Here is a 288,358-nt window from a genome sequence, read left to right on the forward strand (position 1 = left end):
CAAGGAGAGGGAGTATGACAACCCAATCTTTAAGTGTGGGTTGCACATAGTGACTTCCTTCCAAAGAATAAGGTATGGAAAGGAGGAAAAGAAAGTAACTTCCCAGTGGAGAAATTTGACAAACACATCAGCCAGATGATCAAGGTTAACATTTACAGTGATAAGTCATGCTGACAGCATCTACTCTTGATACAGTGTGATGAGAATGGCACCTTGCCTCTATAATCTTCCTCTTCAAAATTCAGTCTCTTAATCTTATTATGAGAAAAACTTCAGACAGACCCCAACTGAGGGAAATTCTACAGGGTACCTGAACAATATTTCTTAAAACTGTCAGGGTCATCAACAATATGTAAAGTCTGAGAAACTGTCACAGACATAAAGAGATTATGATATATAACTAAATGTGATGAGGTATCCTGCATGGGGTTCTGAAACAGATAAGACATTGGGTAAAAAATTTAAATGTCTGAACAAAGTATGGACTTTAGTTAAAAATAATGCTTCAGGATTCTTTTGTTAGTTGTACCAAATGTACCATACCAATGTCAGATGCTAATAGTAGGGGAAAGTGGGTATAGAGTATAATGGAATTCTCTACTACTTTCGTAACTTTTCTGTAAATGTAAGGCCATTCTAAAATGGAAAAGTTAGGGGTGCCTGGGTGGCTCAGTTAGTTGAGGTCTGACTTCGGCTCAGGTCATGATCTCGTGGTTTGTGAGTTCAAGCCCTGCATCAGACTCTGTGCTGACAGCTCAGAGCCTGGAGCCTGCTTCGGATTCTGTGTCTCCTCCTCTGTCTGCCCCTCCCATGCTCATGCTCTGTCTCTCAATAATAAATAAACGTTAAGAAAAAAAAATTAATGGAAAGGTTATTTTTTATTTTTTTATTTTATTTTTTTTGTTTTTAAGTTTATTTGTGAGAGAGGGAAAGAGAGATTGAGAGCAACCACGAGTGGGGGAGGGGCAGAGAGAGAGAGAGAGAGAGTGAGAGAGAATCTCAAGCAGGCTCCATGCTGTCAGCACAGAGCCTGATTCAGGGCTCAAACCCACAAACCATGACATCATGACCTGGGGCAAAAGCAATAGTCAGACGCTTAACTGACTCAGCCACCCAGGTGTTCCAAAAAGTTATTTTTTAAGTGGCAGAAAGATTTCAGGGAGAGAAATGTTTCATGAAAGATGTTAAAGGAAGTAATAACTGGTTTGGTGATTAATTGGATAAAGCAGATAAAAACATAATGAATGAGTCATTGATTGTTGCCAAAGTTTTAGGCTTAAATTGTAGAGAGAATGTAATGCCAGTGACAAAGAGGAAAAATGAAAAAGGAAGCTTGCTGGTAGTTGAGCAAATGGTAATTTGAGACCAAAGTGGATAATTCAAGTGTAAATATAATCAGCAGCTGGAGATAAAGAATTTGATTTTGGATGAAAGTTCATGAATGGGAATGTAGATTTAGATTTAATCAACAGACCAGCAAATATACACGGAATAACTGCTGATAAGGCCCTGTATGGAGAAGGAAAAGGGAGTATAGACTAAAGTGGAAATCACCAGAGAACCAAGGTTTATATCTACATAAAGATAACAACAGAAAATGATGCAAAAACTTGCAGTGTAGGTGTTCAGTATAGTGGCCTGAGCCTGCACACTTTGTCAGGGTAAATGGGATCATCGAGGACACAGATAGTGTTAAAAACAGAATATTTGTGTCCCCCTAATATTCATGTGCTGAAGCCCTTACCTCCAGTGGCTGTATTTGGGGCCACTAAGGAAGTAATTAAAGTTAAATGAAGTGCTAAGAGTGGAACCCTGATCCAATAGGATCAGTGTCTTTATAAGAAGAGACACCAGAGAACTCTTTCTCTTTTTCCTTGAGCACGCACCAAGCCATGTAAGGACGTAATGAGAAAGCAGCCATCTGCAAGCAAGGAATAGAGCTCTAACCAGAAACCAAATTGGCTGAAAGCTTGATCTTAGACCTTGAGCCTTTGGACCTGTAAGAAAATAGATTTCTCTTGTTGAAGCCTGTGATATTTTGTTATGGAAGTCTGAGCAGCCTAAGAGGGCAAATGAGGAAATGGGAATTGGAGAGTAACAGGAAGAAAGCCAGGGCAATATAGCACTAAGGAAGCCAAGGAAAAATAAGGTTTCATTTATTTCTTCATAAATATTCATTGAGAATTTATCTTGTGCCAGACATTGTACTGGATCCCAAAGATATATAATAAAAAAGACACACTCCTATCTCCATAGAATGTACATTTGCCAAAAAGAAATAAAAGACAAATGAATAAGCCATGTAGAGATCATGGTGAGTACTATGAAAAGAGATGTAATAAAGAGTAACCATGTACAATGTAGGTATGTCTTGAATGGTCAAGGAGGCATCTCTGGGGAGATGCCATTTAAGCTGAGACCTACAAAATGAAAATGATCTAGCTATGCAAAATGTTGAGGTATGAGTTTTGTAGGCAAAGAGAACTGGAACTGCAAAGGCAATGGTTCCAGAAAGCACTTGGGGAATTTGAGAAATGGAAGTGAGGCTAATAGGATTGGTAGTGACTTTGTAAAGGTAGGAAGAAGCCACATTATACAGTCTCGTAGGCCAGTCCTCAGAAGTATGAATCTATTTCTGAGAGAGTGAGAAGCCATTGGATGAGTCTAAAGATCATATGACATGGCCTGATGCATGTTTTTAAATAATTTGAATTGCTGTGTGAAAAAATATTTTTGAATAAGAACAAGGAAGAAGGCAAAGAGACCAGTTGAGGAGCTATTTCAAATAGTACAGAAAAGAGATTATGGTGGTTTAATTTAGGACAGTTGTATAGTTGGAGGGAAGTGGCAAAATCAGATATTTTTGGTGGAAGAAACAAGAGAAATAAATGATGGATTGCATGTGGGGAATTGCAGAAAGAAAAGTTTTATTTTAAAAATTGATGGGAGAGCCTGGGTGGCTCAGTCAGTTGAGTGTCTGACTCTAGATTTTGGCTCAGGTCATGATCCCATGGTCGGGATTGAGCCCTGCACTGGGCTCTGCACTGATAGCTTGAGATTCTCTCTCTCCTTCTCTCTCCCCCTCCACATTTCACTCTCTCTCTCTCTCAAAAATAAACAAATAAAATTTAAAAAAGAAAAGAAAAAATGGTTGAATGATGGTGCCAAATCCCAAGATGAAGAAGAGTAGGGGAAAACTAGATTTGTGAAGAAAGTCACAAGCTCAGTTTTGGACATTGGGCTGGAAATTCAATTTTGAAAACCATTAGCATATAGAAGGCACTTAAATATGCCACTGAGTGAGATCACTTAAGGAGAAAGTTCCGATAGAATTGAAAAGAGGGGTCAGTCCTGAGTCTTGGCAAAGAGAAGCAGCAACAGTGAGGTAAGAGGAAAACCAAGGGAAGGGAGCCAAGGGAAGAAAAGGTTTCAAAGACTGTGTGTTTGTCAGCATCAGATGCTGTCAAGCATCAAGTGAGAGGACAGAGAAGATAGTTCTGGCAATGCAGGAACTGTGGGAGACCTTGACAAAAGGAGTTTCAGCACAGAAGTGGATATGGAAACCACATTAGAATGGGGTGAAGAATTAATTGGAAGTAATGAAGAGCAGTTCAAGTTTATGAACTGAACCAAGTTCAAGTTTATGAGAAAGATACAGAGAACTTGGGCAATACCTGCAAGACAATGTGGGATCAATGGATGTGTGGTTACTTTTTTTGTTGTTGTTGTTAACATGGAACACACTGGGTGGTTTATTGATATGGTCCGGTAGAAATGGTGAGAAGTAGAGGAGCCATATCTGTGAGAAGGCAAGAGGGAGTAAATCCAGAGAGAAGTAGGATTTGCATTTGATAGGAGCAGGGTATTTCCTTCACTGCAGCCACCAAAGCACAGGTTCTATTTGGTTAGATTTAGGGTGGGAAGATGAGCGAGTTTGATACCTCCTGTTTCTCAGTTAAGCTCAGGGAAGGAGTGTTAAGGATGAAAAGACTTGAAAGTGAAAAGCAAACTTACTAGGAAGACATACTTGAGTTCTAGGCAGTATTGAATGGGCATTTAAAATTTTGTCATGAATTTCAAGTATTATCAGCCAAGTTTTTTCCACCAATGTTCTGCTACTGAAGTGCAGACAAGGAGAGGGATCTGTAGATTGGAGGTTACTATGTTGTTAAAGATCTGCAGCAATGAAAGACCAGGATGAGTAAAACTGAATAGGAGGTGATGGTCATAGAGTAAGATATTTTAAATAAAGGCTGATTTCTTTCCTGATGATGACAAATTCCAGTGCTCATGAGGGTAGTGGCAAAGGTGGAGCTGAGGAAGAGAGTGAAGAAGGAGAGGTCAAAGAACAGAGAGGCTGAAGTTTTGTGTATTTCATCTACATGGTTCTTGCAATCACTAAGAACAATGACAGGAATTAAGATGTACAGGAAGGCAGTGAGTCAGTAGTTGAGTCTTAAATGAATGAGGAAAAATGATTAGGAAGATAGTTAGGAATTACCATCAAAAAGGGATCACAGGTAGTAAAACTATATGGGAATCTACAGAGTACCTATTCAGCTAAGTTTATAAGGATATTATCATAAAGACATTGCTGCATGGCTCTATAAAGAAAAAAAAAAAAATATATATATATATATATATTTATAAATACACACACACACACACACACACACACTATTATTTAAATAATAACACTGCCAACAGTAACTGTCTGTCTTCAGGGGTTCCTGGGTGGCTCAGTTGGTTAAATGTCCAACTCTTGATTTTGGCTCAGGTCATGATCCCAGGGTCATGGGATTGAGCCCCATGTCATGTTCTGTGCTGAGCATGGAACCTGCTTAAGATTGTCTCTCTCCCTCTACCTATCTCCCCTGCTCATGCTCTTGTTCTCTCTCTAAAATAAAAAAATTAAAAATTAAAAAAAACTGTCTTCATTTTTTAAATCACACGCTCCTATCAATCAAGAATTTTAAGCATATCCAATATTTACTTATTTAGAAATTATATATATATTCTACTCTAAAAATAGTTGTTACAAAAGAAATTTTAAAGGATGAAAATGTATATGAAATAAGCTGTATTTAAAATTACTCTTGGGGCGCCTGGGTGGCTCAGTTGGTTGAGCATCCCACTTCAGCTCAGGTCATAATCTCATGGTCTGTGAGTTCTAGCCCAGCATCCGGCTCTGTGATGACAGCTCGGAGCCTGGAGTCTGCTTCAGATTCTTTGTCTCCATCTTTCTGACCCTTCCCTGCTCACACCTCTGTCTCTCTCTCTCTCTCTTTCTCTCAAAGGTAAATAAACATTAAAAAAAATATTTGTAAACTACTCTTTCATTTTATCATTAACATTATAAAATCCCTTTGCTGTCACTAGAAAGCTATTATTAAACATTTTACAATGGAAAATAGATATATTTTTTTTAATCCTGATTTTAACTTTGTAACTGAGTGATCTGAAGTTCTGGTACTAATTTTAGTTTATTTCAGTACGTGATTTTAATGACTTTCCAGTCTGAAAAAGAAACCTCACAAAAACACTTAAATCCAAAAGAAAGAAGTATATTGTTAACTCTGTTTACCAAATTCTGATACTTGATTTCTAATCTATCTATCAAATACACAAAAGTTTCCAGTAACTTTGATGTGGTAAGTTTTAACTAACCCTAATGTCAATCAGTTTTCCTAAGCCAATTGAAAGGAATAATATTTTTGTGTTTGTAACTGGTGAATTTAAAACTCACTGAAATTCTCTATTTGGATAATTTTGAATACGTTGGAAAATTATATTTTAAGTATGCAGGTAAGGGAGTATTTATAGGTACTGTACTTAATCATTTGCGGGTACGATATCTCATCAAGCTGAAAATTTTGTAAATGTTTATATTCAGAATGTTTCCTCATAACATAAATTTGTCTCAAAAATATTACTTTCTTACAAACTACTAAAATACCCTTTTTTTTCCTTTAAGGAACAGATTGAATGTACCTTTCTTTCCCCCCCTAAAAAGCTGCTTAATAAAATGCACACTTGAAACAACTGTCTTTTTGTAATGGAAAGATAATTTACTTATCTTGACTTCACTGGCCCCTGGGGTTTCTGTGCATGTATTTATTCTAGCAGCCACTGCCGCAAGATACTCTGTGGACCCAATACCTATTGGTAAATTCATACAGGTAAAATTTAACAGCACCTCTCCTCCAGCACTGGTATTCTTTTTGGACTTTGAAGTGCAAAATGCCACAGGACTGCTCCGTGGTCACACATGGACAAGCCAGAAGCTCAAGAGAATGAAAGACCCACAGGGCAAACTTTTATTTTAGTTAGGGTTCTCCAGAGAAAGAGATTAATAGTATATATTATATACATGTGTGTAGGTATAATGAGGTTTACTGTAAGATACTGGCTTATGTGATGTGGAGGCTAGGAAGTTCCATAATCTGCCTTCTGCAAGCTGGAGGACCCAGGAAAGCCACAGGTGTGGTTTGAAATCCTGAGAGCTGGAGAGCCAAGGATGTAGATTCCAGTCCAAGTGTGAAGGCTTGAGAACCAAGAGCACCAAGAGTGGTAGAAGGTCAGTGTCTCAGTCAGACAAAGGGCAAATTTTACTTTTCTCTGCCTTTGTGTTACATTCAGACCCTGTGGATTCAAGATAGCGCCTACCCACAATGGGGAGAAAGGTCTGTTTTACTCATTCTACTGATTCAAATGCTAATTTCTTCCAGAAACACCTTCACAGACACACCCAGAATGTTTAACTAGATACCTGAGCATCTGGTGGCCCACTTGAGTTGACAGATAAAATTAACCATCACAATCTTTGATTAACAGAAAGGGGACAGAAGATAATTACTTCTCCATTTCTCCTCCCAAGGGACAATGAAGGCAAGAAAAAGTTCTTTATACAGTGTCAGGGAAGATACATGAGTCTGAGTTGTGACATTTGATCCTTATGGTGCACACTTAATAATACAATTTGCATTTGCTTTCATCCCCTGCCATACTCCCCTTTTCTATCGCTTCTAGGTCCTGAAGATAGCATTGCCAGATGAGAATGAAACCCAAGCTGATATAAATATTTTTTCCTGAGATAAGGTATAAACCTCTTATTTTATAAAATCTGTTCATGGAAACACGTCCTCTAATTATATAATATTTCATGGAATAAAGGAGATATAATCATATGACCAAGTCAAGAATGTATAAACTGCATTGTGTGCTAAGATGATTACACAAATGTGAGTGCCAGTATAAAATCTTCTAACTGTGGGACTCTTTCATCAGCCATACTTCACATACTATGTATGAAGAGTAAACATCTGACAAAAGGTTGGATTTTAGTTACATCCATATATCCGTATAGGTAAAGTTTGATATCTCCATTTGTCTATTGAATTGACTATGCACCCCTTCTTGAAGACATACATCTCACTATGGAGACAAGTGTTCTAAAAGCTGTAGTCAATGCCTATATTTTAACAATTCCCTCTAAGGTAGTGGTGAAGTCATCAGACATCTAAGCCCACAAAGAAGGGGAGAGTTATAGCTCAATAGATGGGAAAATAATATTCATACATTGTGAAAATTAATTTTATTTGCCTCCTGAAAAGATAGAAGTCAATACTTCAAAGCAGAGGATCCTTTGCTCAAACAGTATTTGTTAATTTCTCATTTTGCATTTAAAAGTACATTAATTGGGGCACCTGGGTGGCTCAGTCGATGGAGTCTCAAACTTCAGCTCAGGTTATGACTTCAGGGTCCGTGTGTTTGAACCCCACATAGGGCTCTCTGCTGAGCCCACTTTGGATCCTCTGTCCCCCTCTCTCTCTCTGCCCCTCCCTTGCTTGCACTCTATCCCCCTCTCTCTCAAAAATAAATATTTTTTATTTAATAACTAATTGTCCATTTTGAGATAAATTGCTCTATCATATGTTTGTATATCATCTATCACTAATTTCATACTTTAAGTATAGCTATTAATTTTGAACCTCAATTAAAATATTTGGCATTACACATGTATTTATCAGGGATTTATTTAAATTATATTTTGTCTAACAGATATGAATCATCTCCTGAAACTCATTTGCATTTTAGCATTTAAATTGATACTTTTCTGAGACACCTGGGTGGCTCTGTCTGTTAAGCCTCAGACTTCAGCTCAGGTCATGATCTCACGGTTTGTGAGTTCAAGCCCCTCGTTGGGCTCTTTGCTGACAGCCCAGAGCCTGGAGCCTGCTTCAGATTCCGTGTCTCCCTCTCTCTCTGCCCCTCCCCTGCTCATGCTCTGTCTGTCTGTCTCTCTCTCTCTCAAAAATAAACATCAAAAAATTTGATACTTGTCTATTCTATAAAAAGTAATTGTGTTAATCCACAAATTTTAATATTTATTATTATATATACAAATATTATTCTGTAAAATGGGAAACTTATTATGAATTAATATGTATTTCATTCATAATAAGTTTTGCAAACACTTGGGGAAAGTTTACCTCAGACAATGGACTAAATTCTAATATCTGCATACTGGCTAAAGGTAAAAAAAAAATCACAGATGAGGTAAATACTGTTGTTTGAAATTATAATTTAATTACCAATTATAATTAAGTGTATTTAAAAGTTTGATGTCTAACTTGAAAATAATTGTATGTCAACAGATATTTCAATCATAACCTCCAATTAGAAATATTGCATCAATCTTTTAAAAAATTCCATTTTGTTCACTTTACATCCTTCTACTCTGACTCCCCTAATGCAGCCAGTTATAGTATTGCTTTTACTAGTAATAAACTATTTACAATAACATTTATATTAACTCCTCAGGAAAGATGGTTCCAAATTAGGCCACTCTGTTAACATGGGCTCCCAAGAAAGCACAGCCTGGCAACATCTTATACACTATTATTTTATCATAGATTCCAATCCCAGGGAAGTAAGAGTGAGAAAAAAAAAAAGGGTGTGAGGCAAGGGTGCTTTAGGAAGCGTGCATGATCCAGTTGTCACTGTCTGCTATCAAGCCAAACTGATTATTTGTCAAAGAACTATCTTCTGAGAGGTTACATAAATTACTGTTTCTCAAGACGGTCCATAGGTAGGAAAAGGTAGAAGAATTTACATGCCAGCTCTTATTTCCCCTTGAAAAAAAGTTCTCTTGCTGGGAAATTACTCTCCTGGCATTCCAAGTTGGACGTGCCTGGGTTTTGAGAGGGTCCTACAGCCTCTCATGATTCAGAGGCAACAGGGAAGTCTTGGAGAAGAAGTCAAGAAGCAAATGGCACAGTCATGAGGAAATGTGCTGTTGCATTATAACCCTAAGGGACTGGTTATCTAGTTGCAGCACAGGATAGCTTATACAGTGTTAATTACAACAGTGGTGGCTGGGGTAAAATAAGAATGTCTGAGAAAGTACCTAAGAGTTGTCTGATATAGTCACCAACTGTATACAATTTTTCCCCCTCACGTAAAATTAATTGCAAAATTAACACAGATTTATTACAGAAAAGTTGAATATTGTAGAAAGAAAAAATACAACCAAAAATATAGAACTATTTATATTTTGTTGAATTCTTTTCCAAAATTATAATTTGTCTCTTTTTATTACCCACATGATGGATATCTGACTTTTTCTAAAATTATATATAATTTATATATAATTATGCATAATGTACATAAGCATACAATGTCATTGTAAAATTTCCACACACACACAAAAAAGAAATATATAGAATTACAAGTGAAAACTCCGTCTTTACATCTCAAGCTTCTCTGCCCCAAAACCTCACCCTTGTCAGGAATAATAGTTTGATGTAAAATTCTGCCAGACTATTTTCTTTTTTTTTTTCTTTTTTATTATTTTTTTAGGTTTATTTATTTATTTTGAGAGAAAGAAAGACAGCGAGCATACGCGGGGGAAGGGAGAGAGGGTGGGAGACAGACTCCCTAGCCAGTTCCATGCTCTCAGGCTGGAATCTGACACAGGGCTCTATCCAATGAGCTGCAAGATTATGACCTGAGCTGAAATCAAGTCAGACGCTTAACCAACTGAGCCACCCAGGTGCCCCCAGACCCTTTTCTATGCACACATATACAGTTATATACATATACAAGTATAAATGTAAATACATATAGACTATAAATTATATATTTTTATTTTTACATAAGTGGGATTATGTTACAGGTATTGTATTGTGACCTGCATCATACACTTAATTCTTTCCATGTGATAATAAATATATGGAAATATGGTAATCTTTTTAAGTTTTCAAGTATTACATAATATGAATACATATGCATTTCAGTCACTTTTTAATGACTATTTCAGTAGTTTTCATTTTTTCACATTGCAAATAAATTTTTAAACATACATACGTCTTTATATACATTATCAGTTAACATTATGAGTTCTGGAAATAAATCTGTGTTCTAATCCCAGCTATGCCACTTCCTCATTGTGTGACCTTGAACAAGTAGAAAACCTCTCTAGTCCTTAGTTTCTTCATTTGTAAAATAAATAATAATAGTATTTCTTTTATAGGTTATGTTGTGGAATTAGCTGCTGAAGTTTCAGAAAATTCCTACACACAGCAAGCAACCAATTCATGTTAACTACTATTATGTGCACGTATTTCTACTGGTGCACTTCCAAAGTGAGATTGATAGCTAAAGGGCATATGCACAATACATTTGTGTGGATACTGCCAAAGTACCCTAAAAAAAGGCAATACCAGTTTTCATTGCCATTAACAAGGTATCAGACAGCCCATGTCCATACACTTACCAACATTGCATATTATTGAACTTAATTTTTGTCAGTTTTATGAGCAAAAAAGATATTTTATTTTGCATTTTTGGTCATTTGTATTGTCATTGCTATTCTATGAATTGCTTTTTTATATCCCTTGCTCATTTTCAAATTGAGTTGTCTCTATCTTATTTATCTGTGAGTGCATGTTATATATAGAGATATATTTGTGTATATATTATATATTGTATAATATAGATGTATGTATATATAATATACATATTAAATTTGATATGTAGAATGCAAATTTTTCTCCATCAGTGCTTTAAGTTTTTAATGGTCTCCTTTTTTTTTGCAGAAATTTAAAATTTTATGTACTCAAAACTGCCAATATTTCCATTATCTGGTTTCTGAGTCTGACTTAGTAGGCATCTCCCTACATAAAGATTATGAAAAATTTTTTCTTCTAATGTGTTTAAATTAATTGGTTTCATTTAATGCTAATTTATCTTGAAATTTTCCTATGTATGGAGTAAGATAGCTTCAGAAGTTTTTTTTCTGTTTCACTAATCTCTTCATATATTTATGTAACAGTTTAATATTCTATTTTTTCTTCACTATCTCTTTAATTTTTAAAATAATTCTTTTATTTTTATTAAAATGATATGTTTTCAATATAAAAATTTAAGTAATAAAGAAAATAGACATAAAACGTTACCCCAATTCCCACTGTCAACAAATGTTCATTAAGCACCTCTTTAGTGCCAGCCACTGGTCTAGAAACTGAAGATCTAGCAGTGAATAAATCCAGTACATTTTCCTGCCTTCATGGTGCGTATATTGTAGAGGTTCATAAATCATATTTTACATTTGGGATAACTATCACCCCAGACATCCCTTTACACAAATAAGCAGATGAAAAGATAGTGATATAGAAAATGCAATGCTATTATGCAGTTTATTTCAAATATTAATAGTAAAGCTAATTTTAATGACATTTTACAAAGATAAAAGGTCCTAATGTGACTAAAAGAATAAACAATGGATAAATGTTTCTTGCTCTCCAAAGATATTAAGGGTTTTTTAAAAATCACTGTAGCTTAGGAAATTTTATTAAAATCATTGAGTTTGAAGTCATTGTAGGTTGTTTTTAATTTCATGTTGCAATTTTAGTCATTGTTGATTGAGTCCCTCGTAGTAAACAGAGGAAGCCAGCGTGCTTAGAAACTTCCTCCTGTCTCCTTTTCATCACCTCCCAATTCCTATTGGTGTTTACTTCATCAACTTGAATAATATCTATGCTCTGTCCTCTGACATAATATCCACATTGTTTGCTTTTAGTTTTATATTTAAAGAGATATTACATTCATTAGAGTTCTTTTACCACAGTATCCCCATTCCTGAGTTTTATTTTGATTAATTTTTTTGTTTGTCTGTATTTAATTGAACTGCAACTCTTTCCTGGGTCTCCAGCCTACCAGCAGATTTTGACTTGTCAAGCCTCCATAATCACATAAGCCAACTGCTTTAAAGTCTCTCTCATGCTCTACTGTTGAAATATACAGAAATGTATTATTCATTCACCCATTAAGGGACAATTAGATTGTTCCCAGTGCTTTTACGATCTATGTAGCAACATGGGCCTTGTGTATGTCTCTTTGTCCACATGTGCAAGATTTACCTATGGGACATAGGAGTCAATATGGAATTCCCAAATTTTAGAATAAGAACATGTTCACCTTTACTATATATCGACAAATTGCTCACCAATGTAGTAGTGACAAGGAGGATTGCATTTAGCGGCAAGTGTAAAAGAACCTAACAACCACAAGTGATATGTCTGCATTTCTCTTAGAACACTGAGAACACTCTTCATGGCAACAGGAGAGTTGCCGCAGCTTCAGATCATTTGCTCATTTTTGAGTATAAATCAGAAGGAAGGGTGGACAGGGATAGATAGAGCAGAAATTTTCACAGGAACCCCCCTCAGAATATTTTTCCTTATGTCTCATTGGCCAGAAAAGTTTCATACCGAGCTCCCATGTGCAAGGACAGCTGAGAGAGATGGGTTAAGATGGCCTTGATTGAGGTACACTAGTCATGAGCCATCATCTGGAACCCAGCTCTTTTTGTCCTGGACAAAAGTGTGCTTCTGGAGTTTTGGAAGAAAGAGGGATAGATGTTGGAGAGTCAGCTATCAGTATCTGCTATAGCAGTTGTACAAATTTATGCTATTAGCAGGCTTTCTAGTTTTGTGTTGTGTTGTGTGTGTGTATATGTGTGTTACATGCTAACGTGTTAAGGGTTTTTTCCCAGTCCTTCCAAATTTGATCTATCTGTTCTGTGTTATATATTAACCTAGTTGTTCATATTGGCATTTTCCTGATGCTAAAATACTAAAATAGTTAGGCATTTTTTTTTTTAATTTTTTTTTCAACGTTTATTTATTTTTGGGACAGAGAGAGACAGAGCATGAACGGGGGAGGGGCAGAGAGAGAGGGAGACACAGAATCGGAAACAGGCTCCAGGCTCTGAGCCATCAGCCCAGAGCCCGACGCGGGGCTCGAACTCACGGACAGCGAGATCGTGACCTGGCTGAAGTCGGACGCTTAACCGACTGCGCCACCCAGGCGCCCCGTTAGGCATTTTTTTCATATGTTTATTAGCCATCTGGGTCTCCTCTCGTGTGAACTATGTTTATGGCTTTGTCCTCTTTTTCTGTTCTTCGTTTGTCTGAGGAGCTCTTTATATAATTGAGATATGAAGCATTTTATAAGTTGTATACATTATAAATATTTTCTTCCTGTCCATGACTTACCTTTTAATTTTATTTTGATGTCTTTTATGGAACATAGATTTTTTTCATTTTAATTTATCAAATTGACAATATTTTTCTTTTGTGCCTGGTTTATGAAATCCTTCCCTACCTCTGAAGTCATACCTAACTTCTCCTTTATTTCTCTAAAAGTTTTAAAGTTTTGTTCTCTTCATTTAAATTTCGTTCATCTAGAATATATTCTTACACATAGTGTGAGGCAGAGATTTTATGTTTTCCCATGTGGCTAACAATGGTCCCGGCTTCAGATTTGAGGAGTCTGGTCTTTTGGAACTGAATTATAATGCCATGCCTGTCATACGCCAAGTTCCTACATATGTGTTTGTGTTTGTTCCTATCTCTGAGTTTTGTTCTATTGGTCTATTAATTTATTCCTGAAGTAACAGCACATTTTTATGAATATATATTTGGAATATCAATATCTTATGGGGAAATATCAGTGATACTGATTTATGCATTGCTTGGAATAATGTCAATTATTATTATTGACACATTGGCATGTGTCACTCTCATTAGCAGCAGGCGTATAGATATTCTATTGATATCGGTACCTTGCTCTTGCATGCAGAAACTGCCTAACTCTCATATTAATTCTTGTTGTTTGTCTTTAGACATTACCGGATTTTTCTTTGCAATAATCTTCAGACAGTAGGGGCGCCTGGGTGGCCCAGTCGGTTAAGCGTCCTACTTCGACTCAGGTCATGATCTGGTGGTTTGTGAGTTTGAGCCCCACGTACGGCTCTGTGCTGACAGCTCGGAGCCTGGAACCTGCTTCGGATTCTGTGTCTCCCTCTCCCTCTGCCCCTCCCCTGCTCAGGATCTGACTCTCTCTGTCTTTCAATAATAAATGAACGTTAAAAAAAAAAACTTAAAAAATAATAATCTTCAGATAGTAAGTATTTGAGTCTTCCTAATCTATACAACTGTTATTTCTTTCTTATTTTATTTCACTGGTCAGAAACTCCAGAGTAATGATGGTTATTGGCATGATTTGCTTGTTCCTACTACCAATAAGAATTTTATAATCCTCAAGAATTCCTGGGATAAACTATCCTTGACTATAGCCTATTTTTTAAAATACCTGTTTGATTCAGTTTGTCAATACTTTAAGATATTGGCATGTATACTCATAAGGGAGGATAACCTATAATTTTTCTTTTTTATTTGTTTTTCTAGTTTTAGTATCTAGAATACATTAACCATATAAAAGCTGCTGTATAATCTGCCTCTTTTTCTATTTTTTATCATATTATATTGAAAAGATGGATTTTTCTGTCCTTTGATGTATTGCTAAAACCTGCCTCTAGAGCTGTCTGGACTTGGTGCCTTTATTTTGGATAGTTTTTTGCCTGCTGATTCAATTTCCATGATTGCTATATCCTCAGATATAGGTTTACTCTTCTTGAGTTAATTTAGGTAATTTAAATTTGTATAGAAAATTTTCCATTTGAGTTTAAAAATTTATTTTCCTAAAATTTTAGTAATTTTCTTATGATTTTTGATATCTGAATTTGTACCATATCTATAATTACTTTATTTTTATTACTAATACTATTTACCAGTGCCTTCTCTGCATTATTGAACAATCTTTCTGAGGATTGTCTATTTTATTACTCTTTGGGAAGAACCAGGTTCTGGTTTATTGATCGATGCAGTTAATCAAGGACTTAATCATCTTATTGTGGCACACAATCTTCATCATGTGGTCTCCAAGGCTACCTCAGAATGGGAACAGAAAATGGAGGATGGAGCATATAAAAGGCTTTTGTGTACCAGGACTAGAAATGGCATAGATCACTTCTGTCCACATGACATCAACCCAACTGTAAGAGATCTGAAAAATGCATTTAAATTTGTTGCCCAGGAAGAACAGAAGGAAAAAAAAAAACTTCTATGATCATTTCACTCTTACTTCTACATGAAGAATATACTTGTCTCCTCCCCAGAGAAGACAACAGAAAGTCTCTTCTACTCAGTTTATTCAACTCACAGTCCACGATATCCAAGGAATGTGCAGTCTACTCCAATATATGAATATTTGGCTTCTTCTGAAATGAAATCCTATGAACTGAAGACAACTTATCTTTACCACCACTCCCAAAAACATGCATACACACATCTAATATAAAATAACATATCATGGACTGAACTAACTATAATAAAAACTCAGATCAGTAAGGGGGAAAATGGAAAGCATGTAGCAATACCTAGTGCCTAACCATCTTCAGCAACAAATTTCCAAAATTACTGCAGAGTGGGAAGAGAGTCTTAAAGGTCACAAATCAAAAGAGTTAATGTCAGACCTAGAAGTGGCAAATACCTTTTGGACATATTCCAATGGCTAAAAGTCAACTACGCAGTCCCAATAAAGTTATAAGAAGCCTATGAAAGTATTTTAGTTGTGTGCTAAAAAATAAGACGAGAAAATGGATATTGGTCAGCTCCAGAAGTCCCTATCATCATGGTGAATTGATCATTTTATAATTAAGTTAACTTTTTAACCTTAATAATGATTGCTATGAACTGTTTTTTGTCTTTTTTCTTTTCTTTTTGGCATTTTTTTAAAATTTATTTATTTTGAGAATGAGAGTGAGAGAGAGAGAGCATCAGGGAGGCGCAGAGAAAGAGGGTGAGAGAGAGAATTTTAAGTAGTCTCCGCAGTGTGGACCCAACGCGGGGCTCCAACTCATGAACAAAACTGTGACATCACTACCTAAGCCAAAACCAAGATTCGGACACTTAACAGACTGAGCCATCCAGGCGCCCCTGAAGTGTTTTTTTCTAATATCAATATTAATCTGCCAGATTTACTTTGGTTGGATTTTTTGTGTAACTATTTTCACCCATTACTCTCCATTACTTTCAAACTTCTGAGGTTATTATATTTTAGGTATGATTCTTGAAAAAAATACGTAGCTTAAACTTAGATTTTTAAAATCCAATCTGAGAATCTCCTTAACTTTCTGGTTAATATAACCCATAGTCATTTTTAAAAGTTTGATGCTGGGGAAACAAATCTCTTCAAAAGATAAAACTATCATTCAAGAATTTCTTGTGAAATAAAGACACTTTTTAGAAAAAGACTTGTTTCTACTTGCAGACCCTCCTTAAAAGAACTGCTGAAGTATGTGGGATACAAGAAGGAATGTCTGTGTGATGAAAAAAAAAAATTGGTAAATCTGGTTAAACACTGTAAAAAATGACCAATTTGGGGGTGCTTAAATACAATATGATCAAAGATGTTAATGGGATAACAAGCTTAAATTTTTCAAACTTGAAATTGGGGAGAATTGAATACAAATATTTGTGGAAAATATGGGCTATGGAAATAGATTTGGCAACTGGTAATAAAGAGAAGAAAACCATGGGAGCATTTTTGGATGAAGCACTTCCCCTCATTGGACATGAATCAGACTCTAGGCAACATAGCAAAGTAGGTGAACAGCTCTCATAAAAGGACTCAAAGTATCCAATGGCTCAAACACAGTACAAATTTTTTTTTCTCACACATAAACATCCTCAAAGAGCTGCAGGTTAACAGCTAGAGCTGGAAAAGATTCTGCTTTATGCAGTCATTTATGGACCCAGGCTGAAGAAATAACTTCCACAAATAACTTTCAGGGTCATCCTGAGCATCAACATCTAGCCATTGAAAAGGAAAGGAGCATATCTGAGCATGTGGTACACTTCTCAACACATCTTGAAGGCACGTGAAGCTAATATGTCTCCAAGTTCACATCACCTGTAATGAGGCATATCAACATCGTGTGCCTCTTGCCATGATGTACTGAGAAGGGCACAACACTACTTTTATGGTAATGTTGCCAAAAATGATTAATCTAAATGCAAACATGAGGAAACATCAGACAAACACAGACTGAGACACATTCTTCAGAAGTGTCTGGATTATCAAATACAAGGAAAGACTGAGGAACTCTGAGATTGGAGGAGACCAAGGAGACATGACAACTAAATGTAACGTGTGATCAATTGGTGACATTTGAATAAGATCTATAGATCAGTTAGTATTTTCTCAGTATTAATTTTCTGCTCTATAATTGTCCTGTGGTAAGACGTTAACATTTGAACTAGCTAGGTAAAGTAAATACAGAAATTGCTTGTAATATGTGATAACTTCTATACTCCTGACTATAAGTCAATAGTCTCATCATGTTTCCACATAGATGGACAGCTATTATAGGGGGTAAAAAGGATTGTGAAGACCACTCAGGTACCATTACACTTTTTGTTTTTCATCTTATACCTAAAGTATCATTAGATTAGCTTCATCAGTATAAATTTATTTATTTTTAAATGTTTAATTTACTTATTTTTGTGGGAGAGGGAGAGAGAGAGAGCAAGGGAGGGTAGAGAGAGAGGAAGATAGGATCTGAAGTGGGCTCGGTGCTGACAGCAGAGAGCCCAACTGGGGGTCTCAAACTCACCAACCTAAAGATCATGACCTGAACCGACACCAAGAGTTGGACACTTAACCGACTGAGCCACCCAGACGCCCCAGTATAAATTTATTTTTAGAGTGCCCCCTACCCTTTTTGCAGTATAGAAAACATACATTTGTGCTTGCATCAGATTAAAGGCCCTCAAAAGGTTGGTTCTTCTTCTCCACGTTTTTCAAATCCAACCTTGCTATCCTTCCCAGCTAACTTGCATGTTTGTGGGAACTATCATGAAATCAATCAAAAGGACACTCCTTTTAAGGTCCACCAGATTCCCTTTTTTTGAGGTTGCTCCTTTTGATTTCCCACATTTGAGACAACGAAATTCATGAAGGAAATTTCTGTGAAATAATGCAAACCATTCACATAACTTTTGGAAAGAAATACAGGGTTTTTTTGTTTTGTTTTATATTTTTAATAATGCTAACCCCAAAGCATTATCTTAAAAATACACTATGCTGTACTAAGAATACTAAGACAACTATGGGTTGTCTATGTATTAAAATGCTAAGTTGAAACAAAGTAGTTTTCCTGACTGATAGTCACTTTTGCTCCTGACTGTTCCATTCTTCAGAAGTCTACTGGATTCAGATTTAGAAGACTTCGCTCTTGTTGCTGATCTGCCACTTAGTAACTATGAATTTTGGAAAACTACTTTCTTTCTATATTTATCTGTAAAATAGGGATAACAAGAACTGCTTTGCCCCACCAGGATCTTATAAGATAGAGATGAGATGCAGTATATAATAGTTTTAAATCACTATACAGATTACATTTTTACATGATCACTAATGGTCTTAGGATGAGAGTGACAAGGTCTGACCTGGGGTGTTTTCTTATTTCTGACATTACCTCATGCTCTTGGCCATGGTTGTTGAGCTTCAGGGCACTATGCCAGAGATACCTTTTTGTGTTTTTATTCCGTTCCTGGTTTCCTGCTAGTTTTTTTTTACTTTTGTTTTTAATGTAAAACTTCATGCTTTAGCAAATGCATTTCAGTTTATTGAGATTTTTATTTTTTACACAACAGAGCTTGGTTATTTATAAATCCATTTTAAATTTGTAAATGAATTCATTTCAAAATGATTAATTTAAGAGACGTAGAAATGCTCAAAAGGTGCTTTTTCCTATGCATAAATAAATACATAAAAAAATGGAAAGCCATTGCTGTATCTTAGTTATTAAAAAGTGTTTTTTTTGACAAAATTTTATTATTACAAAGAAAAAACATAATGAAGGAAACAGCTAAATCTTGTCATGTGATCAATAGTAATGAATAACAATGTGTATATAAATCCAATGATTATAATGTAATGAAAAAATACATGGAAAACATTAAGTTTTCCATGCTCACATATGTTCCTTTATTTTCAGATCACTGCTGCAGAGTTACGGGTTTACTCAGACTTTCCCTAGGAAATAGTCACCATCTGCCTGATTAGTCTGTTTCCTTGGTATCCTGCCCATTCTAGCTATTTAAGTTTCTTCTCTATTTCAAGAAATGCACTCATTAGGATGGTCACATCTGTTATCATTCGAAAAGAAATACACATACTCATAAAACATAGAATAGAACCTTGATATTTTATTAGCTATAAACAGGAAAAGTCCCCTTTCAACTACCTTACCCTCAAATGCTAATAAAAGATGGCGTGATCTTTAAGGTCCCTCCCTCAAATTCCATGAATCTAAAATAAAAAAAGGTGTGCTGAAATGGTAAAACTACAACTTATATATTTTCAATATGTGCATGTTTATAAGAAAAAAAATGCCATTTGTTAAAAATAGTTAACTGAGTACTAGAAGAGAATAATAAATATGAAACAGGTATATTAGCCTATTCTGATGACTTTCTATCTGGATATTCTCTAAAGCTCCTGAAATAATAGGATACCTTTATATTATGCATAATTTTCTATCTAAACTTTCTAGAATATTTGCTCCACGTGGACTGGTATTTATAGATTTGATTAGATAGATGAATAGTTAGATTTTTTTTTTTTTCTCTAATGTGTCCAAGTAATGAGACACAGAATAAATATCTCTCTGGGGTAGAACTCTAAGATGGCCTTCCAAGATTCCTGGTACATATATCCCCTGATATATGTATACCTTCTCCACTTATTCAATCAAATACTAATCTGTGTATTACTATAAAAGGATTTTACGGATGTAATCAATGTCCCTAATCTGTTGACCTTAAGATAGGGGAACCATCCTGGTGGGACTGACCTGATCATATGAATCTCTTAAAACAGAGTTTTATCTGCTGATCATAGAAGAGGACAGAGAGACACATTCTGACTGGTCTAGAAGAATGTAGCATTTGGGTGGTGGATAAGGCCATGTTCTAAGGGTGGTGGATAAGGGAACAATGGGCAGCTTCTAGGAGCTAAAAGCAGCCCCCAACTGAGAGCCAGCAAGAAAGCAAGGACCTCAGGCCTGCAGCCACACAGAATTGAATCCTGGCAACAACTTAGATGAGCTTGGATGAGAACCTGAGTGCCAGGTAAGAAGTATAGCCCCAGCCAACATGTTGTTTTTAGCTTGATGAGACCCTGAGCAGAGAATCCAGTCGTGTCGTGCCTGGACTTCTGACCTACAGAACTGTGAGTTCATAAGTTTGTGTTATTTTAAGCTGATAAGTTTGTGATAATTTGTATAAGCAATTGAAAACTAATATATTTCCCTATAGTAGGCATTCAGGAAGTATTTGCAGAATAAATGAATGAAATATTGATACGCTATATAGCAAGGGTAAGATAATTTTATAAAAAAGAAAAGTGTAAGACGAGATAGAGAGTGAAGCCAGCTGGAAACTATGGAACAGCTTCAGTGCCCTGATCCGCCTTCATACTGCTATCTCTCTATGTTGCTCTTGTCCCATAAGCACAATGTCTGGTGGCAGCTACTCACTCAAAGTAGTAACTGTACTGGAGTCTGATTGTACTAAGAGCTGTGGCCAGACAAGGCAGGATACTCACCACAAAATTCTTGTGATTTGTGAGCTAAGGTTCTGATATTTTCAATAACCACACATCTTGTATTACATCGATGTGACATTAATATGTCATCTTTAAATAGAAAATTAATACTAAAATTAAAATATCAATGGTGATGCAAGGAAAAGATATGTATAAAAATACATATATCTCCACTAATATTTACATTTAAATGAAAGAAGCTTAGAGTAAATAAGCCTACAATCCTATCTCAAATCTATTTTGAATGTAGTTGAAGTATAATTTTTGTATATATTTATAGTACACGAAACAAGATTTATTTCATTCAGAATAACTATACTATTAAATGTAAGGTTGAATTTGCAATCAATACTTTGGAGTTTTACCCTATCTTCTTCTTATCAGATATGTTCTATCAAATTGGAAAAGATTCAAGTAAATACGCAATCCATGCTCTCAGAAATCAGTAAAGTTTCAAAAAGATATCAACATGATAAGTTGTTAGAAAGAAAGTAAATCAGTGTTGGGTGGCTTGATGTTACATATAAAACAAGGTTATAGGATCAGGAAGGGTGAGGGGCAGGATTTTAAAAGATGATATGTAGCACTTTTTAAATATTTTGGCTTCTCTAGTATTACAGAGAAGTGATACCTGTTTGTCTAAACAGTATTTACTTATACACCAGTACTTTTCAAAAAGGATTTGAAAGGAGAAGATAAGTCATTCACAAAGTTGAATAAACACAAATAAAAAAATGATGAAAAATAGCAAAATTGTTCCTTTCACTGTCTAATACAGTTGTTATAATTGAGCATTAAATTTAGCTCTGACTACATGTTATAAAGAAGGAGCTATACTATTAAAACAATATTGAAGAAAAAATATAAATAATCCTAAAAATTCACTGTGATCTGGCAACTCCTATGATTTCTTTCCTTTTTTAATCAAGAAGAAAGATATATTGCCCTTGGCAGATGTATTTTGGGCTACTTTACATGTAGCTTTACATGAAAATAATATAATAAGTATGAAAGTATTGTGAGAAAAACTTAAAGTATCATTTAAAACACAGTATTATCAATATTGCATTTAAATATATTATGTTGTCCCACAGTACCAGAAAGCTTACCTTTCACATGGAGGCAATCTAGCATTAAAACAATTTAAATCAAAGAAATCCTGGGGGCACCTGGGTGGCTCAGTGGGTTAAGTGTCTCTTGATTTTGGCTCAGGTCATGATCTCTTCATGAGATAGAGCCCCATATTGGGCTCTGCACTGATAGTGAAGAACCTGATTGGGAATCTCTTTCTTCCATGGTCTCTGCCCTTCCCTGCCCCCCCCTCTCTCTCTCTCTCAAAAGATATTATCAGAACAAAGTGAACATAAAAGCAAGAAACATTGTTAGTGACAATGAGGGAAATTTTATAACAATAAAGAGATTAATCCACCAGGAGAATACCACAATTTAAAATTTGAATGCACCTAATAAAAAGCTTTAAAATATATAAAGCAAAAAGTGATAAATCTCAAAGGAGAAATACACAAAGCTACCAGCATAATAGGGTACTTTAATAAACTTCTCTCAAGAGTCAATAAAAATAGTAGACAAAATATCACAATGAGTGTAGAAAATTTAAGCAACACAATTAACAAACTTGAACTAACCACCATAAATCAAGCACTACATCCAACAAGAATAGAATAGAAATTCTTTTCAAGTGCCTGTGCAACAAAAATAAAAGGCACAAAGATCAAAAATAAATAAATAAAATTGCTACTAATTAAAGATAATATGATTGTGTACATAGAATATCCAAAAAACTACATACCAAAATCAATCCCAAATGAATTGTAGAGCTAAATGTGAAAGGTAAATTATAAAGCCTCTAGAATGAAACATAGAAGAATATCTTCTTGTCTTTGGAGCAGGCAAAGGCTTCTTAAATGGAACACAAAAGTGATAAACTAAAAGGAAATAGTTTATCACTTTTGTGTTCCATTTAAGAAGTATTTGCCTGCTCCAAAGACAAGAAGATATGTGTGTATATATATACACACACATATATATGGCCTAAACTAAAGGAAATAAACTAAAGGAAATATAAACTAAATATAAACTGTATACATATGTATATATATATGTGTGTATATATATATGTATATATGTGTATATATATGTGTATATATATATTTCCTTTTAGTTTATATATATATATACATATATATACGCATATATACATATATACACGTATATACATATATGTATATATACATACATATATATACATACATACATATATGTATATATGTGTACATACGTATATATACATATATGTATATATACATATATGTATATATATATATACGTATATATATATGTATATATATATGGCCTGCTTTAAAGTTTAAAACTTCTATTTATCAGAAGACACCATTAAGAAAGTAAAAAAGCAAGCTCTATAGGGTGGGAAAACACATTTGTTTATGTATTTAACAAATAACTCATATCTGTAGTATATAAAGAACTCAGACAAGTAAAAGAAAGAAAAAATGAATGATAATCCAATACATAAGTGAACAAAAGACTTAAAAAGCCCTTCAACAAAAGAGTATATCCAAATAGCCAATAAAATATGAAGAAGGTTGGCAACTTAATGATTTGTCAAGATAATGAACATGAAAACCATAGAGAGACCCTACTCTATGTCCCTAACACTAGATTAGATTAGAAAGAGACAATATCAAGTGCTGGTGAAGATGTGGAACGACTGGAACACATGTATGCTGCTGAGAGCGTAAACTGGGACAACTGCTTTAGTAAACTGGCACCGACTGCTAAGGCTGAATATAGGCATACCATTTATTTTAGGAATTCCTAAATATATTTCTTGGCAAAACCCAAAAGAAATATATAGATGTGTTCAACAAAAGACATGGGTAAAAATGTTCATAGGTGCACTATTTGTAATAGCTAGAAACTGGAAACAAGCCCAATGTCCATCTACAGTGGTACAAATTCATACCACAGAATACTGTATGGCAATAAGAATTAATGAATTATAACTACAACAATGTAAATGAATCTCACAAACATAGTGCTGAGTAAAAGAATCCAGATATTAAAGACAATACGCTATATGAGACCATTGACTCAGGTTGAAAACAAGTGAAAAGAATCTGGGCTGTTGGAAGTCAGGTTAGTGGTTACCAGCAGGGTAAGGGGTGTAGGAACTGGAAAGGGGTTTCTGAGTTTCTGTTAATGTTCTGTTAGTTGATCTGGTTGATGATCTCTTGGGAGTGCTCATTTTGTGAAAATCAACTGAGCAGTACAGCTATGATTTACACACACTTCTGTGCACATGTTATATGTCAGTAATACCTTCTTAAAAAGTAAAATCTCACCAGCAAAAACCCTCAACATAATAGCACTTCACTGACCCATTTCTCTGTATCTGAAAATGTACATTAACTAGAAATTAACCCTTGAAAAACTTTAAGCCTATTGCTAACATTTCAAATGAAACTATATAAGCACTAAATATCCATTTGAAATTAAAAAGCATACCAGTAACCTATAGATATGTCACTCACACACACGTAGTATCATTCCTTTTATGAGGCACCAAAGATGAGTATTTATAATTATTTAATATTTGGTCATCAGTTTGTATCTCAAGCATGTGACTAAAAATATTATTAATCAAAGTATATGATTAACAAATATTGAAGAGAAGGTTATGGTTTGTCAATGATAATTAATCTTCTAAAAAGATGTTCTAAAAAATTAAAATGGTAATCAAAAAGCAGTTGAGCTAACAATTTCTGCCAAAGGTCATTAAAGTCTACAATTTGGATAATTACAGACAAGGAAATACATAAACAAGGGTGATGTGTTAGTTTTCCATTGCTTCATAAAAATTACAAATGTAGCATCTTAAGAACAACACAAATTTATTATGTCAATTTCTATGTGTCAGGGGTCCAGGTACAAGTTAACCAAGTCGAACTCAGGCTCTCACCAGGTTGAAATTACGGTATCAACTGGAGCTATGATCACTTCTGAAACTTTAGGGTCCTCTTTAAAGCTCACTGGTTATTGGCAGAATTCATTTTCTTGCCACTGAAAGACTGAATTCCTTGCTTTTTTTTTTCTGGCTGTCCACTGGGGACTGTTTGCAACTTGTAGAGGCTGCCCGCCATTCCTGGACATGGGACCCTCTCCACAATATGGCAATTCCTCAAGACCAGAGGAGAATCTGTCCCTTTAATTGGCTGAGATGAGGTCTTATACAATATAACTTAATCAAGGGAGTGGCTATCCCATCATATTAATAGGTCCTGCCTATATTCAAGGTGAGAGGATTCTACAGGGCTTGCACGTCAGTGAGTGGGAATTTTAAGGGTTGTTTTAGAATCCTGCTCACTACAGGTGCACATTGGTCATATGTAAATTCCCAACATAAGGAATGTATTTAAATAATGTAAAAATCCACTCTGTTCTTATATCAAGATTAGAAAAAAATGTGAGAGAGATATTTAAAGAAGGAGGAAGAGGAGGAAAAATTGTGATGGCTCAGTGTTAAAAATTACAGAGATGAAACAATGTAAAAATAAAACTATGTACATTTAACATTATCATGCTAGAGTATAATATACAATTAAAAAATAGAAACCCACTTGGATTACCAATATTTTTACATTTTACACTAAAATAGTTCATTTTAAGAGAGAACCCATGCAAGAATGTTATTAATTTTTTCTAGTTTTTTATAAAAGGGATAACTCTAGAAATCATTTGCCAGAAAATATGAAGAATTATATTGTAGCTAACATATCTGTGAAACATAAGCTGTTATTGAACTTGTGTAATAACTACAAGCATTTACACACACATATCTTAGAGCTTAAATTGGATTCAACATTTCTAAAATAAAATGCTGCGTTTTCTTCCCTAAAACTATTCTTCTTTCCTAATCTATTTTTTATTTATGGCATCACCATCCTCCCAGTACTAATAATGGAAACTTCAAAGTCGTCTTCCATGCCCTTCCCTACTGTATACCTATAACAAATAGTCTCTAAGTTTAATGTCATTCCCCTCATTCATTAAATAAACATTTACCAAGGGCCTGCTGATTTTAGGCACCATGCCAGGCACCAGAATGGCCACGATGAGTAAGTCACCAGTGGTTTTACAGTGTTTCCTGTAATTTCTATTCTCATTGCACCTGCTTTATATCAAAAGCCTAACTAGTTGCCCTGCCTCAAAACACTCCTCATATCTAGCTCATTCTGCATACTACTGCCAAGTGAATCATTCATTCATTCTTTCCTTGACGCCCCTATTAGGAAGTGATCTAAATGCTAAGAAGACAGCAGTGCGTAAGACTCCTGCCCTCAGAAGCATATTTTCTAGTGTGAGAAGAAACATACATATATAAAAGAGTATTTCATATAATATCTTGGAGTGACAATTATCCTAGAAAGTCTTTTTCCTTACGTCATGATCTCAATCTTCATCTGCTCTTAATGCTTAAAATATAAGTCCTTGACGTTCAGAGACTTCCTCAATGTGCTTTTCCCTCCTTTTTACAAAGTACCCTCTTGTTAGGCTAGCCTTCTCATTTCTTCATTGTACTGCTTCCATGACCATCCCTATCTTTTTTCCCTGTCCTCTGGCTACCTTCTTTCCCTCCTACCTAATTCTACCTAGTTATTCTCACATTTGCTGTGAAGTTTTTCCTGACTGATTCAAACCAAGGGGCTTTCCCTGTTCTGAACTTCCAATGGTATTTCTTAACTGTAACCATTGTTGTCGTTTATTTTAAAGCACATATTTTCTGGTAACACAGTCAGCTGCTTTTCTTCAAGTATGTATATGTTTCATATATCCAGCAGATTCCCAGATTTTTTAGGGGAAAAAACTGTTTATTTTGTATCTCAGCATCTTCAATACTAGTTTCGACAAAGATATGGATAAACTTTTCCTTCTTTAGGAATTAAATTAATTTACTATTCAATATAGTGTATTTAGACAGTAGCTATTCTCAAATAATTAAACCATTTTATATACTGGTTTTTCCTCAGAAAGGGAAGAGTACTTCATGTAAAAAAAACTATGATTACTAATACAAAAAAATGAAAAGTCTTTGAAAAAAGTATTGATAAATTCCTATTGAAACTCTACAAAAATAACAAGACAGCTGTGTCTAACCTATTTCTGTTCTCCAAAGTGCACTCTTTCTAGAGTTTTGTAATCTTTAAAGTACCAAGGCTTTGACACCACAGTCACTCATCCAATGATAACTATCTGTGTCAAGCACTAACTGTACTTCAAGCACTGTGCTGGGCATTTTATAAATATTAATCTTCAAATATTACCCTCATTCTATAATAGCCACTATCATTCCTATTTCACTTAGAAGAAGGCAGACTTTCATTACCAGCCTTATGGTAATCTGTATCTGAAAAACCTCCCAAAAAGTACACACAAAAATACAGGTAAAATATAACAAACATCCTTTAAATGCATAGCTGAACTTACAAGAAAGTAAAGGAAATCCTCAGAGATCAAATGTGGAGAAAAACTAAAAATTAGAGCTACAAGTTGTCTTAGGGTTGGGGCATGTGAGGTATTCTCATTTATTATAAGCATAGACATATGGGGAGGCAAGGTTTGGACGAGATGATATGGGGGTTTAGAACTGAGACCCTTGGTAAGCAGATGGTCTTACTGCAATGGGGCAAAAGGGTGAAGTAGAAAAATAAATAAATAAATAACCCTGTAACACCAAAGACAGAAAAAGCTTGTCCTCACTCTGCATTCTGGGTCAGAAAACAGAGTCTTCTCAGAATTTACTTTAGGACAACATTCAGTTTTGAGATTAGAATTTATACTCTCTCTAGGGTCTGGAAACTTTTAAGCCAAGAAATTTCCAGCCTCAGTGCCAACTCCTTGCCTCTTATTCCACTAAGGCCTAATCTTTCTCCCTGTTGTCCATTAATATCAAAGCCAATAATACTCATGAGAAGAATTGCAGAAGAAAACACCAAATCAGCCTATAAAATAATTCTCTTTGCCCTTGGTAATATTTTTTTTCTGTGAAATCTAGTTTTCTACTATTAATATAGCCACTCCAACTTTCTTATGGTTAGTGTTGGCATGGTATATCATTTTCTATCCTTTTATCTTTATGTTTTATAATTAAAATGTGTTTCTTGTATATAGTATATAGTTAGGTCTTACTTTTTTGTCCAATATGTTAACCTTTGCCTTTTAATTAGTATGTTAGATGTGAGGACACCCTCTACAGTTCTCTGAAATTCTCTCTCTCTGCAGCTCTTCTCCTGAACATTCTGATTTGTAATCTCTAGCTTTCTTGGCTTTCCACTTTCCCAATTCCATCTTTTCACCTCAATAAAACTGCTGAGCTTTTCTGGGTGCCCTTTCCCCAGAAACCCTCTTAATCATGGAACTTACCTCATTTAATTCCCATCTCTGAGAGACCATTGTCTTTGTTGCTTAATGTCTTTAATAACTGTCTTCAATAACATTTAATAATAACTGTCTTTAATAACTGTTGTTTTATATCTTTTGTCCAGAATTTTAGTTGTTTCAGGCAGGAGGGTAAATACAGTCCCTGTTACTCCATCTTGCCTAGAGGTAAAAGTACAAACCATTCTAGAAGGACATCATGCAGGATTCCCACAAATAAAGCTCTGATTTAAATGCACTCACAATCCAAAATTACGAAACACATGAGAAAATCATCCATCAAGAGTTAGAGTCAACAAACACAACAAACAGCATTCTTAGACCCCAAGAACTTTAGATAGTAGAATTATTAGATATTGACAATAACAAAGTATGTTCAAATATTCAAGAAAAAAAAACTTAGAAAAACAAATGACATTCTCAAACAGTTCCAGGCAATTTCGAAAAAAATACCAAATGGAACTTCTAGAACTAAAAAATATCATCATTGAACTTAAATATATAAAAAATAGAAACCATTAAGTTTGATTTGCCTAAAATCACCCACCTTTTACGTGGTACATCTAGAACTCAAGCTGTTCTAAGTGAAAATAATGCTTGTGATCTTTTCACCCTACTGTATCTGAATTAACAAATGAATGAACAATGAGGGTTTCCAATATATAAAGCCTCCTTTCAGTATTTTGATTTAACATTAACTAATATTGAGTCACTGACAATAAAATTAACATAACGTCTTCTTAAATAGTGACCTTAAGAAGGAATATTAACACACATGCTTTAGACTAACACAAGTGAAGCTCATTTTATTGAACTGAAAATTGAATAAAACTGCGCCTACTTTATTTCAAATTTAGATAGATCTATGCCAACCTAGAAACATATCTAAAATAAATACAGACATGACTCTAAAAGCAAATTATGCCTATTCCAATCACTCTCCAAAACTTCATAAAAACCTTCTTTATATATCTCTTTTCCTCAAAATTAATTGTTCTCCCTGCCTACCAACATGAAACAATAACAAAATACAATTCCCTTCCCCACCTTCATATTGTTTTTCCTCTCCTATCTGTTCCTTCTGTTGCCGCTTCTTATTATTTAAAATGAGTAATTTCATATTCCAGTTCCTCTCATTTACATCTTTGTGACATACTTGAAAATGGTTTTGATTTTTTATGTTTCTTGGTCCCTTTCAGCCCACTATCTCTTTTTTTTTTCTTTTCTGTCTCTCTCTCTCTCTTTTTTTTTTTTTTTTTTTGGAAATGAAGATGAGAATAAACATGATACAACTTTTAGCTTGAATCACCTACAAGAGAGATCTGGCTTGGGAATGAACCCTATCTCATTCACCAACATTTTTCTCCTGTTCTTTTAATTAACATTTTTGCAGAACTGAATACTGATAAAAATGAAGCTATAAGATTAGAAAAATTTGATTGAGAATTCAGTACAAATGTGACTTTAATGAACATTGAGCTATTTTATGTTTCATTCTTAGTTTATTTCAAATCAAAGAATATTTGAATCTTAGAATTGAAATGGAAATCAGAGGATATATATGATTGATATATAATTAATATATCATATTTAATATCATATATATAATGTCTGTTAATTAATTTGGGTCCTTAATAATCTAAGTGCCATTCTGTTTATATTTTAAGATTCTGTATTTGTCTGGACAGCTCAAAACTGTAGTGAAGAGAAAGACCCTTTGTTCACAAAAGAAATAATAAATAGCTACAAAACTATGACATAATGTCCTAAAAGTTGGGGTGTGATGTTGACTCATAACAACTAGTCAGCCACACTAATGGAGTATTGTAATACAACTTTAGTCTAATGGAAAGACACTGTTTTCAAGAAAGTTTGGTAGTTGTCTTCAGATCCCTTTTGTATTATGTTCGGAAGATTTTGTACTGTTCTCCTTTCAAGCTTTCCTTCCTCCTGGGTGGACAAGGGTTATTTCCAAATGTTTGGGAAATGATAGCTTTATTTCCAGTTGTTAACTGATATGAATGCATCGCTCTCAGGTGCGCCCTCCTCACCTTTTACTGGAAGCTCCTTCCCCATTGTTCTAAGGATCTTTATACAAAATAAGCTGTAAATGACTACCGAATGTTTAAAATATCGCTCTTTTCATTATGAAACTTTTCAAATGTACATAAAAGTAGAATGAACAGGATGATAAACTTCCAAGTACCATTATCACCTACGTTCAACAAGCATTCTTGTTTGCCAGTTTTGTAAAAAATTATCTTTTCTCAAATCCCTTAATATGGGTTCATGTTATTTTAAAGGGAATCTTCCTTCAACTTGTGTTCCTAACCTAGACCATAACTATAAATAGTTGTATTCTATTTCTATTTATAAAGAGAATCATGATCCAATCAGAGGAATAGGGGATGTATGAAACACATCTCCTCTACAGAAAGCAAGAAGTGATTCCTTCCTTTGATAAAAATACAGCATTTAACTACAAAGGGCCTCTGTTTAACTTTTAAAAAGTGTAATGCCAGAAATCTCTTTGACACCCAAAAAATTTTCAACAGAATTTTGGATAAATCATCATATTTCATGTATATTTCTGGAAGTTCCTTTTTTTCCTCCTTGGTATTTTCACTCTAAAGTGGATGTTTATATAAAGTGAAGGAAGGAAGAGGTATTTCAAGCAGGTTGTTCTTGATCTCCCATTTCCAAACTTTTAAGTATAATAGAAGCTTTCCCTGAATGCCAAAGATAATTAAAATGTGAGTCCTAATGTTACTTCCTTCTTTTAATAATACCTCACTCTGAGAATCAAAAAATGTTTTAAACCAGGGTAAGTGTGTCATGGGAAAAAAAGTAAAATAAAGACAATGACTAAGTGTATGAAAGGATGAAGTTATATTTAGAGAGAAAGAAAAACAAAGGTGGATGACTATTTCACTCCTTATACCATAATAAATTCCAAATAAGTTAAATATTTAAACAACCTAAAAATGGAAACCATAAAAGCACCAAAAGATAACTGGGAGAATTTCTTAAAATGGTGAAATAATGGCAAAGGTCTTTTTAACTGTGACACAGATCCAGAAACGAGAAAGGAACTCAAGTGGATCCTAGGTCATGTTGAGTTGCAAGGGTGCCTGGGAATTTAAGTGTCTGCCAAAGGGAACAGGATTGCTAAAGACTGGCTAGGAGCAGTTGGGATTCATTGCTTAGGCTAGACTCATTGCCATCCTAAACAAAATCAAGATTCAGTTAGCAAAAAAAAAAAAAAGAGGTAGGAGAAGGTTTATGGATAAACAACTAACAAGATCTGCCATAATCACAGTGTTCTTTTCCTAGAGAATCCTTAAATCTTGTCATAGCATTGCCTGGTTCTATCTTCTCCTAATATTTTACTTCATTTTATTTTATTTTATATTTTATTTTATTTTATTTCATTTCATTTTATTTCATTTTATTTTATTTTATTATTTTATTTTATTTTATTTATTTTCTATTTGAGAGAGAGAGAGCATGCACTAGGGAAGGGAAGAGGGGAGAGAGAGAATCTTAAGCAGGCTCCCCAACACAGGGCTCGATGCTATGACCCTGGGACAAAATCAAGAGTCGGATACTCAACTGACTGAGCCACCCAGATGCCCCATCTAGCATTTTATTTTAATTACAGAAGTAAAAATAAATGCTGATATATCAAAAAGTAAACAAAAATATAAATTATGAAATATTTGCTGTAACAATATAAAACTAAAAATATAAAGTTTTCAGAAATGAGTACTATTATAACATGGAACAATATGATAGTCTTAACATATTTATCTAGTCTGTATAAAATGAGACAAAATGTTAACATTTTATCAACTTATCAAAAAGAATATTTTAATCATAGGTGCCTGGGTGGCTCAGTCAGTTAAGCATTAAACTTTGGCTCAGGCCATGATCTCATGGTTTGCAAGTTTGAGCCCTGCATCGAACTCCCTCCTGTCAGTGCAGAGCCTGCTTCAGATCCTGTCCCCCTCTCTGTCCCTCCCCTGTCTAAAAAATAAATAAACATTAAAAATAGAATATTTTAAATCAATTTAAAAATAAAAATAATTACTGTAAGGACAGCAAATTGTTTTACATGAGGATGAATCACACATTTTTAGCCCTTTAATAAATCTCAGAACTTTTCTTCACATCTGATGAATGATATAATATAAAGCCTTTATAGATCCAGAATATAGAAAAATATTACATATGACCACATAATCTTCCAAAACTTATTTAATTAGGTAAATTTATTCCTGTAATATTATCATAATTGGTTTAGTAGAACATTTTGAAAAGCTGAACATACTATATCATCTAAGAACAAAGATTATATAAGCAGCATATTGTCCATGATCTCAGTCAGAAAGCTCAGGAAATAAGATCATCAATACATAATGCATTTAAGAAACTTCAGGCCAAAATCCTCTCATGGTTTGGTTAATGCCAAGTTTTAAAAGACTGAATATTTTACTTGAGTAAAACACAATTTTAAATAAGTCAAGCTATATGAATAAGTCATAAATTTTTAAGTGGCTAGGTAAATAACATGGCACTGTATTTTTTAACCAAGTATATTTGTTTTGGTTTTTCAAACAAACATAAAAAATCCTTGATATGTTTTTCTAGTTGGTTCAAGCATCTCCAAAGTATAGAAATTTCATGGATTTCCTTTTTATTGGCTAAGACATAAAAAATATTTATACCAAATAACAAAGTACATATTTGGAAGCCCTTGTCAACTTTAAGATTTATTAATAAGGCAAATGGAGAAATGACAAAACTGAAAATCCAAAATCAATTTGAATACCTCAGTCCAAAAGAGCAAAGACTCCCCATCCCAAACAAAAACGTAATTATCTATTCTGTCTATCATCATTGTTCAAATTCTGTCTACAAATTAATGCATTTTGACTGAGGTATAACTATGTACACAGTTATGTAGATGATTCAGATTTTAAAGCATTTTTGTTCCTCAAAAATCTTCATAATCTTTTGGAAGATATTTTTGGTTATTTCCTAATGGTAGCAAAAGCTTATTTATAATTTAGATTCTAGGCTATGTAAACTTGTAGCATTTTCTGATCTATTAGCATAATCCTAAATGACCATTACTTTTAACTATATTTGATTGTTATGGACCCTTTGCCTTTACTAGCCGACTTTGCTTCAGTAACAAATGATCCCAGAAATCTGTTCCTTAAGATAACAATGACTTGGGATGGGTTAGATGGGCAATGGGTATTAAACAGGGCACTTGTTATGATGAACACTGGGTGTTGTATTTAAGTGATGAATCACTGAGTTCTATTCCTGAAATCAATATTGCACTGTATGTTAACTAACTAAAATTTAAATAAAAATTTTAAAAATAACAATATTCCTTAGATAAAGATGGGAAAAATACTGCCAGAGCAAATAGTCACCCTCCATAAGAAATGCCAGTTCTAATTTCTAAATCTTGTCTACCATTGTGCCATTTACAGATGTTTAATAAAAACTATTTTATCTCTGATTAAAAAAAATAATGACTTATTCCTTCCTCACATTACATGTTTGCCAACAAGTTTACCTGTGGTTTTGCTTCATTGTATCTTCTTATTCTGGGACCTTGACCAAAGGAACAGTTTTTGTGTAGAACATTCTATTCTAATGGCAAGGGGAAAGAACAAGAGTATTGGAAGAAATATCTATTGGCATATTTCATTTCTGTGTATATATCATTGGCCACAGCAAATCACATGGGCAAACCTGTCAATGGGGCTAGAAAGTATACTCCATTGTTAGATAGGCACTACAAGTCACATGGTAGTATGTGGGTACATATAATCTTCTTACAGATAGGCAGAGAGCAACTCATGACAAGTATAATCTACCACTCCTATCTTTGACTTAATATAGTGGAGTTATTAAAAAGGCAAACAACAACAACAACAACAACAACAACAACAACAACAAAAAGCCAGGGGCACCTGGGTGGCTTAGTTGGTTAAGCCCTGGACTCTTCTTGGTTTTGGCTCAGGTCATGATCTTACGGTTTGTTAGTTTGAACCCCACGTGGGGCTCTACTCTGACAGCACAGAGCCTACTTGAAGTCTCTGTCTGCCCTGCTCCCCTCCCTCCCCTCAGCGCTGCTCGTACTCTCTCTTTCTCCTTCTCTGTCAAAAGAAATACTTTTTTTAAAAAAGGCCAAAAAAAAAAAAAATCCAAAAAACCTCTGTCTTCTTTGCTTTTCACATCCAGTCAGTTACAAACCTCTTCCAATTACTTCCCCCAATCTACTCTGAGTGTGGCTTGATTGGAAATCAACTTAAGAAGGACCTGTGATCCAAGATAAGTTAGACAATACTAAATGGGAACATGGTAGCTTTAAATGAGCTCCAACAAAAATCTTCATAAAAATTACATCTTAGTCTAATGAAAGAGCTTACAGGTGTGATAATGGATTCCTGATGAGTTAGATCAGTTGGTGTAATAATTACAAAAGAATCCAGAAGATAGATACTGGATACATGTTCTGACTAGAAGAGTACTGTGCTATAGTGTGACTTTGGCAAGTAGTTTAAACTTGGAAGCTTTGGTTTTCTTTTTTTTTTTTTTTTCCCATTTTTTTTAATGTGTATTTATTTTTGAGAGACGGGGGAGGAAGAGGTAGAGAGACAGTGAGACAAAGAATCCAAAGCAGGCTCCAGGCTCTGAGCTGTCAACACAGAAACCTATGTGGGGTTCGAACCTACAAACCGTGAGATCATGACCTGGGCTGAAGTCAGATGCTTAACCGCCTGAACCACCGAGGCACCCCTGGTTTTCTTATTTACAGAATGGAAATAGACATATCTATCCCATAAGGTATTTTCTCAAAATCACTTATAATACACATAGGAATAAGGTAAAGGTAGGCTAAGAGGATTTTTTGCTTGTTGAGCAAATTACCTAAATGGTATTAAATAATGGATTTATGTCTACATAGAGAGGTTGTTAGCTTTGTACTTGCTCCATCCATTGTATTACTAATTTGTCTTTGAGTGATAATATACATGATTTACTTTTCACATCTGAAAAAGCAGGCCAGCAAATTAGAAACTTTGTAGGAGCTTACATTGCAGTCTTGAGGCAGAATGACTCCTCCAGGAAGTTTCAGTTTTTGCTCTTAAGGCCTTTAACTGATTGGGGGTGACCCACATGCATTATTGATAGTAATCTTTCCTTATAGTTAACTGTTAACCAAATCTTCAAAATACCATCATAGCAACACCTAGGTAGGATTTAATTAAGTAACTGGCGCTAGTATAGCATAGCCAAGTTGATGCCTAAAATTAACCATTGTATGCACCAAATAGGTAGAAGACATAGTCAATATATTGTATCATATAACGTGGATTTAAAAATTTTTTTGAAACACAAAACTAGTTTGAAACACAAACTAGAATATACCAGATTAAATACTGAGTTGTACAAATATAGCACTGAGACTTGACAATTATTCATAGGGAAAATACTTCAGTGATAATTGTTGTAAACTCAATGTTTTTCAACAGTGGGATGTGAATTCCCCCTAAATTCTAGCTCCTTTCTTCTTCTTTCCTTTTTTTCTGTTCATCTTTCGTTCCACAGAGACTGATGGAGCACTTACTATATGGCAGATACTGTCCTAGGTAAATGGAATATAGCAGTTAATATAGGCAGAAATCCTGTTCTCATGAAGCTTATAATGTATATGTTGAGGTGAACAATAAACAAGTTAACAAATGAAAATATGCTATAACTTGAGGCATTGAAAAGCACTAAGAAGAAAAATCAAACAGCATTAAGTGGAAGGTTTTTGTGGTTAGAGTGGTCATTGAAGAACTTTATGAGGACATGATGTCTGAGCAGGCTTCAGTGAAGTAAACCAGGCAAAACTGCAGTTTAAGAGTGTTTTATGCAGGGGGTATAATAAGTCTAAAGGCTCTGAGATAGTAGGATTCTTGGTATATTCAGGAAACAGCCATAGATTCAGTGTAGCAAGACTATAGTCACGAGGTGAAGATGCGTGGTAGGGATTGAGGTTTAAGGAAGAGGCAGAGGCCAAGTCGTGCGTGTTAAGGCTTTATAGGTCATGGGAAGAAATTTGCATTTTATTATGTGTGATGGGAGGATTCTAAAAAGGAATGTGAGGTGATCTCATTTGCATTTTAAAAAGGTCATCCTGGCTAAGATGTGTAGATTAGACAAGAGAAGTAAAAGTGGAAGCAGGAAGACTGTTATAAATTCTATTACAGAAGTTGAGGTAAGGGATGATGGTGGCTTAGACTGTGGTGGTAACAATTAAGATTAAAATGCAATGAAATGTAAGATATATTTTGAAGGCAGAGCCGAGAGGATGCACTGATAAGTGTGAAATGTGATGTCCGAGAAAAAGAGGAATCAATGATGTTATCTAGGTTTCTGGCCATGAGGGGAGTGCTTGGTACCATTTACTACCACATGGGGACCCTGGCGGGAGAAGTTTTATGTAGAACAAATGCAATACTTTTATTTTGGAGATGAGGTATTCAAATAGAGACGCCAAGGGACAGTTTGAGCTAGGAGGAGAGACTGAGGTTGGAGATTGTAATTTTGGAGACATCTGCAAATATGTGGTATTTAAAGTCATGAATCTGGCTCAAATTATTTAGAAATAAATAATTATTTCTTCACTGTGAAGAAAGGCAAGGGTACTCCCAACATTTAGAATTTAAGAAGATGGCTTGGAGGACTTATTAGTTACCTTCAAGTATTTTAAGGGCTCTATGTTTAACATAAATGTAGAAACATGAACTAGGGCCTGTGTGAGGAAATCACGAGCAGTACATCTCTGCTTAATAAAGGGAACCACTTTCTAACACAACTAATGCCCTATCTTAACATCTAATCACCGTAAATGTTCACATTTTTACCAAGTCACAGACTTTCTCTAAAAAAGCCTTTTGTGTTGCGTAGGACTTATACTAGATGAACTCCAATGTTCCTTTTAAGATCTAATACTTGATGTTCATCCTTAGATTTTTTTGTTACCATGATGATCTTCCTTATTCAACAATCTTTGGCAGCTGCCTATTTGCCTTAAGATGAAATCCAAATGCCTCTGATTAGCTTTTTAAAACCTCCATGCCTTTGTCCTAACTTACAACTTTACCTTCATCTTCCTTTCTGATTAATTCTCTTCTCTAGTAAGGCTGGCTCTTTCCTTTTTTACCACAGAAAAATGTTCATCATGTCTTCTCACTTTTCCTGATCTCCTTTCGTAGGAGATCTAGTCCTTCTTTAACTACTAAAGGAATCAATAGAGAAAGATAAATAGAAGCTCAAAAAAAGAAAAAAATGAAAACCAAAAAACAGCTTTGACCTTTTTCTCCAGGACACAAACTGACTCTTCTACTACCATTGCAGTAATGTAACATGTTAACTCATGTTAACAATTATATATTGAATTTTACATTGTCATGTATTATTACGTTACTGTTTCATAAGTGCATTTTTATCCTCTCCACATGACTTTTATCCATTGTAGTGGATACAATTTATTGAATTCCTATTCTGTTCCATTATCTCAGTATTTCAAATCCCCATGAAAACCTCCTAAAGGTAGGTTTAAAAGCTCTCAGCACCCCACTTATGTTCCCTTGTCACTCACCACTCTTGTGCATGGTCATGGAGTCTACCTGGTGACTGGGAACTCTCTTGCCTGTGAGCATGGGACATTTTAGACATGTAGGGAGTTAAAGAATCTCAGAGCAGCCTTCAAGGTACATGGAAGGGAGTTGGAGAATAAGTACTTCCAGCTTCCTCACTCCTCAGGTGGGATAAGTCTGACATATGTTTAACATGATTTCACATAGATCCCCGTGGAATTGAGTCCCCACAGTGATTACCTGTTTGGTGACATACCCTTTTTTGGCTTCCTTCCCTTCCTTGTCTCACTTCCTTTCCCTACAATGGAATTTCTTGGGATCACCTCCCAAATAGTTTATAATCCAACTCTCATATTGGGATCTGCTTCTGGAGGAACCCAACATAAGGCAATAGATATTGCAATCCATACACATAATAGATGTGGAAATTGAGACTCAGGAAAGTTAAGAAACTTGACCAGAGTTATAAAGCCAGCAGTGGCAGAGGAGGGATTTAAATAGTCTATCTGTCCCAGCATCCCAGATTGGGGGCTGATACATCCCTTGCATTATTATACTGCAATACTCTGTGAACATTCAACAAACACTCTGTTTAATGACCATAAAAACCATAAAGATTTCAAGTTGTTTAGTTTTTCTTTCCCTAATATAATTTATCTTACTGTTGCTGCTTTTATTTTATGTGGTTAGTTGATTAAATGTCTGTCTTCCAAATTGTATGCTCCATGACAGCAAAGATGATGCCTATTTTGACTCATCATTGTTTCCCTGGCACTTAATATATTTTTGTAAATGGAAACAAAGAAGTAGTAGACGCCACAAATAAGCAGGAATATTGAGACAGAGAGATGTGAAGAGCACTGTTTGATACCGGGGATAGTCAGAATCAGTAGAAGCAGTGTCTGTGTTGAGCAGAGAAACAGAATGAACTACTGACCGAGCACCTGAGCCATAACAATGGTGCTGCCATTGAAGGAGATGATAATATGGTCCCCATTCTTCAGGCATTACCACAAGCATTCCGGTTAGTTCCCTAGAGCTGCTTCTGGGTCCTGAAAAATAAAGATATTACAGTTCCCTATGAGACCAGACTTTTATTGTGGGATAGTTTTTTTTTTTTTTTTTTTTGTCTTGCCTTACTTCCCCAGGCATCCTTATAATAAACCACCATTACTTGAGGTGAATTGACCACACCTTTGGAACTCAAAAGCTTACACATCTGTCAAATGAGAATAATAATATTGTCATACCTTTTCAGAGTTGTGAATAAAACAATGCATGAGAAAGCACTTTGATGACAAATTTTTTTTTTTAATGTTTATTTGTTTATTTTGAGAGAGGGAGAGAGAGCACAAGCAGGGAAGGGGCAGAGAGAGGAGAGAGTCCCAAGCAGGCTCCACGCAGTCAGTGAAGAGCGGGACCAAAGAGGCTTGAACTCACTAAACATGAGATCATGCCCTGAGCGGTAACCAAGAGTCAGATGCTTAACTGACTAAGCCACCCAGGTGTCCTGTGATGATTTGAAAATTTTCTACACATAAAAGGCCTGAATTTTGAACCACTTTTAATAAAGTAAAACATACTATCAAATTATTTCTTCAAAAATGCCATTTAATTTATTTTTTTAAAGATATTTTATTTTTTTAACGTTTATTTTTGAGAGAGAGTGATTGTGTGTACAAGCAGGGGAGAGGCAGACAGAGAGGGAGAGGGGATTGGAAGTGGGGGCTCCCTGCTGCCAGCAGAGAGCCTGATATGGGGCTTGAACTCATGAATCTGAGCCGAAGTCAGATGCCTAACTGACTGAGTCACCGAGGCACCCCCAAAATGCTATTTTGATATCCAAAATAGTTTTTAGTCTTTTCCATTGGTTATCAATAAGCTATTTTAGGATAAATGCATTGTCACTTTTGTTTCTATAATCTAGATCAAAATACATGTAAAACAAAAAAAGAAGACAGGAAATATGTTTGATATCAAGCATTAAAAAGAGAATTTTAGAAAACCACTGCCTCTGGTCAGCTTTGCTCCAGTGATAATATGCATTGCTGGGAAATGTTGAGTTGAGTTCTCATTCCAGCTACAACATGGTTAACGCTGAATACGCCTCTTAGCCAGTTGTGCTAAATAAACTTAGGAGGTCATAGAGTAGGATAAATTATATATAAAATGGCTCAAGCGTAACAAATGATATTCCAAAGTACCTGTATTTATCAGAAATAAGTTCATCACAGAGGTTCTCAAACCCTGGTATTGTAGGTACTGTCCTTGCCAACCCCATACCCCTTTGGCACTCGCCTATTCTATGCAGGCAATAGCCTGTCAGTGCAAATACCAGTTAACACTCTCCTTGAGGGCTTTCCCCAACCCTGGAGAGACACTCATCCTGCAAAGAGGCGAGTGTAGAGGGATTGGAGAGGAGATACTCTTGGAAGTAGCCCTCAATAAACAACAAATGGACACATGGGAGCTGATAAGCAAAAACTACAGTTTCTTTGACCCTCACCTGTGACACTCTCAGGTGGATTCTGTGTTGTCTCCCAGAGCTCTCTGGTGGGAATGAGCCCCAGTTGCTATTAGCAGTAAGCTGCTCATTAACACATCCTGTTCTAGCTTTCTTCCCTTCCCTACTGTCTTTCTGAAACTTGCTGTGATCACCTCCCAATAAATGACTTAACGCTCAAGTCTTACTCAGATTCTGCTTCTGGAGAAGCCCAAACTAAGATACCCTGTCAGTAAACTGAGGCCAATTTTTAAAAAATCTGTGGCAGGGGCACCTTTGTGGCTCAGTTGGTTGAGTGTCCGACTTCGGCCCAGGTCATGATCTTGAGGTTCATAAGTTCAAGCCCCACATCGGGCTCTCTGCTGTCACCCTGTCAGTGCAGAGCCAGCTTCAGATTCTCTGTCCCCCTCTCAATGCTCCTCCTCTGCTTGCACTCTCCCCAAAATAAATAAATATAAAAAAAATCTGTGGGAAAATAAAAAGGACATAATATATGATGAACGTTTCATGAAGCGAAATTTATGTAATTCAAAAGACTTTTCTCTTTCTGGAAATTATTTCCTTCCCTTTATTTTTCTCCTTCCCTCCCCACCCCTCTGCCTTTCTTTCTGCCTTGAAATGTCCTTTTCTTTTTTGAAATAAAGTGGTAGGAAATAGTAGTTAGTAACAACAATGCAACCAAAAGTTAGCAATCCTAATGATTTAATAGTCTCTCAATGTTTGTTGAATCCAGAAATCTGGAAATCACTACCTTTCTATGTGTTATATTTCACTGTTATTTTAACAATTAGATAAGGAAGGAAAAGAAAGTTTAAAGAAAAAGTGTTGTGTTATGATAACAGGTAAAGTTGAAAATTTCTTCAAAGGGACATGAATTGAGAAATAATTGTAGTTAGAAATATTTAAGAAAGGTAGTTTTAGTTTTGAAAGTTATATTACTCACAATTTCTTCTGATGTACTTAAAACTCTTGCCTTATTTTATCTGTAATTAACTCAAGGCCACACTTAACCTTTTCATTGTATACTTATTTTAAAGACTATTAAAGAAGCGCCTGGATGGTCCATTTGGTTAAGCATCCAACCCTCGATTTTGGTTCAGGTCATGATCTCCCCTTTGTGAGATCCAGCCCTGTGTTAGGTTCCATGCTGAGTGTGGAGCCTCCTTAAGATTCTCTCTCTCTCCCTCTCTCTGCTCCTCCCCTGCTCGCATACATGCATTATCTCACAAAATAAGTAAGCAAACATTGAAAAAAATAAAAACTATTAAAGAAGTTTGTATATTCAATGTGCTAACTGAATTTAGAGATGGAGGGGTTACCAGGAGATTTTTAGGTAGACTTAAGAATGCAATGAGTTAGGGATTTTGTAGAACTCCTAAAGTGAAGAGGCCAAAGATTAGTTGGATTTCACGATGGCACTTCAGGTGATATTTAAATTGTGGCTGACACGAGAAAAGAATGGGAGTGTAAATATGAGGAAAATATGGACCAGAGTCTTACTCATCCTGACTCTCCCATTTCCCTTTCCTCAAAACCATTATACTTCCTTTTTTCTTTTACTTCTCCCATAGGGAACTATCATGTAAAGGAACCCAAGTGCAGTCAGGTGATACAGAAATATTTCTGGTTAGAGGAAAATAGTAGCCAAAGAAAAATAGACTGGAAATAATGAAAGAGGAGTATTGCTAATAAAGAATAAATAAAAATCAGCCAAATAAAGACAGTAGAATAAGAATAAACTAGTAAAAATTAAAGACATTTATCTATTCTTCTTGCAAGAGAAGGAATATTTAGATCCAACTGCTCTAAGTTCCTTTAGTCATCAGAAGAAGGCTTCTGATAATTTTCTTTGAAGTGTATTTTATAGCCTCAGAGATCTTACTATTCTCTAAATTCTTCACAGTGTTTATAATTTTCAAAAATCTTATTTAGTTAATATGCCACATACTGTAATCTCTGCAGAACTATTTACTTTTTAGTCAAAATAATTTCCTTTAACCTCTGTCTCCTCAATGTTATTTTCTCACAACATCTCCCTAATAAGGAAAAATGTGCTCTTGAAGATTCTAAGATGAGGTCAGCAAATGCAGTAGGAATATTAGGGGTTAGGAGTAAAAGCTTCTTTCCAAAATTTTTTGGGTCAATGGAACCTTTTGGTATTATTTAGATAAACTTGGAAGCCTATTTGTAGAGCTGAGGATGTGCTAGGGCATGAAACACAATTTGGGATTCTTCAAACACAGCTGTAAGCTCTTTTTTACTTCTTGATCAGTTTTCCCCTCAGAAACAACTCATATATTTGTACTAAACCCCTTGAGGTTCTCTATAATTATATAACTGCCTAAGAATGACCTTTTTACATATTGAGGTATCAAAACTGAAAAATATGTTGGAATGTATTACATTCATATTTAAGTTGCCAATAAAATCAGAATGAGACAAATTCATTTTCTAAAAATTAAATGTTCAGATTCTTTTCACCCACAAGTCTTTGCCCAGCATTTTTGATTATTTATTTTTCACTAAATACTATATTTAATTCAATATCTGGATAACTTTTCTAAAATCACAGATATCAAAGATTGTTTTACTAAAGCTAAATGTTATTTTGAATTTTCCTCTTTTGTATATTGTTTTTTTCAGTACCTCCTTGTTTAATATTATCTGTAAATTTAATTAACAGACTGTTTACTTCCCTTTGTTAACTGATGTTACATAACACCACATCTAACACCAATTGCTGCGGAATCCCTGTAATGCCTCTCTCCACATAGATATTTCATATATTTTTTTAAAGTTGTTCTTCAGTTTTTGACTCAGGAAACTTTAAGGACTTTGACTCATGAAAGCTCAAGGAGTCAAGAAATACAGGGGCCTGGAAGAAAAGAAAAGGAAACCCAGAAACAGAAATTGAGGGAGAAATACGTAGGAGCAAAGAGAACATGAGACCACAAATGAGAGAAGGGCAGAAGGTCAAGGTGAATAGAAAAATTAAAAAAAGGCAATAGACAAAAATAAGTATAAACATTTAACCCTTCTATAAAGATAAAATGTCACTGAAGGTGGAAGACTGACTTGAGATTCAGGAAGCACACAAGTAATAGTAAAGATCAAAGCCTAGATCTGTCCAATAAAAGGAGTATATAAGATATTTGAAAACAACTCATGAATGATAAGTGGCAGTCTCTGGATAAAAAGGACAGCACAACTCTAAGACTGAATATATGGTAAGATATTGGTATTAGGTTGATACACAGATATAGTAGGTGTTTCGTACTAATTGAGTAATTGGTATCCGAAGATGTGAGCTGATCTAATCCAGTATTTGTTAAAAGGATGGAGACCTGTTCAAAGCTGTTGACATGGATGTCTAGCACTGGGCTAGGCAGTAGAACACATATTGTATTTGCAGTCTAGCTTCGTAGATACATAAATCTAAAAGTAACTAGAAAACGATGTGACTCAGTGTGTAATTGGTGTTGGCCGATTAAATATTGGCTCTTAATTGCTAAAGAATTTCAAAAGGGGGAAGAAGACAATTCTGCAAATTAGAATAGTGAGCTTGACTTGGAATCTTAGGCACATACAGAAGAAGTATGAGCACTCAGAGATCTGTGATAACAAGAGCTGGTCATAACTTGCCAGTCCAGTGCCCTACATTCAAAGGCTGTTGTGGGTAATTGGGGTGGGAGTGTTGGAGGACTGAAGTGGTAATTCACTGTGGCTTTCAAGCACAGGCTACATGAAAATTTGTTGGCAGTTGGTGGAATATGCACTTTGAAGTTCTCTTCTTACTTTGAGGGTCTAAGTTTAAAAGAAAAAGAAAAACTGTTCTCACAGAGGCCACTGTAAGAAGTAGGACCAAAATTATTAAGTATTATGGAATAACTTCATTATGCATTTTCTCATTTCCCAACCTCCTTTCTAGAATAGTCCAGGGCTTAGCAACACAATACCTATGTCTGTTATCCACCTACCTAATGAATGGCATTGAGTTGGCTTTCTCATCTATTCTTCTTTGTATCAGAAGCATTTTTTTGGTATTGCATACCTCCTTCTTGATTAGCATACTATAGTATAGTGGTTCTTAAATGTGTAAACTTGGAGAGCCTAGTAAAAGATTCCTGTGATTTCTGACTCAGAGGGTCTGGGATGGAGCCAAGAATTTGTATTTCTAACAAGTTCCTAGGATAATGCTGGTCTAAGACCACTTTTGTGACTAATCCATCTTTGCTCTCACAAGTGGTATGCTGTATAAGAGGTAAGCACAATGAAGAAGTCCTCGGGATTACTTTCTAATCAACTTAGTCACTGATTTGGCAAATAGTGTTTATGCAAACTTATATAGTAAAGGAAAATATCTTGTGCATACCTTGCCACCTCTTTTAGTGGTCTTTTCCTTTTTTCCTGGGCCTCTGTTATAACCCCTACCCATCCCCTTCCTTATGTGCTTCTCTCTTGGTTTGATCATCGTTGGCAGAGAAAACATCCATCTCAAAGACCAATATTTAAAGGTATTTAATGTGGGATTCCTTCTGAGAGAATTAAAAAACAAAACAGTATCATTTGCCAAAGGGCAAATTGCACATACTGTAATTTCAAACAATGGTGATGATTCCTCCATCTATATGCATGCATGAGATAGTTTATATAATAGTCCAGCATGAAAGACAAAACAAACCCCATCTCTCTGGCTATATTTAGGGTGAGAAAGCAGTTTATTGATAATTTTTGAAGCTATGCATAATTGTATATGGCACTTTGGAACCTTGGTATTTGCCTGGTTCAAGGTTCTCTATGCTTCGTATGTGCATTGTGGAGCGTGCCCCGCTGTGTTCTGCACGCAAATGAACATCACCCCTCCTCTCCACACCACATATAGTACCCAACATACCTGCGATGGCACTGGTGTGTGTGTTGGGCGGGAATAGAGACAGAGAGGTATGACAGGAGAGATGGCGATTGTGGGAAACAAAACAAAATGTGTAGTCTCAGAAATCGCACTTTACAACTATTATTTCCACCAAAATTTTTAGGTCACCCCATATTACTTCCCTATTTCGTTTGAGTTTCAGAACGTAGTTTAAAATTTCATTTTATTTTTTAATATGGAATGCAACGAAAACAAAAAAAAACCAATTAATAGCACTGCCTCGAACTTCGAGGCAATCCCTCATCCCCGGGCTTCGCGTCCGGTTTCTGCACCGCTGGGTAAAGGTGTTTTTTTCTAGCAGTCAGGAAGCAGAGAACTGGCTTCGCGGCATCTTCCTTTCCCTTTTCCTCGGTTCCTTCCTCTCCACCCCTCCTGGTCCCTCCTTTCTCTCCTGCTTTCACAGTGCAGCACGGCCGCGTGCTCGGGTACCCACTCCTCCCCTCCGCCCATCAAACAAAACCCAGAGAGGCAGGCGCGCCCTGCAGCCGGCGACACCCACGGGAGAAACGGCCACACCACCACACGCTCGTACCACAGCGAAACAGTGAGCACGGCCGCGCACCGCGCGTCCCCGCCGCTTCCTTCCCTCCCGACGCTTCCTTTTCCTCCCTCAAGTCCCAGCGCCCTCACCCCCGCGCCAGGAACGCGCCTGCGCAGAAGTTGCCCTCGCCCTCCTCCCCCGCCCTTCCTTCCCTCGGCTCCTCCACTGGTGCCCCGCCTTCCTTTCTCTCTAGTCGGTTTCACTGAGCACTCCAGGTTGGGAGCAGTTCAGTCGATTTCCCCGCTACCCCGCCCCCCTTCCTCTTGGCTCCCCACCCCTCCCATCTCCAGCCCGGTGGAGGATGAAGCGGCTGCAGTGGCCCCAGCCCCAGCAGCGGCACCGGCGGTGGCTGCGGTGGGGGTGGCCGGAACTAGGGTGGTGAAGAAGCGGTGGCGGTGGCGGCGGCGGTGACTGAAGGAGCGGCAGCCGCCCCAGCCGCTTCCTCTGTGCTTCCCTTCCTCTTTAGTGCAGCCAGGAAGTTTTTCACTTCTGTGCATGTGTGTGTGTGTGTGTGTGCGTGAGTGTGGGTGTGTAAGGTGAGGGCTTGGGGCGGCGTTTGTGCAGGCGTTGAGTTTTTTGCCCACTTCGCTTCCCGTAACCCGGGCAGCTCCGGAGCCGGGGCTGTGGCCCGAGGAGGGGGCGCGGCGGCGGGCTCTCTCCTTTTGTTGTTGTTTCCTCCGCCTGGGGAGCTGAAGGGGGGACGCGCCTGGGTGGGGCGGCTCGGAGCCCGGGCCTGGTGGCCCCTGGGGCTCCCGGGCGAGCTGGGTAGGGCTGAGTAGATCGGGCTTCAACATGATGGCGGCCGAGGCCGGCAGTGAGGAGGGCGGCCCGGTGACCGCCGGGGCAGCAGGAGGCGGCGCAGCCGCGGGCTCGAGTGCCTATCCGGCAGTATGTAGGGTGAAGATACCCGCGGCCCTGCCTGTGGCTGCCGTACCCTATCCTGGGCTGGCGGAGACCGGAGTAGCCGGGAACCTGGCTGGCGGAGCCGCTTTGGGGTCAGGGTTCCTGGGAGCCGGGTCTGTGGCAGGGGCAATGGGGGGAGCCGGACTGTCAGGGGGAGGTGCTGCCGCTGGCGTGGCTGGCGCCGCTGCCGGACTTGGAGAGATGGGTCTCGCCAAGGGGACCACTTCGTTGCCTGCTGAGACCTTCGGGGCAGGCGGCGGATTCCCTCCTCTGCCGCCTCCTCCTCAGCTGCCCCCTTTGGGCGCCGGCCTGGGAACGGTGGACGAAGGTGACTCTCTGGATGGACCAGAATACGAGGAAGAAGAGGTCGCCATCCCGTTGACTGCTCCTCCAACTAACCAGTAAGTCAGGACAGCTGTTCAGGGACTCGGGAAGCTGGCTCCTGGAAAGAAGTGGGAAAACCTACCTCGTTCTTTCAGCTGTGATTTGTTCTGAAAAGTTTTGAAGCTTCAGGTTCCGCGCGTAGGAATTTAATTTGATAACTCATCTTCCCTGCGGGCATACTCCCTGGCGTCTTTGTATATTTATTGTTACTCTGGGAAGACGTAAAGTTTTTAAGATGAGAAGCATGGGGAAAATGTGTATCCATTGAGAACCGGATATAGTTCTGCCCCTTCCAAATTTAGGTGGCGTCCTGGGATTGAGCTGAGCTTGCAGCTGCCAAGGCAGTCGGAGTTTGTATTAACCTGTGTGTGTATTCCCTGGTGAAGCCCGATTATTCGTCAGAAGCTTTGAATATACAAGTATTTGAATGAGTTTTGTACTGATAATCATTCGAAACATCCATTGGTCAGAACGCTTTGTTTCTGTGGCACTGCAAATCCCCATTTATGCCAATTGAAAGCATAGCGAGGCAGCAGTCTTCACATCATTTATGAAGATGTGGGTCAGCGAGAAAGGAAAGGGTTCTGTGAATTACAGGTGTGATTAAGGGCCTATCCTCCAACAACGTCTGTAACTTGGGCTAAAGAATTCCCATTTATTATTAGTGTAATCTTTTACAGTTGAGACTTTGTAAGTACAGTTTTGAAGTAAAATAAAATTAAAAGTGTGCTTCTCTTCAACACTTTGTTGGTGACCAGTACAGTGTTATATTTGACAATTAGTTTTGACAGAATATTGCTGAACACATAGGGCAAATGGCTTTTTCAAATAGTGAGTACGTTTCCCTTTGTCAGTGAACATAGGGATGTATTTATAAAGGTGGACCTTGATGGGAGGAAAATGTTGATGGTAGTAAATAAATAAAAAGTGGTTAATGATGGCAAAACTTTTTATATAGATCACTCAAGTAAGTATTAATTGACCTTTAGAATTTTGACACCCTTAGTGTATCAGAAAAAAAAGATTTGGTTCGTATGTTGACATTCACTATGGACAATTGAAAGGTTTGTTTGTTTTGGATAAGCTTTGGAGGATTTGGAAGGGACTTAAAAAATGAATTAGAAAAAGATTCTGTAATACTAATCCATTTTTGACTTCAGGCTACTTCTTTTGATACTTAAGGTGGAAAAGTAAAATTAGCCTTATTTATGTCAGCCAAGATATAGCAGTATTGTATATTTTTCATATTGTTAAATGAGAATTTAATTTTTTTGTATGGTTTTATTCCAACTTGCCATACTATGTCTTTGTTTTATAGACTTCTGAAGGTGTTCTGGAAGTGTGAAAAATTTGAATTTTACAGCACTGTTTACACACCTCCAAGCCTTTTTGAAAGAATCAAATATTTAGGTGCCCATACATTGCTCAGCCCTGCAGTTACAATAAAGTGCAACTTTGCATACTGAAAGAATATAGTCTTATGCTAGTGTTCATAACAGAATTGCATTAGGCATGTTCATTGTATTCTAAATTTTTTTAAAAAAGAATTTTGTAGAACAGTTTTAGTTTCACGGCAAAATTGCGTAGAAAGTAATATAGTGTTCCCATTAAATTGATAATAATAAACATGAATGAGTACTTAGGAAAATTTGTGTTTGTGAGAAGTCCATTGTGTGAGATTTCCATCATTATTAGTATGTATTTGGGAATAAAAATATTTGTATGACTATTGAGAAATGTTCATGTTCTAAAAAGTATCCTCCATTTCTCCTATGTTTTTTAAATTTGTCACTGAGAAGTACAAATTTCCCTCTTTTCTTTATCTTAGATATCAGCCCAGAGTCACTGGAGGCAATACAGTGTAGTGGTTAAGCGTGCAAATTCTGAAGTTAGACAAGATTTGGGTTGGAATCCTGACTCTGCCACTTATAGCTGTGTGATCTTGGAAAGGTTAGTTTCCCCACCTGTAAAATAGGGATAATAATGGCACCTCCATCATATGGTCATCTTTAAGGTTTAATGAGAACCCAGAAGTTTTCAGCATAGTGCCTGGCGCATAGTAAGTGTTCAATAAGTAATATCCCTAAATAACAGTAATATTTTTTTATTGTCATTAAATTGCCTACTAATTCTGTTGGTACAGGGACTCCCTCACTAATCGTTACTTTAGAGAATGGTTTGAACTCCAAAGGCCTATCTACCATGATTAATTATTTTAAAAATTATGACTTTTTTTTTTAATGTTTATTTTTGAGAGAGGGGCAGAGAGGGGGGCAGAGGATCCCAAGTGGGCTCTGTGCTGAGAGCAGAGCAAACTGTGAGATCATGACCTGAGCTGAAGTTGGATGCTTAACCAACTGAACTGTCCAGGCACCCCTAAAAATTATGACTCCTTAAGGCTTCCAATAGATTAAGTAGGTTTGGAGATGAAGTTCAGGTCTTTTCTATAAAGTTCTATTTTAAATTGAAACAAAAACTTTAATGATTTGGTTAAATAATGTCAAATCTTTTGTAAAGCTATTGAAGAAATGTTCTTGGACTAAATTAATATTTGTTTACTAGTGACTGGTCACCTTAGTTATTGGATAGCATGATATTAAGGAGGTTCGGGTCATAGGTTTGAGTCCATAGTAGTTTGTTAGAGTAGGATTCCCTGGTCACAGTATTCAACCGTGTATCCAGCTAGTTTGGTGCTATTGGTCGCAAGAGAGTCAAATGACAATATGTAGATAGACAAGTACAAATATATTAATGCCATTCATATTTTGTACCTTGTTTTTCTGTGCATGATGAATCATTGTCTCGTGTATTACTGAGCATTTACATAACTTGGGGTAAGGCTGGAGAAGTTTGTATAATTTTAACTATTACATTTATTTGAATATTTTGTTTTCACAAGTTTTGAGGAAAAAACAATTAAAAAGCAATGAAATTCTCCCTGTGTATTTTTATGCTATAGAAGGTGCTGTATCTAAAACTAACAGATTTCCTTTTCAAGAGAGAGAAAAGTTAAAGGAGTTTGTCACTGGTAGGCCTTATGATTTTATGACCTGCTCTTAGTGGCCTTGGTTATTTTTTACCTCTTCTCTAGAGGTTAGGGGTGATAGTAAAGGAGCATTGTTCCCTTAGTCCACCTTCAATTTTATGTAGAGACTTCTTAAATTTTTATTTTAAGTTTCAGAGAAAGAGCATGCACACACGTGAGCAGGGATGGGACAAAAGAGAGGGAGAATCTTTTTTTCTTTTAATTTTTTTTTAATGTTTATTTGTTTTTGAGAGAGAGGGACAGACAGATCACAAGTGGGGGAGGGGCAGAGAGTGATGGGGACATAGAATCAGAAGCAGGCTCCAGGCCCTGAGCTGTCAGCTCCGACTTGGGGCTCAAACTCATGAACTGTGAGATCATGACCTGAGATGAAGTCAGATGCTCAACTGGCTGAGCCACCCAAGCACCCCAGAGAGAGAGAATCTTAAGCAGGCCTCGTGCCCTGAAGTAGGGCTCAATCTAAGGACTCATGACCTGAGCCGAAAAATCAGGAGTTGAATGGTTAACTGACTGGGCCACCCAGCACCCCCTACATGTAGAGATTTTAAACTGTCACCTGCCCTTGGAATGAATGCCCTTGGAATGATGCCCTTGGAATGAATCCAGTCCACAGATCTATATTGCGTGCTTTTGGTGTAGTTGGTACATTTAGTAAGTAGTTGATACCATTTAAAAAATAGGAAGACGTCACATTTAAGAAGTCTTAGTTTCTAGCACACTTCCAAAATCACAGGATTTGGGGCTCCCTAGTTGCTGTTCCTGTTTGAGAGCAGATTGCCAGAGCTGAGTAATGGTTGCCCCTTTTAGGTGAGTTCTGAGCTCTAGTTTGCGGTAGTCTCTACGAGGCTTGCTTTGCCTTTGGGATTACGTGCCTGGCATGTGGCATAGATCTTTCCTTGGACCTAATATGCTGGCTTGTCAACCCTGAAACTTGAAGGAAGAGGAAATAAGGAATGTTAACTGGTACCTTTCTTTTCTTTGAAAAAAACATCCATCTCTACAAAAATAAAATCATAATTAAGCCAAATAATTATTAGAGGTTAATGTTAGGACATGTAGTATTTATTAACTTTGTCACTAATTGCATTATAACCATGGGTGAGTCATTTTTTCTTAATAAACGTAGGGGTGAGAATTGCAGAGATTAGTTATGTACAGAGCGGTTGCTGATGAGGACCCAGGTATTTTTTACAATATTTGTATGAATAGTAGAGCAGTGTAGTAGGTGCTAAATTTAAGGGATAAAAAAATGAGTTGGATGCCTTTTTCTCAAGTCTCTCTTTCTGGGCAGTTACAGATCTAGTAGGAAGTTAAGTTGACCAACTATTCTGATTCAGGCTAGATTAAGATAAATATCATGAGCGAAGTATGAGCAAAGAGTCATGGGCTTTAAAAGAATAAGAAATTTATATAATTAGGGTCGGTAAGTCTTTGAGGAAAAGTAGCAAGTATGTTATCCCGGCTGCTTAATTTATTTTCTAAACATGACCTTTTTGGTCCCCACTCTCTTTGCCTAATGATTATATCAGGTAAAAAAGACTTAAAGGTTAAATGAGTATAAACTTTTGGCCCCAAGAGAAGAGTCTGTCCTACTGAACTCTTAATTACTTACCTGTGGTCTGGAAGGAGATTGAAGGAGGTGTCTGTAGTTACTGGGAATACAGAGCACGGCCAAAGGCTGGAATTGGTTTGGGTCATTGATGGGTACTTTGGGGAAATTAGGAAAGCATTATTGACAGAGATAAAAAGAAAAAGGACAGCTGTAAATTAGGAAGAAGAAAGGGAAAGCAAAATGCAGGCCTTTCTGGTTGCTTTACTCTTGTGTTTTTACTGGCCTTTAGGGGGATGACAGACTGCCTTTAAGAGCAGCTCTAATACCCAAAAACAATACCTTGGTAGTGGTGAGGGGGATTTATGACAGTATTAATAATAACTGTTACTACTGCTGACATTTTTTGGTTGCTTACTACCTAACAAGAACTGTTCTAATTGGCTTACATGTGTTGGTTTAGTTATATATTGCTTCACTCCAAAACTAAATGTTTATCTGTTCTTGATTCTAAAGTTGGCAAGGCTTGATGGGGACTGCTGCATGTGTCATTTGTTGGCTATAATATCGAAGGTGGCTTCTTAATGATGCCTTAGCTGGGACGGCTGGAACAGCTGATGGATAGCCGGGACTATGGCTGCCTCTCTCCTTGTATACCCTTCATGCAGCCTTCCCCCTTAATTAGCTTGAGCTTCTCTACAACATGGCAGCTGGGTTTTGCGAGGGAGCATGTCAAGAGGGCAAGCCTCATTGTGCCAACACGTATCAAGTCTCTGTGTTCTTCACTGTTTGCTGATGTTCCAATGGCCAGTGCTAATAAACATGACCCAGTTTAGAGTTAGTATGGGTGGGACTGCATCACTACCGGGAGGTGAGATTTGTTGAGGGACTCAAAGTAACAGCCTACTTCATATGTTACTCATTTACATGTAATACAGATAATACTAGGATAGGAGTGGTGAGGGATAAAGTGGGAGAAAGGGCAAGTACTTGGAAGTTCTTCCCTTAGGCTTGACGTGGTAAATTGTCTTTCATTAAATGATTAAGATAGCCTCACAGTAGATTTTGCTTCTGACCACCATTATCTTAATTTTAAAGCAAGTTATGGAGAATGGATGCTATTATCGCTCATTGTTTGAATGTTCAGTGTATGTATGGTAGGTGTATCATCTTGAAATCACCTGCAGTACATTTCAATTGTGGGCTAAGTTAGAAACAGTTATCAGATACAATTTACTGGTAACTTCTCCCTATGTCTAATCATTATCTCAACAGGATTTGGGGCATAATTTTAGGCATTTCAGTTATTGTTGTGAATAAAACAATGAACATTTTAGGGGGCAGAAATATAAAAGAATGTACAGTCTACTTGAAAGATGAGGCATTAATGACAGTGACATAAGATGAGAAAATTAATCTTAAAGATGTGTGGTACAGATACATTTTTCAAATTAGGAGATAGTTGTGGAAGGGTTTAAAGAATGAAAGTATCTGAACGAATAAATTGAAATTTCATACTGTAATCCTCTTAGTGGAGTTTTACAGAAAGTTTGATTGGTTTTTGTAGTATTGTTTATTTGATATTATAATCATAAAAGTGATATTCATAAATACATAGTGTTTAAGTGATAGATGAAACTCTCATTTGCCGAGATGCAGAAGCAGACTGGCAGACAGCCCGTATGCAGAACTAGAGTGGTTTGGTTAAAGTCACATAGCTAGGTAGTGGCAAAACTGGCACAGAATCCAGTTCCCATAATTTTTCAGATATGTTTAGATTTGAGAAATATTTATAATGAATTTGGGTGGGGGGAGGAAGGCAGAGGCCCAGGATTGACTAGTCCTTTACTCTTTGCTGGGCACTTTACATAGATTATTTTGTTTAACTCTCACAGCTACACAATGAGAATAGATATTCTCCTCATTTTTAGTGTTCAGAAAACTGAGTGATGGAATTCTAATACAAATATTATACTTTTTCCTTTGTCTTGCCTCCTTCCATTAAGTATAATACGCACTATGCACACTCATAGAAAACATATACTTAAAGGCTGGCTGGTCACTGAGTATTATGGACTGAATTCTGTCCCATTAAAACTCCTAGGGTTGAAGCCCTAACCCCCATGTGGTGATTTATGTATAGGGCCTTTAAAGAGGTAATTAAGATTAAATGAGGTCATAATGGTGTGTCCATAATCCTGTTGGACCTTATAAGAAGGGGAAGAGATACCAGCAGTGCACATGCACAGAGAAAAGGACAAGTGAATTCACAGTGAGAAGGTGGCCATCTGAAGCCAAGGAGAGTGGCCTGATTAGAAAGCACCTCTGTTTTCACTTTAACTTGGACTCAGCCTCCAGAACTGTGAGAAAGTAAGTTTTTGTTATTTAAGCAATTCAGTCTGTGGTATTTTGTGAAGGCAGCGCAAGCTGACTGATAGGATACACTAGATAACCCTGCCTCTTTAAAAATGGCTTTGGGTGATTTTGGAGCAGATTAGATGCACATTTACTACTTGAGAAATAAGGTCCTCATTTTTTTTTTATCCCTATCTTTCACTGTAGAAAAGAAAAACTTCCCTTATACTTTACCTTCTTTTCTTATGTGTTAGTGATGTCTACCCTGTGTTGAAAGATGGAAAAATTATTTAAATGCATGTCTGATTATTGTAGTGTGAAAAGATCCTACATATGACCATGAATGGTAGCCAGGGAAAATCCTGTGGGGGGAGACATTACTCCAGCAAAATTTCTGTATTCACTCTGTGTTCATTGTTGTATTATTCATTGTTACTTTTTCATGTATGTATACATGCATATCTTTATTATTATTATTTTGCCTGGATGTCAATAAGATAAATACCTGCTCAGTGTTTATCAAGCTAGATTATCAGTTTATTACAAAAGATATAACTCAGGAACAATCAAATGGAAGAGAATCATGGGACAAGTTATGTAGAAAAGGGTACAGAGCTTCTGTGCTGTCACGGGGTATTCCACTCCTCAAACCACTCTCCCACCTCCATGTGTTCACTAACTGGAAGCTCTTTCAGTGTTACTTTTGAAATTGTCTTTCTCCTACGTTTCTGTCTGAAGCTTAAGGGAGAGACCTAGAGATCTCTCTTTGTAGGTTCAACCTGCTAGACTGCATTCACAGCTAAAACGCTTGTATAATAGACCATGTCTCTTCTCCATCCATGCCTATCTATCTGCCTATTGATTTATCTCTCAGATTTTAAAATTAAACTTTTAATTTTGAGGTAATTGTGTAATTTCACATTTAGTTGGAAGAAATAATACAAAGTATGTGTCCTTCACCATTTTTCCTTAGTGACAACATCTGGTATGACAACTAGGAAATTGACATCGATTTCGTTGGCTCGGCATACAGTCATGTGTGTGTCTTATATGTTTAGTGTGCATTTAGTTGTGTGCAGTTTTATCACATATGTAGATTTGTGTAACCACCACCTCAGTAAATATAAAGAACATTTTCATCACCACCCGGGTTCTTTGTGCTGCCTTTTTATAACCAAGCTCACCTCCTTCCTCCTCTCCCTCATCTCTAATTCCTGGCAGCCACTAGTCTGTTTTTCCTTTTGTCGCTTCAAAAATGTTATCAAACAAAGAAACAAAACACAAAAAAACTACGTTGTACAGGTGGAATCATAGCATGCAACCTTTTAGGACTAGCATTTGTTTTTCAACATAATTCCCTCACGATTCATTCAAGGTGTTGCATGTATCAATATTTTGTTCCTTTTTGTTTGCTGAGGAGTATTTCATGGTATGGATGTAGGACAGTTTAGCCATTCACCCTTTGGAGAACTTTTGGATTATTTCCAGTTTTGATTATTAGGGAAAAAAGCTGCTATGAACATTTGTGTTTATGTTTTCACGTGAAAAAAAAGTTTTCATGAGTGCACTTGGCTGGATTGTGTGGTAATTGCATGTTCAGTTTTATGAGAAACTGCAAATCTGTTTTCTAGAGTGGCTGTATCTGTTTACATTCTGACCAGCAATGTATGAATGACGCAGATTCTCTATATCCTCACCAACATTTGATATGGTCATAATTTTTTATTTTAGCTATTCTCATAGGTGTTTAGTGATCTCACTATGTTTTTTGTTGTTGTTTTTTTTTTTTTTTTTTTTTTTTGAGAGTGTGTGGATAGAGGATCTGAAGCGGGGCGTGGTGGGGGAGGCTCCCTGATGACAGCCGAGAGCCTGATGTGGGGCTTGAACTCAGTAACCATGAGTTCATGACCTGAGCCCGAAGTCTGAGCCACCTGGGTGCATTGGTTGTAATTTGTATTTCTCTAATGGCTGAGGATGTTAAAAATCTTTTCATATGCTAACTTGCTCTCTGTATGTCCTGTTAGGTGAAATGTTTGTTCGTACCTTTTTCCCATTTTCCAAATTGGGTTGTTTTATTGTTGAGTTTTGAGAATTCTAAATATTAGTCATTTGTCTGCTATGTGCAAATACTTTCTTCTGTTCGGTAGCTTGTCTTTTTTTCATTTTAACAAGGTCTTTCTATGTGAAAAAGTTTTAAAATTTTTTTAAAGTTTATTTATTTATTTTAAGACAGTGCAAGCAGAGGAGGGGCAGAGGAAGGGAGAGAGAGAATTCCAAACAGGCTCTCATCAGGCTTGAACTTCTGAACCATGAGAAAATGACCTGAGCCGAAATCAAAAGTCAGATGCTTAACCGACTGAGCCACCCAGGTGCTCCAAAAGTTTTTAATTTTGAGGAGACTTAATTTATTAATATTTCCTTTTGTAGGTTGTGCTTTTGGAGGCAAGACTAAGTAAGAACTCTTCACCTAGCCTAGGTCTCAAAGGTTTTCTACTATGATGTTTTATAAAAGTTTTATAGTTTAATGATTTAATGTTAAGTCCATGATCTATTTTGATTTCATTTTTATAAGAGATAAGATGTTTAAATTGAGGTTCCTGTTTTGCCTATGGATATTCAGTTGCTCCAGCACCATTTGTTGAAAAGGTAAATATCCTTCCTTTATTGAAGTGGTTTTGTACTTTTGTCAAAAATCAATTGGCCATGTATGTGTGGCTTTACTACTGGGTTCTCTGTTGAGTTCTCTTCGTTTATATGTCTCTATCTGCTAATATCACACTCTTGATTACTATAGCTGTGTAGTAAACCTTAATATCAGGTAGAGTTGTTCCTCTCACTTTTCAATATGGTTTAGTTATTCTAAGGCTTGTGTCTTTACATAAAAATTTTATAACAAGCTTATCCATATTTGGACCAAAGCATGTCCACACTTGTACAAAAACTTTACTGAGATTTTCAAAGGAATTGTATTAAACCTATAGATCAGTTTGGGAATTGATATCTTTGCTATATTTAATGATATGCCTTCATTTTTTTAGGTCTTCCTTGATTTCTTTAATCAGTGTTTTGTAATATCAAATCCTAATGTATACTAATTGTTAAATTTATACTTAATTATAATGTTTTTTTTCTCTGGAGCAATTTTGTGAATATTGTTATGTTTTTTATTTCATTTTCCACATGTTCATTACTAATACATAGAAATAAGATTGATTTTTGCATTGGTCCTGTACTCTTTGACCTTGCTTAAAATTACTTTTTAGTTTCTAGAGGTTTTTTTAACAGATTCCTTGGAATTTTCTATATAGACATGTCAACTGCAAATAGGGACAGCTTTCTTTCTCATCTGTATACCTTTTATTTCTTATTGTGGTGGCTAGAACTTATAGTTCTGTATTGACTAGGAGTGGTGAGAGCAGACATCCTTGCTTTGTTCCTTGCCTTAGGTGGAAAGCATTTAGTATTTCATCATTAAGTATGTTTTTTTTTAAATGCTTATTTATTTTTGAGAGAGAGCGCAAGTGGGAGAGGGGCAGAGAGAGAGGGAGACACAGAATCCGCAGCAGGCTCCAGGCTCTGAGCTGTCAGCACAGAGCCTGATGCTGTGCTGGGACTTGTGAACCATGAGATCATGACCTCAGCCGAAGTTGGATGCTTAACTGATTGAGCCACCCAGGCACCTCAAATATGATGTTAAGTATAGGTTTTTGGAGGGTGTAGTTGGGTAGATCCTCTATCAAGTCAAGGTAGGTCACCTGTCTGCCTAGTTTTATTGAGAGTTTTTATTATGAATGGATGCTGGATTTTGTCAAATTCTTTTTCTGACTCAATTTATATGATAGGATTTTTTTCTTTAGTTTGTTGATATTGGAGATTATGCTGATTTTTTTGTTTTAATGTTGAACCAGCCTTGTGTACATGGAATAAATTGCATGTGGTTTGGATGTGTAATGTTTTCACATATTGCTGGATTTAGGTTGTTAATTTGTTTGAGAATTTTTGTGTCTAAGTTCATGAGAGATACTGGCTTGCAGCTTGTGGTATCTTTGTCTTGTTTCAGTATATGGATAATTCTGGCATCAGAGAACGAGCTAGGACACTTTCTTTCCTTTTCTAATCGTTAGAAGAGTTTGTGAAGTATTGGTATTCTTTAAATATTTGGTAGAATTCTCTGGTGAAAACATCACAGCCTGGGATTTTTTTCTTTTGTTTTTGAGATTTAAAATTATGAATTCATTTTTTAGTGATTATAGGATTATACATAATACTTGTTTTGGTTGAATTTTGATAATACAAATGGTCCCTGACTTAAGATTTTTTGGCTTTATGATGGTGTGAAAATGATACGCATTCAATAGAAACCGTACTTGGCATTTTGATTTTTTCCTGGCCTTAGCAATACGTGGTAGGATTCTTTCTCGTGATGCTGGGCAGCAGCAGTGAGTCATAGCTCCCTGTGAGCCATGCATTCACGAGGGTAAACAGCCACAACTGATACACTTAAAAAGAATTCTGTACCCTTAAAACCATTCTGTTTTTCACTTTCAGTATAGTATTCAATAAATTACATGAGGTATTATTCAACACTTTTTTTTTTTTTTTAAATAAAATAGGCTTTGCATTAGATGATTTTGCCCAATTATAGGCTAATGTGTTTTGAGGATGTTTAATGTAGGAGGGCTAAGCTGTGATGTTTAGTAGCTTAGGTATATTAAATGCATTTTTGATTTATGATATTTTTGACTTACAGTGAGGTTATTGGATATAGCCCTATCATAAGTAGACGAAGGTCTGTATGTGGTTTTTGAGGAATGGATTCATTTGTTTTAATTAGTCTAATTTTGGAGCAAACTTGTTTCTATTTCCTAATTATCCTTTTAATGGCTCTACAATGTTCAATTATATTTTCTTTAATGCTGATGTTGATCATTTATATCTTCTCTCATTTTCGTTTTGTTGGTCTTGCTAGAGATTTATCAATTTTATTAATTTTTTCAAAGGATTAGCTTTTTCATTGATTTTTCTCTGTGGTTTTCTTGTTTTCTGTTTTACTGATTTTTGCTTTTATTTTTATTATTTCCCTTCTTATTGCTTTGGGTTTATTTTATTCCTATTTTTTTTTTTTTTTTAGTTTCTTGAGGTAGGGATTTAAGATGATTGATTTGAGACTTTTTCTTTTTGCTCATGTTAGAAGCTCATGTGATAATGCTCTACCTTTTCCTCTTGGCACTGCTTTAGTTGTGTCACACATCTTTTGATGTTGTGTCTTCTATGTTGTCTTTTCATTTTTTATTCTGTGTTTCTTTTTTAATTAGAGAATTATTCTTTGATCCATGGATTGTTTAGAAGTGTGTTAGTTTAATTTCCAAGTGTTTTGGGATTTACTGGTTGTCTTTTTGTTATTGATTTCTAGTTAGAGTCCATTATGGTCAGAGAACATACTCTTATGATTTCAGTACTTTAAATTTGTTGAAGTTTGCTTCATGGCCCAGAATGTGGTCTGTTTTGGTGAGTGTTCTGTGGATGTTTGAGAACACAAACAAACAAAAAAGTATGTGGCTATTTTTTGGTGAAGTGTTCTATATATGTCAGATCCTTTTAGTTGATTGTGTTCTTCAGAACTTTTAAATCTTTGCTGAGTTTCTGTTTGGGATTTCTGTGGTCTCTGAGAGGGGGATCTTGAAGTTTCCAACTATAATTAATTTGTCTATTTCTCTTTTCAGCTCTATCAGTTTTTCATGTATTTTGATTGGTGTGTGTCATTTAGGATTGTTATGTATTCCTGATGGATACATCCTTTATCAGTATATAATGTTCTTTTGTTTTTAGCAATTGCTTTTGCTTTAAAGTTTACCTAATATTGAGGGGCGCCTGAGTGGCTCAGTTGGTTACGTGTCTGAATTCAGCTCAGGTCATGATCTTAAGGTCGGTTCATGGTTTTGAGCCTCGTGTTGGCCTCTGTGCTGACAGCTCAAAGCCTGGAGTCTGCTTTGGATTCTGTATTTCCCTCTCTGTCTCTATCCATCCCTGCCTCGTGCTCTGTCTTTCAAAAATAAATAAGCATTAAAAATTTTTTTTAAAAGTTTATCTCCTGCTTCTATTTTGTTTACATGCATCTTTCCTCATGCTTTATCATGTCATTTTAAGTGAGTTAATTATAAACAGGCTGTTTATAAAAAGCCACTTGGATCATTCATTCCTAAGTCCACACTGCCAACATTTGCTTTATTTGGTGTATTTTAACATTTATAGTAATTGTTGATGTGAGGGCTTTTTTTTTTTTTTAAGTTTTTACTTTAATTCCAGTAGTTTCAGGTGTACAATATAGTGATTCAGCAATTCCATACATCACTCAGCGCTCCTCACTTGCAAGTGCAGTGCACTCCTGAATCCCCATTATCTATTTAACCCAACCCCTCACTCCCCCTTGCCTTGGGTAACCATCAGTTTGTTCTTACTAAGAGTCTTACTAAGTAAGAGTCTGTTTCATGATTTGTCTCTCTCCCTTTTTTTCCTTTGTGTTTGTTTGTTTTGTTTCTTAAATTCCACATACGAGTGAAATCATACGGTGTTTGTCTTTCTCTGATGGACTTATTTTGCTTAGCGTAATAATCTCTGGCTCCATCCATATCGTTACAAGTGGCAAGATTTCATTCTTTTTTTTATTGGTAAATAATATATATATATATATATTTTTTTTTGCATATAAATACCACTTTTTCTTTATCCATTCAGCAGTCAGTGGACACTTGGGCTGCTTCAGTGTCTTGGCTACTGTAAATAATGCTGCTTATAAACGTAAGGGTGCATGTATCCCTTTGAATTAGTGTTTTTATATTCTTTGGGTAAATACCCAGTAGTATGATTGCTGGATCGTAGAGTAGTTATATTTTTTAATTTTCTGAGAAGCTCCATACTGTTTTCTACAGTGGCTGAACCTGTTTGTATTCCCACCAACAGTGCAGGAGTTTTCCTCTTTGTCTGCATCCTCACCAGCACCTGTTTTTTCTTGTGTTGTTGATTTTAGCCTTTCTGACCGGTATGAGGTGATAACTCATTGTAGTTTTGATTTTCATTTCCCTGGTGGTGATTTTGAACATTTTTTTATGTGTCTATTGGCCATCTAGGTGCCTTTTGGAGAAATGGCTCCTTATGTCTTCTGTCCATTTTTTATTGGATTATTTGTTTTTTGAATGTTGAGTTTTATAACTTCTTTATATATTTTGGATACTAACCCTTTCTCAGATATGTCATTTAGTCTTAGGGCTTCTGCCATTTTGTTTTCATTTCTTGTTTTTTTTTCTCTCTCATTTCTTTGTTTCTCTCTTCTTTTTATGGGCTACATGAACATTTGTTGTTTCACCCTGATGCATTTATAATAATTTTCAAGTTTATCACTTTGTGGAGTTTTCTTAATGGTTGCACTGGATATTAAAATATTTATATGTAACTTACTGCAGTCTATTGGTATAAAGTTTATCAGTTTGAGTGACATGTGGAAAGAACTTCTCCATTTAGATTCTTTTACCCTCTCATTTTGTAAATATCATTGTTTTGAATATTTCTCCATACATTGAGCCCTGATCAGATGGTGTGAATATATTTTTCTTTTGTGCTGAAATATACATGACATAAAATTTAGCATTTTAACCTTTTTTAAGTGAACGGTTCTGTGACATAAAGTACATTCACATTGATGTGCAGCTGTTACCCATCCATCTCTAGAACTTTTCCGTCTTGCCCAATGGAAACTCTGTACCCATTCAATACTAACTTCCCATTTCCATCTCTCCCAGCTCCTGGCATCCACCATTTTACTTTGTTTTTATGAATTCGATTACTCTAGGTACTTCATGTAAGTGGAGTCATACAATATTTGTTCTTTTATGACTGACATTTCAATTCGTATAATGTTTTCAAGGTTTGTCTATGTTGTAACATTTATTGGAATTTTCCTTTTAAGGTTGAATACTCTTCTAGTTTTCTCCCACATTTTGTTCTGGCATTTACCTGTTAGTGGACACTTGGGTTGCTTCTACCTTTTGCCTTTTGTGAGTGATGCTGCTGGAACATGGAGCACAAAAATCTTTTCAAGTCCCTGCTTTCATTTTGGGTGTGTACCTAGAAGTGGAATTGCTGGATCACATGTTAATTCTGTATTTAAGTGTTTAAGGAATTGTCATACCATCTATGGTAGTGTCTGCACCATTTTACAGTCCCACCAGCAATGCACAAGGATTCCAATTGCTCCACATTCTCACCATTACTTGTAATTTTCTGTTCGTTTCTCCTCCTCCTCCTTTTTCTTCCTCTTCATAGTAGGTGTCCATAATGAGCTATCTCACAGTGACTTTGACTTGCACTTCCCTAATAAATGAGCATCTTTTCATGTGCTTATTAGCCATTTGTAATATCTTATTTGGAGAAATGTCTAAGTCCTTTGTCCTTTTTTAAATCAGTTTTGTTGTTGAAATACAGGAGTTCTTTATATATTCTAGATATCAACCTTTTTCAGATAAATGGTTTGCAAATAATTTGCTTCTATTCTGTGAGTTTCCTTTGTGCTCTGTTGATAGGGTCTTTTGATGTACAGAGGTTTTTAAAATTTTGATGAACTCTAACTTACTTCATCCCCATCAGCTTTGGTTTTAAAACCTCTTGAATAGAAGGGTAATCTATTGAATCCACAGTTTTTACTGATATTCTTGCTTTTCCCATTGTTCTTTCTTCTTTCCTAATGTTCTCAGATTCCTTCTGTGATCATTGGGAAGAACTTCCTTAGCTATTTTCAAAGGATACATTGCTAATGACAAATTAAGTGTTCCTTTGCCTGTTTATGTCTTTATTTCCCCTTCATTCCTGAAAGATAGTTTTGTCAGATATAGAATTAATGGTTGACAGTTCTTTTCCTTGAGCACTTGAAAAATTTTTGTTACTATTGTCTGACCTTTGTGGTTTCAGATGAGAAACCTCTTATTTGAATTCATATTCTCTTATCGGTACTGCATCCTTTCTCTATGGTTGCTTCCAAGATGTTTTCTTTATTTTCAGATGTGAAATAATATGGCAAGGTGTAATTTCTGTGGGTTACCTGTTTGGGGTTCTCACTTGAGTCTGTAGGTTTTTGTTTTTTTCAAAAATTGGAAGTTTTCAGCCATTATTTTTATGAATACATTTTCAACTCTACCCTCTTTTTCTTCCTTTTATGGGACTCCATTGATAGGGAGTGGTATATTTCATTATTGCTCCATAGATCTTTGAGTCTTTGTTAGTTTATATTCAGTAAATTTTCTCTTGTTCAGATTTGGTAAATTTTATTGATCTGTCCTCAAATTCACGATTTCTGCCCTTTATAATTACTACTTTTGAGCCCATCCAGTAAGTTTTTTTTTTTCCTTTATAGTTTTCAGTTCTGTAATTTCTAATTGTTTTTTATAAGTTCTTTTTCTTGGCTTAGGTTTCCTTTTTTTTTTTTTTTTTTTTTGTCTTTTTCAAGAGAATTTTAATTGAATGATGAAGAATTTTTATGATGGCTGCTTTCAGATCTTTGTTAGAGAATTCTAATATGTAATTCATATCAGTTTGGCTTTTGTTGATTGTCTTTTTCTCTTCCAGTAGTGATTTGGTTCTTGCTATGATGGGTGATTTTTGATTGTTGGACATTTTTAAATTACCTTTCTCCCTAAGACTGATTCATACATTTTTATTGCAGAAACTTTGCAGACTTGGAAAATACAAAGAAAAAAATCACTCTTTTGCTACCAAAAGTAGCTAGTGCTTTTTGTATACTGTATATATATATATATGTACACACACACACATATACATACATACATATAAAGGAACTATGTGTATATTTCCATCCCCTCAATATACTTATAACTAATACTTTTAGATATAATATATAATATATACATATGTGTGTGTATATTTATATATATATATATACAACATACATATATGTAAATACACACACATATTACACACAATATATGCACATATGTACACATATATATACATATATACACACAATATATACATATATACACATATATACACACAATATATACTATATATATATATATATATACACACACATACATATATTATATAAAAAGTATATGCAGAAATTGAAGTAAGAGTTTTAGGTAACTTTCTCAGATCACAAAGCTATCAAATGATTCAAACCAAGCTTTTGACCCATAGGTCTGTACTGTAAACCACTATGAAACAGTCTGTTATGTTAATTCTTTTTTAAACCATTTAAGATAGGGTTTTTTTTTAATGTTTTATTTAATTTTGAGGGAGCACAAGTGGGAGAAGGGCAGGAGAGGAGGACAGAGGATCTGAAGTGGGGTCTGCCCTGACAGCAGCAAGCCCAATGGGAGCTCGATCTCTCAAACCCTTAGATCATGACCCTAGCTGAAGTCAGAGGTGCTCAACTGACTGAGTCACCCAGGTGCTCCTAAGAGAAATGTTTCAGTAGGAGAATGAACTTCTTTGAGGAGGAATCATCAATAAATTTATAACATTCTTAAAATATTTTGAATAATGTTTTAGTAATTCAACATTTATGTTTATAAATATTTGAGTTTGTTTATACATACATATATTTTGAAAGATTACCTTACATAGTAGAGAAAAGAGCTTTTATACCTCTATTAATGCATTCACATGGATAGTTAAATACATGAATACTTCTTTAAATTTGAATGGAAAGCAATAATAGGCCTTTTTTTTTTTTTCCTTTATAGGTTTGTATCTCCTTTCAAGAGCAGTAGTGTGTTTTTAAAAGCAGATCCTTGTTAGCTTTATTTCTTGAACAATTGTGAAGAAATTCTTCCCCATTTATTTTCACTTAAGTGACTATAAGGTCACTCATTATATACATACAGTGACCTTAGTTGTTTATCCATATCAGTTGAGTTTTAGCATGGCTGCCTAAGAATGGATTTAGAGGAAATTCCTAATCACTGGGTTAAATAGTGACTTTATGAAGGCTTAGCAATATTTTACTGCCTTTTAGTTCTTAGCTAAGAAAACGAATCCAGATATCTAGAGTGGAATTGCTACTGTACTTATTTATGGGACATAGTAATGCTTTTGATTGGTGGTAATAGAAATAGAATTAAAATTAGTTTTCAGTATGGTTGATCTTTGAACAATATGGAGGTTAGGGGCACTGGCCCGCCTCTTCCCCCGCCCCCGCCCCCCCCACCCCGCACCGTCAAATCGGTGTGTAATTTTGACTCCCCCAGAATTTAATTACCAATAGCCTGGTGTGAACTGGAAACCTTACTGATAACATAAACGGTACATAAACACATATTTTGTATGTTATATATATTTTATACTGTGTTCTTACAGTAAAGTAAGCTAGAGAAAATAAAACATTACTAAGAAAATCATAAGGAAGAGAAAATACATTTGCGGTATTATTCTATACTTCCTGAAAAGAATTTGCATATAAATTGACCTGTGTAGTTCAAACTGTAGTTCTTTGGAATCCTATAAAGAATTATCTCTATTTGTCATTGCTGGCAATTAAAGGCAAGTTAATTATGATTTGATGTTTGTTTTTAGTTCTTACATAAATGTCTCTTGAAATTCAGAAGAAAGGAGCACAGATCTCACACTGACAGGAGATTGCATCCTTTAGTTAATTCCAAAATTCCTGAATATCATCCTCAGAATGTTTTCATCATGAAACCATTTTTGATATAATTTTATTTTCTTTTAAAAATTGTTGAAGTTTTATTTATTTAGACAGAGAGAGAGAGTGGGAGGAGCCGAGAGAGAGGGAGAGAGAGAATCTCAAGCAGGCTCTGCATTGTCAGTGCAGAGCCTTGTGCAGGGGTTGAACCCATAAACTGTGAGATTGTGACCTGAGCCAAAACTGAGTCAGATGCTTAACCGACTGAGCCATCCAGGTGCCACTTGATGTAATTTTATTTATTTTTTATCTAATAATTTATTTTTTATAATTAACATTCAAGTTAGTTAGCATATGCTGCAACAATGATTTCAGGAGTAGATTCCTTAAGCTGCTTACCCATTTAGCCCATCCCTCCTCCCACAACCCCTCCAGCAACCCTCTATTTGTTCTCTATATTTAACAGTCTCATGTTTTGTCTCCCTCCCTGTTTTTATATTATTTTTGCTTCCCTTCCCTTATGTTCATCTGTTTTTTTTTAATTTTTTTTCAACATTTATTTATTTTTGAGACACAGAGATGAACACGAGTATGAGCGGGGGAGGGGCAGAGAGCGAGGGAGACACAGAATCCGAAGCAGGCTCCAGGCTCCAAGGTGGCAGCACAGAGCCCAAATGCGGGGCTCCAACCACAAACCAGGAGATCATGACCTGAGCTGAAGTCAGATGCTTAATAAACTGAGCCACTCAGGCACCCGTTCATCTGTTTTGTATCTTAAAGTCCTCATATGAGTGAAGTTATATGATATTTGTCTTTCTCTGACTAATTTCGCTTAGCATAATACCCTCTAGTTCCATCTATGTAGTTGCAAATGGCAACATTTCATTCTTTTTGATTGCCGAGTAATACTCCACTGTATATATATACCACATCTTCTTTATCCATTCATCCATCCATGGACATTTGGGCTCTTTCCATACTTTGGCTATTGTTGATAGTGCTGCTATAAACATTGGGGTGCATGTGTCCCTTTGAAACAGCATACCTGTATCCCTTGGAAAAATACCTAGTAGTGCAATTGCTGGGTCATAGGGTAGTTGTATTTTAGTTTTTTGAGGAACCTCCATACTGTTTTCTGGAGTGGCTGCACCAGTTTGCATTCCCACCAGCATTGCAAAAGAGATCCTCTCTCTCCACATCTCCGCCAACATCTGTTGTTGCCTGAGTTGTTAATGTTAGCCCTTCTGACAAGTGTGAGGTGGTATCTCAATGTGGTTTTGATTTATATTGCCCCTTGATGTAATTTTAAAAGTTAATAGAAAATATCTAATATTTTTACTTTCACCTTTTTTTTTTTTTTTAAGGAACCTATGTGATGTGATAAAAAAAACATTTAACACTATAGTATCTGAAATCATATAGAGTCTTAATGTGCTGTAGGGTCATTAATACCTTGTAACAAAATAGTATTAATATTTATGGAAGTAGTATTATTTACCTAGTGAAAAGGCCTATGAGTGAGTGCAATGAAGAAAAATTGAGATTTAATAGTTTGCAGACCTATCGTGGTATGCTTACATGCCAGGCTAAGGAGCTTGTGCATTGTAGAGTAAAATACAGAGAGGAATCCTGTCCTACTTCTCAAAATAGTTGTTCTTTTTTTAAGATTTCAGTCATTCTGGCTTTCTTTTTTTCCTCCTACTCCTATCTAAACATTTATTAAGATTGTTCTTTTCTACCTCTTAAATTGCTTCCAAACTTTTTTTTTTTCTTTTTCTTTTTTTAAATCTCCTATGGCTTCAAACCCTCATTTTCTCTTTCCTCCTTTTGGAGTAGTTTGTTAATTTTCTCTTTGTCCCTCATCTCTTTTTCTGCCAAGTAATCACTCTCTTTATCAGTAACTTCCAAAATTTCTTTTATTTCATCCAAGTAAAAATTAAGAAATTCATTGTATGTTGTGATACAGAATTTATCTGTGTGTGAAATACAAAACAATGAGACCAAAATGCATGAAATATACCCTTTTTAATTACTACTTAGGATGCATTTTATTTTCTTTGTAATGCTGTTCTGTTCTACATAAACTACTGGTAGAGAGTAACTGAATTTAACTCCAGACTCCCATTAGCATGAAGAGCTGCTTTGTATTAATTGCCAGTATAATTTTGTAAAAACAAATTTTCCCATGTTTCTTTCGTGAAACCTTTCCTTCCATGAGTCTATATCATCTGGAGAGTAGTGACTTTCAAATCTCATTTTGACCGTGACTCACCAAAAAAAAACACCAGATTTTTACATCTGTGACCTAGTATACACATATAAACAGACATTTATAATGGAAACAAAAGTTCAATGAAAAAAATTTACCCTTACTGCCTGTGATGTCCTCTGTTTGCTATTCTGTTCTCATCTTTTTCACTTAGAAAAAATGCTGATTGGACCTACAAAATGGATTTCTTGACCCAATGGCTTTTGAGACATGCAGGTTGAGACCAAAAAAAAGAAAAAAAAAAAAAATTAAAGCTTACTCTAGTATGACAGACAACACCAACCTACCTAGTTTTACAATATTGTATATTTCATCAATGCTATACTGTTTATTCCTTAAACCTGACCTGGTATTTTGTCTCTCCATTTACCATGTCTACTGTCTGGGGTGCCTTTTTCTCTTGATAGTGTGACAAACTCTTCATTCATTCTTCTGAATACAGCTGGAACATTACTGAAACATATCAAAAATAAAGGTTTCTTCTTAAGCAGTGACAACAATGATTTCATCAAACATATTTGAGAAGAAATGTTTTCTTAAAGAATGAAATGGCAGTATATTAATTAAATTAACATGGGGTGAATAAAAGATTTCTTGCTAGAAAGACCTAGCAGTAATGTGGTTGGTGCTATTGATATATTTAAGTAATGGAGGTTTTAGAAAATGACACTGTCATAATAGGCTCATAGAAAATGGAGCCATATTAAGGTTAATTTTGTCAGTGATCATCTACATTCAGGGGATTGGGTTTTTTTAAGCCCAAAGATAAAACTTGCTTGTTTCCGGTGCAGTTATTTTTTTATTATGTAAATACTTTAATTAAATATATGGATTATCTGTATCTTTTTGTCCAGATTTCATTCTCAATAAGTAGCATTCTCTACTAATTTTGTTTTGAAAAATTTCCTATCTGCAAATATCATTTACCTTTATATTTTGCTGCATTTCACTTATCTGTTTGCCTTTATACATGTATATTTCTGCTGAACTATTTGTGAGATACTTGCAGAGATCATGTTTCTTCACTCTAAAATACTTCATTTTTTATTTTCTAAGAATAAGGACAGTAGCCTACATAGCCAAATATAATGAATTTAACATTAATATTCATGTTCAGGTATCTGCAGTTGTTCCTATAATGTCTTTTTATGTCTGCTAATTTTATTGTAATGAATTGCATTTGTTATGTCTCTTTAGTCTCCTTTAATCTAGAACAGTTCTCTCAACTTTTTTTTTTTCTTTTTTTTTTAAATGGCATTGACATTTTTGAAGAGTCCAGGACAGTTGCTTTGGAGAATGTGACTCGGTTTGTATTTGTTTGATTGTTGCTTCATAATTAGATTCAGGTTAACTATTGGCAGAAATACTTCATAGATCATGACTTATGTACATTGTATCCAGGGGCACATGATGTCACTTGTCCTATTGATGTATAGAAGTTTGAACTTGGCTAAGGTGGATTTCATCAGATTTTGCCATTAAAAAAAGGAAATTAATAAATAATAAATACCCATTGGTTTTAGTATTCATTGATGGTTTTTAACTGAATCAGTTATTACTCTGTTGTAATGGTATTATAGAATGGTGAGGGGTTTTTTTGCCCCTGTTTATTATACCTTTGAAATTTCCTAGTTGGCAGTCTTCATTACACAACCTTGTGGTAACAGTTTGGCTTCCCACTTAACAGGCTTTCTGGGGTAAAGAAAGGTGGGAAGAGAGACATGTATTTTTGTTGTTAATAGAAAAATTACTGTGGTTTCTATATTAGTCATTTATGAATTTTGTTAGAATGGATCGACAGCCTTTGTCTAATCAGCTCTTGAAACTTAACTAACTTTAATTTGAGTTGCAGACCCTGCCTATTGCTATGTCATGAAGTGTCTTGGCAGCCAGCAAGTTAATTCTGCCTAGCATCCTTTTGTTTCATGTGTTTTTACAGTGACCTTGTCAAAATAATGAGAGCCAGGGGGATGCATATCAGAAAAGGCATTGGATTTTATTGGCTAAGGTGATGAATAATTAATAGAAGTGCTATTTGAGTAAGACGGTGAATGATTATAGGTAAGCTTAGGTAATTTAGGTAAGTTTTGTTTTGTTTTTTTGTTTTTTTACTAATCAACTTATTTTTCAGAGCAATTTTAAGTTAAAGGCAAAATTGAACAGGAGGTACAGAAGATTCTCATATCCTTGCCTCCACACATGTACAGTCCCTCCCACTATCAACATCCTGTATCACAGTGGTACAGTTGTTACAGTCAACAAACCTAAATTAACACATCATTATCACCCAAAGTTCGTGATTTACATTAGGAATCACTCTTGGTGCTGTGTATCTTATGGGTTTTAACAAATGTTAAGTGACATGTTTCCACCACTGTAGTATCATACAGTGGTGGAATAATTTCACTACCCTAAAAATCCTCTATGTTCAACCTAATCATCCCTTTCTCTTCACTCCACCCTCCAAATTTTGGCAGTCTTTTTACTATCTCCATAGTTTTGCTTTTTTCCAAAATGTCATAGAGTTGGAATCTCATTACAGTTTGTAATCTTTTCAGTTTGGCTACTTAGACTTAGTAATATATATTTAAGGTTCCTATATATTTTCATTGTTTGATAGTTCATTTCTTTTTAGTGCTGAATATTATTCTATTGTCTGGGATATACCTCATTTTATGTATCCACTTGCATACTGAAGGGTGTCTTGGTTGTGCCCAAGTTTTGGAATCAGTAAAGCTGCTGTAAACATCTGTTGCAGGATTTTATAGGGACCATAAATTTTTAGTTCGTTTGGGAAAATATCAAGGAATACAATTGCTAGATTATATGGTAAGAGTATAATTATTAAGAAATCTCCAAAGTGTCTTCCACAGTTGCACCATTTTACATTCCCACCTGCAATGAGTGAAGGTTTGTGTTGTTCTACATCCTCATCAGCATTTGGGGTCAGCGTTTTGGGTTTTGGCTGTTCTTTTTAAATGTTTATTTTTGAGAGAGAGAGAGAGAGAGAGAGAGAGAGAGAGAGAGACATACAGACACACACAAAGTGCGAGCAGGGGAGGAGCAGAGAGAGAGGGAGATACAGAATATGAAGCAGGCTCCAGGTTTCCAGCTGTCCGCACAGAGCCCGACGTGGGGCTCAAACTCACAAACCACGAGATCATGACCTGAACTGAAGTTAGATGCTTAACTGACTGAGCCACCAAGGTGCCCCTGGATTTTGGCCATTCTAATAGGTGTCAGTCTTTCGGTTAGATTTGTATTTTGCAAATACTTTCTTTGAGCCTGTGTCTAGTGTTCTCATTCTCTTGACATTGTCTTTCACAGAGCAAAAGTTTTGAATTTTAATCAAGTCTAGCTTAGGTATTATATCTTTTCTGGATTAAGCCTTTGGTGTTTTATTTAAAAAGTCATCACTATACCTACCCAAGGTCATCTAGGTTTTTGTAGTACATTATCTTCTAGGAGTTTTATAGTTTTGAATTTTACATTTGCATCTGTGATCTATTTTGAATTTAGATTCTTGTTTTTTGTTGTTGTTGGTTTTTTTTGCATTTGAATATACAGTTGTTCCAACACAATTTGTTGAGAAGACTATCTTTGCTCTGTATATTGCCTTTGCTCCTTTGTCTAAGACCTGTTGACTGTATTTATGTGGATCTGTTACTAGGCTCCCTGTTCTGTTTACTTGATCTGTTTTTTCACCAATAGCACTTTGTCTTTTTTACTGTTGCCTTGCCATAAATCTTGAAGTCAAGTAATGTCAATCCTCTAAGTTTCTTCTTCTTTAATACTGAGTTGGCTACTCTGGGTCTTTTGCCTCTCCATATAAACTTTAGAATTAGTTATGACATATTTAGATATGACATCTTGACAGTATTGAGTCTTCCTATCCATGGACATGGAGATAATCTCTTCATTTACTTAGCTCTTTGATTTTGTTCATCAGAGTTTTATAGTTTTCCTCATATAGATAGATCTTGTACATATTTTGTTAGATTTATAGCTGCGTCTCTCTTTTGAGTGCTAAAATAAATGGTGATATGTTTTAAATTTCAAATTCCACTTGTTCATAGCTGATAATAGGAATGCTATTGGCTTTTGTATATTAACCTTGTATCCTGCAACCTTGCTGTATAATCTATTACAGTTTTTTTTTTTTTTAATCGATTCTTTTGGATTTCCTATACAGAAAACTATGTCATCTGAGGACAATGACAGTTTTATTTCTTCCTTCCTAATTCTATACCTTTTATTTCCTTCTCTGGTCTAATGTGTTAAGACTTTCCAGTATGATGTAAAGGCATGATGAGATAAGATAATCTTAATAATGATGATGATAATAATAATAATAATAATTCCTAATCTTAATGGGAAAACTTCAAGTTTCTTGCCATTTGTGATGTCAATTTCAGTTTTTCTCTCTACTTGTTTAAAGTTTTAAGATCTTTACCAAGGAAGTTCCCCAGTATTTCTAGATTTTTGGGAGGTTTGTCATATCATTAAGAGGTGTTGGATTTTGTCAAAAATCCAAAAATTTGTTGGATTTCTTATTTCATTGAATTTTCTCTATTGATGTTTTGTTTTCAGTTTCAAAATACTGAATTTTGCTCTAATTTTTATTCCTTTTCTTATGCTTGCTTTGGATTTAATTTGCTCTTCTTTTTCTAGTTTCTGAAGGTTGAAGCTTCAGATATTGATTTTAGATCTTTTCTAATTTATGCATTTAGTGCTATAAATTTCTAAGTACTGGTTTGCTCTATCCCACGATTTTTTTAAAGTTTATATATTTTTAGAGAGAGAGGGAGAGAGAGAGAGGAAGGGGCAGAGACAGAATCCCAACCAGATTTCTCTCTGAAGACTTCTTTTTAACATTTCATGCAAAGCAGATCTACTTTCAACCAGTTTCCTTAATTTTTGTTTGAGAAGTATTTTTTCCTGTGCTTTTGAGGGAGAGTTTCACAGGGTATGGAATGCTAGGTTGGTGGTTTCTCTCAGCACTTTAGAGATTTCATTCCACTCTTGTTTCTTGCATGGTTTGTGAAGAGAAGTTGGATTTAATTCTTTATCTTTGCTTCTCTATAGGTAAGGTGTATTTTCTCCTCTGGCTTCTTTCAACATTTTCATAAAATGTTTGATTTTCTGAAGCTTGTATATGATATGATATGCCTAGGTGTACTTCTTCTGGCATTTATCTCGCTTGGTATCTCTGAGTTTCCTGAATCTGTGGTGTCTGACACTGATATGGGAAAATTCACCATCATTATTGCTTAAGTATTGCTTTTCTTACTTTCTCTTTTTTTCTCTTCTGTTATTTTCATTAAATATATTTATGATATATCTTTTGTAACTTATAAGATACATCTTTTGTAATTGTCACACGGTTCTTGGATGTTCTGTTCTTCTTTCAGGCAGTTTTCTTTTTGCTTTTCAGCTATGGAAGTTTCTACTATCATGTCAGGTTTGTTCATTGTTTCCTATCATTTCCAATCTACTAATGAGTCCATCAAAGGCAGTCTTCATTTCTGTTACTGTGTTTTTTATCTCTAATGTTCCTTTTTGATTGCTTTGTAGAATTTACATTTCTTTGTTTACATTGACTTTCTGTTCTTGTTTGCTTTTTCCATTAAAATGCTTAGCATGTTAATAATAGGTTAATAAAAAAAGGATTCTGGCCTGATAATTCCATCATTCTGCCACATCTGACTCTGGTTTGATGCTTGTGCTGTCTTTTCAAATTTTGTTTTTTGCCTTTTAGCATGTCTTGTAATTTTCTGTTGGAAGGTGGGCATAATGTACTGGATAAAAGTAACTGTGGTAGATAGGCCTTTAGCAGTGTAGTGATAAGGTGTGGGAGAAACGAAGTGTTCTGTAATGCTATGATTAGGTCTTAGTTTTTAGGTGATTCTGTGCCCCTGGACTCTGAACCCTAAACTGTTTATCAGTTTGTTTTATCCTTTAGGTGGGACAGGATAGCTATAAAGGGCTAGAGTAGAATATTTCCCTTTCCCTACATTGAAGGCTAGGGCTGGCTTGAGTTGGATATTTCCCTTTCTTTAGGTGGTTCAGACTCTTGATAAGACCCCAGCATGTTAGGCATTGATAGCTTAACTTTGGATCCTCTGTCCCCTTCTCTCTGCCCCTCTCTGTCTCTGTGTCCAAAAAAAAAAAAAAAAAAAAAAAAAAAAAACACATTAAAAAAAGGAAATATTTGAAAATTATTAAAAACAAGTTCAAATCTGCTATACTCACAAAGATACTAACATGGTTTCTAAGCTAAAGAGTTATGTTTTAAAATGACAACTTTAATAAATGAGATATCAGCTGTTAAGGTAAAACAAAATAACCCCGAGTCCTTTTCCTAGAGTTCAAGCATTGTTAAGAATATATTGCTCTGAAGAATTTAAAAATGGTTCGTTTCCCCCCCAGTCCCGGAGGCATGAGGTGATTTTTCTCAGATATTTACTATGAGGACGTGATAGTGGTCTTGAAAGTAAAACTCACAAAAGTGTTGCTGCCCTCCCTCCATTACTGTGTACCCTTGGAGTTTTAAACTCTCAGAATTGTCCACACTGAACCTCTAGTAATTCCTCAATAGCAGTTTAGGTTTTCCTTCTCTGGTGCTTGGTTCCCCCAGGGAGGTTTCTGCCCAGGTAAGTTATGATTTGCTTCAATTGCCTGTTTTTCTCTCAGTTTTGGGGGCAGCTTGGGGGCCCTATGATCTCATTTCTCTGATGGATCCAAGCCATCAGAGATCTTGACAAAACAATTGCAAGTGACTTAAAGGAGTTTTAACTGAAAGGTTTTAAAGAGTTTAAAATGAGTTTGGTTTATGGAAATTTTGAGGCTAAACCTTTCAAAAGAATGGTAGCTAGAAGGCATAGCAAGGTAGCAGCTTTTTCAAAATAGCAAAGAGAACTAATGTGAATGAGACTACTATATTTTAATCCTAGTAAATATTTAAATGTCTTCTTAAGCATTTAGCTTGGGTTTCTTGTTTATACTTCATTGTGTTCAAAAGCAAGTTATGATTTATTTTAAATTATATTAATATATTTAGTCACAACCTAGAAAAATTAAGGCAGAGATTTTATCATTAGGAGAAAGCAATTTGAACAACTAGAGGAAGTTACTAGCCAATCAGCCAGTGTCCTCTGTTTCTTAAGCACTTCGTAACATTTTCTAAATTGTGCAGTGCATCATTCAGTCATAAGAATTAGTGTTCTGTGACTTTATTTTTTTTTAATGTTTATTCATTTTGAGGGGGGGGGGGTGGGGAGTGCATGGGAGAGGGACAGAGACAGGGAGACACAGAACTTGAAGCAGGCTCCAGGCTCCATGCTGTCAGCACAGAGCGTGATGCAGGGCTTGAACTCCCGAACCGAACCGTGAGATCCTGACCTGAGCTGAAGTCTGACGCTTAACCAACTAAGCCAACCAGGTGCCCCTGTGACTTTTTGATTGTTAAATAATTTGGATTTATATTCTTAGAAATCCAGAATGCACATGGTTCAAGGATCCCTATGTTTTTAGGGTAAAAAATAAACTTTTTCATTTAACTCTGCCTTTCCTAAACTTAATTACATGGTTAGTGAACACTGTTTGTGGAGCATGTTGAGAAACATTAATTGTAAAGTAGCTAGGTTTCTATCCACCTGGTGTTTATAGGGGAAGTAGTATATAGAGGAAGCTCCCATAGATTAGAGTTTGGAAAACCTGAGCTTCTGTTTTTAATGCTTTTAGTGAATCACTGTATTGGAAAATGTATTTAATTTCCTCTTGGTTCAGTTTTCCTTTTGTAAAATTTGGTAACTTTTCTCCTTTTCTAATTCCCTGTAATGTTGATAGTTCTTATTTATAAAAACAGCTTTTGTAAAAGCACTTATGGATAGGGTTTGTTTGTGATTTTTAGAGAAGGTGAACATTTGACACCTCCCTTACGGAGGCAGGTCACATTGAGGTGAATTGGCACAGAAATCAGAAAGCTGTCTAAATATTGAAACGGTAAATTAATCAAGTACATAAGTGAATGCATGTTAACTTTATGAAGAGGATGCAGGGCTCATGATGTGAATTGTCATGTAATTTTTTTCATACAAAATAATTTGTGGCCAGGATGAGATAACAATAAAGCAAGAATAAATATACATTTTAGTGTTATTTGTTAAGAGTTAGGTATACGAGGAAATTTCCCAGCAGGAAAGCTTATCCCGCTTATTAATGACAGAAATATGTTAGAAACATGATAGAAAATTTTTGGGTAAAATCATAAGCAGTTGTTTTTGAGATAACGTCTGCACTTAATATAATTGCTTTGTTCTAAGGAACTTAAAACTATATGAGTTTCAGAATAATGCCTGTGGTAATTGGGGATGAAAGATTTTTATATGAAGAGAGACTAAAGCATTCAGATTTTTAATTACTGGAACAGCTTAAAATGATGTATATGATTTAAGGTTACATAATGAATAGGAAAAGGGAAGAATGGTGACAGAATACTAAAATGTATAAAAATACATATGTCAAAGAGGCAGAAGCATGTATTCCCATCATATATCTGACCTTAGTGGTCATGAATTGTTGGTAACAGGAAGCCAGAACAGGTGAAACAAGAGTAGGTCCTGCTCTGTCATCCATTGACTCAGCTTCTAGTACTGATCATAGAGTCTTAGGCTATTGCACAGAATATAATGTAGTTACCACAGTCTTGGCCTGTGCAAACATTTGGCAGTATTAGGGGTTAAGGAATATTGAGTCCAGGATAATGTAATAGATGGGGGTGGAGGGCAACAGTTGGACAATATACTGTTGTGAGATGTCTAATGTGGATATAATTTTGCCTAGTATTGTGTGTATCAAAATATATTTAAGCATGATCCTTTTTAATGTTAAAATGCAAGTTTTAGTATAGAGTTTCTCTGCATTTACAATTACTTTTCTTAAGTATGCAGTTAAGGATAACATTGAATCATAACATATATTAAGTTTAGCATCCTAAGTTTTCATCTCAGTGAATTTTAATAAGTAGTACTTATGTAGTAATATAGCTGTTGTGTTTATATGTATTGTATATTTTTGATATTATGTGTTAATACATATTAGTACATTATTACCACTTACTAATAATCCCTGTGTAATCCATCTTTAAATTTGAGAACAGAATATTACCAGCATCCTAGAAGTCCTTTTGTGCCTGCTTCCAGTGTAATACCCATACCACCTCTCTCTCTCTCCAAGATAAACACAATCCTAGTTTCTTATGCCATAGATTATTTTTGGGTTATTGAATTTATGTAAATTAGGTTTTATATAAATTGAGTAATATAGCACATATTCTTTTGTGTTCATAAACTTTACATTTGTGAGATTTATCCATGTTGTTACATGTAGCAATATTTCACTCGCCTTATTGCTTATAGTATTACATTGTGACTGTACCACAGTTTATTATCTTTTCTGCTATTAATGGACGTAATTAGGTTGTATCTAGTATTGGCTTATAAATAGTGCTACTCTGAATCTTCTTTAATGTCTTTTGAACAACATTTATATGCAGTTGCAGTAGTTGCATCCCTAAGATTAGAATTGCTGGATCATAGGATGTTCATATGATAACCTTGGTAGATATTGTTAAATGGTTTTGCAAAGTGCTGGTACCAATTTAAATTCTCAGTGGCAGTGTATGAGGATTCCAGTTACTCCCCATTCTTGGCAACTGTTGGTATTATCCTTTTCATTGTAGCTACTTTAAAAAATTTTTTTATGTTTATTTATTTTTGAGAGAGAGAGAGAAAGAGAGGGACAGAGCATGAGCAGGGGAGGGGCAGAGAGAGACACAGAATCTGCAGCAGGCTCCAGGTTCTGAGCTTTCAGCACAGAGCCCGACACAGGGCTCAAACTCATGAACTCTGAGATCATGACCTGAGCCGAAGTTGGATGCTCAGCCAACTGAGCCACCCAGGTGCCCCTCATTGTAGCTATTTTGGTGGGTGAGTGATGAAATAGTCCTTGTGGTATTAATTTGTATTTTCCTGATGTGATGAATAATGTGTACATTTTCATTTTTATTGACTATTTTGATAGCCTCTTCTATAAATTATTCAAGTCTTGTGCTATTTTTCTATTGAGGTTTTTTTGTTTATTTGTTTTTTAATTACTGATTTCTAGTTGTTCTTTGTCCTGGCTGTTATATTAATCCTTTGTTGGATGTATGTATACATTACAGAAACCAGTTTGCATCTTAGATCTTTACTATCTCTCTTTTTTTTAAATTTATTTATTGTGAGAGAGAGATAGAAAGTGTGAGTGAAGGAGGGACAGAGAGAGAGAGACACAGAATGCAAAAACAAGCTCCAGGCTCCGGGCTGTCAGCACAGAGTCCGATGGGGGGCTAGAACCCACGAATTGTGGGATCATGAACTGAGCTGAAGTCAGACACCGACCGGCTGAGTCACCCAGGCGCCCCACATCTTTACCATCTTAATGCCACCTTTAATGACAGAAGTTGTTAATTTTAAATGGATTTGTGTATGTCAATTTTTTTCCTTTATAATTGGTGGGTTGTTTTTGTTTGATTTTTTTGGTATTTTTTTTGGTCGCGTTTAAGAAATCTTTGCCTGTCCTAAGGGCATGAATATATTTGCCTATCTTTTTTCTAGAAACTTTATTGTTTAATTTTTCACTTTTTTAAAAAATTTAAAATGTTTATTTTTGAGAGAGAGAGAGAGAGAGAGCAAACAAGGGAGGAACAGAGAGAGAGGGAGGCACAGAATCTGAAGCAGGTTTCAGGCTCGGAGCTGTCAGCAGGGCTCGAACTCGTGAATTTGGAGATCATGACCTGAGCTAAAAGTTGAACACTTAACTGGCTGAGCCACCCAGGTACACCTTCACTTTTTTTTTTTTTAAGTTTATTTATTTATTTGAGGGAGACATAAACAGCATGAGTTGGGGAGGGGCAGAGAGAGAGAGAGAGAGGGAGGGAGGGAGGGAGGGAGGGAGAGAGAGAGAGAGAGAGAGAGAGAGAGAATGAATATGAATCTTAAGCAGGCTCCGCACTGACAGTGCAGAGCCTGATGTGGGACTCAAACCCACCAAACTGTGAGATCATGACTTGAGCTGAAACCAAGAGTTGGATGCTCAACCAACTGAGCCACCCTGTATTTAACTTTAAGATGTAACATGCATATGGAGTTGATTTTGTGTATGTCTGTGTTTTTCTATATATGCATATCCTGTTGACCCAGCAGCATTTTAAAAACAAAAAAAAAAAATCTTTTTCAGGTTTATCATTGTCATAAATTAACAGCAGTCTATGAGTCAGTCTGTTGTATCTCAGTTCTTTCCCTTTCATTTACTTTATCTTTGCAGTAAATTTTGATAAATGATTGCATAACTAGTTTTTCTGTCGGACCTACAGAAAATTTTCCTTTTTATTATTGAAATTGACAGTTTATGACTTTTTTCTTCTGTCTTGTAAAATCCTGAGTTTTATTTATCTTTTCAAAAATCAACTTTTGATTTTTCTTCTGAAGTTTTATGTTGTGTCTTTGTTTTGATTTTACTCTGTTCTTTTCTACTTTGTTTTTTTGACTTTTTTCACATACAACTTTTCATTCTTTAGCTAGTTTTGTGAGGTAGATACTTAAATAATTATTGTTCATTTTCTTAAGCATTTAAGGTCACATATTTCGCTCCAAGTATAGCTTCAGCTGCGTGTTACTCATAACTTTTATATGTCCTTTCTTCATTATCATTCATTTAAATACTTGGTTTTCCATTGTGATTTCTTCTTTGATTCAAGAGTTAATTTCCTTATAGTTGCTTAATTTCCAAATAGTTGTTAATAGGTTTTGTTTTTTATTTGTTGATTTGGTTTAATGATTATTTGACTAATTCCATTGAGGCCAGAAAACATAGTTTGATTTCAGTCCTTTGAAATGAGGCTTTTTTTTTTCTTGATTCAGCCTGTGGCAGTTTTGATAAATGTACCATGTTCATTTGAAAGGAATATATATTATTTTGTTACTCAATGCAGTTTTGTATAGGGCATTCGATTATACTTATGGATCTTGGTCATATCTTTGTATTTACTGATTTTTTTCCCTTCATTTACTTCTTTTATCATTTATTAAAATAGGGAAGTTTGTGCAAAGTTCCCAACCTACAGTGGTGTATATTTTGTTGTTATGTTTTTGGGTGCTTATGCATTGTTATCTTAGCTTAAATTCCTGGTGAATTGGTCCCTTTATTATTATAAATGCCCTGACTATCTCTAATAACAAAAATCTAGTTTGGCTGGCACCTTTTTTTTTTTTTTTTTTTTTTTTTTTGATTAGTGCTAGCATGGTATAACCTTTTCTTTCATTTTACTCTCGACCTTTTTGTGTTCTTTTATTTAAGATGTATCTCTCATAGTGTGTTTTATTTTTTATCCATTCTGACAATCTTGATCTTTTAGTGGTTGCCTTAGAGATTACAACACATATTGACTTACTGCAGTGTACTGAAAATATTTACTTTTACCACTTCCCTAACAATGCTAAGAACTTAGAACACTTGAACTCTACTTAAACTCCTTCACTTTTGAACTGTTGTCCTGAATTTTCATTGTACGCATGGTTTAATATTTAGTAGAAATTATTGGTTTATATGGTCAATGTTTATTTAGATTTACCCTCTTTATACTGCATTTCCAGGTTTTTCTGTGGGAGCTTTTTTTCTTGTTTTTCTCTTTTTCTTTCTTTTTTTCTTTTTCTTTTTTTGCCTATAGACCTTCTTTTAGTATTTCTTTTGGTAAACATCTGTCAAAATATTTACTTTCTGTTTATCTGAAAATATGTTTGTTTTTGCTTTTGAAGCAAAATATTATTTTGGGGCATAAAATTCTAGGATTGCAGTTATTTTCCTATGTGAAGATAATTTCGTTCTCTTGTCCTTCAAGTATTTCTCTTGAAAAGTCAGAAAAGATTTTATTGTTATTTCTTTGAAGATAATGCATTTTTCTTATGACTGCTCTTAAAATGTAGTCTTTGTTTTGTAGTATCTTTATTATGTGCCTATATGTGACATGGCTTGGCCGGCCTCCCTCCTTTCCTTCTTCCATGCCTGCCTGCCTGCCTGCCTGCCTGCCTGACTTCCTTCTTTCCTTCCTTCCTTCCTTCCTTCCTTCCTTCCTTCCTTCCTTCCTTCCTTTCTTCCTTCCGTTTTTGAGGTATACTGAGCTGCTTGAATATTTGGGTTGATATCTTTCCTTGGGTTTGAAAAATTCCTGGCCATTTTCTCTTCAGATTTTGCATTTGTTCCATTCTCTTTCACTCCTCAGAGACTCCACATGCATGTTAATCACTTAAAAAAAAAAAAATTCTGTCCCACTCATCTTTTATGCTCTGTTCTGTATTTTCTATTCCTCTATTCTTTTTATGCTTCATAAGTTTGTTTATTATTTTTTTTTTTTAGTATTTATTTATTTATTTATTTATTTATTTATTTATTTTGAGAGAGACAGAGAGTGTGCACAGGAGGGGCATAGAGGGAGAGAGAGAATCCCAAAGCAGCTTCTGAACTGTCAGTGCAGAGCCGGAGGCGGGGCTCAAACCCACCAAACGTGAGATCATGACCTGAGCTGAAATCAAGAGTTGGATGGATTAAGTAACTGAGCCACCCAGGAACCCCCTCTTTTTGTGGTTCAGTAAGGACATTTTCTCTGTAAGCTACTCATTTATTAGCTTCTTACAAATATGCCTAATCTGATGTTGATCTTGTATGTAGTTCTTAATTTTGTTAATTTGCTTTTTAATCTTACCAATTTTATGGTTAAATTCCACTTTTTTATTTATTTTGTCTTTTCCTATATTTTCTTGAGTCGCTACTCTCTGTTAATTTCAGATTTATTTACCTGTGGGTCTGAAATTGGTAATTTGTGGCTTTTTTTTTCTTTTGATCAGTTTTTCTAGGGTCTGTTGATCTTATTAATCTAAGAAACAGCTTTTGCTTTGTGTCTGAAGTTTTATATTTGTTTTTGTTGTTTTTTGTTTGTTTTCTATTGGGTTCTGTCTCAGCATGTGCCATTAATTTTGAATTAAATGCAGGACATGTTAACATTTTATAGGGAATCTGAGTGGCAATTTGCTCACCCTTTCTTCTGCTTAAACAGATAGAATGCAGTCTAATCACTTTAATCACAACATTTAAAATACTGCATTTTGCTATGCAGAGTCTTTGCTAGATTTCTTCTAGCTTCAGAATTTAGTAATTATCTTTAGAAGGGAATTAGTTCAGTTTATCCTTCAGTTCCTCTGTCTCTCCTTTATGATAGGAATCCTGGCTCTTTGTCTCTCATATGTGTTTTACCAGCTTTGTGAGACCATCAAAAGCTCTGCTGGATTCTTTTCCTTCCAGTAGGACCCAGGCAGAAGACCTGGGTTGTTTGCTTGTTTTCTCAGCCTCTTTGTAACCACAATTGGGAAATACTCTGAGGGAAAAAGTGTGGCTGCCGATGGCATTCTTCTTCCTGTGAAATTCGGGCTGCAGACATTGTAACTGCCTCAGGAACTCTGGGATGATTTCAAATGGACAAACTTCTTTTTTTCTTTTTCTTGTATTTCATTTTCTTATTCTGCTGTAAGCAATGTTATAAGTATTGCATGAATACTTCTTGTGAAATAAACATAAACCAAATAATACAGGAAAAAGTCTCTGCTCCCTCATACCTCCTTTGTTTTATTATCTTATTAGTAACCATTGCTATTATTTATGTATATATGTTTGCTCATAAATATATACATGTATATAACATATATGTGATTGTTATGAGTGTTAAGATTAAGTTTTCCAGTAGGCAATTTATACTTGTTATGTGGGGGAAAATGCGATGTGTATAAGAAAAATATGTATAAAGACAAATACCATTTGATTTCACTGATAAGTGGAATCTCAAAAACAAAATACATATAAAAAAAAGCAGACCCATAAATAAAAAGAAAAAAGTGGTAGTTGCCAGAGGGGCAGTGAGTGGGAGTATGGGCAAATGGGTGAAGTGGAGTGGAAATGGAGGCTTCCAGTTATGGAATCAGTAAGTCAGGGGGGGATGAAAGGTACAGCATAGGGAATATAGTCAGCGGTATTATGATAGCATTGGATGGTGACAGGTGGTAGCTACATCTGTGGTGAGCATAGCATAGTGTATAGTTGAATTACTATTCTGTACACCTCCAGTGTATCAACTAAACTTCAGTGAAAACAAATGTAAATAAATAAGGGATAAAATTATTCTACTACTGTCTGTCAATTCTCTCATTATGGTTTCTAAGGTCAACTGTTTACCACTTTTTAAATATACTTATTTATTTAACAGATACATTTTTCAGAACCTGCCTTTTACCAGCCACTGTTCTAAATGCTTTGGGATAAATAAACAAACATGAAGATAGCTTCCCCTTTGGAGGTTACATTTTGCTAGAAGTAGGAAGATAATAAATCTAATAAATAAGTTGTGCAAAATGTTAGATGTAATAGTGCTAAGACAAAAAAAAAAAGAGGGAAAAGTTGGTCAGGATAAAGTGGTATTGCTGATGTTAGAAGGGAAGGTGTAATTAAAAAAACTTTTTTTAACGTTTCTTTATTTTTGAGAAACAGAGACAGAATGTGAGCATGGGAGGGGCAGAGAGAAGGGGAGACACGGAATCCGAAGCCGGCTCCAGGCTCTGAGCTGTGAGCACAGAGCCAGACCCGGGGCTCAAACTCACAAACTGCGAGGTCATGGCCTGAGCCTAAATTGAAAGCTTAACAGACTGAGCTACCCACGTGTACCAGAGAAGGTGTAATTTTAAATACGGTGGTCTGAATAGGAGTCATTGAGGAGATTTTTTTGTGTATTCTTTTAAGTAGCAATGTAATTTTCAATTGGATGTGTCTAATTTATTTAGTCAGATCTCTAGCCATTAAATAATTCAGTTTTATGTAATCATAATATTGTACACAGCTACTGTGATGATCCTTGTTATGTGAACAAATATGTGCATTTAATATTTTGCTTTACTTTTATATTAACAGAATCATTATGATGTAAAATCTCAATCATCTTTGTGTATATTTTTTTCTTTTTTGGCTTCTTTGAATATAGATTGCCATCTATCTAAATTTATATATAAAACTATAGTTTTTATAGTTTCATTTTTTAAATAATTTATCTGGCGTTTAATTTGGTATTATTTAACAATCTAAGTTGATTATTTCCAAACATCCAACTGATTGTTGTAGGACTATTTATGGAATACTTTTTGTGCTGTGCCTTCCATTATATAATTACATTTTTTTTTTTTAATTTTTTTTTTCAACGTTTATTTATTTTGGGGACAGAGAGAGACAGAGCATGAACGGGGGAGGGGCAGAGAGAGAGGGAGACACAGAATCGGAAACAGGCTCCAGGCTCTGAGCCATCAGCCCAGAGCCCGACGCGGGGCTCGAACTCACAGACCGCGAGATCGTGACCTAGCTGAAGTCGGACGCTTAACCGACTGCGCCACCCAGGTGCCCCTATAATTACATTTTTAATGTGATGGGGCCTTTCCTGGAATTGATGTGTGCATAGTAGTTGAAAGATGTGCGGCTGGTTGGGTACCTGGAGAGAAAGCTTTAGCGGGGGAGGGAGGGGGGGAGAGAAGAAGAAGCAGGTGTATGTGATGTTTTGACTAGAGGAAAGACTTATGTTGTTGGCTGTGTAAAGTAATGTCAAGGAGTTTATCGATTTTGAAGATTGATTAAATTTTAGTTGGCTGGCTTGAAGTTCATTTCTCTGTGCAGAACTTAAGAGTTATCTGTAACATTAACTGAAGAATTGCTGAAAGGTGAGGAACATAGCAAACCATTAAGTAGAAACAGGAATTTTAAAAGAATTTCAAAGAATTCTCTAAGCCTGTTATTCAACTAAAGAAAAATTAATCTAAAGAGAATAGAGTTGATCATCAAAATATTAGTAAGCAGAAGAAAGATGTCAAAGCTAGGAAGTTAAAACATCTTAAACGTATCAGTAAAATGTAGTAATGTTTGAATAAATAAATTATTTGGAAATAGGGTACTTGAAAATGGAGCTGATCTTATTTAAAAACAATGAACCAAATGTTCATAACTAATGGAGACTGAGTGGGCTTGGCATAAGGAAATAGAAAGTAATTAAAATTGTAGTTATACTGGTGATGACCTTGTCTTCTATAGAACAGCTGAGGTTGTTCAGGAAAGAGGTTGGAATAGCTTCCCTGGAATTGATGGCTTCTTCTAGTCTGCTTTGATGAGGTGTTGGTTCTGAACCCTAGGGTTCCTTGAGACCCTTTCAAGAGATCGGTAAAGTTAAAATGGTTTTCATAACACTAAGCCATTATTTCCACTTTGTTGACACATTTGCACTGATGGTGCAATGCAGAGCAATGTGAGGTAAAATTTCTGGTGCATCAGTGTAAATTGATGCAGTGGCACCAGACTGTACCATTAGGCATTGTATTTGTCACTGCTGTATATTGGCCAGACAAACAAAACTGGTTTCAATTAAGAATGGTTTAATGTATGGGAATGTAAGCTGGTGCAGCCACTCTGGAAAACAGAATGGAGGTTCCTCAAAAACCTAAAAATAGAACTACCCTATGACCCAGCAATTTTACTACTAGGCATTTATCCAAGGGATACAGGTGTGCTGTTTCGAAGGGACACATGCACCCCCATGTTTATAGCAGCACTATCAACAATAGCCAAAGTATGGAAAGAGCCCATATGTCCATCGATGGGTGAATGGATAAAGAAGATGTGGTATATACATAAAATGGAATATTACTTGGCAGTCAAAAAGAATGAAATCTTGCCATTTGCAACTGTGTGGATGGAACTGGAGGGTATTATGCTAAGTGAAATTAGAGAAAGACAAAAATCATATGACTTCACTCATATGACTTTAAGAGGCAAAATATATGAACATAAGGGAAGAGAAACAAAAATTATATAAAAACAGGGAGGGGGACAAAACAGAAGAGACTCATAAATATCGTGAACAAACTGAGGGTTACTGGGGGGTTGTGGGAGGGGGAATGGGCTAAATGGGTAAGGGGCACTAAAGAATCTACTCCTGAAATCATTGTTGTACTATATGCTAATTTGGATGTAAATTTAAAAAAGTAAAAAATAAGTTAAAAAAAAAAAAAAGAATGGTTTAATGTAGGGGTACCTGGGTGGCTCAGTCAGTTAAGTGTCCAACTTTTGCTCAGGTCATGATCTCCTGGTTCGTGAGTTTAGGTTTGTAAGTTTGAGCCCTGAGTTGGGCTCTGTGCTAACAGCTCAGAGCCTGGAAGCCTGCTTCAGATTCTATCTCCCTCCTTCTGCCCGCCCCCCAACTTGCACTGTGTCTCTCTCTCAAAAATAAATAAACATTAGGAAAAAAAAATAAGAATGGCTTAATGTAGCAGTAAAAATTATTAAGTTGCAGTCTTTGTATATATGTTTTTTTAATATTTTGTGTTGTGAAATTGAAAATATACATAATACTGTATTTCTGAGTACATTGTCTTAAGGAAAAGCAGTGTGTGATTATTTGAGTTGAGAGCTGAACTACCTGCTGCCTTTATGACATCCTATTTTTATTATAAAGGACAACAAACTATGGTAATTCAGAATTGAGCACTTAACAGATGTTTTCTTAAAAAAGAACAAAGTGAGTCTGCCACTTTAAGGAAAATAACTGGAAATATTTGGTTCTTTCAAGCAAAATTTGAGCTTTTAAGTAAAAATTAGAATTTTCAGAATCTTGTATCTGCGAGTTTGAGAATTTTGCAGATACTTAATGATTTTTATGATGATCTTGATGGTGGTTGTTTGAGGTCCCTTAAACCTCAGGTTTAGTGATTTTCTTAAAGGACTAACAGAAGTCAGCAAAGCTGTTAAACTCATAGTAACCATTTATTATAGCAAAAGGATACACATTAAAGTCAGCTAAGGAAGAAAGTGTATAGGTCAGAGTCCAGAAGAGACTAGATGTAGGCTTCTAGTTGTCCCCTTCCACTGGAGTCATATAGACAGTGCTTAATTCTCCCAACAGCAGTGTGTGACACCACCAGTCACTCAGGAAAGCTCACCTGAGTCTTGGTGTCCAGAATTTTTTTTAAGGGTTGATTCTATAGGTCTGGAGCCCCACTGTGGCTGACCTTAGTTACTCCATCCGTTTGATTCCAGAAGCCAAAGTGATACTATATGGACCAGGGTCCACACCATAAATCACATTGTTATCATAAATATCTAGCGTGGCCCAAGGTTCTCAGTAAACAAAGACACTCTTTTTGGGCAGGGTATTTCAGAGGCTTAGAGGTTATCTCCCAGGAACCAGGCAAGGGCCAGACATGCATACTTTGCACAACCCTCAAGTGTACTTTCTGTCTAGTGGTGATATAAAGAATGTGATGTTTTGATATTATAAAATATGTTGAAACTTGGAAGACTGTCATAGCTCGGTGAACTAATATTGCAAGTGACTGTTACATGATGCTGCAAAATATTCACGAGTAAATGATAGAGCAATGGATTTTAATGGAGTGGAGTATAGAACACTTATAGGCATGGTTAGATACTATATTCGTCTAACTTATAAGTAACCTCTTTAAGTAACGGTCTGCATATACTATGAGCCACAGCAATAGCAGCCACTAATTAAATGTAGAAACATGTATGAGTATTCAGATAATGTTCTCAGTTTCATTTCTAATACAACTAATATTGATGTATATATAACACACATAAACAAATTTTGTTTGGGTCTGGTAGTTTTTTTAAAAATGTGAAAGAATCTAGAGATCAAAAAGCTGGTCTAGAGGTAATAAAAGGATGAGATGAACAGACAAACGAAGGGAAGAGTAGGCTTGTTCCTGGGATCTCAGAACTGGAATCAGGGATTTGAATGCAATCCTGACTCTACATTTCCCTCTGTTTTGCCACTCTTCCAAGTGGTGGGAAATTTAGCAAACACACACAAATCCTTTTTTTTTTTTTTTTTTTTTTGACCATGCATCCTATATAGTTTATGCTATCAGAGAACTGACTTTTTTTCAGTTCCAGTGTGAACAGAATATTTGAACATAGAGTTGGATTCTTTTTGGTTCACTCACCTTGGAATGTCCTTCAAATTAAATGAAAGCTTCTCCAGAAACCATGATGTTGAAAGACCTCCCAGAGAGGGCGTGGTAGTCTTTTCCCCGAATGGGATGGCTGCTGAACAGGCAACTTCCAAATCAGCATCTTTGAGTTTCAGTAAGTTGGGTAGATAACAGATATTGTGAGAATTCAAAGTAAAGGTGTTTGGGGGGCCTAGGTGCTGGAACACCATGTTCATAAATAAGTACAGAATCATGTTGCATCTCTTACTAATGGCTAACAGGCAAAAGCTTCCTTTAAAAAATCTAGTGTTTTCAATGAAGTATGCTATCTTCAGGGATATTCAGAGAACATACTTTCAGAGAAGTGTACTTACTTTCTGGTTGACCCTTGAATATCACAGGTTTGAGCTCCACAGATTAACGTACATGTGGATTTTTTCAATAAATACAGCATATAGTACTGTAAATGTTTTTTTCTCTTCCCTAGGATTTTCTGAATAACATTTTTTATTATAAGATCACAATATAGAATACACACAACATATAAAATATTGTTTAATTGGCTATGTTATCAGTAAGGCTTGAAAAGTAAACGATTAGTAGTTAAATATTGGGGGGGTCAAAAGTTATATGCAGATTTTCCATTGTGTGGGGTTGGTACACCTAACCCCTGATTATTCAGAGCCAACTGTATAGAGTACTGTTTGATATCTAATGTTAGAATGCTTGATATGGCCAAGGATTGGACAATTGTTCCTGGTATTATTACATGTTATGTACTATTAAATAGTACCTTATGTATTATTAAGTGAGAAACAACTTGAGAATAACAGTCTTGTTTTCCATAGTTTTCATATAGGAGTACTGAAGCAAATTAAATACTTACCAGCAATTATGGTTATTTGTTTTGCTTGAGAAACAGTGTTGATGCAAAATAAAATACACTCGGGGGGGGGGGGAACCTAATTTTTTTTAATGGTTTATCTTATTTTTTGAGAGACAGACAAGTGTGAGCAGGGGAGGGGCAGAGAGAGAAGGAGACACAGAATCCAAAGCAGGCTCCAGGCTCTGAGCTGACCAGCACAGAGTCCAATGCAGGGCTTGAACCCATGAGCATGAAATCATGACCTGAGCCGAAGTTGGATGTTCAACCTACTGAACCATTCATGTGCTCCCCCAAACCCCTAATTTTAATAAATCAATAGGTTGATCCTTTGATTTCTGTTAATGTAAATACAGAATTTTAATCAAAATTTTCTGTAGTTTCTTAGATAATTTATTTGTAATTCATTGAAACTTAGCAAAAATTGGGATAGTAGACATTCAAATCTATCAAAGTAATATATTTTATTATTTTTTTTTTTTACTGAAACCTTTTTTAATGTTTATTTTTGAGAGAGAGAGAGCGAGAGTGAGCTAGCGAGTGCGGGGGAGGGGCAGAGAGAGAGAGGGAGACACAGAATACAAAGCAGCCTACAGACTCTGATATGTCAGTCCAGAATCTGACATGGGTCGGAATCTGTGAACCTCGAGATCATGACCTGATCCGAAATTGGTTGCTCAACTGACTGAGCCATCCAGGTGTCCTGCTAATACATTTTAAACTGACATTTTGTGGATAGATTTCAGAGAGCTATTAATGTTTAATTTCTTTGTGCAAGAATGCCTTGAGACCAGATCTATTTATTTGAAGAGACAAGCTAAAAGGGTATAAATTTAAAACCAGTATGAGGAATAATTATTAGCTTGTGCCTTGCTCTCCTGCCTTTAACAAACGCCCTCTAAGGTATCATTGTTCTGGCCATGATACCTGGAAAACAGTTCTTAATTTAGATAGTTACTATGGTTATGCTGTTGAGGGCCTTTTGGTTTCGTAATGAACTTGAAGAAATGTAAGATACCATAGTGGAAAAAAATAGCTTTTTAAAAGTCAACGGATAGCTAATTCTCATTTCTAGATAAGCAATAGACAAATGTTAAGTTTGATAATGATGAACATACTTCAAAACTTAAACCTCTTTTTCTTTTTTGTCTTTCTCTAAATTCTGTATCTCTCTCTCAAAGATAGACTGGAGCCTTTTGTGGTGGCCTTTGAATGCCATGTTGAATAGTTTGTCCCTCATTTGCTGATGGATAGCCATTTGTAGGCTTCTAACTTATTAGAGTAAAATGATTAAGCCTATGGTTTAGGAAGAGCCTACCAGGAAGATGGATCTTCCCACAGTTGTAGGAAGGACAGTGTGAGAAGAAAAGAGGGCTTGGAGTATTCGAGGAGGGAATGGAAAACTGGAGAATAATTTGTATATTGCAACTCCAGTGATGTTGATGTGATCTACAAATTGGCACTAGTTTTATGGCTAGAGTGATAGGAAGGAATCAAAGTTGGTTTTGAAGTTTTGAGTCTGAATGTTAGGAAGGATGCTGGTGCCATTAACAGTATAGGGAAGCAAGAGGAAGAGGTGTGTGTGTGTTTGTGCATATGTGTTGGTAAGGGTTATTGCTAATTTTTTAGGTTTGGCTGTATTGACCTTATGTTGAAGATTTTAGGTACTTGTTAGGCCTGATGCTTAGGAAGAAAATGAGCTTTAGTGAGAAGAATTTGGGAATCATTCTCATAGTAGTTACAGTTTGAGCTGGCATGGAAGGACTGATATTTCCATGAGTAAGAATAAATAGAGAATAGAAAATTCTGAGGGAAAAAAAAATTCATGGGAAGTGCTTCTAGAATGACCTTTGGCTACATAATCTTTCCACCTTTTTTTTTTTTTTTTTAAAGTTACATAGGAAAAACTCCTTGAGAAAGTGCAGAGAGAGAGGTGCTTACAATGTAGTAGGTGCTTTAAAAATGCTTGAGTGAATAAACGTAATTTGGTTGGGAGGTAGGGGTTTGAGCTGTGGTATAATGGTATAATGCCCCCCATAGGGTTATTGCTGGGACCAGATTATAAAGATTTTTTTAAGGTTATTTATTTATATTTAGAAAGAGAGAGAGAGAACAGGGAGGGGCAGAGAGAGAGGGAGAGAGAATCCCATGCAGGCTCTGTGCTGTTGTTAGTAGTCTCACCAACCATGAGATCATGACCTGAGCTGAGATCAAGAGTTGGACACTTAACTGACTGAGCCACCCAGGTGCCCTGGCACCAGATTAGAGAATAAATTTTAGGAAATCTTGAACTTTTAAAATGTTCTTTGGGATACATTTCTGTTTGAGGAACTGAAAGAAGTTCAGCAAGTAAGGTTGTAAGTCTAGTCTAATTTGAAAGCATATATTTATTTCCTTTTTTTTTTTTCTGATAAGATTTAGATTTGTAAGGAATATTTAGAAAGTTTGAAGTATTCTCCTGTTTTTATATCTCTATGTAACCATTTTTGGCCTGTACTTTTCCCTCTGCCTGTGACATCTTTGTCACCTTCTCAGTCTCTTGCTTTTTCTGAATCAGTTGCTACTCATCTTTTAAGTTTCCATTTGACCATCAGTTTTTTGTTTTTTTTTTTCCGGAAGTGTATACTAAAATCCTAACACTGATGTTTTACTCCGTGCCCACATATTCTAGTACTTACTGGACCAGATATCAGTTGCTTGGTTTGTCTATATTCTCCACGAGATCATAAATTTCTCTGTCATGGTGTTCGGTGGTGTTCTCCCATGTAGCACAATGCTTGGCCGTAGTTTGTTGGAGATGGAGAAGGCAATGTTAGACTAAAGTTTGCTTTTAACCTTCAGATTCAGTATTTTAAAGATATATCTTAAAGGTTAAGAAATGTTTTAGTTGTAATAGGTAGCCACTGAATCATCATTACCTTCAAAGTTTTAGACTGAACATTGTGAAAATTGGAGAAACAATGTTTCCTTTTACATAAAGGGTTGCTTTAAGGTGGTTTACAACTATGTTGCCTCAAGGTGTTGGACCAGGGGGCCACAAGTTATTTCCTTGCCCTGTTTTCCTACCATTATGACCCTATAGTTGTTAAGGTTCTAAGAAAAACTCAGCTGCAAGAATTGAGAGTTTTTGAGGCATGAAATTACATAGATATAACTGATTGAGCTTGGAGGCAGGAATTGATGTTAGCCTCCTACTAGTAGGTATTAGGTATTGTGCTTTTTATGTTTGTTTTCTTCCTCCTTTCCTTGTCTTTCATTTTTCTTCTTTTCTCTCCTCTCCTCTCCCCTCCCCTCCCCTCCCCTCTTCTCTCTCTCTATCTCTTCCTCTCTCTTAAAACATGTTTGATTAGTTCAGAACATTTTTAGAGACAGTGTGGCTTTTTGTACTCTTCATTGTCTGCTATCTACGGTGATGGGAGTTAAGGGTAATGAGAATGAGGCTATCTTGATTGAGTGCCTTTTATAGACTTTTGTCTATGTAAGCATTATGTTGATACCCACCTTTCATATGTTAGTTGTTCAGCAGACTGAATTTTTGGATGAGTAGATCACATAGTAGTGCTTTTCTTTAGAAATAGTTCCAAGAATTAAAACTCTTTTTACCCTGTAAGTATGTACTTGGAGCAAAATGAAATAGAATTTCTGCCCTTGGTTTGAGCTAATTTGGCTTGAGGTATATAACTAAATACACCCACACGTTATTTGCCTGAACACAAATATACTCAAGATACCTAGCACATAAGGATAAACATTACATATACCTAACATATACATAAACATTTTTCCTCAAGTTTAAGTGATATATTTAGTCTGGGCAGGTATACTAAACCTGTTACGTCTAGTGGTTGTTCAAATGAATTTACTCATGACCAAATTTTACTCTCTCTGCATAGTGATATGAAAAAAGAGACCAAATAAAATCACTTAGTATAAAGCATAATTACTTTCTCATTCACTTTAAAAAGTAGGTTTCTTTTCCTTCACCATCAGCTCAGACTTGGTGACTATAAGAATTCTGTTGAAAGGAAATATGAGGGCTTTAGGAGATGTATATTAGTTTTAGCAAAATTTTTGTTAGTATCTTACCATCTTGAAATAACTGATTTAATTTCAAGAAGGACAAAACATGTATAAGAAAATCTGATTAGCATCTTTGAGAATTACAGAAAAACTTTAGGAGTTTGTGGTATGATCAGGCACACAGAATCCCAAGTGATGTAGGTGACAGAAGAGATTTCTTGGCAATCGGATATCTGCATACGTATTTCTCTGTAAGAACTTGGTGCCTGTCAGTGATATAATTAAGAGGAAGAGGATAGTGGAAAGTAAAAGTGATCTGGGAACTTCAGTTTAGTTTCCTTTTTAGAAGAAGGAAGTCTGTTGATGGTGACACTATTTAATTGTTTTCTAGTAGTAAAACAGTTTCCATTTAGGCTTGTCAAGTTAGTTTTAAGTAACTGTATAGTTTGAATGAAGTGTCTGTCCATATTCAGACCAGCTGGTTTTCTCGTTGCATAGGAAAATTGTATTATTTTTCCTGATCAGGAGAGACCAACTAAAGAGCACAAAGGCCCCTATAAGACCCCTCAAAAGTCCTCCTCCAGTGTACAACGTGAGTCTATAAAAAGAATTCATGTCATTCCAAATTTGAAGGTAAAGTAATTCCTGCAGCTTGTCCAACTTGTCTCTTTTATGGTTGACTTTTTAAATATATAGTATCATCTTGGGTGTTATGATATTTTGGATAAACTGATTATGTAGTTTCTAATAAAAGGATATCAAGGGACTCAGTATCTGCCTGTTCATTTCTCAACTTTAAGAAACAAAACAAACAGGGCACCTGGGCAGCTCAGTCAGTTAAGTGTCTGACTTCAGCCCAGGTCATGATCTCATGGCTTGTGAGTTTGAGCCCCTCATTGGGCTTTGTGCTGACAGCTCAGAGCCTGGAGCCTGCTTTGGATTCTGTGTCTGCCTCTCTCTCTGTCCCTCCCTGCTTGTGCTTTGTCTCTCTCTCTCTCTCTCTCTCTCTCTCAAAAATAAACATTAAAAAAAAAAAAAAAAAAGGAAACAAAACATAGGGCAGGGGATGGGGTGGGGGAAGAGATCAAACCAACAGGCAGACTCTTAACTATAGAGAACAAACTGATGATTGCCAGAGGGGAGGTGGGGGGAGGGGAAATGGGTTAAATGGGTGATGGGCATTAAGGAGGGCATTTGTGGTGATGAGCACTGGGTGTTATGTGTAACTGATGAATCACTAAATTCTACTCCTGAAACAAAAACTACACTATATGTTGACTAACTGGAATTTAAATAAAAACTTGGGAAAAAGAATAGATTTCTTAACAAAAAAATTGCGAAGCTAGCTGAGAAAAAAAAATATTTACTTTTTAAATTTCCTGTTTTCCCTACCTCCTTAAAAAAAAGAGAGAGGGGTAATTTACTTTTAAATAGGAGAACATTAGATATTTTACTATTAAAGTGCTATATTAATAGGGAAATTTGTCATAGTATCAAATGCATACTGGCTTTGTCATCCCTCCAAAGAATAGATCCACTTGAGAAAGAATGGAGCTATCTGAGGCTGTTCCAGAGTTGCCAGGAGAAATGGAAGAATTTCTAGTTTATGAATACAATGGCACCTCCAGTCCCACTTAATGTATATGGTTCAGAAAAGGACTTTTGGGGAAAGAAATTTCCTCTTAAAGATGATACTTTAGCAGAAACAAAGATTGGTTTCTTCTTTCCCCAAAATTAGCTGGAAGGTGAACAAAACTGGAAAATAGGAAGGTAATTGGGGCTTGTGATCTACAGACTAATCATCCATTATGCCACAGTCTTAAAATTTGAGATTTTCATTGATGAAATTTGTATTAATCTTGTAGTTTTTACATGTATATATAGTTTTATATGTATTAATTCACTTAACAATAATATCAAGCCAGCCTCCTATGAAGTAGATACTGTTATTATATGCCTTTTATAGAGGAGAAAACTGAGGCTCAGAAATTAAGTCATTTGCCCATATTTGTACAGCCAGGTGTCAAAGGTTCTATTCAAACAGAAGCACCATGGCTCCAGTCTTTATTTAATCATTATGCAATTATAGCCTGTGTAGCAGTTTTTCATTTTTATATATTTTTAGAGGAATTTAGGACAAATACTTAATTTATCCTAAGGTTGAGATGGAGATTGTTTTCCATATTTCACAAATGATGGTAAAGGGGTGCAAAATGGAGAGGCTGGACTTGACCCTAGTCATGGACGTTTCTGGTAAGTCTTCATCTCACCACTTGGTTTCATCTCTTTTGAAGATGTTTAGGAAACGTCAGTGTAGCCATCCTTCTTTCAGCTCTGTCATACTAAATTATTTTCATATTCTTTTTAGACCTAGTTAGCAATCCTCAAAGATCAGAACTTTGTTATTATGGACATTAAAGAAGAAATTTTCGTCACATTTTTTCCAACATTATGGTTTATGATTTGACACTTCTTCCTTTATTTAACAAATGCTTTTAAAATTAATATTACTCTGTGCCACGTACATTCTGTGAGTAAAAATTGCCATAAATGTAATAAGCACAGTAACAAATTTACCTTAGATAATGCCACCCATAGATACTTGGTAATTTCCTGTTACACTCAGAAAGAATATCCTCATATCCAATACAACACCAGTTAATACTTAGGTGTTCGAGATACTCTAGCCTCAGTTGCATTTCTTGTATTTGGTGTTTTTTTTTTTAACTTCTTTGAAAACAATCACCAACCAGCAAAACTACTCTTAACAAGGTACAAGACTTTGCTTGTAAATGAATAGTGGGGATGATTAAAGGGATTTTTTTATTTCCTTGTAATGTTACTGTAACTATGTGTACAGTTAGGAAGTGTAGCATTTTTCTTAAATTGAATCTTAAACTAATGTCTACTAGGGACATATCTCCTGTAGGAGAGTGTCATATCTTTGGTATGGGGGTATGTTTTGAGAAGCCATATTCCACATTATTTTTTGTATAAAATGAATTTTACTACAAACTTCAGAAAGTTAAAGTATTTTCAGCTTTTTTTTTTTTTTTTTTTTTTTTTTTTTTTTTTGCTCCTGGGGTTAAATAGAATCTGAAATGATTCTCTGTGAGAAATTGCCAACCTAAGTATTCTGAATCTCCTGATAGGTGAAATTTTTATGTTTATCAAAAAGGTCCTGGGTTCAAAAGGGGTTGAAAGACACTGTTTTAAAGACCCAAGGACTACTGCTCATTAGATATAGTAATTTAGGTCCTATAACTCTGTGAAGTATTTCAGTCAAATCCTATGACGCTGGATTTGTGATCTACTTATAAAATATTTGTTTTAGCTACATGTCATGATGCTATCTGCAATTATAATACAATTATTATTTTACCTAGTATGATACTGATTTTTTTTTTCGCGTCCAGATTTTTACAGTTTAATTAAAGTACTTTTTATGCTTCATTAGTAGCTTTAAAATTGTTTGCAGATATATTTAAAATATTGTTATGATACACCTTGATAATTTGAGATAAATAATAAAGATAATTCAAGAAAGTCTAAGTTTTGATTAAGATAATTCATTTTTTTTTTTTTTTTTGTAGAACAGCCAGAGATTTTTAACAGTGGAATTTTAAAACTTTTAAAAAAGGATCAGACTCAACTACATGTGTGCTCATCCAGCCTATTACTGGACAACCTAATTTGTAATCATAATCAATAATTGACAGGTGTTTTTTTTTTTTTACTATAGTTGACACACAATGTTGTATTACTTTCAGGTGTACAACATAGTGATTTGACAAGTTTATGCATTATGCTATGTTCACTACAAATGTAGGTACCATCTGTCATCATGCATTGCTATTACAGTATCATTGACTGTTATGCTCTGATTTTTGTTCCTGTGACTTACTCATTCCATAAATGGAAGTCTGTATCTCCCACTCTTCTTCACCCATTTTGTTTATTCGTTTACAAATAAAAATTAAAAAAAAAATAAATGTTTTACATCATGTATTTGAAGCTTAATGAGCTTTTGGCATAAAGGGAATTAGTAATATTCAAGAAACAAAGCTATTTATTTAGAGTAATGTCTCTGTCTTAAACTGAATACCTGTGTTAATTCCAGAATCTGACAGCATAGAGGTAAAAACTAAAGATAACATATATATCTTTTATATATCAGTAAAGGATTTTATTCAAGTATTTATTGTAAATTAGTAATTGTGTGACACCTCATGGCCTTGTGTATCATCTCATGGTGGGTTCAAAGATGAAAGATTAAATACAGTTTTTTAATCTTGATATTTTGGGTAAAACATAAGAGAAATTTCACAAATGTAACACACATAAAAGAGGAATTTTCCTTAAAATTGTTTTTAATTTTTGTCTGTTCAGTGAATAAATCTGCTCTGTGGTATAGCTACACTGCTTTAGGTAATGTACCAGTTTCATATTCTAAGGACATGTTACATGTATTTTCACAACTAAATAAATTTCTACATAAATTTTGTCCTGATCATGTATGGTTAAATTTTAACTCCTCAGGGAACTTTTAATCATCATTAGTCTAAACTTTTTAGATTAGAAAAAAAAAAAAGCTGAAAGTTAAATTTACTTATTGATAGCCTCTAAGATAAAGAAGATTAGGATTATAGAAGAATGCAGTGTTGATTGGTCTTTCCCTTCTTCCTCTAAACTAGCAGCTTTTTTTCCTAATAGGTTAAAATGAAGCTCCATGATTTTTTTCATTGTTTTATTTTAATTTTATGTACAGACTTCAATTAAATGGGTTGGTTTTTAGAAGAAAACTGAAAATTCTTTTGAGAAATTTTTTTTTTTTTTCATATAAACTAATGAGTCAAGAACAGTAAGTTTTCATTATAGCAATTTTACAAAAGCAGTCCTAGGACTATAATAGTTTTGACTGTTGACTTATGGCCAGATATTAAATGTATCACTGGGATGTGAATGTTTTATTGTCTTCCTCTGAGTGTCCAAGATAAGATTATAAGTATGAAGGTTGTACCATGGTCATGTGAAAATTCCAGTATGTTTCTAAGTATTCTTCTGTTTATATCAGTCCATGAGACTTTTTTATAGGCATAAATTGGTAGCATGGATGATGCTACAGTCATTTGTTTAGATTATCTGGTAATATAGTTAGGTAGAATATATGTAAATTGAGAGTAGGAAAGTTAAAGGAACAATGGTGTTATTTATTTTCCACATGTTTGTTGAATAAATTTGAGGAATTAAGATCAGATGTGTGGTTATGGAGTAGATGATCTTACTACTAGATGAACTACTACTAGTAGGTGAACAAGGGGAATAATCAGCTTCATGTTGAAATGGGGAATTAGAGTAGTAGTCTTTAGATAGTATCATTCTGTTTTCCTGTTGTACGGCACAGACATAAAGGGAATAAAGTTTTATTTTCTTACTGGGACTGTGTGCCTTGTTACATCAAATCTTGGTTCCTCAGTATATAGAGAGGTAGTAAATTAGTTGTTACCATTTGTCCATCTTACTCTTATTTTTTTAAATTAAGATTTGATTGTAATAAGTGTTTGTACCTTGACCAGGTAGACAATCCTGGAGGTAGAGAGATGGGCAGAAATGGAAGCGGTTCGTATGTGAGATGATTAGTCCTGAGCTTATAGAACAAATTAAAAACTGAATAAATGAACTTTTTGAGAGACAGAAAGTTAATAATGGAGTTAAAATTGGAATAACCGGTTCATAGTAAAAGGTAAATGTTTAAGTTACATGTAGGTATTTAAAACCTCTAGTAGTATGTTTTTCAACTACCAATAATAATGTTCTGATTGCTATTTGTATTCTAATCTCACCTTTTTCCTCTTAGGTGGTATCATGGAAAACTTGACAGAACTATAGCAGAAGAGCGCCTCAGGCAGGCAGGGAAGTCCGGCAGCTACCTTATAAGAGAGAGTGATCGGAGGCCAGGCTCCTTTGTACTTTCATTCCTTAGCCACACAAATGTTGTCAACCATTTTAGGTAAGTCTTTATTTCTCTTGGGAGACTGTATAATACAGTGATTTTTCTGTATTGTTCTTAAATATACCTGCTTTAATAAAAGTGAATGATTCGGCAATATTTAAATGATGGGAAAGTGATTTGTTTTCAGTTAAGTGATTGAAATGGATGATTATAGAGTAGATATTATTGAATGCTTGCATTTTTTGTTTAAAAACAGATTACTGGGCATTACTATGCTAATCTCAAATATAATTATCACTTTTAAAGTATAAAGAATTATAAAGAAACTTTGGTAAAGCAGAAATAAAGGACAATATATTTTTAAATACAGAGTAACCACATTGAGGAAACAGTATTTAAAGAGTCAAGGTGTGTGCCCTTTAATTTATTTTACTTCATTGTTCTGAAATTCTTTGTAATCATTCATGTCAGTTAAAGGTATACAGATTTTTAAGCACAGATATCAAAGTCTGTATAAATATATGTACCTATGTTGTCTTTAATTTCATTTTTATGGCAGACATTGGGAAAAAAGTCATATAGTGCCTATACCATTAACTGATAAAATGGTTGTATACCCTTGACTTTTAGATTTTATTTATTTATTTATTTATTTATTTATTTATTTATTTATTTATTTATTTTTAAGTTTATTTATGAGAGACAGTGACAGCATGAACAGGGGAAGAACAGAGAGAAAGAGAGTGAGAGAGAGGAGTAGACAGAGAATCCCAAGCAGGCTCTGGGCTGTTAGTGCACAGCCCAACTCTAGGCTTGATCTCACAAATTGACTGAGTGAGCCACCCAGGTGCCCCAATTTTTAGATTTTAAAATGAGTTTTCAAAGTACTTTATACCACACGTAGAATGTGAAATTATTATAATAATCTCTATAAATAAATGTAAATAGTTCTTTATAAATATTTGAAGAGTATATAAAAGAGTATATAAAGCTACTTTTAGCCAGAGAAATTTTATTAAAATTGCTATTCAGTCTTAAATATGAAAGGTGAGCAGAGGTATCTATAGTTAGATTTATATTTATTGCAGTAAATTATGTAATGGGTTTATAAGTCAGATAAATATTTTGTATCAAGTATATACATATATGTTTTTAGAAGAAATAACCTCAAGTAAATTTGCATTGGTGAAAATATGAGTAAGTGATACTTTAAAACAGGATGTAGATAAAAGAGTATGAGAATTAGAGATTTAGAATTTCTAAATTTAGAAATTGGTCTCCACATTGGCTCTAAAGATTTTTTTTATACTGTATTTTTTTTTTCCTGAATAAATAGGATTATTGCTATGTGTGGTGATTACTACATTGGTGGAAGACGTTTTTCTTCACTGTCAGACCTAATAGGTTATTACAGTCATGTTTCCTGTTTGCTTAAAGGAGAAAAATTGCTTTATCCAGTTGCACCACCAGAGGCAAGTAAAACTTGAATAAAATATTTTTCAAAAATTTATTACTTCACTTTACTAATGAGGTTAGCTCTTGTTCAGTTTTTTATGGTGTTTATTATAATTCAAGAAATACCATATTAAATTTTAATTCTGTTGTAATAGCAAAACTGCCACCTTCTTTAAAAAAATAAAATAATTTTTCTGTAATTTTGTCTTTACGTTTCTAAATTTTTTTTTTTTTTATAATACTGTATGGTGATAGCTTAACAAATATTTTTAAAGGAATGAGGAGGAATCACTGATTGTATAGGGCTAATCCTGAAGTTGCCATAAGATTCTGAAATGCCTTCTACCTCATTAGAAAAAGGTTAATTTATATTTTCTGTGTAGTTCATTTAAAATTAAATGGTTACTCCTATTACTTGATACAAACATTGGTTATACAGTTAAAAGAATTTGTAAAAAAGCAGCAACAGAAACAAGACCAGCATTTCTAGGCTTTAGGTATTTATAGCCTGAGTAAAAAATAGTTTGACTGATCCTGTGGTGTTCATAATGTGGATTTTTGTTGGTTTTAACTTTATGTGGACATAACCTGATTTGACTTTGACATGAAGAGATTATTTATCTATTGTAAATCTTTTTTTTTTTTTTTTTTTTTTTTTTTTTATGATTTCTAGCCAGTAGAAGATAGAAGGCGTGTTCGAGCCATTCTACCTTACACAAAAGTTCCAGACACTGATGAAATAAGGTATTTTATAATGTATTCTCATTTATAGGCATTTGAAACAGGCATTTGACACACTTGGAAAACATTGCTCTTGGACTAGGAAGGTTTTGGAATTTGAGGAGATAGCATTGTAGCAGGATGAAGGTACCTTTAATATTGAGTTCATTGTTCCTGTACTCTTGTGTTTGGCTTATTTGTTCAGAATATGGATTTGGATCAGAGTGGCCACAGTGAAGATGACAGAAATAATTCAGCTTTTATTAGACTATCTCTGACAAAGTAAGGATAATTGTTATATTCTGTACTCTCCTTTAATTTTTATTACTACATGGCATTTATATCTTTACTGTAATTTGTACTTAAATGATGACCAAACTTCTATTTTACATGATGGGTGAATACTTTAAGTGTGGCATAGAACTACAGAACGTGATAATCTTTAGAAATTATTTTTATATAATTTGATTTATATATAATTTGTTTTATTATTTTTACATAAACTGATTTGTTATATAATTTGATACTTATCAAATTATCAGTGTCTTTCTGTAAGCTGTTTAACTTTATAATAGAAAATTTATTTCTTGCTGGCAAAATGTTTGCTGATTCTGAGTATACAGCTTCTCACTGAAATCAACAGCAGCATTTAAAATACAGCGATAACTTTGGGGCATAGTGAAATTTCTAAAAATAGGATAATTTAAAAAAGACTCAAGTATCTGGAATTTCAAAATAAGGATTCCATTTTTATATGATTGTCCACAAAATAACTTCTCATTTAGTTTTTATTGGCGTACCTTTATTTGTGATCTAAGCGGGAAAAGCAAATGAAAGAAAATGAAGGAAGGAAATGTATACAATAATGAAGAACAATGGTGAACTACAAATTCAGGAAGTTTGGATAACTTGTAAATTCCCAGTGAATCATCTAGAACAGCAGTGCTCAAAGTGTGATCCATGTAACTTCGAGGATCCTTGAGATCCCTTTAGAGGGTTCATGAGAACCAAACTGCTTTCTTAATAAGACGAAGATAAAATATACCCTTTCCACTGTGACATACATGTACACTGATGGTAATAGATTTACTGCTCTGCTCGTTGCTCTATTAGGACCTTAGGACAGATTAAGGCAGGGGCACCACAGGGTATGGTGTTCTTCACTGCCACACACTTAGAGGTAAACAGTATCAACCAGTGTCCTCTAAGTGCAACTACAAACATATTTTATTAAATCTCAACCCTTCTAATATTCTGTATGATGACTATGTTTTTAAAATTCTCTGTGATGAAAACTGGTGTGATGAAATGGGAAGTATGCACAAAGTGCCTTGGCTGCGTGAGTGGAGCATTGAGTTGAGAGCTGAGGTAGCTTCTGCTTTTGTGTATACCATGTATACTTAATAGAATGACTGACAGGCAAACTATGGTTATTCAGACTAGATGATTTGACTTTTCTTTTCTTTTCTTTTCTTTTCTTTTCTTTTCTTTTCTTTTCTTTTCTTTTCTTTTCTTTTTTTTCTTTCTTTCTTTCTTTCTTTCTTTCTTTCTTTCTTTCTTTCTTTTTTTTCTTTTGGTAAAGCGATTGTTTTATGTTACTTCAGGGGAAATAACTGGCAGTATTTATTGCCAATGACAAAATTTGAGCTTGGAATAAAAAATGAGGATTTTAGAAACCCTGTATCTGCCATCAGGAGTTTGACAGCTTCCTAAATATAAATAGTTCACGATTTTTCTGATGAGACTGGTGGTGATATTAAAGAATGTGATGTTTTGATTGTGTAAAATGTATTTATGTCTGAAAGGTCTACATAGCTCAGTGAACCAATATTTTCTAAATGAACAATGCACACTGTTAAAGAATTCTGCCTGGGTAAAGATCCATTCAGAGTGCAAGATGGACAAATACATTTTACTGGAATGGGATACAGAAAGTTCTTGCTGCAGTTTTAGAGTCCACATTACACCTAGCCTTCAAGTACCACTTGCTGAGCTTTTGCTGTTACATCATAGAATATCTATAATTATGCAATCTCAAAGGCTATTAAAATACCCCTTTCATGACTACATATTTTTTGTGAGGCCAGATTTTTCTTCATATACTTCGGATAAAAAAACATAAAGCAACAGATTGAATGCAGGAATAGGAGAACCAAGTAGTTTTCAGTTGAAACAGATGTTGAGATTTGCAAAAATGTGAAATAATACTGTCACTAACTTGTAAAAATATAATTTTTCATATTCTTTATGTTATATATAATGGGGTGTATTTTTTTAAGAATTAGTAAATACTTTAAAACATTTATATTTTAAATCTAATATGATAAATCTAAATGGGTAGAATTTATATAAATCAAAGCCTTTTAGGTTGTCAGTTTTTAAGAGTATATAGGGCTCCTAAGAGAACCTCAAAACTGAGAACTACTGATCTAGGAAGATGAAAATTTAAACAAAAATTAGAATGTGCACCCCAAGATCAAGAGTTGCCTGCTCCACCAACTGAGCCAGCCAGGTGCCCCTAAGTCTTTTAAAATTTGTATATATCTGTGAAGTGTTTTGTTTTGTTTTTAGGTAAAAACATCTGAAGAGTAATGAGATTTAATAAGGCGTTTTAACCTTTTTTGAGGAAGAATGCAAAATAATACATAAAGAATCTTGTGATTGTATTGTTTGTGCTAGTAAGCTTTTTATTTTAATTTTTTTCTTTTCATTTTTGCACCATAGTGTTCTAGCAACAACAAAAGTCAAAATTAAAAAAACAAATTCTCTTATGGTTACTTTTGACCAAGAAATGTAACTTGTCACTTCTCCTTTCTCTTTTACTTCTTGTCCATATGTATTCCTTTTTTTACTCATAATTAATATTTTTTTAATGTAGTTGTTTAGGAGGTTGGTTTTAGAAAGGAATAACATATTTGGCTAAGAGGTAATGTCTGCTGTCTGCTGCTCATCAGTGAGTGAAATACTGGTCACTGTTAACAAGGATTGTAGTGTCAAGATAGAATGCAGTGTATGTCATGCTCATTCACACAGTGATCACCCAAAGTATTGTGTACAAGTTTTCTTTTCTTGAATTTGTATAAGAAACAGGCTTGAGATATTCCGGAGAAAAACGGTTTTCAGAAGTATGAGAAAAGATTTACTTAATGGAAGTTTGGTTTCTGAAAATTAAGATTGAAAGGAAAATTGATTTAAAAAAATATTTGACAGACATGGATATAGATGTAGGGTTAATGGTAGCAGCCAATCAATCTTGAAACCTTAAATGTTCAGACGCATTCATTCAGGCTTAAAAGGACACTTCAGCGAATTACTGATGTTGATAGATGGCATCAGTATAAAACTAACTTACTCCTCCTGTGATTTGGTGGAGGTTGCAAACATCTAGATTCCAAGGAAAAGAAACTAGTTTGTGTGTTTCCCTCTACTCAGAAATTTGTAACAGAAAAAACATTCATACATTTTCAAATGCTTTACTACCACTTTGAAACAAAAAGAATGCTATGTAGTATCATGGGTATCTAAGTAAATTAAATAAATCTTAACGTTCTTTATGAGAAAAATATTAATTCTCATAAACATATGCTGATTAGACTAATGGTGCTTATTCAAAATAAAGTTTTTCCAAAGTAACTGTGTCTTGTTTATGTGTAATGAATTAACTATATTATGATTTTATATCTAAACTATATCTGAAAGATAATTACACAGAAGCTTAAATTTTTAAGTCAGTTTTCTTGGAGTTACACCCTAAAGCTTGTAATGCATATATAAATATTGTTAACAAACATTCCAATTTGAATGTAATAATAATCCAGTGGTGCAGATACCATTTACACGTGCTGAAATTAAGATTCAGATTGTTAAGTGGCTTCAAAGTTTTACATTTAGATGATGCCAGAAACAGGACAAAAATCCAGAGTATTTGACTTTAATTTCTTGCATTTTCCAATATCATAGTATCTCTTGTATTACGTGATTAGTCAATTTTCCCTGTTTAAAACTTTAATAACTTCATAATTGTCACTTTCAGTTTCCTAAAAGGAGATATGTTTATTGTTCATAATGAATTAGAAGATGGATGGATGTGGGTTACAAATCTAAGAACAGATGAACAGGGCCTTATTGTTGAAGACTTAGTGGAAGAGGTGGTAAGTTTTGTTCTTTTCTTCTCACTCTCAGAATTGTCAGTGTTTTGTATATTTTTGGAACTTGTCCATAATCATGGAAATTAGTTGTGAAACATTTTTTTAAATGAGAAACCTAATTCCTAAGTACAAGGAATTTTTCATTAAAATGTATTTACTGTAATAAATACAGTATTTATTTTTTGTAAAGACCATAATTAGGCTAGCATGTTTTAATGTTTAACTGCCAATTTTCAGAAAGTTTTTATGAGTTTCTAAGAATAAAGAACATTAACATTTGTGCTTATTTGTATCTCTTTTTGTCGTCTTGGTGGTTTTTCTCTTAAGTGACATTATGTCAAACTGATCATGGAAATCTCATTCAAATAGTTGTCCATGTTTGCTTTCAAATTCTTCATCTCCCAAATATATGTATAATTTTCTAGTAACTTTGGAAAAGCTTAGTTATATTACACATACATTATCACATGTTTCTACATTTTCAGTATTTCCATTTTCATTGTCACCACATAATATAGTATTAGAAATCTTATCACTATAAATAATTGTGCATTTCTTAATAGCAGGTCTGCATTCACAGTATTTGCATTTCGGAGATAGTACTCAGTATCACTGAATCATATCCAAAATATTACAGTTTTGGAATTCACCCTTCCTTTTTGGATTTGGTTAGGGTGATGGAATGGTTTCCTTTTATCTTTCATAACCTTCAGAACTACTGTTTTTAAAATATGTCACGAACCTGGTAATATTCTGAAACCTGTGCTTTGATTATTGTTGCAGGAAGACAGCAGGGGAGAATATTTGTCTTTGTTATTCCTTTGACTAATAGAACTTGATATGTAAAAGTAAAACATACTGACGAAAAGTGGAGGGAGGTTGAGGAAATGGTATGATAAATTCCATACACATAGTTACTTAATAGAGGAGCTGGCATTAGAACTTCTAATTCCTAGGTTACTATTTGGAATTTTACAGTAGGAAGGGATATTTATTCCATATAGGCCAGAAGTGTTCAAACTGAAGAATCTCACTGGTTTTACTTATGAAATTTCTTAGTTGAAATTTTTTATGTTGGATTTTTTTTTCTCCTTGCTATAACTACCCCTTTCCCCCATTTTTCTGATTATTTGAAGGATTTATAGTATAGTTTAACTTTTCTTTAGCTCTTGAATTCTGGGTCAAATCCAACTAGGTAAACTTTAAGAAGAATAAGTGTAAGTTATCCAAGGAGTACAGAAAAAAAAAAAAAAAGCTCAATTTAAGATAAAGAGACATGACCTCATGTCAATAAAAGGAAAAAAATAAAAACAATTTAATAACTCAGTATGAACAAAAAATGTGATGTGGCTGCTAAAAAGGAGTATAGTCATACTTTGAATTAATAGTGGAATAGTTTCAAGTTAGAATTATAAATAGGTTTCACACTAATATGTATAATAAGTTTTCATAATGGTCTTCATTGGAGCATAGTGATTGCTTGTAGGTTGAAAAGCCATTTAGAGATTGTCTAGATTTCAACATTACTTTGGTGGTTGGATTTAAGGATTTTCCCACTCTGAACTTCTGATTACTGTTCCCCAAGCACATTTATACTTTTATGCCTTAAATCTAGAATGTAAGCTCTGTGAGGATTTTTGTCTCTAATTCAGTGATGTATTCCCATAGCAGAATACTGTCTAGTATTAGTAAACCTTCAGCAAATGTTTGTTGAGTGAATATCTCTTTGCCTATACTTTCTCCTCTTCCTTGACACTCTTGCCCTGCTACACTACTGACTTGTAAAATTTGATTCATTTTTATCAATTCAGCCCAGATGTTGCCCCTTTTTTCACAGAGGTTTTATGCCTATCTTAGTCTAAATTGTTTTCTCTTGTGTTTTTATAGCACCTTGTTAATTCTGTATTTTACTACACTGTATAAAATTAATTTATGGTGTAAACCAGTTCTATAGAGATGAACTCCTTTTGGGCAATGATAATGCATTTTGTTTTTGTGGGGTTTTTTTTGTTTGTTTGTTTTTTAGCATACTGCTTTGCATATAGTAGGCATTCAGTGAGTGTGTGGTTTTACTTTGGGTAGGTATTTGATGAGTGAGGAAAAATTGAGGGAAGTAAATCCATGGACAAATCGACTATTTTTCTACTCTTTCCTTCATTATTCAGTGAAGACTTGGTGTCAGATACCCAGTTTTGCTGGGTCCTAGAGGTACACCTCAAAAATATTCAGTGCAACCTATATGAACAGCATTGTGCTAGTGATTATGGTGGTGGTAGGTGTTAAAGAATAGTTAAGATGTTACGATGCATGTAGCCACTATACCGGAATGAATAAATAACACCAGTGTATCTTAAATAATAGGAATGCCAAATAGGTAAGGTTAAAAAGATGATAAAAGAAGGATGTCTTTTTGATTTAAAGTAAAAGTTTATATTTATGTTCTAGGGACTCATTGTTTCACTGAGGAGGTAGTACTTGAAGAAGATCCTACCTAGATAGTAGGAAACAGGTAGGAAACAGTGAGTGAAAAAGACATCCTAGGTTAAAAAGAATAAGCTAGGTGGTAGGAGAATGTGGATTAGCAAATTGGTAGTTATGTGTGACCATGGTACAGACAGCTTAAGAGAGTTGGTAGTATAAGACAGGAAATGTAGACTTGAGTTCTATGATAAAGGATTTTGGTTTTATAAAAGGAATTTTTAGGAAGTAGAGCAGTATTAAAGGTTTGGTTTTTACATTTTGTTTGTTTGTTTTTTGTTTGGTGTACCTTAGTGCAGGACAAAGTTGCAGTTGAAACCGAAGAATCCAGATTGGAGTGGTGAGATGGTGGGGTGAGACAGGGCACAGAGGTAATTAAACTAGTTGGGCTTTGGTAACTGTTGAAGAAAAGAGAGAACAAGGGCCTGGATTAGAGTAACCACAACAAGTAAGGGAGAGAGTCTTAGAAAGACATTTCTTGAACTGATACATCTTTTCTTGCATAAGTAAATATTAGGGACAGGGTAGAGATGTGTTTGAAGATATGATTTTTATTAACTTTAATGAAAATAGATGTAATAGTTAAAACTGTATAAAATACTGTCTTAATATCTTATCCTTTAGGGCCGGGAAGAAGATCCACATGAAGGCAAAATGTGAGTTTGTGTTAATTTTTAAAAGGAAAAAGAAACTATGTTGTAAACCTACTGATTGGAAAACTTAGGCCAAAATTTATTTTAAAAGAAAATTGCTACTTTGGGGGCTGACTTAAGAATGGTTTTTATTTGGCTCGAGAACTGGTATGTTAAAATTTTCTTTAGGATCTATGGGTAGTTTTATTTTTAAATAACGACGGTGGCTTTTACTATATAGAACTCTTCTATCACCAAACTAAAGGCTTTTCTATAAACAACATTAATAACATCATGAATGTCATGATTCATAATATTTTTGTTTCCTTACTGATTTATTTATAGCATTTCTTGTTTTTGTTACCACATCTTTTGGGTATTTTATGTTTCAGTTTTTTTCAGTTTGTTTTGTGTGAGAGAGAGGGAACTTTTCAGCAAGATCATGACTCTTTACTGTATTTATTAAGATTCTACAAGGCCCTTTTTTTCATAATCTTTTCAGGCTGATTTTAGGTATCTTGTAAGGGCTAATTCAAAGACCAGGTATTACTGTACTTAATATTTGCCACAGTCATCTCTTGTATTTCAGAAGTTATTAGCTGTTAACAATAACCTCCTATGGGAAATTTACTCTGATTTTGTTATTGTCCTTGGAGATCTATTTTAGTGTTTTGCTCATCCCTCATTTACTTTGCATAAAAATTTTCTTTTAAAGATGTTAACTCTTAATCCCAATTCTGTCTTACTCATGACTTTAATTAAGACCGTTCATCTTTTGATCTCTTTTCAGTGGAACACTTTTTTTCCTTGCCATCCTGTCAATGTTGATGAATGGAATTTAAAGGTTGCCTCTCAAGTGTTTGCTTCTTCTCTTTTCTAACCATTAGAATACAAAAACAGTAAGCTGAATTCTCCACTTTCAGTAAACCTTGCTTAGTTCCTGACGCTTCCTTTAAGTAGAACATATGAAATGTTTTCTGAATCCATTTTGCTTGTTGTTTGTGTAGGTGCAAAATAGCCTCCATGAGTGAGATGGTACATTGTTGACTGTATTTGCGTGAAGTCTTCCCTCTACCTGTATCAAATTACAAATTCTAATTAGTGTTTGGGGGAGGCATACTGATAATGTAAGCAAATGGAATGGGTCAAGTATAAATATTATTTTTCCCAAATTAAAATAATGCTGATCTTTCTTATTTTCCTTCTATGATGAAGATTAAGGTACATGGAACTGGCTCCCTATAGTACAAACAACAGTGCAAAGTATGGTGATACATGGCAGTTAACATTCTCTCTTTGTATTAGAGTGGGAAGCCAAAAACTAGTAATGTTTCCCTGCAGTAATTGATGTGTGCAAAAACGGGAGTCCAGTGTTGTGAGATCTTCGTGATTTTCAAGATACAGTTGAAATCTGTATTTTTATCCCTATTTAAAATAATACCATAGATATATTTTTAAAAGAAAAGAAAAAAAATGTTGGTCACATGCCACTAAATATTTAAAGCTTCATCCAGTTTTCTCACAGCATAAAGTATAAATCCCACTTTTGCTGGGAATGTTTTTTAGTTAGTACATCTCTGAACTTTGTAATTATCTACTCATTTGGTATTTGGTGTAAGCTAAATTTGCGCTGTTGACTTATTTTATGTATTTCTCAGCTCCCTCTAATTTCTTAAGGTGGAGACTGGCAGTGAAGCAACCTCAGTAGCATCCATGAGTGCTCTTGAGACTAAACAAATGTTGTAACTTGAACTGTGTTTTTTTCTGGCTCCCTTTTAACAATGATATAGACATCAAGTCCCGATAATTTTGTTTTCTAAACTATTTCTTTTTTTTTTTTTTTTTTGAACATTTATTATTGAGAGACAGAGAGAGCATGAAGAGGGGAGGGACCGAGGGACCAAGGGACGGGGAGACAAAGAATCCAAATCAGGCTCCAGGCTCTGAGCTGTCAGCACAGAGCCCGACACGGGGCTCAAACTCACAAACTGCGAGATCATGACCTGAGCTAAGTCAGACGCTTAACTGACAGAGCCACCCAGGCGCCCCTAGAATATTTCTTGAATGTGTGTCTTTTTCTCAATCTTAAGCAACCATACTCTAGTTCAGGCCCTTTTCTTTATTTTTTTTTTTTAATTAAAAAAATTAATTGATGATAGATGACACACAGTGTTACATTAGTTGCACGTGTACAACAAAGTGATTGAACAATTCTGTACATGATGCCCTGCGCCCCCCAGGTGTAGCTACCATCTGTCACCATACATCATTATTACAGCATCCATGACTATATTCATTATGGTATGCCTTTTGTTCCCGTGACTTACTCATTCCAAACTAGAGGCCTGTATCCCCCACTCCTCTTTATTCCTTTTGCCCATCCTCCACTCTGGCAACCATCAGTTGGTTCTCTGTATTTATAGGTCTGTTCTTCTCATTTCTTAACAGGACTTGATGTAGCAGTAACCTCCAAGTTGGTTTTCTTTGATGCTTTCAGTCTCTTTAAATCCTTTCTTCCAGTAGCAAGCATAATCTTCCTAAAACCCGTATCTGACTGCATCACTTTTGCACTTAAAAGCATTACCTTATTCTCTGTCATCTTTACCTTAGCAGAGCCTGAAACGATCCTCTCGTCTGACTATTGTGTCCTTTACTAGTCATATCTCTTTTATGTTTATATTCTACTCTCCAGCTTGTCGATCTTCAAATGTGTAAAACTGTTTTTCACCTTTGTCTAAGCTACTTTCTAGGTCAGAATACCACTGCATTATGTTTGGTTAATTTCTATTCTTACTTAATGACTTAACTCACTTATCACTTCCCAAGAAGTCTTCCTTTATCTTCTCCCTCACATGTTCCATAGAGATGGTGCCCTCCCCTTTTATTCCAAAAATGCCCTCTGTGCATTTCTGTCACTGCACTTTATTATATTTTTGACATTGTTTTTGTAGTTATACAGTATTCGTGTCGCTTTTTCTTATTGGAATGGGAACTTTGTAAGAACAGGGACTCCTCTTTCTATCATTGGTGTAAACCATATGTTTGAAATATGTACATTTTACATATAGGTAATAAATGTCTGAATGAGGAAACTCACATCTACTTCTTTCACAAAATCATTATTGCCGATTTGTTCTCTAAACCCCGTTTGGTGCTCCTCACTTTGAATTCCCTTGTTTTTCTTTATTCTTGCTATAAAAAAATAGGAATAGCCTTTGCGGGTATCTACTCATCTCTCCCCCAGAATATAAAAACCCTGTTCTAGCATTTGTGGGAAATGGTCATTTAGATTATACTTGAATGCAGTATGGAATCTTACTACCTTTTAAGGAAGCCTGGATTGCTCCAGTTGTTGTGTACTTGCTGTATCGTATTCATAACTTGCATTGAGTTAATGAGTTAATGGTGGGAATAATGTTAAAGAGGGAATTTAAAAGTTTAACATTTCATTCATGTGAAAAGGTAAATATTCAGTTATATTTTGATAAGTAATAGTATGGGTAATTTAAAACAATGTTAACAGCTTCTAAATCTAACACTGGGCTTTAGAGCACTTACATGTTTTAGACTTGTAGTATTTTTATTTTCCAGCTTTTTTTGGGTATATATCTTTTTTACTGAAATAACACTATACTTATTCATATATATAATTAGCATGCTCAGAAGTAATTTTTAATGTGCCTTTCCAGAATGTATTAAATACAGCACAGTGTTCTGAACACATTCATTCAGTGAAACAACACTGAATTTATTAACATACATAATATACAATGAGCTTTTTTTTATGTAGAGGAATTTCTAATTTTTATTAAGAAATTTTTAATTGGAGTATAATTAAATCCAATGTTAAATTTGTTTCAGGTGTACAATATAAATAATTATTCAACAGTTCTATATATTACTCAGTGTTCATTGGGATAAGTGTACTTTTAATCCCCCCTATCTGTTTCCCCCATCCCCATGCCTTCCTCCCTCTGGCAACCACCAGTTTGGGTGGTACAAATACTCTTTGTATTTAAGAGTGTTTTTTGTTTATCTTTCTTTGTTTGTTCATTTTGTTTCTTAAATTCCAGACATGAGTTGAATCGTATAGTATTTGTCTTTCTCCGTCTGACTCACTTCCATCCATGTTGATACAGATGGCAAAAATCTCTTTCTTTTTTATGGCTGATACTCCATTGTATGTATATACCACATTTTTATCCATTCATCTATCCTTGGGCACTTGGGTTGCTTCCATATTTTGGCTACTGTAAATTACATGACATTAACCATAGGAGTGGATATATCTGTCTTCTTTGGAAAGATGTCTACTCAGGTTCTCTGCCCTCCCCTCCCCCCCCCCCACTTTTTTTTTTTTTTTTTTTTTATTGAGAAACAGAGAGAGAATGAGACTGAGAGTATGAGCAGGGGAGGGGCAGAGAGAGAGGGAAAGAGAGACTCTTAAGCTGGGCATGGAGCCTGACTCAGGGCTCCATCTCATGACCCTGAGATGATGACTTGAGCTAAAATTGAGAGTCTGTTCCTTAGCCGACTGAAGCATCCAGGTGCCTCTCTGCCCATTTTTTAAATTGAAATATTTATTTTTCTAAAGTTGAGTTTTAGAAGTTCTTTATATATTTTGGATATTAACCCCTTATCACATACATCATTTGCAAATTCAGTAGGTTTTCACTGTGCAGAAACTTTTAATTTTGATGTAGTCTCAATAGTTTACTTTTGCTTTTGCTTCCTTTGCCTGAGGAGACCTATCTAGAAAAATATTTCTATGGCTGATGTCAAAGAAATTACTGCCTGTGTTTTCTTTAAGGAGGTTTATGTTTCCAGGTCCCCCTTTATGTCTCTAATCCATTTGGAGTTCATTTTTCTGTATGGTATAAGAAAGTAACCCAGTTTTCATTCTTTTGCATGTACGTGTCCAGTTTTTTCAACACCATTTATTGAGGAGACTGTTTTTCTCCCCCAGCATATATTGTTGACTCCTTTGCCCTAGATTAATTGACCACATAATTGTGAGTTTATTTCTGGGCTCTCTGTTCTGTTCCATTGATCTATTGGGTCTGGGTTTTTTTTTTGTTGTTGTTGTTTGTTTTTTGTGTACTGGTTTTTGCCAGTACCATACTGTTTTGATTATTACAGCTTTGTAGTATATCTTTATATCTGGGATTGTGATACCTCCAGTTTTGTTCTTCTTTTTCAAGATGGCTTTGGCTCTTGGGGGTCTTTTGTGGTTCCATGCAAATTTTAAGATTATTTGTTATAGTTTTGTGAAAAATGCTATTGGTATTTTGATGTGGATTGCCTTGAATCTATAGTTTGCTTTGGATAGTATGGACCTTTTAACAGTGTTCTTCCAAGTCATGAGTATGGAATATCTTTCCATTTGTTTGTGTCATCTTCAGTTTATCAGTGTTTTATAGTTTTTAGGGTACAGGTCTTTCATTTCCTTTAAGTTTATTCCTAAGTATTTTATTATTTCAGGTGCAGCTTTAAATGGGATTTTCTTTTTTTTAATATGAAATTTATTGTCAAATTGGTTTCCATACATCACCCAGTGCTCATTCCAACATATGCCCTCCTCAATGCCCATCACCCACTTTCTCCTCCCTTCCATCCCCCCATCAACCCTCAGTTTATTCTCAGTTTTTAAGAGTCGCTTATGGTTTGCCTCCCTCCCTCTCTTTTTTTCCCCCCTTCTCCTCCCCCACGGTCCTGTTAAGTTTCTCAGGATCCGCATAAGAGTGAAAACATACGGTATCTTTCTCTGTATGACTTATTTCACTTACATAACACTCTCCAGTTCCATCCACATTGTTACAAAAGGCCATATTTTGTCCTTTCTCCTTGCCAAGTAGTATTCCATTGTATATATAAACCACAGTTTCTTTATCCATTCATCAGTTGATGGACATTTAGGCTCTTTCCATCATTTGGCTATTGTTGAAAGTGCTGCTGTAAACATTGGGGTACAAGTGCCCCTATGCATCGGTACTCCTGTATCCCTTGGGTAAATTCCTAGCAGTGCTATTGCTGCATCATAGGGTAGATCTATTTTTAATTTTTTGAGGAATCTCCACACTGTTTTCCAGAGCAGCTTCACCATTTTTCAGGGTTATTGGTATACAGTATCATGTCATCTGCAAATAGTGAAAGTTTTAATTCTTCTTTACCTATTTGATGCCTTTTACTTCTTTTTCTTGTCTGATTGCTTCAACTAAGACTTAACAGTAGTCTGTCGAATTAAATTGGTGAGAGAGGACGTTGTCTTGTTCCCGAATTTAAGGGAAAAGCTCTTAGTTTTTCATCATTAAGTATGATGTTACCTGTGGGTTTTTCATATATGGCCTTTGTTATGTTGAAGTATGTTCCCTCTTAAACCTAGTTTGTTGAGAGTTTTTATCAAGAATGGATGTTGTACTCTGTGAAATGCTTTTTTCTGCATTTGTTGAGATGATCATATGGTTTTTATCATTTCTTTTGTTAATGTGATGTATCACGTTGATGGATTTGCAAATATTGAACCACACTTGCATCCCTGGAATAAATCCTGCTTGATTGTGGTGAATCATTTTTTTTTTTTTTTTAATGTGTTGAATTCGGTTTGCTAGTATTTTGTTGAGAATTTTTACATCTGTTATTCAGATTTTTTTTTTTTTTTTGTAGTGTCTTTGTCTGATTTTGGTATCAGAGTAATTAATGTTGGTCTTGAAGAATGAATTTGGAAGTTTTTCTTCCTCTTCTATTTTTTGCAATAGTTTGAGAATAATAGGTGTTAACTTTTCTTTAAATGTTTGGTAGATAGATGGCACCTGTGAAAGTCATCTGTGAAGTCATCTGGTCCTGGACTTCTGTTTTTTGGGAATTTTTACTTATTGAGTTTGTCTCATTGCTATTAACCAATCTATTCAAATTTTCTGTTTCTTCATGATTCAGTTTTGGAATAATATTTGTTTCTAGGAGTTTATTCATTTCTTCTAGATTGTCCAGTTTATTTTACAGTGTTTAGTATTTATGTGATGTTGGTTGTTACTTCTCATCCTTCATTTCTGATTATATTTCCTTCAGTTCTCTTTTTCTCCTTTATGAGTCTATCTAAAGGTTTAATATAATTTGCATATATTTTCTAAGAACCAGCTCTTGGTTTCATTGATCTTTTTCTGTTGCTTGTTTGTTTTGTTTTTGTTTCTGTTTCTTTTATTTCTACTTGAATCTTTATTATTTCCTTCTTTATTTTGACTTTGGGCCTTGTTCTTCTTTGCTAGCTCCTTTAGGTCTTAGGGTTAGATTGTTTGAGATTTTTCTTATTTCTTGAAGTAGGCCTGTATTGTTATAAAGTTCCCTCTTAGAACATTTTTTGCTGCATCCCAAAGATTTTGGACTGTTTTGATTTTCATTTGTCTCATGTACTTTTTGATTTCCTCTTTGATTTCTCGGTTGACCCATTCATTGTTCAGTGTAGCATGTTATTTAGTCTATATGTATTTATGTTCTTTGGAGATTTTTTTTTCATGATTGATTTCTAGTTTCATAACATTGTGGAAAGAAAAGATGCATGATATGATTTCAGTCTTTTTGCATTTCACTCTTTTTGAATGTCTTGAATTTTTTTGTGGGCTAATGTGATTTACCCTGGGAAGTGTTATGCAATGTCCTGTATGTATCTGTTAGGTCCATCCAGTCTAATGTCCAATGTGTCATTCAAAACCACTCTTTTCTTGTTGGTTTTCTGTCTGGATGATCTATCCACTGATATAAGTGGGATGTTTAAGTCTTCTACTGTTACTGTATTACTGTCAGTTTCTTCCTTTATGTCTTAATAGAGTTAATAGCACTATGTATTTAGGTGCGTCCATGTTGGGTTCATACATATTTATGAGTGTTATATCCTCTCATTAGATCATTCCTTTTATTATTTTATTATGTCCTTCTTTGTCTCTTGTTCACAGTCTTTGTTTTAAAAGTCTATTTTGTCTGATAAAAGTATTGCTACCCCAGCTTTCTTTTCACTTCCATTTGCCTGGTAAATGTTTTTCATCCCTTCACTTTCAATCTGCATGTGTCTTTAGGTCTGAAATGAGTCTCTTGTAGGCAGCATTTAGATGGTTCTTGATTTTTTTGTTTTAGTCTTCTAGTATTTTTACTTTCCAATTTGTTTTTTAAGCTACCGTCAAAAATAATAGTAGATTCTAAGAATTAATGACAAAGTAATAGAGGTATGATCTAGGGTTGTCAGCTTGGCTTTAACTGGTGCTAATCAACAAGATAGATAATAGATCTTCAGGTAAATGAAAGGAGATTTTAAGAAATTTAATTACTAATAATTAATTTTTAAAACCAGATGGGTCATTTTATTTTAAGGTAAAATTTAAATACTTTAGTTATATGCAGTGGATCTTGACTATAATGCCATTTATAATAATTTCTAAATGCTTATTTTAAGTATACAGAAACTAAAATACTCTAGCCATCTAATTTGTTATGCTATCAGCTCAAACAGAATTAGGAATGCTAAGACATTCTTTTACTTCAGTTCTTGATGCTGGTATCCAGTCTTTGTCATGGCTCAGTCTTATTTTCTGACTTTAAGGAAAGTATTAACCAGTCAGGTCTATTTTCTTTCAAGAGAGAACCTATCACCTATTGTAGGGGAAGTTCATTTTGAGAGTAATGTGAGGAAAATTCACTGAGTAATTTTTTTTTCTGGATAAATCTGTAGTGGACTCTACCCGTACCATCCCTCCTAATACAAAGAAAAGAGAACACTAGCTATGATGTAAGCATATAACAGTTTGTCATTCTCAGAATTAAAATCATTGCTGTTTTTGTATTGTTAACTAATAAGGAAATTATAGTTCATACCAGTCCCTGATTTTTCTATATTTTGTTGAAAGTATGTGTGTTTAACAAAGTGTAGTAACATAAATGTAGAAGGAATAAGATAATTTGATCAGTTGTATTTGTATTTATTTCATTATTGCACCTTGAATTAAACTTGTGTTTAATTTTGATTGTATAACAGCAAAAAGGACTTTAGATTCACATATTTAACTTGTTCTCCTTTTAAGATGGTTCCATGGGAAAATTTCCAAACAAGAAGCTTATAACTTATTAATGACAGGTAATTGTATATTCACTTGCCTTTTCTAATATCTTTTTTAAAAAAGTAGAAGAGAAAACCAACAATTTATCATCTGTTTTGCCTTTAGCACTAATTTGATATTTATACATACTGAAATTTCTTGCCCACCACAGAGAAACTGGTGTACTTGTTATCTGGTGTTTTTTAGTTGAATACATATATGCAGTATAAAATTCAGTGACATGTGTTTCTTTCTGAGTTCCCAATTTCTTCACTAGAAGCAGCACCAGATGAGAGGTTTTGTTCTGTATTTTTGTAAGTTTTCAGTGTCTGTATGTATCTCCCTTCCTCACTTCTGCATGCACCCCTAAACATACCCCCTCCACACACATTCACAGGAATGTGCAACACACTTTTTTCATGTTAGAATATATTTTGGGTGATCATTCCATATCTGCTTATATAAGTTTTCATTATTCTTTTGAATGGCCATAAGCTTCTGTTAGATAATTATGGTTTTTATATATCTATAGAGGAATATTGTGTAGTTTTTATTTTTTTGCTCTAGCAGATGTTCTTGCATTTATCTTTGTGTACTTGTGGAATTACAGAACTGTGCCTTATTTAAAATATATTAATTTCAACCTTTCCTAAAACTCTGGTTATAGAGGTATGTAAAGTAAAAATTGACTTATATTGTGGGTTTATCATTTAAAGTAGAAATCATTTATCCTAACATTTAATACTGAATTAATTTAACTACAAAATATCTCTTTAGTAAACCACACTTTATAAGGATTTGAGACCAGTTTAAGCCATAATCTACAGTTGAGAAATATTAGTTCTTTAAAAACGACCAGTGTTTGATAGTTTCTGTATATGGTGATTATTAAAGGTGTTATCTGAATTATTGTTTTGAATTACAGGAATTGCAGTTTAATATAATTAATTCTTGGCTCTTTTGAAAGAGTCAAGACAGTTTCAGAGGTGTTTGATTTTCTTGTGAGGATGTAGGTTAAGCAGGTTAAAAATAAACATGATGATGCTGCATGGTAGTAATAGACACCAGACCCTCAACCAACATGACATGCTATCAGCCTTGAGAGTGGAACCAAAATATTTATTTTAATGAATTTACTGAATTTTGAATATAAGTTTATATTTTTGAACTTGAACCATCAAGGACTTGAAGCACTCATTCTTGTTTTAGGCATTTCAACTTGAAAAGGAGCTAAACTTAATTTCTATACGTTACTTTTTATTTCCTTTGGGTCATGTGCTCTTTTAAGAATCTGGTGATATTTTCCCCTGAAAAGTGCACCTAAGCACTTGCATGCATAATTTTGCATGAATTCCTATTCTTTGTATTGAACATGAAATTACTTGGTAGTAAGTGTCTTGGCTAGATGATTGGAGCTGTCGATAATTTACATGAAAATTACATCTCATATTCTAAGTGTTCATTGTGTTTTCCTAAAAGCAATCAAGTTCTGATGTTTCCTGTTTAATTAGTACTTAAGACAAAGAGAAAACTAAGCATTTTAGTTTTAAGAGTCACTGCCTATCAAAGATATCAAAAAGACTTCCCTAAAATTAGTGAGAAAATCTTAAAATATGGTAATTTATTTTTATGTGACTTTTCAGGTTCTTACCTGTTAAATGAAATGTAGTGTACATGTACTGATTTTGATGAGGTGTACACATATTTCATTTTTAATCAACCTTTATAAGCTTTGGCACTATTTTATTACAGTTATTACTTTTTTTTTTTTTAAGTGTTTGTTTATTTTGGAGAGAATGAGTGGGGCAGGGGCAGAGAGAGGAAGAGAAAGAACCTCTGTTGACAGTGTGATGTGGGGCTTGATCTCAAGACTGTGAGATTGTGACCTGAGCTGAAATTAAGAGTCAGACACTTAACTAACTGAGCCACCTAGGTGCCCCTATAGTTAGTACTTTTTCATGTTTAATCAGAAGCACTGATTAAATAGAGTATTCCTAAACAAAATTTACTGTTTGTAATTTATTGACTATTCTTACTAAGAGGATTTACAGACAGTATGTGGCCATTTTACCCCATATTCTCTGCCCATGGTTAGATTATTCTTTCCAAGTTATGACAGGTATAGACATTATTAACCAGAAATCACTGCTGTAGACTTCTGTATTTTTATGTGTTACAGAAATGCAACATCATGGGCGGTTGTGACTCATAAACTAGAAAATACAAAAATGTGTTAAAATAGTCTTTATTATAAAGCAAGTTCCTGGTGAAAGTTTATGACTTTTGAATGTACTTTATAATTAGGATACTTAACATTTTTTTTTCTTTTTTATTTGATAATTAGGAAATAAAACTAACAGCTTCATTTTTACAGTTGGCCAAGTCTGCAGTTTTCTTGTGAGGCCTTCAGACAATACTCCTGGTGATTATTCACTTTACTTTCGGACCAATGAAAATATTCAGCGATTTAAAATATGTCCAACACCAAACAATCAGTTTATGATGGGAGGCCGATATTATAATAGGTAAGTTGTGAGAGATTTTAGTTATCTTTTACTTTTGGCAAAAATAGTTGAAATTTCAATAATGTAGTATATCAGATTCAAAATTGCATAAAAGTTTCTTCTTAAAATTTAAAATTATAAGGCCTTCATTATAATTTAGTAGTAGTCATGTCCAAGAATTCTTTAGACAGGGTCAAACATGAATATAAGTTAATAATTGATAATTTGTTTTCTTCTAAGATAATTTATGTTGTTGATTATGCACAAACTGTTTACAGAAAATTTGCTAAGTCCTTATATTATCTGTAGGATAGCAAAACATCTGTTCTAAGAAAAAGAAAATATTTTACATTCTCTTATCAGTGAGACATTTTAATAGGAAAAAAGGTTCTTAAAGAGTAAACAGAGACTTGTTACAAATGTTAGTCATGTAATTGGTTTGTTCTCAAGTTGGTATTTCTTTGTTGTAATTATTGGATCCTACTTGTCATTTTTAAAATTCTAAGTAAACTTGTTGCTTATCCCAAAACTCAGAATGAACTTTAGCCACTTGATCAGAAAAATAAGTTAATAGAGAAACTGTATGATAGAATCTTAGCTTTTTAAATTTTTTTCTGTATATTAGAAAGTAATCTTTCATTCCCCCCTCCCCCCCCCCCCAAATGTAAAGAATTTCCTATACTGATAACTCTAGAGTGGCGTTATCTTCCTCTTGGAAGCTTTTGTAAACTAAAATGGTGCCATTTGCCTAGGTTACTCCCTTAATACCACAGCAGTATTTTCCATTCTATTTAGAATTTCTCTTAATTCCAGCTTGACCTCTGAGTGTATAGAGATTCAGCAGGTGGTTCATCTTAGAAAACAATACAAACAAAAAACAAGTAGAACTTGCTTGCCTAGGAGGCCAGTGGACAGTGATAAGATATCAAATGGAAGATGTGAGTCTAGTAATTGGGATCCTTTTTCACACTTCTTATAGAAAAGCTGCTTGAGTGGCTTCTGTATTATAGTTCGATCTAGATACCCTCACTGAAAATCCACCTAGCTGCACTTTGAGCTCTATATAAAGGTCAGTTAATTTTTCCCATTGTCCAGTTTTCTAGGGATTTGGAATATATAAAACTCTAAGTTGAAAACATATTCTTAACTAAATTGATAAATGTCTGTCTGGAGACTAATTTTAAAGATAAAATAATTTACATAGATTTATTTTCAGGGAAGTTTGTTTACTGACTCAAACTTTGTTATTATGCACATTCTGCAAAGATGAAAATTCTTCCTGCATAATGGAGGATGTCTTTTTTATTGATAAAGAACTGAATGAAATAGGAAGAAAGAAGTATTTGAAGTATATTTCTTTCTAAGTTATTACAAAATTATTAGTCTGCTTACAAAATGATGAGTCAAGGGGCGCCTGGGTGGCTCAGTCAGTTAAGCCTCTGACTTTGGCTCAGGTCATGATCTCGCAGTTTGTGAGAATGAGCCCCACGTTGGGCTCTGTGCTGACAGCTCAGAGCCTGGAGCCTGTTTCAGATCCTGTGTCTCCCTCTCTCTGCCCCTCCCCCACTTGTACCTTATCTCTCTCTCAAAAATAAACATTAAAAAAAAGACTTTCATAAAAAAAAAAAAAAAAGCAAAATGATGACTCAAAATTTTTTAAGTAGATACTAATTTAGTGGTTGTGATCATTCCCCCAAATTTTCTTTTTAGTTTTATTTATTTGATAAAGTTCAGGAGTATTGTTGTTTCTAGTATTAATGTTAAAAAGTTTTTTTTAACGAAAGCTAGAATTATGTAAATCTGATGCCTGAAAAAATGCAGTTTTACAGTTATTTTGGGAATAGATATTTCAGCATGGAAATATATTCCATTTCAACATTAGTGTCAATAATAAAGTAATTCTTGGAAGATACACGTTTGTGGGACACCTGGCTTGAGACTCAGTTGGAAGAATATGCGATTCTTTAAAATTATTTTTTTAATGTTTATTTATTTTTGACAGAGACAGAGCATGAGCAGGGGAGGGGCAGAGAGGAAGGGAGAGACAAAGAATCTGAAGCAGGCTCCAGGCTGTGAGCTGTCAGCACAGAGCCTGACACGGGGCTTAACTCACAGACCGTGAGATCATGACCTGAGCTGAAGTCGGATGCTCAACCGACTGAGCCACCCAGGTGCCCCAGAGTATGTGCTTCTTGATCTCAGGGTTGTTGAGTTCAAGCACCACATTGGGTATAGATTACTAAAAAAAAAAAAAAAATATATATATATATATATATATATACACACACACACACACACATACATACATACACACACAACAAAAAAAGATACAACTTGGTGATTAGCAATGATTATTAAGATATGTAAATATAAAATGGGAATATCCATTAAATTTGTGTAACAGAGACATACTCTACTGTCTTCTCCCCATTAATTCTACATTAGCTTTTTGATAAAGAGATAACACTTAAGTCTGTTTCATTTAGAAACTGCTTTGTTGAAACATAACCTTAACAATCCTATATTAAAACTTTTAGAAAAGCAGGAGAGTCATTTAACAGCAAATAAAATTCAGCGAACATTTATTAACTAATTTTCTTTGTGAAATGTATTGTACAGCTCCTGTGCATATTCATTAAAGAGAAAAATCTATGAAGTACAGGTCTATGAGAAAAGATGGTAGGCTGACTGATGAGTTCTGGGATGTAAACATGGACATAGGAGAGTCAGTGGAAAGAGGGTAGTTGAGATGGTGATGAGAAGGAAGAGGGAGGTAGGATTTTGGTCAGACCTTAAAGATTACTAACATTTATCTAGGGGTTCAAGAAGAGAGAGACACACATTTATTAATTTATTTATTAAGTAAATTACTAAAATGCAAGTATAAGACATAGTAGTATCTCTAGAAACTCACATTTATTTTACAAATCAACTTATAGTGAACATGTTTTAGTTTTCTGAGATGTAAATCTATCTGATTTCATGTCTAAAACCTTTATGGAATGTCTAGAAAATTATGGTTTGTTGTGTCTCCCTTGATTGTTGTTTTAGGTATATCTGGGAAGAATATGAATTTAAAGAAATCTTGAAAATCCAACTCATTGGTAAAAACATATCTGGTTGTCACACACTTTTAAATTTGTTCTTGGGCAGTCTAAAGTGTACTCCATAGCAGTGTCCTGTTCTTTGAGCTCATGGACAAGAATTATATAGTGACACTGACATGATCCACAGGATCAACTGCATTTTACACTTAGAAACCTTTTAATATTTGCTATTTCTCATAAATTTGATGCTTTTTGCTTCGAACCACATCGTCATCTCTGTGATGGTATCTGTCTTCACATGTATTCTTTTCTGATTTTCTTTTTCTTTTAACATTTTTGGATTTGTATGTGGTATTACATATTTTCTTTAAAAGCTTGTAACCATCCTTGTTTTTTTAATGTTAATACATTTTTATGTGTCTCATTTTGCACCTCTCTCTTCGTTGTATAAAATGCTGCGTTTGGTATTTAGTTCATATCCACTCATAATTGTTTTTTTTATTAATCTTTTCAAGTCTTCTATTTTGCCGTTTTTAACATTATATGTGGTTTAAATTAATTTTGTAGTATAGCAAAGTTATTTTATCTTTGGAGATCTATATATGTATATACACATGTGTATCTTTGTGTGTGTGTTTGTGTGTGTGTGTGTGTGTGTGTGTGTGTGTGTATACACATATGTCTCTAAAGATAAAATGTATCTTCCAATTCTGTTAGTAGAGAAAACTGTGGAAAAAATCAAGTGGAAGGTTAAACAAGATCTGTTTTGAGAAATGTTTGCTAGCTGTCCCCAAAGTACCCATTCCTCCAGTATATTAAAGAATAGTTTTAAAATGTAGGATTTAAGTATTCAGGGCAATAAAAGGGCCTACTGATTATACAGAACACTTTTATATTGAAAAAACTCATTATACCATGCTAAAATCTGTGTTAAAATACATTATATAATGTCATTTTATTTTCAGCTTTATTGGTAAAATTTCCCAAATAGTAGGAATATTGTAGCATTGTTTATAAAAATTATGAATAAGCCTTTCCTGTTGTAGCAATAATCCCACATGTAAAATCAACTCCTAGTCTTTTGTTTGTTTCTGCTTTTACCTGCTGTGAATATGTTTTTTGATCTAACTTCATCTGATTGTTATAAAAGCAGAATGTGTTTTGAGGATAAAAATTCTTAAAATTTACTTAAGTCAGTACTTTATCAGTTTTCTCAATTGCTCTTTTAAAAGTAATGCTCTTTTAAAAAAATGGTAGACTTTTATTCTTTCCTTACTTGTAGTGACTTCTTGAGTATATGTATGCAACACTGGAATCTCTGATTCAGGTTTTTCTAACCTGTAAACCAATTCTTGATTTTCTAAAATAATGTGACTATTATAATCATATTTACTATTAATGTATTTGGGTTATATGCTTGGGAAAAACGCAAATGGATAATCCTTGCTAATAGGGTTTTTGTGTATTTTCAAGATTTGTATTTTTTATAAGACAGATTATGTCAATATTAGTTATTTTTATTTTTAACAGCATTGGGGACATCATAGATCACTATCGAAAAGAACAAATTGTTGAAGGGTATTATCTTAAGGAACCTGTACCAATGCAGGTCAGTGTTGTTTTTCTTTTTGCAATAATAAGCATTTTATTTTAAAATGCATTTTTGGTAGTATGTTTTATGCACACATTCATGCATTTAAAATTGGATAAAATTTAAAACTGCCACTTTTCTGATTGTTTCAGAAAGTAAATTGTAAGAGAATCACTTAGTTTTTATTTATGTTGGTTCTAGCCTTGGTGCCTTTTTGAGAATAGGAGTGCTGGGGCAGAAGCCAAGTTTCAGTGGGTCAGGGAGTGAGTTTGTTGGAGGCAAAAGTGGAGACAGCAAAGATAAATCACAGCTGGGCTTACCTAGGTGAGCTTGGTAAATAAAATAAAAATGATGTCTAGAAGAAGATACAGGGCTAAGAGAGGTTTAAACTTTTTATTTCATTGTTTATTTGCCTATAGGCTTATGGGGAGAGAGTTTTGAGCACATGTGTATACTCTGGGTAAAGCCACTAGTAAAGAGGAGAGTGGGTGAGATGTATTGGCAGTACCTGATGTACAAGGTCTTAGGGAAGGCAAGAGTGGTTCACATCCTCCACATAAGAGGAAAGATTGGTCTTGAACAAGAGGGCCTGTTGAATATTAGCTGCTTAGTGCATAGGGTGATTGCTTAGTCTGTTTATTTCTTACACTTCCTGGAGAGTGTTGGGGAAAGCTTGTGGCAGAGGTTAGGAACAGGTATTTCGAAAGAGTGATTAAGAATTTTCCTGTGTGGAAAATGGAGGCACTGATACTTTAAGGATATAAAGAAGGATTGTAAGAATTTTCAGTTACCCAAATAAACTTCCACAGTATTTGGTTGTGTCTCTAGCTTCTCAATTTTCCCTTCTCCTAACACATTAGTTTCAGATGGCATTACAGTTTGTGAGATGCGGTCATTATCTGATGCTTAATATTAATTCAAGAATAATCATCATCTTGTCACACTTAATATAGCTTCATTCCTCGTAGAATGCATGGTCCACGAGAGCAGGGATGTCGGGTTGTAGTCCCAGTGCCTAGAATAGTACCTGGCATGAGGTATTCAATCATTGTTACTGAATGACTGTGTGCTCCCCAGTTGGAAGAGCACTCGCTTCACCCCCTCTGTATTATCACTGATGTCTCTTAATCTCATTGTGCTCGCTGCTGTCTTCATGTCAGCCCCTTCCTATAGGCCTGTGTAAACACTTGTAGTTGAAGATCCGTCTCAAGTTTCACTTCCTTCTTGACACCTGCCTAATTACTGCAGTCAGAACTGATGTCCTGCTTTCTCTGGCAGTTCTGGCAGACATGGGCTGTTCACTGTACTTAACGAACATTAACACTAACTTTTTTTGTTTGTTTATTTTAAATAACATAGTACGGTACATGTTTTCTAGAAGCACTGCTCAAGGTTTTTTTTATTAGGGGTCAGAGGTGCTTTTACCTGCAGATGACAGATTCTGCCACTGCATCCCATTGCTATGTCCTGAATTCTGATTCACATTGGACATTAGATTAATGATGGCTTTAATTTGTTTTAGAGGTCTACAGATTTTATTGTGTTGGCCTACAGATTAAGTCAGACTTTTCCCATCTTGAAATTGTGCTTAGGATTTATTGAATTTTTTTAGAAAAAATTACTTTTTAGAATAAAAAAGCAATAAATTTGGCATCTAGTCAAACATCTAGACATGTAGACATCTAAATAAATTTAGAATAAATTTGACATGTAGTAAATGTTTGTACCTAAGTTATAAGGTTGTTTTAAGAAATTACTTCATGTATACGGTCTGCCTCATGCTTGAGTTGCTGTTTAATTACTGAACAAACCCCAAATTGTTGTCCTTTGCAAAAGTGCCACTTAATGCATCGGATACTTCAGAAATAATCAGTGCTAATTACAAGGCAGTTTGATTACTACATAACAATGATTAAATGCTATTTGAAGTCTATTTTGGGGGTTCTGGAGTAAAAGTAGGTTACTGTAGAAGTTTCGGAATCTTGCTACTTAACTATCCTTCCCAGCAGGATTCTATAAGAGAACAGAAAGGGGAGTAATCTTTTATTATTGAAAAACTGATTAGCTCCCTCTCCCTAAGGGGACTCTGCATACCCTCACCCAGAGTAAGATGCTGGAACAGAAAGAGTAGAATCCTAGCTAAGTCTGCTTACTTTGTGGAGCTAACACTTCTCAAGACAGACACTAGAAGAGAAGGAGCCTTTTGAGACAATGCAGCCCACAAGAAAATAGCCAACATTTTTTAAGCACTATGTTTTAGACACCGTTCTTAAATGTATTAATTTAATTTTTTCAACAACTTGATGACGTTGCTACTGTAAGACAGGGAAATTCAGACTGGAGAAGATAAGTAAATTATTTAGGGTGTCAAGTTATTCTTGACTCTTCTTTCTCTCCTATGCTTTGTATCCATACTGTCAGGAACACCATGCTGCCTCTGCCTTCCAAATAAATCTAGAACATGACCACCATCAGAATCTGACTTTCATCTCCCTGTTTCCACTTTCATCCCTTAACACTGAATAATTGTCAGAGGGATCCACTTAAATTGTGAGTCAAATCATTTCACTCCTCTCTTTAATATTTGCATATGTTCTACATTTCATTCATAGTGAAAGCTAAAGTCCTTACAGTGGCCTGTCAGACTCTTAGATGGTCTCTTTTTGGTTCTCTGAACCTGTCTCTTTCTGCCATCCTTCTCTCTCACTTGTGTTTGTTTACTCATGCTGGCTTCTCTGCTATTTTTTAGAATATGCCATGCTCTTTCCTGTATTAGGATCTTTACTTCAGCTGTTTACTCTGCCCACAATGTTTTTTTTAATCAAATATCCACTTGCCTCATTCTCTTATTTCTTTCAGGTTTTGCTCAGAAGTTAGCTTCACAGTGAGACTTGCCTACACACCTTATTTAATACTGCTACTCGCCCTTACCATGTAAAGCACTTAACAAAAGCACTTAACGTTTATTAACTTATGATTTATTTATTATGTTTATTATCTTTCCTCATTAGAATATAAGTTCTCTGAGGATAAGGATCTTTGGTTTGTTCACTGATGTATCTCAAAAACTAGAGCAGTACCTGGCACTCCACACACATTTACTGAATTAAATGTGACGGAGCATTTAAGACTTCTCCAGAAGTGTGTAGAGAGTAGGCCCTGAAACTTTCCCTCTTGTCATCTAGTGTTTTATTGGAACTTGGAAAGTGAATTTGTGTTCTTGGTCATAGTGTCATCTAATTTATTAGAATCCTTTGGGAATTGTAAATTAGTATATCAGTCCCTGCCGTAATACAATTTAGAAAAAAACCTGTAGAGATTGTCTGGAAGTCATATGTTTAAATCTTAATATTAGTTTTACATCGTAAATAACTGACTACAACTACGCCCCGTTCCATAGCCAATACTAAATATTATCATTATTGAAATAAAAGACTGATAAGTACAAATCTATATAACCAGGAACGTAGTCATTACTCTTTATCATCTGGGTCCAGTGTATCCTTTTAAATTTTTAATTCTGAAGTCATTTTATGAATAATTCTTAGAAGTAGGAATAAAGGTATAGTCCAAAAAAAGTTACTAGAAAATTCATTAAGAGTTTAAACATAGCAAACTTGAATATTTTTCTGAATTTCCTTGGTTATAAAGGCTTACATACTTGAAATAGGCAGCTAACTTAACCTACTGTCATGCGTGGACCTGGATATTTCCATCTTGTAAATCCTAATTCCAGATTTCATCTCTAATCAATTAGAGATGCAGTACATCTCTAATCAACTCTTGCCTATAATTACTCTGATTCTTCTTCCCACACTTTCACGGTCGGAATCTGATACTGATTCCAGATGTAAATATCTCTCTATGGGTTTTAGTTTGTGATTCTTGCTGGTTTGTCATGTACTTGAATGATCAAATGGAATATACTTTAAAAACTTTCGGATGGCTTATAGTTTTATTGGTAGAATACAGTGTTCTCGACTCCATAAAGGTAAAATATTTTCCTGTTTAGATTTATAAACATCAATTACAATGATAAATATGGTGAGTTTAAAAAATTCTACAGTTACCTTTGGTTACAAAGTACCTTTTGTGTGCTTAAAATTACCTTAAGTAAATCTTGGTGCACAAACATAAACATTTAAAAAGCCCTTATTTCTTAAGATCAAAACAGAGCAATCTAGATTCTTGTCACAAAATATTGCATGATGACATCCTTCCTACTAAATGACTGACTAGATAAAAACACCGTATTTCCTTTTTTTCTCTCTTAGAAATGTATGATTTACTCAGTGTTTCTTGAGTTTGATAAAGTTCACCGAGGATACTATCATCTTCTCAAAAATCCATTTTATCGTCACAGTAGATCCCACAGTGCTGCTGCCTCTTGGCATTCATCTTAATCTTTCAATAATTGTCAGACATCTTCTCATGTCAGGTTTTCCTCTTTGCTAATATGAGCAGAATATTAGGAGTTCTGGGCCATGTTCAGTGAAAGCTCATATAAAGATACCCTAGATGGTCTTACATACTTTTTTGAAAGATGCTGCAACACTTGGCAGCACAATCAAAAGACAACAACAAAGGGTGAGGCAACAGAGATGATTGATTTCACTCTTGCATCATCCTCTAAGCCAAACGGTTGGCAAACTGTTTTGTAAAGGGCCAGATTATAAATATTTTAGGTTTTGCAGGCCATTCAGTCTCCATCTCAACTGCTGAACTATGCCTTTGTAGTGTGAAAGCAGCCACAGACAAAACATAAGGGAATGAGCGTGGCTATGTTTTGATAAAACTTCATGTCCACAAACACGCAGTGGGTTGAATTTGGCACAGGGGCCATGGTTTGCCAACCCCTACTCTTTAGCATACTTGGGAGTTAATTGCTGAATAATGATGAAATGGTTCATAAGATGATGAGATAGCAGAATGTTTCAAGATATGGGAAGAATAAGATTTGTGAAAATCTCATATCTTAGATTTCTAAAAAGATCATATGGACCCATAAGGTCTCTTAGAAAAAAAGTCATAAAATCTTAAGCCTAGCAAATATTAAGAAGTGCTCAACAAAGAAACTAGAAACTGAAATTGAGTCCAGTGGGTCCCAGTGGTAATACTGATGATTGATTTATTTTGGAAAGATCATTATAAAGACACTATATTCTTCCTGACATCAGAATTAATTTTATTTGGGAGGATTTAGCAGTTAAGACACATGCATGCATTCCCGTAAGTCAAAGAGTTATGTAAAACCATGAAATAAAAGTTACAAGGTTATGGGAAAGTGACGTTAGGGGAATAACACTCAAAAACCTCATCAGTAACACATACAGATGAGAATGTAATAAAATGTAACATAGTTTTTATATGTGCTAAATGGTTCCAAGATATTTACTACAATAAATATGGCACTTTACCTTGAAAAAGACATGAGGTTTACTTGAGTAAGAGACCATCAGAAGGGTTGTGAATATTGTAAAGTGGTAGGAGAACTATTTGAAATCAGATGGCGTAATATCAGGTGTGGATAGATGGGTAAGGCATATAGCACTTGGCGAACTGAGAGGGCTGTTAGTACTTGAGGTGTGTTTTGTATACTCCTGTGCATCTCATTTCAGCTGTGTGCAGTTTTCTGCATTTGCCTAGTGATTCTCGCAGATGTAACTGCATCAGCAACCATGAATTTGGTTCTGCTTAAATTGGTTCCTAACTTAGCAGTTCTGTTGGGACAAAGTCATGTTTTCAAAACAGTGTTATTTGCTGTAACACAACAAAACTGTATTTTTGAAAATTTCTTTGAAAAGCAAAGGATCTCTGAATATAGGTGTTAGTGTTATTTTAAATTTTAGCATTAAAACCTTTTTTAAATGTCTAGATAGACAAGCAGCCTGGCTTTTAATTAGTAATCAAGTAGGTTTTGCTTAATTTCCATCAAGAATTCATGAAATAATTTTTAATATTTTTAAAAATTCAGGATCAAGAACAAGTACTCAGTGATACAGTGGATGGCAAGGAAATCTATAATACGATTCGTCGAAAAACAAAGGATGCCTTTTATAAAAATATTGTTAAAAAAGGTTATCTTCTGAAAAAGGGTAAGTGTTAACTTTAAGACTAAAGATTAAATTTCAATATTTTACCATTAATATTTAGTAGAAACATTGCAAATATTGGGCATAAAAATTCCCATAGAGATTTGTATTTAATAAGTTGTTTTGACACGAATTATTATTTAGTAATTGACCATTGTTTAAAGCTTTTATATAAGGATTCTTCAAAATGTAGAGTTTAGGTGTATTATGTCAACATGCCCCAGCAGAGTTTCATGAAACAGGCTTCCATATTTCCAAGTATATCTTTTAAACCTTAAAGTCAGTTCCAGTGCAAGGTATTGGATTCTTTGCCCCCTCTCCACCCCATACTTCATTATTATTTTTCTTTTTTAAGAGAAACTTTTTTGATACTTGTCACACTCATTGTTTCCCTTTTTTTAAATTTTAAGTTTATTTAGTTATTTTGAGAGAGAGACAGAGCATAGGCACATGAGCTGGGGAGGGCAGAGAGAATCCCAAGCAGAGCCTGACATGGGGCTCAAACTCATGACCCATGAGATCGTGATATGAGCAGAAATCAAGAGTCACATGCTTAACTGACTGAGCCACCTAAGTGCCCCAAACACATTCACTGTTTTGATGTTTCTGTTTTATAGATTTGCCTCAATTTGACATAAAGAAATGTCACAGGGTTGGTTGTTAGGGGGTGTGGTAGAAGAGTTTTTTTTTCTTATGACTAGAAAAAAATTACACCTAAGCAAGAGTTTTAAAGATTTTATCTTAATGAAATCTCCAGAGATGTAGTTCAGGTAATTTTGTCATTTACAAGGCATTTTTCTACAAATAAATTGAGGCATTTTTTCATTTTATAAGGATTGGTGTGTTATTGAAGCTTTGGAATAAAAATGGAAACATGATTTTTATATTTAGCAATAATGATTTTTATGACTTAATATATATATCACTTAATAGTTTATTATTTGGCTAACGGGAAGCATTTTTTTTTTTTTTTAAACAGGCAAAGGAAAACGGTGGAAGAATTTATATTTTATCTTAGAGGGCAGTGATGCCCAACTTATTTATTTTGAAAGTGAAAAACGAGCTACAAAACCAAAAGGATTAATAGATCTCAGTGTATGTTCTGTCTATGTTGTTCATGATAGTCTCTTTGGCAGGTAAGAAATTGGTTTCCTATTTCTTTTTAGAATTGTTTTAATAATAAAACAGGTGGATGTGTTCAGATCATTTTTCAAAACCTAGCCAACTGAGTCTGTGAGTCCTAAAATCATCTTAAAATGTCAGATTTACTTTGTAGGGTAATTTCTGTCTTCCTTATTTATTTTAGACTAACCTGTGCATGAAATTCTACTCTTGTATTACATAGAAATCTTTGGAATGACACTTCCTTTAGTAAGACATAACCTGCATAAGGCATGTTTCCTCCCTGCCCCACCACCAGTCTTTTGAGTGACTGACTTTGAGTCTTGTCCTCTTTCCTATTGTATCACATTCCCTCTGAACTCACTGCATCTGATAGTCCTAAATACACTCAGTTGTACTATTAGCTTGATAGGCCTGTTCCTAAAAAATGTGATATTAAGGAACAATTTTAATATAAAAATAATTGCTTCCTAGGAAACAGGAGAGTACTTCAGATTTGGAGTTGAAACATTTTTTTTTTTTTACCTTAATTTCAGAGCTTTTCAAAAAATAAATATAAATGTATAAGCTAAAGGTGTATCCTGGACATCAAGGCAAATCCAGCTCTTGATTACGTCTAGTTTTTTGATTAGGAACCCTGGCCTTTCTTTACCTTTCCCCATCAGTATTACTAATAATCCATTCTGGAGCCTTTTTAGATATATGTATCATTTTCATTACTTACTGTTACTAATAAAACACAAAGCCATTAAAACAAATGGTTTTTACAACTTTTTTCTGCTGGAGGATGGCATTTCTAGTAAGCAAGTCTAGTTTTATCCTATTTAAGATGAGAAAAGTTCATGTAGAGCATATGGCTTTGTCATTTCTTCTTTCCAAACTGGGTTTAGGAATAGTGTTATTGTGTAATTTTAATTATAGACAAATTAATAATTAAAAATTTAGTCATTTTTTTTAAATGGTCAAGGTTTGAGAAATGCTGACCCGAACGGATAGTTTATCTTTACAACAGAGCTTTTTGGAGCCTTAGCCCAGTGTTTCTGTTGTGAATCAGTCACTAACAGGGAAGTATAATATGAAGTATTTTCATGAATCCTTTGGACTTTGATAACTCCTCCCACATTTTTTTTTTAATTCCTAATATTTCATAAAAACAGCTATTGCAAAAAAACAAACAATAATCTTTTGGGTAAGATAGGATTTCCTAAGATCACTCCCCCCCCCCCCCCCCCCCCCCCCAACAGTATGGAATCTTGGCCTTCAGGTGTGGTTAGATCAGACTTCTGGCTCTTTTTCTGTTCAGCTTTCCCCTCTGCTTGCCTTTGTGTGTGCTGAATTCTTTGTCACAAAACATGGTAGCAGAGTGGCATATGGTACCCAGACAAAGGAAAAGTAAGCATTCCCTCCAGTAATGATTGAAAATCCTGAGAATGCTCTATTGAGCCACCTCTCAATCAGTCTGGAGTGGGATTACCTTCATAAACAGGGGCCATCGGGTGCCCAAGTCCTGTTGCTGAAGATGATCACATCCAAATAGTGAGGCTGCTATGTATTCTCTGTGGGAGAGGGAAATGCATGTTGGGGAGACAGTCACACTATTCACTACCAGTCACTGTTCCCTATTAGTGCTGTGAATAGTTCCCACAGGGAAGAGATTTTGAGGACAAGCTTATTGAAATAAGTAATATGAAATAGGTGGCTCTTAAGCCGCATATTAGAAGATGGGTATAAATTCATTTAGACAGTTAGATCAGAGCTTCCCAACTAGCGTGCTGCAAATTGGTTGAGATACTGGTGGTTGTAAAATGTTACCATAATAAAAATATTAAATGTTTTGTATCTCAAAATCTATACAATTTGAAATTATGACTTCTTTTATAAACTGTTTTAACTCATTATTTTATTTTGGCAAAAGAACTGGCACATAACACTTGTGGACCGAAAAGCTCTCTGCAGTGGCACACACTTGGATACTTTCCTCTGAGTTTTTGCTTAAATCACCCATTTACTCTGAATGTTATTTTATTCGTTTTTTTCTTAATTTTTTTAACATTTATTCATTTTTGAGACAGAGCATGAGGTGGGGAGGGGCAGAGAGAGAGAGAGGGGAGGAGACAGAATCTGAAGCAGGCTCCAGGATCTGAACTGTTAGCACAGAGCCCGACGCGGGGCTTGAACTCACGGACCATGAGATCGTGACCTGAGCCGAAGTCGGACGCTTAACCACCTGAGCCACCCAGGCGCCCCTTATTTTATTCGTTTTTTTGTTGTTGTTGATCATCATTGAAGTTACTTTTTGTGTCAGTGGTAAAACTTAGTTTCATTTTTTATTTTACATTTACACTTTTTTTCTGTTAACACAGAAGTTAACCTTGAATTTACTGTAAAATATATAAGGAAGTTTTAAAAAAAATGAGATATTTTTTTCATTGTTCTTTATGATTGGCTTTAATGTATAGACAGTTATTTTCCCACCATAAAGGGCATTTTGGTGATTACAGCTGGAAAGTCATTAAATCCACAAGATAAAAACAGTAGCCTTAATTTTTAAAAATGCAGCCTATTAATTAGGGCTTTTAAGAAATGTATTGAGGTCAGAGGCGCCTGGGTGGCTCATTTGGTTAAGTGTCCAACTCATTTTCAGCTCAGGTCATGATCTCACAGTTCATGAGTTCCAGCCCCACATCAGGCTTTGTGCTGACAGCACGGAGCCTACTTGGGATTCTCTCTCTCTCTCTCTCTCTCTCTCTCTCTCTCTCTCTCTCTCTGCCCCTCCTCCACTGTGTGCATGCTCGCTCTCTCTCTCTCTCTCTCTCTCTCAAAATAAACTTTAAAAAATGTATTGGGATAACTAAAGCCAATACAGCTTCTCATCCTCAGCCTAAATATTTTGCATTTACTACTAAATAAAAGCTTCCCCCCCCTCTATTTCCCCTCCCAATCCCCTCCCCTCCATAGATCTGTTCCTATGGTAACATTTTATTTGGGAAGTTTTCTGGGAACTCTTGCAATTAATAGCCAAAGCTAAAGCCAGAATGCTTCACACAGAGTTGGAGTATTTGCTTGTTGAATCAGTGTGCATGGAAATTGGCAATTTTATGTTTGAAGCCAAAAAGCAAAAGAACTAGAAGAGATACCATTTTCAAATAGTATTTGATTGTGTTCAGATAGTATTATCAGTAAATGCATTGGTGGGTGTATCAAATGATAGAGGCTGTATACAGATCCAGAGGTGACATTTTCACTACACACTGATGAATCTGCAAACATTAGAGAAATACTTGGAAGTACATTGTTGGCTACTCAAAGGATTACCAAAGAAATTGCTGAGGATAAAGTATTTAAAACAGTAAATTAATTTATATCTTCTGCAAGAAGATCTTGCAGAAATAGTATTTAAGTTTATGATCGGTGATGAAGCTTCATGATAGGAACATTTAAAGATTTTTACGTCAAAAACTCATTCTGGAAAATAAGCAATACAGAGAGGCTCTTATAGTAAAAGTCTGTCTTTGGACCTGAATTCCACGCTAAATATTATAAAATGGAGTCGTATAAAATCCAAGCTGCTTCAGCTGCACATGTTTTCAGCTTTATGGGAGGAAAGAGGATCAGAATACCACTCTGCTGTTTGAGACCAGAGTCTGTAAGTCATCCAGCAGAAGAGTTTTGCTGAAGTGTTATGATCTATGAGAAAAATCTTCTTGGTGAATGATTCCCACTTTACAGATTAGTTGAAGAATGGATAAACTTCCTCAAAATTAGAAGTAGAACACAAAAGTATATTAATATGTTCTGATAGCTTATGGATTCAAAGCAGAAATTCAACTTTGGAAAAATGAGGTTAAAAATGACTCCCTATTGATATGTATAATTTCAGTAATAACCTTAAAGAATTACTAAGACAAAGAAAGCTAGATCTGTGTAAATTTGGGGAAAAGCTGTACCATTATTTTGACGTACTTTCTATGAACAGGCGCAAGTGGACTGAAAATCAGTTTACAGTATCAAAAAGAAAGGTTAACATTACATTTGCCAATTAAAGGAATGACTGCTAGAGTTTAAAGAGACTGAATTATTCCTGTTACGGTTAATATTAAGAAAGGAGTTTCAGGTAGTAGAAGAGCAGTAAATACACATTTTCAATTTGCTGCAAGATCACAGCTTGCTTCTTGTACAAAGTTTCTTGGCGAAGGTGGCTTTTAAGAATTTGAAGTTGTTGTATTTAATGAGACCAAGTCTAAACGTGGTATGAAAAAGTTATGTTCATGGGAACTTAGGTACGTCTTTTATTTTAAAGAACTGAGTTTAAAAAAAATTTTTTTTTAATGTTTGTTTATTTTTGAGAGACAGAGATAGAGCATGAGCAGGGGAGGGGCAGAGAGAGAGAGGGAGACACAGAATCTGAAGCAGGCTCCAGGCTCCGAGCCGTCAGCACAGAACCCTACATGGGGCTTGAACTCAGGAACTGTGAGATCATGACCTGAGCCGATGTCGGACACTTAACCGACTGAGCCACCCAGGTGCCCCTGAGTTTTTTTCAAAGTATGCCAGCTTACCATCATCAACTTTATTTTGGGGGGCCTTACTGTGAAATAGTTGGGTAGCACCAAGAAAGAATGGATGCCAAGAAAAAGAGCATCAGCAATATCAAGGAAATGAACAGACACTTCTACCAGATAGTAGGACTAGTGAAAAAGAGGTTGATACCAGATTTTGTATCCTGGAATGCAAATCTGATAGTACAAAAGGGGAAATTGTGGATGAATGCAGCAATTTTTTTCTTTAAAATACATGGCTGACACTGAACGTTTCTTGCTCTGGGTATGGCTAGAAGCCTGTACACTGACCTGTGGCTTGTGCGTGGAATGGAATGTGAAAGTTAACGACAGCCCCTGTAGTAGAGGTGAACCGTGCATGTTTTCCTAAACTGCTTTAGCTGCACAGCTATGTGGTTTTTCCAGATCATTTTCAATATTAAGAGGTCTCTAAGCATTCTATTTCTTTATATTAAACTTCTCACTTTTAAATGGTTTTACTTTAAATATAATCATTCCAGCAGGGCAAGTTGAAAAACATTTCAGTGACTGAGTTATTGTAATGAATATTTATGTGGGAATGTTTTATACTTTTTATCTTTTGATAGGCTTAATCTTTCTTTGTGGCAGTATTTACTGTTTATCTTCATTTAGGAACAATGCTTTTAGTGGATATTAAATTTTAAGTTGACATTTTTTTCAGTATTTTAAAGATGTTTTTCTGCCTTCCAGCATTTTCTTCTGTTTCTGATTCTGATTGTCTCTTAGAAATAATCGATTTTTTTTTTTTTTTCTCTTTGAGGTGTACTACATTTTATCTTTTTCTGGTTGCTTTGAGATTTTTCTTTAGATTTTTAGTAGCTAAACAATGTAACGTGCCTCCGGTAATTAAAAAACAAACAAACACTTTACCCTAATGTTAGCAGAGCTTCTTCAGTTTGACACTGATGTCTTTTGCCAGTTTCAGAAAATTCTTGGTTATAATCTCTTTAAAGAGTTCTTCCGCCACATTCTTGTGCATCTGCTCTGTGTGATTCAAGTTACATGTTACATCTTTATGTCCCATGTGTCTATGACATAGTTTTCCACGTTTTTCATATTATTTTCCTTTATGTGCCTCAGGCTGGGTATTCTTACTTGACTTTCAATTCACTAATCTGTTCTTCTGTAATTGAATACATTTCTTGAGGTCTTAATTTTATTAATTACATTTTTCAATTTAGAATTTCCATTTGATTCTTTTATGGATGTAGTTATCTGGCAAAATTGTCTATTTTGTTACCTGTTTTCTTATACCTTTTTATTACAGCTATTTGAAAGTTGTATCAAACAGCATCTGGATTATATGTAGGTCTTTCCACTTTGTTTTTGTTTTGTTTTGTTTTTTGTTTTTTTTGTTTGTTTGTTTGTTTTTGTTTTTTGGCTTTTCAGTCATTTGATCATGATTCCTGGGATGTCTACTTATGTTTGACTAAATGGTGGACAATTCTGTATGAAAAACTGTAGAAGCTATGGATAATGTTATTGCCTCCAGAAAGGATTGTTCTTCTGCCAGATGAGTCCCCTCAGGGATCAATTGGAGGTATAATGGATGTGTTAGTGAAGGCCATTCTATTTCTGGTTTACCCTTATTCTCAAGGCATGGCCCTGTAGGCGTCTTATCTCAAAGCCTTTTCTTTTAAAGGCCCCAAGGTCATTTGTCTCTTAGCAATATGAAACTGTTCAATGTGCTGGTTTGGCTTTTGAGCCTCTCAGATGCGGCTTTCTGCTTAGCGTTTCAGCTTCTTGCCCTACACAGTTAGAAACTGGCACCACCTTGAAAGGAAAAGCTGTGGAGAAAGGCAGGCTCATCTCACTGTGATCTTGGCCTCTCAAGTCTTAGCTGCTTTCGTTGTTCTCTAGTGATTTCAAACGTTGTTTTTTGTTTTGTTTATAATTTATGAAGCCAGGAAGGTCAGACTGATTCAAGATGCTTTCGGATCCTGAAGTTTCTAATTGGTATTTTCTATTCTTTTATAGCCTTCTCAAAACATGAAAGGATGATTTTTACCTTTAATAAATGTGTGAGCTTGTACTTGGGGTATTTTGCTATGGCCTCCTAACATTAAAAGATATAATCTTTGGTGAAGGCAACTAGAAATAACATTTATTGAGTTTCAAACACATGAAGGTCCTTAAAAAACATTTTATGATCATTTTCAAGTCTAGTTGGAAAGCCAGTCCATCTTCAAAAAAGATACAAAGTACTATCTAATGTACTTCCCTGTCAAATGAATGCTAGTAATGGTGTGTGCTATTGGAGGACAAGAACTAACATATACTGTGTATCGCCATTGGGTTACTTAATCATCAGAACAAGCATATGTGTGAGCAGATGATGTTTCCATTTTAACAGATGAGGATAGATGTTCAGTAGTAAAAAAAAATGTTTTTTAAATACATAAAAATAGATTTTAAAAAATTACCCACAATCCATTGAGAGATAACCATTAAGAACATTTTTGGTCTAAGAACATGTCTAGTCTTTCCAGCACATCTAAATGTATATTATATATCATTCTGAAGTGGTGAATTTAGTAACATTTTGCTTTAAAAAATATTTAGATGGACAATTCTAGCATAAAACATTTTGAAACTTTGAAGGATTCATAAAATTTCAGCAGTGCGGACAAAAAGTTGTCTAAAATAAATGCAGCTGGCATTTTTTTTTCCCCCAGGAATGATCTGGTACAATGGAGTAGTTCTCAAAATTAAGAATTATGTTAATTGATAGACATTATATAATTATATGTTCTGATTTTTTTTTAAGTTGGTGTGTTTTAATGCTTTTTATTAAGCTTCCTAATAACTTTTCTGTTTGTATTTTAAAGGCCAAACTGTTTTCAGATAGTGGTTCAGCACTTTAGTGAAGAACATTACATTTTTTACTTTGCAGGAGAAACTCCAGAACAAGCAGAGGTAAGTTCATTGTTTTTTTCAACTACTGCAAACTTTTATTTAGCTCATGTTTTCTTTTGAACTAGAATAGAAAACTATTATTTATGATAAAGACATAAAAAGGAATACTGAAATCTTTTTATTTCAAGGGATGAGAACTTTGATGTGTAAAATTTTTTTTGAAAGAAATGTAGAAAACCGCAGTGAAGGGCTATTAGGAATGAAAACCTCATTTTAAATTGACCTTTAAATACTCTGTGATGTTGAGTCCAGCTGAAAATGCTCATTTAAAATCCTCTCTGCAGAAAGGTTATAGACATTCTCAGTACAACTGAAAAGTAAGCCAGTTAGTTTTGCTAACAGGCACTGTTATTCTTCACTAGTCCATTCCTAAAGATAGAAGTTCAGTCATCAAAAAGAAAAGTATTTTAGGAATTTTCTGTTTTCTCCTACTCTGCATGTAATGTCTACTTTCAGCACTGGGCATTGATCCATATGCAATGCCCTTCTTAAAACTTTTATTAAATTTTAAGCCGTGTTGTGAAGACACTTTGATTTCTTTGAGCCATAATGTTTGAGGGGCGTTTACTGGTATATTGTACAAATATGGTGATATTTGTTCTGCTTATAGTCTATGGAAGGAATTAGAAGGTGGTTAAGAGGTCAAAGAAAACAACTTTGTTGTAAATAGAAGATAACTTGCCAACTCTAGATATGAGGCAGAAGCTCTTTAAACTGGATCCGGGCATGTGTGCCTGATTTGTAAATTATGAAATTATCTCAGACTCTAGAATAAACTTGATGAATGAGCCACATTATGTTTTATGGCTCATAATTGAATGTCATGTTTCAAATCTTTCCAAAATAGTTCAAATAAATATTAACATATAGCACAGAAAAAAGCTTGTTTTGTGGGTACTATTCCTAATATTTAGATGCAAAAAGTAGAGTTCAAAACATTTCGGTAACTTAGATATATATTTTTTTAATGCTAGAAATTGACTTAGCAAAGAAATTTAAACTTCATTATCCAGCCTTCCAATTATTTCACTATGATCCCTCTTTCTAAATAAAAATGTGTTATTATACTCCATGACATTTCAGTATAAATAGAACATCTTCTTTTTGTACTTATATATACACTTCATCTTCTTTATTTCTGTATACCACTTAAAGTCCAAAAATACTACTGGTATTTCCAGTTTCTGTTACTTTGGTGGCCTGTGGGATCTGTGGTTACTCTTCTATTTCTGAAGCTATGGTAATTGATTTGGTCTTAATTTGTTCTATAAAGATGTTCTCTAAACATTTACAGAGTTCAGACTGATTGAAATAGCCAACAAGCTAGAGAGAAAACTGAATAAAGCAGTAGTACAGGAGACTTTGTGGAAATATGTAAGCCAACGTGAAGCATTTAGACTTTTGATAAACCTAAGATGATTCTCTCCTTTCTCCAGACCACTAGATAAACATGTAAAAATAAATGGCTTCAATTTAATTGGAATATTAGCCTGAAATTTTTTTTTTAATGTTCCATTTGAAAAACTTATCAATAACCCAGATACCCTTACACGTTTCTACCTATATCCTGGTGTAAGGTAAGATTAGAGTACTCGTCATCAAACCAGTCAAAACACGGTCAATTGGTTTGGTACTCAGCCCTCCTTTCACAAAACATGACTGCTTAATGACCATATATAATTTTAGCTTGGGACTAATTAATGGTCACTCATGGTGTACTTAACATTAATTTAGGGATTCTACAGAAATACAGTTTTAAGAATTATTATAATAGTTTTGGTCATTGTTTTAACTTTATGGGGCCACAAATGTATTAAAGTGGAACATACTGTTGAGCGTAGAAATGGCAGTCTGGAATAGGAAATAACTCTTGAATTTGGAAAAAAAAATGATCAGAAACTGAATAAAGTATAGTATATTTCTTTGAAATGCTGTCATTTTTTTTGTAGGATTGGATGAAAGGTCTGCAGGCATTCTGCAGTTTACGGAAAAGTAGTCCAGGGACATCTAATAAACGCCTGCGTCAGGTGAAACTTAATTTTCTTTGATTTGAGGTTGTCACATTTTGCTTTGTTACTTTGCTCTTCATTTTTATTTCTAGCTGAACTGTTTTGGGCAACATTACAAACACTTTTGAATTCTGAAGAGAAGTTTGTCTTTCCAGGAATTTTAAAACCATGCTTCTGCTTGCTTCAGTAGTAGGAGAAATAGTTATTTATGAGAATATTCTTGATATACCTAAGTGGGTACTTAGTCCATAATACCATCTTTTGAATACATACCAAGGATTTTATTTCTTCTACTTAAACCAACAACAACAAAAACCATTCTGTTGGGCACTTTATTTTTTTCCTCAAAAAATTATTTTGGCCTGCTTTAAAAAGGTAGAACTAAAGGTATTTTTTGAAAAAAATCATCTGACTTTAAGCATTAATCCCAGTAAACTTTTCAGTTTTTCACTTTATAGTAATTGCTTTTGAAACCTATTACATAACTAGTATCCTGTCTTATTTGAACCTTAACATGTCATACGTGATCATTTTATAGAGTTAAGCTGGGCTTTCTCTTTCTTCCTAGGTTATGTAAAATCAACTCTATACCCTCCATATCTTTTTTTTAATAGCTATCCCTAGATAGTTGGAAAAAGTTAAGTAATTTTAACATTCTTGGAGTTATGAGGAACATTTAGTAGAGTATTTGTTTTATTTATGGAAATTTCTAGTACTCTTTGAGAATTTAATATATTGCTCTATTTCAAGTGAATAAATGGTTAATATTTAGATGACTGTAAGTTATAGTTCCTGTAATCAAAAGTCTAATAACCCTTTCTCCAAGGACATTTAATTATACACATAATTGTTATGTGTTCTCAAATCATAATTTAACATTTTGTAAGCTCTAAAAAATCAGACTAAGTTTTTGCATATTGTGTCTTGTGTGAAACTTTAGCTATAAAGTTACCATTTTTATCTCTTGAGCCCTTTTGCAGGTACTCTGCTGGAACTTTTACACATATTATTGCTAATGCTTACAACAACTTGCAGTGTAGACTTTATCCTAATGTTATTATAGAGGAGGTGAGGCCAACTTGTCCAATGCCACACAAGTAGTGTATGGCCAGAGGGAAAGAGGGCCTGGTATTAGAAAGCGAATGGTCTAGGTTTTGGCCAAAACTGACAAATAACTTAGTTTCTTTGGATTTGTATATTTTTCTGTAAAACGAGAAGGCATAATCAGTGTATTAAAAATATTTTCTGGGGCGCCTTGGTGGCTCGGTCGGTTAAATGTCTAGCAGTTGGTTTTGGCTCAGGTCATGATCTCATGGTTGGTGGGTTCGAGCCCCACATCGAATCCTGTCTCCCTCTCTCTTTGCCCCTCCCCCTGTCACACTCTCTCTTAAAAAAAAAAATTAAAAAATAAAAATAGTTTCTAGCTGTAGAGGTTTATATAGAAATAAATCTTCCAAATGAGCTCTATTTTAACTTGGAGGATTTTGATTTGGGTGGTGACAATTGTTAACTTGCGTTAATAAAAAATCCTCTGTTTCATTTTCTCTGAACCACTGTTTTTTAGTAAAAAAGATGCATTTCATTAAATTACTGCAAGAATATAATTGGAGGATTAACTTGTAAAATAAAACTGCACTTTTTGTGAGAAGAATTATTTCAAATGCTTGAATGTTGTATTTTATATATCACACAGGAGGAAAATGTAATTACAGGTCATATTTTCTAAAGAAAGGAGAAAAATAAGTCCCTTTTGGTTGGTTGGTTGTTATTTTATACTAATTGCTTTTGAAGCCTAATGCATAAGTCTTGAAATCTGGGGTAATAACTTTTGTGTTTCCTTTAGGTCAGCAGTCTTGTTTTACACATTGAAGAAGCCCATAAACTCCCCGTAAAACATTTTACAAATCCATATTGTAACATCTACCTGAACAGTGTCCAGGTAGCAAAAACTCATGCAAGGGAAGGGCAAAACCCGGTATGGTCAGAAGAGTTTGTCTTTGAGTAAGTCTTATTTTATTATTACATTAAATCATTTTATTTTATCCTGTTGCATTTTCTTTCGTGGTCCCTTCCCCCCCCCCCCCCCCCCCCATCATCTCTGTATCTCAATGGTCAGAACAAGGTACCAGTCCAGGCGTTTTAATAGTACATACTTTTTTTTTTCCCTGCTATATTTGGTCACTTTTGATTAGTGAAGTGCTGTGTCCTTGGTTTTTCACCTAGTTACTAATGTGAATTAGTGTTACTGACAAGTACAAAATCATTTAGTAACACACACACAGAAAATGTTTACAAGGGTTTCCAGGATTTACTTGAGGTTAAAGATAGTAGGAATGATTTGCTTGTCTGCATTCCTGTCTTACAGATAATAACATGTTTTGTGTCCATTTTTAAATCCAGCATGTTCAAACTTTTTAGTAGCAGATATAAAGAACTTACCTGAAACTAGAAATAAAAGAATTAGATAGTTTGATGCCAGGATATTTTGTTAATTCTTTTTCTTTTTGCTCCTTTAGTGATCTTCCTCCTGACATTAACAGATTTGAAATAACTCTTAGTAACAAAACAAAGAAAAGCAAAGATCCTGATATCTGTAAGTTGATACAGAAATTTCTTACTGAAGTAAAACACGTTTTACATACTTTTTAAATTTATATGAAATGTAGTCTAAAACGGAGATTTACAAAAGAGCAAATGGCATAATTTAATAACATAGTTTCTTTTTGTACTTCTAAAAAGCTTTGATTGTTGAGAAAACGTTTAAGAAAAAAAAGGCCAAAATCGCTAAATTGTACCTACTGTAAACTTAAGTCCTTGTTACTAAACTCTGTATCATCTCTCTCATCTTCCTCTCCCCAGCAGATGGGAAAAATGAGAGGACAGTGAGAGCGGCCCTCTTTCTCTGGTGCTTCCACTATCCCTTCTTTCTACTGTTTAGGTTTTTCCTCTTTCCATATAGTTTGATGTAAGTGAATAAAAGCACTCTATTAATTTTTTTTCTTTAAATTAGTCTACTATTTATTCATTTCTGACGAACCTTCTCAGTGCTTGTTCTTGGTAGCACACCTTTGCCCAGCCTCTGCTGAAGCAGGTGGCAGTGGGATTTAACAGTTCACACCAGAGTGAATTAGGCTAATACCTTCTTAAAAGTCAGGCGTAGGGAAAGAAATGATAGGCATTAACAGATCAAAGCCTGAATTTTTCTCTGTAAAATAGTTATTCTGTAATTTCTGCACTATTTAAATGGTTAACATTTTTTTAGTGGTTTCCCATTACCTCAAACATAAAATCCAAACCCCTGGTAAACAGAGAAGAAAAGCCCTTTCCTCACTCACTCCTCCCATTGCTTTCATAGTGTATCTGTGGTATGTCCTCTCTAGGTATGCCAGCCTTCTTAATAGTTCTTAAGTAATCCATGGATTTTAAATGTCCCCGCTGTAACTTCTGTTTGAACTGCGCTCTCTTTTTCTTTTTCTCTGCCTTTCTCTTTAGCTACACTTCCACATCCTGTTACACATTAGCTTTAGGGGTTCCCTGTTTGGAATGGATTTTTAACCTCCACTGGCTGAATTATGTATTATTTCTCTGTGCTTCGGTAGCATTAAGCACTGTTACAGCACTTCCCACATGGAACCATAATTGATTTCTTGCCTTCTTGGCTAGACGGTGACCTCCAATGCAAGTCAGAGACCATGTCTTAATCATGTCTGTGTCCCATGTCCCTGCGCACCATAGTCTGGCACACAGTAGGCATTCAGTAAGTGAATGAAGTATATGACGTGTCAACTCTTGGTTTTGTGTTACCACTGAAGAGTCCTTTAAAGCATCTAACACTATAGAGAAAACAAAATGTCAGGAAAATTTACTTGTATGACTAATTATAGTGTCATCTTTTTAGATGGTAATCATTTGATGTTTTTCTATCAAAGTATTTATGCGCTGCCAGTTGAGCCGGTTACAGAAAGGGCATGCCACAGATGAATGGTTTTTGCTGAGCTCCCATATACCATTAAAAGGTATTGAACCAGGATCCCTGCGTGTCCGAGCACGATATTCTATGGAAAAAATCATGCCAGAAGAAGAGTACAGTGAATTTAAAGAGGTATTAAGTTATTTACCAGTCTAATTATTTTTGATGGAATTAACAGAAATATTTAACATTTAAATAAAAGATCCATTAAATATAGTAATGGTATAGCTTAATGCACAGTGATGGGCACAGAAGGTTGAAAAGCCTTGTGCTAGGAAGATGTTGGTCTTAAGAGAGTATAGATATGTAGGCGATAAACGCATTCTAGTTTTAACAGATGTTTTCAATAGAACAGATTTCTGAATAGAAGAACATAACACAATTCCTGTTAGTCTCATTGAGAGTTTAATGCCGCATACTTTCAACAATCTTTCTTGATGTCCTTTTTAGCTTATCCTGCAAAAGGAGCTTCATGTAGTCTATGCTTTATCACATGTATGTGGACAGGACCGAACACTACTGGCTAGCATCCTACTGAGGATTTTTCTTCATGAAAAGCTTGAATCATTGTTGTTATGTACACTAAATGACAGAGAAATAAGCATGGAAGGTAAAGTATGGACGTTTTGGTGTGATACTTTAAAATGACATCATCTTTAAAATTCTTGGGCTGGCTAACATTTGGCTGTGGGGAGCAGTTAGTATTTCAAACAAGTTTCTGTCATGGTGAACTATTAGAAGCCATAAGAAAGTGACTTTTTGTCCCTAATCATGGCACATGGTACTTGATTTTAAGAACAGTTTGGTAGACTTACCATGTTCTCTTGTTTATATTTGACTTACTAATCCATTGCACAAAAGTTGAGTGATGGTTGCATTTTATTTGTAGCAATGCAGCTGGATCCACAGTGCTTTGTAACAGCTTACATATTTGTCACAATTAACCCCTTTCCAACTAGCACTTTGGCTCAGTAACGGTGCTTGCTTCTAGGTTCCCCAATAAAATGTAGAAACTAGAACTATTTCCTCCTAATCATAGAATATGTAAAAACATACAGATTTGTCAGGAAGGATAAAGTGATGGTCCATATGTTACACTGAGATTGTCATTTTTGGCAGTGTTTGTGTTTTTTAGGTCATCAATAGCCATACTTTAGGCTAATGACTTATACTGGGATTTTGTGGGGGGGGGTGGATTTCATTTTCTCCATTAAAAAAAATGAAAGTATAATTGACATAGAATATCTTCTTAGTTTCAGGTATATATGATAGAGACTTGGTGTTTTTACACACTACAGAATGATCCAAATGATAGGTCTAGTTGTTTATACCACATAATTATATTCTGATTTGGAAATCAACTCAGAGTTTTCAAAGCATGGGCTCAGTGGACAGCAAAGCTGAATTCCGATTGTTTTGTCACTCACTGGCTCTTTGGTCTTACAGGTCATAGAATCATTTTAAGCCTTTTTTTTCCTCTTATGAATATGGCAGTGTCAACACCTTCTGTTGATGATCTAATGAAGTAGTAAAGTCCTTTGAAGAGTTAAGTTTTAGAAATATAGGTTGTTATTATAATCAGTACTTCAATGCTGCATACAAATGAGGTATTTAAAAATGAAGTTAATTTCCAGTCTCGTTCACATTAGTACAGTCCTTTACAAATAATCTTTTAAAATAAATACTTGTGTAGATGAAGCCACTACTCTATTTCGAGCCACAACACTTGCGAGCACCTTGATGGAGCAGTATATGAAAGCCACTGCTACACAGTTTGTTCATCATGCTTTGAAAGACTCAATTTTAAAGATCATGGAAAGCAAGCAGTCTTGCGAGGTACGAATTTCATGTTTAAGTATTTAAGTAAAGGGTGTATTTTAATAGGTAATGCTTTATAGCTAATTATGTTTTAAGGCAAATATACTAGCTTCTAAAATTATTCATCAGAGCACTTACACATTTTATGAGACATTTAGAAAAACATTAGACAAAACACACTTTTTAAAAAAGATGTACTTTGAGATTAAAAATCAGAAATTGCACCAGGAATTAATGAAAGTACTTTCTCATTTCTCCGGCTGTACTAATGATAAAGGATATGCTGCTTTCAGAAAGTGTATATAACATAAATTGAAGTTTTTGCTGGAGACTTAACGTTTTATAACATAGTTAAGGTCTGTGAAACACTTCATAATAACAACTAGGGGTGTCCTTGAAGGCTTTTTTGGGGAAAGAAGTACGATATAATCCATTCAAAAGCAGATAAAAGCATCCTTTTAGGATTCATTATTAAGCCTTCAGTGTATATTCATAATAAACCATTAAGATAAAGAATGGAATCTCACATGGCTCTTCTCTCATCTGATTTTCAAGGTAGAAAGAACATCTATAGAAGGAAGATATTAAATACATTTTTTAGATCTGATACCAAGTTAATAAAAGAAGGAATTGCTTTTGATAACGTACACTGGGACCTGTCAGATGTTAATTTTGCACCAAGTTGCCAGTTTTTACTAATTAACATAGAGGGAAGAAATTGATTTAGTGTTGAAAACCTGGGGTAATGACATAGTTGGCCTAACTGAAATGGATACAGAAATGGAGAAAGTCTGAAGAGAGTCTGTGGACACTGGATTCAGGCTAGGGAGTTTAGATGTAGGTAAATCTAGTCCATTGTTTCTAGATCAGAGCTCTTAGATTTCAAGGGGTACTGGAAAAATGTTGAGAAACGTTCATTATTCTGCCTATGGCATTCAGAAAACCCTTTCTATTTTAATCATTTTTTTTTCCAAATAAATATAATCAAAATAGATTGTATAGTCTATGGTAATCATTCTTCTCATATTCCTGGTATAGTTGTGAATACGTGGCCACTAAAGATGGGGTTTTGTCTTCTAGTTGAGAATATATATAGTTTTTAAATAATGTCTAATTCAATTTCTGTGCCTATAAAAATCTATGGTAAAGCATGGTGAATGAATAAAAGAGAACTTTAACACTGGTATTAATCCCAGAACAGCTGAAAAGTGTTGAATAATCACTGCTTATTCTTCAGTTGAGTAATTGGAAATTAATAGTAAATGAGCTCCAAAGAGCAGACTGCCTTAAAATTCCCATTTATACTTACCCCCAAGACTAAAACAGATTGAAAAACGGAAAAACAGAGAACCTTGAAAACAACTATTTGATTGCCTTGATTCATTTGCATTTATCATTGGCAAGATGCATTTATATTGATTTATTCCTTCTCTTAGTTAAGTCCATCAAAGTTAGAAAAAAATGAAGATGTGAACACTAATTTAGCACACCTATTGAACATACTTTCAGAACTTGTGGAGAAAATATTCATGGCTTCAGAAATACTTCCACCGTAAGTGGTGAAATTTATTAATTTGACAAGAAATTGTGTATCTGCATTTTGAAAAATTTGTATTTCTAAAACACGTGTAAGCTTTTCCACTGTCCTGTTTTTATACTCTGAAAAAGTTAGGGTTTTTCATCTTTATAAGGTAAATTGTATTTAAGGCAAAAGAGTGACTTGAAGAAACCACTGTGGTGACATATTTACATTAACATAAAAACCTTTTTATATAGGCTACTATGTCTGGTTTCTACGGTAACTTGGTAGTGAATAGAAACTTAATAGTCTCAGATTTGAGGGGATCATACATATCTTGGTTAGATATGCACCAGATAATTAGTATCTGCTTAACAGCTGTTAGTGTAAGTGAACTCAGGTAGGAGTGAACTTAAGTCAAAAATCTGTCTTCCTGGCATCTAAACTTAGTATTTCCTCTGTATCCTCATTCCTGTACTTTGTTTCATCTTTTTCATTAATACAGAAATATTCTAAAAATGGTTAAATTTCTCCCAAAGTAAATGTAAAGAACTAGCTGAATGAATTGATGATGACAACTTGTTTTCGTTATCCCTTGCTAAATGCGTTGTTACTTGTAGCAGAGTACGTTTGGGGTGGGGGGAAGGCAAGTTGCATTAAAACATGTATTTGGTAAATTAAGCTTTTGGCTGCAGTGAGATCAGCATTTTGCCTCACTCTATGTATTGAGACAATTGTGTTGTTTTGGCAGGACACTGAGATATATTTATGGGTGTTTACAGAAATCTGTCCAGCACAAGTGGCCTACAAATACGACCATGAGAACAAGAGTTGTTAGGTAAGGCTCATCAATTCATTCATTATATCATTATGTATAGCGTGCATGGATAGTCAAGTGGGTAACCATGAAAATTTGAAGACTAACAACTAACAGTATTGAAGACTTTTTTCTCTGATTTGATGTCAGAGTCCTGTTGAATATTTTCTGAGTTCAGAGGCTTTGAAACTATAACTTTACTGTGGGTTTTTTTTTGGAAGTTACTAAGATATTTAGCTACTGTATACGTTTTCTAAAAACCTGAACACTCTTAGTTAACTATTTGGGATTTTTTTATCTTATAGAGAGAATGAGTTTAAAAGTTATGTAACCAACAAGACCTATAGCTAACTTTATATAGTACTCTTCATATACACAACACATATCTACATGCATATAGGCATATACATGTATATGCACAGAGAAGAGGAGGGAAGGGGACAGTGGGAGGAGTGGAACAAATTGATGTGGTGCTAAGGAGGAGCAATATTTGACACTTGAGATACTGACTGTTTGGTTTATAATAGTCTGTGACTCTGGGCTAATCTCCAGTCTAGTTGTGAAGCTGTGTTTCTGTGTGCCTGCTGTGCAGTAATTAGCAGGAATTGCTTTGGCAAGTCACAGAATGTTGTATCTTACACAAAGGGACTTCATTATCATTATTTTAACTTACTTTTCCAATAAGGAAGCAGCTCTAGAAGAGGTTAAAATTGTTCGCTTAAGGTCATGTAGTGCTGAGGCAGAACTAAAGGCCAGGCTTCTAAGATCCAGTCAAAATCTCTAAGCTATTATAGGCTTTTGTTAAGTACATCCAGCCCACTGAAGACAACTGGAGATTCAGTGCAAAAGCATCAGAGAATATAGCAGTATAATAATAAGATATTATGGAGAATATATACTGTCAGTCATTTTATATCCCATTAAAAAAAAGTTACACAACCACTCAAGACACGAATTCTATACAGGTGATTTTGAAAAATGTGTGTTAATCCTGCCTCCAGCCTGAGTTTTGTAAAAGAGGTTTTCTACTCTTTCTGCAGTTAAAATTTCTCTTGGTTAGTAATGATAGGACATCTGTATTAAAGAACTGTAGATTCTGTATGTCTTGGCTTTAGTAGTGACTGAGAATTAGAAAAGAATTATAAGCATGTTTCAGCACAGTTGTGTATATGATGTAAATTAAAGTTTTTGTAAACTCAGTTTCAAATGAGTATAATTGTTAAGCAAATGCAGCAGGAAATTCTGCTATGTGAATTGTTTGACACTATAGGGTTTTTAAGGGGCACTTATGCCCAAGGTGATGATTTCTGACCCTAGTGTAGGTCCTCGTATCCTTTTTAAAGTTAAATTCCCTCTAAAAATACACAGAAAGTAGACTTGCATACTGAAATTCTTTCATGATTAAATGTTGGTAGGTGAGATTTCAGATTCAAAGACTTAAGTATTAAAATGTTTTCAAGCAAAATTTATGCAAGATTCTTCACAAATTAGTTTAAAAGAGGTAAAGAGCTGATAATTGTGTATTACAATTACAATAAGTGCTATCTGAGAAGTAACAACCATTTCTAAGAGTCCAAAAAGAAGTGAACTGTTGTGATGTTGGAAAGTAAATGCTGAGGAGTTGGTTTACCCTCTGTGTAATGGAGAAGGTGAGGTCTTTTTCTTTATTATCATAAAAGCTTTTCAACATTAAATTGAATACATTTTCACTTACCAGGAAGTCACTTTTCCCTACTACAGTGGGCTCTTATTTTGATAATTTATGAACAAAATCAGAATAACCAACTTGATTTATAACGACTTTATAGGGCTATTCTATTTAAATAAGTAAAGAAAGAAATTAGAGAATATAAGTTTTAGGACCGTACAGGACTATGTATCTATAAAAAGGTTTATTTGTACTCCTATAGTATTTCAGAAATTCTTAGTGTTCCTAATACTACTCCTTCCGCAAAGCAAGTGTAAGATGCATTACTAGCGCGGGATAAATAAAGAGTTGCCAAGACCGTAAATGTTACAGATACAACCTAAATCTTCCCAGAATAAACTGAAAACTCCAAGTTTGGGAAAAGCAACTAGTATAAGCAGCAGAGATACATGTTCTTAAAGTAAGATACTTTAGCTTATTATTTTCTTGAAGCTATGTTTGGGCTTCCTTATATTAATTCATAGTTCATGGTTCTACAAGTATTAAAACTTTTGTTTATTATTTTTATGTAACATATATAGTTTTCTAAAAAAGAAAATTTCCCTCCCATTCAGTGGTTTTGTTTTTCTTCGACTTATCTGTCCTGCCATCCTGAATCCACGGATGTTTAATATCATCTCAGGTAATCAGCTTTTGATAAAATTTTAAAATTAAAAAAATTAGAATAAAATTACATCTTTGCCATCTGATTTTATTACCTTGTATCTCATTTTATCTTTGACATCTTTGATTTTTTATTATCAAGTTCTAAAACTTGACATTAACATTCCAAAGTGCCCTTTTCTTCTTCCTTCCTTTTGCTATTTACCCTCTCTACTTTTACTTACCTTTTCTTTCTATCTAATATCTGAAGCCTGAGGTGGCGTGACTAGACACGTGTCACTCTTTCCCCATCCCTACCTGTGTCTGAAACTCACGTTATGATGACTTTTTCCAATCTGCAACTTGGCTTTTTCAGGTTGGGAAGAGCTTTCCTTGTGCTTTTAGTCCACACTAGACTCTATCACTACTACTGCAAGTTGTATTTTCAGGTCACATTAAAATGGATAGCTACAGGTTCAGTAGTGCTCTGTGAATACTTGTGGCCCTGTAGAGAGGAGAGGTTTTAATTGGCCAGTTTAAACTCCCAACAAAGCAGATTTGGGTTTGCTTATTTCCCGTGTATCTATTATGGAAGGACTTCCAGATGCCGTAGGCTTCTTTGGAAGAAAGGGGAACGGTGATCCCTGTGACTCCAAATGTAATAATGAGCCATTAGGAACAGAAGGAACCTGAACCGTTTTTATTTTGATAATTAGAAGCTCAAAGTTGTATTTAAACATATTTTAGACTAAATCTTAATTTTTACCTTATTATAGTCACCAGATGTCTGTCATTATCTTCTGTTGCTACTCAAATGGTTAAATCTCTGGTTCTATTAAGAATTAGAGTTTAGATTTTGGAGAGACTGGTTTATCTGAATGTTGGCCTCCTAGCCACCAGGCACTACTTATTTATAGTTCAGCTTAAGATTAAAAGTACAATCTAAAATTAGACAAATAGACTTAGCTATGCATTTTTACTGTTAAGTAATTATGTTTCAGGGATTATATGTAATAGCTACAGTTTTCATTTGTAGCCTACTATGTACATCCTACAGGGAAAGGTCTCCTGACTAATCTTCATAGTTTATTCTATACTAAGTTTTTGGTTTTTTTTTCTCTCCTTAAAATAAAGCAGAAGTCCCAGATGTTATCTTTGTTATTGAGCTTTAAAGTGATTTTGTAGTCACTGGAAGATTGGGAGTAGGGAAGTGCACAGACTGCAAATTGCTAACGTGAGTGGGTTGAAATTAGTTTTGCAAATTGTCATGAAGGGTTTGTGGAATGACCCTTCTTTAGTGATAAAGATAAAGCAGGCTTTGAGGTGTTCTGAAATACCAACCAGTTGAGAACTGCTGAGTCTTGTAGCACCAACCTTTTCACAAACTATAAATATTCATCAGTTTATTTAACTTTACCCCCTTTAACTTGTTTTTTTGATTTATACAGGTCATGTAATTCCCAAAAAAGATTGAGCTCTAAATGGAAGAGTGTTAGTGTTTTTAACAGTAAATAGATTTTATTTTTAATGTTTATTTGAGAAAGAAACAGAGTACACCAGCAGGGGAGGGGTAGAGAGAGAAGGAGAGAGAAAATCCGAAACAGGCTCTACACTGTCAGCGCAGAGCCTGACATGAGGCTCGAACCCATGAACCATGAGATCATTCATGACCTGAGCTGAAATCAAGAGTCAGCTGCTTAACCAACCAAGCCACCCAGGGGCCCCCAGTAAAGAAATATTAAAGTGCTAAATTTATAATGCTTTACCTGAAAATGCCTTTGGAGTCAGTGTCATTACCTGTGCCCAATTCTCTCTCATAGATTCCCCGTCTCCTATTGCTGCAAGAACACTGATATTAGTGGCTAAATCTGTGCAGAACTTAGCAAATCTTGTGGAATTTGGAGCTAAGGTAAAACCTTTTGATACTTTAAAATGCCACTTACAAATGAAATTTTGACAAAATAAAACCATGAAATATGGACAGTTTAGGTAGATTTTCAATAGTGGCTATTTTATAAAGAAAATCACTAAGTATATTTTTAAACATACCTTAATCCATCTCATTAATTCATAATAAACATTTACTGTAAATAACTCAGATGAGTTTTTAAAACATCCATCTATGATCCCACTTCCTAAGCATTAATATTTAGTGGTGATCATACCGTGGTGCCTGATTTTGTCAGTATTTAACAAACTTCTTGCTGCACAACTATTTTATTATTTTTAATGATTATGTTGTCATGTAGGTGTTAAATACTCCTGTACTCATTATTTAGATGGCTTCCAACTTGTCACTGTTATAAATACTGCTATAACAAGTATCCATACATACTTTCAAAATTGTCCAGTTACTTCCTTTAACTTTGGAGTAAAATTCTTAGGTAGGACTTTTTGTTCTTCAGATCCTTGCCAAAAGTCAGTGACTATTAATTGTTTTTAATTTTTGCTAACCATAATGTTACTTTCACTTTTCATGTCTGTTTCTTTGGAATTGACTAGAATTCCTTACCATTTGTTACTGATTTTAAAAGAGTTTGTGTTAAACCTTTTTTGTTTTACAACATAGCACGTTTTTAAACAGGCTTAAGATTTTAGTATGGAGAGCAATTTGTAGTATGGTTTAGCATTTGAATTTATCTGAATCCTGAAGCAGGTTGTGAGTAGTATATATTCCTGTTGCAGTCTTGAGCGCACTGCATTTTAATTATCTGTAGTCTGCTACATTCTAACCTCTGGGTTTGGCTCATGTTTATCTTGGCAGTTGGCAAATAATAGTTTCTCAGTAATTCTATCTGAATTAGTTGACCCTTGACAACAGGTTCAAACTGTACAGGTCCACTTATGGCTATTACAGTATGGTAAATATATTTTAGGATTTTAGTATTTTCTTTAGCTTTATTGTAATAATACAGAAGAGAATATATGTAACATATAAAATATGTGTTAACCAACTATGTTATCAGTAAGGCTTCTGGTCAAAACTAGGCTATCCGTCAAGTTTTCGGGAAGTCAAAAGTTATTGGTCATTGCTCAGTGTTTTCTTTTCATCTAGAATTTCTTTCACTAAAAAGATTCCAGTTCCTCATTTATTTGCTTTTATTAGAAGACAAATTTGTATGGTTAAATTAATTCTTGTGAACATGTATTGCTATTGATGGGCATAATTAGATTGTAAAAATTCTTGCTACATGTATGGTGGTTATCGATCAGTGTTTGTTTTTGATCTATAAATTGTAAGGTTTTTGTTTTTATGTTTTTAGGAGCCCTATATGGAAGGTGTCAATCCATTTATCAAAAGTAACAAACATCGTATGATCATGTTTTTAGATGAACTTGGGGTATGTGTGTAACTTTTGAAGTACTTTAAGACCTATAGTTAATATAGCTGAGAGTTAATGTATTTAAGCAATACCTTAGATTTTCCATCTGAGAAAAAACAAAACAAAAAGCTGCCTATTTTTGTCTGCTTTCCCAAATTATTTCATTTTAACCATTTGTTCCTACACTAAATGGTTTATGCCAAGTATTCACTATGGCTTTTGTAGTACTTATGTTTATTTCTGTCTTGACGTTCATTATCTTTTAGCTGTTCAATCTCCTTACTGTGATAATCTGTTGTTGTATTTACTTAACTGCTAGTGTATGGCATTTGAAATAAGATCGATGATTCAGATCTGACCAGGTTAAATAAATAGACTGGAATGAGTGTTCTTGAGACTTTTCTAGAATAAAATACATGGATTTAGTGTTATACTTCATTTAGTGGTACTACCTATGTCTTAATTGGGCCTTTATAAATAAACTGTAATGATAAAACAGGGAATTTATATATTATATATATGTATTTTATGTGTATATATGTAATTGTATACATATAAATTACATACAAATAGTATGTATACATATATACACACAATTTATAAGATCCTGTATTTCTTAGTAAAGTTGAATATTCTTGATTGCAGATTTTCAGACATTGAATCAATTAAAAACTAAAATACATTAGTGATCCAGTTCATATATAAAAAACAGGTTTATGAAAAAGGTGATCACTTTAGCCAGGTGTATGACATTAGGGAATGCTATGGTAGGAGACTGAGGTACCCATGTCCTGCCTTAAGGTATTCAAATTCAGTTAAAAACACAGCCACACCAGTATGCAATGAAGCAACCAGCACTGAGTTTGCAACCTCAGGGATAAAAACAAGTGTAAAAAGTTATTTACAGCGTAAGTTTATACTTAGGATAAAATTGAGAAACACAGGGGCCGATGCCAAATGTCCGTCTTTCTTATATATGAACTCAGGGAAGTTTTGCAGATACCAGTATTTCTGATTATCAAAAAAACAGCTGGTCAAGGATTGAAAAAATTGAAAACTGTCAAGGGGCACCTCGGTGACTTGTCAGTTAAGCATCCAACTTTGGCTCAGGTCATGATCCTGTGGTTTGGGGGTTTGAGCCCCATGTCAAGGCTCTGCTGACAGCCTGCTTTGGATTCTCTCTCTGCCCCTCCCCTGCTCACACACACTCCCAAAAAAAACAAAAATCAAACTGTCCAGTATTTAATACCAGCTAGCTTTATCTTAAGCTATATTTCTAGTTTTTAGATTCTTGAGATTAATGGTTAGGACTCCATTAATACTCCACAAGTGTCAACATTCCAGCTTCCTCATCATTTTCCTAGTTAGGCCTCAAATTGTATCCTTTCAAAGTGCTTCAAATTCCCAATTCTCTTCCTGTCTCCTCAAGCTCTTGTATTCCTTTACCACCTGCAAAAATCAAATTCATCTTTCAGCACTCACCTTAAGTATCTCCTTCAGAAGGGCTTTGATGAGCACTAAACCTGAATCAAATACCTTTTGTTCTGCTTCCCAGGAGTCCTCTGCACATCTTTGATATCTCTGTGTTGCTGTGATTCGTTTAACGTATCTTCTACAGAGACTGCAAGCTCCCTGAAGGCAAATACTGTAGTTTTTTTTTTGTTTTGTTTTTTGTTTTAAGAGAGAGAGGGAACAAGAGGGCAGGCAGGGGAGAGGCATAGAGAGAATCCCAAGCAGGCTGTGCACTGCCAGGGCAGAGCCCAATGTGGGGCTTGAACCCACAGACCATGAGATCATGATGTGAGCTGAGATCAAGAGTCAGACACTTAACTAAGTGACCTGGGCACTTACAGTCTTTCATTTCTGTAATCCTTCATTCACTGCATGAATAAATAATAACTGAGTTAATTAACAAGTATTATCACCATTAGGGAGAGGAGTGGATTTATTCAAAACTACCAGCAGGCTGAGCCCATGTTGAAGTTTATTCTCAGGCTGAAACTAACATTGATTATTTAGTGCTAATAAAGTACTAAGTTATTTAATGAACGTTACCTGAAGATATCATAATTAACAGTGATCATTTCCACACATAACCAAATGTTTTGGGCATAGTCCACAGATAATTACAGGCCTGACATGTTCTCATCACACTTTCACAGTGTAACTCTTATATATACTGATAAAGTCAAACAAAATATACCGGCTGAATAATGAAGTTTAGTTTGCAAGAACAGAGGCATTTTAAGTTTAGGTTGCATTTAATCCAGATTAGCTGTTACACTGTGTTGTTTTGTCTTTTTGGGGTTTTTTTGCCTATATACCTGATCAATAAAACCCAGAACTCTTAATAAAGGGGTTTAGGAAACCCATTTTATTTAGAATAACAGTACTGTACAATATTCTGCCATTATGTGGTAGAAAACCAGAGCCTAGGTTTGATGTGAATGCTGAGGTCACAGATTCTGTGTTTTATCAGAATTAGCACTGAATGTTACATTTCAGTAAGTCCTTAGAATTTTAAGAGAAGTTTAAGAGAATATTATGTTAAAAATTCTGTCTACTATAAGCAATTAGGATCTTTTCAGAAGTGACTATAAAGATTTGTATATGTAAATGCAGTTTTATGATTCTCTTAAAGAATGTACCTGAACTTCCGGACACTACAGAGCATTCTAGAACTGACCTGTCTCGTGATTTAGCAGCACTGCATGAGATTTGTGTGGCCCATTCAGATGAACTGCGAACACTCAGCAATGAACGGGGTGCACAGCAGGTAGGTTTTTGCCAGCCTTCACTAACAGTGATGTTTGATTAACACTTAAGCAGAATGTCAGCATAAAATTGAGAGGGAATTCGCTGAGTTATGGTCAAAACTGTTCTCAGTTACATTTTTAACAATCTGAATCATAACTCCACCAAGATCTTAGCAAAAGAATAGTGGACCCAGGCTAAAATTATGTATGTTTGATACTGCACAGCGTGACCTCAAACGATGATGTGTTTCACACACTTCAGTGATTTCTGAAGATGGCAAATGAACAATGAAGTCAATAGTGAGGTGGCGTTTTCTTTGTTTCTCTCACATATGCAGTGCATGGCCAAGTGACTTGCAAGCTCCAGATTCAGAGATTCTGGAGCATGGTGTGGGAAGATGCCATTTCTATTAAGCTCTTCCTGAGTACTGTCACTAGCCTGGCCATTCATTTGGCAGGGACCCTGTAGAAGAGATTAAAACATTGTGTTTGGGGACTCTTGAGTTTTCTTCAACCCCAAATCCTCAAGTTTAGATAACACTCTGGCTTATTAAAAGCTTAGGCAGGATGTGTGCCACTGGCCTCCTTACATGTCCATGGTATGTATACTGTCTTCTCCCTACCTGGTGCAGTTTATTATGGCCTGCCTTAAAAATAAAATTCTTACTGGACAATTTGACTAAAAAATTTTAGGCCTAGTCCTTTTTCTTCCATAATCTTTAAGTATGCAGTAGGCTGCAAATTGAATGTCCTTCCATCATCTTACAGGGTTTAAGGTGTATGTGTCATTTATAATAAATGTTTTCTGGAAAGATGTTCTATCCTAGGTAGATAGGAGAATGCCACACAAATGAATTTACTTACTTTAAAAGTGTACAAAAACGCTGAGTCAAGGACTGAATAGAAACCTTTATGGTTTCATCTTTTGAGTAGAATGGTTAATATTTTTTGAATTCTTTTGAATTGATAATGGCAAGTCCAGGTTCCCTCAAATTTGACCAAACTGTTACCTATTTACTAATTATTTTTGTACTGTTCTCTTTGTTTATTTAGCATGTACTGAAAAAGCTCCTGGCCATAACAGAACTGCTTCAACAAAAACAAAACCAGTATACAAAAACTAATGATGTCAGGTAGCAGCCTTCGCCCAAGTGCAGCACGCCCAACACGGTAATTCACGTCAGTATAATGTCTCCTTTGCTCTTGCCAAAAAATAGCACACTTTTCCACATTCCAGTGATGTGTGAGCTATGCAAACAAAATCCAAGATTCTGCTGGTGAGTAACTGTGCCAGCAGCTTTTTGTAAGCTACCTGTGCAGGATATTTGCACTTTTTCCACATACGGAATCAATCTTTACCAACTTCTGAGCCTTGGTGTACAGATCACCTTTCACACAACAAAATGCTATGACTGTATCTTGAACTTGGAAAATGTATTTTCCCTACATCCAATTGCCAAAAAAAGAACTATGAAACCAACTGACAAGAAAAAGGATTCTGTTGACAATTGAGGATAACTGGAGCACTGACTGTTCTTACTGTAACTCCTTCCTCATTAGGAATACGACCGTTTGACTGTTCATTGACTATTTGTATTTACAGTTTCCAGAGTTTGCCATTATAATAGGAACAATCTTTGCTGTATACTTTTTTAAAATACTGTGCTATTTCTCTTGCTGGAACTGTTGAAAGAAAATATATAGAATGGATCTATTGCTCATCAGCTTTATTTTTTAAACATACCACTTATTTTGTTGGAATTGTCAAAGACTGTATTTAGATCTCATGATGCTTTCGTTACATGTTTACAACAGTAAATAGTTTGAATTCAATAAATATTATTGGTCGTTGTACTGATCAAGGCATGTTCCCCATTCATCCATTGTATACATTACCAATTTATTTTGTGTTTAAAAACACCTGGAATGCTTTTGTTGAAAGTATTCATTTCCAAACTGATGTTTTTAAACAGTTCTCCATCTTTGAACTTCTGACTACTTGTTCTATCTGCTGCATATTTAGTTTGTATAGTTTTATTTGCTTCTGTATATGTATTTTTGTGAAGTATTCACAAGGGTTAAGTTAAAATAAAACCAAGGGATATCTTGAATAATTGTCTAAATCCAGCTAAGCATTTCATTTCATTATTTTCTTTCTCCTTCAGGGGCAGTTCAAATTTAGTACCAGAGCAAGGCCTAGCAAGAAAAAGACAAGTAACAATTCCTTCCCTCCTACGATGGTGTAGGAGGGAGAAGGCACACAAAAAGTAGTACATGGCAGAAAAGCCTTCTGTGGAGGCAGGTGAGCAGTGGTGTTCAACAGCCCTGTGCTCCTTTCTCTTGGTGTCAATTCCATTACTTTACTTTTCCATCACTCCTGCTTTACGGGAGTATCCCACTTGGGTTACAGGATGAAGGATAGACCAGAAGGGACATGGAGCAAAGAGGTCCAAATTCTAGCACTAGGCAATCGAGTTCTCCACCACTGATCACATTTTAATGCCACGTTTATCTTTGAAGCGGGAATAGGAAACGTCATTTACCTTTGTAGGGTGGAACTTGCAGTAACTAGTTGGGTCAATGATGAAATAAAGCCTCTAAAACTTTTAAAATGGGGCTGGGTAGGAGACCTTGCTCAGATGCCAAAGCTTACTGACCTAAAAGACAAACAAGGTAAATTACCAACACTCCACAGTGTTGTCTAGAGGCTAGCAGCACTGCTACATAACTTGGAATGCACTGGAAAATGGTCAACTTAAGCTTCTTCTATTCGACTTTTATAAAATCACACTTAATGAACTTCATTCCTCATTCTAAAGTGAGAAGGAAAAATAAAAAACCTAAAATATAAAAAATTATTAGAAGAATATGCATATAGTAAATACTGTCCTCAAATACTGAGATGTAATTAAAATATACTCCAAATGGAAGGTGCAGCCTGGGATACACAGACATTGAGGAAAGCTGTGTATCCATAACATTCAGATTCACGGGCTGAGTTTTGCCGAATTCCTTCAACCAGTATTCCAGAAAAAATTCAACAGACATCCATAATTTGGTTCCAAATTATGAATAAAACAGAATAGTAAAATCATAGTTAAATACCTGAATACTATTTCTATCCAACATTTATTAACACTTAATATAGGCAACCACTATTCCAATTAATCCTAGTAAACATCGGTGATTATTTTCCCCATTTGCACCTTAGGAAATTGGTAAAGAGGTCTGTGGAGTTACATTTAATATCAACTCCAATTCGAATTAAACTTCTTAAACATCTTTAATTTGAAAAATTCTTAGTAACTATAACACCTATCTACTGGTTAATAGCAACTTAATATTTTTATCGAGACAACTATTCAAGACTGCATATTTACCAGGATGCCTGGGTGGCTTCCAATTGGTTACACGTCCCAACTTCAGCTTGCATCACGATCTTGCAGTTCATGAAGTTCAAGCCCTGCGTCAGGCTCTGTGCTGACAGCTCAAAGCTTGGATTCTGTGTCTCCCTCTCTTTCTGCCCCTCCCCTGCTCTGTCTCTCGTTCAAAAATAAACATTAAAAAAATATTAAAAAAAAATAAAAGACTGCATATTTACTTGATTTCTCTTTTAGAAACCTATTTGATAATGTTTTCAGGTAACTGAGGAAAACAAATACTACCACTTGACAGCTGAAGTGCATTTTGTAGTTCAGTAGTAACCTACAAAAAGCTAAGTAGATCACAGTGACATTTGAGAAACCATTTATATAAAGGCTTGTAGAGAGTGAAAAACATTCCCTAGCACATTTAAAGCAGACTACTCGGTTTTTTTAACTTTTGTGCTTTTCCTTAAAAAATAGGTTTGCATATTGTAATTTGTTTTAAACAATACAGGCAAATAAATTACAGCTTTCACTACTATAGAAAGATTAATTTGATATTAGTCATGATGGGGCAAGACTATCTAAACCAGGTGCTATTCTGGCCCCTTTTAAAAGGTTTTATTTCACATAAAGCTATCCTGAAAGGGAAGAAAATTTAACTAACAAAAATAGAAAATTTACTATCTTTAATGCTTTCACGTCATTTCATTTTTAAATAAACTTAAATGCCAGATAGGTTTCATCCTTCTGTTGATTAGTTAGCATTGAAAAGTCAATTTCAAATGGTTAGACAGAATCAACCAGGTCATCGTCAGTCCATTCTTCCTAAGAAGGAAAGAAAATGTAGTAAGAATAACATTACACTGAAGCATAACATTAATGTTTACTTCCTTGCCTCCTTTTAAGAAAATGTTCTACTTTTACTCTGCTGATTATAGGAAAGTAAATCAACCAGGAAACTTTGTGGTAGTTCAATCTTAGAGTAATATGGCTTGGTCTTACCAGACTACACCAATGACAAGTAAAGGTTACAACTGTGACCTTTTGCCTCCTATTAATCTGTATCTAACTTATAAGGTTCATTTTTTTAAAAAAAGGGTAAGAGAAGAATCCTGGGAGAGTCAAATAGCAAAAATTTAGCATGTTCTATTTCTGCTGCCTTCCATAATCACAGGAAGAATTCGTCAAGTAACAATCATACTGCTTCACAACAGGCTAAGATAATAAGAGAATGTACATAAAGAAGGGTGCAAGAAAATGAAAATGAAGGCTTTCAAAGCCCACACCTCTCTAATACTCATGTTCTGGAATGATAAAATCTTAACAGTATGGTCAGACCAAATTACACAACAAGAGTAACTTAAAATTTACCTTTGGACAACATACCTCCTCATGTTTGGGTTTCTTTGAGACATAATCATCATCTTCATAGCCTTTCCTCTTCTTCCTATGATTGAGCAACCATCAGTAAACAATCGAATACTGGTAACAAAAACTACAAAATAAACTAGCAAGGCTGGTAAATGGTATGTATGTATCTGCTGAAGAACAAAGCCTGCATAAATGGAAAGAGATGAACTACGACGGATAGGAAGACAGTATCTTTCAAATTAATCTTTACAGTCAATGCAATTCTAACTAAAGTCCTAATAAAGCTTTTCCTGGAACCTTTCAAGTATAACTCTGATGTGTGAAAGACTGCAAAAATAGCCAAAGAATCTGAAAGAACAGTGTGGGGCCCTTGTCCCAGTTATCATCAGAACACTATATATAAGAGATATGGTAACTTAAAGTATGGGACTAGCAAGATTTAAATAGATCAACAATCAGAGCAGACAAGCAAAAAAACAACTATACATAGGAACTTAATATACAATGAATATTTAACTGAGAAAAATTATGAATTTTTAAAAAAGTGACTAGCATAACATTACTGATTTTAAAAAATGAGTATTAAGATTTCTACCTCAGAACGTTCACGAATAATTCTAAATAGTTTTGACAGCTAAACAAAAAGCAAAATGTAGATTAACTCAGGGTAGGAAAAGGTTTTGAGATATAAAGGTGTAAAACAACACAAAGTAAAACAGAAGAAATCTATCACAAGGTGAAACAGAAGAAAACAGGTGTAAGATATATTTGAAAAGTATATAAAATATAAAAAGAGCTACAAATCAAGAAGATAACACCAGAAAACCACTCAAAGGTTATAAGCAAGCGATACAGAAGTAGAAATATAAATGTTGAACACAGAAACATCAATGCCTCACAGTAATAGGGGAAATGCAAATTAAAATACCAATGTGATCACTTTTTTCACCCAGACTGGTAAAAGTTAAAGATTCATACTATTAAATGTACAATATGTATGAAAACAGTAATGAAGAGAAAAAAACAAACTTCCTCATACACACATGCAGAGAAAATGATGGCAAAGGTAAAACACCTAGAAATTACCCCTGAGGTCACAAGTGGATTCAGGCTTTGATCTAACAGAACTTTGGTTTACCTGAATCGGCAGACTTTAATAATGACAATGTAGTTATTACTTGTGTAATGGAAAAAAGATAAAGGAGTTTATTCATAAAGAAAACAAATATTTTATCCTAACGTAATGCCTGTTAAGTGTGGTCCACGGACCAGTGCTGGTCAATCCATGAACCATTTCCACTATGCAAGAAGATTAAGTACAGAAACTGAGTGTGTGTTTAGAAACTTTTACAGTAATTTTGTTGATTTTATGTCAGTTGAATCTAATAAAATTTAAGCTTATATTTTGTCTATTTCATTTTTCTAGTAATTTATTGCTTGCATTTTATAATGGATTAAAAAAAAGGCCCTTTATACACAGTTTGAAAAGCACCTCTCAAGTACTCATGCATAGGCAGAATTTGCTTGACATAGTGTAAAGCAGATAGTAACTTGGGAGTAAGAGGTAGTACTCTGGCAATTCAGAATTTTGGCTTACGGGCTGGGCCATTCAGTTACCTAGCTAGAAGGGTAGATTAATATTCAGTGGTCTAATCCAGAGGGTGGTAAATTTTTCTTTAAATGGCCAAAAACTAAATATTTTACACCCTGTAGGTCACAAAGTCCGTTTCTGTCACAACTAACCAACTCCGGCAGTAGTGTGAAAACAGCCACAGACAACATGCAAATTAACGGGTATGTCTCTGGTCCAAGACCAGTCTTTCTAAAAACAGGTAGTAGTTCACATTTGGCCTGTGGGCCAGAGTTTGCCAGCCCCTTCAAAATCTACGTGGAAAGAAGATGATCAGTGCTGTAATAATTTTACTTACCAAAGTCAACATTTCTTTACTTGTCTGTAACCTCTCTTTCATTCCTATGAGTTACCACTGAAACCCAGGAGTGAAATCTACCAATTTTAAGTCCTATGCTAAGCCATGCTTTGCAATTATAGTTATGAATATAATAAAGTAGACCCATATTTGGCATGCTTCATAAATCTCCTACTACCACTGTGTACTTACACAGTTTGACTCATGTGTACCTGGATCTGAAGGCCATGGAACACTGTTCTGGTTTCTCATTATCCAATCGAGTATATTTACCAACTATAGAGATAACATCTTAGATGCATCCTTAGCTGTAAGATGCCAGGGCTCATTCCCACTAAATACTAACAAGTAAGGTAGAACCTTTGAATCAGAATGCATTCCACAGAAAATAGAAAATAGTTTTTCCATTCTTATTATGTGTCTGGACGCCCAACTGTTCAAACTCCTGAAAGATTAGGTTTGAGTGGATCCTTCAATTTGCAAAGCATCAAGAACCTGAATTCTCTAGCTGCCACACTTAGCCTACAAATCGGTAAGATACCTTACAGGTCTTCCTTAAGTATAAAGTTTACCACCGAAAGAAAATAAGCCAACTTTCCCTACTCTACCTAATAGAAACCTGGAACAGTATACTTGTTCCCTCAGACAAGGTGTCAGACCTGCCAAAAACCTAAAGATTAAAAGAGCAAGAAGAGGTTCAAAGACTCCTGAGAAAGACTCTAGAGACCCCACAAGGAGTAAAAGAACGGGACAGGGCCTGCAAGCCAAAGAACACATTAGTCATAGCAGGAGAACTGTATAACGAAAACCAGACCATTACCTCGTGTTTATCCTGTTAGAAATGTCCACTCAATTAAAAAAATCCAACTTAAGGAGTAAGTCATTTTTCCCTGCGAAAGCAGTTACCAATTAAATGACTTATCTTAAGGATGAGCTAGACTTGACAATTGTCGAATAACACATCTACTTACGTAATTATGTTAAGGGCAAGCTCAGCAGAGTGACATCTCTCTAACTTCTGTTTCAGAACAGCAACTTCTTCAGATCTGGGTGGTTCATATTTTTTTACCAAGTTTCTCATACCTAAGTGGATAAAAAGATTTATAACAGATAATAAAAAGTCTTTTCCCATAAGGGAGCGGAGTACTGTCCCACCTTATAATGGGAATAACAAAACTCTTGAAATGTGATTATTATTATTATCAGGATTTGCATTGCTCTGCATTAAAATCCAACGAACAGCACACTTCAAGTAATTAGAGCTGTCTGCTGGTTAGCCCATAGCACATACAGCACAAAAATAACCATGTTCTACATTCTAGTCAGTTTTTTTCCAAATCCCACCATGGTCACTTTCTGCTCAGGTTTAAAGCTTTATAAATCCCATGATTTAGTGAACATGCTTTGTTTCCTGCCACCAACTGTATTTATAACGTTCTGTCCTACAGATGGTGGTCCAAAGGTTATACTTCTTACTTACAAAGGAAATCACTATTAGATGACATGTAATTAAGGGAGGATGCTTAGTAAAATGTGTCAATGGTCCTTCACTTCAACAACATGCAGATCCTATACAATAAAGCATCGCCAAGAAAACAAAAATGTTCTCTTCAGGCTAAAAGCAAACTACTTTGTCAGTGACTTAATAATTGCAGAACGATCCTCTACCCTGGTCTGTTAATATTATTCAACTATAATAAACCTAAGAATATAAACCTCAAGATTTTTCAGGGGACTGATGAGAGATCCAGGGCTTATTACTAGCTGGCCACATGCTCAAATAGGGAGAGCTACTGGCTTATTTCATACTGCAAACAATGGAGTGTTTTCAACTGAATACTGATGACTCTGTACCCTGAGGACAGTATCTTTGTTCCAAAAACTTATGAATAAGATACCTTATCGTTAAAGCTCTGAATGTTTTGTCAAGAGCTATCCTTCCTTCATGTTAAAATAGTGGAGTAAATTAAAGATCCTTGAGAAGAAATCAGTAATAAATTGTCAGTGTACAAGGAGCACTGTGGGTTATCTTTAAGGCCCATTTTACCCACTAAATTCCATGATCCTAATGAAGATCTCTAGCCACATCACAATTAGCTTTGGAAGTGAACCCTCTAGTGGTGTAACTGAAGACATACAGTTTTATGATTCATAAATCACAAATCCATCATTCTCAATTAAAGAGGAAAGGAAGCCCTCAATTTCAAGGAGAGAATCAAGGAATGATATTTACATGCTCTGAAGCATCTTAACTTTTAAAACATAATATAAAAAGTACACCCATTTACCCATTTCTGCAATAGCGATCTTTATGCTATTTTATTGGTTTATTATTTCAACTGCATATTTAATTAGCAAGAACAAATACCACAAAAAATTTGGGGGACAAATACAACAGACTGAATCCTAGAGCTTAGTGGCCATGAGCATTTAGTGCGACATAGGCAAGAAGGAAGGACAGGGCTGGCTGATCTCTACTCAACCTTAAGACAGGGTTTCTCAACAATGGCACTCAGCAGTGTCAGTTTGGGCTAGAAAATTCTCTGTCATGAGGGGCAAGATTTGTTTCCCAAGTCTGCTATTCTCTCACAGTTCTGAAGCCCAGAAGTCTAAAATCAGTTTCAATGGGCCAAAATCAAAATGTCAGCTGAGCCAGGCTCCCTCTGGAGGCTCCAGGGGAAAATCCAGCTTCTGGTGGCTGCCAGCACCCCTTGGCTTGTGGCCATATCACTCCCGATTTTCAAGGCTGCCATCTCTGTGCTCTATCTTCACAATGGCTTCTCTGTCAAACGTCCATTCCTCTGCCTTTCTCTAACTAAAAAAGACTCCTGTGATGCATTTATGCCCTACCTGGATATCCAAGATAATGTCCCCATCTCAAGATCCTTAACTTTAATACATCTGCAGAGACTTTATAACAACATTCACAGGTTCCAGGGATTCAGACATGGGTGTCTTTGGGGAGCCACTTTTCAGCCTAGTGAGACTATGCTGAATTATAAGACGTCTAGCAGCATTCTTACTTCTACCAAATAGATGCTGGTAGCAGCCACCACCACGCCAAGAGTTCTGACACCAAAAGTGTCCCAGATAATGCAAAAATCACACCCATGGCTTCTGTAACACCAACGTGACTAGCAAATGACATGTATAAACTAGTTAGAGCTGATTACAAAACAGAACACCAAATTTAAGTATTATCTTTGATTTGGTTCCATTTAGATCTTTTTCTGTGCCTACCACATATCTGTGCACACTTGAAAAGGTCTGTTTTGAGTCTTAACCCTCTCTGAATCTTATATTTTCACTCTCCTATTAAGGCTATATGTGTGAAAAGTACTTCCTTTAGGGTACCTTCTATTTGTTCTCCACCAATGTATCCTTCATGCCTCCATGATACATTAATTCAATGAAAGTAAATCTAAACAATAATCTATGTCTCAAGTTAAATATCAAGATAATATTTATTTAGAAAGCAACTTTGTAACAGAAGAACATTTTATAAAAGTTGTTTCACTTACTTTTCATTATATCTAGTAACTGTGACAAGCAAGTTCTGTTCTCTTTCAACATCAGACTTTCTGATAAATAACTGGTAAAGAACAGAAAAAAAGTTTTAATCTATTGAACACATACAGCATCTTGAGTAATATGGCATCATAAATTAGTTTCCTCCACATTCATTTCATCAAGGTCAATTTTAAAATTTACTTTAAAAGTATTAAATAACAAAACTTTGAACACAGAACTATAATCTATAACTATTAGTCTTAAGAATTTAATACCACTCAGTTTAAAGGGTGTTTAATGTTAAGACTAATTTGTCTAAATTTTGTAATATATATGCTTTCAGAGAAAAAATGATATGCAAATAACATTAAAAGTATCGATTATCACTACGGTTAAGTGCTTAATATACAAACCCTATGAATCTAACTTCGTTTGACAGGTGACCAATCTGAGTCAGAGGCACGGACAGGTCAAGACTTTATAACTTGCCCAAAGTTATAAAGATAGGAAGAAGGAGAGCTGGAGCCTGGCACTAGGAAGGCTTCTCTCTCCCCTTAGTATCAAGTGAACTCTTCTTGGTACTAACAGGTATTCAAACCAGTTAAGAATATCAACTTATGCTTTACAAATCTTTTGTATCATATCTGCAAAGAGTCCAAATCAAAAGTGTTAATACTTTTCTATAAGTGGATGTAAAGCCCAATTACCTTTCTCAGAACCAATGACAGCAGCATGAAAATACAATGTCTACATTCAAATAGTTATTCTGAGCTTGAACTATAATTGATAAAAGCCCAAGTGAACAGATTCTCAAGCTGTAAGTAATCTTTCAAACCCAAGTGCAAAATAATTATTAATTCCTCTGAAAAATAGTGAAATGCATAAATGAATAGTGAAATAGTGAATTGTATTTCACTACATTGTTGAAATACAATTACAACAAAAGGAAGACAATTAAGAAATTTTGTTGCTATCTTTTAAACTATACAGATTATTTACAGGTTATTATGTAAGTCTGACAACTAAGGTTGATACTATAACTTCATCATCTATGATGGGAATTAATTTTAGACATAAAAATGCATTTCTGGTTATCAGTAATACTACCAGTTTTTTCCTTTTCCTTTTCTCCCTAAAACCCCTCATACTTTTGGCATCTTCATTTGTTTCGTTTCATTCTTCCTTTCCTTTCCACCCCTTAATCATAAGGGTGATACATTTGGTTCTAAGAGATAGCTGACCAGACCATTTGCTTCTATGAAGCTTTAAATTAGCAACTCGATCTCAATCCTGAATTAGAATTTTAGTATTTTGATGAAAAAAAATTCAGTAAAAGAAGAAAACTCAGAACTAACAAGAGAACATCGTAGGAGTAATAATCTAAAGCATCATCCAGAATATAACAGCACAAGGGCTTTCCCTTTTTGAAACCAGCAATAAATGTAAAGGCAACTCCAACATATCCCCAAAGTTTGCAAAGTAAATGAGAACTTAAAAGTGATTTGAAAATATTTTCTCAAAGTAAAAAAAAAAAAAAAAAAAAAAAAAAATGCCCACATGTTTATATTCCCTGGGAAATTCAAAAGTGTATTTAATTTACAAAGAGCCCAAATTACCACAATTTCAGTTTTGGCTCTCTGAAATTATAACTACACTTTCAAGGTGACATAAACTCTCATTTGGACTTTAGGATGCTTCATGCCTCTTCATCTAGTTGAGGAAAAACAGAAAAATCTCATCATTGGAGAAACTGCATATACACTGCCTAAGATACGATGCTTAAACAAATTAATCAAACATTTGGTTAGCGGAATTGTGGAAAAGAGGCTTTCTCCTCTTCGAGGCTGGAAGCTCCACACCTAATCTCCAAAGACATCAATTATCTGTGGCTGTCTTTCCTAACAAGAACAAGGATTTAGAGCTTTGTTCATGTTAACAGCACAGTGCATAGTATATAGGAGGCGCTCAGAAAAAGTTTTGCTTAAATAAGTGGAGGTATAGATTACTTTGGGATTAAATGTTTAGATTTATGCACATTTGGTGAGCTGTGTTTGTGGAGAAGAGGCATAACAAAAACCTAAGCCCACAATCCCTTATCTTGGATTTGTTTTGAAATACATAAACTGTTCGTGTTTTGGAAAGGGAACCTGGTGAATACTCCATGAAATGTGAAACAGTCCAGTGATGTCTGTGGAAGGATACCTGTTATCTGTGACACTCATATTTGTGTAAGGAAACATATACATACTCCCATTAAGTTGAATAAAGATGAAATCACATCTGTTCACGTCTGCTGCCACCATTATCAACAGATTTTGAAATTATGGATGAGGGGCTTATAAACGTGTAGAACAGTTTACGTTCAGAAAGTCTGATCATCTTTCCTCCTCAGCTTTTTCCAGGAATAAAATCAGGCAGAACTTCAAAGGCCACAGAGAAATTATTATAAAAATTTACAAAGTCTAATTTGCTACTAGCCTGTGTTTAAGTTACAAATCAATATGACAATAATGCTTAATTAATCTGTGCATAAGACTTTGTTGTAAAGAATCAAGTAAACTTAATTCAGGGAAAGTGCTTATCGCAAAGCCGAGTTCACAATGGGCATTTATGTATCAGCTATCTATAGCTCAAGTGCAATTCACTCGGACATTCCCTCAAGTATTATTCATTCCCCAGTTCTTTCCTGAATTCCACATGCCACACATGCTCCACAGCAGGAGATAAATGATAAACCAAGGCAGATTATTTGCTGTGTACATGCTGCTTACCAGTTTACAAAACTTGTCCTATACTGAGAGCTAAGCTTTCGAGGATCACTGGATTTACTTCTACTTTAGTCATAAAATGGATCCTCTCAGCTCAAAGGCACTCAATCTTTAAAGATTTCCTGAAAAGGTGATTTCATTTCCATTCTCAGTTGCCTTCACCAACCCTCCCAACTATAGTAGATATAAAGGACTATAGTCACAAAGTGAATTAATTTCACTTAAAAACTCAGTCTCCAAGGAAGGAATAAACTGACTCAGCAAAGTTAAAACACAGATCAGTACCTTTCCATAGTAATTCCTGCTCGAGATGCACTAGATAAAATGGCAGTCAGGGCAATTTGGGAAGGTGTGTATAAAAGGTAAGCATCTGTTAACGCAATTCTATTAAGAAAGTCATCGGCTGTTTTCCTCAACATTTCTGGATTCTCCATCATGGGGTAGCGAGTCTAGAAAGGAAGTTTGTAAATATTATCACTTCTGAGATTTAATGCACTAATAACAGTTCAAAAATATTTATATTAACAACATAATGCTTAATAGAGGATTCTTTTATTTATGAAATTAACACCCGAGCTTAATCGTTCCATGTAAGATTGTTTTGTATGCAGCGCCAGAATGTACCAAAAGTGCAGTCATTAAATTCTGCATGTTTTAAGAATGTGCTTTTCCTCAGGGGCTTCCACGCTTTTTTTTTTAATCACAACCCATAACAAGAAATACATGCTTTAAGATAATTTATCTAAACTTCCTAGTATAGTACTTGGCACTATGCTGATTTATGTTAATCCCTCTCTTTGTCCTTTTCCACTTGAAGAGGAAGGGGAAGAGAGGTTTGAAGTTGACCTAGGAAATACACAGTCCAAGGTAAACGCTTCTCAAGGCAAACCAGATGATTCAGCTACAAGACCATTTAGGAATCAAAGCACTACCTCATCTTGATTTGAAATTCCTGCTACTTAAAGTTTAGTTTTGGGAAGAAGTCAATGGAAATGGATCTTGGTTTGATTACAGAATGCTTTTTAGAATATGCCCAAGAAATATGGACGATCTAATATTTGCTAAAAACTCTTCTTATACTTAAGATGAACTCCAAATCCTAAATCATCAGGTCTATTTCAAATATCTACATCAAGTCCCAAAGCAGTAAGAAATTTCTTCTATACCCTCAACAAAATATCCAGAGTCATTTGTACCATCACACCCACAACTTACCATTCTGAAATGCCTGACCGCTGGTATGACAAATGAAGACATTCCACTCTGGCCACAGTGCTCCTTTTCCCAATATATTTGCTCAATTACTTCACCGCCATTCCCTGACTTCCTCCCCAGAACCTCTGGTCCCTTATCCCACTGTTTGCTCCTACTCACCACTGGTCATCATTTCCCTCCAGAATTTCCTGCCCCAATATGCTGTCAACATATGTATACTATACCCCGATTTCTGAGTGTTGCTACAGAAAACAATACCACCAAGAGTCTTGTAATATTACTATAAATTCAAGTTCACTGACTCAGCAGGGCTTTTAACAATTATGTTCCACAGAAAATTTGTTCTCTCATTTTTCAGCAACTGTGTTCAACGTTTTCCCCCTGTCTCAATGTCTTTGATAATTTTCTGAAACTCCAACACTCTCTGTAAATGATCTCGGCTTTTAAGAGAGACACTCTTATTTCCTGTCAGCACTAGTCCCCCAGGCGTAACACTGTCCTCAACCCATATTTCCCTCTTTCCGTCTGTTACTATAAAAGACCTACTATTCTCTCAAGGTCAACTCTACTTTGCTTTGAATCCCATGCCAACTACTTCTACCGTACTCCAAAGAGAAACCTGAGCTACTTACTTTTCACTCCTTCCTTTAAGCTTTTTCTCACTGCTGTCCTTATCAGTTTCTTCCACAAAGCAAAACACAAAAAAAAACAATCGTCTCTCTCATCTCTTTTTAGGAGTTCCCCCATCTTCTCAATCATTCATCTTTTTCCACTTCAAAGACAAGCTGTTTAATCCATGTTACACCTACTTGCTTGCTCACCTTCTATGTATTCCCCACTGGTTCCAGCCTGCTTTCTTTCTCCACACTCAACGGAGACTAATTTCACAAAAATCACAAATGACCCTTCTGGCACTAAATCCAGCCGACACTATCCTTGTTCTTTTACTTTGCCTGAATTCTGAACAGGCCTGGAAAGGAGCCTGTGCTCATCTTCTAAAAGTACTCTTCTTCCCTTCAGTTCTCCAAAAAGTGCTATCTCTCTGAATATTCTTCAGTCTCCTTACTAGCGTCTTATGTTTCTCCAACTACTCTTTAAATGGTCCTTATGGCCAATCCACTTTAAATTTTCCAAGAGCAACACCACCTATATCCATTCTGATTTAGCCTAGCCATCTGCTCTGATCTCCAGACACACGTGATGTCTTGCAGCTATTAAAAGTTATGTCCTCAACCAGATTTATCAATCAACCCCCACCCCTCCACCATCCACAAATCTCTGCTATGCCAGTGTTTCCTATATCAGGAAGCAAACCACCATCTACCTATATCCTTAGGCCATAAACCTGGGGTTCCTCTTCTGTTCTCAATCTCTATTATGAAATCAATCCCCAAGCTCTAGTGATTCCGCCAGGATTCTGTCCAGGAAGCTCTCTCTGTATCCACTGCCACTATCAGAGTCAAACCAACCACCATCTTTTGCTGGACTACTTTAACAGTATCTGACTGGTACCCCTTCATCCGTTCTAATCCATTCTCCACACTCTGCCTGATGCGTGCATATGTGCAATAAATGTATGATGCAGACTGATGCAAGGGCTTGCCAACAGGACTTTTTTATTAACTGCAAACTTCATCATGCAAATCCCCAGACTTAAGCCTTACAATGGTTTCCCACCGCTCTACTCAAAATCCTTAGTACCGCCTCCACAGCAGAGACTCTACCTCCCACTCAGGCAGCACTCTGTGGCAGTCTTCCCCCTCTATCTCTAAGTTCTGTTTAGGTTCTTTAGTGCACCATGGTTTCTTAGATCTGGGCCTTTGACCAAAGAAGTCTTTCTGACTAGGATGTTCTTTTACCTAATTCCTACTCTTGCTCTGAAATTTCATTCTAAATGACACTTTCTTAGAACTGTCTTCCTTTCTCTCAACCTGCTATCTCATTCTAAAGTATCCTGTATTTTTCCATCTATAACAATGAGCATACTGAATATATACTGTCTCTCCCATTAGACTCTAAGGCCTCTGATAGTTGAGGGCGTTCCTGTCTTCATCCTCAAGAACAGTGTTTTGGCATATGGAAAGTGCCCAAATTTTGCCACTCAATTGAGATGAATGAACCAGTTTTTTACTTCCATTTTGACTTCACTCCCACTTTTCAAGTCCTCTGTGAGGGCAAAAACAAAATAGCTTAAGTTGCTTTTGCGCATGTTTATCTACTTATATTTTTGATGCATATATATTGATTCAAGTTCACAATGCACTAAAACTAGAAATCACTTTGCAATCTTCTAGTTTAAAATTAAGATTTTTTTGTGGTTCTTTAAATCAGATCCATGACAGTATACTCCAGAGTTAGAAGACTTAAGTTCAAAAGCATTACTCTAAATTGACAATAGTCCTCATTATAGTTCTTTGACCAATATTTGCAGATCTACGAAATAAAAAGCTCCAGGGGCGCCTGGGTGGCGCAGTCGGTTAAGCGTCCGACTTCAGCCAGGTCACGATCTCGCGGTCCGTGGGTTCGAGCCCCGCATCGGGCTCTGGGCTGATGGCTCAGAGCCTGGAGCCTGTTTCCGATTCTGTGTCTCCCTCTCTCTCTGCCCCTCCCCGGTTCATGCTCTGCCTCTCTCTGTCCCAAAAATAAATAAAAACGTTGAGAAAAAAAAAATTTTTTAAAAAAGCTCTGTAAGTGCAGCCCAACAATCTGAGTTAACAAGCCTTTCAGGTGACACTCAACTTTGAGAACTAATGATGTGGAAGTCCACGCTAAACTCATGTTTCGGATGAGCTCATGTTTTAACAATCAGGACGAATATAGATTATAACAAGATTTCAGATTCTTCTGGTTCAAGAACTATAGCAAAGGTGTACACTCTACTAGTTTACCTTTTATATCAGTAAGAATACCTTTAAATCAATGAGAAAGCCCTCAAATGGTCTATAAGGATTGTGGACAATAAGGTGGAAATTCAGTTGTTGTATAAGAAGTAGTTCGTATTCCAAAATCTGTTCGAGTGCCTTCTCCTGTCCAAGAGGACTCTCCCGCAGATTTCCAACAAACTGTGGACTAGATACATTGAATTCATCTACTTTGCAGGCCAAAAATGCACAAGTGAGCCTAGAGGAAAAAACAAAGGGAAGGGAATGGTATCTGTACATACTTTGAGAAATACCTGAATATTTTATTTCTAAAAATAGGTTCTAAAAATGCATAATATTAATAAGCGACTACGCTAAATATTGCAAGAAATTTATTTAAAAAAAAGAGAAAAAGAAAGTTTCCTGTTCAAACTTTTTATCCATTAGGAGACTATAAAATTAGGTTGAACTGTATAATCTTGCCACAGCATTTAACCATTATTGACTACTATTAATGGCAGTTTTGTACAGTTCAACATAAATATCTAGAAAAATAATTGAAAAATAAAAGTACTCTGAATCATGAAATGTAGATGAAAAAACACAACAGTACACAGAGGTGTACCTGGGAAGGTAGGTTAAAAGAACACTGGAAGGCCATCAGTGATGTCTCTAAAAGCATTTCAATAGGGATTATTACCTCAGGAACTAACCTATGAAACTCTCATGGCTAGTACCATAAATTTCAGGTAAGAAACTAGTAAACAAATTACCGCAAAAATCAAAATTCGAAGTAACAAGGGCCTGACCTAGACTAGTAGAAATGGAAATGAAAGACAGAAAATAAACAGGGACAATGTCACTGACAGCAAACTCTTTGATGAGTCTCACACTAATTTCATCCTTATGTTTAAGGGACCTTTATTAAATTGAAGTGAATATGGAGCTACAAGACTTGTAAACTAACTGATGTACAAAGACAGGAGGTACCACAAAGGATTCTCATTGGAGCAACAGGGAGAAGAAAGGTGCCACTAACAGAAAGAGATATTAGCGAAGTTAGTTTGAGAAAAACAGAATTTAAATTTGGACAAGCTGAAGTTAAGATGACATCAGTATTACAGGGAGAAAGTACTGTAGATATATGACAAGTATAAGGATAGTGGAAATTCAAAACAGAATACAAGTCTAAATTATCATTACGAAGTCATTTTTTCCACAAATAGTATAAAAGACTTCTTAAATGAAAATCAATAAAGTAGAATTATACTCACATTATTATCCGGGGGTGATATTCCATTACTGAATTATTAAGATAAAAACGCTTGAAATACATACAAGCTGTACCCTAAGATTAAAAATACATACATTATCAGAATCCACTCACACATACATGTTGTTTCATTAAAAATTTTAAAAAATTTACTTATGCAAAGGTTTCTTTAAAAAAGTTACCCATGCAGAGGCGCCTGGGTGGCTCAGCCAGTTAAGCCTGACTGCAGCTCAGGTCATGATCTCACAATTTGTGAGTTCGAGCCCCGCATCGGACTCTGTGCTGACAGCTCGGAAGCTGGAGCCTGCTTTGGATTCTGTGTCTCCCTCTGTCTGCCCTGCCCCAACTCATGCTCTCTCAAAAATAAATAAATGTTGGAAAAAAAAAAAAAAAAAAGTTACCCATACAAAGTACCAAAACTTCTTAATTCTTCTTTAATCCTATAAATTGTGACGAATTACTATAGAAATGCCACAGCTAAAAGACCCTTTGTTGTTCCTCCTCACACACCCTGGGTTATCTTTCCTATGGGCACTAACTTAATTTCAAAAAGTCTGTATTTATTATTTTTTTAAGTTTATTTATTTTGAGAGAGAGAGAGAATGAGACTGAGATGAGACAGTGCACACACAAGCAGGAGAGGGACAGAAACAGAATCCCAAGCAGGGTCTGCATTGTCAGCGTGGAGTCTGATGTGTGGCTCGAACTCACGAACCGTGAGATTATGACCTGAGCTGAAATCAAGACTCGGACACCTGACTGAGTCACCCAGGCACCCTGTGTGTATTTATTTTAGACTTGAGAATAACAAAGCCACCTAGATTAGAAGAAACCAAGAAAAACACACAAATATTCACAGCTTAAACCAGTCAATCTTGTCAAAACATTGACAGAATTAACACAGTTGGGGCAATAAACCTTCTCTCTAAATCCGCTCTGGGTCTGTGTGATAGATTCATGATCATGTTGCCAAACTAAACAGAAGAGGCACCTACCAATTATTGACCATATCCCATTTCCCAGACTCTGTGCCAAGCACCAATCTATTATCTTTTTTATTCCTTACAACAGCTTGGTGAAGTATTGCCATCTCCACTTTATAGAAAAGGAAAATGACTACAGTGAGGTTAATGGTCTTGTACCAGGTCACACATCCGATGAGCAATAGGGGTGGATTCACCTAAGACCTGCCTGTACTTTTAACCACTATGCAATTCGGCTAGAACCAACAAGATAAACACTTATCTATTTTTAGATAGGAAAAAAAAACAAAAAAAAACCTTTTAAATATTTTAAAAGTTTAACTTTGTCGTTTTATGTGAAACAACAATAAAACTTATCAGTTATAAATAAGCACGTTATGCAAAGACATTCCACAAATAAGTTTATTCAAGAATTCAGTTTCTTCATCTGAAAAGATCACATAAACCTACTGCCTTATGTTATAGCACTTTTATCAGAAAATAACTGAAACTAATCAAGGCCATCTGATATTCTTCATAAATCTTTTATCTCTCAGATGAAGATCAGGTGAACTTAAAAAAAAAAAAACAAAAAACAAAAAAACATCACGAGTACTTTTGAACTTGGTATTTCCAATATACTTCAATTTATATTCAACTTTGAAAATGGAGATTATTTCCGGGGCACTTTGAGTAGCTCAGTTGGTTAAGCATCCAACTTTTGATTTCATGGTTCATGAGATGGAGCCCCGTGTCCAATGTGCTGTCAGCACGGAGCCTGCTTGGGATTCTGTCTCTCCCCCTCTTTTTGCCCCTCATTCGCTCGCAAGCTTTCTCTCAAAATAAATAAATATTAAAAAAAAAAAAAAAAAAAGGAGATTATTTCCTGGGGGGTTATTCTCTATTGAGTCATAAGTTATTCACTCTATATAACTTTGAAACTTAAGATAGACTTTCACTCAAGACAGACTTTCATATTTGATCTTCACAACAAACTGGCAAGAGAATTATGAAAAAATATTTTATACTCCTTTTTTTCTTTCAGCTTTTCAACCTCAGCTGATGTTCAATAAACAAGAATACATTCTAAAGGAACAATTACAAGGACAGTGCATGTAAATCCATATAGCCAAAAAGTCCGAACTACTTGTTTCTCACCATTACCATACCACAGTAAACACACACACACACACACACACACACACACACACACACACACGGAGTTCTTAGAACCAGACATCGGAAACAACCACAAGACAATTTTTTACCAAAAGATAAATCTCCAGCTTCTCCTAATCAAGGCTTAAAAACTTCTTATGGCATGAGTTTTAGCCGGGGCATCTGATTACAAATGATGAACGAATGCATTATCTCAAATGTGTGACAGACTTAAAAAGGCACTAGTCTGTGTTCTACTCCCAGCTCTATTGCTCGTTAGTTGAGAACCTGGAAAATTATTTAATCTTTTCTTTCTAAGATGAGGATGTCGTGACCTGTCTAGCAGATCTCAAAATTCTTCCGACAATGAGACCTGAAATACTTTGTAAGAAACAATACAGAAATTCCTAAATTAAGGAGTTTATCAAAAAATAACAGAGTGACAGAAATGTGAATACATAAATTACATATTTATATAACTAAGGTGCATTTTTGACTACAGCGGATGGAGAACTGAGTGACACATTTAGAAGAGTCCTGATTTCAGAAGTCAGCTAAAGGACATTATACTTCATCAGTATCATAACTTACCACAACAGACCGTGGCATTGCTGGCTTAAACACTGAACAGAATTCTAATAATCTCTTCTCATAGTATTTGCAGAGCATCATTTCTTCGTGAGGCTCAAGAAAGACTGGATCGTTTGGAACAACCTTTAGATCAAAAGTTACAGCGAAAGTTCAACGATTTCAATAATCTTAAAATACTATTCTCTATCCAGATTAAATTTAGTTTTCATCTTCAACCAAAGGGAAATATACCACGTCACTGTTTTTCTTTATAGAGCTACTAATTATTCCACAAAATAGCTTTAGTAAAATATTTGATAAACTGAACTATACCATCATTTCACAATTTCTCAGAATGTCAGCTGGACAGTTGCTTCTTCAGAGAAAAAAGAATGAGGAGTGTGTGTGTGCATATGCTCACAAGTTTGACATCAATTACAAATCAAAAAGAAGATACACACTGTCATTGGCTGGAGAGCTCTCAACGTCCCTTTCTCAGTCATTAAGTCACACAGTTGAGGTAAAAATCAGTAAGTGTCTCAAGGACGATTCTCACCCTTAAAACATTACCTCCTAACTGTCTTTATATACTCTTCTACAGAATACACTAGATGGTTAATAATATAACACTTTTACAACAAATATCCACTAGGTAGTGTTATTGGTTTAATTATGACTACCAAAAAAGGGTATGTTGAAGTCCTAACCCCCCAGTACCTCAGAATGTGACCTTATCTGGAAACGTTCTCTGCAGATGTAATTAGTTAAGACGAGGTCATACTGAAGTACAGTGGGCTCCTAATCCGATACGACTGGTATCCTCAAAAAAAGAACATGCCAAGATACAGATACAGAACACTATGTAGAGAGAGACAGAAAGCGAAGTTACATTGTCACAAGCAAAGGAATACCTAGGATTACCAGAAGCTGCAACAGCAAAGATCCTGCCCCAGAGACTACAGACAGCATGGTCTGACAACTTTATCCCAGACTTCTAGCCTCCAGAACTGTGAAACAATAAACTTCTGTTGTTTTAAGCCACCCAGTTTGTGCTAATTTTTTAGGGTAGCCCTAGGAAACTATCACAGATTCTAATTTTACAGAGATAGTATGGCATTGTGGTTTAGAGCAGAAATTCTGGAACTAGACTCCTTGGGTTCAAATCTTGGCTCTGCCACAATGTAGCCCTGAAAAGTCACTCAACCACTCTACACTTCAGTTTCCTCAGCTGGAAAGCAAGGATAATAGCAGTATCCACTTCACAGGACAGTTATGAGGATTACAGGAACTCACTAAATGCTGAGAATAGTGCCTGGTACACACACGGCGTGGTATGTACTACTTTGCGTAGTACAAAAATTAAGCAGTATGAATCAGAAGTGAATTAAACGGAAAAGTACCTGAGTACCAAAAGGTCTGAAACATGGAATATTTGATGGAGGGAAGCTTGTACTAGAATAGGTGGTGCAATTTATGAAAAAAGATTAAACCGGCGTGAGTTATAAGAGAAAGGATTTGGCTGGCAGGCCCAAAGTCTAAACCATCCTCAACTGGTTTGTGCTAACCCGTCTCCTGTTTCCCCGCGTCCACCCTGCCCCCGAACCCGCCCAATACATTCACCACCAGGTTTCCTGAGGTCTCTTTCTACAACAGAATCTGAAAGGTTAATTCCCCGTTTAAATTTTCAAAGGTTCCCCATCTCATCATCATAAACTCAAACTCCTCACTTCAGCTGGCAAGTTTCTGCACCTGTTCAGACCTTCCGCGACACAGGACCCTGAGCATTCCAAGGCCCCGTCCGGCAACTTTCGACCTCCCACTTTGCACCTGTGGCTCTGTCCGCGCGGAACTTCCTTTCCCATCTTCTCTGCATTAACTACTGGGGAAAGCCTTCCCTGACATGGCCTCTTAACAAACGAAAGGCTCTGCTCCCGCACTACGTTAGCTTCCTACAAAGACCTTCCTTCGCCATGTTACTGATTACTCACCTGCCATTCGACTACGTTAAGGGCGTAGTTCGTCTCCTCAGCCTAAACACCTGGCAAGGTACCCGTCCGTTCGTTAAATAAACGCCCCACGCGCCAGAGACGCACGGGCGGGGGGAGGGGACGGAGGTGTGCGGGGGCCCCAGGGAAGGCAGGGTGGACAAGGGAGGGCGGGCAGCAGCTGCTCAAGAGTTTAGAAGCGAGGGCAGGGGACCGGCCGCCGGGATCCTCACCTTCCCGTTGGCGACCGCTTTGCATTTGAATTTACGGTTGGCGTCCGCCCGCAGTCGTGCTAGCTGCTCCTCACTGGCGAAAGTCCAGTGCCGCTTCTGGCTACTGTTGTGGTACATCGTGAAATCCCAGAGCAGGGCCAGGAAGTCTAGAGAAAAAGACCCCAAACGCCACAACACGGGGGTGGGAGATCACCTAAGCCCCGACCACTAACCCGCCGAAGCCGAGCGCGTCAGTTCGGCGGGCGCCGGCGCGTTGACGTTACGATCACGTGGTACCTCCGTCCGCAGTCGCGTTTCCGGAGCGGACTAAGAGGAGAACACCCCGCGGGTCCCTCCGGCGGGCGCCTGACAGACAAGTGGGCGGAGCCTACGGATACGCTCCTCCTATCTGTGAGCGTAGCCTCTAAGCTCCGCCCCTTCCCGACAAAATTTAAAGGAGAAGCGACAGGCGGGTGTGGAAAACCAGACGGAAGTTCCATGTAGAGGCCAACATGAACAATTCACAGGGGGAATAAGTGGACAAAGGGACCCGGGAAAGTGTCAACTTTTAAATAGGGTACATGAGGAGGTGACATCTGAGCAAAGACTTGAAAGACTTGAGGGAGTATGCCTATCCGTCACGCGGGGGATGATCTTGAGGCAGATAGAACAAAGTCCTAAGGCAGCAGCATTCCTGAGTCTTAAAAAAGGCTGTGCCAGGAACATTACAAAAAAACGGCCTCAGAGAGCATGGAACATGGTTGAAAAGCTACAAGCGGTGCATATATATTGTTCCTTAATGTTCTGCCACTAATGTGACCCTGTCCTTTTCCTGTGATCGTTTCCTTCCCCATCTGTTGATTACTAGCCAGTTTCATCCCGTTTCCGAATCAGAAATACTATGTATGGTAGTTTTAGGATTTTCTTGAATTCATCTTCATTACTGCCCCAAGGGAGCCTTACAATAAACTATTGTTAATGCTTAAGAGATTTGCAATTTTTATTACTAGTATTTTCAAAATTGCATTTGTGATACAAAATCTATATGGATTCTAAAAGCCTTTACTGGTTTAGATATTTGTCCCATTTAGGCATACTTTATTCTGTGCATCACACATCAGGTTAGGAAGATGGACCTACTTGCAGCAAATAATTTTTCTAAAAACAAAAGGCAGATAAAGAGAGTTTAGGTCTTGAAATTTTACATAGGCAAAAGGAGGTGGCAAGATATCCAGAAATCTGCTTTCTATGAAAATGTTTTTAGAGGCTTAAGGGAGAGCTTTTTTGTTTCATTTTGGTAGATGCAATTGAGGGTAGAGTTTGCTAGAGTTATTTGAATTCCTCACACTTGAATATTTGTAGTTTATCACTTTGGAAATCCAAACACTCCTTGAACATATATTGGTGATTTGGACTAGCAAATTGGCTAAGAAAAGAGAAAGGAGAAAATGTGCTGATGTTAAGGAAGGGCATGGCAAGTTACGAGTCCAGTGGACTGTAAGCACCCTAAAATACTGTGTAATGGGGAAGAATAATTTTAAAGGAAAAACAGGAGGTTGCAAAAGATATGCAGGAAGTGAGGAAATGAGTATATATATGTATAAAATCTTAGAACAATGACAGTTATGTATACTATGTCAATTCTTTTTATTTTGTTTTACTGAAAGGCATTTGACAACTCCTTTAGTTTTATGTAAAAGGAAATAGAGATTGACATTTTAGAGAGATGGAAGAATAGGATTCCCACAGAATGAAAGTAAAATTGCTCACTGTCATAGTTCATCAAGAAGACAAATATGAAAAACCTGGTGTTGAAAATACAACTATTTTTTTTAACCTGTAACAAATCTTATTTAGCAAAATTAACACCATAGTTTTGGGATGTAGAAAGGTATCTAGATTAACCAGCTACAGAATAGAGTTGTTACTGATGATGCCCTAAAATTAAGGCTCATATATGATTTCTTCTTATTAAGGTGACCAGGCTGGATGCAACATTAATCACTATGTCTGAGTGACATTCCCCTGTTCAGCTTATTGAATATAAGTTTATTGCTATTTCTACGGTGGAAGGCAGACTGTGGACTTAGAACTTGGTGCCTTTACCTAGTTCCATTTAAATTCCTACTAAAAAGTAGCAAGTGTTTCTCTCCATGCCTTTTATTTTACTTATGGGAAAGTTTAAAGAATAGAGAGAAATGAATTTCAAAATTATCAATATATTGTCACTTCTCCTCCACTTCCCACCCCAGCCCCATTACTTTAACATCACAATTTCCCCAACACTGGATGGAGATTCAAAACTTGAAAACAAAGATCATTTCAATAGGCACTATCCAGAAGTGAATGTTAACAGGAAAGATTACAGTGATTTTTTAAGGAAACACAATCTCTTTTATTGTCCTACAGTTGTTAAATTGTGTTACAGTATGTATTTGTTGACAAACTCTAAGTATTTTGACTGCATGCATTACCTCAAAACGAAGGACTGAATCTGAGATCAGGCGATGCAAAACAGGTATCATCCGTTGGTCATGGTGGAAAGGCTCTATACTTGAACCACATGCAATGCCAAAGTTTCTCATGACAGTATTAGGAATTTCTCTTATTTTCTTACAAGGTAATTTTCCCTCTTCTTCAGCTCTGCCCTAGTGTTCTTAATGTTTTGGGAAAAATAAGGAATATCAAACTGCTTGATCTTATGAGTAAAGGAAGAAAAGGGAAATTGGAAGGGTGAAGGAGTGCCTGATGAATATATGTGGAACTTGGAATAATTTTGTGGTCCAGCAAAACATTAAGTGGGCTAATTAACTTACAGTTATTTCCCAAACACACTAGTATATCTGTATCCACATAGTTTCTGATTTTAGGGCCATAAAAAAAAAATTTAAGCTGGGAGAAAGAATAAGGCATATCTATGCTCACAGAAACACACAATATCCTTCTTCCTTTAAAATCTGACATTCAACTGTACCCCCCCTTCAGCTATTGACATGGGTGTCTGACATTCTAAATATAACTTGGCAATGATATTCAAAAACAGGCTCTTTGCAAATATATTTGATATATGCAATTAGCATTAGCTCTAAAACCCTTTCGTAGTTTTTTTTCTTTCAGTTTTCAAGTTATGACTAAAAGAGAAAAGGAGTTGCGTGGAGTTAATACCGTGTTTCTCCAAAGTCTGACTAATACTAAAGCAAAAGAAAAAGAATAAACAACATCTAAAAAATATCCTTGGTCTAAATGTAAACCCCCAAAATTGAAACACTTTTTCTTTCATTTTAGGGCTATTTAAAATTAAAGAGGCTTGACAACACAATGGGGAGCAAATTCTATAAATCCGTACCCAATTCAGCATCTTCCTAAATCATCACTATACTCAGAGCCTAGTACTAATTGTTAGGTGGTGGTGAGGATGGTGATAGAGATAAAAAAAAAAAATGGAGTATTTCACGATCCCTATCTCAGGATTCTTAGACTATAGTCGAATGACTATGATATACACAAATACAGTCTCCTCACAATGACATGAACCTTGGGTAGGGCTCAACAGGGAGTGGGGTAGTAAGATTTCTTAACCCTAAGTGCTGATACCTGGTACTAATGTAGACAAGACCTTTATGTGGTTTGAAACCAATTGAAAACCCAGAGCCTACTTCATTCAACCCTTGCTAGCCATGGTTCATTCCACAGGCTTAGTGTCCCTTCGGATAGTCAGAGTTAGGTGGTCAATATGAAGATGATTCCTGTGTTGTTGTTGTTTTGATTACTGTTAACCACCCCCTTCCCCAAAATAGTTGGGCTTAGTTCTCTTGCGACCATATTTGGAAGTGATTTGTTACAACTTTATTCTTTGTCTATATCCATTAATCAATAGTGAGGACATCTATTACATAGAGTACCACATAATCATTTCCACAATGGTATAGCAGTTTAACAGGGTGGAAAGATTTCACTTGTGACTCACTAAATCTAGTATTTCCAGTTTTACTATTTGCTACGGAGTATTCTTGGGAAAATTACTTTAATCTATTTTATCCTTAGTTTCATCTTTTGGACAGTGAAGGAAATAGTTCAATAGTTCAATAGTTCAACCTACAAATAATTCAATAAATGTTAGTTATTACCTAATGGGTACCTAGAACAAGCTAATTGGAGGCTATAACACTTATGTGAATTTGGTTTTGTTATTGATATTGAAGGAGGCATCACTCCAGGTGCATGGGATCTGCTTGGGCAAAGTAGAGGGGAACAAATTACAAGGTGTATCTGGAGACAGAGAAGAACATAGCTCAGATGGAGAATAAGGTGAATTAATTGAGACATGAATAAGTAAGAAGATTAGCAGAGAGTGTTGAATGTGAAACCAAGTAATTTGTATGTAATAATGTTAAAATTTTTGAGTGGGAGAGAAAAATAATCAGAATGGCATTACTTTAATCTGGAAATTATTTGTGATTGTTTTAATAATGAAGACTTTATAAAATCCACATTAAAATAGGACAAGGGGGTCAATTCTAATGGTGAGGCCCACATGTCCAAATATAAAATTAAATTCCTCACCATGTTCCCAGATAGATATCATGTGTGTCATACATATCATATAACATATGATATATGCTATATGAAAGGGGATACGTTTGTATAATATGTTTTTGTGTGTAATTCTGGAGTGAGACCTGGGAGTCTGTATTTTTAAAAATCTTAGGTTCTTCTGATAATTAGCATTACGTTTGGAAGTTTTTGCAAATGTAAAAAATATAGAACGTGGCAAAGCCCTACAGGTTGGATGGGTGGTAGGTTGAAAGACACGCAGCAACTCTAAAATAGGGACTTTCAAATATGAATGAATCTAACAGTCATTTGGGAGCTTGTTAAATGTAAATCAGAAATTCCCATTCAATACATCTAGAGTGGAGCCCCAAGAATCTGCATTGTTACATTGAGTTCCCTTGAGTTCGGTGGTTTTCAAATTTTAATGTTCAACATACCCAGTTAGAGAGCTTGTTAAAACACAAATTGTTGGGCCCTACCACCAAGTCTTGAGTAGGACCAAGAATTAACATTTCTAACTAGTTCCCAGGTGATGCTGGGAACTTGGATTATACTTTGAGAACTATTCCAGTTACATCAGTGCAGGTGATTTTTTAAATGTTTTTTTTATTATTTTTGTTTTTTTTTAAATATTCATTTTTGAGAGAGAGAAAGAGAGCGAGCGAGCGAGCACACGAGCAGGGGAGGAGCAGAGAGAGGGAGACACAGAACCTGAAGCAGGCTCCAGGCTCCGTGCTGTCAGCAAAGAGCCCAATGCAGGGCTCAAACTCACAAACCATAAGATAATGACCTGAGCCGAAGTCTGATTCTTAACCAACTAAACCGCCCAGGCACCCCAATGCAGTTGATTTTTAAAGCCCAGAGGATGACAAGCATGACAGCATACCTTATCATGGAGAGTCTCCACCTTTTCTGTTAGGTTGAATGAAGGCAACCATACTTTTATTCCAGGTTACCTTTGTGAGAAGAAATAATAGGAGATGCTTATTCATTTGTTGGCCTCATGTTTATACACAAGCAACATGACCACAGTGAAACTTAATGTCCATTTGAAAAAAAATTATTCATAACCACATTCCCACTGGCTAAAAAAGGTGAGGAAAATTTCATTCTCCCACAATTGGATTAAAATATCCTTTGGTTATAGAGTAATAAAAATTACTAACCTCTTTATTATTCTTCCATTGTTATAAAATTTAGAATTGAGATGATAAAAATATTAGGGTTCTCTAGAGAAACAGAACACTCATACATACATATATTTGTATTTATTTATATATTTATATATCTTATAATTTATTATAAGGGATTGGCTTATGCAATTATTGAAGCTGAGAAGGTCCAGGATCAGCTGTCTGCAAACTGGAGACTCAGGAGAACCTATTTTAAGTTCTAGTCCAAGTGCAGGAAAACATCAACATGGCAGTTGGAAAACAGGCAGAAAGAGTGAATTCACCTTTATCTGTCCTTTTGTTCCATTCAGGCCTCCAAAAGATTGGATAAGGCCCACCCACACTGAGGAGGGCAGTTTGCTTCACTCTGTCTACCAGTTCAAATGTTACCTCATCCAGAAACATTCTCAGACACACCCAGAACAATGTTCAACCAAATACCTAGGCACCCCCTGTCCTAGTCAAATTGAGTTGTAAAACTAACCATCACAATAATACAGTTTTACTGGAAACCAACCTGTTCATTTACATGTTATCATCTATGGCTGCTTTCATGCTAAGCAGCAAAGGTGAGTAGTTGGCCCATTAGGCCAAAAATATTTATTATCTGACCCTTTACAAAAAAAAAAAAAGTTTGCTTTTGCTTTAAGAGTGCTTTAAAGTTTTTATGTAAGTGAAAATCATCTAGAGTTTTTGTTAAAATGCAGAATCTGATCCATAGGCCAAGCACAAGATTCTCTACTTCTAATGTACTCCTGAGTATGGCCAATGCTGCTGGCCTGCAAAGTGTGTTCTGTTTCTCAGTTATTGCTGTTGTCACAGTCCCTGACTGCAATGCCCTAAACTCCTTCTGCCTGTACAAATTTCTTTTAAGTCTATCTAGCTAAATCCTGTTTCTTCTGTTACTGCCTGAGTATTCTAGCTTTCTGCGATGTCTTCTTACTCATTGCACTTGCTTTGCTTCGCTGTTTTAGACTTTAAATATAATCCATGTTGCCTTGTTGTTGGACTTTTAATATGTGATTATATGAACTGCCACAAAGACTTAAATTTCTTTGAAGAAGGGGTCCTGTTTTTAGACATCACCTATGATGCACACATAGTGCCTTACATCTGGCAGATAGTCTAAAGATATTTATTAGTACGTTAATAACTGTCCTGTGTGTAGAAAAAGACCTGTCAACAGGGTGTCATTACAGTGAGACAATATTCTTAGCCATTTACATTTTTAGAACTATTTTTTTGCTTTAATAGATTTTGATACCTTTCAATTGGTAAGGATTATGTTTCTTCCAGAACAAAGATAGTTTTGAAGTGAAATATAAACCTTTGGATTTATATATTAAATTAGAATATGGAATTGAAATTTAAACTTGGCTTAAACCTTGAGATGAAAAGTACAACTTAATTATGAACTGAAAAAGTGCTTATTGAGCACACTGTCTGAAGACTGGAGAATTAGAACTGCTATGTTAATTTCACTAGTTTAATAATCTCATTTTTAGAATTTGCTTGAAGAGATATTGATAAATTACAATAGCCAATCATGTATGAAAGTTTACAGACTATGAAGATGTTTTATTTTCCCATTAAGAATCACACATTCCAAGCTTTTAAAGAGAATTATGTGAGTAGTTAAATAAGATGAGAAACTTCTATAGTCATAAAAATTAATCAACTTATTTTGCTCTTCTAATCAATTTAAAATTTCTACCTGAATTATTTCAGTATAGCCCAAGAATAAGAATGGGTATGATTATGAAGCTACTTTCAAGGAATCCTATAGAGATAAAAAGCAATTATAAATGTTTGGCATTTCGAGTCCTCAAAGCAACTCACCTAATATATTTTTCCCAAAACCAGAGGTGATAATTTCACTATTTAATAGACTTTAGACTTAATACAAGTAAATAAATACCTTTCTCATAAAGGTTGTACCCAAGGAAAAATTATAAAGCATATGTACAGCATTATATCACATTTGAATAAAGTATTTGAGTTCTAAATCTTTCAAATATCAATACATATTTTTCTTCTAATCAATGTACTATTTTTGGCTTTTTAATTTATTTTTACTAATATTCTCATGTTAACAGCAACCAGGATCAGAAAGAAAAACACCCATCAGCTGACTTGATACATCACAGTTTATCCACATGGTGGAGCCATGTGGCTAGATCCTGGAGACACCGGTTTATTGTCCTCATTTTGAAATCACTCATGGTAAATCCAACCAAACAAATTTCTTGTTCCTGTATGCTGTGAGTTCCTCTGTGTTCCTCTAGTACTATTAGTCTAGTTCCTTATTATCTCTCACCGCACAGTCTTGTTCTATCCCAGTCTTCCATTGCAGGGGTTCTCCAACCTTGGTTGCACATCAGAATCATCTTGGAAATTTTTAAAACTCCTTAGGGTTGGGGCCCTACTTGAGGCTAAATGAAGAGTTATCTTCGGAGTGAGGGGTCTGAGCATTGACAAGTTTCAAGGCTCAACAGGTGATTCTGTCCTGAAAGTAAGGTTGTAAAACCAATGGTCCATACTACTACTATAAATATCTTTCTAAATTATAATTTTAATCATACTATTCCTCAGTTAAAATCATTCATTGGCTCCTCATCAACTTTAGGATAAAATAAGTTCCTTAACATGGCAAACAATCCTTTTCACATTGCCTTTTTAGTGTCACCACCACTATCTCCTACCCCCCCAACACACCAGGCTTAGGCTCATATCCCTAGCATCTAATACAGTAGAAACTAATTAATATTTATTGAATGATTAACTGAGTAATGTGAAGTGGATTTCATCTCATTTAGGACAAAGATATTTGTTTCTGTCAAACACCTCTTAAGTGTTTGCTTAAGTTTCTGTGGCTTGGAGTGTAGAATGTGGCATGATATTAACCAACAGATATTAAATATATTCTAAGCTGACACTGTTCTGCCAACTTATTTCACTCAAAGGGAACATTTGAAATCTTCCTTGGGAGCATGTGCTTCTGCACTGTATTTCTTTTTGATCTAAATTTTTCAACTCCAACATTTGTGTTTGAGTCAACAGAGAATGAACTGTTTGCCTGTGGGTGATGATGCTCTTTAGTTATTCTTTTTAAATGAGTGGATCTTTGGACTCACCGGCTAGCCATTTAGAATCTTTGATCTTATAATAGTTCTCACCTAGAAGTGCCACGAACCTAAGTGAACTAGGTTTCCAAGGCTGGATATTCTTGAAGAGTAAAGAGGTGGATTTTAGTCAGGGCCACCTTATCTGTTGTGCACGGTAGGCACAGTGTCCGGTGACCACAGCGCTTTCAGAGGTGCATGAGCATGGTTTAATATACTTCACATCAGAATTAAAAATAGACTTCTAGGGGGCGCCAGGGTGGCTCAGTCGGTTGGGTGTCCGACTTTGGCTCAGATCGTGATCTCGCAGTTTGTGAGTTCAAGCCCCGCGTCCGGCTCTGTGCTGGCAGCTCAGAGCCTGGAGCCTGCTTCAGATTCTGTGTCTCCCTCTCTCTCTGCTCCTCCTCAACTCATACTCTGTCTCTCTGCCTCCAAAATAAATAAACATTAAAAAAAAAAAAAAGAATCTGTATTTCTTAAAAAAAATAAAAATAAAAATAGACTTTTAGGTCAAAGAAAATGTTTTAATATAAAGGAGCAATATATTTTTCTCTGCCAATCCAGTGATAAATATAATTTGTAATGATTTTTATGGAGGATGGGGCCCAGGAAGACAAAAGTGTCTTAGGACCAAGAATGTCATATGGCCCTGATTTCAGAAAAAGTAAGGAAGGAGCCAACACCCCTAAAAAAAAATCTACCTCTCCAAGCCTGCCACAGGATATAAATGCTGATTGCCTACTAGGGTATCTTAATCTTTATTTTCACGCCATCAGTATCTATTCCAGTACATTTTTCCCCCCCAATCAGGAGAGGAGATAGTTGCAGGCACTCATGTCAAATAACAGAAAAATGTCCCTCTAATCATTCCCTTAACCTGCCTTTTCACTATGGCACGCACCTAGTAAGTCATTTGGCATGTAAAACCCACTTTTTTTTTAACAGACACATCTTGATGTCGCTCTAATAAAAAGGTGCCAATACTAGAAATGAGTGCGAACAGTCATCAAAATAATACAGTCCTTTTGTGTACACTCAGTTTTCAGGAGCAGTTCTGTAAAATGTCCCCTAGTGAAAGAGGTTGTCTCTGGAGTTTGCAAGTTTATGAAAATAAATGTTTTTGAAAGTGTTAATCATTGCAAAGAGCTCCCATTTAGCTGAGCACCTTTGACATCAAAATCCATGATTAGAATATGGACGGTATTTTTGTGCAATACTAAACAAGTGGTTTTCCTTTTCGAATGTAAGCTCAAACATGCTGCTGAATCAATTAACTAGTGTTTCTGTGACATTGGATAGTCTTAATATAGTTATTTGTTAAAGATAATTAATAAACTCCACTGCCTTTATTGGCCTTACTAGGCAATCCCTTTTTGGTGATAAGGAATACTTTAGGGTTGATGATCCTTGATAACTACAATGTGTTTAGAATACATTTCTTGGCTATACAGAGCCTCATTTTTCTTTTTAACCTCAGTGCCATGCTCATAAATAGTAGGAAGCTCATCGCTTTGTGGGTTCTGGCTTCCTAGGTGGCATTCAAGTTGCATACTTTCCCTGCAAAAATAAACCAGTGATATTGATAAAGTTAGTTCATAATTTGAAAGTAAAAATGGACCCATAATTGTCTAATGTCTTATTGTAGATATTTCTTTGCTTAGTTTGTCTGGCATCTTTCCCTTCTTCTGGGATATAAACTTGATACGTATTGGGCCCATCAGACTCCTTCATAGGAACTTAAGTTAGAGGGATGAGCCCTTTTATCTCAAGTGGTGAAGATTTAAGAATCTGAGTCCAGGAGTTTCCAGTGGTGGTGATTTAGGCTTGTACCATGAATTCTAAACAGAAAAAAGGAACTGAAAAAAAAGGAAAGAAACAGAGTCCTGAGGAAGGCATTCAAATCCTTAGTTCCAATTCCTAAGGTCCTTGAAAACCTTAGTTTTCATGGTTCCTCATCTCTGTTGTTCTTATCCAATCTACAAGGTAATCTGGTATCTTCTGAATATATCTTGTAAAAAACCCAACCTGTCCTTAACACTCTCCTTATCCTAAGCTTCACTCTATACATGTCTTTAAGTAGAGTATTTTAAAATATTAATTAGGGATGGAATTTCAGACATGTTAAATGGTTGAAGAATACTGAGGATGATAGGATTTTAGGATTAAATGAGATCATTGATATCAAATATTTGATCAGGGACTGACATATGATAGTTCAATAAAAATGTTCTTTTTAATTATTAACTTTCTTGGTTACTTATACAATACATATTTTGAGAACTGTAATACTTAACACATGTGACTACAGGTTTCCCCCATTATCCAAAAGTAAAGGATTCTAATGAAAACTTTGTAAGCTGAAATGGCAGAAAGCAAAGGAACAATTACCATTAATTTGTATGGCAAGTTTCTTGAGCATCCCCAGGCCCCAAAAATAACCTGTCTTAGGCTTTTTCAGATACCTCAGGACACATCTTGCTAACAGTTGCACAAAATAAACCCAGATAAAACACAGTTGCTCACTGACAGAGTTGAAAGCTATCACTCCAGGGTAGGAGCTTGGCCATAGTGCCTGTATGATGGCTCACTGTGAAACAAACACTGAATGCTATTTTCACTTTTGGCCTTTTTTCTGTAAAAGTGAAACTTCTCTGCAGATTTCTTTCAGTTAGCAAAAACAGGTACCAATACAGGTATTTTGTAAAAAAGTGGCATAATGCAAACTTTCAAAAAAGCAGAGGATACCTACATATCAGCACTCTCAGTTTCACAAGACAAAAAGCCAACGTGGGTACATTTCCTACTCAACAGCATAAGTAGCCATTCAAATAATGAAAACCTACCTAGGGTCATCCCTACCTAGAGTGTAATACTGTACAGAGTCCAGGGTGAATATTTTCTGTCTGGTTCCAGTCTATATGACTAATCTGATTTTAAAATGTGTTACAAAATTCATAGGCCCATGTGAGTTATAGTGCAATATTGATGAAAATTTAGAATAATGATTAGGGATCTTTATGCATTTGTTTACTGTCCAATCAATGCACATGAAAATTCTGTGTGGTTATCTGCCAAGAAAGGTGAAGTCTGTGAGAGGTTACTACTTGTAGTCTAACAACTTTGTTTCTATTACAAGGATTCTAGAGTCAGAGACAAAGGACTCAGTTGTTCACAGCACAGAAAACAGCATAATTGCCAGCATATTTGTGTTGGTTCTCCTTGCCAAGTCCCACAGGGTGACGCAAGGGGCCCAGGTGATACTTGCACATGAAGGGGGCTGTATTACAGGAGAGGATCCAAAGGGGAAGAGGTGCAAAACTTTTTGAACAAGTTGCAAAATATTGTAGCAAGCAGTAAACCAGTCAGGTCTACCCCTCCACCACTTGTTGTAGTCACCTTGACCTACTAAATGTTTTTGTGACCAGTTATAGAAACTGGTCAGTAGCAGGAATTAGACTAATTTTATAATCTGGCACAATGAGCAAGAACATGCAGGACTGCTCAAGGTCAGTGGCAGATCTCAAGGTCAGTGGCCTCTCCCAGTAGTATCTGTGGATTATCTCTTCTAGTTCAGGAACCATTTCTTCATGTCCTGCATTGTCAAATGCATCATTCCTGGCTAATTGCATATATCTCATCGACACAAAAGGCATTAATGTTGTTACAAGGTCAAAGTTCTTTGGAACCTGCTTATATTAAAAAATATAGATCTTACCTCTGCACTTCCCTAATATCATGTTTTAAATTCTGTTCACATAATTATTCACTCATAAATGCATCATAGTTCCTCCTGTGATTGATAACTTCTAAGGATTGTTCTCAGATATTTTCACCGAGCTTCCCTGATAATGACCACAAATATAAGCCTTACTCAGACTATGTAGGAAAATGCAAACAATTCATTTTCCACTCATATTAAATTTACCATTTAGAATTTTATAGCATAAACATAGAACACGTCTTCCAAACATGTCTTCTCTTGAACTCTTTATGCCATCATCACTGCATTCCTAGAATATGAGTTTACTGGTAACTACCTGTCTTTCTTCCACTGCCATCAGTAGAAAGGATAGGTGAGAGGTTTTGGGGGAGGAGAAAGCAAAAAAAATTATCAAATATGCACAAGGAAATCATTTCAGAAGAACATGGCATTACCACATTGATCAAAGGCAAGAGCCAGTATCAATCCAAAGTCCTTGGATAAATAAGTATGGCCACAATCAGAGGGCTGGTAGACATGGCATGGAGCTTGAGAGGAGATGGGCAACTGTGCTAGGAGTCAGGATCCAGGGGTTCATAGGGTAAAACACACCCTTGGATACTACACTAGAGGTGGCACTGTGGTCAGAAGAGAATTGAGTGAGATCTCATTCCTAAGCTCATACATATAGCTCTAGCCCAGGCTTGGCAATGAATTCTCAGTAGCCCAGCCCTGAACTTACATCTGATGAGAGAGTTAAGTGACATCTGCTGTGTAGGTGCCTTTATGGCAACCCAATGTCATCAGATCCTGCAAAAGGAAATGCTGTGCTGACTAGCAGGAGTTATCCACTCAACAGGCTGCCCTCCTGGAACAGGGACTAACTCTGGGGTGCAGAAAAACCCCATCAGCATGAATCCCAGAGCTTCTATGAATATTTGGTTGATTTTACACCCTGGGAAGAGGATTGGAGCGTTCCCCAAAGTGGAGAAGAGGTGACCGGAACCATTGTAGTTCATGATTTGGATTTAGAGAACAACAAATGGCACCACCAACTCTGGCCAGTACCAGGGACCAGAGGAGGCTTTAGGAAAGGCACACCAAAGTGTGGGGCCCTCCTGAACTGGGAATATGTAAATTTAGGCATATCCTACAGTGCACTATTTTAATGTACCTAATGCATCAATTCTAATTTTTTAAGTTTCTAAGATTTTATTCTTTATACTAGTTCTTCTTTAAAAACATTGCACGACTAAGAATTTAACGTTCATTGATACATTTCTTTTAAAATATCAATAATTTTCTAAGAGCTTGACATAACTTATCTGTGTCAATGGGATGAGAAGTGATTTAGGGCCTGAAAGTACTCTTAATACTGTTTCTTTTTTTTTAAATTTTTTTAACATATATTTATTTTTAGAGACAGAGAGAGACAGATCATGAGTGGGGGAGGGGCAGGGAGAGAAGACACAGAATCTGAAGCAGGCTCCAGGCTCTGAGCTGTCAGCACAGAGCCTGATGCAGGACTCAAACCCCTGAACTGTGAGATCATGACCTGAGCCGAAGTCAGACACTTAACTCACTGAGCCATTCACGTGCCCCATTTTAATACTGTTCCAATGTGTCTCTCACTCCTGTTTAAATATCCATATTAATATTTGTATTATCTACTTTAAAATTTTTTTTTTCAACGTTTATTTATTTTTGGGACAGAGAGAGACAGAGCATGAACGGGGGAGGGGCAGAGAGAGAGGGAGACACAGAATTGGAAACAGGTTCCAGGCTCTGAGCCATTAGCCCAGAGCCCGACGCGGGGCTCGAACTCACGGACCGCGAGATCGTGACCTGGCTGAAGTCAGACGCTTAACCGACTGCGCCACCCAAGCGCCCCTATCTACTTTTATATGGATAGCTTAGCTGATCTGTAGTTGCTAATTAAAATAATTTTATGCTTAATGGACAGTGTTTGCCTATAATAGAGGCCTTACCTCATTAAACCATTATAATAACTTGGATTTTTATAAAAGTTTGCTGTGATCATGCCCATTATCTTATTTGCTCCTCAAATTAATATACACATATGATTAGCTGCTGCCTTTGACAGGTGAGGAAACTAAGGAGAGTGACTTAAGGTTGTCCAAGTTAATATATTTGATCTCTCAGCCATGAACAGAACTAGGCTTTCTGGACTCCTCATCTGATGCTCTAGTGCTTATGGTAACTATCATGTGCTTTCCCCAGGCACACCTGTCATGATTAAGTTAGTATTTATTCTGAATCTTTTCCCACTATTCTGTATGTCAAAAAAGATAACATGTCATTTTTCTTTCTTGATACCTCTATTGCTTCACGGGAATATAGTTTTAATATTCAATAGTGAATATTAAATACATCTATTAAACATGATATATGACAAGAAATCTATATCTTGCATTCAGAATTTTACTGTTACCCAACATTCTGTTAAGCATGTCAATGCAGTGAACACAATGGATCCTCCTGCCAGTCACCTTTTAACTACCTAAATATCCCAGCTTCTCAGGTCTGCCAGCAGGAAGATCCTGCTGCATGTCAGATGTGATGCCCCCATGTCCTTTTTTCATTTGGAACAAAGCAGAAAGTATTAGTACCCTTCTATGGTTAGTTACCGATAAGCAGAACTCTGCTACACATTTTCAAAGAAGTGATGCTGTCAGAGCCTGCCCTCAGGGTCCCAGCAGGGCTTTGTGACATTCCATAAGATCCTAGGGAACTTACAGGTTCATTATGATCTCTTATGTGTGCAAGCCAACTTTACACAGCTATGCGTGGTACAGCCAAGTGGGGTACAGTGAGAGTTCTGGAATTGACAAAAAATGAGCAGGCTCTTATTTATGAATCATGGGTTTGGGTCAATCTATGTGTTTAACATATGTTTGTACTCACATCAACGTATATATTTTTTTCCTAAATGAATTTCCCAAATGAAAACCATTTCATATGCTTCTTGAAATGACTTGAGACCTTGGCTTCTCTGGGATTATACTTTTACTAGTAAAATGTCCAAGGTCCTAACAAGGACTTTATGATATCCCACGTTCATCTGCAGAGGTCAGGGGACAAGTTTAATGACTTCTGGGAACTGAAGTCAACGTTCTACACTATTCCTTTCCAGTTCTTTTTTTTTCCCTCTCATTTTTGATGAAAAAAAAAATCAGTTTTAAAAACTTTATTTTCAACAACATCTAATGTATACAGAAAGAAGAGACATGGCAGGATGGCAGGCAATGGCATACATTAAAAAAAACAGATGAAAGACTTTTTTTTTTAATCCTGTTCATACACTTAAGGTCCCTTCAGAAAATGGTGGTCCTTGCCAAAATCCCCTCAGAAGATATTCTTGATAAAAGTGGTGCAGCCTCAATATGTCTCATTGGCTCTGTTTCTTACTTCTACCTCATGACCACTACAAACAGTTAAGTTATATCTGAATTTATTAAAGTGTTGAAGAAAACTAAAAATAATGGAGAAAGAATTGTAAGTGAGTGTGTTAGATATGGCTTGCTCATTGTCCAACAGGGAAGCACCCAAGGATTTCCACATTTCAGTTCCCAACCTCATTTTATCCTCATATTTCTAAGAGTTTTTCCTTTGCAATCTCACCAACTAGTGTTAGAAACTCTATACCTCATCCACAGGTTCGTTTCACTCCAGAATCTATTTACTAGACCTCACAGAAGTCTATTCTAATTGTGAATTAGAATAATCCCATGCAGGCTCAAGGACAGTTCAGATCCATCATGCACATTCCAGCTCTCGGGTCTAGAGTGAGTGTAACCTTTCCAAGCTTATCCTCTAAAAGTCTTCCAAATGGTATGAGTTGTAGGTGGGCATCTTTATTCTTAATGCTCAGTGAGTAGTTGTTGAATCATACACAGAAACAGATACACACACATGCACGCACACACACACACACACAGACACACACACTCCAGAGCAAATAGTGTTCAGGGACAAGAAGGACTAAACCCATAAGGGAGAAATTTCCCTCCCTATAATTTTCAAGGCCACCATTATCCAAAACTCTTCCTAGTATTATTTTTTTTTCATTTACTCATTTCCAATGTTGTCTCCTAAAACTACTAAGTGTAAGTAAATAACAAATTCGTATGTCAAATTCATATGGCTGCTTCCTTAGCTGTATATGACCAATTCAAAACATGGACATTATTGCTCTTAAATAATGCATCATTTTGTGGTTGTAGGGGGGCAGATGGCAGTGAAGAGACAAGGAGCAGGAGATTTCATTTCCTCTAATTAAAAACTGAAGAAGTGAGTTGTTTTGGCTAATGTACGTAAGGGAATAATATCTGAAGTAATAGTTAAATAAAATTTGTTTTTTAGGAACATTGAAAGATAAAGATTCATTGTGTGCTTATCAGTACAGTTGACCCTTGAACAATATGGGGGTTAGGAGTGCTGACCCTCCGTGTGGTGGAAAATCCACGTAGAACTTTTGACTGCAAAAACTTAACTACTGATAGTCTACTGTTGACTAGAAACCTTACCAATAACATACATAGTCAATTATCATATATTTGTATATGTATTCTTACCATTAAGTAAGATAGAAATAAATAAAAATGTTATTAGGAAAATCACAAGGAAGAGAAAATATATTTATAGTACTGTACTTATAGAAAGTATTTCAAGTATAATTGGACATGCATAGTTCAAACCCATGTTGTTCAAGGCACAACTGTGTAAGATAAGCTCTAAACATGCTGAATTTAAGCTGTGTAACTAGAACTCTTACCACAAATGGAGGAAAGGGGTGGAACCAATTACTTGTATTTTGTGAAAGGATAAAATTCTGTTTAATGATATATTACAATGTAATTACTGTAATAACAAAAAAGCAATACATTGTTTGAGACAGCAATGAATCAGAGACTGAATCTACTATATTGAAGAGTATTTTCTGTTTTTTTGTGTGAACTTTCCTTTTGTAGAAATATTACCATTTATTTAATTTTTGCCATGCAAAAACATGGAAAGACCAAGAACATTGACTAGGCAAATGCACATTGCCTAGCCAGGGCAAAAAATAAAAAGGTATAATTATAACTCCAGATTATGTCTATTTTTCCCCTTGTAAGTGATACAAATCCCTGAAATCAGCACCAAATGAAAGCTAAATTTATATTTGGCCAGGGAGACACAAAGTTCCTTTGATATTAGGTCTCCAATTTAACCTTTTAATAAAATGTAACATAAAATAATAACTTGGAATCTTCACCTTAACTCTTTTATTCGGGATGAAAGTCAGATATAAAGTTTGATTTTTTACTAAGCTATTTATTTTAGAAATTTATATTTCTCTTCTTTCAGTGTTTCAGTTAACTGTGTACATATTTTATCATTGATTTTGTTGCATTAATATGTTTTTATGTGGAAAAACTCTTGCCCTTTCACTGATGTATATCATGACCACCTATTAATTTGAACGTTTTTCACATAAACTCTCAAATTTTAACTCTCTGGCCTGGTAGTTTACATATTCCAAGCAGATGCTCTTTTAAATGGTTCGATCTTATTTATGGGATGGAATGATTTGGGTTTCTGTTAGAAAGTAAATCTCTCACAGACACATCTTGTAAAAATAAATAACAAACTAAAATCAAATATCTATCCAAGCCTACTCCCTGTGAAATTCATCAAAGTAGTCAATTAATACATAGTAAGCACTTAAAAAGTGTATGGCATATAGTCCAAGCTCAAGAACTGCTAGCCTCAAGGACTTGTGATATCTGCCCACCCCCACCCCATAATTGTAAAATGATAACAATTTTGAACAGTTGCAGTGGTTTTCAAGTTAAGCATTATCTGGGAGCTTCAAAAAGCCTCCATGTTTAGGCTCCACCTCCAACCAATGAAATCAGAAATCTTGAGGGTGCGACGCAGACATCAATTCTTTTCTAACATTTTATTTTGAAAAACTGTCAGGCTTACAGAATATCCACTAGAATAGTAAATCAAGATCCATATACCCTTACAAATTTGTTTTAGCTCTCTCTTTATGTAAGTATTAATATTTTTCATTCTTGAAACATATGAGTAACTTATTTTGAAATTATGAAATTTTGCTTCCAAATATTTCTGCATATAACTTGAAGAACAAGAACATTTTTTTTTGTCCTTTTTTTTTAAGTGTATTTATTTATTTTGAGAGTGAGGGAGAAGGCGAGCTCGAGTTGGAGGAGGGGGAGAGAGAGAGGGAGAGAGAGAACCCCCTGTGCGATGTCAGTGCAGAGCCTGATGCAGGGCTCCATCTCACAAACTGTTGAGATCATGACCTGAGCTGAAATCAAGGGTCAGACGCTTGACCAACTGAGCCACCCAGGCACCCAATGTAATGATCACATTCAGGATATTTAACAATGATAATCCATTATTTAACATATAGTCCATATTCAAAATTATCCACTTATCCCAATTAGATCCCAATTTTTTTCTTTTTAAATCAAGATCCAGTCAAAGATTTCACATTATATTAATTTGCCTTGCTTCTTTTTTCTCCGTTAATCTAGAACAGTTCTCCAGTCTGTCACTGACCTTCCCAAAATTTGGTTTGTCCTTCAACTTGAATTTGTATGATGAGTCTTCATGATTAGATTAGGTTAAGCATTTTTGGCAAGAAGACTGAGGGCAAACAATGTCACTTGTCCCAGGGTGCCTGGGTGGCTCAGTTGGTTAAGCGTCTGACTTCAGCTCAGAACATGATCTCACGTTTTGTGGTGTTCGAGCCTCACGTCCAGCTCTATGCTGACAGCTCAGAGCCTGGAGCCTGCTTTGGACTCTGTGTTTCCCTCTCTCTCTGCTCCTCTCCCCCCACCCCCACATTCTGTCTCTCTCTCCCTCAAAAATAAACAAACATTAAAGAAATTTTTTAAAATATAAAAACAATGTTACTTGTCCCATTGTTGGTGATTTTAGCTGTGATCACTTGAAGCTTTTTATAATAAAAATGTACCCTTTTTGTGATTGCTAATGCAATGATACTTCTGGAAATTCTTAGATGAAAGAAGAATATTGAATGACTAGGTAGGAGTGGAACTACTTTCCTTAAGAAACAGGCAGGACCCTCAGGACAGGAGATTGGAACTCATGAATGTGGATGACTTTTTTCCCCTAATAGTTTAAGTTTCTCCTCATCTCACCTCAGTTTTTGTCTCTTCTTCAAATCTCACTTTTGGGTGTTTTGGAAAAAAAAAATTTAAGAGAATCTATGCTAGAAAAAGTACTTTTCAAACTTTTTGCATTAAAATTCATGAGAATACAAAAAATCCTCTGGCATTTATATTATTTTTAAAAATAGAAATCTGATCATGTGCATATCTGAAATAGTGGTCCTCTAACATCTTTAAGGTATAGCAAAAACTCTTTGGCATGGGTGGTAGGCCTGTACTTGACTCTTACCATAGTTTCCAGTCCCCTACCATACTGCAATGCAGGCTCCAGCCCTTTGGGAATACCTCTTGTAGATACCTCTCTGGTTTGACAAAGATTGTTGCCTTTACCTGAAATTATGTGACTTCACTTGTTTGCCTGGTGAACTTCTACCTGGCCTCCCAAATGAAGCTCCTGTATTAACCTCCTCTTTTTTTATGTGATACCCCCTTCACCAGGCAGAGCTCATTATTCTTACCTTTCTTTCCCCTCCACAACTAACCCTTCAGTAAATGTCCTTCTGTTAGGGCATTCACACTAGGTTTATTTTTTTTTTTCCCATGGTGTCCTCCCCTTGAGGTTGTGAGCTTGTTGAGCAAAGACATGTTATTAATAATTTTATTTCTCTAGTTTTGAGCTCAGTGCTTTACTTATACACAGTGCTCCATAAATATCTGATGAATGAAAGCTATTAAACTGGATTACTGATTCAATAGTGCTAAGAATCTAGGTTTCAATAATGAGTTAGACTAACATTTCAGTTCTCTAAAATAATGTTTGTGAAGCTTCAGTCATGGTTTTGGCCATATCTGATATCACAAATGATTTTAATATTTTTATTTACAATTACCTTTCAAAACTGAAATTCTTGTTTTTCAATCCTACCCAAAGCAATATTAGCTATGACAGTCTTTTTTTTTTATGTTTTATTTTATATTTGAGAGAGAGCGAGGGAGACAGAGATGGAAAGCAAGCAGGGGAGGGGCAGAGAGAGAGAGAGACAGAATCTGAAACAGGCTCCAGGCTCTGAGGTGTTAGCACAGAGCCCGACATCGGGCTCAAACTCACAGGCAGTGAGATCATGACCTGAGCCGAAGTTGGATGCATAACTGAGGCACCCCATAACAGTCATGGTTTTGATGTGAGAGTTTATTTTTTCTAATGTACATCAATATGTATTCAAATCAGTTCAAGATTTTTAAACAGTCTGCCTCTCTAGCACCTAAAATCAACTTTTTGGTCTTCAACAGTAAACATTTTATTCCTTTGGAAAATTTCTCCATTGTCGAGCTTAGGCAATTCTTACAAACACACAGCCAATGCACATTTTGTAGCTATGAAGTAGATTTTATGACATTTGAGTTTAGAAAACCAACAAAAATTTATAGGCCAAACGAGTCTCCTATTCTTGATACTTCAAGTTAGAGTCAAGAGATATATTGCCTAACCAACATTTTTACTGGGCCATCACATTTTTATTAGCCTCATCCACTCTTTCTAATATCACCACCGTTGCTCTAGTAGCAAGACAAATCATCCAGATGTTGCCAGATCAGTCAATCAAATCATTCAATCAAGTCAAGAATATACACTTACACACACATGTGTATGTAGGTTGATGTGCAGAATACTTAAAGGCATAAATTCAACACTTGTCTTGAGGAATGTGGAGTTTAATTGGATATATTAGTTATATTAAAGATATTTAATCAAATGATTACATATTAAGTGTAGTTTTTAAGAATATAGGATTTTATAATAGAGTATATAACTATTTTCAACTAGTAAGTCCAGGAAAACTTCTTGATGGAATTTATATTTGAGCTGAAAATTAAAGGATGGATAAGATTTAGATAGGCATCCCTGAGATTAAGTACAACAATAAAAAAACACAAAATGTGTCCAGTGGATTGTGAATAGATTCAATCAAATGATGCACTCATTTACTCAATCATTTAATTATGTATTACACAACTATATATTGAGCACCTGATGTGTGCCAGTTGTTCAAGTAGACTCTGAGATAAAATGATAAATAAAATGGGCACTGTCCCTGCCATCATGCAGTTGCAATATGGCATAGGAAAGGGAAATGAGGTTGGAGCTTGAACACAGGAACTTTCTGTATTAAAGACTTTTGTTTTTATTGTAGGAACAACTGGGAACAACAGGAGGATTTTTTTTAATGTTTATTTATTTATTTTGAGACAGAGAGCACAAGCAGGGGAGGGGCAGAGAGACAGAGAAAGAGAGAGGGGGAGAGAGAGAATCCCAAGCAGGCTCTATGCTGTAAGCCCAGAGAATGACATGGGCTTGATCTCATGAACCATGAGATCATGACCTGAGCTGAGATCAACAGTCAGATGTTTAACCAACTAAGCCACCCAGACACCCTGGAAACAACAAGAGGATTTTAAACCAGATGGTGACATGATCAGATGTGTGTTTAGAAAAACAATCATGGCTGTAGTATGGAGAATGGCAGATCGGTTGGTGATGATAGTGGATGCAGTTTTTGGAGACTAGCATAAAATAAATCAAGAGATGATGGTATTTTAGACCAAGGCCATTGGTATTGGAGCTAGAGAGAAAACAGAAAAAGTAGTATATATAGGAGGTAAGACCAGCATGACTTGCTGATGACCTGGATATGCAGGATTGCCAAGAATAAGTGTTGAGGATGGCTCCCAGTTTTCTGACTTGCCCAACCAAATGGATGCTAGGCCTGTTCACTAAACAGAATGGAAAAAAAAAATAGGAGGAGATTATGAGTTCAATCTGTCCAAGTTCCATTTAAGTTCTCTTTGAGACATCCAGGAGGTTACTTTAAATAGATGTATATAATTACAGGTGTGAAACTTCAAGGAGATATAAATATGTGAGTTATCTAATATGTCACTTTGGGTTCTCTGAGAGTCTGATGCTGATTTGGAGTCAGAAGTGCAAAAAGTTTATTGATCAGAAACACAGAGGGTTGATAGTGCCTATCAAAGATAAAGAAGTGAAAAAATGATTGGTCATGGGCATGTTTGACCTGACACCTGACAGGAAAGAGGCAAGATTGGGCAGTGAGAGACTTAAACTGTGATACAAGTATGAGAAAGTCCTGACCAAATCAATGGTAAGCCCCAGATTAAAGATTGCCTCTTCAAAGAATCCTCATGATGCAGAAGTGGGCAGGCCCTAGGACATCCACTGTGCTCAGTCACTGACTAGGTGCTTCCCAGGAAAAGCATTACCTTGGCTCAAATACTGTGGTGAGTTTGGAAAGTTTTATTTATTTCTAGGTATCTTGTGGTTTTTGTTGCATTGTAAATGGGATCAATTCCTTGATTTCTCTTTTTGTTGCTTGATTTTTGGTGTAAAGAAATGCAACAGATTATTGTATGTTGATTTTGTATCCTGTGACTTTACTGAATTTGTGTATCAGTTCTGGAAATTTTTTGGTGGAGTCTTTCAGGTTCTCTACATAGATTATCATTATGTCTACAAATAGTGAAAGTTTGCCTTCTTCCTTGCCAATTTGGATGTCTTTTATTTCTTTTGAGGCTAGGACTTCCAGTACTATGTTAAATAACAGTGGTCAAACAAACAAAGACAGTGGTGAGAGTGGATATCCCTGTTGTGTTCCTGACCATAGAGGAAAAGCTCTCAGTTTTTCCCCCTTTGAGGATGTTATTAGTTGTGGGTCTTTTATATATGGTCTTTATGATGTTGATGTATGTTCCTTCTGTCCCTACTTTCTTGAGGGTTTTTATCAAGAAGAGATGATGTACTTTGTCAAATGTTTTTTCTGTATCTATTGGGAGGGTTATATAGTTCTCATCCTTTCTTTTGTCAATGTGGTGTATCACATTGACTGATTTGCAAATAATGAGCCACCCATGCATCCCTGGAATAAACCCCACTTGATCATGATGAATCATTCATATATATATATATATATATATATATATATATATATATATGTATATATATATATATACACACATATTTATATATGTATTTATATATATATATTTCAGAGAGAGAAAAAAAAAGAGAATGCTAGTGGCAGGGGGGTGCAGAGAGAGAGAGGAAAGAGAGAATTGTAAACAGGCTCCAGGCTATCAGTGCTGAGCCTAACATGGGGCTACTAGATCCCATGGCTGTGAGATCATGACCTGAGCTGAAGTCAAGAGTTGGATGCTTAACCAACTGAGCCACACAGGGTCTCTCAGTGATTCTTTTAATCTGTTGGATTCAACTTGCTAGTATCTTGTTGAGAATATTTGCATCCATGTTTATCAGAGATATTGGCCTCTAATTCTTCTTTTTAGTGGTGTCTTTGGTTTTGGAATCAAGGTAATGCTGGCCTTATACAATGAGTTTGCAAGTTTTCTTTTTCTTTGGAACAATTTCTGAGGAATAGGTATTAACCCTTCTTTAAATGTTTGGTAGAATTCCCTGGGAAGCCATCTGGCTCTGGACTTTTGTTTGTTGGGAGATTTTTGATTAATGATTCAATTTCTTTGCTGGTTGCCAGTCTTTTTAAATTTTCTATTTCTTTTTGTTTCAATTTTAGTAGTTTATATATTTATAGCCATTCATCCATTTCTTCCAGATTTCCCACTTTGTTGGCATATAATTTTTTTTATCATATTTTCTTATAATTGTTCATATTTCTGTGGTGTTGATTGAGATCTCTCCTCTCTCATTTGTGATTTTATTTATTGGGGGTCCTTTCTCTTTTTGGTAACTCTGGCTAGGGGTTTATCAATTTTATCATTTCTTTCAAAGAACCAGCTTCTGGTTTCATTGATCTGTTCCACTATTTTTTTTTTTTCATTTGTTTCTGCTCTAATCTTTATTATTTCCTTCTTTCTGCTGGCTTTAAGTTTCATTTGTTGTTCTTTTTCTAGCTCCTTTAAATGTAAGGTTAGGTTGTGTATTTGAGATTTTTCTGACTTCTTGAGATATGCCTGTATTTCTATATATTTCCCTCTTACGGTCACTTTTTCTGCATCCCAAAGGTTTTGAACCATAATGTTTATATTTTCATTTGTTTCCATGTATTTTTTTTATTTTTTCTTTAATATCCTGGTTGATCCATTCATTCTTTTGTAGAGTCTTCTTTAACTTCTATGTATTTGTTGTCTTTCCGAGTTTTTACTTGTGGTTGACATTAAGTTTAGTAGCATTGTAGTCTAACAATATGCATGGTATGATCTCAATCTCTTTGTACTTTTTGAGGCCTGATTTGTGACCCAGTATGTGATCTATTCTGGAAAATGTCCCATGTGTGCTGGAAAAGATTGTGTATTTGATGCTTTGGGATGAAATGTTCTGAAAGTATCTGTTAAGTACATCTGGTCCACTCTGTCATTCAAACCTAGTGTTTCCCTGTTGATTTTCTGCTTGGATCATCTGTCCATGGTTGTAAGTGGGGTATTAAAGTCCCCATACTGTTATTGTATTATTATAAATGAGTTCCTATATGTGTGTTTTGTTTTCTCTATTTGGGTGCTTCCAAGTTGGTGGCATAAATATTTATAATTGTTAGATCTTCTTGTTGTTAGACCCTTTTATGATGATATAGTGCCCTTTTTCATCTCTTATTATGGTCTTTGGTTTAAAATCTAGTTTGTCTGATATTAGTATGGCTACTCCAGCTTTCTGTTGACATCCATCAGCATGATAAGTGGTTTTCTGTCCCCTCACTTTCAATCTGCAGATGTTTTTAGGTCTAAAACGAGTCTCTTGTAGGTAGCATGTAGACAGGTCTTGTTTTGTTGTTTTTTTATCCATTCTGATACCTGATTCCTTTGATTGGAGCATTAGTCCATTTACATCCAGAGTGATTATTGATAAATAGTTATTTAGTGCCATTGTATTACTTGTTAAGTTCTTGTTTCCAGAGATTTTCTCTGTTCCTTTCTAGTCTTTGTCGCTTTTGGCCTTTCTTTCCCTCTGAAAGATTCCCATTTAATATTCCTCCTCAGGGCTAGTTTAGTGGTCACAAACTCCTTTGGTTTTTGTCTAGGAAACTCTTTATCTCTCCTTCTATTCTGAATGATAACCTTGCTGGATAGAATATTCTTGGCCACACATTTTTCCCATTCAGCACGTTGAATATATGGTGCCACTCGCTTCTGGCCTGCCTAGTTTCTGTAAAGAGATCTGCTGCTAACCTTATTTGTCTTTCTTTATAAATTAGGGATTTTTCCCCTGCTGCTTTTAGAATTTTTTCCTTATCTCTATATTTTGAAAATTTTACTCTATCCCTTGTATTGGCCTGCTTTTGTTGATTTTGATGGGAGTTCTCTGTGCCTCCTGAATTTGGATGTGTTTCCTTCTCCAGGTTAGGGAAGTTTTCAGCTATAATTTGCTCAAATAAACCTTCTGCCCCCTTTTCCTTCCCTTCTTCTTCTGGGACTCCTATAATATGAATGTTATTATGCTTTATGGAGTCACTCAGTTCTCTAAGTGTACATTCATGATCCAACATTTTTCTCTTCCTGTTCTTTTCAGCTTATTTTTTCTTCTATATCACTTAACTCTTTCCTCTGCTTCTTCAATTCTTGTCAGTATTACATCCACTTGGTTTCACATCTTGGTTATAGCATTTTTATTTCAACCTGACTACTTTTTAGGTCTCTTATCTCTGTGGTAAGGGACTCGTTGGTGTTTTCTATGCTTTTCTCAAGCCGTAGTATCCTTAGGATTGTTGTTTTAAATTCTGGATCAGTCATATTAATTATATGTGTTCAATTAGATCCCTGTCTATGACCCTTTCTTCTTTCTTTTTGGATGAATTCCTGCATCTTGGCATTTTGTGTAGGTCTCTGTCTTCTGTGTGTTAAGAAAGCTTGTTATGTTTCTTGCTCCTTAGAGTAATGACTTTATAAAGAAAAGGTCATATACTGTTCAGGACCTGGTGCTTCAGGAAGTTTCTAGTGTATGCTGTGTGCACTCTGCTCCTGTGTTTTGGCTGCTCTTTCCTAATGTCAGTCCTCTGCAGAGTTTCTCCTTTCCTGCAGTCAGAAATATTTGGACCTTTTCCAGAGTGTGGGGAGTTTAACTAGTTGTGCCCTAGTCTCTTTGTTAAAAAAGGCCTGACCCTATTTCCAATAGAGCTGTAGCTTTGAAGCATTCTATAGCCAGTAGACTTGTTGTGTGCATGGGGGTGGGGGTGGGGTGCTGGTCTTCTGAGGAAAGACCCACTGCTCTGGTTCTTAGGCACATTGCCCTAATAAAGAAGCACCTGCAGAGCACAAGGGGGCAGGGTTAGCTCAGGTTAGCTCAGGCCTCCACTGTTGGCATTGTGTTGCTCACTGAAGTCAGTTCATGCTGATGGGCAGGGGAGAAAAATGGCTCTGGCCCTCTTCCTACTGTCTGGAGAGGGGAGTTCATCCCCACCATTCTCTGGGAAGCTCTCACGGAAGAATGAAAAATCTCCCCTGGTGTATCCAAGGCATCCTTCGATCACTGCCTTCACCTTGACTGTGTCTAGACCATCTGTCCACCTGGCAGCTGCAGTCCACTGTGTTTTATCTCAGGCATGCCACTGAGTTTCAAAACTCCAAACTCTAAGGGCCCAGTATGGCATAGACCTGCACTGATTCTCTGGGGAAGAGTCTCACAATGCTATGGCTGGTGCCAGTTTGACCCAGAAGGGCAGCCACACCAACATGAAGGAATGTGGAGTTTAAAGTGCAGCAAAAGCCAGCATCCAGGTTAGCTGCCCTCAGCAGGTGTCTCTGCCCCTATGCTTAAGGGGTGGGGGAGTGCAATGGCCCCTGCCAGCTCTTTTGTTCCCTGAGAGGCAATGCCACCTCTCCCAGATGCACTCAGAAGGCGAGCCATCCCTCCCAGCATATCGGAAGGAATCTTCAGATTGCACTGTCCTGTTCCAGCTTCCTTCACAGGAGCACTGCAGTGCCTGCTGGGCTCAATACCAGCCACAGCACAGACTTCTAAAATTCCAGTCTTTGAGTTCCACTGGTTCTAAAATCTCATGATAGTCAGCCCCTCTCATTTTCCCAGTCAATGGGTTTAGGGAGGTGTTTTCCTTGTGCAGTCCCCTGTGTGCTGCTTTCTCCCTCTCTCTCTCCTTTCCATGATCACGGCTCCCTCCCCTCCTCAGCACCTGCAATCCTTTTCTCCCCCAAATCACCTCTCCACACCTCCTACTTTCCACAATCTGGTCTCTTCTCTCTCTCTAGTTGTGCAGTTTGTTCTGTCAGTCCTCAGATAAATTTCTTGGGTGTTCAGAATGATTTGATATTTATGTAGCTGTGTTTGAGGGATGAGGCAAGCATAGGGTCCTCCTACTACTCCACCATTTTAACTCTTCACCCCTAGTCTCCTTATTTTTTGATATACTGAACACATTCTTAAACTTCTTAATTTCCGTGAATGTCATTTTATGAGGAAGTATGGCAATATTAAGCCTGACTTTACATCTTATTGGCTGTGTGACCTTGAGCAAGTTTCCCAGCATAACAGTGCCTCTGTTTTCTTCTCTATAAATGGAGATAATAATAGGATTGTTGTGAACAGTAAATTAATTTATGTAAAGTACTTAAAATAAGCCTGATGTATTTTAAGCCCACCAATAATGTTAGGGGAAAATAAAAGATTAGGTTCAGTAGATACACTCAAAAAATTCATTGGCTATACACTAAGAATATTTCTTGAAACAAATTTTTGGTAAATTTTATCAATTGAACAGTCAGTTTTGCCATTCAGGAACTGGTTATTAATCAAAATGATTTTAGCAGGTTAATTTTCAGTTAATTTCTATGTTATCTATTAATAATCATTCTTTATGTGTGTGTTTGTTGTAGTTGTTTTTTAAAATTTTATTTCTCCAAAAATAGGGGCACCTGGGTGGCTCGGTCAGTTAAGTATCCAACTTTGGCTCAGGTCATGATCTTGCAGTCGGTGAGTTTGAGCCCCACATTGGGCTCTGTGCTGACAGCTCAGAGCCTGGAGCCTGTTTCAGATTCTGTGTCTCCCTCTCTCTCTGACCCTCCCCCATTCATGCTCTGTCTCAAAAATAAATAAATGTTAAAAAATTTTTAAAAATAATAAAAATAAAATAAAATTTTATTTCTCCAAAAATCATACTTTAGATGCCATACATGATTAAGAAAGCAATTACTATTCTGATAAGCAGTAATTAGTATAAAAAGTTGTTAAGGATTTCAAAACAAGATATTCAGTGCACATGATTAGAAATTTGACTCATTACTTAACCAAAAAAAAAAATTGGTATTTTATACCTCCAACTGAAAAATGAAATATTAAGAACATGTTGCTACATTATTTTCAAACATTTTTATACATTATAGAAATAGGTGATGAAGATATGAGTTATAATGTAATAGTTCATTGAAGGATAAATACAAACCCTGAGTCAGCTAAGTAACAATTAATCCAGAGTCATGAAAAATATCTTTGGCCTTGCAGTATTGCACAATGTTTTTTTTTATATATATAATTTTTTTAATGTTTGCTTATTTTTGAGAGAGAGAGAGAGTAGGGGAGGGGCAGAGAGAAAGGGAGCTGTCAGCACAGAGCTTGACATGGGGCTTGAACTCACGGACTGTGAGATCATGACCTGAGCTGAAGGTGGATGCTTAACCGACTGAACTACCCAGGTGCCCCCCATTTTTTAACCTTTTAAAAAATGTTTATTTACGTACAATGTTTTCTAATTGCATTTAATGGAAATTTTTTTTTATCAGATCATTATTTAAGGTAGGGGAATGAGAATACAAATCTCTACGTTGTTTGGTTTCATTGTTAGCCCAGGGAAGACAGGGCATTAATTAATAGTTAATAGCTGAACAAGTCAAGCGCCATGGTTTGGATCCAAAAATATTCTTAGAGCTAGGAGAGCCATATTAACTGCACTAAGCTGTAATATCCAGCTGGTTCTGCTGATCCCAAATCATAGGATTTTTACTTTGCAAGGGGCTCTGTAAATCATCTAGCCTGAACCTCCAATTGAGGCTATTTAAGGGAAGTTTTTAGAGACTTCAAAGGCTTCATAAGACCGTATATTTGCTAGGACTACTTATTACAGCTAAATCCTCCAAGGCTTTTGAATGTACCCATGTACTGAAGAAATTATTCAGCTTGTTGAAGGTCACTTATTAAAATGTGGCTCTGGGCTACTTGGTGAGAAAGAAAAGTGTAAAAGGCACGGAGGGGCTGGAGGAAGCTGCCCTGTTAGGGAGACTTGGCTGCGGCCCAGGCTCTTGGGTGTGCAAGGAAAATTTTATATACAATAAACAGGAGGCCAACTACCAAGAGATAAGCCACACTAGGTTGTCACACATGAACATGATGCTACCATATTCTTCCAAGTTATGGATTTGTTAGCATGGGTCTTGTTTTGTGATTTTCTGTAGCCTTTTCCCCCACCTCCAGAAGAAGCATTAGGTTTGGGAATTTCATCAAAAGAAATGTATGACCTGAATATTATAGTTGACTAGTATGGGTTATGATTACAAAACTGAGACCCAAAGGGACTAGTCTTACACTGGTGTAGCATTTCAACAATCCTCCAAACAAGAGTTCCAATCTTCTCACACACCCTGTCTCTCTTCTAGCCTCTTATGCTCCCTGAATCCATGATCCATCCTGCTAGGCTTTTCCACTTGGAGCCCAGCAGACACTTCACCACCCCCAACACATGCAGCTTCCTGTGAAAGGTAGTTTGTCTTTGGCTATTACTGTTTTCCTCAAGACTTGCCTGAGTGGATTTTGACCTCTGTCTCTCAGAGAGCAGGGAGCAGAAGCTACATGGGACATACCCAAATGTACTTTCACTGACGGGTTGGGGCTGAGCAGGAGATGTGAAACAAAGGGTAAAAATTTCCTACAAATTTTTGTTCCATTGGAGATTATTAAAATATTAAAAATTATTTCACCATCTATTCAGCCTCTTCAAATAGCTCTGTTGTTTCTATGCATCAGTGACTAACATTTGAGCTCATCGAACCGACCATCATCCAAATCAGACATCTGCAGCTCAGAAATGGCTCACTGGTCAAACACAGAGTGGATGCCTCATGATGGTAGAAGAACTGTTAATAAATTATATTTGTGCTTAATGCCTAAGCATAAAATGATAACATTATACTCATATCAGAAACATGGGTAGAAGGGAGACAACATCACAAAGGGCTGTAGCCTTACATTAGATTATGGAGTAAAATAAAAGCAGACAACTTTGTGAGAATGTAATTTTTCCCATGTATGGCTTTGTCTTTGGTGCTGTGATGCTAAAACTACATTTTGGAGAACAGAAACAGCTCACAATTAGGCAGTTTTGAATGTTACCTACCTCCTCTGTCTCTACTGGGCATGAATAAGCAAGTAACTCCTACATTGCATGGAGATTAAGTATTTATAACATCTGCAACTAATTTCTCAAATTGTCAGGAAAGGAATCCTCTATTAATACTGGGTCCCTATGGGAATATAGTCTTTATCTAGGAAAAAAAAAGGAATCAAAATTAGTGTGCTCAGTAGCAAATTACTATTTTCCTCTCTATACTTCGTTGAAAATGAATTTGAAGTTCTCTCATACAGATCTCAGATATAGCTAAGATTTTCAAAGCTGATGATATAAACATGTAAAAAGGGAGTTCCAGAAGACAATTTGGATATGTCTACAGAAGAAAAATTTGAAGGCACATGTCTGTGAGACTGCCAGTAGAAGCAGTCAAGAAACTGATGGATAAACTGATTGGAAAGAGATTTTAAGACCACTTGCTTCTGTTTTCAAATATTCAATAAATTGCTATTACATGTTGGGGCGCCCAGGTGACTCAGTCAGTTAAGGGTCTGGCTTCAGTTCAGGTCATGATCTAGCAGTTCATGAGTTCAAGTCCCATGTCAGGCTCTATACGGGCAGCTCAGATGCTGGAGCCTGCTTCAGACTCTGTGTCTCCCTCTCTCAGTCTCTCTATCTCGGTCTCTCTCTCAAAAATAAACAAACATTTAAAAAAATTGCTATTACATGTTCAGTGTGTTTTGGTAATTATATTGTGGGGTTGCACAGAATGTCACTCTTGGGAGCCTAGAAGAACAAGCCTTAAATTGGTATGGTTATCTGAGGAGGTCCTCAAAGGTGCTCTGTAGAGAAGTGTTAGGGAACCAGCTATCATTTGAGAAGATACAAGAATACATATATTATAAGGCAGTGAATGCAGTATAAGGTGAAGTGCCAGGTTTATGAAAGAAAAAGGAAACAAAATGAATATAGTCTTTGAACATGGTCCTTTTTTTTTTAATATATGAAATTTATTGTCAAATTGGTTTCCATACAACACCCAGTGCTCATCCCAAAAGGTGCCCTCCTCAATACCCATCACCCACCCTCCCCTCCCTCCCACCCCCCATCAACCCTCAGTTTGTTCTCAGTTTTTAAGAGTCTCTTATGCTTTGGCTCTCTCCCACTCTAACCTCTTTTTTTTTTTTCCTTCCCCTCCCCCATGGGTTTCTGTTACATTTCTCAGGATCCACATAAGAGTGAAAACATACGGTATCTGTCTTTCTCTGTATGGCTTATTTCACTTAGCATCACACTCTCCAGTTCCATCCACGTTGCTACAAAGGGCCATATTTCATTCTTTCTCATTGCCATGTAGTATTCCATTGTGTATATAAACCACAATTTCTTTATCCATTCATCAGTTGATGGACATTTAGGATTTTTCCACAATTTGGCTATTGTTGAGAGTGCTGCTATAAACATTGGGGTACAAGTGCCCCTATGCATCAGTACTCCTGTATCCCTTGGATAAATTCCTAGCAGTGCTATTGCTGGGTCATAGGGTAGGTCTATTTTTAATTTTTTGAGGAACCTCCACACTGTTTTCCAGAGCGGCTGCCCCAGTTTGCATTCCCACCAACAGTGCAAGAGGGTTCCCATTTCTCCACATCCTCGCCAGCATCTATAGTCTCCTGATTTGTTCATTTTGGCCACTCTGACTGGCGTGAGGTGATATCTGAGTGTGGTTTTGATTTGTATTTCCCTGATGAGGAGCGACGTTGAGCATCTTTTCATGTGCCTGTTGGCCATCCGGATGTCTTCTTTAGAGAAGTGTCTATTCATGTTTTCTGTCCATTTCTTCACTGGGTTCTTTGTTTTTTGGGTGTGGAGTTTGGTGAGCTCTTTATAGATTTTGGATACTAGCCCTTTGTCTGATATGTCATTTGCAAATCTCTTTTCCCATTCCGTTGGTTGCCTTTTAGTTTTGTTGATTGTTTCCTTTGCTGTGCAGAAGATTTTATCTTCATGAGGTCCCAATAGTTCATTTTTGCTTTTAATTCCCTTGCCTTTGGGGATGTGTCAAGTAAGAAATTGCTGCGGCTGAGGTCAGAGAGGTCTTTCCTGCTTTCTCCTCTAGGGTTTTGATGGTTTCCTGTCTCACATTCAGGTCCTTTATCCATTTTGAGTTTATTTTTGTGAATGGTGTGAGAAAGTGGTCTAGTTTCATCCTTCTGCATGTTGCTGTTCAGTTCTCCCAGCACCATTTGTTAAAGAGACTGTCTTTTTTCCTTTGGATAATCTTTCCTGCTTGTCAAAGATTAGTTGGCCATAATTTTGTGGATCTAGTTCTGGGTTTCTATTCTATTCCATTGGTCTATGTGTCTGTTTTTGTGCCAATACCATGCTGTCTTGATGATGACAGCTTTGTAGTAGAGGCTAAAGTCTGGGACTGTGATGCCTCCTGCTTTGGTCTTCTTCTACAAAATTACTGTGGCTATTCGGGGCCTTTTGTGTTGAACATGGTCTTATACCAAGCTGTACCCACTAGTACATCTGGTTCATGATGAATAACTTTTGGTAAACGGTTATTTTGAAAGTTTTTTTTTGGCAGCTTTTTAAAATCTGATTTAGTTATGTAATTAGTTACTATGGCTGCAGCTTTTTATGTCACCAACTGACTTCAGAATTTGGTGGACATTGCTTACCCTCTGCCATACAGGTACACTCAATTTAACAAATGTTCATTAAACAGATACAATAATTACTAGAAACAGTAAAACAAACAAACAGCAGAGGAACTGATTATCTTATATCTTCTGGAAGCACAGATGACAGAACTGTGCTTTGGACTGTATTTATTCAAATCAGTTGCTGTGTATTATCACTCTTTAGAGTTTGGGTTTTTTTCTTTGTGTTTGTTTGCGAGTCAGTTTGGGTCTTTGAGTGGTTTGCTAAGATGTCCAGGAGAAAGCCAAGAGTGGGTTTGTGAGAAGTTACTTTTGCCTGTGGTTCTTTTAACAGCACATGTCAGCTTTATTTTCATTTATTCATTATTTTATTTGGCTTGCTGTTTCATACCTCAGCCTCACTCCAGGACCTAAGAGGTCTCAGTCTTTGTACTGGTCCTTAGAATCCATTCCCACAAAGTTACCTCACTGATCACATTGCCTGCCAGTGACTTCTGCCTCTGAGAAGGATCACAGGGCTCCATGCTGACCCAGCAAGCCCTGAGATTCTGATCTGCCAAGTCCTGTCCTGTCCAGGCCTCACACATTACATTCCCTTCTGTAATCACAAGTGTGACTTGAAAATTGGTGTTTTTGCATACTTGTATGTGTGAATGCGGTACCTTGCAGCTGCTAGCACATGTACGTGTGTCAGTTTTAGGGGACTGGTTCTGCTTTTCATTTCCCAGAAGTCACTACCATGCAGATTTTCTGAGAAATGTTTGTGTGTAGCAGGTTAATGTTCTGGTTTTTGTCCTTTTTGTTTCCTGTTCTTATTCCACGCTGTGATGTTGCCCTTCTTGAGAGGCAATGATGCCAGATAGGAGGATGGACAGGCTGAACACAAGGATTAGAAGGAAGTGGTTTCCTTAGCAACAAAAACCTTGCGAGGAAAGCCACACTACTCAGCCACTACTCATGTCTCTCTTCGTCTGGTTTAAATAACACTGAGGTTCTGAATGCTAAGTACATATCTGATTCTGAATCATTTCTAGTGGAAATGATAGCAAACTGGCACTGTCTACAAAAACTTGAAAATTTGACAAGTGTGCAACATACTTTTATATGTTAATAGACACCTCCAAAAGTATCTCCTTCTTATTAGCGTGTCATTGCTTTTGCACTTTTCATGACTTGAAGCCGCAAAATAGTTTTCTCTCTCAACAGCAAAGCAGGTAAAGAATTTGCAAAAATCCAGATTAAAAAAAAAAGTTATAAGAAAACTCCCCTTACACCTGTAATGTTTTCTGTCTATCCCAGTGGCCAAAAAACAATCTGTGGATTAAATGATAGGGTAAGAAAGTCACTCTAATTTAGTAACTTGATTCTGGTTCTTAGTAGTACTTCATTTTAAGATCTTTAAATTACTCTTTTCTTAATTCTGCTCTTATTTTATTGATATCCTGACACTAGAGTATTAACATTTGAGTGATTATTACTCATTAAATGGGAGCTGACACACTGCACTTGGTTCTCCATATTTACTGATCAGCACTTAACATTAATAAATATCTCATACCACACAACCAGGCATACGTTTGGCACCTGAGTATAGTACCAGACTTAGTCACAAAACTGTCATTATATCTGAACACAACTATTGATGAAGGAAAGATCACTTGCCAAACTATTACCTCTAAAATACCGGTCCATCTTTGAAAGATCAGTTATTATCCATTATTTTCTTAAAATTTTTGACTTAAGAATCATTGGTAACATTGAGTGGAGGAGGGGCACAGAGAGACGGAGACACAGAATCCAAAGCAGGCTCCAGGCTCTGAGCTGTCAGCACAGAGCCCGACGTGGGGCTCAAACTCACAAACTGCAAGATCATGACCTGAGCCAAAGTCGGACGCTTAACCATCTGAGCCACCCAGGCACCCCAGTTTATTTATTTAATTTGAGAGACAGCGAGTGTGGGGGAGGATCAGAGAAGGAAGGAGAGGGAGAATCCCAAGCAGACTCCACACTGTCAGTGCAGGACTCACGAACCATGAGATCATGACCTGAGCTGAAATCAAGAAACGGATGCTTAACCGCCTGACCCACCCAGATACCCCCCAAAAATGTTTCTTATTTGAGCAAAGCTGGTTAAGAGTATAAAACAATGCTGTCCAATAGAGATACAATGTGAATAAAATTAAAAAGCCATATATATAGTTTAACATTTTCTAAAAACTGTTTTTGTAAAAAGGAAAAAGAAGTGAAATAATATTTTAAATATCTAAAATATTATTAATACATATAACCAATATAAAATTATTGAGATTTTTACATTTTTAATACTTCATCTTCAATATCTGACTTGTATTTTACATTTAAGTTTATCTTAGTGTGAACCAGCCTTATTGCCAGTGCTGAACAGCTACAGGTGTTTCATAATTACTGTATTGGATAGCACAGGTCTAGAGCATAAAATATCACCAAAGGCATTTGAGGTTCACCTTCTTAAAAGGATGATGACCCTGTAGAAATACTATTTTTCTTAGTAAGATAACAGAATCTATCTCTTGAGGTGTTTGGAAAAGTTAACAAATTGGCAATGTTTTCTGAATTTAATATTAGGTGCTCCCCAAAAAAGTGTTTAAACGCTCCTAAGAACTTTCCCAATGTTCTTCCCAGAGACTGTAATTAAGTTGATGGTAATAGATTAGAAACCAGTGGCAAACTTAGTGAATTCTGTTTTGCCCATGAAATATTCTTGGAAAAAGTTCCTCACAGATTGAGTAGATCGGGTTGTGATATTAGCATAATAGAATTGAGAATATCTTGCAGAAACCAGCTCTTTACTGAATTAGTTTATAACCACTATTTTTAGAATGTAAACGTACACAGTGTGGATCCGCGGTGACTGAAATGAGGAAATTGTAAATTCTTCTAAAGGAGGTTTCATTCCAGTCTCCTTGATTACAGACAGATACTTCCTTCTCAGAATGCTATTCCAGCGAAGAAAAAGAGAAAGGGAGGAAAGGAATGGTTTAGCTTTGCCAACTGGCTGAATTAAGCAAATTTCTTTTTCTCCCAATTTCCTGTAATATTTACAAACCATTTTCAGAAAACCTAGGTAGCAAGGACACAACTAATTTTTTAATAATTTCCATGGATGAAGATATCCTAAAGATTTTTGGAATAAATAAGGAACTATTATGTGAGCTCACAAACTAATTTATAAGCTTTCTATTTTTAAAGAAATTCAAGACAAGTGTTTCATTTGGAGATTCTACCCCCTATCATTTATTAATACTGTCATTAGCCCAACTGGATTCCTGAATGTATACTGTCACTAGACAACTTAAGCCTAGATTGTAAATAGTTAACGGTAACCTATTTGTGAATTAAAGTGAAAAACCATATATTACACAATGGGTCAGATTAATGGGAGAAGTAGACTTCTACATGTAAGGATCAGAGTAGCTTTTTGGGATACAGAAGCAAGGAGCGACAAATAACTTATGGCACATTACCAGGAAACAACCATTTAACTCATTGAGCCAATAAATATTTTTAGAACTACCATATGCAAATTGCTTGACTTAGACACAATAGGAACTCAAAGACAAATCACATGTGAATTCTGCATTTAAGGATTTATAAGTTAGTGGATGAGAAAACACCATAAAGAGCTAAAATGGAGGCTTAAGAATCTTGAGATCTAAAGAAGAAAGATAAGGCTTAAGGGTAGAGGCTGTTATTGTCAGGAAAGGAGTCAGAGCAGCGACTTAGAGGAAGCAGACTTGGACTGGTCCCTGATGGAAGGGTTTAGTCTCACGAAAGAAGCAGAGGGCACTGAGGGAGAGAAACTACGAGCAAAGGGAAGACTCCTGAGGGAACACAAGAAAACTTTGATTCAGAAGTGGTAATATATGTTCCTGCATTGCTCAAGGATTATGTTCTGCACAGAAAGAAATTTTCACATATTAATAATGGTGATTCTATGCAGTTTTTCAGCATCGGTTCAGATTTTTTAACTAAGAAGTCGCTTTTGATCATAGCTTGCAATAAAATAAATTCTATGTGCAAATGATAAGGATGTGCCTCTTTCTCAAGTTTTGTGCTATTTCAGGGAATCAGATTCATTAATTAACTCACTGTTTTTGCCCATATAGGTGTTACTGGCATTAAGATTTGCCTGCATAAAGAAAAATTATTTATGTAAAATGGAAAAGAGAGATTAGTTAAAATAATATGAATTATAATTTGATGTTATAAGTAAAAAGTATAGGCAATTTCTTATCCAGTAAATTTTGGCCTTATGTATTTTTTCTGATATTTTACTTACATGATGTCTATAGCAGGTCTACAGGCACTTTCCTTAGTGATTTGTTATAAATTTTTTTTTAACATCTGTTTATTTTTGAGACAGAGAGAGAGCAAGCAGGGGAGGGGCAGAGAGAGAGGGAAACACAGAAGCCATAGCAGGCTCTAGGCTCTGAGCTATCAGCACAGAGCCGGACTGTGGGGCTCAAACTCACAAACCATGAGATCGTGACATGAGCCGAAGTCAGACACTCAACTGACTGTTTTAATGTTTGTTTAGTTTTGAGAGAGAGAGAGAGCGCGAGCAGAGGAAGGGCAATATGGGATTGCTGGAGAGTTCATTTCAACTAGTGGAGGACTAGAGTTGATGGATATGCCCTAGCCTCCTATATATCAAGAGATAGTTGTAAGGTTATGATTTCTCAGTGGGTCACCAGCTGGAGCGCCCCTGGATACAAGACTAACTAGTTCCCTAACACACCCTTTGCTGACTTTCTGGTTTTTTTCTGGCTCTCCACTCTCACTCCCAAATAAACCACTCGTACTCGTCAGGCTCTAATTTATGAAAGAACCAAATATCACCATTCTTAAAAGGAATTAGGCACTTAAAAAAAATTAAGGTTCAGTAACAAGGTGACTAAAGAACTTCCATCAGGGCCCATCAACAGAACGCTGAAAAAATCAGAACCCTGTGTATAAAAATGGATTATAATCAAAATATTAACTTATATATCATTGGTTTTAAAGCTGGAATATACTTCCTAACAAAAACACATCACAATGATGGCTAAATTCCCAGTTAACAGAAATGAATTAAGCTCACAAATAACAGAAAAAAAATTAATAAATGTAACTCATCCTATTTTATGAAGTACATATCATTAGTGTGCAGGGGCTGCCATAATAAATACCAGACTGGGGGGCTTAAACAAGAGAAATGTATTTTCCCACAGTTTTGGGGGCCAGAAGTCTGAGACCAAGGTGTTGGCACGGTTGATATCTTCTGAAGCCTCCCTTCTTAGCTTTTAAATGACTGTCTTCTCCCTGTGTCTTCACATTTTCTTCCTTCTGTGCACACCTGAGTCCTAATCTCCTCTTCTGATGAGAACACAAGTCATATTGAGTTAGGTTCCTCCCTAATGACTTTATTTTGACTGAATTACCTCTGTAAAGACCTTGCCTCTGAATACAATCACATTCCTAAATTTTTTTTAATGTTTACTTATTTTTGAGAGAGAGAGAGCACACGAACAGGGGAAGGGCAGGGAGAGAGGGAAACACAGAATCTGAAGCAGGCTCCAGGCTCTGAGCTGTCAGCACAGAGCCCAATGTGGGGCTCAAACTCACAAACTGCAAGGTCATGACCTGAGCTGAAGTCAGGCGCTTAACCCACTGAGCTACCCAGGTGCCCCCAAAACAATCACATTCTGAAGTACTTGGGGTTAGGGCTCCAACACACAAATTTGGGGAGAAGGACACAATTCAGCCCATAATACACCTTTATCTTTAAACTTTTAGTTTTCAACTCTTTGATAAATGTTAAGTAATCAAATAAACACCAATGAAATCACATCAACTAAAGAATTAGAACATTGTAAATACCTTTGAAACCATTTGTGGTCTCCCTCCCTCTCCTAATCCCATCCTTCCCTCCAAGAAGTAGACACTAACCTGAATTTTATCAATTACTTGCTTCATTTATAATGACATATGAATGCATACTTAAGCAATGCATTGTGTTTTTGAACTTTACTAAAAGAGTAATGATTTGGGACACCTGGGAGGTTCAGTCAGTTAATCATCTGACTCTTGATTTTGGCTCAGGTAGTGATCTCAGGGTTTCTGTGTTCAAGCCCCACGTCAGGGTCTGTGCTAGATGTGCAGAGCCTGCTTGCGATTCTCTCTCTCTCTTTCTGCCCCTCCCCACTCACAATGTCTCTCTCTCAAAATAAATAAATAAAAACTTAAAAAAAACATAAAAAAATAGTACTGCTTTGTGTATGTCTTACGGGACTTGCTTTTACGTCTCAGTATCTAAGATTTTTCCACACAGAAGTAGGTATGGTTCATTCATTTCACTGTTTTATAAGATCACATTAAGTGATTCCACTAATACATAACTGTTCATTCTCCTGTTGATAGAATTTAGCTTTTCAGGCTTTTGGTTATTAATTATACTGCTGTTGTTGTACATATCTCTTTCACATGTGTAAGAGAGATGCTCTATACCCAGGAGTGCAATTGCTGAATTGTAGGTAATGTGATTACTTACCTTTACAGGATGACACTAAATTGTTTTCTTAAAGTGATGGAGCCAATTTATGGTCCCAACAAGTGTCTCAGATTCCTTGATCATGTGTATTGTGGCCAGTACAGGATATTTTCACGTTTGTAAATTTATGCCAATGTAGATGTCAAATGATAGGAAATTGTGTTTCTAATTTACATTTTCCTGACAACTAATAATTATTATGAGTCTCTTATGTTTATGAGCTATTCATGTTTTCTCTTCTATTAAAATGCTTCTATGAAATGCTTCTTTTTATTTTTTCACCCACTTTTCTACTCAGCTTTTTTTTTGTCTTTTTTATGTATGACTTTTTTCTGTACCTGAAAAATGGAATTCTGGAATGGAATGGAATTCTGTTCCATTTATGTCTATATTTGTGGCAGTTGTCATATCTTTTTATTTGCATGTATTTTGAACAGAAATTCCTAATTTTGATATAGTTGAATTTAGCACTCCCTTGTTTTCTAACTATTGTTTTTTTGTGTCCAAAAAATTCTTCCCTATCCTGAGTTTATGTTTTTCTCCTAAACCTTTGTCTCATATATGTTGCTTTTTATGTCTTGTTTTCCTCTCCTGATGTTGTAACTGTATTTCCTTTAAAATGTTTATGGTCGGGGCGCCTGGGTGGCGCAGTCGGTTAAGCGTCCGACTTCAGCCAGGTCACGATCTCGCGGTCCGTGAGTTCGAGCCCCGTGTCAGGCTCTGGGCTGATGGCTCGGAGCCTGGAGCCTGTTTCCGATTCTGTGTCTCCCTCTCTCTCTGCCCCTCCCCTGTTCATGCTCTGTCTCTCTCTGTCCCAAAGATAAATAAACGTTGAAAAAAAAATTAAAAAAAAAAAAAATAAAAAATAAAATGTTTATGGTCTATTCCTCACATTTATATCTTTATTGCTTAGGTAATTGACTTTTGGGTATGGTATGAGGTAGGGACCAAATTCCATTGTCCTTCTGCATAAATAATAAATTGTCCTATCAATGTTAGAATAAAGTCACCATTTTGCTTTTGTACCTATTGCTAAATATTTCAATTGAAACTAAAACTTCAGAAAGAGGAGGAAGTAGATAAGCTGTCATAAGAATATAAGTATATAGTTAGTAGCCAATCAGCCATTTTGCTAGGTGAACAGGTAGTGGAGCCTATAAAGGAGAAGGAAGAATGATTTGTACTGTAAAGACAAGCATCCTTCAATGCTGTGTTGAAAGGGAGACTGTAGAAGAAAAAAAGGTTAAGTGTATTTGTTCATTCAGAGTGAAGATAGTGAGATGAACCTTGTATTGGAATCATTTATAATACACAGGACCTTCACAAGCATGAATATGTAATCAGAAACCATCTGACCTTGATTTTAAAAATCTACATGCTTTTAAGAAAACCTTTATCTACTGTCTCATTTAATTCTTTCATCTTGTCAGACATATTATAAGACAAAGAGAAATTCAGTCACTTCCCAAAAGACACAAGCGACTTGGGGACAAAGCTGTGCATATGGTTCAGGTTACATGTGTCAGAGTAGTAAACTTAGAACCAAATAAATAAATAAATAAACAAAAAGACAGGGACACAATTTCTTTTTAAATACATCAACACAGTTTGAATGCTTTTTTGGACTATTCTTTATTTTCTTTTTTTTTTTTTTTTAATATATGAAATTTATTGTCAAATTGGTTTCCATACAACACCCAGTGCTCATCCCAAAAGGTGCCCTCCTCAATACCCATTACCCACCCTCTCCTCCCTCCCACCCCCCATCAACCCTCAGTTTGTTCTCAGTTTTTAACAGTCTCTTATACTTTGGCTCTCTCCCACTCTAACCTCTTTTTTTTTTTTTTTTCTTTTTTCCTCCCCCTCCCCCATGGGTTCCTGTTAAGTTTCTCAGGATCCACATAAGAGTGAAACCATTTGGTATCTGTCTTTCACTGTATGGCTTATTTCACTTAGCATCACACTCTCCAGTTCCATCCACGTTGCTACAAAAGGCCATATTTCATTTTTTCTCATTGCCATGTAGTATTCCATTGGGTATGTAAACCACAATTTCTTTATCCATTCATCAGTTGATGGACATTTAGGCTCTTTCCATAATTTGGCTATTGTTGAGAGTGCTGCTATGAACATTGGGGTACAAGTGCCCCTATGCATCAGTACTCCTGTATCCCTTGGATAAATTCCTAGCAATGCTATTGCTGGGTCATAGGGTAGGTCTATTTTTAATTTTCTGAGGAACTTCCACACTGCTTTCCAGAGTGGCTGCACCAATTTGCATTCCCACCAACAGTGCAAGAGGGTTCCCGTTTCTCCACATCCTCGCCAGCATCTAGAGTCTCCTGATTTGTTCATTTTGGCCACTCTGACTGGCGTGAGGTGATACCTGAGTGTGGTTTTGATTTGTATTTCCCTGATAAGGAGCGACGCTGAACATCTTTTCATGTGCCTGTTGGCCATCCGGATGTCTTCTTTAGAGAAGTGTCTATTCATGTTTTCTGCCCATTTCTTCACTGGGTTATTTGTTTTTCGGGTGTGGAGTTTGGTGAGCTCTTTATAGATTTTGGATACTAGCCCTTTGTCTGATATGTCATTTGCAAATCTCTTTTCCCATTCCGTTGGTTGCCTTTTAGTTTTGTTGGTTGTTTCCTTTGCTGTGCAGAAGCTTTTTATCTTCATAAGGTCCCAGTAATTCACGTTTGCTTTTAATTCCCTTGCCTTTGGGGATGTGTCGAGTAAGAGATTGCTACGGCTGAGGTCAGAGAGGTCTTTTCCTGCTTTCTCCTCTAAGGTTTTGATGGTTTCCTGTCTCCCATTCAGGTCCTTTATCCATTTTGAGTTTATTTTTGTGAATGGTGTGAGAAAGTGGTCTAGTTTCAACCTTCTGCATGTTGCTGTCCAGTTCTCCCAGCACCATTTGTTAAAGAGGCTGTCTTTTTTCCATCGGATGTTCTTTCCTGCTTTGTCGAAGATGAGTTGGCCATACGTTTGTGGGTCTAGTTCTGGGGTTTCTATTCTATTCCATTGGTCTATGTGTCTATTTTTGTGCCAATACCATGCTGTCTTGATGATGACAGCTTTGTAGTAGAGGCTAAAGTCTGGGATTGTGATGCCTCCTGCTTTGGTCTTCTTCTTCAAAATTCCTTTGGCTATTCGGGGCCTTTTGTGGTTCCATATGAATTTTAGGATGGCTTGTTCTAGTTTCGAGAAGAATGCTGGTGCAATTTTGATTGGGATTGCATTGAATGTGTAGATAGCTTTGGGTAGTATTGACATTTTGACAATATTTATTTTTCCAATCCATGAGCAAGGAATGTCTTTCCATTTCTTTAAATCTTCTTCAATTTCCTTCATAAGCTTTCTATAGTTTTCAGCATACAGATCCTTTACATCTTTGGTTAGATTTATTCCTAGGTATTTTATGCTTCTTGGTGCAGTTGTGAATGGGATCAGTTTCTTTATTTGTCTTTCTGTTGCTTCATTGTTAGTGTATAAGAATGCAACTGATTTCTGTACATTGATTTTGTATCCTGCAACTTTGCTGAATTCATGTATCAATTCTAGCAGACTTTTGGTGGAGTCTATCGGATTTTCCATGTATAATATCATGTCATCTGCAAATAGCGAAAGCTTGACTTCATCTTTGCCAATTTTGATGCCTTTGATTTCCTTTTGTTGGGACTATTCTTTATTTTCTAAATGTGTGGAAATGTAAACCACTAGTCCGATACCAAAAAAAAAATGTATTTTGAAAATTTTGTTCTTTATGCCTACCCCAAGAAAGGTTAAGCCTAGAGATAATTTCTTCTATTATATTCCTAGCATGAATGGATTTCCTCATTTAAAGCTTATCAGTTTGCGTCACTGTAGAAAACATTAGCAATGAAATATTCCTCTCTTGATAAGCAAGTTGAACTTTCTCACCTCCAGTTAGCATGAATAGGTTTGTTTGGCTACTAACGAATAATAGTTTGAGGATAGCATAAAAGAGTAACCAAAAAAAAAAAAAAATCCGAGTAGTGTTTACCTTCACTAGACTTCTTTTATAGTTGATAAAATGTTACAAAACTCACAAGCTATGATCCATGAATTTATGACTTGAGGTTCTGTAACTTTATTTTCCCTTGTAGAAGAAAAAAAGACAATAGGTACAATAATTTGTCTTATAGACAGAATTTTCATTCTTTTACAGCTGTGTTCTGTCTAATATGTGGGTTACAGCACTTGGCTGCCAGGAAATTATTTCTCAGAATATCTGCAAAAACAACTTTGCATCAGGAGCTTGGAATTCTGGAGAAATATTCTTCATTTTTTGAAACAAAATTATACTACAAATGGCTATTTAGCCATCAATTTCTCAAGTTTATGAAGTTGTGTTCAAATGGTTTCTGAATTTTTTGCATCCTCAAAACTTGACTCTCTCTTAACAATGATGCTATATTGGATAAGAGAAAAAACCACAGAGTGAGGACAGATATTTTTATGGAGAAGAACATGATGGAGCAAAAGGGAATCACATTGGTAAGAGTTTGTCTTTAAATAAAAATTATAATAAGAGCATTACATAAAAAGTTGGTCTTGTAATCCCACTTCAATAATCTCTTTCATTCTCATCAATAAAAAAGTCCCCAAATTTATTGAAATGAAATTTACACACAATAAATGTATGAGTTTTCACAAATACATATGCCCATGTAACCACCACAATCAAGATATAGAAGATTTCAGAAATTCCAAAAGATTCCCTGTATTCCTCCTTTACTAGTTCCTCCTTTGCCCTCTGACCCCAGGCTACCAGTGTCCTTTCTGTCACTAGAGATAAAATTTGCCTTATTTAGAGTTTCATATAAATGAATCAAAAGGTGCATAGTCTTTTATTTTTAAAGTCTTTCCCTCAGAACAATGTTTTTGATATTAATCCAGGTTGTTGAATGTTATCAAAAGTTTATCCCTTTTTATTGCTAAGTAGTATTCTATTATATAGCTGGCATAATTTATGTACCCATTTATGGACAGTGGTCTGTTCTGACTTAGAGTTATTATAGATAAATCTATAGAATTTCATAAACAACTCTTTTCATTGCTGTTGGGTGAATATCCAAGAGTAAAAGTGCTGGGTCAGTTGATACATAGATGTTTAACTTTATAAGAAACTACCCAACAGTTTCCCACAGTGATTGTACCACTCTACACCTGAACTAATAATGTATGAAAATCCTTACTCCATATTCTTGCTTTGTATTATACTGTGTATTATCAGTTTTAAAATATTTTACCTATGCTATGGAGTTTGTGTTTATATCTCATTGTTGTTTTAATTTGCTTTTCACTAATGACTAAGGGTAGCTTTTTAATTCCTCTTTTGCCATCTATTTCTTTTGTGAAAATTCTGTTAAAATCTTTGCCTAATTTTAACCAGATTGCTTCTGTTCTTATTACTGAATTTTAAGATTTTTTGTATATCTGGATCTTGTCTTTAAATATACTTCTTACAAATATTTTCTCTCAGTGTGGTATTTTGTTTTTTAATTGTGTCTATTGTTGAGTAGAAATTTAAAATTTTCATAATATCCATTTTTGGGGGTTTTTTATGCTTTGTACTTTTTCATCCTAAAAAATTTTCACCAACCTTAAGGTTGCAAATATTTTCTTCTGTTTTCTTCCAGAAGCTTTATAATTTTAGAGTTTATGTTTAGTTCTATGTTCCATTTAAAATTAATTGTTATGTACCACATTTAGGGACAAGGATCACGGTTCATTTTTCTATCCAGTTGTTCCAACACCATTTGTTGAAAATACTATCCTTTCCTCATTGGTTACTTTCACGTGTTGTTGAAAACTAACAGGATATATGGTGGGGGCCAATTTTTTGCATTTAAATATAATTTTATAAATCATTATAAACTAGTCTATAGATCAATGCAGACCAATGGGATATAATGTGTCTTAGCCTGTTCAGGCTGCAATAACAAAATCCCACAGACTGAATGGCTTATAAAGAACAGAAATATGTTTCTCACCGCTCTGGAGGCTGGAAGTTCAAGATCAGGGTGCCTGCAAGGTCAGTTTCTGTGTTTGGTGGGGTCCTCCATCCAGTTTATGAGCAGTAGTATCCCACCTAATTTCACATTGCAGAAGGTGTGAGAGCTTTCACAGGTGGGTTTCATAAGGGCGCTAATCCCATTCATGAGGGCTCAGCTTTAATCATCTCCCAGAGGCCTCACGTCCTAATGCCATCACCTTGGGCATAGGAATTGGGGGTCGGTCAGCAGGGAAAGGAGGAGGACACAAATATTCAGACCATAGTACAATTCAAGCCAAAATATATGAGGAACATACATAATTTAAATTTTTCTGGTAGCTACACTAAAAAGGTAAAAAATTAAACCCAAGAAATTATGTTTATTTAACTCAATATACAAAAGTATTTTCCTTGCAAAATGTTATCAATATGAAAGTATTGATGTGAAAATTTGCGTTCATTTTTGGCACTAGGTCATCAAAATCTGGGGTGTGTTTGTACTTACAGCATATCTTAATGTAGACTAGCCAGATATCCAGTATTCAATAGCATTATGTGATTACGTGGCTAATGGCTACCATTCTGGACAATTCATTTATAGATCAATTTGGAGGAAAACTGACAGATTAACAGCATTTAGTTGTTAATATTCATGATTACATTTTAATACATTAAGTTGTTATTTTCATTAAGTTCAAAATACTTAATTTCTGTGAGCTTTGGGAAGGTGGAGTAGCAGGATCCTGAGCCCAGCCTGGCCCACGGACACACTGAGACAACGGTTACATCTATGTGACTACCAGTGAAAATGACCTGAAGACTAGCAGAGCAGACTTTCCAAAGTCAATCAATGAGAAAGACTGCACTGGAAAGGGTAGGAGCAGCGGAGACATGCATGGAAACCAAAGCCCTGGTATGACTAGCCACAAACAGGAGGGGTACTACCAGCACAGAGAAGCAAGAGTATCAGATGCCAGACAAGGAACTCCTGACACTGGGGATACAATTGGCAAGACCAGTCCCCATTATGTCTGGCTTTGAAAACCAGCATGGCCTAACTCTGAAAGCTTTAAAAATCAGCAAGCTTAATTCTGGGAGAGCAGGACAGCTACAGGAAACTAAGCTCCCACCCTTCAAGAGTCAGCACACTAAATAACTCAGCCTGAGAAATGTTACAGAAGCAGAAACGAGCCTGGGGTGTATGTGAAGGAAATATATTCACTTATCTTAATCTCAGAACCTGTCTTGGAGCAACAGGGATCAGCAGTAGATTTCTCTGGGAACAAAATACTACTGGGCACCATTTCTCTCCCCCTTCCCTAGCCTAGACAGATGGACACTTAGAATAGCCTGCCCTAATACCATATGCCCCACCCTGGCATCTTCCTGTGGACCTGCCCCATCCAATCCAACAATCTAGGCAGACATCCCTTCAAAGTGCCTCCTGCTCTGGGTAGAGGGGAAGATAAGCCCATATCAGCATGCCTGCAGTTCCTGTAGCTGAACATCACAGATGGCCATGCAGGCAGCAAGCCCTGCCCTTTGGTGTGTCTTCAGTTGTGACAGAGAGGCTAATTGCAGACAGCTCTCCCATCCACAAGCACACAGCTGCTGTAGGTAAGTCTCTCAAAAGTGTGGAAAGCAACCCCTGGCCAGTGCACCCACAGCAGGCAAAGCAGGTCACTGCACCTGGCTGGGCTAAAGGCAGCCATGGCTTGGCCACAACAGAACGACACATGCAGCCCACACAGGAGACATCATTGCTGTGCCTGGTTCTGGTGACCAGGAAGAGTCGCTCTATAGGGCACCACAGAACCTCTTTGCATAAGGCCACTACTTTTAAGACCAGGAGATATGGCAGAACTACCTAACACAGAATTAGACAAAATTATGAGCCAGAGGAATTTGTCAGAAATGAAAGAATGACAAAATTATAGTGAAAGAGCTAAGTGAAACATATGAGAAGTACATCTGTTAAATAATTCAAAGTAATGGTCATAAAATACTCGCTGGACTTGAGAAAAGAGTGGACAGAAAATATAAGAAAAAAACAGAGTTGAAGAATTCAACAACTGAAATAGAAAATAAACTAGGGGAAATCAATAGATTAGTGTTTTGGGGTTATTACTGAGGATGATGAGATTATACACATTGCTTGGCTAGCTAAAATGTAACAGAGAGATTTCTGGTGGGCTGCAGTTAAGCTCAGGAGGGGCATGGGTAACCACCCTGACTGACGAATGCCCTGGGGTACCAGCCCTCCCAGGTGTTTCTGCTGTCTTTGGGGAACAATGTATACATTGTATACAATGTATACATTGTATACAAAGTTTAGAAAAACAATAGAACACATAGACTCTTGCTGCAAATCTCTGATTTGTCTCTTGTGATTGTGCATTGATAAGTCATGCACCCCCTGGTTTTGCCAGCCTGAAATGTTAAACGCCCTCTGTATACAACAAGCCAACTGAGATCTGTGATTGGCCTGCAATAAATCAGAGTACTTACTAGTGAGGTGAACCAGGTCTTGGATCTTCGTCTGCGATCGTTGACCCCCATGTCTTCTCCTCTCTTTCGTAGCCAAGTGTGGAGTGATCTCATTTGTTGGTACAGAGTTTGCTGTCCCTTCTCAGCATTAGTGGATGAAGAAGAATGGGTCAGCAATCTGTAAGACAAGGTAATTGAAAGCAACCAAACCGAACAGCAAAAAGAAAAAAGAATAAAAAATGAGAACTAGTTAAGGGAACTTTGCAATATCATCAAACATAGTAACATTTACATTATAGGGATCCCAGAAGCAAAAGAAGAAGGGGTCAGAAAACTTACTTCAAGAAATAAGAGCTGAAAACTTCCCAAATTTGGAAAAGGAAACAGACATCCAGGTTCAGGAAAGAAACAACCTCTAAGAAGGATGAACCCAAGGAGGTCCTCACCAAGACACATAATAATTAAAATCACAAAAAGCAATGAAATTTAAAAGAAGCAAGAAAAGTGGTGCCTGGGTGGCTCAGTGGTTAAACATCCGACCTCAGCTCAGGTCATGATCTAGCTGTTCAGAGTTCGAGCCCTGCATTGGGCTCTATGCTGACAGCTCAGACCCTGGAGCCCGTTTTGGATTAATGTTTTTTAAAGAAGAAAAGAAAACAGTTACATATAAGCCTATCAGCTGAATTTTCACCAGAAAATTTTTTTGCAGTCCAGAAGGGAGTGCCATGATATATTCAAAGTGATAAAAGTAAAAATCTTCAACCAAGAATAACCAGCAGGGCTGTCTTTCAAAATAGATGGACAGATAAAAAGTTTCTCAAACTAAAGTTAACAGGAGTTTATCTCCACTAAACCAGGCTTGTGAGAATGTTAAAGGGAATTCTTTAAGTGTAAAGAAAAGGCCATAACTAGCAATAAGAAAATTAGGGAACAAAAAATTTCACAGATAGAAGCAAATAGTAAATATTAATCACTTATAAAGTCAATATGGAGGTTAAAACACAAAAGTGGTAAAATCAATTATATCTACAAAAATTAGGCAAGGAATACAAGAAAATTTAAAAAAATATAGGACATCGTATAAAATGTGGAGAGTGAAGTAAAAATTCAGTGCTTTTTGAGTATGTACTTGTGACCATCACTTAAAATAGACTGCTATACACTCTCAACAATAGCCAAATTGTGGAAAGAGCCTAAATGTCCATCAACTGATAAATGGATAAAGAAATTGTGGTTTATATACACAATGGAGTACTACATGGCAATGAGAAAGAACGGAATATGGCCGTTTGTAGCAACATGGATGGAACTGGAGAGTGTGATGCTAAGTGAAATAAGCCATACAGAGAAAGACAGATACCATATGGTTTCACTCTTACGTGGATCCTGAGAAACGTAACAGAAACCCATGGGGGAGGGGAAGGAAAAAAAAAAGAGGTTAGAGTGGGAGAGAGCCAAAGCATAAGAGACTCTTAAAAACTGAGAACAAACTGAGCGTTGATGGGGGTGGGAGGGAGGGGAGGGTGGGTGATGGGTATTGAGGAGGGCACCTTTTGGGATGAGCACTGGGTGTTGTATGGAAACCAATTTGACAATAAACTTCATATATTGAAAAAAAATAAAAAAAATAAAAAAAATAGACTGCTATACATATAGGATGTTATATATGAACCCAAAGGTAACCACAAATCAAAAATCCTATAATAGATACACAAAAATGAAGATAAAGGAATCCAATCATAACACTAAAGAAAGCCATCCAACTCCAAGGGAAGAGAACAAGAGAAGAAAGGACTAGAAAAGAACTACAAAAAAAAAACCAGAAAAAAAAATTAAGAAAATGGCAGTAAGTACATAACTATCAATAATGACTTTTTTTATTAAAAAAATTTTTTTTATTATTATGTTTATTTATTTTGAGAGAGAAAGACAGAGTGTGAGGGGGGAGGGGCAGAGAGAGAGGGACACAGAATCCGAAGCAAGGCTCCAGGCTCTGAGCTGTCAGCACAGAACCCAGTGCCGGGCTCGAACCCATGAGTGGGAGATCATGACCTGAGTCAAAGTCAGATGCTCAACCGACTGAGCCACCCAGGTGCCCCAATAATTACTTTAAACGTAAATGCACTAAATGCTGCAATTAAAAGAGAAAGTGTGACTGAATGGAGTGAAAAAAAATAAAACATCTATAAGCTATCTAATAGAGACTCACTTCTGATCTAAAGATATATACAGATTGCAAGTGAAAGGATTAAATATTTACCATGCAAATGGGAGTGAAAAAAAAAAACCCAGGTAGCAATATTTATAACTGACAAATTAGACTTAAAATATAAAAGATAAAGGGACCAATCCTACAAGAAAATATATCAATTATAAATATCTCTGCACACAACATAGGACCACCTAAATATATAAAGCAAATATTAAGAGACATAAAGGGAGAAATCGACAGTTATATAATACTAGTAAAGGAATTTAACACCCCACTTATAACAATGGATAAGTCATCCAGACAGAACATCAGTCCGAAAACAGTGGCTTTGAATGACACACAGACTAGATGGACCTACCAGATATACACTGAACATTCCATCCAAAAAACAGTAGAATACAAATTCTTTTCAAGTGCACATGGAACATTCTTTACAATAGATCATAGTCACAAAGCCAATCTCAATAAATTTAATAACACTGAAATCATATCAGACATCTTTTTTCCCCCACAATGGTATGAAACTAGAGATTATAAGAAAAAAACTGGAAAAAAATACAAACACATGTAGGCTAAACAACATGCTACTAAACACGCAATGGGTCAGTAAAGAAAGTCAATAGTGCATGGATACAAATGAAAATGAATACACAATGGTCCAAAATCTTTGGGATGGAGCAAAAGCAGTTCTAAAAGGGAATTTTAGAGGGATGAATTTTACCTCAATAAACAAGAAAAACTTCAAATAAAAACCTAAACTTAAACCTAAAGGAGACAGGGGGAAAAAAAGAACAAAGTCCAAGATGAATAGAAAGAAGGAAATAGTAAGGATTAGAGGGGCGCCTGGGTGGCGCAGTCGGTTAAGCGTCCGACTTCAGCCAGGTCACGATCTCGCGGTCTGTGAGTTCGAGCCCCGCGTCAGGCTCTGGGCTGATGGCTCAGAGCCTGGAGCCTGTTTCCGATTCTGTGTCTCCCTCTCTCTCTGCCCCTCCTCCGTTCATGCTCTGTCTCTCTCTGTCCCAAAAATAAATAAACGTTGAAAAAAAAAATAATAAGGATTAGAGTGGAAATAAGATAGAAACTAAAAAACAATGGATAAGATCAATGAAACCAGGAGCTGGTCCTTTGAAAAGATAAACAAAATTGATAAACCTTTAGCCAGACTTATCAAGAAAAAAAGAGAGAACTCAAAACAAAAAATGGAGGAGAAATAGGCAACACTACAGAAATACAAAGAATTAGAAAACAATACTATGAAAAATTACATGCCAACAATTCAGTCACTCAGAAGAAATAGACAAATTCCCAGAAACATACAGTCTTACAAAACCAAACAGGAAGAAATAGAAAATTTGAATGGACTGATTGCTAGTAATGAAATTGAATTGGTGATCAAAAAACTCCCCATACACAGAAGTTCAGAACCAATGGCTTCATAGGTAAATTCTAACAAACACTATAGAAAAGTTAATATGTATTTTCTCAAACTATTCCAAAAAATAAAAGAAGAAGGAAAACTTTCAAATTAATTCTACAAGCCTAGCATTACCCTGATATAAAAACGAGACAAACATACCACAAGAAAATAAAAGTACAGGCCAAAATTTCTGATGAAGATAGGAGCAAAAATCCTCAACAAAATATTTGCAAATCAAATTCAATAATACACTACAAATATCATTCATCACAATCAAGTGGTATTTATTCCAGGGATGCAAGGGTGGTTCGGTATTTTCAAATCAATCAATGTGACATATCTTACCAATAAGAGAAAGGATAAAAACCATGTGATCAACTCAATAGGTGCAGAAAAAGCATTCAACAAAATACAACATTCATTTATGATAAAAACTCTTAAGTAGGTGTAGAGGGAACATACTTCAGTATAATAAACGCAAAGCTAACAACATACACAACAGTGAAAAACTGAAAGCTCTTCCTCTAAGATCCGGAGCAAGAAAAGGATATCCTTTCTCACCACTTTTATTCAATATCATACTCGAAGTCCTAGCTGCGGCAATTACACAAGAAAAAAAAAAAAGGCATCCAAATTGGCAAGGAACAAGTAAAACTGTCAGATGACCTGATACTATACTAAGAAAACCCTAAAGATTCTACCAAAAAACTGTTAGAACTGATGAATGGATTCAGTAGAGTTGCAGGATATAAAATTAATATACAGAAATATACTTCTATTGACTAATAACAAGGTAGCAGAAAGAGAAAATAAGAAAACAACCCCAGTTACAACTGCATCAAAAATTAAATTCCTAGGAATAGATTTAGCCTAGGATGTGAAAAACCTACATTCTTAAAAATAGAAGACATTGATGACAGAAACTGAAGACCACACAAGTAAATTCAAAGATATTCCACAGTCATGGATTGGTCGAATACTGTTAAAATGTCCATACTAAACTAACCAATCCACAGATTCAGTGTCATCCTTATCAAAATACCAATAACATTTTTCACAGAACTAGAACAAATAATTCCAAATTTTGTCTGGATCCACAAAAGACCCCAGTAGCGAAAGCAATATTGATGAAGAAAAAAAGCTGGAGGTATCATGATCCCAGATATTAAGATACACTATAAAATTGTAGTAATCAAAACAGTATAGTACTGGGACAAAAGAGAGAGTCCAGAAATAAAAATGCATCTATATAGTCACCTAATCTATTATCAAGAAGGATATACAATGGACAAAAGATAGTCTCTTCAATAAACGGTGTCAGGGAAACTGGAGAGCTGCATGTAAAAGAGTGAAATGGGACTTCTTTCTAACACCATGCACAAAAATAAACTTAGAATGGAATCAAGACCTAACTGTGAGCCCTGAAACCATTAAACTCCTAAAAAGAAAACATAGACACTAATCACTTGGACATCAGCCTTAACACCATATTTATGAATATGTCTCCTCAAGCAAGATGATTAAAAGCAGAAATAAACTGTTGGGACTACACTAGAATAAGAAGCTTTTGTAAAGCAAAGGAAACCACCAACAAAATGAAAAAGCAGCCTACCACATGAAGATGATATTTGAAATGATATCTGATAAAGGGTTAATATCTAAAATATATACAGATTTTATACATGTCCACACCAAAAAAAAAAAAAAAAAAAAAAACAAAACCCAATTAATCAACTAAAAAATGGGCAAAAGACTTGAATAGACATTTTCCCAGATACCTACAAATGGCCAATGACCACATGAAAAAATGTTCAACATCACTAATGATCAGGGAAACACAAATCAAAACTACTGTGAGATGTCACCTCACACCAGTCAGAATGGCTAGTATTAAAAAGACCCAAATAACAACTGTTGGTGAGAATGTGGTTAAAAGGGAACAACTGTGCACTGCTAGGAGGAATGTAAATTGGTATAGCCACTACAAAAACAATATGGACTTTCCTCAAAAAATTAAAAATAGAAATACCTCACAATTCAGTAATTCTAGGTATTAAAGAAAACAAAAATACTAATTCAAAAAGATATATGCACCCTATGTTTATTGCCGCATTAGTTACAATAGTCAAGAATGGGAAACAATTTAAGTGTCCATTAATAGATAAGTGGATAAATGAGTTACATATATATGCTGGAATATTACTCAGCCATTAAAAAGTAAGATCTTGCCACCTGTGACAACATGGATGGACCTACAGAGTGTAATGCAATGTGAAATAAGTCAGACAGAGAAAGACAAATGCCACATGATTTCACTTATACATGGAATCTTAAAAGCAAAACAAAGAAAAAAACAGACCTAATTAAAAAAAAATTTACATTTATTTATTTTTGAGAAACAGGGTGAGACAAAGTGTGAGCCGGGGAGGGGCAGAGAGAGAAGGAGACACAGAATCTGCAGCAGGCTCCAGGCTCTGAGCAGTCAGCACAGAGCCCGACGTGGGGCTCGAACCCACAAACTGTGAGATCATGACCTGAGCCGAAGTCAGACACTCAACCGACTGAGCCGCCCAGGCGCTCCGAACAAAACAGACTTTATTTTTTTTTTTTAATTTTTTTTTTTCAACGTTTATTTATTTTTGGGACAGAGAGAGACAGAGCATGAACGGGGGAGGGGCAGAGAGAGAGGGAGACACAGAATCGGAAACAGGCTCCAGGCTCTGAGCAGTCAGCCCAGAGCCCGACGCGGGGCTCGAACTCACGGACCGCGAGATTGTGACCTGGCTGAAGTCGGACGCTTAACCGACTGCACCACCCAGGCGCCCCAAAACAGACTTTAAATAAGGGGGAATTGGTGGTTGCCAGAGGGGAGATGGGCTGGGGGAAGGGTTAAACAGATTAAGGAGATTAAGAGGCACAAACTTACAGTTTTAAAATAAATATGTCATGGAAATAAGTACAGCATAAGGAATACAGTCAATAATATTATAACAACATTACATGGTGACAAATGGTAACTACATTGTGAGCAGAGAGTAATATATAGAATTGTTGAATCAATATGTTATATACCTAAAATAATATGGTATGTCAATTATTTTCAATAATGAAATAATAGTAGAGGAGATCATGATTCTTCATTCTTCAGTTCTTTATTTGGATCTGTCCTTTAAATGGATTTTATCTTCAAATATAGCTAGTGAGTTTTCTCTCTTGAATCCTTGCATATTTGAGACTCTTCTTGTACTGTCTTATACACACAAAATGAATATCTGGTATGTTGTATCACATTTTCTTCTATATCTACTGATTAGCATTAAAGTGTAAGCCAAGAACTCCAAGGGTGAGATCAGGTGGTATTCTACCCAAGACCTACTAAATCAGATCACATGCAAAGTGAGCATCTACTGTCTGCATTTTACTCCAACTCTCTGGAAGTTGCTAATTCCCACTAAAACTAAAGAACCACTGTTGTAGTGCTCCACCATCTCCTATCAACCACTGCTGTGGTGCTGAAAGCCAAGGCCAACACAGTTTTAGCTCTTTATAGGGTAAAGATTGCTCTACGATCAATACAGCTGTTCATGCCTGCACTAACAGTAGCCTTAGGCTGGGCCAACTGTCCACCAGTTTACTGTGATGTGGTCTTTGAGTGGCCTAGAGAGGAAGAAGCATCTGGGTTTGAGTTCATCCATGTTGTAGCATGTGTTAGAATATCCTTCCTTTTGGAGGAGTTAAGATGGCAGAGAAGTAGGGGGACCAGCATTTCCCTAGACCTCAAACACAGATCTCTTGGAACACCCAGGAAATCAATCTGCAGAGTGACAGAAAGATCTCCACAGATGGAGGGAGACAACTTGGCAGGACAGAGGTGCATGTATGCAAATTGAGAGAGATAAACAGTGGCAAAGGAACAGACGGGAGGGAACCCCCTTTGTGGAGAGACAAAAGGGAAAGACAGGCTGTGGAAGTGCAGTATTGTGCTGATACAAGAGAAAATCCTCCCCAAACCATGACTGGGGAATGAGAAATAAGGAGAGTGCCAGTTTCTATTTTGCAAACAGCTTTAGGAGCTGAAGATTGGAGCGCAAACTGGGGCAACCACTCTGAAAAACAGCATAGAGATTCCTCAAAAAATTAAAGATAGAATTACCGTATGACCCAGCAATTGCACTACTAGGAATTTATCCAAAGGATATAGGAGTGCTGATTTGAAGGGATACGTGCACCCCTGTGTTTATGGCATTGCTATCAACAATAGCCAAATTATGGAAGGAACCCAAATGTACACCAACTGATGAATGGATTAAGATGTAGTACATGTATACAATGGAATAGTACTTGGCAATGATAAAGAACAAAATCTTGCCATTTGCAACAATGTGGATAGAACTAGAGTGTATTATGCTAAGCGAAATAAGTCAGACATATATCATATAATTTCACTCATATGTGGAATTTGAGAAACTCCACAGATGAACATAAGGGAAGGGAAGGAAAAGTAAGATAAAAGCAGAGGGAGGCAAACCATAAAAGACTCAAATACAGAGAACAAACTGAGGGTTGCTGGAGGAGAGGTGGGTGGGTGGGGTGGGCTAAAATGGTGATGGGCATTAAGGAGGGCACTTATTGGGATAAGCACTGGTGTTGTATATAAGTGATGAATCACAGGAATCTATTACTGATGCCAAGACTACACTGTATGTTTGCTAACTTCAGAATTAAAAACAAACAAACAAAAAATAACAAACAAAAACACCTGGCATGATTTTACTTGCTAAAGATTATATTTTTTGTGATAATTAACTTGTAATACTGAAATAAACTGTCAAAGTAAAAAATAAAACAAACAAAAATAATCACTATACCCAAAACAGAGTTTGTAACAAAATTAACATAAAATCAACAATGTTCTTATATATTCTTAAATAATTGGTTAAGTAATCTGATGTAATCCCATTTAAAATAGCAATAACTAAAAACAATATCACACAGTTCCTGGTATAAAACTTTAAACATCTACCAATAAAAGCTTGAGAAAATAGTTTATAATGTTTCACTGTAGAATGAAGAGGGATGGTAAAGTCTCAGAGACTGGAAGATAAAAGTTAAAAATTGAATTTTGTAAACAAAAAGCACCATAAAGATTTGCTTCACATAATTGTCTCCACAAGATCATTAGTCTGCAATTAGAGGCCACTTCTCACATCATGCATTCCCAGAAGTTAACATCTAATATACCATAGGAGTTATGATATATGAATGAATGATTGAAAAATATTTTATTTCTTATCATTTTATTTCTAGTAATTTCTTCTTTGGTCTGTAAATTATACAGAAGTCCGTTAATTGCCAAATATTTGGGGATTTTCCAGATATCTTTCTGTTATTCGTCCCTAATTTAACTGTTTAACAGTATAGTTTAAACTGATTCACAATATGCCTTTCCTCAATGGATGTTACATGTGCACTTGAAAAGAATGTGTACTGTACAATTGTTGGGCATAATGTTTTATTTACATCAATTAAGTCAGGTTAGTGCCGTTTGAATCTTCTATATTATGGCTAATATTCTCTCTGTTTTGTCAATTACTGAGAAATGAGTGGTAAAATAGCCAAGTACAATTGTGGATTTGTCCATTTCTCCTTTCAGATTGATCAGTTTGTGCTTTATGTGTTTTAAAGCTCTTATTAGATATATAGACATTTAGAAATGTTATGTCATCTTGGCTAGTGAACTACTTTATCATTATCCTATGTTATCACTGGGAATAAAATTCTTTGTTCTAAAGTCTCCTTTGTCTTACATTAATATAGTCACTCGAGCTTTCTTATACTTAGTATTTTTATGGTATTTATATATTATAGTATTTCTACCCTACAGTATAGTGTAATTCCATATTATAGTATAGTATAATATAATATTTCCACATCTTTTTAACTATTTGAATCTTTCTATTTAAAATAGGTTTCTTGGGGCACCTGGGTGGCTCAGTCGGTTGAGTGTCTGACTTCGGCTCAGGTCATGATCTCTCAGTCTGTGAGTTCGAGCCCCACGTCGGGCTCTGTGCTGACGGCTCAGAGCCTGGAGCCTGCTTCGGATTCTGTGTCTCCCTCTCTCTCTGACCCTCCCCTGCTCATGCTCTGTGTCTCTCTCTGTCTCTCTGTTATTTAATGTTGAATAAAACATTAAAAAATAAATAAATAAATAAAATAGGTTTCTTATAGATAGCAGTCAGTTGTATCTTGACTTTCTACATGTATGACACTCTGGTCTTTTGTGTTCAGATCATTTACACTTTGTTTAGATCATTTACATTTAATGTTATTATCAGTATGCTTATTTAAATCTTTCAACTTGTCCATTTTTTCCGTTTGTTCTTCTTGGTTTCTTTTCCCTTTTCTTCTGTCTTTTTGAATTAAGCATTTGTTAATATTTTATTTTGTCTCCATTACTGGCTTATTACCTATATGACTTTTTTCAACATTTGCACTAGAGTTTATTATATCCAATTTATACTTATCACCATCTTTCTTCAAATTATATCACTTATTTGTAACATATAAACCTTAAAACAGTATACTTTTTTTTTTTTTCTTCTGTCCTTGGAGCTATTTTTGTAACATGTTTTACTTCTAAACACATGAAAAAACAGACGATATACTTCGAACAATTACCCTTTAACGAAAAAAAAAGTCTCTTATATTTACCCATACATTTACTGTTTGTGGTGATATTTTTATGTTTAGGCCCAAGTTTTCCATGTGGTGTCAATTTCCTTCTGCCTGAAGAACTTTAACATTTCAGGCCATCCTAAGTCTTCTAACGACAAATTTCTCAGCTTTTATCTGTTTGTTATTTTCACTGAAGACATAATTCTACATTTGATTTTTTGTTTGTTTCTCAGTACTTTGAAAACATAATTCATTTGTCTTCTAGCTTTTGTAGTTTATGGTGAGCAGCTTATACTCTAAACTTAGTCCAGAGAGAACTTACATGCTCTGGCAAGGTGAATTTCCAGACACAATAATGCTTTATTGTGAGTTTCTTCCCCGTCCACCAGTTAACTTTTCTACTCTGTAGAATTCCACATGAGGGTGTGTATTTACACTATCCTATAAAACTGTAATCTCTATGAAGGAAGGCTCTAAATGGCCAGTAAATGTTTTCAGTTAGTAAGTTTCATTATTTTCATTATGCTGCATAAAATATTTGGTTAGGACATCTTGGTTCTGTCTGTTTTAAGGGCCTAAACTATGGCAACTGAGATGAATAGTCATTGATTTCAAGATACCTTTTTTGAGTACCTTGTATGAACTGGACACTGAGTGATTCTTATGAGATACATATTATTATCTCTATTTTACATATGAGAAAAGTGAGGCTCAAGAGTTATTCAAATTGTCTGAACTGAGGGTGGATGGGGGGTGATGGGCACTGAGGAGGGCACCTGTTGGGATGAACACTGGGTGTTGTATGGAAACCAAGTTGACAATAAATTTCATATTAAAAAAGTAAGTAAATAAATTATGTGAGCAATACTCATGATCTGAACATCTTCATAAATGCCACTTCTTTGAGACAGATCATTATGGACAGTTAGTATAACACTATGTATCCTGTATATCTTGCATACTATATGTGCTTAGATGCAAGTTTGTCTTTCCTCTTAAAATTTTTAAGGTTTATCAGAGCCTGCTAGGCTTCCTGAAAATTATTAAGACTTCCATGTATTCCAGGGCTCAGAATTCTTATTTATTTAGTTCTAAATAATTTAATTATAATCTATAATCTAATTATAATTTCAAGTGGCAAAACTCAATTAAAGCAAATATGAAGAATTTATTGTCTCACATAACCAATCCACAGCAAATACAAGTGTGGAATTGGACTTAAAGATGATAGGATTTGGGGACTTAACCCAATCAGGTTTATTTTTCTCACTATCCTGTCTCTATGATTCTTTCTGCATATCAGACATTCTTTTTCCAATTTCAGATGAATCTTCTTCATGATTGGAAATATGGCTCTAGATCACTCCAGACTACAAAACTTTCATCTACGTAACTTGAAAAGCAATAATGAGATCATGACAATCTCCCATTAGATACTACTAAGAAGTCCTCTAGTTCAGTTTGAGTCACCCATTTGGTGTTACTACAATCCTTGTAGCCTCAGAGATAGAGCAGTATGTTCAGCTCAGTATGTGTCAGGGACCCATCCCACTTGTAGCTAGGGGAGTGGTATACTAAGGGAAGTCCCCACTAGGAACACACGGATGGATTGGGGAAGGAGAAATTCCACAAAAGAATGGGATATTGCTTAGGATAATGTAATGTGGGGCAGGATGCCAGTTTAACAAAAACAGCAGCTACTACAACATGGAAGCATTTTTAGACACTGAGGTTTTGTTGGAATTTTTTTTTTTTTAAAGGAAGGTTTATTGGCATGGAGGTAGTACCTTGAATGGAATGCACTTTCCCTTTAAACTTAGAGAATTGGCCTCATCAGCTAAACAATATGTGGAAGTACTAGAATTTTCTTCCCTTTTCTTCTTTCTTTCTTTCTTTCTTTCAGAATTTTCAATTCTATAGCTAAACTCTACCATTCTCATAGAGGTAGAAGATATGGCTCAGGTCATCGATAAATACTCAAGTAAATATTTAAGACAAAGTATTTAAACAGCCTATTTCAGATAAACCTTATAAACCAATGTATATCCATAAGCTACTCCTTTCTAGAAATATTTCTCAATATGATATCAAGAATTTACATTTTAAAAGTGCCACCAGACCTTATAATGCTACAACAGGGTTTAGGTTTTCATAGAAATTCATATTGCCAAACTACAGGTCAAAGAATATGTGACTTTGAAGGCTGAACTCTCAATTTTAAATTCCTCTTTTATTCATGTTAGGTTACACCATAATATAAGTAGAGAGAAGGGCTGCATATGTTGTCAAACTTAATGGCAAAAGTTACATAGATTGGCTAATTAAATAATAAGTGGATTCTAACTTATATTGAGGTGAAAGTCAGAATTCATCAGTGTAAGTGTTATTTGACAGGGGTGATAAATCTTGTTCTCCAGGGTTGATATTTTCAATACCCTTGTGCATCCTAGGACATTTCAACTACACTAGGAGGGTTAGATTAGCAGCAGCCTGATTTACTGATACCTTTGGGGGGACACTCTAATTAGCGCATATCTGTGATCTTTAAATAGCTTAAAGTGGATCATGCAAAGTTAAAGAGATAAGGAATGTTATGTGAGTATAAGCACAAAGAAACTACATATACAAGGAGATGCTGATGGAGGCTTGAGTAGGGTAAGAAAACAAAACATTAAGAGAGTTTCCTAGAATGAAGAAAATGGAGACAAACTATTTTCAGGACTTACAATTCATTGTTAAAACCTCAATGAAGTCACCTAGTCAATGTAAGCATTTTATAGTAAATCATTGATTTGGATCTTAAATGGTGCAAGGAAGTGAATGTACAGAGGTATTTTATATTCAAGGATTTCTTCTGATCACTCTTTTAGTTTTTTTCCTCCATGTTATTTTCCTCCTATTATCATCTCTACTTTGCTCCAGATACCACTGCCTGAATCTTTAGTGAGAAGTGATAGACCTCACACTAGCCTCCAGGAAATAGTATAGTCTCATTTATTCTCAATACAAAACTATAGCAATTTAAGAAACGAGATGAATAAATTTGTGTTAATAGTGCTGGGACCCCTCCACTTGAAAGAGCAGACCTAGGCCGGCTGACTAGTGACTATGTCCCCGACATGGCCGCAGAAAGAAGTTCCTGCTCAAACCTCAGACCACGCATCCTCCCCTTGAGTAACTTATGTTTTCTAAGAAAGCAGGCTACCGATTGATGCATTCTTCCGAAGTCTGAGGTGAGAGGAAGGGGAGTGTGAGAGGCATGGAAAGTGTGAGTAGAAGACGGAGGGCTTCTCTCAGGTAGAGGCCAGAGGCAGGAGCCCTCAACCCTGTCCAGGCTTAGAATGACCTGGGAGCATTTTAATAACTGACCCCTCCCCAAACCAATTAAATCAGAGTCTCTGGGGATGGTGCTACGTATTTATATAGCACAGCAAGGCTGACAGCCAATGGTTAATAGGTGACCAGTGAGAAACGTTCTGTATACACTGAGGCCAAACAAGTTAAACAACTTCAGACACAGTGGTTCTTAAAAGTCAGGTGCGTCAGAATCTCCTGGAAGACTTGTTCCAACACAGATTACTGAGCCCCACCCCCAGAGTTTCTGATTCCATGGGTCTGTGACTACCAGGCCCAACATTTGCATTTTTAACAAGTTCCAGGTGATGCTGATAATTGCTGATCTAGGACCACACTTTGGCAGCGAATCAGCTCAGGCCACGACGCTTCCCCAGCCAATCGGTTAAGGCCATGATCCCTATAAAACCTTTGTGCTTTTGAAACTCGGGCTCTCTCTCCGGTATCTCCCCACTGCCTCAGTGCAGGTAGGGGATTGAGCTCGAGCTAGCTCAAATAAAGACTCTTTGCTTTTGCATCAGACTCGGCTCCCTGTTGGTCTTTGGGGATCACGAATTCTGGGCATAACACACCCATGTAGCTTTGGTCTCTATGAAGTCACAGGGATAATCTAGTAAAGACTAGTCTGATGTACAGAATGGGAAAAAAACTAACCTCACAAAATACAATGGAATCATGGTAAAGATGATCCAACATATCAAGCTGAGCTCTCAGTTTTGTAAAACTTTACATATGCTAATTCTTTCCCCACTGAAACAGTTTTCATCTTGCCACTCACTTTAGCTTTTTTCTCATCAGCAAGGATGGAGGAGGAAGTCTGCAAATGAGAACCTCACTTCCAATATGGAGCTGGTTGTCTTTTGTAGCCCCATCCTCTGAAGACTTGCAGATTGTGACCTGTGATAGTTCCAGCCAACACATACTTAAAGATACCATTTGGGCCATAAATGTTTTCCCTGATATCCAGCACCAATAAATAGACTGAACACCAAGGATATACTGGTAGTAGATATATTGCATCATAAGGCATTTAGGTTGCTAATGAGAATGCAGGGCACTTAAGGATCAGTAGTAGTTGTCATATAAGACATTATCTGGAGATTAAAGGGCAAAGGGCTGAAGGCATTATCTTAAATGTATGAATGGAGAGAAATCCAGGCCAGTGTGAAAAAGAGAGATGTGGGTTATCCACTGTAACATCTTTGCCTGTGGCCTAGGCATCCAAGATTGCTCATCTCACTTCACTTTGTATAGACTAATTTCTAAAGTCTTTTCAATGACCACCAAGAACTAAGGCTTAGATTTTTTTTGCTTTGTTTTTCAATATTTGCTGAACTCTGTTTTGGAGATCACTAAAATATACATTAACTTTCCCAAGCTATTGAAGAGTGATAGAGAAAAGCAGAAAGAGGACTTTCTTATCAATTTTATCAATAGAAGCAGAAACAATAGTGGCAGCAACAATTTTTTGTGTTAGGCAATGAGGATGAAGAGAAGCTTTTGGGTCAGCCTTAATGGATTTATGGTTAATTTCTAAATACCTTTTATAAAAAGAAGTGAATAAACTAGATGCAAAAACAAAAAAAAAGTTACTATCTACTTATGAACGGTACTTTTTAAACTTTTATGTGCTACTGAGGTCTTTACTTTTAATACTTTTAATCATTTACAAATACCTAAGTGTGCATTTGAAACATAAAGCAACCCTTCCGTATATAATAGTTCAACCCAGCTGGTTCATGGGCTCTTAACTTTCTTAAAATTGGAGTCTATTAATTAAAAAACAACTAAAAGGCCTTTCACTTTAAAGGTTACATCTGTTATGAGTTTAAGTCACTAATATACTAATTAATTAGCAACTACTTAAAAGAGGAAATACATCGTTTAAAATACCTAAGCAAAATTCAAGGAACAATGTGGATGTCTGTAAGAAATTAATTTATTATCCTGGGCATGGAAAACTAGTATACTTACTGTTATACCTATTGGAAGCTCAATTTAAAGATATACAAAGTGGGGCGCCTGGTCAGTTAGCGTCTGACTCTTGATTTCAGCCCAGGTCATGACAGCGCAGAACTTGCTTGGGATTCTCTCTCTGCCCCCTCTCTCTGCCCCTACCCAGCTCGCTCTTTATCTCTCTATCTCTCAAAAATAAATATATAAACTTAAAAAATGAATAGAAGATTTACAAAGCACTAGTATGTTTAAAAATTCTATATGATATATGTGGTATGGAAGGCAGCCTTCAAAATAAAACATGTAATACGATCTCAACTGTGGTGGGTTATATGTATATATTTATGAAGAGTTATACACTGAAATGTAAAGTTAGTGGTAGGCTGACAGATGAGTATTATAAATTCTTCATAATTTTTTGTTTTCTGAAATCCCCACAGTGAATAAATATTGTATTTATTATTAAAAATAAAGTAGTTCATGTATTATGAGTACCTATGGACTGATTACCTGATACACGATTTAGGGAAATTGTGGTTGAAGTCTGAACTCTGTGCAGTTGTCTATCCTATGTTCATTGTGAAATATGGCACTTATAGCACACTGGAATTTTCAGGACAATTCCATTTCCAAGTGCAATTTGGAATATATTACCTAATAGTGTCATAAATGAAGAAAAACAGCAAGTAGATTTACAGAGTAATATCATTACAATTTTAAACACTGGCAAGCAATTCACGAGGAATTAAAACTGATTTTTTAAAAGACTGTTAAGTATATGTAGGTGATGACAGAGTTTGTTATAACTAAGATTTTTTTTTTTTAATTTAGAATCGGAAAATTTTGAACATTGTTAAACTATGCAAGCAAACTTTCCCACTTATTTCTTACTGTGGGTTACCAGTGTAATTAACAAATAGTTTTATTTTTCTTCTTTGTCAAAAGATGAACTCTTAAAAAAATAAAAAACAAGTATTTGAAAACTCTAAGTTCAACAAAGTGCAAATAAAAATGTGCTACTACCTGGGGTAACTTCTAAATTGCTACTTACCTATTTATCTCTAGCTGGTGAAACATTTTATTAGATGAAGGGGACAAATGTGTGGCTTCTGAGTTCTTGTAATGAAAAGAGTAAAACTGTTAGCGTTTTTTTTTTCATTAAAATTTTTTTTTTTCAGTTTATTTATTTATTATGAGAGAGACAGCGTGAACAGGGGAATGTGAGAGTGGGGCTCTGTAGGTTACAACAGAGAGACTTGGGACATTAACTTATTGTTTATAATTAAAAGCTAGAAAACTGAAAGAAATATTTTAGCAAAAAAATATCATTTGCAATAAATTTTTTTGAAGTACATGCAGTGTCTTTTCTAACAGATTTAGAAATAGCTCAGGAAAAGGGGACTTACAGCAAACCAATTATTGTTACTGGAAAATAAATGCCATTTGAGAACCATTTGCCTTACAAAGGTTATTAAAATCATAAGACAATATATATTTAAGTTACAGTAACTGGTTCTGATGACTCTGGGTAAATTTTTGACTAATGTTTATTCTGAAGTTTCACTTTGTCTTCTGTGGCTTTGTTTTCAGAAAATAAAGAGGTAAATCTTTGCATTTTGCAAGCAAAAAATATGCTGGGGGTATTTGATACTTCTTAATACTACTGTTGGAATTGGTCTTCCAAAGTATGCTTGTTTACTCATCGATTGAAAGAAATAATTTAACTATAGCAAAAAAAAAAAAAAAAACAACAAAAAACAAAAACAAAACCTCAATTCATTGTTTTTCTGGAGCAAATGATATTAATATCCATTTATGAAGTGTGATGATTATACTATTTATGTAAGAAGAGATGAATACTCGAAGTTATTTATATATGAAATTTATATTTATCGATTATATTTCCCATCTAAAACTCCAAAATACACTTAAATATAAACAGGATAGCTGCATGATATGACAAAACTGCCCTTCAGACAAAAGAAAAATATTATCAAAATATACATTTTTTAAATGTCTGGGAAAATGGTAGCTAAAATACACGACTGGCAACCTATATTCTTAACTGCAGACCAGGTAACTAATTTCTCTGCATCAGCAGCCACTAGGTTGATAGGTGGAAAGAGAGGGCCCTAGAAGCCTCAAGCTCTTTCAGGTCTGGATCAAGAGGGCTGCACTGAATTTTTCCTGTTTGAAGGGACAGACAGAGCTTTGTAGACCATTCGGAAAAGTCAAAACAATAATCAGATAAAATATTTACACCAACTTCCAGACACGGAGATCCATGTGACAATCTTTAGAAGGTGTATAGATTGACCTAGTATTTGGGAAGCTACAGGGAAATTTGATCAGGTAGGTTGGCTGAGTTCTCTTTACTAGGTAAACAGGATGGCAGTTGAGGGGTCTAGAGGAGAGACCTTCTTCCATTGTCAGAAACCATAGAAAAAACTAGAAGAAAGACACCTATGAAAGCTTAAATTTAAAATATAAGCAAAGATCAATAGCCTAACTACACTGTAAGGAAGTAGAAAGAGTAAACTAAACCAAAAGCTAAAGGGGCACTTCATCAACACAATAAGTGGCATTTATAGAAAACTTACAGCTCACATCATACTCTATAATGAAAGAATGAAAGCTTTTCTCTATAAACAGGAACAGAACAAGGATGCCTACTTTTACCACTGCTATTAAACATTGTCCTAGAAGTTTTAGCCAGAATAATTAGGCAAGAACAAGAAATAAAGGCATCTACATTGGAAGGAAATAAGCATAACTTATTTCCAGTTGATATGATCCTATATTTAGAAAACACAAAAAATCCACAAGCAAAAAAGGCTACCAGAGCTAATAAACTCATCAATGTTTCTTTTAAGTAAGCAATCCATTTATAATAGCATCCAAAAGATGCTTTATATCCAAAGAAATAAAATAATTTGGAAAAAGGTGGTAAAAGATTTATGCACTGAAAACTACAAAACATTGCTGAAAGAAATTTAAGTAGAACTAAATACATGCAAAGACATCCGTGTTCATGAATTGGAAGACTTAATACTGTTACAATCTCATTGTTATCTAAAGCAATTCAATGCACTTCCTATAAAAATTCCAATGACCCTTTTGGAAGACCTGGAAAAAGCAATCCTCATATTCATATGGAGTTGCAAGGGGTCCCTAAAAGTCAAAGCAATCTCGAAAAGGAGAACAAAGTTGGAAGACTCACACTTCCTGATTTTAAAATCAGCAGTAAATCTACAGTAAAAACACTGTTTTGTGTTGTATTGATATAATCAACATATATCTATAGAATAGAATTGAGAGTCCAGACATAAACTCCTACAACTGTGACCAAAATATTTTCAACAACCTTGCCAAGACCATTTAAAGAGGAAACAAAGTCTCAAGATGTACTGATGGGACTGGCTGGCAGAGGAGCCTGGCAGCTGGTGGGCATTCCTGTGGGCCAGATCACAGCCCCCTTAAGTGCCTGTGAGGGTCTGCATTTGGTCACAAGTATTGCCAAGCCCCAGAAAGCAGGTTCTTAAATACTAAATAAAAACTCCATGTTATTGCACTACTGGTGGGAATGCAAACTGGTGCAGTCACTCTGGAAAACAGTATGGAGGTTCCTCAAAAATTAAAACAGAACCATCCTATGACCCAGCAATTGCACTAGTAGGTATTTGTTGAAAGGATACAGGAGTGCTGATTTGAAGGGACACATGTACCCTTATGTTTATAGCAGTACTATCAACAATAGCCAAAGTATGGAAAGAGCCCAAATGTCCATCAACAGATGAATGGATAAAGAAGATGTGGTATAAATGTACACAATGGAATGTTACTCGTCAATCAAAAAGAATGAAATCTTGCCATTTACAACTGTGTGGATGGAACTAGAGGATATTATACTAAGTGGAATAAGTCAGTCAGAGAAAGACAAATACCATATGATTTAACTCATATGTGGAATTTAAGATACAAAATATATGAACACAGGGGAAAGGAAGCAAAAATAATATAAAAACAGAGAGGAAGACAAACCATAAGAGACTTGTAAATACAGAGAACAAACTGAGGGTTGCTGGCGGGGTGTTAGGTGGGGGGATGGGCTACATGGGTGAGAGGCATTAAGTAGGACACTTGTTGGGATGAGCACTGGGTGTTACATGTAAGTCATGGGTCACTAAATTGTATTCCTGAAATTATATTGTGCTATATGTTAACTAACTTATATTTAGGTTAAAGCAAACAAACAAAAACACAAAACCTCCACGTTAGGTCAACAGAGAACTTGTGGGGCGAAAGGAAAATGTTTTATATTTTTGTAACTTTCATGGCACATTTTCCCTGTTTTAAAAAAATTTTTATATTTATTTTATTTTTGAGAGAGGAAGAGAGACACAACATGAGCTGGGGAGGGGCAGAGAGAGAGGGAGACACAGAATCCAAAGCAGGCTCCAGGCTCTGAGCTATGAGCACAGAGCCTGACATGGGGCTCAAACTCACAGACTGTGAGATCACGACCTGAGCCAAAGTTGGAGGCTTAACCAACTGAGCTGGCAAGATTATCATTTAAATTTGAAGGTGAGATAGTTTCTCAGATAAACAAAAGTTAAAGGAGTTTATCACCAGTAAGCTTTACAATAAACGTTAAAAATATTTCTTTAAGTGAAAAAGAAATGGCCATAATCGGACCTAAGAAAATTATGAATAACAAGATGTAAATTATGGCACCATATACAAAATATGTGGAGGAAGGAACAAAAAAAGTTTTTTTAAAGAATGTGTTTGAACTTCAATGACCATTAACTTAATACAGACTGCTATATATTTAGGATGTTATATATATGAACCACATGGTATCCACAAACTCAAAATATGTAATACATACACAAAAAATAAAGAGAAAGAATTCCAGACATACTACTACAGAAACTCATTAATCTCAAAGAAAGAGATGAAGAGAACAATAGAGAAAAATAAGAACAACCAGAGAATAGTGAAATGGCAGTAAGTACATACCTATCAACAATTAAATGTAAATAACCTAACTGCTCCCATAAAAAGACAGAGGGGGGTGGAATGGATAAAAAAACGAGACCCATCCATATTCTGCCTACAAAAGACTCACCTCGGATCTAAAGACACATGTACACTGAAAGGGAAAAGATGGAAAAATATTTATCATGCAAATGGAAGCAAAAAAAAAAAAAAGCCAGGTGAACAATAATTGTATTAGACAAAATAAACTTTAAAACAGAGACTGTAACAAGAGACAAAGAGGGGCATTGCATAATGTTAAAGGAATCAATCCAACAAGGGGATATACAATTATAAATATCTACACACTCAACAACGGAGCGCCTTAATATATAAAGCAAATGTTAACAGACATAAAGAGAGAAATTGATGATAACACAATAATAGTAGGGGACATTAACACCCACCCCACTTACATCAGTGGATAGATCATCTAGGCAAAAAATCAATAAAGGAATAATATCTTTAAATGACACATTAGACCAGATGGACCTAACAGATAAATACAGAATGTTCCACCCCATAAAACACAATACACATTCTTTTCAAGTGCACATGGAACATTTTCCAGTATAGATCATATGTCAGACCACAAAGCAAGCCTCAATAAATTTAAGATTGAAATCATACCATGCCTACTTTCCAAACACAATGGTATGAAACTAGAAATTAACCACAAGAAAAAAACTAGAAAAAACATGCATGGAAAAAGCATGCAAAGGCTAAACATGATATTCCACCAATGGGTCAATGGAGCAATGAAAGAAGAATCAAAAAAATACATGGAGAGAAATTAAAATGGAAACCCAAATAATCTAACCTTAACACCTAAAAGACATAGAGTAAGAAAGACAAACAAAGCTCAAGATGGGTAAAATGAAGGAAATAAAAAAAGATCAGACGAGAAATTAGTGACATATCGGTGAAAGAAAGAAAGAAAGAAAGAAAGAAAGAAAGAAAGAAAGAAAAGAAAAGAAAAGAAAAAAAATCAATGATACCAAGAGATGGAACTTTGAAAACAAACAAAAGTGATAAACCCTTAGCCATTCTCATCAAAAAAAAAGGAGAAAGAATTCAAATAAAATTAGAAACAAAAGAGAAATAATAACTGACATTACAGACATACAAAGGATTATAAGAGACTATTATGAAAAGCTATATGCCAACAAATTGAACAGCCTAGAAGAAATGGATAAATTTCTAGAAAAATACCATCTTCCCAAATTGAATCAGGAAGAAAGAGAAAATCTGAACAGACCAATTACTAGTAGTGAAATTGAATTTGTAATTTAAAAAACTACAAAAAATAAAAATAAAAATCCAAGACAGGATAGGTTCACAAGTGAATTCTACAAAACATTTAAAGAAGAGTTAATACTTATTCTCCTCAAACTATTCCAAAGAATAGAAGAGGAAGAAAAGCTTCCAAATACATTCATTACCCTGACACTCAAATCAGACAAAGATACTACACTACAACAAACAAACAAACAAAAACAAAACAAAAAACCTACAGGCCATTTCTCTGTGACTATAGATGCAAAAATCCTCAATTAAGTATTAACAAACTGAATTCAACAATACATTAAATTCACCACAGTCAAGTGGGATTTATTTTGGGGATACAAGGATGGTTCAATACTCACAAATCAGTCAATGTGATACACATCAATAACACAAAATTTAAAATTATATGATCACCTAAATAGACACAGAAAAAGCATTTGGCATAATTCGACACCAATTCATGATAAAAACTCTGAACCAAGTGAGCTTAGAGGGAACATATATCAACATAATAAAGGCCATATATACCAAACCCAAAGCTAGTATCATACTGAATGGTGAAAGAGTGAGAGCTTTTCCTCTAAGATTAGGAACACAACAAGAATTCCCATCCTTGCCACTTTTATTCAAAATACTCCTGAAAGTTCTAGCCACAGAAATCAGACAAGAGAAATAAGAAGCATCCAAATTGGTAAAGAAAAAGTTAAACTGCCATTATTTGCAGAAGACATAACACTTCACATAGAAAATTCTAAAGACTCCACCAAAAAACTACTAGTGGTAATAAATAAATTATGAAGAATTACAGGATATAAAATTAGTACCAAGTGTGCATGGCACCACAAAGACCCCAAATATCCAAAGCAATCCTGAGGAAGAACAACACTGGAGGTATCACAATCCAAGATTTCAAGATAAACTACAAAACGAGAGTGATCAAAAAAGTATGGCGCTGTCATAAAAACAGACATATAGATCAATGAAACAGAATAAAGAATCCAGGTATAAACCCAGGATTATATGGTCAATTAACTTATGACAAGGAAGGCAAGAATACACAATGGAGAAAAGACAGGCTCCTCACTAAATAGTGCTGAGAAAACTGGACAGCCACATATAAAAGAATGAAACTGGGCTACCTGCTAATACCACATACAAAAATAAATTCAAATAGATTTAAAGATCTAAATGTGAGAAATGAAACCATCAAAGTCCTAGAAGAGAACACAGGCAGTAATCTCTCTGATGCTGGCTGTAACAATATTTTTTAGATGTACTTTCTAAGTCAAGGGAAACAAAAGCAAAAGTAAACTACTGGGAGCAAATCAAAGCAAAAAGCTTCTGCACAGGGAAGGAAATGGTCAACAAAACTAAAAGGCAACCTACATAATGGGAGTAGATATTTGCAAATGATGTATCTAATCAGGGGTTAGTATCTAAAATATATGAAGAATGTGTATACAACTCAACACCAAAAAACAAACAATCTGTATTAAGAAATGGGCAGAGGATCTGAATAGATGTTTTTCCAAAGAAAACATACAGAGGTTCAAAATACACATGAAAACACACTCAACATCATTAGTAATTAAGGAAATACAAATCAAAACCACAATGAGTTATTACCTCATACCTGTCAGAATGGCTAAAATAAAAAACACAACAAGTGTAGGCGAAGATGTGGAGAAAAAGGAATCCATGTGCACTGCTGGTGGGAATGAAAATCAGTGCAACCACTGTGGGACAGTATTGAGATTTCTCAAAGAATTAAAAATACAAATACCAATAGTTCTACTACTGTGTACTGACACAAGGAAAGATATTCAAATACATATACATACCCTATGTTGACTGTAGCATTATTTACAATAGCCCCAAATCAACCTATGTCCAATAAATGAATAGATAAAAACATGCGGTATATGTATACAATGGAATATTTATGCAGCCATAAAAAGGACAAGATCATGTCCTTTGCAACAACATGGATGAACCTAGAAAGTATTTCGCTAAGTGAAGCCAGACCAATAAACACAAACACTATATGATTTTGCTCATATATGGAATTAATGAAACAAATGAATGAACAAAAAAAGCTGAATCAGACCTATAATTAGAGAGGAAACTGATGGTTGTCAGAGGTGAGGGGAAAGGGGGGGGATTTGTGGCAAAATGGGTGAGAAGGAATGACAGATACAGGCTTCCAGTTATGGAATGAGTAAGTTATAGGAATAAAAGGCATAGTAAAGAAAATGTAGTCAGTGATACTCCAATAACATTGTACAATGACAAGTGGTAGCTACACTTGTGGTGAGCACGGCATAATGTACAGAGACACTGAATCACTATGCTGTACACTTGAAACTAAGGTAACATTGTGTGTCGAATATACTTAAACAAATTTTTAAAATTTATTTATTCTTGAGAGAGGGAATGAGAGAGAGAGAGAGAGAGAGAGAGAGGAGAGAATCTCCAAGAGGCTCTGCACTGTTAGTGCAGAGCCCAACGTGGGGCTCGAACTCACAAACCATGAGATTATGACTTGAACTGAAACCAAGAGTCCAGCGCTTAACCAACTGAGCCATCAGGTGCCCAACGATTTTTTTAATTAAGTAAATACAACTGACTCAGTTGGAAAAAATATTATTTGTGCAAAATTATTAGCAAACATCATTCTGAATGGTGAAAAGCTAAAAATTAAAGTTAGTAAAACTGTACAACATCATTATAATTCAACTTCTGTTGGAGGTCCTGGTGAATGTAGTACATCAGAAAACTGAGTCAGAATAAAGATTCCATTACACATGGGACTAGTATCTATGCGATCAGTCCATATGGTACTTGAATGTATGAAAGATGGTTTATCAATTCTTTCTGAGAAAGGTACACTTTTAATAAGTGGCAGAAAAGGCTATCCACTTGGAAGAAAAGAGAACTATCCCTCACTTTTTGTAAAATACAGAATATAATTGCAGATGGAGTAGAAACTTGAATGTGAAAATACAAATTGAAAAAGGAAATTTAGGAGAGTAAAACCCGAGGTACTAGAGGTAATGTTTAATCAAGAACTCTCAAACATTAAAGGAAAGAAATGCACACTTAACCATATATTTAAAAATAGCAAGATACCAAATAGGAGACAAAATGAAAAAATATTTCAAATTAGAGTTTTATCTGTAATATATAAAAAATTCATAAATTATTAATAAAATGATTAAAAATGGAAAAATGAACACAGGCCACACTGTGAAGACCATTCACAGAAAAGTAAATTAAAAACTGCTAATAATCTAGTGTGCACATATTTAACCACCATTATAAAAGAAAATTCAAGGGACACCTGGCTGGCGTGGTCAGTAGAGCATGTGACTCTTGATCCTGGGGTGATGAGTCCAAGTCCCATATTGGGCCTAGAGCTCACTAATAACAAAAACAAAAACAGAAAAATGTAAAAATAGGTTATTACTTTATACTTGGCAAAATTCATAGAGAGAGAGAGGATACCTCCTAGTGGCTGGGATTTGAATGAAAGAATATTCTGAAACAATGCTGGTAGAAATAATTATTCTGAGGAAAATTATCTCAAAATTTAAAAATTGAGATTAGTCCATGCTCTTTGTCTCCCAAATCCCATTCCTGTCAATCTATGGCATGGGGAAAAAAAACACTAAGATGAAAGTATACAAATACACAGAAATATATATAGTGGCCAAAATATATATAAAATATCTAATATATAGTGGGAAAAAAAGTACATAAAACAAAAGTCTATCAGGATAATGAATAACTTGAATATCTTTATTATGAAATATTATATAGCTGTTATAAATACTGAGGCCTGCACTAGCCTTAGAGAGTTTCCAGAATATATATAAAAAAGTACATGCAGAGAATTCTGTGTATATTACCACCTCAACATATGTAATGCAAATATATGTATAGTATTTATGTATATATGATCACATGGGCATTTATTGAGAAGTCTATTTTTTAAAAAAATAAAGTCTTTTCTAAAAATTAAACATTGCAAAACTGTCAAAATTAAAACAATATAGATGTGTATGAGTTAAAGTATCAACATTTCCTTTTTACTTCTTCCCCATGTCACTGTTAAAAGTTCGGTATACATTCTTTCGGAACTTTGTACACACACATGCACACACACACACAGAGCAGTTGGGTTTTCTTTCAACAGATAACAGTATCCTATTTTTGTAATTTTATTTGTTTGTCCTTTCTTCCAACATAACAGCATGTCTTAGAGATTTTCCCCTGAATAACCATGTATTTACCTTATTCTTCAAGGTCTGTTTCATAATATCAATGTGTTATAACTTACTGAATCATTTTTATATTTCTGCAAAAATAGGCTATCTCCAAGTTTTGCTATTATATATACTGTTTAAATAACATTCTTCCTGTAAATACTGTCTCTGTCCTCTCACAAAAGACCACCAGACAGTAAGAGGAGTTTATTGCTTGTTGTAAAGGGAGACTGCACGTCATGAAGAACCATGTGTGAGAAAGCACTTATGAAATATGGGTTTTAGTTAGGCAATTTGGGGCAAGATTCCAGAAAGCTGTATTGTTTTTTCTGTTTGTTCTCACCTCATCACAGTCACAAACTGACCTTGTCGATGTTGGTGTTCTACGAGATTATGTCCAAGAGAAGAACACCTCTGTCTCACCTTGGGTGCCAGGCAAGTAACTACCACCATCAAAGCTTAGGACAGTTCCTAGATGTCAGAGGCTGCCTTTTTCTTTGTCAAAATCACTCCTACAGAAGTATTTATACAAGTGTCAGGATCAAGGAGAATGTGTATTGTTCTTATTTTTTAAATTTTATTTATTTATTTTCTAGAGTGAGAGTGAGAGAGAGAGAGAGAGAGAGAGAGAGAGAGAGAGAGAATCCCAAGCAGGTCTGCAGTGTCAGTGAAGAGCCAGATGCAAGGCTTGATCCCATAAACTGTGAGGTCATAACCTGAGCTGAAATAAGAGACGCTTAACCAAGTGAGCCACCCAAGAACACCTAGGAGTATGTGTATTTTAAAGTTTAAAGATATTCCCAAAAGTCTTTACCAACATACATCCCACCAAGAAGGGAGGGTAATGAAAGGACATGGAAAGCCCTAGTGGGAAATTTCTTCTAATGAGTAACTTTGCTCAGAGCCAATGCATAGTCATGACGCTGTCATTTGTTATTACGTAAGCAGGAGAGAAACCAGTCGAAGTCCTTATTGCTTAGCACCTTAATCAAAGCATTTTATCTATCTCTTTGGACTCAGGTTAGCATGTCAATAAAACATGCAAAATAAAAGCAAAACCTCATTATTTTTTCCAAATCCTTGCTTTGTATTTTCTATAAAATTGGGGAAGAAAATATTTTGTTATAACCTTTTAGAAAGACATCATTCTATTAGAAATAGAGCCCCTGTCTGCCATTTTTTCCTGGGGAGGCAGAATGACTGCTACACAACCATCTGGCAGTTGGTGGATTCTCATCCATTTTTTAACTGATGATGTCTTGCTTGATATTTGATGGAGACCAAGCAAAAGAGTTGTTTCTGGCAGAGAACAAAGAATAGAAAAAGAAAGAGCATGAGAATGACCCTGGAGAGTAGCAGAGAGAGGTGTCACAGGCCCATAAAATAGTCCATAATTGTGAATTTAGCTGACTTAATTCCCTACTGTATACACTTTTTGGTAGAGAAATTGAACATACTGGCTTGCATTGTATAAAGAATATCTGAATTACCTCAGCATTTTATGGTCTATTAAAAGGGACAAAGAGTATTTTATTAAATATGGTTCTGATAACTATTTTGTCTCTCAAAAAATGCCGTTCCCTATAAGGGTTAGGAGAGCTTAGTTTACTTGAAAGCATCGTAATTTTAAAATGTAAGTAGGGATTATTTTGCTTAAATCTTTGATGTGCCAACAACTTAAAACAAAACAAAACAAAACAAAACAAAACTAATAGTCCTATCACTGCAGTTATAGCTAAGCAATCACTATAGTCAAGGGCTTTTGAATGTTTAAAAATCAATTTTTTCCACTCTTAATTATTATGTCTCCATTTTACCTGGTCCTTTCTTTTATCTCTCTTCATCATGTTAATTAAGACCTCAAAAGTAAAGATGGATTGAGGATTAATCTTGTTTTATTTTAAATCCCTAACATAAGACTAACCAGTTCTTAAGGCCTGCACTACTTTAGCCTTATCTCATTCATTTTAGAAAACCTGGATCATGGATGTCTTCTCCCTTTATTCACACCCTACTTAACTGTATTAATTATTTCACAATCAGTTGGCTCTGAAACTAAGAATTTTAAGAGGCAGAAACAAATCAACGGATTTTTCTTTTTTAAAGCTTTTCTTATTAAAAAAATTTTTTTCCGGGGCACCTGGGTAGCTATTGGTTAAGTGTCTGACTTCAGCTCAAGTCATGATCTCATGGTTCATGGGTTCGAGCCCCTCGTTGGGCTCTGTGCTGACAGCTCAGAGCCTGGAACCTGCTTCAGATTCCGTGTCTACCTCTCTCTGTCCCCCTGCCCCCCTCCCACCCCACTTGTGCTCTGTCTCTGTCTCTCAAAAATAAATAAAAATGTTAAAAAAAATTATAATTTTTTTTTCAATATTCATTTATTTTGAGAGAGAGAGAGGGAGAGTGCATGCAAGCAGGGGAGAAGCAGAGAGAGAGAGAGAAGGAGAGAATCCCAAGCAGTTTCTGCACTGTGAGCGCAGAATGTGACATGGGGCTCGAACTCACGAACCAAGAGATCATGACCTGAGTGGACGTCAAGAGTTGGTTGCTCAACCAAGTGAGCCACCCAGGTGCCTCAAAGTCTTTTTTATTTTTAACTTGAATTATTTTTTTAGATTGTAGCATATAACAAAATTTACCATTTTAACCATTTTTAAGTGTATTATTTGGTGGCATTAAGTACTAACCTGAGTTAATTTTAAGTAATAATTAGAAGTATATATATTGGGTTTTGGCTCTTTGCTGATTTTTGCTTCTCTCAAAGTTCAAAAAATTAAGATTTATCATCAGAGGTATGAGGGTCTACCAAAAAGCACCTTTGTTCATAGCCCAAACTCAGGGGAAATGATGTGGTGGCTAGTTTCAAAGAAGGTGAGATATTTCCTCTTTTATGAATGATAATTCAAAGTGATAGTATTGAAATGTAACTGTTCCTAGATAGGGCACAGAGAAGTGATTCTCTTTAAGATCTAATATAAAAACATAAAGTAGAATGTAGACATAATTTCCCCAAAAAGAAAGCATGACTTGCAGAATATTCCATCTGTCTGTTTCCTTCCAATGTTTTATCTTATCAATGCATAAATTATCTTGAGATAAGAAAGGCCAAGGCCTTGTGGTTCCCTATTCTAAACCTGGTCAAAGTTTTTCCAATCAAGTATAGAGAAGGTTTTTTGTTTTTATGACAAATGGTCTCAAAGCTCGATTTTCCAAATATTTTGGCATAATATTTAACCTGTTTCTCATTAATTTCAACGTACTACTTCTCTGTACTCATGAAAATTTCTCTGTTTCACACATTTAAACTTATACATTTAAAATTTCACTTTTTTCCCTAGATTTTTTTTTAGTTGGAGAGGTAAAACAAGAGAGTTGTGAGATACAGTAATTAAGGGGTGTGGTAGTATGAACATCTGGGGCTGGAACTCCAGCTGGTCCAGTCTGGCCAGCAAGGATAGTCTGGAAATGAATCTAGGACTGGACAGTCTTTGAGGCTTTTGTTAAACCATTTCTTTGCTCTGAACCTCTATGTTATTCTCCACTCTACAAACTGGAGACCTTTACTTTAAAAAGTCACTACTCTTGGGGCATTACTCTTGGCTCAGTCAGTAAAGTATCGGTTATTGATTTTGGCTCAAGTCATGATCTCATGCTTCGTGGGATGGAGCCCCACATTGGGCTCCTTGCTGCCAGCACAGAGCCCGCTTGAGATTCTCTCTCTCCCTTTCTCTCTGCCCCTTCCCCACTTGTGCAGTCTCTCTTTCTCAAAATAAATAAATAATTTTTAAAAAGTCAGTATTCTTTCACAACCTTGCTTGGGCCTTAGCCTAATTCATGGCATGTTTTTCATGGCCTGTATACTGCCAAGTAGTTCAGTTTTAATTTCACCTTCTCAAGAATGAGTTGCTAGTTAGATTTATTTTTTCACAGGCTTAATAAGCTGAAAATGTTATGGTGCAAAGCCACAAGTTATATATATGCATGTGCTCATAATCTCTAAGCAGAATTATATGCTCTGAATGACTGAGACCATTTCTTCTTGGGATGAGACTATAATGGAGGTAAACCTATACTCCAATTTTTGCACTTTAAATTCTTCATGAGCCTTGAAGTTAGGACTAACTCTAGAGTCCCTTCCATTGACTGGGGTGCTTTCTGCAACCCTAACAGATGGTAGAAAACTCATACAATACCAGATGCTCTTTTCCCCATCAACTTGTTCCAGAATGTCTGTGAATCTCAGTATTGAATGGTGTTAAGAGTTACTAAGTGGTTAATGTTATTTTAAAAGGGTTAAAAATTGTTAAAATGTGTTCAACAATCATTGGAGCAAGATATTTTCTTCTTTATATGTAAAAAGAATCAAAAGAAATTGGCTTCACTAAATAAGAGGAGGAAGACTTTAAATGGTGTGGTCTGACAGTAATTTGTATTAGAGTCTAGAGGAGCACATTTGTAATGTCTTGTGGTAGTACATTTATCTCTTGGTGACAGAAGGAATAATTGCTTTAGAGAGCATATCAGTGGCTGTTTAAAAATTTAACTCTTTATTTCCTCACACCTAAAGTTACAAAATTGAGAAGAGGAAAACATTACAAAAAATTGTAATCTGTGTAGAACAAAGTATTAGTTACCAGGAAAACATACACATTGTCTGTTTTCAAGTAATGGTGAAAGGCTGGAAAAGTAATAAAAATATTTTTTATTATACATAGGTATTTAATATTTATTTGTAAGTATTACTATCATATATTATTATCATTTATGCCTGTTTTGTCTCTGGAACATGTTTTTCAAGTTGAACACACCTCTCTCAAGTGGTTTTTGCTCAAAGATGAACTGTGTCAAGTAAGCTGTTAATTAGGATTTGCTGTCCAATGTTCTCAAATTTGACAGCTTTAATGGGTTCTTGAGTACTAGCTCCCTTTTATCTATACCATTGTGTGAAGTCTGTTCATCCTTCAGGTCCTTGCTTTCCCCCTGGAAGGATCTGTTGATATTTATGTCTCCCTTGGTGTCCAGCAAACTTCTTAAGAACTGCACTTTATTTCACCCCATTAAAAGATTCAGTGCTTGGGTACAAGTGAAGAGACACTTCAAACCAGGGGGAATCACATAATTTATTGCTTACACTGATCACTTATAGACATTAATAATTATGTTGGCACAGCAGGTGTAAATTGTCCCAATCAAACCAGGATGCATGATTACTTTTCTTCAAGGCAACCAGGGTGGGAACAAAGGTAGGACACTACTGGGATCAAAAAAAAATTTTTTTTAATGTTTACTCATTTTTGAGAGAGAGACAGAGTGTGAATAGAGGAGGGGATGAGAGAAACGGAAACACAGAATCTGAAGTGGGCTCCAGGCTCTGAGCTGTCAGCCCAGAACCTGATGCAGACCTTGAACTCACAGACCACGAGATCATGACCTGAGCTGAAGTCAGATGCGTAACTGACTGAGCCATCCAAATGCCCCTTGGATCAAATTTTTAAAAGTCAAATGAGTATTCCTGTATTGTGCAGACAAAGACTGAACCAGTAAAATACCCTTGTAGTTACTTTTATTATAAATCTTATGATAATCCAGAATTAAACATTAAATATGATTTATTTTGCCTCCAAAAATGACTTACTGAGAAAAGATTATCCAAAGCAATCTACAGATTCAGTGTAATCCCTATCAAAATACCAATAATATTTTTCAGAGAACCAGAACAAATCATCTTAAGATTTGTATCGAGCCATAAAAGATCTTGAATAAGAAAAGCAATCTTGAGAAAGAAGAACAAAGCTGCAGGTATCACAATACAAAATTTCAAGATACCACAGAAATATAGCAATCAAAACAGTATGGTACTGAATAAAAATAGACATATCAATTAATGAAATAAGATAGTTCAGAAATAAGCCCACACATATATGGTTAATTAATCTAGAACTAAAGATTTAAGAATATACAACGGGGAAAAGAAACTGGGAAAACTGGACAGCTATATGTAACAGAATAAAACTGGACCAAGGCCTGAAACCCATAAAACTCATAGAAGAAAACATAGGCAGTAATCTCTTGGACATCAGCCTTAGCAACATATTTATAGATATGTCTCCTCAGTCAAGGGAAATAACAGCTAAAATTACTGGGACTACACACCCCAAAAAGCTTCTGCACAGCAAAGAAAACCATCAACAAAATGAAAAGGCTTAAGAGTACACTTATTGTGATGAGCATTGAGTAATACATGCAATTTTTGAATCACTATATTGTACACCTGAAACTAACATTGTACATTAATTAAACTGGAATTTGAAAATTTTAGAAAATAAGATATAACTAAAAGGCAACCTACTGAACAGGCAAAGATATTTGCAAACAATATATCCAATGAGGGGTTGGTATGCAAAATATATAAAGAACTTACACAACTTACCCCCAAAAAACAAAATAATCCAATTTAAAAATGGGCTGAGGACCTGAATAGACATTTTTTTCCAAAGAAGACATACAGATAACTAACAGACACTTGACAAGATGCTCGATATCACTAACCATCAGGGGAAACATGAATCAAAACCACGAGGAGATATTACTTCACACCAGTCAGAATGCCTGGTATTAAAAAGAACAGAAACAAGTGTTGGTGAGGATGTGGAGAAAAGGGAACGCTCCCTTTTCAATTTCCCACTATTGGTGGGAATGTAAATTGGTGCAACCACTGGAAAACATCATGGAAGTTCCTCAAAAAATGAAAAATAGGAATACCACAGGAAATTAGTAGTGCCACTACTGGGTATTGACCCAAAGAAAATGAAAACACTAATTAGAAAAGTTAATCCACTTCTACATTCATTGTAGAATTGTTTAAATAGCCATGATATGTAAACAACTTAAGTGTCCATGGATAAGATGAATGGATAAAGACAATCTAGTATTTTTATATACAAGGGAATATTAATGAGCTATAAAGAAAAATGAGATCTTGCCATTTGCAACAATATGATAGGCCTAGAGAGTATTCTGCCAAATGAAAGAGTCAAATACCTTATGATTCTAGTTATATGTGGAATCTAAAACAAACAAATAAGCAACAACAACAAAAAACAGAAACAGATTTATAAATACAGAGGATGGGTGGAGGGGGCCATGGGCAAAATGGGTTAAGGGAGTGGGAGGTACAGGCTTTTAGTTATGGAATGATTAAGTCAGAAGAATGAAAAGTACAGTATAGGGAATATAGTCAACGGCATTGTAACAGCCTCTGTACAGTGACACATGGCAGCTCTATTTGTGGTGAGCATAGCATAATATACAGAGTTGTCGAACCACTATGTTGTACATCTGAAACTAATATAACACTGTGTGTCAACTGAACTTCAATCAGTCAACATTCTTGTAAACAAAGGCACGCTTTGCTTTTGTAGTATATAAATGAACAAGAAACATAATCAAAATGGTTTTTGTATTTTTTTGAGTCTTGACCACAGCCCAGAGACAAATACTTTAGAGATTAAAAAAAGAAAAAAAAAATTGATGTCACTGAACCAGTCGAGCAGTGCTCAAATAAACATAGATATGGACAAAATAAAATCAATGTATAGTATACTAAAGAAAAAAGACTATATACACAAATATATTTACTTTTAAAAGAAGTATACACACACACACATATTTCAGTAGGATGCTGGTATTTCTTGAGGTGCTTGTGTTTTCCTTTCTACAACTATTCGTTTTACACTTTGTAAGAACATGCAATTTTGAAAGGGATTGATTTCCTAAAGGAGGCCAGTTATGTATTAAAGTAGAGGACAGATTTCTAACTAAAACTACATTTGCATTAAATGACACTCAGCTTGTGGCTGGCACATAGTAGGCATTCAATAAATATTTGATGAATGAATAAATGAGTGATGAATTCTAGCTCAGATGTATTTTTCCCCCCGTAGGACCTGAGGGCAGCTAATATTTCATCTGGTTCATGCTGTTTCTTCAATTTATCGAGGTCACTTTGAATTCTGATCTTCTCTTCTGAAGTGTTAGCAACCCCTTCGAACTTGGTGTCATCTGAAAAATACTACCTGTATGAAATGTGTGACTGAGTTAAGCTAGGGATGTCATGTTGGACATTTTCTTAAACTAGAACACAGCTGGAAAATTATTACACAACCAAAAGCATACTTCATTGCAGTCTTATCAGGCCAGCCTTGTCCACATTTGACTGATTTTTTCTGTTATCATCCATAACCGATCACTCAACTTCTTCGCTAAATAGAAAATAAGATGCACAGCGGAGCCTCATGAAAATTAGAGGGCAAGAAAGGTAATAGGCAGTAGGTGAAGACATTAGAGAAATATCTTGTAAGCATACTTTATAAATTATACTCAAGTGCATACCTATTGTATATGCCTCAGTAGGCAAGTCTTGACATAAAATGTATAGAAACAATCTGCTTTAGACAGTCCCATAGGGCAGATGTGAATTCTGTAATACATTCACATGCCCTCTTTCAAAAATTTGGTAGAAAAGATCTTAGTGCTGGGAGCTCAATTCTCTTCAAGTTTCATAACCAATTCACTATTTTGTTGTCAAGAAAGCTTTTATGTATGTCAAGTAATAATAAACATCCCTTATTTTGTGAAATTCAAAGTAGTCTTCTAAAGTGCACAGAAAAACATTTTTTTTAAAAATAAAGATGAATAGTAGAACATAAGCCAGTCTCTATATGCAACACGAAAGCAATCACTGAGGTAATTATTCAGGTAACCTAAAATTCTCTTTTGCTTATTTATTTGATAAATTAGGTAAAAATTGCCACTCTTGAGTTTCTATTTGTAGACTCATGTCACCATAGAAACTACTAAGCCATTGTTCAAAAATTAGTGGATTTTTATCTACATTTTAATCTTTCTCTTACTGTTAAATGTTCTTCCTGTCAATAGAAAAACATAAAGTGTGTTTGCTAATATATCAAATTATTTAAAAAAATTTGTACTCTATGATTTTTCTTTTGGGGAAAATACGACATAAGTAAAAGATAAATATTTCGATGGAGTAAGTTTTAAGAGAATTCCTTTTGTTTACATAACAAAGAAAAAAACCATCCTTCTAATGATAAATATCCCACTTCTAGAACATGTTTTAAAATTCTGGTAGCGTGATGTGTTTTAATAGCTAAGGACGACAGTCGCAACACTCTCTTTGATCCATAAGTGGCAGTATGTATTTGTATGAGGAGGTACAGTTGGCAGTGTGAATTCCCAATGTTGATGATGATCTGTATGTCACAGGCTTCATTTCCAACAATGCTATATGCAAATTAGTTATAGCTTCATGCCAGGGTAGAACACCATTCACAGAGTAATTGCCAGCATTTTCCTGGTCATTCTATATACATGGAATGAAAATAATAACCATTTAGGGACCTATTTCTATAAATTAGTAGAATAAAAGCATTATGTTGTACACATTCCTCACATTATTTTTATCACAATTAGAGATGTTCATTTTTGTTACATATTTAATACACAAAAATGGAATTTTAATACATCGTCAATATTTAATCCACTCTGCAATTTGTAAATACCTACTGATTTTTATATAGTTTAGTGTATGAGAACAATTTAAAGTAAAATAAATTCTGCTGCAAATTATTTGAAAGTCTTTAAATGCCATGAATAAAATACATGATGATTAGATGTGTGAGAAATCACTCTCAGTTACTGTGGTAGAACATGGAACACAAATGTTTAAATTAATTTTTGCTTCACCTAGAAGTGTTTGCTGTTTTCTGAGCATTTCTTTTGATTTCTAAGAGGAACAGTACCCGTGAACTTGAGCACGAATAATGGAAGGGATAATTGTTTTTAATGACAAGAGCTTAAAATTCCTAGCAAGAGAAATTCAGCTCCCTATTTTGAAAGTCTGTGAAAAAGGTACTAATAGGTAAATTAGAAACATGGAAAATTTCTATTGTAGCATCTGTGGGCTTTCCTGATTTCATTTAAATGTTCTCTCGTTTTAGAAATATAGTGATATGTATTCCTCCTTTTTTGTGTCACATGCAAAAGTGAAGCAACTGCTTTCCTCCATACACAAAATGATTTGCAAATGCATTCTGTGAATAAAACACATTAAACGCCATTTGCATATAGTACGTTAACACATGTGAAAAATGGCTCACACAGTACATTAGGAAGGGAATAAACAGAAATGACTTTAAAATGCCTGCTATATTTACAACAATTTAAGAGATAACAGAGCAATGAATTTCAGGTGCATTGGACTTAATTCAGCAACAATGTTTTGTTTGGAAGCCCTTAGTTATTAATTTTTTTTTTTTGAAACACTCCTTTGCCAATTGCAGGGCTAAGCTGCCAAGATTTTCAGAGCTGACCAGGAGGTGGAGAGCTCATGCAAATGAGCTCTTCTCCTCTGCTGGCAGCCCACAATGACTGATTCAAAAGAACACTTTAACCCAGAAGATGAGTCTGAGCTGAATGTCACCACCAGAAACCACTCCAGTGTTCCATGTTAGATGGGAAGTTGCCTTCCAAATACTATTTTATACTCCAAAATTTACCGTTTTCAATGATGGAAGGGTTCATTTCCTTTTTCTTTTTCTTTTTTTTTTTTTTAACTGAAAATTCCTATACATTAAAAACCTTCCTATCTTTAAATTAAATTTCCAGGCACTGTTTCTATTTCCCCCAACTTTCCTAACACCCATTAACAGGAATATATATGTACATCTTTATTCCCGGGCTGTTCGAATTATATATGGCTAAATGTCGGTGTTTAATATTATATTGAACCTGAAGGAAATGTTGAAAAGTATACAATGTGTGTAAGCCAAAGTTTTATTCGATTTCTTAGTGTGAACTGGCACATGATGTAATTTTCAAGAATAGTATAACGGGGATATGTCGAATTGGCGAGGTGCAAGTCCAGCAGTATATTATAACATCGTCATTTTACCTCAGATTCTGGTTTCGTATACACTTCCGCCTTTGGTAATTTACATAAACATGCATAGGCTATGAATTATGCATAAACCTTATTTTAAATGCAGAGCTTTCAACTCTCACAGTGCACTAGTATACACACCCATTTGATTGGCTCTGCCCTGTTTTCATTACTCGCAATTTCTTGGAACACAAAAGAGGTTGAAAAGGCTGACAGGAATGGACAGTATTTTTTCTTGTGTGTGTGGGAAATATTTGTTTCCTTTTCAAGGCAATTGGTGTTGCAAAGTTTTGCCTGTGATTATTGTTCCTAGTTGTTATTTTTTTCCAAGGAGGAATACATTAAAACGTCTGAACCTGCAACACAACAATCACCATCAGATACTTTATTTATTTTTAAAGGATGCTGCAGAAATTGTTCCCTGTTTGAATAAATCTGAGCACATGTCTATAATAAAGAAGAAATATAGATTTTTGGGGGGAATATCCCAATTACACTTGAAATAAGTGGGTAATCCTAAAGCACTGATGGAATAGTTAGGCATCCAGGAAATTTAAAAATGTGAGCACTATAATTGTGTTTATTCAAGTAGAATTGAATATTCTGACTAATGTACACACATAATGGGTCCTCTGCATTTGAGACACTGTGTGATTATTCTTTTCATGTGAAAGTATTTATATGAAATAATCCACTCAATGATATAAGAAAGGGGTATTGACATTTTTAATTAAACGGCAGTACACTAAATAAAAATTAAAAAAAAAAACCTAACAGTGGCATGTAAACAGAATTTTAAAAAAATTATTTTATCTTTGTTTACTAACCACCCTGGGATTTAATATTTTAATATTACTATTAAAATAATAATGTTATGCTTTAAAAGAAATTCTCCATCCTCTATTTTAAAATTTAACTTCTCATCACCTTCTTTCATTCATTTCTTCATTTTCCCTTTATACGTCTCTGGGACTTTGTTCCTTTTTCTCTTTTTTCACCACAGTTTTTCTTTTATTTCCTATTTTAACACATTGGTGGACATGATCCATCAAATTATGCCTGATGTTATCGTCCCTTTTATTAACTCTTTCATTTAGTTTACTTCTTTTTCTTAACATCTAGTTAAGCTTTTATGGAATTCTTTTTTTTTTGGATAAATTCTCTATTAATGGTACAGGAAAAGTGGTTATTTGGTGGAAGTGAAATAGGAGGACCTTGTGCCGCTGAATTTACTTTCGGGAGCACTACTTTTGAGGACCATAAAATTTTGATTTCGTTCTGTTGCAGGGAGTTACCAAGTTCTTCCTTTGTGGGTTATACATAAGAGAGGGACATTTGGAGATTAATGACCAAAGGAGCCTTTGAGGTCAATTTGTCATGATTTTACATAGAGCTTTAATGTGGTGAGCATCCATTCCACAGCCAGGCAGATTTTAATACTAGGAAAAGGGGGGCAAAACTGCAAATTTAGGTTCACACTTAGTAATGGGAACTTAAAGGGACCAGCAGCAAACTCAAAGTAGTGCCCTTCACCTGAGAGAAGGTGAAGCAATTTGCTTCAGCTTTGACTCCGAAAAAGAAAATCACACCCGACAGAAGTTGTTCTGCTGATTTAGAAAAAAAGACACAGAAAAGTTGGAGAAGCATGAGCAGAACGAGTGAACTATGTTACCTTGCTCAAAGAGAGTTATTCAACTACAGTTTAAAAGGAGAACAAAAGTCATCTAGCTAGCTATTATCTGTTATCTATGTCTATATCTGTAACAGTCATCTGTTATCTATGTAATCCTTATGATTATAATTGGTAGTAAGCATGACATTTCTATTTAAATAATACATCTTTGCTTCTATATGTCTTGTTTTCTTTGGCTTTACTAATTGTGAATGCTTTTAATTCAGACTATTTAACAGAAAAGAAAACCCACTCAGATGGCATTTTGCCATTTGATCACAGCAAAAACTTCTTTCAAGATGTTTGGACTCCCTAGAACTATGCAAGTTTGAGTAAAATGCTTGCATCCGTTGTGAAATAAGCCTTATGACAAGAGGATTCTGTACACTGGAGGCAGCTTTGCTGCATTGGGACCCTCCGTGTTGCTCATAGCAGTCAGTTGGCATATACTAGAACAGATATCTCTAACTAAAAACACCTGGAAGACAATCTTTTAATATGGGATTTTATGACAACAGCCAAAAAGGTTAAATGAGAATAGCAAAATTTATATCATGAAATGAAAATGTCTATAGTCTAAGATATTTTAAACAAACATATCAACCTTTAAGTAAGTTCAATGTAATTATATTTTCTTGTATTATGTTCCACATTAAAAATTGAAATCACCCATATCCCACTCTCGAACAACTCTTCTGCATCCACAATCTCAACCTCATTCCCATTAAATCTGCTCTTCAGGCCCTTAGATGCATCATGCTTCTTTATGCTTATGTTTCCTCATTATTTATCCTTCTTTTGGATTTATTGACTTTTCCCCTGCCTGGAACCATGTGGTTGAATATCTTACCCACTTTCTCTCATCTGAATCTCAATTATTTGATGTTTCTATTGTTTATTGCACCTGCTCAACAGAACCACAACTCTGAATCAATTCTTCAACAAGGCTTCTATGCTATCCTGGCAGAGTAGTACTGCTAAACCTACCAAACAACCCTATGTCAGTCCAAATTTTGCTGAGTCCAAATTAATGGTTCTAAGCTTATCTGGGTCCTTAATGAACCTCAACGGTCTTTACCTTTCAGTCCTGTTCATTTTTCCCATTTGTTTTTGACCAGTTCTTTCTTGGATTCTTTAAGTTCATATATCTCTTTTTTCCCTTACCTATTAATATCCAGCAAACTTCCATTATTGCCCCCATTTGATTTTTCTTCTCACACACTGAACCTTCTTGCTTTTAACTTCTCCATCTATACTCAAGACTCTCATTTTTACATCTTCCACTGTACATTTACCTGCACAGAGCTTTAGATTCATTTACTCTTAGCACAAAGCACAAATGCAAGTCAGATCATGGCACAACTCTGTCAATATCCTCAACACTCCCCGTCTTTTTCAAAATTGAGTCCAGAATCATTATCTGCCTTTGGGAGTTTGCAGTTCCCTTTTCCCTTCTGCTTTGAATACTTATGCCAATGACTGATTCCTTTATTTTGCACGGTGTTCAATTGACACTTTTCCAGTGACGGTTATCCCGAACACTCTATTTAAAACAACACTCAGGACATCTGGGTAACTCAGTAGGTTAAGCACCGGACTCTTCATGATCTCGGTCTTGAAATCAAGCCCAGCACCTGGCTCCACTTTCAGCGTGGGATTCTCTCTCTCCCTCTCTCTGTCCTGCCCCAGCTCATGCTCTTACTCAAAATAAATAAAATTTAAAATAAAAAAATAAAATAAAACCACACCTTCCCTGCCCTATACCTTCACAAACACACTCTCTACTCACTCTTACTTTGCTTTTCTCCATAGCATGTATTACCATCTGTATATTTTACTTTATTATTTAATTTCTTTCCCATTTCCTCCCTCGCCCAATAAGGTGTAAACTCCTTAAGAGCAGGAATTTTTGTCTATTTTGTTAACTTATCTCCAGAGAATATTATAGTACCTGGGAAAAATAGATCATTTACTAAATAATAGAATGGAAGGATCATGGACTTGGAATTGTAGAGAGTTCACTAATGATATTCAGAAGGTTGGGTGCACAGAAAGGGACAAATGAATTTCTTAAGCCTTGAAGAGAGGAGAAGGTCAAAGATAGCAGTGTAGAAAGATCCTGAACTCACCTCCTACCACGGAGACACCAAATCTGTACACATAGATCATTTCCATCTGAAAAAAGATCTGAAAGCTAGATGAACTGCTCCCCACAACAAAGGATTAAAGGACCATATGAAGACGGTTAGGAAAGGCAGAGACATGATCTCATAAAAATCCCCACCCCTAGTACTGAGACACACAATAGTGAGGGATCTCATCAGACAGACACTTCTGGAGGAGCAAGGGGTTGATGCCCCACATTGGGCACCTCAGCCCCTGGGATCTGCTCTGGAGAGGTGTGTCCCCAGAACGTCTGGCCTGGAAAGCCAATGAGATAGATGTCTGGGGGCTCTAAAGTGCTATGAGAAACAGAAATTCCCTTTTTTGGAAGGCATGTAGGTGGTCTCATTCACCTCAAGATCACAAGGGAAAAAAAAGCAATTTGAAAGTGACTAGAATATATGGGAGGGAAATTTATTTGCTGATTTGAGACCATCAGCTGGAGAGGCAGGGCACAGTTCACACATTCCCAGGAGATGATGGAGATGTTGGCTGACAACATCATTATACTCTCCATATAGTCTACTAGCACAGGTGAGCAAGCTCTCATGAGGAAACTTCTTGTCATATTCCTGGAATAGGCAGGGGTGAGGGGTCAAGGTGCTTGACGAGGCTGGCCGTAGCAGCATTCTCCTATTCCCTGGCTAAAGCAGATGAGCACCAATGGTTTCAGAGTTCTCCAGCTCCCTAGCTAAAGTCTGTGGGCACTGGTGGTTTTGACACTCCTTCACTTTCTGTCTAGGGCTGGTGAGTGAGAACTGTCTCAACAGCCTCCCACTTCTAGCCTAAAGCTGGCATGAGTGCACAGACAAGGCACCATCCTACCGTACTGCTGAAGAATGTGGACTCAGGCAGTCAAGACATTTCCCTTACAGCCTTTCTGAAGCTGGTGAGTTTGCCCCATACCCACCCCTCTCCAGATGACTTGCTCAAGCCAGTGGGCACAGACAACCCATCAGAGGACATCTCTTGATTACCTAGCCTTAGTGGCCAGGAGGGCTGCATTCTCTAACACCATCAGACTGCAACAATCAGAAAGGGTTCTTGGCGGGCACTATGATGAAGTTCTGGGGTGATAGTGGGTTTGTGGGGTCTGGAGTGGATGACTAAGAAATAATTCTTCAAGATGTCTTTGGTGCAAAAAGGTAATTTTATTAAAACATGGGGACAGGACCCATGGGCACGAAGAGCTGCACATTTGTTGTAGGGGGCAACCTTTTATGGAGTGGGGGGAATAAAGTCAAGAGGGAGTTTCCAAAGAGACTCACATGCTAAAGACTTATGGGTGGCCTCGCTATTGTCAAGCTAAGGTGGTTTTTCCCTCTAGCAAAGCAGTAACATCAAGACAATAGGGAGTTCTTGGACTTCAGGCTGTGATGGGATTGCCTTTTTCTGGTAAACTGGTGGAAACGCTTATCAGTTTAACCATTTGGTTTTTTTGTCCTTTCCTGTTTTGGGATAGTCTGGAGTGTCCAAGGAATATCATACATATCCCACTGGGAGTTGGGGGGTGGGGGCGGTGGTGCTGTTAGTCTGCACCTTGCCCTCAGCTTGCCCCATGCTCCCATATCACTACACAGATGACTGAAACACAATCCAGTATTCCTTTGAAAAAGGCCTATTTCCTAGACTAGAGCTTTAGACTGACAGACAGACTTTAGGTTGCCATACATCTAGAGGCTAAGGAGACACTCCCAGGGAAAATAAGCAAATATGCTTATGCAAAATAAGCAAATATGAAGAATATGCATCATCCTTGCATATCCCCTGGCCTCATTACAGCTTAACAAGATTTCCTTGAAAAGAGCTTATACACTTATATGGACCCCTGATTTTTGCAACTGCTCCCTAAAGGACAACACCAGATATCCCGGTCTGGAAGCAAACAGGGATTACAATTGTGGACTCTCAGGACTGTATATATGTGCATACTTTATTTTATTTTATTTTATTTAAAAAAATTTTTTTAACGTTTATTTATTTTTGAGACAGAGAGAGACAGAGCATGAACAGGGGAGGGTCAGAGAGAGAGAGGAAGACACAGAATCCGAAACAGGCTCCAGGCTCTGAGCTGTCAGCACAGAGCCCGACGCGGGGCTTGAACTCACGAACCACGAGATCATGACCTGAGCCGAAGTCGGACGCTTAACCGACTGAGCCACCCAGGCACCCCTATGTGCATACTTTAAATGGCTGGCTTCCAATCAGCCTGCAACTAGATGCTAAATAAGATTCTTCCACGGACAGATCTTGGCATATCTTAAACAACTGGAGTGTATCAGTAATAAGTCAGACAGTTTAGACAATCACAAAGGTTAGAGAGACAACCACCAGCTAAGGCAAGTAGGTTCATCACCTATAGAAGGACACCTCTCTAAGACTGAAAGGCATAGCTCTTTCACCTATTACATAGAAATGGAGTCAAGTAAGATGAGGAGACAAGGAAATACATTCCAAATGAAGAAGAAGACAAGATCTCAGAAAAGACCTTAATGCTATGGATTAAGAAGTAATTTACCAAATAAAGAATTTCAAGTAATGGTCATAAAGATGCTAATGAACTTGGGAGAAAAATGGAGGAACACAGAGAGAACTCCAACAAAGAAGGAGAAAACATATCAAAGTACCAAACAGAAGCCACAGAGCTGAAGAACACAATAACTGGACTGAAAAGTACACCAGAAGGGTTCAACAGCAGTCTGGATGAAGCAGAACAGACCATCCAGCTGTAAGATAAATAATGGAACTCACCCAGACATAGCTGCAAAAAGAAAAATAATATTTTTTTAAAAAAAAGATAATTTCAGAGACTTATGAGAAAACATCAAGGGTAGTAACTTTTGCATTAAAGAGGCACAAGGAGGAGAAGAGAGAGGCAAAAAGGGGCAGAAAACTTATTTGAAGAACTAATGGCTGAAAACTTTCCTAACTAATTTAAAGAAGTAAATAGACTTCCAGTTCCAAGAAACCCATGGAGTTCTAAATAAGATGGACACAAAGAAATCCACACCAAGACACATTATAATTAAAATGTTAAAAGTTAAGATTCTCTTTTTTTCAACTTTAAGTGGCAAGAGGAAAACAAATTGTTACTTGCAAAGGAAACCCCATAAGGCTATGAGCAGATTTCTCAGCAGAAAATATACAAGCCACACTAGTCAAAGTGCTGAAAGGGAAGAATGTCTAACCATGGATACTCTACCTGGCAAAGTTATCATTCAGATTTGAAGGATAGAATTTTCTAGACAAAAGCTAAAGGAGTTGATTACTACTAATTTGCCTTACAAGAAATATTAAAGGGACCATTAAAGAAATGGTACTAATTACTAAGAGGAAAACATATGTAAGTAAAAATCTTACTAGAAAAGTAAATATATAATAAAGGTAGTAGATTAATTACTTTTAAAGCTAATATGAAGGTTAAAGGAATAAAGGTAGTAAAATTAAAACTGTAACGAGTTAATAGATGCATAAAATAAAAACATGTCTAAAGTAAAATAAAAAATACAAAACACGAAAGGTGGAAGTAAACACGAAGAGTTTGGAATGTGTTCAGATTTAAGTTACCATGAACTTAAAAGAGACTGCTATAAATACAGGATGATATGTATGAACCAAACAGTAATCTCAAAGTAAAATTATAGTAAATACACAAAAGAAAATGAGAAAGAAACCCAAACAGAACATTAAAGAAAATCATCAAACCACAAAGGAACAGAGAAAAGGAAGAAGAAAAGATAAATTACAAAAACAGCTAGAAAATAACAAAATTACAGTAAGTGCATACCTATCCATAATTACTTTAAATGTAAATGGACTGAATTGTCCAATCAAAAGGCATAAAGTGGCTGAATGGATTAAGAAACAAGACACATCCATAAACTGCCCATAAGAGACTCACTTTAGGACACCCAAAGATTGAAAGTGAAGGAATTCAAAAAAGGTATTCCATGCAAATGGAAGCAAAAAGACAGCTGTCATAGCTATATGGATATCACCAAATAGACTTCAAAACAAAGCTATATAAAAGACAAAGGTGGACATAATTACATAATGATAAAAAGGTGAATCTTTTCAGAAGATATAGCATTTATAAATAAAAGTGCACTCAACTTATAAGCACCAAATTATACAAAGCAAATATTAACAGACCAAAAGGGAGAAATTGACATCAATATAATAACAATAGGGTATTTTAACAACCCATTTACATCAATGGATAGATCATCCAAGACAGATTATTAATCAGAAAACATCAGTCATAAATGACACATTAAATGGGAGGAATTTAACAGATATATACAAAACATTCCATCCCAAAACAACAGAATACACATTCTTCTCAGGAGCATAGGGAACATTCTCCAGGAAACATTAAATGTTGAGGCAATAAAACATTGAACACTGAAATCAAGAATACGGAAATCATATGAAGAATCACTTCTGACCACAATGGGCAAAGAAAACTGAAAAAGCTACAAATACATATTACCAAAAAACCACTGGCTCATAGAAGGAATCAGGGGAGAAAAAAGTAACCAGAGACAAGTGAAAACTGAGATACATTAACAAAAATCTATGGGAAGCAGCAAAAGCAGTTCTCCAAGAGAAGCTCCTAGCAATACAGGCCTATCTTCAAACAGAGAGAAATCCCAAATAAACAATTTAACTTTCCAACTAAACGAACTAGGAAAAGAAGAACAAATAAAGCCCAGCATTTAAAAAAAAAAATTTTTTTTTAACGTTTATTTATTTCTGAGACAGAGAGAGACGGAGCATGAGTGGGGGGGGGGGCGCGGTTAGAGAGAGAGGGAGACACAGAATCAGAGCAAGCTCCGGGCTCTGAGCTGTCAGCACAGAGCCTGACATGGGGCTCGAACTCACAAACTCTGAGATCATGACCTGAGCCAAAGTTGGTCGCTCAACCGACTGAGCCACCCAGGCGCCCCAGCCCAGCATTTTAGAAAAAAGAAGGTAACAAAGATCAAAGTGAAAATAAATGGAATAGAGATTAAAAAGACAATAGGAAAGATCAATGACACTAAGAGCTGGTTCCTTGAAAAGATAAATAAAATTGACAACTCTTTAGATAGACTCACCCAGAAAGAAAAAGTTTTCAAATAAATAATATTAGAAATAAAAGAGAACTTACAACTAATACCACAGAGATAAAAAAGATCATGAGACTACTATGAACATTTATAGGCAAACAAATTGGATAACCTAGAAGAAATGGATACATTCCTAGGAATTTACAATCTTCTAAGACTCAATCATGAAGAAAGAGAAATTCTGAATAAACCAATTACTAGTAAGAAGCAACCCCAAACCTCCCAAAAAACAAAACTTCAGGACCAGACAGCTTCATTGGTGAATTCTACCAAACATAATACCTATCATTCTCAAACTCATCCAAAAAATTAGAGAGAAGGGAAAGCTCTGAAACTCATTTTACAAAGCTAACATTATCCTGATACCAAAACAAGACAAGGAGACCATAAAAAAGGGAGAATACAAGCCAATAGCCCTGATGATTACAGAGGCAAAAATCCTCAAAAATATTACCAAACTGAAATCAACAATACATTAAAAGTATCATACACTGTGATCAAATGGAATTTATTTCAGGGATGCAAGAACTGTTCAACATATGTAAATCAATCAGTGTGTAATATCATGTCAACAAAATGGAAGATAAAATTATACCATCATCTTAATAGATGCAGAAAAAATCTCATAAAATCCAACATTCATTTACGGTAATTAAAATTTTTTTTTTTTATATCTAGAGAGAGCATGAGTGGGAGAGAGGGGAGAATCGAAGGGAGAGAGAGAGAGAGAGAGAATCCCAAGTAAGCTTGATGCAGGGCTTGATCCCATGACCCTGGGGTCATGACCTGAAATCAAGAGTCGAACAGTCAAATGCACAACCAACTGAGGCCCCAGGTGCCCCTGTGAGAAAAATTTAAACAAAGTGGGTATAGAGAGAATATACCTCAACACAAGGCCATATATGACAAACACATAGCTAATACCATATTCAATGGTGGAAAGCTGAAAGCATTTCTTCTACGATCAGGAATAAGACAAAGATGCCCATGCTCACTACTTTTATTCAACATAGTATAACCATAGAAATTAGGCTGAAAGAAAGGAAGAAAGAAAGGGAAAGGAAGAAGGATGCATGGATGGATGAATGGATGAATGGAAGGAAAGAAGGAAGGAAGGAAGGAAGGAAGGAAGGAAGGAAGGAAGGAAGGAAGGAAGGAAGGAAGGAAGATACACACATTGAAAAAAAAAGTAAATTGTCACTATTTGCAGAAGACATATTATATACCAAAAAATCTTCAACCTCTACCAGAAAAACTGTTGGAATGAATGAATTTAGTAAAGTTGCAAGATACAAAATATACAAAATCTGTTGCATTTCTATACACTGACAAATGATCCAAAAGGGAAATCAAGAAAACAATCCCATTTATCATCATATCAGAAAAAAAAATGAAATACCCAGGCATAAATTTAACCAAGGAAGTGAAAGACCTGTACACTGAAAACTCTAACACAGTGACAAAAAAAGTGAACATGACACAAGTAAATAGAAAGATGCCCCATGCTAATGGATTAGAAGAATTACTATTGTGAAAATATCCATAGTATCCAAAATAATTTACAGTTTCAATGCAATTCCTATCAAAATTCTACTGAAAATTTTCACAGAATTGGAAGAAATAATTCTAAAATTTGTATGGAACTATAGAAGACCCCAAATAGCAAAAACAATTTTGACAAAGAAGAACAAAGCTGGAGATATCATGCACCATGATTTCAAACTGTACCACAAAGATATAGTAATCTAAACAGTATGGTATTGCCATAAATACAGATGTATATAGATCACTGGAAGAGAATAGAGATCTCAGACACAAACCCACACATACACTATCAGTTAATTTATGTCTAAGGAGACAAGAATATACAATGGGGAAAGGACCATCTCATCGATAAATGGTGCTGACAAAACTTGAAAACTACATGTAAAAGAATTGGTATGGATTGCTCTCTTACACCATACACAGAAACTAACTCAAAATGGATTAAAGACTTGAATGTGTGACATGAAACCATAAAAGTCCTAGAACAAAACATTGACATCCGTCTCAATGTTTTTTTCCCTTAGACCTGACTTCAAAGGTACAGGCACAAAAATAAAGTAATGAGAATACATCAAACTAAAAAAAGCTTCTGCACAGCAAAGGAAACCATCAACAAAATGAAACACAACTTACTGAATGGGAGAAGGTATTTGTAAATGAAATACAGACCTACCTGTTTATGTTATACTTTGGGCTCTTTTACTGGGCTTAAATAATTGCCCTCCCCCCCTTTTTTTTAACAAAAATTCATGGTTTGAATAAACTCTGCATCAGGCAAGTCTGCAGTGCCATTTTTTCAATAGCCTTTGCACACTTTGTGTCACATTTTAATTCTTGCAAAATTTCAAGCTTTTCATTATTATTATATTTGACTTGCCACCATCTCAAAATCAAACTTGAACAAATTAGGAGTTGCTTTATGGATGAGTAAGGAATATGTCTTTTACAGATAGAATCTACTCCTAGTGAAGTTGTTGTGAAGATTTTTTAAAGTTTATTTAAATTCAAGATAGTTGATATACAGTGTAGTACTGGTTTTAGGAGTAGAACCCAGGGATTCATCATTTCCGTGAAACCCAGTGCTCATCCCAACCAGTGCTCTCCTTAATGCCCATTACCCATTTATCCACTCCTCCCAACAAACTTCTCCTCCAGCAATCCTCAGTTTGTTCTCTGTATTTAAGAGCATCTTATGGTTTGCCTCCTACTCTGTTTTTACCTTATTTTTCCTTCCTTCCCCTATGTTGTGTTTCTTAAATTCCACAGATGAGTGAAATCATATATTTGTCTTTCTCAGACTGATTTATTTCACTTAGCATAATACAATCTAGTTCCAACCATGTTGTTGCAAATGGCAACACTTCATTCTTTTTGAGCACCGAGTAGTATTCCATTCTATATATATACCCAAACTTCTTTATCCATTCATCAGTTGATGGACATTTGGGCTCTTTCCATAATTTGGCTATTGTTGACAGTGATGCTCTAAACATTGGGGTGCATGTGCCCCTTTGAATCAGCATTTTTGTCTCCTTTGGATAAATACCTAGTAGTGCAATTGCTAGGTTACAGGGTAGTTCTCTTTTTAATTTTTTGAGGAACCTCCATACTTTTCCAGAGTGGCTGCAACTGTTGGCATTCCCAAGAACAGTGCAAAAGAGATCCCTTTTCTCTGCAGCCTCACCAACATCTGTTGTTTCCTGAGTTGTTAATTTTAGCCATTCTGACAGGTGTGAGGTGGTATCACATTATGGTTTTGATTTGTATTTCTCTCATGATGAGTGATGTTGAGCATCTTTTCAATGTTTGTTAGCCATCTGGATGTCTTCTTTGGAAAAGTGTCTATTCATGTCTTCTGTCAATTTCTTCACTGGATTTTTTGCTTTATGGGTGTTGAGTTTGGTAAGTTCTTTATATAGTTTGGATACTAACCCTTTATCAGCTATGTCATTTGCAACTATCTTCTGCCATCCTGTTGGTTGCCTTTTAGTTTTGTTGATTGTTTCCTTCACTGTGCAGAAGCTATTTACCTTAGTAAGGTCCCAGTAGTTCATTTCTGCTTTTATTTCCTTTGCCTCCAGAGACATGTCTAATAAGAAGTTGCTGCGGCCGAGGTCAAAGAGGTTGTTGCTTATTTTGTAGGAATTTTGTAGGTTTTTGATGGTTTTCTGTCTCAGATTGGATGGGTCGTTCATCCATTTTGAATTTATTTTTGTATATGGTGTAAAAAAGTGGTCCAGTTTAATTCTTCTGCACATTGCTGTCATTTTCCCAACACCATTTGCTGAAGAGACTGTCTTTGTTGAAGAAAAAAAGGTTGGTGGAAGTGGTGGTGGGGGGCAGGGGGCAGGATGCCTGATCTTAGAAAACAGGACAAAAACAAACAAACAGAAAATTAAAAAAAAAAAAAAACTGTAGTCTGATTCCAAAGAATAAGAGAGGGAAAAAAAGAAAAAGAAAAAAAAAAGCCTGATCCAAAAAAAGGTGAAAAGGAAATGAAGAAAAAAAGAAACAAGAAACCATGAGCCTGATTCCACAAGAAAAAAAGAGAAGAAAGAAACAAAGGAAAAATAACTGTAGGCATTGTTTTGAAGCCCTGGTTTTGCAGTGCACTTTGGGCTTGGGGGATGCTGGCTGTGCTGGTCTGGAGGAGAGGTCCACTGCTTTGGCTGAGCCAGTCTTGCTCCAGTAAATATAAGCAGTCACCAGGCATGGGACGGAGTGGTGTCGGGGTTTGGTGTAAGTGGGACTTGCCTCCATGAGGGGACTGCTGTGTTACTCTCTGAAGTCCCACTCTGTTGAAGTTGGGGGCAAAACGGTGCCACCCTAAACTCTTGTCCTCAGACCCGATATCTCATACCTCCTCCCTACCTGCTGTTCAGGCAGCCCTCACCAAATAGCAAGGGCAGTCACCTGGCCCTGTGCCACAAATGTCCTGTGGTTTTTCTTTGGTACGTGGCTGGGATTCAAAACCCAAAGTCTTAAAGGACAGGCACCATGCAGATACACTCCCCTCCTCTTGGGTAGAGCCCCTCCACACTGTGTGAAGTCCCCTGTCCCAGAGAAACAGTCCCAGGCCCATACAGTGTGTACAATTTATGGTGCAGCACTGCTAAAAGCAGCAAATGTTATATTCTCTCTGGGTGCGCCTCTGTCCCCTGCCAATAAGAGGCCTTTGGCTGGCACTGCAGGGTCCTTTGTCCTTGTAAGGCAATAAGCCGTCTTCCAAAAATACTCCAGGAAGGGGAATGCTCTTTCCCAGTGCGCCCCAGAGATCCCTACACCATGCTACGCACTCCGGGGCAGCTCCCTCCTTCCCGGGAGGGTGCTCCACAGCTCCATTCCAAAGTCACACACTTCCACAACTTCAGAGTTTAAGCTCCAGATACTGTTTGCAAAAAAGAACTGGGGCACTCAGTACTTCTTATTCTCCATCCGTGGTCCAGAGAGGTTTTCCTCTTCTACTAACTTGATGCCGCACTATCTCAACCCCTCTTTCTTTCTCTCCCTTTTGTCTCTCCAAGGAAAGGGTTCTCTCCCCTCTGTGGTGTGGCTGTTTTTCTTTTCCCCAATTCACTTCCACACACCTCACACCTGCCAAGCTATCTCTCCAACTGTAGAGATCCTTCTGCCAATCCACAGATTGATTTCCTGGGTGTTCCAAGTGATCTGACATCAATATAGCTGTGTTTGAGGGACGAGGAAAGCCCAGTCTCCCCCTACTTCTCTGCCATCTTAACTCTTTCCTCTGTGAAGATTTTTGAAATAACACAACATTTCAAATATTGCATAACTAACTAATAAAGCAGAGGCAGGGTTTGAGAGGACTGACTCCAAATTTGAAAGAACTTCTACTGTGGGTAAAATACTATTAATCAGCAGCATCACATGTTTCAGAGAAATTTTTTGTGAGTCGAAGAGTTAATCAACAGCAAACTTCATTGTCTTATTTTAAGAAATTGCCTATTATACTAAGTCAATTAAATCAATCAGAAAAAGACAACTACCATATGATTTCATTCATATGTGGAATTTAAGGAACAAGACAGATGAACATATGGGAATGGGGTGGGAGAGAAGAGAGGGAACAAACCATAAGACATTCTTAGTGATAGAGAACAAACAATGGATTGATGGAGGGAGGTGAGTGGGAGATGGGCTATATGGGTGATGGGTACTAAGGAGGGCACTTGTGATGAGCATTGGGAGTTATGTAAAAGTGAGGAATCCCTGAATTCTACTCCTGAAACCAATATTGCACTGTATGTTAACTAACTAAATTTTAAATTAAAAAAATAAATGATGGGACACCTGAGTGGCTCAGTCATTTAAGCATCTAACTTTAGCTCAAGTCATGATCTCACCATGCGTGGGTTTGAGTCCTACATCTGGCTCTGTGCTGACAGCTCAGAGCCTGGAGCCTGCTTCGGATTCTGTGTCTCCCTCTCTCTCTGCCCCTCTGACTCTTTCTCTTTATTTGTCTCTTTCTCTCTCTCAAAAATAAAAATAAATAAATAAATAAATAAATAAATAAATAAATAAATAAAATAAATGATGGTAGACTTCAAATAGGAAGGAAGGAAGGAAGGAAGGAAGAAAAAGAAAGAAAGAAAGAAAGAAAGAAAGAAAGAAAGAAAGAAAGAAAGAAAGAAGGAAAGAAAGAAAAAGAAAGAAAGAAACTGCCACAGCCACACACACTTTCAGCAACTACCATTCTGACCCATAAACATTTATTGCCCATAAACATCAAGGCAAGACCCTACACTAGCAAAAAAGTGGCAAATCACTAAAACCTCAGAGGATAGTTATCATTTTTTAGAAATAAACTATATTTTAATTAAGGTATATACATTGTTTTTTTTAGACACATGCTATTGCGTACTCCATAGACTATAATATAGCATGAATATAAATGTTATATGCACTGGGAAACCAAAAAATTCATGTGACTCACATTATTATGATATTAAATTCATTGTTGTGGTCTATAAGTGAATCAGTATCTCTGAGATATGTCTGTATCTGGTAAGTGGTTAGTATCCAAAATATATAAAGAACTCATACAATTCAAAAGCAAGCAAAAATAGCAATATGATGAAAAAATGGAAAAGGATCTGAATAGACATTTTTCCAAAGAAGACATATGGACAGCCAATAGGCACATGAATAGATGCTCAACATCACTAATCATCAGGGAAATACAACTCAAAACCATAATGAAATGGTGTGGGGCATCCAAGATGGTGAGGTTGGTACTTATGCCCTATATGGACACAATGATTCTACACCTACACCTACTTTTAGAGCAATTCCTCCTGAAAAAGAAATGAGGACTCACTGAACAGCTTCTGCACAACAAACAACAGAGGGACCATATAGCAAATGGCACAAAAGACAGACACAGTAATTAAGGGAACCCCACTGTGACACTGCAAACTACAGTAGGGAAGGATAGTACTGAGGGAACAGGAACAGTTTCATCCACTCTGGAGCATAGATTAAAAAAAAAAAAAACTGTGCAGTTTAAAAGAATAGCTAAAATTTAAAGAAACTAATTCTTAAATGACTGCCAAATGGCATGAAACCTGCAGAATGTTGTTCAGTGCCAAGGAGCTGGTGAACACTATTGTGAACACCTTATAATTCAAACAGGAGCAGGATCCAAGCAGCCTACCTGGCCATAAACCCACCAGCCCCAGTCACCGTGAGACACAGAAACAACACAATGGTTCAAATGGACAACAAAAGTGTAAAGGACTCAGCCCTAGAGGGAGCTGCAAGAATTCTCAGATCAGAGAAGCATGCAAGCACCATTGTTCATGCTCTTCCTCCATCATCATAGCAAACACAGGAGCAGGATATGGCACCTGGCCAGCTGGCTCCCTCAGTGAGCCCTGGGCCACTAGCTCACACCAGCCCATGCCCTTGCCCCAAAGTGATACCCTCCCACCTGCCTGAGCTCCAGCCATCCTACCGCGGTGGCCTGAGTGTAGTGCACCCCAGAATACTTCCATACAGTGCCTCTGATAGTTTCATTTATCTCATCAAGGTGACAAATGTGCAAAGCATCAGTGGGACATTCCAGGCCCAAACCTACATCAGCTCCAGACAACTTGCCAGAGCACCTAGTGAAGACATTGTGAAGATTTTTGAAATGGCAAAAAAAGATTTATGGAACACCCAGAAATGCCACCAGTCTATGTCCATCTCAGATCCAGTCATCTTGCCAAGGCGTTCCCTGTATAAAGCACCCCATAGAAACCCCTGGTCTGTGCCTGCTTTAGGTCCAGCTGCCCACCAGAACAGTGCCACCCACCAGTGCCTGATTCAGCTTCAACTGTCCTGTGAGGGTGCCCACTGTGTGGAATGCCCCAAGACCCCTGGATCACACCCTTATCAGCTCCAGCTATCCTACCAGGGTGACCCCAGTGGAGAGTTCTCTGAGATTTTCAGCCCATGGCTGCTACAACTCCAGCCAGAGCTGCTAGACACAGGCAGTCAACAGTGGGGGATGTTCCTATATGAGATCTGTCCTTCAAGACTAGGAAAAGTAGCTGTTCTAATTCTCAGAAACAAACACAGAAAGTCAAAAGAAAATGAGACAGAGAAATATGCTCTAAATGAAAGGATAAGACAAAACAAACAAACAAAAAGAAGTAAATGAATAAAAATAAGCAATCTACTTGATAAAGTCTTCAAAAAATATCATGAAGATGCTCAGTCGAGCATCTTTCACTGAGAGAAGAAAGGAAAATTGAGTAATAACTTCAACAAAGAGATAGAAAATATAAAAAACAGAGTTGAATAATAGTATAACTAAAATAAAAATAACACTAAAGATAATCAATAGCAGAGGATGCAGAAGAACATATTAGCCATCTGGAAGACAGGTTAATGGAAAGCACCCAAGCTGAACAACAAAAAGATAAAAGAAAAAAAAATGAGGATAGCTAAGGGATCTTTGGGACAAAACAAGCATATTCACATTCACACTATAGGGGTTCCAGAATGAGAAGAGAGAGACAAAGGGGCAGAAAAGTTATTTGAAGAAATAACAGTTAAAATCACCCCTGACCCAGTGCTCGCTTCGGCAGCACATATACTAAAATCACCCCTGACCTGGGGAGGGAAACACATATTCAGATCCAGGAATCACAGAGAACCCCAAACAAGAGGAGATGCACATCAAGATACATTATAATTAAAATGTCAAGGATTAAATATTAAGAGAAAAAAAATAAAAGCAAGATAAAAGCAACTGGTTACATTCAAACAAAACCCCATACAGCTATAAACTTAGTTTCAGCAGAAACTTTTCTGGCTCCAAAGGAGTGACATGATATATTCAAAGAGTTGGAAGGAAAAACAACAACAACAACAACCAAGAATACTTCACCAAACAAGGATATCATTCAGAACTGAAGGAGATGGGGCACCTGGGTGGCTCAGTCGGATAAGCTGCTGACTTCGGCTCAGGTCATGATCTTGCGGTCCGTGAGTTCGAGCCCCGCGTCGGGCGCTGTGCTGACAGCTCAGAGCCTGGAGCCTGTTTCAGATTCTGTGTCTCCCTCTCTCTGACCCTCCCCCGTTCATGCTCTGTCTCTCTCTGTCTCAAAAATAAATAAATGTAAAAAAAAAATTATAGAACTGAAGGAGAAATGAGGAGTTTCCAAACCTAAATAAATAAATAATAATAAATAAATTAAATAAATAAATACATAAATCAAAATGTTAAAAAATTAAACAGTTCATCACTGCTAAACCAACCTTATAAGAAATGTTAATAGGTCCTAATTAGAAGGAAGAAAAATATGAAAGGGAAAAAATTTCATGAGTCAACCAAACGTACAATAAAGGTAGATCAATTACTTACAAAGCTAGTATGAAGGTAAAAGACAACAGTAGTAAAAAAAAAAATCAATGATATCTACAAAAAGTAATCCAGGGATATACAAAATAAAATGTAAAATATGACATCATATATATAAAACATGAAGACTGGAGTAAAAAAGTAGAACTTCTATAACATTTCAACTTCAGGTACTATCAATTTATTATAGACTGCTATATACTTAGGACATTATGTATCAATCTCTTGGTAAGCACACACCAAAAACCTATAATAGATACACAAAAAATAAGGAGAAAAGAATCCAAATAAAACACTAGGTAACAACAATCACAAGGGAAGAGAGCAAGAGAAGAAGAAAGGAATGGAGAAGAACTACAAGAACAATCAGAAAAGAATTAAAAGTGGCAATAAGTACATACTTATAAATAATTACTTTAAATGTAAATGGTCTAACTCTTCCAATCAAGACACATAGAGTACCTGAATGGATTTTCAAACCTAAAGCCACATACAGATTGAATACAAGGGGATGGAAATTATATTCCATGGAAATAAAAGTGAATAAAAAGTTAGGGTCACCTCACTTGTATCAGACAAAATACACTTTTAAACAAAGACTGTGAGATGCTAAGATGGCAGAGTAGTATGAGGAACCCAGGCTTGCCTCATCCTTCAAACAACCAACTAAATATCCAATCATTCTGAATACCCAAGAAACCCATCTGAGAACTGACAGAACAAACTGCACAACTAGAGGGAGAGGGAAGGCCACAGCGTGGAAGGTAGGAGGTGTGGGCGTGGAGATGTGGTTTGAGGTAGAAACAGACTGCAGGTGCTGTGGAGGCTAGAGAGTCCAGGTTGTGGAAAAGACAGAGAGAGAGAGAGAGAGAGAGAGAGAGAGAGAGAGAGAGAGGGACCGTGCACACACACAGGGTACTGCACAAAGAAAACACTTCTCCAAAGCCATTGAGAAAACAAGAGGGGCTGATTTTCATGAGATTTTTCAACCAGCAGGGCTCAAAGACTAAAGTTTTAAGAGCCTGTGGCATAGCTGAGGACACCACTGCTTCTGTAGAGAAAGCAGGCAGGTGACCTGGGAGCAGATGCCATGATATGAGGATCTCCTGAAATGCACTAGGAGTCACAGTTTCTCCTCCTTGAAGTACATCTCAGAGAGGTGGCATTGCTTCTCCAGGGACAAGGGAGCTGTGGGTAACACTTCTTCTCTCACCCCTCAGCATAGGCACAGAGAGACCTACTAAAGGTGGCTAACCTGGACATTGGCTGCTTAATATGCTGTGCTCCAAATTCCATGCTCTTGAGCACTCGTGCAACTGTGCCTCTAGGTCAAACCTACATCAGTCCCAATGTAGCAAGACCCTCTGCCAGAAGACCAGCTCAGGTCCCCACACACCAGGTTTCTCAAGTAGGGAGTTTTAAAACGTACCTGTTTCTGGCTCAGATACAGCCCAAAGTGCAATGCACTTCTCCAGGCAGACGACTAACCCAGACACAGAAAGTGTGTAAGCAGTGATCTGAAAAAGACCTAGGTCACATGAGGGAAATTTATCTCCTTTTCTGGGAGGGCTTCCCTGACAGCAGCAAGCATGAACTCCCTCTCTGGGGACAATGGAAATGCTTAGTGCCATTGCCCTCCCTGGCCCCTCAGCATAAACTAACTTCAGTAAATAGCACAGCACCAAGACTGGCTGCTTAAATTGCTTACACCAAGCTCTGGCCCCCTGTATTCTGTTGTTAATGCTTTTGGTGGGCAAGTGAGCCTAAAAACCAGTGTAGCAGGCCCTCGCACCAGAAGATCAGCACAAACCCCTGCATGTACCACGTCTATAGACCATAAAGCTCTGCAAAGCTTCGGCTCTAGTGGAAATAGCATCAGGTCTCTTTTAAAAAGCAGACCAAAGCACACTTAGTTAAAACTTGCCACATTCTGGCCAAGGTCCAAACATTCCCAACAGTGGGCAAGGAGAAATTCTGCAGAGGACTGACCTGAGGGAAAGACTACCCATACACAGCATCACAGTGCATGTAGCATACCCAACAATTTCAATTTCTGACGGACCAGCCCCTGGATATTACATGACCTCTTCTCCATAAAGCCATTACTCTCAGAAGCAGGAAACATAAGAGGCTTTTATAATACACAGAAGAGAGAGACCTAGACAAAATGCCAAATGGAGGAATTCATCCAAAAAGAATGAACAAGAAAATGTCACAGCCAAGGATCTAATCAAAACAAATATAAGTAATATGCCTGATCCAGAATTTAGAACAACAATCATCAGGATACTAGCTCTGCTTGAGAAAAGTATAGAAGACACCAGGAAGTCTCTGACTGCATAGATAAAAGACCTGAAAACTAACCAGGATGAAATGAAAAATGACATAACCAAGATTCAAAACAGACTATATATAATGACCACAAGGATAGAAACAGTAAAGGAAGGCATAAGTGATATAAAAATAAAATTAAGGAAAGTAATGAAGGTGCATAAAAGAAGGAAAGAAAATTCTTGGTTAATGAAAGTAGACTTAGGGAACTCAGTAATTCCATAATGTGTAATAACATTCAAATCATAGGAATACCACAGACATAAGAGAGGGGAAAAGGTGAAAAGGTTTACTCAAGGAAATTATAGCTAAAACTTCCCTAATCTGGGGAAGGAAACAGACTTGCAAATCCAGGAGGCACAAAGAACTCCCTTCA

At 35.8% G+C, this 288,358-nt stretch overlaps 2 protein-coding genes across 6 annotated transcripts; one reads left to right on the forward strand and one right to left on the reverse strand.

The window, feature by feature from the left end:
* The first annotated feature begins 45,990 nt into the window (after window positions 1-45,990).
* RASA1 (RAS p21 protein activator 1) lies at window positions 45,991-160,277 on the forward strand. 2 transcript variants are annotated; one of them, XM_045497319.1, is made up of 25 exons: window positions 45,991-47,449; window positions 99,188-99,340; window positions 100,620-100,755; window positions 101,412-101,482; window positions 105,492-105,609; window positions 108,709-108,740; window positions 117,782-117,834; window positions 120,171-120,321; window positions 124,878-124,956; window positions 130,913-131,033; window positions 132,010-132,166; window positions 139,561-139,648; window positions 141,598-141,675; window positions 143,501-143,658; window positions 144,174-144,250; window positions 145,587-145,759; window positions 146,078-146,237; window positions 147,321-147,463; window positions 148,882-148,997; window positions 149,716-149,802; window positions 152,044-152,111; window positions 153,892-153,980; window positions 155,335-155,412; window positions 158,036-158,170; window positions 159,204-160,277. In XM_045497319.1, the coding sequence occupies exons 1-25, from the start codon at window positions 46,938-46,940 to the stop codon at window positions 159,285-159,287; spliced, it is 3,117 nt and encodes a 1,038-aa protein (XP_045353275.1). In that variant the 5' UTR covers window positions 45,991-46,937; the 3' UTR covers window positions 159,288-160,277. The 2 variants fall into 2 exon arrangements, with proteins under 2 accessions (XP_045353275.1, XP_045353283.1); XM_045497327.1 differs by lacking the exon at window positions 155,335-155,412 and having other exon boundaries at window positions 46,463-47,449.
* CCNH (cyclin H) lies at window positions 159,863-181,701 on the reverse strand. Of its 4 annotated transcripts, none has more exons than XR_006717042.1 (10): window positions 181,353-181,655; window positions 179,156-179,278; window positions 176,446-176,519; window positions 175,220-175,430; window positions 171,381-171,544; window positions 168,339-168,409; window positions 165,789-165,900; window positions 162,890-162,965; window positions 161,531-162,343; window positions 159,863-160,807 (listed from the first exon to the last, which is right to left on the reverse strand). XR_006717042.1 is itself a non-coding variant. In XM_045497360.1 (10 exons), the coding sequence occupies exons 3-10, from the start codon at window positions 179,234-179,236 to the stop codon at window positions 162,305-162,307; spliced, it is 828 nt and encodes a 275-aa protein (XP_045353316.1). In that variant the 5' UTR covers window positions 179,237-179,278; window positions 179,852-179,992; window positions 181,353-181,463; the 3' UTR covers window positions 159,863-162,304. The 4 variants fall into 4 exon arrangements, 3 of the variants coding, with proteins under 3 accessions (XP_045353316.1, XP_045353295.1, XP_045353306.1); XM_045497360.1 differs by adding an exon at window positions 179,852-179,992 and having other exon boundaries at window positions 159,863-162,343; window positions 181,353-181,463; XM_045497339.1 differs by having other exon boundaries at window positions 159,863-162,343; window positions 181,353-181,701.
* Between the last annotated feature and the right edge of the window lie 106,657 nt (window positions 181,702-288,358).

Source organism: Leopardus geoffroyi, chromosome A1 (assembly GCF_018350155.1).
Source record: "Leopardus geoffroyi isolate Oge1 chromosome A1, O.geoffroyi_Oge1_pat1.0, whole genome shotgun sequence".
In the NCBI taxonomy this organism is placed as follows: Eukaryota; Metazoa; Chordata; class Mammalia; order Carnivora; family Felidae; genus Leopardus; species Leopardus geoffroyi.

Excerpts from the sequence above, each read along its gene's own strand:
- RASA1 (XM_045497319.1), top strand. The coding sequence starts at position 46,938 with ATGATGGCGGCCGAGGCCGGCAGTGAGGAGGGCGGCCCGGTGACCGCC. Across the intron at positions 147,464-148,881 it reads AAAGCAAGCAGTCTTGCGAG|TTAAGTCCATCAAAGTTAGA; the intron begins GTACGAATTTCA and ends TCCTTCTCTTAG. Across the intron at positions 153,981-155,334 it reads TTGTGGAATTTGGAGCTAAG|GAGCCCTATATGGAAGGTGT; the intron begins GTAAAACCTTTT and ends TTATGTTTTTAG.
- CCNH (XM_045497339.1), bottom strand. The coding sequence starts at position 181,469 with ATGTACCACAACAGTAGCCAGAAGCGGCACTGGACTTTCGCCAGTGAG. Across the intron at positions 176,520-179,155 it reads CAATGCCACGGTCTGTTGTG|GGTACAGCTTGTATGTATTT; the intron begins GTAAGTTATGAT and ends TTTTAATCTTAG. Across the intron at positions 165,901-168,338 it reads GTTACTAGATATAATGAAAA|GTATGAGAAACTTGGTAAAA; the intron begins GTAAGTGAAACA and ends TTATCCACTTAG.